General features: G+C 46.3%; 3 protein-coding genes across 7 annotated transcripts in view; 2 read left to right on the forward strand and 1 right to left on the reverse strand.

Moving 5' to 3' along the window:
* Positions 1–9,706: 9,706 nt before the first annotated feature.
* On the forward strand, positions 9,707–175,889 carry LOC119970337 (dual specificity protein phosphatase CDC14A-like). Of its 3 annotated transcripts, none has more exons than XR_005461587.1 (15): positions 9,707–10,004; positions 72,086–72,176; positions 72,598–72,673; positions 87,677–87,769; positions 109,003–109,079; positions 113,664–113,730; positions 114,173–114,235; positions 114,349–114,436; positions 121,841–122,071; positions 122,673–122,811; positions 124,328–124,493; positions 125,557–125,669; positions 139,327–139,467; positions 155,045–155,092; positions 159,976–160,064. XR_005461587.1 is itself a non-coding variant. In XM_038804781.1 (15 exons), exons 1-15 carry the CDS (start codon positions 9,872–9,874, stop codon positions 173,697–173,699), a joined length of 1,542 nt encoding a protein of 513 aa, XP_038660709.1. In that variant the 5' UTR covers positions 9,709–9,871; the 3' UTR covers positions 173,700–175,889. The 3 variants fall into 3 exon arrangements, 2 of the variants coding, with proteins under 2 accessions (XP_038660709.1, XP_038660710.1); XM_038804781.1 differs by lacking the exon at positions 139,327–139,467 and adding an exon at positions 173,660–175,889 and having other exon boundaries at positions 9,709–10,004; positions 159,976–160,092; XM_038804782.1 differs by lacking the exons at positions 9,707–10,004; positions 139,327–139,467 and adding exons at positions 71,457–71,841; positions 173,660–175,889 and having other exon boundaries at positions 159,976–160,092.
* A 10,553-nt stretch (positions 175,890–186,442) lies between these two features.
* zgc:103482 (uncharacterized protein LOC450001 homolog) lies at positions 186,443–237,217 on the reverse strand. Of its 3 annotated transcripts, none has more exons than XM_038804784.1 (8): positions 236,686–237,217; positions 228,312–228,462; positions 225,496–225,645; positions 206,692–206,763; positions 200,811–200,891; positions 192,858–193,035; positions 192,248–192,436; positions 186,443–187,246 (listed from the first exon to the last, which is right to left on the reverse strand). In XM_038804784.1, exons 1-8 carry the CDS (start codon positions 237,041–237,043, stop codon positions 187,190–187,192), a joined length of 1,236 nt encoding a protein of 411 aa, XP_038660712.1. In that variant the 5' UTR covers positions 237,044–237,217; the 3' UTR covers positions 186,443–187,189. The 3 variants fall into 3 exon arrangements, with proteins under 3 accessions (XP_038660712.1, XP_038660711.1, XP_038660713.1); XM_038804783.1 differs by having other exon boundaries at positions 192,242–192,436; positions 236,686–237,213; XM_038804785.1 differs by lacking the exon at positions 206,692–206,763 and having other exon boundaries at positions 192,242–192,436; positions 236,686–237,214.
* Positions 237,218–284,571: 47,354 nt separating this feature from the next.
* Positions 284,572–288,358, forward strand: part of znf367 (zinc finger protein 367) — a 9,655-nt gene continuing 5,868 nt past the window's right edge. Inside the window, exons 1-2 of the mRNA XM_038804786.1 lie at positions 284,572–284,942; positions 287,104–287,254. Coding sequence (XP_038660714.1) covers positions 284,685–284,942; positions 287,104–287,254 — 409 coding nt within the window. The 5' untranslated portion in view covers positions 284,572–284,684. The remainder of the gene's footprint in view (positions 284,943–287,103; positions 287,255–288,358) is intronic.

Consider the following 288,358-nt stretch of genomic DNA (forward strand, 5'->3'; position numbering starts at 1 on the left):
TCAGCTGGGGACCTTGACAGTGCCAGGGCAGCACTGCCAAGATGCAGCCTGGCAGCGTCAAGGTGCCCACATTTCAGAGAAAGGGCCAAGGGGCCACCCTGCCTAGTCCTTGACCACCCAGGGGCCTCCGATGGCCCGGGAGACCTGTGGCCCGGTACTGAACACCACCCAGCTGGGGACTCCCCAGAGACACCATTAGATGCCGGGAGCCCAGTAGATTCCAGGTAAGCACATCCAAGTGGGTTTAGAAGCTACTTAGGCATGTGAGGCTTCATTGTGGGCGGGCTCCTAATCGCGACACCTCACGAGAACTGGATAGATCCCGCGAGGCGTACTGGCTGCCTGGACGCCCGCTCCTATTTGGCCGTGTTACAGCTTGTAGATTATGCCCATTATATTTAGCTCCCTCAACTAAATCATTCATATATATTGCGAATAGCTGAGGTCCCAGCACTGATCCCTGAATTACCCCACTAGTGACTGCATGACATTTGGTAAAAGACCCCTTTATTCCTACTCTTCGTTTCCCCCCCAATTTTGCACGCTAATCTTATGTGGGGCTTTGTCAAAAGTCTTCTGAAAGTCCAAATAAACCATATACACTGGCTCTCCTCATCAACTGTACTAGTTACATCCTCAAAGAATTTCAGTAGATTTGTCAAGCATGATTTCCCTTTCATAAATCCATGCTGACTGTCCGAATCTGCCACTGTTTTTCAAGTGCGCTGCTTTTAATCTTTTTTAATGGACTTTAGCATTTCCCGACTTCCAACGTCAGGCTGACCAGTTTATAATTTCATGTTTTCTCTCTACCTCCCTTCTTATATAGTGAGGTTAGATTAGACACCCTCCAATCTCTGAGAACTGTTCCAGAGTCTGCGGAATATTGAAGATGATCACCAATGCATGCATTATTTCTCGGGCCACTTCCTTCAGTACACTGTGGTGTCGATTATCAGATCCTGGGGATTTATCAGTTTCAATCCCATCAATTTCCCCAAACACCATTTCTTACTTATAGCGATTTCCTTCAGTCCCTCCCTCTCACTAAACTCTGCCTTCCCCAACATTCCTGGTACTTTGTGTCCTTGTTTGTGAAGGCATATCCAAAGTATTTCTTGTGTTGGTCAGCCATTTCTTTGTTCCCCGTTTAAAATTGCACTGTTTCTATCTGCAAAGAACCTACATTTGTCTTCACCAATCTTTTTCTCTTTACATACCTGGAGAAACTTTTACAGGCAGTTTTTATATTCCTCACAAGCTTACTCTTGTACTTTATTTTCTCCTTCTTAATCAATCCCCTTGTCCTCTGCTGAATTCTTAACTGCTCATAATGCTCAGGTCTGCTATTTTTTCTGGCCAATTTGTACATCTCTTCTTTGGATCCAGTACTATCTCTAATTTCCGTTATAAAGCATGGTTTGGACACCTTTTTGTTTTATTTTTGCACCAGACAGGAATGAACAATTGTTGTAGTGCACCCATTCACTCTTTTAATGTTTGTATTGCCTATCCACCATCATCCCTTTAAGTAAAGTTCCTCAATCCATTATAACCAACTCGTGCCTCATACCTTTGCAGTTTCCTTTTGAATCTTGATGTCACCTCAGGAGCTCCAAACTCCAAGCTAGCACTCTGTTCTCAGTCTCAGTCTTTCTCGTGCTCCTTAATCCTCCCGGCTCTGCTTTCAGTCTGGTTCATTTTTGAACTCTTTTTTATTAATATAGAGTACCCAATTTTATTTCTAATTAAGGGGCAATTTAGTGTGGCCAATCCACCTACCCTGCACATCTTTGGGTTGTGGAGGCGAAACCCATGCAGACACGGAGAGAATGTGCCAACTCCACACAGACAGTGCTTTCTTGCACTCTTTTATCCTCCCAGCTCCGCTCTCAGTCTTGAAATATTGCGGTTGTTGAATGCCTGATGGTCAAGAATAGTATAACATAGATGCATTTAAGAGAAAGCTAGGTAAGTACATAAGACAGAAAAGAATATAATGATACAGTACTAAGATGAGATGGAGTAAGGTGGAAGGAGGTTTGTGTGGAGCACAAACAAAGCCATAGACTATTGGGACAAATGATTTGTTTCTGGCCTTTAAATTCTATGGAACAGCTGCTCAACACTTTCTTTTTGGCTGCATTGGGAGGGAATTTTAGACCTAATTTCTTATCTCCAGTTTCTTTAAAACAAAAGTAAAACCAGGTTAGAGTTTGAATTGGATTTTTCAATTGATCTTTTGCATGTTTATCCTATAGTATAAATGGAGCAATGGCAACAAATCCATATAAATGCATTTGAATGTATGAGTCAATGTCTGGAACCAGGCTTTAATATGAATAAAACACGAAATGTAGTATGTAAATATGTGCATTCTTGTTCAGCTACAAGTAACAATATATGTCACAGTGATCAGGCTGTTAACCTGAAGAAAGATTATTTATTTGTGTTAATATTTTCATAAGCAATATCATTTTACTCCTCGGGTTTCTGTGCATTAAATGGATATACTTGTGAGATATGCGTTAATCCAAGCAGACAAATATATTTTAAAAGTTTAAAATTAAACAAGGGGAAATATTGCACCAAACAGTCGTATACTGGTTTAATGTACTGTTTTATGTTTATTGCACCTTTATGAAAATGCATATACATCCACACTTTTTCAAAATTTACTTCCCTCCTTTGCCTGGCACACACATCTTCTCTGGATCAGAGTACAGGAAAAGGATTGGATCCCAGGGCTTATTCATGATGTGTTTAAATAGCCACAAGAAATTACAATCAAATCAGGTAGACGATATCCCTCCTGTGATTTTTGCACTCTGCTATGCAGTTAGTTTAGATTGCTAGCAATGAGTTCAGAGTGTCAAGGGTTCGATTCCCATTCCCGCTGGTATCCAAAGATGGGCAGGTTAGGTGGATTGGGCATGCTAAAATTTCCTCTTAGTGTTCAAGGATTTGCAGGATAGGTAGGGTTACATGAATATAACAGGGCAGTGGGCCACGGTAGGGTGCTTTTTCAAAAAAAGGGTCTGACTTGAAGAAGGTTTATAGTAAAGTTGCCAAGGGATCTGCTTTTCTTTTTTTAAATAAATTTAGCGTATCCAATTATTTTTTTCCAATTAACGGGCAATTCAGCGTGGCCAATCCATCTAACCTGCACATCTTTGTGTTGTGGGGGTGAAATCCACGCAGGCACGGGAGGGAACGTGCAAACTCCACACGGACAGTGACCCAGGGCCGGGATTCGAACCCGGGTCTCCAGCGCCGTAGGCAGCAATGCTAACCACTGTGCCACCGTGCTGCCCAGGATCTGCTTTTCTTGATAAATATGTTCATGTCCCAGACCTTGCTGTACAGCATACAAATTCAAAATTTTCAGATGGACAAACTTGGAAATGCTGTGAACCATGAGCAAGGACATAGCGTTGTTGGTGGACTGGGCAAACAAGTGGCAGATGAAATTTAATATGGAGAAGTGTGAAGTGATTCATTTTGGTAGGAAGAACAAAGTGAGGCAATATAAAATAAAGTGTACAATATTAAAGAAGGTGCAGGAGCAAAGACCTGGGTGTATATGTACATAAACCATTGAAAGGACAGGTTCAGAGAGCTACTAATAAAGCTGATGACATCCTGGGCACGATTCTCCCATGTGGGAGAATCGGCGTTCGCGCCATTCTTTCCCGCGGCGCCAGTACGACGCCGGCAGGCGATTCTCTGAGGAGCGGAGAATCGGCGGCATTAGCGCCGGCGCGGCGACAGTCGCGGGCTGCTGTCCGCAGCCGGGCTGCCGATTCTCCGGCCTTGATGGGCCGAACAGCCGCACGGAAATAGCAGAGTCCCGCTGGCGCCGTTCACACCTGGTCGTTGCCGGTGGGAACTCTTGCCGGTGGGAATGGTAGGGGGGCGGCCTGTGGGGCGGGGAAAAGCGCTCCTTCACCGGGGGGGAGGGGGGGGGGCCTCTGATGGTGTCTGGCCTGCAAATGGGGCCCACTGATCGGTGGGCCGGCCTCTCCAGCCCTGGCCCTATTTTATTACGCGGCCGGCCCCTGAACCCCCACGCCATGTTGCATCGGGGCCAGCACGCTAAGGAAGTCCCCCACGTATGCGCAGGTTGGCGCGGCCCAACTGCGCATGCACGAGTTGGGCCATTTGGCGCCGGGAAGGGAGGCTGGAGCGGCGGCGTTCACGACGGTGCGAACACTCTGTCTCCATTTCGGAGAATCCCGTCCCCTAGGTTTTATCAAGAGTGACGAGTACAAAAACAAAAACAAGGAAGTTATTTCAAACCTGCATATATCCCTGGTTCTGCTTCAGTTTTGGGGATCACACTTTAGGAAGGTTGTGAAATTCAGGGTGCAGAAAAGATTCATGAAAATGGTTCCAGGGCTGAAGAGCTTCAGTTACGTCGAAAGATTGGAGAAGCTGGAACTGTTCTTCTTGGAGGAGAGAGGGTTGAGAGGGGATTTCACCGAGGTAGTGAAAATGAATAGAGGTCTGGACAGAGTAGATGTTTAGCAAGAACCTGGGGCACAGAATTAAAGTAATTGGTAAAAGAAGCAATGGCGACATGAGGAAAATCATTGAGTCGTTAGGATCTAGAATGCACTGCCTGAGAGTTTGGTAGAGGCTGGTTCAATTGAGGTTTTCATAAGGGAATTGGATCATTATCTGAAAAGGGAACATTTGCAAGACTACATGGAAAAGGCTGGAGAGTTGTACTAGGTGAGTGCCTCCTTCAAAGAGCCTGCACAGATCTAACGGGCCAAATGGTTTCTTTGTGTGCTGTAACCATTCTATTATTCTATTCTATGATTAATGAAGAGTTTTAAAACAATAGAAATCATAAAGGAATGTGCAGTGATATGCATCACAAGGGGTTAATGTAAATACACGTAGACTAGATAGACACTAGAGGGAGCACCAGAGACATGACACACAGACATTCAACCAATAGGTCAGTTAGATAGGACACGACCAATGGGCATTCACGACACACACAGAGGTGACACTACCATTGGGGGGCATTACACCAACCCATATAAAAGGATACTGCACACATGATCTTTCTCTTTCCAGTGAGTACACAGGGTTGATTTGAAACACATCACACCCACCACATGGATTGTAGCAGACTGGTTCGTCAGTCTGAGTAGCTATAGCAAGATTAACAGGAGAGTCGAATCCAAGTAGGAGAATTGTTAACAGTTTAATAAATGTGTTAAAGCTATCTCCAAGTCTAAATCTTCCTTTGCCAGAGTGCACATCAAGAGCATAACAAAACAGAATGTTGAATATAAATGTAATTAAACTTAATAAAATGTTATATTCTATAATATCCATTGTTTATGGTGAGCTGGATAATAAGCTGCCTTATCAGTAACATTTATGCTCTTTGACTCCCAAAGACAGTAAGTGAATCTGCTGTGCTCATCCTCTATTCAAAATGGCACATATGTTTCTTTTATCAGGAAGCAGTCTCCATGTAAAGTCAAATATGTTTATTGGAATCCTTAAGAGTATGTTGTATGCAATGACGAGCCCAGCATTTGACTTTCAGAGTGACCCAGATCAGCAAGGTGGAGCTTTGATCATAGGACCTGGTGAGTTCAGTTTCATTGCTAAAGAAGATCTACTTTGGGGATTTTTAAAAGTTTTTTTTTCAGATGTCAGTTTTGAAGAACATTATTAAGGGAAAAACATCTTTACTGGCTAACAAAAAAAATCCTTCAAAATACGGTTAAATCTACTGCATGGAAAACTTGGTTATTGAACAACTTGGTATAATTTAACTTTTTACTGTATTACATTCTGCAATTCAATTTTTAAAATGTTGGATGTTACTGCATTCAATACTGGTTTAACATTTCATTTTAAAATAGCATTCAGTATTTTTGCCAAAGAAGTCCTGTTGTGAATTTCTCCCCATTACTCCAAACAATTCTTTTCTCAAGGTATTAATCATGTTTTTTTCTTCTTCCTGAAACTATTCCCTAAGAGGGCATTGGCAATCATGGACTTCCATTGTATTGATCCATGATTATGCTTGGCAAAGTACTGCAGTGGCTTGCCATTTGCTTCTGCAGTACGGCTGAACTTTCCATTTTGTTACTGCCTGCCATCAAGCATGCTGGAAGGATTTAAAGACTGATATCCAATCTGTCTGACTACATTATGAATGTGCCTTCCATGGCCATCAAGTCCTGAAGTAGGAGTTGAACCCAGAGTATCTGGCCTAGAGGTAGGGATGCTACCACTGTGCTACAAGACTGATGCTTATCTATGTTTCTGTAAATGCTAAAACTCATCAAGAAGCTCACCCAAGTATATATTCTTGATTTTTTTCTTTAATGAGATGTAGGCATCACTGACAAGGCCAGCATTTGTTGCCCACCCCTAATTGCCCTTGAACTAAGTGAGGTGCTAGGCCATTTCAGACGGCAGTTAAGGTCAATCACATTGCTGTGGTCTGGAGTCACATGTAAGCCAGACCAGGTAAGGACGGCAGATTTCATTCCCTAAAGGCCATTAGTGAACCAGGTGGGTTTTTAACAACAATTGCTGACATTTTCATGGTTGCCATTACTGAGGCGAGCTTTTCATTCCTGCTTCATTAATTGAAATCAAATTCCACCAGCTGCCCCTAGGTATCTGGATTACTAGTCCAGTGACATTACCACTATGCCACCCAAATCAATCAGCAACTTCTTTGACTATGAGAACCAGCAAAGAGATAATGGTCCCTGTCCGAATCCAGCATTCACACACAAGCATTTACAAACAGGAAGTTGCTGAATAATAACCAGTGTAGAAAGCGTGACTGATTTTTCTTCCTCTTCATAGTCCAGGGACACTGGGGTCGACTAGATTGCCCCATTATTTCTCAAGCTGAGACCAGCTAAGCAGTATGGATCAGAAATTCAACTTTTTATTCCTTGCCTCATTCATCAGTTAATATTCCAGATTTGAAGATTTGAAATATATTTCATATGATAGTAAACCTTACTAAACATATCCATGATCTATTTTTATATCTACAGGAGGCAAACTTCATTTTGTGTATAGGAACAGGAGTAGGCCATTCAACCCCTCGAGCCTGTCCTGCCATTTAATGAAACCATGGCTGGTCTGGGGCCTAACTCCATAGGCGCGATTCTCCCAGCCCCGCGCTGGGCTGGAGAATCGCCGCAACCGTGCCACGCCACCCCGATGCCGGCGCGCGATTTTCCGAGGTGCGGAGAATCAGCGCTATTTGCGCTGGCGAGTTTGGCGCGGCTCCAGTCGAGTGCCCCTGTCCACGGCCGGGCCGCCTATTCTCCGGCCCGAATGGGCCGAGCGGCCGCGCGGAAACGGCAGAGTCCCGCCGGTGCCGTTCACCCCTGGTCGCTGCCGGCGGGAACACTGCGCGATGGGTCGGGGGGGCGGCCTGTGGGGCGGGGAAAAGTGCTCCTTCACCAGGAGCGGGGGGGGCCTCCGATGGGGTCTGGCCCGCAATTGGGGCTCACCGATCGGCAGGCCAGCCTCTCCCCCCTCCCTCCCCCCCGAGCCTACTTTGTTCCGCTTCCGGCCCCAGAACCCCCCCACCATGTTGCGTTGGGGCCGGAGTGTTCCATGAATCTACCACGCATGCGTCGGTTGGCGCTTCGCCACTGTGCATGCGTGGGTTGGCGCCGCCCCCAGTCAGCGCCAGGATGTAAGGCTGGAGGGGAGTGAACCACTCCAGTGCCGTGAATCGTTACTGCCCGTGCCCGTTTCGCGGCATTGTGAAACGCGATGGCGTTCACGATGGTGCAGACACTTAGTCCCACGATTGGTGAATCGATCCCCATATACCGGCCTTTCGCCCATATCCCTTGATATCTTTGCTTAACAAAAATCTAACATCTTGATTCAAATAGATTGGATCATGCACCTATCAATTTATTGCTGGCTGGAGTTCAAACAGTGGACCTCACCAATGATACACTGACGATTGAAATTTGAAGTAATGAGAGGAAGTTGAAATAATACATGATTCCGTTCAACACACACATACAACTCCCAAAATGACAACAATTTCTGTATTTTTAACTAATAGAAAGGGCATGTTGTCAATGAGAAGTTTCAAACTGTAAAATATACATTTAAAAAATTAACTTATTAACTTCATTGTCATGGATTTTGCATATTTTTACTCTGGCATGAAGCACCGATCTTGCCAGGTCCACTGATTTCCACGTCTGAATTCCTGATTCTCATTCCTGGGCCACAGATTGGTGAAAGCTATTCTACTGAATCCATTTGGTTTCTTACAGAAGCTATCCCACCAATGTGTGAAATAAGGGAGGGACACCTTGGGCTGGGCTTTACAACGTGGGGTAGAGAATTTGATTTTGGAACATTGGGAAGTACACAGCTGTGATAGATCTAAGTTGCAGCACCAAAAAAGCATTTGGAAAGACACATATTATGGAGTAAGCCATGATATAATAATTGGTGTTTGTTTTATGCTACTAAGTTTGTTTGGTGATGGAAAACCCCTTTATTATTCTCCCCTCACAGACCCTTGCAATCTGCACAAAGTAGAACTCTCAAAAACATTAGTTGGAATTACTCCCTGATTTGTAATGCTCTTGTGGCATGCTTCATTCAAGTAGTGATTTGTCCCTGCCTGTCACTGGTCTTCTTACCTTGTTTTTTTCATTCTAAAAAATTTACCGGAGAAGTTAGAAATGTAATAATTTTCAAAATGGTTGTACATTTAAAATCTAGTATGAGTATTCGGAGTAAATCTGATCCTGGGTCATAGCAATGATGGCCCGTTATCTGCCTGGCGATGCCTCCAAAACCTTTATATATAGTTGAAAAAGACAACTGTGATTTGGATGTAAATCCATATTCCATATTAGGGGCTGGTTTAGCACAGGGTTAAATAGCCGGCTTTTAAAGCAGACCATGGCAGGCCAGCAGCACGGGTTCAATTCCTGTACCAGCCTCCCCGAACAGGTGCCGGAATGTGGCGACCAAGGGCTTTTCACAGTGACTTCATTTGAAGCCTACTTGTGGCAATAAGCGGTTTTCATTTCATTTCATTTTCCACTGTGGCAGAGACTTGTTGCAATACACTTATGGCACTATAGGGACTATCTTCTAACATGAACTTGTTTGGGAGCATTGTCCACCACCAGCAACGTTTGGAATATGTTGCACTATTGCCCTTGGTTTTCTGATTGAGCATGGTGAAGTTTCCAGTTTTTAGCCTGATCATTTAGGGCTCCTACCAGCAAGATAAAGTCAGAAAATTAACCCACATTTTCCACACCCAAAATGTCCTATAACTCCAGTTCTGTTGTTTTCTTTGCTGATAAATTTTCAATGAAAATGTCAGTAGCTAACATGAGGCATTTAAGACAATCAAGATTATAATGCAAACTTGACTGTCTCATCAAATAAAGATGATCAACATTCATCACCCACCCTTTATAGTGTCACATTTCAGAAGACGGAAGAGACTATTGGGGGGGAAAAACACTATAAAAGGTTGTCTAGCTTTTATTTTTAGTAGTAATTTATCAGGTCGACGATATTTTAACGGAGCAAATCGTGCAACGTTGTTTTTCTTTTGGTCATTTTAGTTTTGTTTGAACACAGTAGAAAAGGGAAGCAGCTGAACTTCCACCTGATCTATCTTTGCCCTCCCTCCCGTGCGGCACGTCATTCAGAAAGAATTGGGGGGGGGGCAGAGCTCGGGATTTGCTGCAGAAAAGACGGCAAGAGGGAGGCTCCCTCTCTCAAGGGTTGTGGATGGGGATCCGCCATTTACGAAGCTCAGCGCCGTGCCCGAGCTGATGTGAAGCGGGGTGGGTGCCGGGCTCTGGCCGTCATGAAGAGGAAGAACGAGAAGCGCAGAGGCTGTGTGTCGAAGCGGCGCTCGGTGAGGAAGAAGCCGGAGGAGGAGCAGCCTGCGGCGGCAGCGGCACTTGCGGCTGCTACCGATGTTTACATCAGGGTGCAAGGTGAGGAGAGCAAATGTCACGGTACAAAAGCGGAACAAATCATCTGTTGTTATTGGTGTGTCTCAAATACTTGCCTCCTAAAGTCTGGTTGCTGCGGATGTAAGCAGCTCTTGAGGAGAAAAAGCAACTGCTTCAACCATTTTTATTTTCTGTTGCTCCCCTCGTTATTATTTAAATGTCAAAACAGGGCCGGTCGTTAATGAGAATACTTCTTTGCAAAGCAGAAATCAGAAATGTTTTTTTTAAACATGCACTTCTCAGTGAATGTCGCTGGACAATGGTTCACATCGGCCAACCATGGCATTTTACCAGAACCCAGCATGAAACCGGCGAGATGGATTAGACAAGGCAGTTGAAAATTACGTGTATGTTATAGTAATCATTTGTTTTATTGACGTTGCCAAGGACGCGATTATTTTTTTTTTCAAAAATATATCTCAACAAATGGGTCTGAAGGAAGGGTTATAAAGGTGTGGACATGTGTATTAAAATTGGTGCTAAAAAGGGATTGTCATCAGTGATTTCTGTTTCGGTGAAGGGAAAGATTTAGGAGAAGCTGTGAGCCATTCTCATCACTTGTGCATTTTCAGAGCATACGTGCATCATGCTGTGTGAACCCCACCAGTTGTTATGTGGATGTAAACATTGGCCCAAAGTTTTCTGCAGTGCAATTTGATGACAATTATTTTATCATGATTTCAAATGTGAGATGACAATATTTTAAAAGTTTCCAAGCAGAGGTTATTTTTAATGCATACGAGTAAATTTGATCAAAACAGTTGAGTGAGTGAGTGAGTAAATTGTCTCAGGTTTGCGATTGAACGAGATATTCCACAGAATAGTTACCCAGTCCATGTTTGGTCTACACGACTATAGACCAGACCACATCCTGAGCAGTGAATAAATACAGTATTCAAAATTAAAACACAAATTGCTGTTTCACCTTGAAACTCTTGAATTGTTCCATAATGAAGAAGACTATCATAAGAACATAAGAACCAGGAGTAGGCCATCTGGCCCCTCGAGCCTGCTCCGCCATTCAATTAGATCATGGCTGATCTTTTGTGGACTCAGCTCCACTTTCCGGCCCGAACACCATAACCCTTAATCCCTTTATTCTTCAAAAAACTATCTATCTTTACCTTAAAAACATGTAATGAAGGAGCCTCAACTGCTTCACTGGGCAAGGAATTCCATAGATTCACAACCCTTTGGGTGAAGAAGTTCCTCCTAAACTCAGTCCTAAATCTACTTCCCCTTATTTTGAGGCTATGCCCCCTAGTTCTGCTGTCACCCGCCAGTGGAAACAACCTGCCCGCATCTATCCTATCTATTCCCTTCATAATTTTAAATGTTTCTATAAGATCCCCCCTCATCCTTCTAAATTCCAACGAGTATAGTCCCAGTCTACTCAACCTCTCCTCATAATCCAACCCCTTCAGCTCTGGGATTAACCTAGTGAATCTCCTCTGCACACCCTCCAGTGCCAGTACGTCCTTTCTCAAGTAAGGAGACCAAAACTGAACACAATACTCCAGGTGTGGCCGCACTAACACCTTATACAGTTGCAACATAACCTCCCTAGTCTTAAACTCCATCCCTCTAGCAATGAAGGACAAAATTCCATTTGCCTTCTTAATCACCTGTTGCACTTGTAAACCAACCTTCTGTGACTCATGCACTAGCACACCCAAGTCTCTCTGAACAGCGGCATGCTTTAATATTTTATCGTTTAAATAATAATCCCGTTTGCTGTTATTCCTACCAAAATGGATAACCTCACATTTGTCAACATTGTATTCCATCTGCCAGACCCGAGCCCATTCACTTAACCTATCCAAATCCCTCTGCAGACTTCCAGTATCCTCTGCACTTTTCGCTTTACCACTCATCTTAGTGTCATCTGCAAACTTGGACACATTGCCCTTGGTCCCCAACTCCAAATCATCAATGTAAATTGTGAACAATTGTGGGCCCAACACGGATCCCTGAGGGACACCACTAGCTACTGATTGCCAACCAGAGAAACACCCATTTATCCCAACTCTTTGCTTTCTATTAATTAACCAATCCTCTATCCATGCTACTACTTTACCCTTAATGCCATGCATCTTTATCTTATGCAGCAACCTTTTGTGTGGCACCTTGTCAAAAGCTTTCTGGAAATCCAGATATACCACATCCATCGGCTCCCCGTTATCTACTGCACTGGTAATGTCCTCAAAAAATTCCACTAAATTAGTTAGGCATGACCTGCCTTTTACGAACCCATGCTGCGTCTGCCCAATGGGACAATTTCTATCCAGATGCCTCGCAATTTCTTCCTTGATGATAGATTCCAGCATCTTCCCTATTACCGAAGTTAAACTCACTGGCCTATAATTTCCTGCTTTCTGCCTACCTCCTTTTTTAAACAGTGGCGTCACGTTTGCTAATTTCCAATCCACCGGGACCACCCCAGAGTCTAGTGAATTTCGGTAAATTATCACTAGTGCATCTGCAATTTCCCTAGCCATCTCTTTTAGCACTCTGGGATGCATTCCATCAGGGCCAGGAGACTTGTCTACCTTTAGCCCCATTAGCTTGCCCATCACTCCCGCCTTAGTGATAACAATCCTCTCAAGGTCCTCACCTGTCATAGCCTCATTTCTATCAGTCGCTGGCATGTTATTTGTGTCTTCCACTGTGAAGACCGACCCAAAAAACCTGTTCAGTTCCTCAGCCATTTCCTCATTTCCCATTATTAAAACTCCCTTCTCATCCTCTAAAGGACCAATATTTACCTTAGCCACTCTTTTTTGTCTTGTATATTTGTAAAAACTTTTACTGTCTGTTTTTATATTCTGAGCAAGTTTACTCTCATACTCTATCTTACTCTTCTTTATAGCTTTTTTAGTAGCTTTCTGTTGCCCCCTAAAGATTTCCCAGTCCTCTAATCTCCCAGCAATCTTTGCCACTTTTTATGCTTTTTCCTTCAATTTGATACTCTCCCTTATTTCCTTAGATATCCACGGTCGATTTTCCCTCTTTCTTCCGTCCTTCCTTTTTGTTGGTATAAACCTTTGCTGAGCACTGTGAAAAATCGCTTGGAAGGTTCTCCACTGTTCCTCAACTGTTCCACCATAAAGTCTTAGCTCCCAGTCTACCTTAGCTAGTTCTTCTCTCATCCTCTTGTAATCTCCTTTGTTTAAACACAAAACACTAGTATTTGATTTTACTTTCTCACCCTCCATCTGTATTTTAAATTCCACCATATTGTGATCGCTCCTTCCGAGAGGATCCCTAACTATGAGATCATGAATCAATCCTGTCTCATTACACAGGACAAGATCTAGGACCGCTTGTTCCCTCGTAGGTTCCATTACATACTGTTCTAGGAAACTATCGCGGATACATTCTATAAACTCCTCCTCACGGTTGCCTTGACCGACCTGGTTAAACCAATCGACATGTATGAGATGTCATCATGATGAGAACTACAAGTAGAAGTAAGTGCAGAATAGTAATCCAATCAAAGGGGACAATGATGCAGAGTTGATTGTTTTATTCGTCATCTGGACCCCCAGATTAATAATTGCCTGAAAAGCTGCATGAAATATCCAATACTTATGTTTATGTTACATTGTTTCATTTTGTTTTTTAGTCTAGCATAATGGACCTACTTAATATAAGTGATGCAGAATAATTTCGTAAATTACCCGCTGGTTTAAATCGTGATTTATTGATAATTGTTTTAAAGCACTGATGCCTGTTGTCATCTTTATTTATAGTGCTGAAAGATTTTGCCACCAAGGCAATGAAAACCAATAGCCAGCTTGATTGGCGATAACCCTCCCATCCCTCATATCAGTATTTTGATGGATGTATGTGCATTTATTGGAACTGCGCCTGTAGGTGTCTGTAATGAACTTGGAAGGAAAATTGTGGATCGGCGAGGGGCGACATATATTAGTTACACAATTATACATGCAAACTTATTTCAACGAATATTATTACAGAAAATACAAGCTACATCATATTCTGAAACTTGTGAAAACCATGGTTTCAGCTAAGTTTGTTCCTAGAAATAGTACAATTTATAATGGCAGTCAGGATCTATAGAATGTGCTAAAGTGGATCAAATTTGCTACAATAATGGGACATACGAAAGAAATACATAAATACTTCATGTAACATAATTTGTTAACCAAAGTTAACAGTTTGAATAAATTGGTCACATTAAGGATCATATGTATCTTGATAATGTACGTACTGTTTATACAACTGGCATGAGTCTACCATAGTAAATTTACAAAAAATTAAGGGGAAAGACTGAGTTGGGGTGCCCCAGTGTTGGAACCACTATTTCTAAATTGTATCAGTAAGTTGGATTCTGAAACTCAAGGCACATTAACTACATTTTCATATACCAAACTAGAAGGAATATTTTCTTCATGGTGAGAGACTGTGGAATATAGATACATTTCAGTACCCATATGTGTAAATCACTAAAGCTAGTGCACAGATACAAAAAGTAATTTTAAAAAAAAAAATCCAAGTGAAATGCTAACTTTATCTTGAGGGGATTGGAATATACAAGTGACGTAATGCTTCAGTCGAACAGACCCTTGTTTAGATCCTGTCTGGCATATTGTATCTGTTATGGGCAATGCTTTTGGAAGGATATGTTGACTTTGTTGGGATTGCAGTGCAGATTCACCAGAATAGTTCCAGGGCATAAAAGGTTGAATTATGAAGACAAGCTACATAAACCTGGCTTGTATTTTTTTGTGTTTAGAGCAGTGATGGGAAACTTGGGCAACATGAGCAGCCCTCCTGCACCTCCATGGGCCACAAAATTGAAATACGGCTTGCTCACTAACCGTGACCCCGTGAATAATATTAAATACATTGAATACACACCAGATATTTCCTATGTTATAGGAAATACTTTATCATTTATATATTAATAGAACTATCATCTTCAAATGCTAAAAGCAAAAGATGTATTTAAACTTCGGACGCAGAGGGAGTGTACAGCTCCCGCAGTCAATCTTGTGTGCAAACGACGTGCACCTCACTTCACATGCCCTTGCTTTTTGTGAATATCACTTCAGTCATACCGGAAATCAGTGGATTGTGGCAATCCTGTGCTTGGATAACAGTCAACAAAATGTCTTGTGGGCCACACTCAAAATCTAGATGGGCTGCATGTGTCCTCTAGGCCACGGGTTACCCATCACTGGTTTAGAGGATTGACTGGTGATCTAATTGCAGTGTGTAGAATTATGGAATCATTCAATAGGTTAGAGAGAGGAGTTGTTTTTTCCAGTGAAAAATACAGAACAAAAAACAAATTCAATAGATTAGAGCAGGATTTTTCAAACTCGGGGCAACCCGTGGGTCAGTTGTGGGCTGGTTTTGGGAGGGTTGCGGAGTGATCGGGTGCAGTGCTCTTAATTGGGGGAGAAACACGCTACAGCCACGACCGGTTTTTTTAAAATGCCGGCTGCGACCGGCTTGCCCACATATGTCTAAGGCACTTGAAGAGTAAACATGGCGTGTTCGAGGACAAACCTCTTGATCTTTTTCAAAGGATGCAGTGAAAACTTAAATCATCAGCTGAAGTCCTTAGCAGAAATGTTACATTGAATGACAAAGCACAATTAGCCTCTTGCATGGTAGCTTACTGGATAGCTAAATAGAAAATGCCCCACACTATAGCAGAGAGATTAATTCTCCCTGCAGCAATAGCCATCGTTCGTATGGTTCTACATAAGAGAAACTGAAATATATTCCACTTAGTGATCACAGTGGCCCACCGAATGTGTGAAATTGCTGAGAATTTAGAAGCTCAGTTTATTTCGCATTTAAAGTCAGCACAGGAGTTCTCAATACAACTGGATGAAAGTACAGATGCATATGTTTGGCACAATGAATTTGTTGAGATATTGCTGTGCTACCTGACATTACCAACCAACATGACTGGTGCAGAGATATATGAAGCGTTAAATAGTTACATGGTTGGAAAGTGCGGGCTCAACTGGGTTCATTGCAGAAGAATCACAAGCGATGGGGCAGCCAACATGACTGGGAAAAAGAATGATTAAGGAGACAGCTGGTCGGGACATTGTTTGGAATCTTTGTTTATTCACCGTGAAGCATTGGCATCAAAAGGAATTCCATCCAATCTTGAAGTTGTGTTGAAAGGAATTGTGAAAGTTGTGAATTTCATTAAACACAGCGCACTCAATGCCAGGCTTTTTGAGGCTCTGTGTGCTGATATGGGGCCGAGTGTAAATTTATTGTTCCACACAGAAGTACTTTGGCTGTCAACGGGTTGGGTGCTTGACAGATTTGATGAACTGAGGTATCAAATCTACGCTTTCCTCCTTGAGAAATCGTCCCCGCTGGCTGATTTGTTTGGTGATGAAACTTGGATGCTAACTATGCCTTACCTTGCAGACAACTTTTCGATTCTGAATGTACTGAACCTCAAATTGCAAGGGAAGGATGATGATTGCTTTTGACACTGTGAAGCAATAGATGCTTTCCAAAAGTCATTGAAAATTTGGCAAGTACAAAACCAAAACTACTTCATGTTCCCACACACTGCTACAACACATCGAAGAAAAAAGTGTCAGTAAGGGAACTATCAAAAGACTGGTAAGCCATATTCAGTCGCATCCGGTTGCACTGATCAACAGTTTTCATTGATACTTTCCAGAGGAGAAGTTTCAGATTTTGAGAGAGAAGCAGTGGGTGAAATATCCTTTTGAGTTTGAGACCCCAGAGTTCAATATTAACTTACAGCTGACTCCAAATGAAGAGACTGAGCTTCTGCACCTCACCTGTGACAGCACATTAAAATCATGCCACAAGTCAATGAGGTTGTCAGCATTCTGAGTAGCGTCTCCGAGGAATATCCAGTGCTGAATAAAACAAGCGTTAGGTTGCTTTTGCCCTTCTCAATCACCTACATGTGTGAGGTTGGGTTTCTGTCCTCATGAAGATGACACAAAGAAATCGGCTGAACTTTGCACCTGATTTGCGCATAGCGATCCCCTCCTGTCAACTTGATTGGATTGAAATTGTGAGAACCAAGCAGGCTCACCTCTCGCATTAAAGGTAAGAGAAAGTAGTGTGTTGTGAATGTCGGTCGGTGTGGGTCATGAAGGTTGGCCGGCTGGTCAAAATGTGTCCCGAGAAAAATAAGTTTAAAAAAACACTGGGTTAGAGAGAGGAGTTTTTTTCTGATACAAAATACAGAACAAAAACGATCTTGAAATTGGAGCTAGGAATTCAGAAGTGATATCAGGAAGTGTTTTGCAAACAAAGGGATGGGAAAATTTGGAATTCTCTCCTCAAAAGGTTGTGAATGCTGGGCTAATTGAAATTTTAAGACCGATTTGATGCATTTTTTTATTGGGTGAGAGTCTGAAGGAAGAGGACTCGAAGGTGGATAAGTGAAGTTGAGATTCATCAGGATTGAATTAAATGCCAAAACAAGCTTAGCGAGGTGGCCTAAAAATTATGGAAAGAGCTGAACAAAGTGCATCAGTGGGCCAAACATTTGTTGTAGTATGCCTTTAAGGATGTGAGCGTGTCGCTGTATAAATCACTAGAAGGGAAAAAAATGTAAGTATTGCGTGTTCCAGTTTTAGGTTCAGATTTGCATCAGCAACGTGAAAACAACAGCTCCTCGTGCTCCAGGCATTGCAACAACAAAGACAGTTCCCATGTGCCTAATCTTCTGAATGAACTCTAAAGTTTGTATACCCAATCCCTTGTGCATGATTGGTGCCTTGTGTCTTGTAATGCAAGTAAGTCAAGGCCTTAAAGATTACAACATGGAGTGCAGTGTGGGTTCATTCTGCATGGTAATGGTGGGAACTAATAGACCTCTTTAATAGAAGTCATGATATGGTGGCAAGGACAAAACATAATTAAATAGTTACGGCATGATGAACAGCGCTAGTTCATGCTACATGGCATGAGAAGATATGAGACGTTCAGGACCGAGTGCAACAAAGTTGCAGCGATGAAAATGCGGCTTGGTGACTGAAGAAAAGCTTTGGAGACACCATGTTGAACAAGTGCTCAGACAAAAAAGCTGGTGAGCAAATGGAACCTTGTGGTGAGATTGCAGCACATAGCCTGTTGGGTCATTGAGTGGGACAGCATGTTGGAGACCAACAGCGGGTTAACTCAGTAAAGAGAGGCAAGCGACCAGGACATGGGCTGGATTGATAGCGACCAAGGGAGAGTCAAAACATGTTTCAGAATGTCAATCTCGTGCAACACGTAGTTGTCATCATACCATCAGAAGTGTTTGCCAAGATTCAAATCATCTGGAAAAGTTGGCACAGGGGAAAATGCCTCTACGAATTCCAAAGACATGCATCCACAGACATGGAAAGCCATGGCAAAACATACTACTATGACATTTTCAGCATACAATGATTTATTATTTCCACGTGCAGTGATTCATAGTGCTGGAATGTAAGTAGGATCAATCACCCTGGGTGTCACAGATATTCTACATCATGGAAACTAATGGCAAAATGATGGCAGGTCTACCAGCATGTTGAGGTCTCGCATTGTTAACAATCTATTGAATCAGTCAGACTTCACAAAGCAGATTAAACTCAGAAGTTACTAATATCACCACAGTTCATGGTCTAACATCAAAATATCCAGAATTTGACAATGTTGACAGTTTCCAGGGAGTTGCAGCATTACACTTGCAAATCCCATCTATTGATCCACTATGTAAGTTCAGGATTCACACAAAAGTCAAATTGCTGGTGAAACAGGACTAAATGGTAAAAGATGGAATCATTAGAAAAGTACAAGTCCCCACCTTGGTGCAGCTTGATCATGTGTGTTATAAAGAAAGATGGATCATTGAGAATATTCCTTGATCCACTACATTTAAACGCAGCTTTGAAACATTGTCCTTACAAAAGACTCATATTTGAAGAGTTATAATATTAATCTTTGTTAGTGTCACAAGTAGGCTTACATTAACAGTGCAATGAAGTTACTGTGAAAATCCCCTAGTCACCACTTTCCGGCGCCTGTTCTGGTACACTGAGGGAGAATTCAGTATGTCCAATTCACCTAACAAGCATGTCTTTTGGGACTTGTGGAAGGAAACCGGAGCACCCGGAGGAAACCAACACAGACACTGGGAGAACGTGTGGACTCCGTACAGACAGTGACCTAAGCTGGGAATGGAACCCGGTTCCCTGGTGCTGTGAAGCAACAGTGCTAACCACTGTGCTACCATGAAATCCAAGATGCAAAATTCTTCTTGATGCCAAGCATGGTTATCAATCAGTACATCTCATAGAGAAGTCTCAAGAGCTTACTACATTTCGTACCCCATTTGGACAATATTGCTGTCAAAGACTTCCTTTTGGGTTCTTGGTTAGCCAGGATTTCCTTCAAGCTCCAGTGGACTGCAGACCACCCCCGAAAACCAGGCCAGCAACAGGCACGCAGCAATGCCATAAAGTGCCGAGCACTAGGCTTGTGCTGGTAGCACAGCGGACTCTTTCCTCCCCCCCCCCCAAGCTAGCATCAGGCTTGTGACAATGTCCTTATGCGAGGGAGAGACGGCCATGATGAAGACAGGATGTGTGAGGCAGGCTGCTTTGAAGACCCCAGGTAAGCAAAGTGAATGAGAATGGGAGATTGTTGGGGATGAGGGAGACTGGGGTGGGGGGGGAGACTGTGGAGGGTGGGGATGGGGGAGACTGGGGTAGGGGGGACACTGTGGAGGGTGGGGGGAAGTATGTGAAAGTGGGGGGGGAGGGAGAGTGTGACAGGGTTGGGTTGCACACTTGAGGGGAGGGAGAGCGTGAGAGGGCCGGGTTGCATGGAGGGAGACTTTGTGATGGAGTTGCAGGGTCCATGGGAGGGAGAGTTTGAGAAGAGAATGGGCAGGAGGAGTGAATGTTTGTTTGAAATCCATTATCCGAATCACAGCTGCATAGGGAAGGTCTTACGAGGAAAGGCTCATGGAATTGAGGTTGTTTTCGTTAGAGAGGAGAAGGCTGAGAGGTGACTTAATAGAGACATATAAGATAGTCAGAGGGTTAGATAGGGTGGACAGTGAGAGTCTTTTTCCTCGGATGGTGATGACCAACACGAGGGGACATAGCTTTAAATTGAGGGGTGAGAGATATAGGACAGATGTCAGAGGCAGTTTCTTTACTCAGAGAGTAGTAGGGGTGTGGAACGCCCTGCCTGCAACAGTAGTAGACTCGCCAACTTTAAGGGCATTTAAGTGGTCACTGGATAAACATATGGATGAAAATGGAATAGTGTAGGTCAGATAGGCTTCAGATGGTTTCACAGGTCGGCGCAACATCGAGGGCCGAAGGGCCCGTACTGCGCTGTAGTGTTCTATGTTCTATAATTAAACTCCATTTTTGAAGAGCTTGTACCTGACAAAAATATGGAATTGACTGAGCAAAATCTTGCTCTTTCAGACACTTTATGAGCTGTTTAAAATTAAGATCAGCTTCTTTAGCAATATGAAGTGACACTATCAATCTGGCAGTAAAGATGCAGAAAATTGAAGGTAAGACGAGGAGAAAGCAAGGCAAAAATGCAGAGTTTGCCATTTTACTTTTAAAAGTTTGAAGTATTGAACAGTGCACATTCATTCTCCTCCATCAAAAGGATGGATGAATTATCTGATAACTTAGACTCTATTTCTGGAGATACCTCATTGGCTGAAAAAGTTGAACAAGAAGTGGACTCTGAAATGATAACAGAACTACAAGATATTGCTGATCATGAAATTTCCAAAGCTCATAATAAAGCTATGTGTGCATTTGTTCAAAGATGTAAATTATCTGGAACAACTGGTTCTGCGTTATCGGGTCAGTTTGAAAAGGAATGTTCATTGGAGCAAAGTGCTGAGACGTGTTGTTGCCCCAGTTAACCTGCTGTCTTCTTTGTGACTAGCTCTGAGAGGACATGATGAGTCATCATTGTCAAATCGAAGAGGTAATTTCTTTTTTAGCTTACCTTGAATATCTTCGTGAACTTGATGAGCTTCTCAATGAGCATTTGAAAAGTAATCAACGTTGTGGCTGAGGGAAGACCAACCTTTTAACGCACCAAACCTACAATATCTTTATCACTGTCATGGCAGGACGGCTCAGAAACAAATTCACTAATGAAGTAAAACATCCAAATACTACTCCATAATAGTTGATTCAACACCAGATGTGAGTCATGTGGACCAATTAACATTGATTTTAAGATATGTGATATGAAGTTGAAGAGCGATTTTATTTGTTTTGTCCAGCTACAATCCCACACTTCTGGAGATGACCGTTTTGGAAATCATTGCAAATTTAGGTTTGGACATCAAAAATAGTCGTGGACAAAGCTTCGATAATACCGCAAATGTGACGGAAAAATATTCGGGGCTATAAGCAAGATTGAACAATGCAAGCCCCTGTGCATCACCAGCTGATTTGTACGGGATGGTCTTTGGGCAACATTTCCGAATTTGGAAACCATTCTGAAAATATTTTGAGCAATACCTGGCACAAATGCCCCGGGTGAATATTCTGTTCATTCTGTACCAAAAAAGTTAAACATTATTTGAAAAGTACAATGAGTCATAAATATTTGATGTTCAGCAATATGGACAATTGAAAGTATTTCTTTACAAGATTCTACCTGTGATGATGTAATTGCCAATTTTGTTAAGAAAAAGTGTAGAAAAAAGGCTATCTAAATTGCCATGTCAACAAGGGCTGAAGCAAGAACAATCTTTTAAATCTGTCCCTCTCCCATAATTACGAAAGATTCGACACTAGAAACCGTGGAAAACCATCATTGAATAATGGCCTGTTTCAATTCAGCATGTCCACGAACATGTGAGTCCATTTTGGCCTTATTGTGACGAGCTAAGCATCTCCTGGGGATTCATTGTTAAAGGCAGGCAGGTCAACATGCCCAAATCTTTGTGACCTGATATTCTTTTAACAATCTCATCACTCGTACATAGGCGTAGATCAGTTGAGAAGTCTTGAAAGAGAGCTTTGACTGGGTTTGAACAATGACATTGAAGTAATTGTTAAGAATTGCGTGACGTGTTAGAGAATATGCCAAGTGAGAACAAAGACCCACTGATTCTGCATTAACTTCCTACCCATTCTTAGTTCAAAATTGCATCCAACCTCTTTCATGGTTTCATATCATAGAATTTACAGTGCAGAAGGAGGCCATTCGGCCCGTCGAGTCTGCACCGGCTCTTGGAAAGAGCACCCTACCCAAGGTTGACACCTCCACCCTATCCCCATAACCCAGTAACCCCGCCCAACACTAAGGGCAATTTTGGATACTAAGGGCAATTTATCATGGCCAATCCACCTAACCTGCATATCTTTGGACTGTGGGAGGAAACCGGAGCACCCGGAGGAAACCCACGCACACACTGGGAGGATGTGCAGACTCTGCACAGACAGTGACACAAGCCGGAATCGAACCTGGGACCCTGGAGCTGTGAAGCAATTGTGCTATCCACAATGCTACCGTGCTGCCCATGGTAATGACTTCATCGTTATCTTTTGGACAGCACGGTGGCGCAGTGGGTTAGCCCTGCAGCCTCACAGTGCCGAGGTCCCAGGTTCAAACCAGGCTCTGGGTCACTGTCCATGTGGAGTCTGCACATTCTCCCCGTGTTTGCGTGAGTTTCGCCCCCACAGCCCAAAGATGTGTAGCGTAGGTGGATTGACCACGCTAAATTGCCCCTTAATTGGAAAAAATGAATTGCGTACTCTAAATTTATAAAAAAAGAAATCATTGACTACTTTCCAAGCACCCATTTTTCAAAAATTGCATGATGTGTCAAGAAAAATTATTGCCCCAATACAGTAAATTTTCAGTTTATTTGGCGTGTCTAGAGAGATCATTTCAGATAATCATTTCAGTAAGCTTTTTCTTTTTTTTTTTAAATATAAATTTAGAGTACCCAATTATTCTTTTCCAATTAAGGGGCAATTTAGCTTGGCCAATCCACCTAACCATCACATCTTTGGGTTATGGGGGTGAAACCCACACAGACATGGGGAGAATGTGCAAACTCCACACGGACAGTGACCCAGGGCCCGGATTAAAACCCAGGTCCTCAGCGCTGCAGTCCCAGTGCTAACCACTGTGCTGCCCCTGGTAAGCCATTCAATTTCAGGATATATGTGAGAAGTGTAATATCGATCACACCACCTCTCCTCATTACTCTAGACCTAATAGCCCAGCTGAATGAATGATTAGCATGGTAGAACCTCTAATCCTCAAATATAGACAGGCCAAGAAAGATCTACACATTGCATTGTTAAACCTGAGAGCAACACTATTCCAGCACCGGCAGATCTCGTGTTTGACCACTGTGTACTAAGTAACCCACTCTTAACTATTCTACTCTCTCAGAAACTAGAGAGCAACTTTTAAAACTACAAGGGAAGGTGACCAACGTGCACAATAAAATGCAGGTAATGGCCAAGTTTGCAGTTGGAACAAAGGGTTTGCATCAAGATCCCACACAAGGTACATGGCAACCAGCAAAGTTAGAAAGGATATTTTCAGAACCATAAGATATAAGAGCAGAAGTAGTCCGCTTGGCCCATCGAGTCTGCTCCGCCATTCAATGAGATCATGGCTAATCTGATATTATCCTCAACTCCACTTTCCAGGGTTATCCCCATAATCCTTGATTCCCTTACTGATTAAAAATCTGTCTATCTCGGCCTTGAGCATACTGAATGACCCAGTTTCTACAGCTCTCTGTGGTAAAGAATTCCACAGATTCGTCACCCATCTGTGTCTTAAATGGGCGACCCCTTACTCTGAGATTTTGCCCTCTAGTCTTAGACTTGCCCACAAGAGGAAACAGCCTCTCGGCATCTACCTTGTCAAGCTCCCTGAGAATCCTATATGTCTCAATAAGGTTACCTCTCATTCTTCTAAACTCCAATGAGTACAGGACCAATCCAATCAACCTCCCCTCATAAGAAAATCGCTCCATACCCGGGATCAACCCAGTGAACCGTCTCTGGACTGCCTCCAATGCCAGTATATCTTTCCTTGGATAAGGGGACCAAAATTGTTCACAGTATTCCAGGTGTGGTCCACCTAATGCCTTGTATAACTTCAGCAGGAGTGCCTATTTTTATGCTCCATTCTCTTTAAAATATAGGCCAATATCCCTAATAACCTACTGAACTTGCCTGCCAGCTTGATGTGATTTATGCACGAAGACCCCAAATCCCACAATGCTGCAGTTTTCTGCAGTCTTTCTGCATTTGAATAATATTCAGCTCCTTTATTCTTTCTATCAAAGTACATAAATTCACATTTTCCTACATTACACTCCAGCTACCAAGGTTTGACGCACTCACTTAATCTGTCTATATCCTTCTGTAAACACATTGTGTTATCCCCACCACTTGCCTTCCCACCTCTTTGTTAATCGTGTATTCACTTCCCTTGTCCAAGTATTCATATATATTGTGAATAATTGTGGCCCCAGCACTGATCCCTGTGGAACTCCACTAGTTGCCATCCTGAAAATGCTCCTCTTATCCCAATTCTGTCTTCTTTCAGTCAGCCGACCCTCTATCCATGTTAATATACAAACCTCAACACCATGGGCTCTTATCTTATTAAGTAGCCTTTTGTGTGATACCTTTATCGGACGCTTTTTAGAAATCCAAGTGTATTACATCTACTGGTTCCCCTTCATCTACCCTACTTGTTAGCAGCTCAAAAGAATTCTCATAAATTGCCAGGCATGATTTCCCCTTCATGAATCCATGCTGGCTCTGTTTGATTATATTATGCATTTCTAAATGCTCTGCTATTACATCCTTTATAATGAACTCTAATATTTCCCCTGTGACAGAAGTTAAGCTAACTGGCCTACAGTCCTATGAAATAATTACACACAAAGGTGCAACATTGAGGAATACCCAAGGACAAATCCGATTTCATTAATTTGCTCAACCACTGTGCAGTCCTATTGCATCGCGAACAAGATCCCAAACGCAACCAAGAACAACATCCCAAGAATGACTACCCCATGGATCACTGTGTGGAAGGATACGATCACAAATGTACAAGCAGAGTAACTTTATACTTTTAGAGGCTCATAGATACATCAATTCCATGCGGGTATGTATACATGAGCATGCACATAGCGATACTTGTTTGGAAGGGGGAAAGTAAAGTAGTTTTAAAAATAAAGGGGGTTGTTGTAGTATGTCTTTCAGGATGTGAGCAGTTATACATCATGAGGGAAAATTACATATTTCAGTTTCACCTTTGCTTTAAGCAGAGCAGAGCCATAACAGGTGATCGTGCTCCAAGCTTTACAACAATGTAAGACTGTTCCCATGTGTGCCTAATCTTAGTAAATGAACCCACAATGTATTTACCCACTCACTGTGCATCATTAGTGCCTTGTGTCTTACACAGCAAATACACCAAGGACAAGACAACAATGGCAGATGCAATTTAATGCAGCCAAGTATAAAATTCTTCAGGTAGAAGGAAAGTTAATGGAGCAACATACTTATCAGAGGTGTTGAAATACTATGGATGAAATTGTAGAAGATCTCAACATCTTAGTGCACTGAACGCTCAACATGACCAGCCAATGCAAAGCAGCAGGGTGGAGTTATGGGGGGGGGGTTTGGTGTTGTGACCCTCCTACCCAATCACTTTGGATCAGTATGTTGGCGCTCAACCAAAATTGACTGTTTTAATTTTACTCAAATTTCTGTTCACAATTGTGTTGCTGTTTTTGAACCAGATGCTTATTATTGCATGGTATTGGAGGTTTTGTTGTGGCTATGGTGCAGCACCCTGAAACATTAACTGTGTGGCTGCCTCATGCTGAACTCTGCAAAGAGGTGGGTGATCTCCTCCTATCGTTCACTCCGATGTGCCCTGAACGCAACTCCAGCAAAAACTGACCCTGTGAATTTTCTTGAGATGGAGATGCCGGCGTTGGACTGGGGTGAGCACAGTAAGAAGTCTTACAACACCAGATTCACCTGAGGAAGGAGCAGTGCTCCGAAAGCTAGTGTTTGAAACAAACCTGTTGGACTTTAACCTGGTGTTGTAAGGCTTCTTACTGTAATTTTCTTGAGGGCACCACCGTAGCACAAGTGGATAGCAGAGTCCCAGGTTCGATTCCCCGCTGGGTCACTCTGCATGGAGTCTGCACGTTCTCCCCATGTCTGCGTGGGTTTCCTACGGGTGCTCCGGTTTCCTCCCACAGTCCGAAGATATGCAGGTTAGGTGGATTGGCCATGATAAATTGATCTTAGTGACCAAAAAGGTTCGGAGGGGTTATTGGGTTACGGGATAGGATGAAAGCGAGGGCTTAAGTGGGTCGGTGCAGACTTGATGGGCCGAATGGCCTCCTTCTGCACTTTTGTGTTCTATAAATTTTCCCTTTTAAACTATTCTTACTCATCCCACAGCCCATTCAACTAAGTTTGTTGAGCGCAGATAACCGGCTTATTGGATTTGTATAAGACAAATATACACAAGGCACTGACTGCCACTGACATTTTCAAACAACTAAGGAATGTATTTCTCCAAAACATGAAACTTATTCTCACTAGAAAGTCACTCTTCGCCATTGAGCTGAAAACTCTAAACCCCAACCTCTAGACTCCAGATAAATGTGAGAGGTAATGCATTTTGGTAGGTCTAACATAAGAGGGGAAATATACCGTAAATGGCAAAACTCTTAGGAATATAGTAAGCCAGAGAGATTTGGGCGTACAGGTCCACAGATATTTGAAGGTGGCAACACAAGTGGACAAGGTAGCCAAGAAAGTACACTGAATGCTTGCCTTCATTGGATGGGACATTGAGTATAAAAATTGGCAAGTCATGCTACAGTTGTATAGAACCTTGCTAAGGCCGCACTTGGAATATTGCGCACAATTCTGGTTGCCACGCTACCAGAAGGATGTGGAGGCTTTGGAGAGGGTGCAGAGGAGGTTTACCAGGATGTTGCCTGGTCTGGAGGGTGTTGGCTATGCAGAGAAGCTGAATAGACTCGGACTGTTTTCATTAGAATGACTGAGGTTGAGGGGAACCTGATTTGAGTTCTACAAGATTATGAGGGGCATGGATAGAGTGTATGGGCAGGCACTCCCAGGGTGGAGGGGTCAGTCACCAGGGGGAATAGGTTTAAGGTTTGTGGGGCAAAGTTTAGAGGAGATGTATGAGGCAGATTTTTTACACAGAGGGTGGGAGCGCCTGGAATGCGTTGGCAGGGGAGGTTGGGGAAGCAGATGCATTAACGACGTTCAAAAGGCATCTCGACAAATACATGGATAGGATGGGTATAGAGGGACACGACATTAGGAAGTTCTGAGAGTTTGGCCAATGGTGGTATAATGACCGGTACACGCTTGGAGGACCAAAGGACCTGTTCCTGTGCTGTATTGTTCTTTGTTCCAACTTTAACACTTTTTTTCTTTAAATTTAGAGTACCCAATTATTTTTCTTTTTCCCAATTAAGGGGCAATTTAGCGTGGCAAATCCACCTGCCCTGCACATTTGTGAGTTGTGGAGGTGAGATCCACACAGACACTTGGAGAATATGCAAGCTTAACACAGACAGTGACCTGGGGCCAGGATCAAACCCGGGTCCTTGGTACCGTGAGACAGCAGGGCTAACCACTGCGCCACCGTGCCACCCACCAACTTTAACACATTTCAGGGCAGAATGGTGGTGCAGTGGTTAGCACTGCTGTTTCACGGCACCGAGGTCCCAGGTTCGATCCTGGCTCTGGATCACTGTCCATGTGGAGTCTGCACATTCTCCCCGTGTTTGCGTGGGTTTCGCCCCCACAACCCAAAGATGTGCAGGGTATGTGGATTAGCCCCTTAATTGGAAAAAGTGAATTGGATACTATGAATTTATATTAAAAAAACTTTTAACACATTTCATACTAGTATAAAGTCAGTATGTAAGATTTAATTTGCTCACATCAAATCATGGCAAATTGCAGGTTTATAAGAAAGGAAAAATGACAAATGAATGAAAATGGGGTATACTAAAAGTGTTGCTGCATGAATGGTCATCAGTGCTGGGCCGCAATCATCCCCACACTCCTATATGCTTCAAAGACTTGATCAGCTTACAGTAGACACCTAAAAATGAAAATCGCTTATTGTCACGAGTAGGCTTCAATGAAGTTACTGTGAAAAGCCACATTCCGGCGCCTGTCCGGGGAGGCTGGTACAGGAATCGAACCGTGCTGCTGGCCTGCTTGGTCTGCTTTAAAAGCCAGCGATTTAGCCCAGTGAGGTAAACCAGCTCCAATTACTGGAGAAGTATCACCAGCAGTTCCTTCACAAGATCCTCCAAAACCGATGGCAAGAAATGGGGTCCAACGGCATGTGCACTCCGATGCCAACTGCCGAGCATCAAGACGCGAATCACTCAAAACCATCTTCGCTGTATGGGAAATGTCACCAGACTCCCGAAGCAGCTGTGCTACATGGAACATGGTCTTGGCAGGAGACTCCCAGAATGAGAGCAGAAATGCTCCCACCCTCTGTGTAAAAAATCTGCCTCACACACCTGTGGACATGAACCCCAAGATCTTCAGCATCCCTGAAGAGGTTGAATCTATTGGCCAACTCATGGAAGAACCCTGGAGAGAGATCATTTGGGAAGGCACAGAACACATCAAGAAGCCTTGTTGGGGACATGCAGAGGTAAAGTTGAGATATCGGAGAAAGTGCACAAACCTCAGAACAACTCATCTACCCAGTCCTTCCAGCACCATCTGCTCCGCATGTGGCAAAGCCTGCATATCACGCATTGGATTTATAAGTCAACTCCGAACCGTCCAATCAGAGTGGAAGCAAGAAATATTTCAAAACAAGGGACTGCTTAAGAAGAAGAGTCTGCATTACAACAGTTGGCATTTATGTAGCATCTTTTACATAGTAAAACATTCATATGCTTTACAGGAGTATTATCCAACAAAATTTGACACTGAGCCAAATCAAGAAATATTGGGACAGATGAGCTGAAGAAGACTTGCATTTTATTATAATGGTTTTTATGACCACTAGATGTCCAAAAGCACTTTGCATTGCTCTGTTTTAATGTAGAACATTACAGCACAGAACAGGCCCTTCGGCCCTCGATGTTGTGCCGAGCCTTGTCCGAAACCAAGATCAAGCTATCCTACTCCCTATCGTTCTGGTGTGCTCCATGTGCCTATCCAATAACCGCTTGAAAGTTCCTAAAGTGGCCGACTGCACTATCACAGCAGACAGTTTATTCCACAGCCTAACCACTCTCTGAGTAAAGAACCTACCTCGGACATCGCTCCTATATCTCCCACCCTGAATCTTATAGTTATGCCCCCTTGTAACCGCTACATCCACCTGAGGAAATAGTCTCTGAACGTCCACTCTATCTACCCCCTCATCATCTTATAAACCTCTATTAAGTCGCCTCTCGTCCTCCTCCGCTCCAAAGAGAAAAGCCCTAGCTGCCTCAACCTTTCCTCATCAGACCTATCCTGCAAACCAGGCAGCATCCTGGTAAATCTCCTTTGCACCCTTTCCAATGCTTCCACATCCTTCCGAAAGTGAGGTGACCATAACTGCACACAATACTCCAAATGTGGTCTCACCAGGATCATGTACAGTTGCAGCATAACCCCACGGCTCTTAAATTCAAGCCCTTGTTAATAAACGCTAACACACTCTAGGCCTTCTTCACGGCTCTATCTAACTTGAGTGGCAATCTTCAGAGATCTGTGGACATGAACCCCAAGATCGCTCATTTCATCCACATTCCTCAGAACCCTGCCGTTGACCCTGTAATCCGCATTCAAATTCGAAAGGTAGTTCAAAAAACTGACTGCATCACAAAAGTCCCTGAACCCAGCAGCAAAACAAACAGAAAATACTGTGGCACTGGATGTTCTTGCCATGTAGCAGTCAATTTGCATACAGTAAATTTTCAGTGTTGACCAGATCACCTCATCCAAAAGATGGCACCCATGATAGTGCAGCACTCCCTCAGTACCAAAATAAAAGCAAAATACTGTGGATGCTGGAAATCTGAAATAAAAACAGAAAATGCTGGACATAATATATGGGCAGAGAAAAGCAGAGTTATCGTTTCGAGTCCATGGGCATGATTCAATGGAAATATTCGAGTCATTTTGGGTGCTTTTGGTGGAGTATTCCTTGATGGCCGCATTGGCATGATTGCGCCCCTATCAACGGCACCTTGTGCTGAAATTTGAGCCTCCCAAGAGATTCTCGCCATTGCTGCTGTCTCACTGTCTGATAGACAGACTCGCACCTCACCAATAATAAGGGGGGAGCTCCCTCACCACTCACTCCTAGTCAACACAGTGTGGCAGCGCACAGACCTGCTCCTCACTTTGGGGATGCTGACCTGGCCGGGCTTCTCGACACTGTGGATGAGACGCGGGACATCCTGTCCACCAAGGGGGTCAGTGTGTGGGCCCTTGTATCTATGATTTGTTTCATCCATCACCTTGCAAAATAGGGTAGTGGAGCTTTTTAAAAATATTTTTGTATGCATACATTAGCAATTTAATTCACAGTACATGTGAATGTATACACTTTTATACAACAAACTTTCCTTTATAAATATAACCCCTTGTGCTGGTTCATTTGTTCACTTCATCAGCAAGCGCTGCCCAAATTAGAAAGTGGATATTTTCCATCTATAGAGACCAGACATTGATTGCTGCTGTGAAAAGAGCATTTAGAAAGCTTTTGTTAGAAGATCATAATGCTGAACTGTTTGCTGCTGGCAGAAATGAGATAGAAATGTAAGAATTTTCCGGAACCAGCATCGATTCCTTTCTTCAACCAGGGTGTTGAATAGCCATTTTGGCATACTTACTTTCTACCCAAGACAAAAATAAAGGCAAGAAATGCTGGAATTCGGAATCAAGTCAGGAAGTGTAGAAGTGCACACTGTAGGTGAGCCAACATTAGAAAGGATAATTCTTTTGGTTGTCGCCCTTCCTCTGAATTAGCCAGTTCTACTGAAGGGTTGCAATTGAAATGTTAGCCCTATTTCTTTCAGGAGTATTTGGTCTAGTGTCTATTGTGCTACTGCTTTGCAGGTTGCAATTTTCTGACCAGCAACATGAAACAAAAATATAGTGCTGCACTAACTGAATGCGTAGCGTTATTTGATTATTTATTTGAGCAGGAGAGTACTTTGGTTGTTCAATGCCATATTAACATACTGCAAAGTGAAACTTTGATCCTCTGTGAGGTGGTGGAGTATGCTGGCCAATGGCCTGGGCCAGCATGAGCATGCACATGGTTACCGGCCATGTCCGATCCTTCATATGTCTGACCACACTATCCATGCAGGTGGATATCAGCACAAATACCTGAGAGATCATGGCACTCATGCTAGAGCCGGGCTTCTCAATGCAATGGTGCACACTGCCCCTGAAAATGTTGACAGAATCATACACATTTCTCATTGCTTCTCGACAAGTTACCTTTTGTGGGTGACCTCTGAGAATCAGCAGCTGTGTCCGGCTAAGCAGATCTTGGGGTGTTCGGTGATGGAGACTGCCTGCTGCTGTCTCTTTCTCGAACATCTGCTCCTGCTCATGTGATGTCCTCCTTGACACTGAAATGTGTATAACTGTGTTGATGGAGGGCATGCAGAAGCCATATGATGATGCCTGCTCAGAGTACTGATCCTCTTCCGGAGAGGGCTGGTTCCTCATCTCCCCTGTTGGTACTAATGATGGACCTGAAGGACGTGAAAGATATGAGTTAGTGGAGAACGTGGGGGAGATCATGACGTTTTAATATATTGGTAACATCAGTTCAACACAAGTTTCGTGCCAAGTGGTAGTTCTTCATCTAATGCTGTCAGCAGGTCTCTGGCCATTTTCATTTCTCCATCACCAATAGCCTATACTTGTGCCACCTTGCCAATCGCAAGAGCATTTCCTCCATCCTGGTTGGCGTGGCAATGGCTGCACGCCTATCACTTGGGTACCCCCCCCCACACTGACAGGCCACCATCTGACAGGAGCGGGACTTTCTAGTTGCCCCACTGTCAACGGGGGATTTCCTGTTGTTCGTACCCTCTGTCACCTGCGGCGGGGTGTCACCATCGGCAAAGCCGGAAGATCCCACTCGCGGGACAGCCGGAAGATCCCGCCTTTGTTTCTCCAATTCTCTCTCCAGTTTTGGCTCACTTCTCCTATAAGAAGTAATGGCAGACAGTTCTGCGTGTGTGAGAAGAGGGATATAGACTAAGGTTTGGCTGCGGAGGTTTGACTGCGGAGACGCTGAGCATTGTGATCAAGTGGACAATAGGGTGAGTGCTGTCTGTCTCGACAGAGTTTTTAAAAATAAATTTACAGTACCCAATGCATTTTTTTCCCAATTTAAGGGGCAATTTAGCGTGGCCAATCCACCTAGCTGCACATATTCGGGTTGTGGGGGCGAAACCCACACAAACACTGGGAGAATGTGCAAACTCCACACGGACAGTGGCCCAGAGCCGGGATCGAACCTGGGACCTCGGCGCCGTGAGGCAGCAGGGCTAACCCACTGCGCCACCGTGCTGCCCTCTGTCTCGACAGAGTTGAGGAAGTGCAAGGAGAGAAAGGAATCTGTGGAACTGTGAGGGCGTCGTTCAGAGGAGTGCTGCACAGGAGAATATTAAGATGGGGAGAGGAATGGCTGCCAGGTGGGAGCTGCCTTCATGAGATCAGTAAATGTTTTGCGGTACTGGATCCAGGTCCTGAGCATCACAGCCCTGCTATGTGCTGTCTCTGGTACCTGTAGCTGCACCTGCTAGGCCAGACTGCCTGGCCTCCTCTTGCATCCCTTCTGGGGATTCCTGAGGCACCATGAAGGCCCATGAACTAACATCCACTCCTGGGAGATCTTACCATGGCACCATTTGGCACTGGCACAAACATGGACCAGGCATAATGGCACCAGGAGGGGACTCCCAGGTCATTGAAGGCCCTTGGATTGTACAGATTCTGGGCAGGATGGTACCCTGGCACCTCTGCCACCCAGGCACCTTGGCACTGCTACCTCGACACCCAGGCAGTACCACACTGCCAGGGTGGCCATGTGGCATTGCCAGGCTGGCAGTGGTACTGTCAGGTTGCCAAGCTGGCGGGGCCTGGGTGTCCGTTTTCCCCGTGCCAGTGATTGGGCTTGGGAGTGCCCTGCCCTTATGAGGTGGCGGGGGGGGGGGGGGGGGGGGGCTGGGAGGAGAGAGGGAGGTGTGCTGGAGGACCCCCTAATTGGTAGGATGGTGTGTAGGGGGACCGTATGCTACAGTGGGGGGTGGGGTGGGGTGGGGGCGGCATTCATAATGGTGCTCCAATGTCCTCCTGATGAGCTGAGCTTGTCAGTGAGGAAATTAAAGTAAGAATGGCATGCTGCCAAGGCCAAAACAAAACAGAGTCCCGTTTGATAGCCAGGTCATTCTCAGTGCTGCAAGCGCTGTGAAATACTTGCTGTTAACGTCCAAAACGGGACATTCTTCTTCCTGTTAAATCATGCCCATGGTGTCAAAATTCATGTTACAGTTATAGCAAGGTGTAGAGAAAAGCTCAACTTAACACGAGGTAGGTCCATTTAAAAGTCTGATGGCAGCAGAGAAGAAGCTGTTCTTGAGTCGGTTGGTACATGACCTCAAACATTTGTATCTTTTTCCTGACGGAAGAAGGTGGAAGATTTTATGTCCGGGGTGCGTGGGGTCCTTAATTATGCTGGCTGCCTTTCTGAGGCAGCGGGAATTGTAGACAGTCAATGGATGGGAGGCTGGTTTGCATGATGGATTGGGCTACATTAATGACCTTTTAGAGTTTCCTGCGATCTTGGGCAGAGCAGGACCCATACCAAGCTGTGATACAACCAGAAAGAATGCTTTCTATGGTGCATCTGTAAAAGTTGGTGAGAGTCATAGCTGACATGCCAAATTTCCTTGGTCTTCTGAGAAAATGGAGTCATTGGTGGGCTTTCTTATCTATAGTGTCGGCATGGGGGGACCAGGACAGGTTGTTGGTGATCTCGACCCCTTCTACTTCGTTCCCAGTGATGTAGACAGGGGCATGTTCTCTACTACGCTTCCTGAAGTTGATGACCATTTCCTTTGTTTTGTTGACACCAGTTCACTATTGTCGTTGCACCAGTTCACCAAATTCTCTATCTCATTCCTGTATTCTGTCTCGTCATTGTTTGAGATCCGACCCACTACGGTGGTGTCATCAGCAAATTTGAAAATTGAGTTGGAGGGGAATTTGGCCGCGCAGTCATAGGTGTATAAGGAGTTTAGTAGGGGACTGAGGACACAGCCTTGTGGGGCACCGGTGTTGTGGATGATTGAGGAGGAGGTATTGTTGCCTATCCTTACTGATTTTGGCCTGTGGGTTAGTTTCGTAGGAATAATGGTGTTGAAGGCTGAGCTGTAGTCAATAAATAGGAATCTGACATAGGTGTCTTTGTTATCTAGGTGTTCCAGGGTGCATGCAGGGCCAGGGAGATGGTGTTCGCTGTGGACCTGTTGTAGCGGTAGGCGAATTGTAGTGGATCAAGGCAATCCGGGAGACTGGAGTTGATTCATGCCATGACTAACCTTTCGAAGCACTTCATAATGATGGATGTCAGAGCCACTGGACGATAGTCATTCAGGCACGCTGCTTGGGTTTTTTGGTACAGGGGCGACGGTCATCTTCTTGAAGCAGATAGGGACCTCCGATTGTTGTAAAGAGAGGTTGAAGAAGTCTGCAAATACCCCCGCTAGCTGATACGTGCAAGACCTGAGCGTTCGCCCGAGTACCCCATCCAGGTCAGTGGCTTTCCATGGGTTAACCTTCGAGAAGGCTGACATCTGCAATGGTGACCTCAGATACAAGTTCATCCGAGGCTTCAAGGGTTGAGGGCATGCTCTTGCTGACCTCTTGCTCAAAGCAGGCATAGAATGCGTTGAACTCATCCGAGAGGGGTGCGTTGGAGCCGGTGATTTTATGTGCCTTCATCTTGTAACCGGTTATGTCTTGCAGACGTTGCCATAGTTGGCGGGGGTCCGTGTGGCTAGCCTGGGACTCTAGCTTGGTCCGGTACTGTCTTTTGGTATCTTTGATGGATCTCCTTAGATCATATCTGGCTTTCTTGTATACGTCAGGGCCGCCTGAACTGAACGCCTCAGACCTAGACTTCAGCAAGCAGTGGATATCCCTGTTCATCCAGGATTTCCGGTTGGGGGAAACACGGATTTGCTTCTTTGACACACAGTCTTCTACGCACTTACTAATGAAGTCAGTTACTGTAATGGCATACCCGTTCAGGCTGGTCGCAGAGCTTTAAATACTGGCCAGTCTACTGACTAAACAGTCCTGTAGGAGATCATCCGATTCCTCAGACCAACATTGCACGACTTTCTTTGATGGATTCTCCCGCTTCAGTTTTTGCTTATAAACCGGGAGCAGGAGCACAGCCTTGTGGTCAGATTTGTTAAAGTGTGGGCGGGCGATAGAGCGGTAGGCAGGCATGTTTGATATTAGTTTGACCTGAGGAAGGAGCTGCGCTCCGAAAGCTCGTGTTTGAAACAAACCTGTTGGACTTTAACCTGGTGTTGTAAGACTTCTTACTGTGATATTAGTGTAGCAGTGGTCCACGGTGTTTGGGCCTCTAGTGGTAGAGGTGATGTGTTGGTGGTAACTTGGTAGTACGTTCTTGAGCTTGGCCTGATTGAAGTCCCCGGCCATGATGATCAAGGCCTCGGGATATTTGTTTCAAGCTATTTGTGGTAGTGTATATTTCACCCAGTGCGATTTTCACATCCCCGTGGGGTGGGATGCAAACTGCCGTCAGGGTAACTGAGCTGAACTCCCGCGGAAGGTAGTAGGGGCGGCATATTGATGGTTATAACTTCAATATTTTATAAAGTGAGAAAGCTATTAGATGTGTCTTTTCTGTGGACAATGTGCTAAATGGTATTCTTTATCTTTTTATAGCTTTACATATAATGAATACATTAATTCATTTGGTGCATTTTATATTTCAAGTTTTCACTGGTTCTTCTAATAGTTGTAAGGTGACTTTTTTGTGTTATTTCTCAAATGTATTAATTGATTTACTTCTACATTGTAAAAGGTTGGGAAATAATTCAGTTGTAAATTTGGGTTAATTTACTGGCATTGACATTAAACGCTGCTTTTTAAGTAAAGATTAATGCTGGCAAGCTAATACTAATGCTGAGAATGAGCTTCCACTTTGAATCTGCTATTTAAACATTATTGACATTGTGACCATGCTAATCAGTCTATTTTTGGAGTTTTGCTGTGTTAAATAAAAATCCTTATTTATTTTACTGTTCAGGGATTAAATTCTTTTATAGATTTATTAAAATATAATTATCATTAGCAAAATAGCGCTTGCTTGACCAAGTTCTTGACTGAACCTTGAACCACCTTAAGAGGTAGGTAGTACTTTCAACTTTCCTTCCAACTTGGTGACTGACTAAAACATTGATTCAGAATGCATAATTAAACAAGTTATGCATAATGGAACAGGTCATACAGTCAAAATCTAATAAATATGTCACAATTTAACTTAAAATAATGTTAATTTAAAATAATATTTCAATCAACATTTCTGCTTGTGGACGAAATGCACCAAAGGTGAATTATAATGATAATACTAACTCTACATTGTAAATGAGTAGTCACTTGCAATAATTTAAAGATCCTATAAATTGAAAATATTGCTTCCCTCACCATGGCATTTGTAATCTTGCACTCCGCTTTCAAGCAGGTGCCAATATGAACTATAAATTACTCATAAGTTTGTGTATTATTTGTCAGCTTTATACAAAATGTCTCAATGGTAATCTTTCTTTCTGTGCCATTATAATCATTAAATTGAAATCCTTCATGGTTTATAGCACTGCTGAGCTTTTTGTTCTTGGATAACATTCCCACAATTTGAAATGCTTTATCTGCATTATTTCCAAGCCGCTGAGCATATCATCAATGTTTACTACCACAGTATTTATGTCATTCTCTTTCCAAGGTCATTGATTAAATAATTATTGCTCATTATGCAATTGATTTTGTGATTTGTTGCCTTTTACCAAGATATAAAGTGTGAACTGTATTATGGCAGTGCATGTTTTATAAGCGCAGAAATCTGTGCTCTGCACTAGTTTGGCTTCAGGACCTTAGTTTTAATTCCATTGCAAAATTTTAATATTCAGAATGTTGACAGGATCACAGAATAATCCAGTGCAGAAGAGGCCCTTTGGCCCATTGAGTCTGCACCGATGCATCAAAGACACCTGACCTGCCTACATAATCCTATTTGCCAGCCTTGAATGTTATGGCTTGCCAAGTGCTCATCCAGGTACTTTTTAAAGGATGTGAAGTGACCCATTTCTACCACCCTCCCAGGCAGAGCATTCCAGATTATCACCACCCTGTGGGTGAAAAAGCTTCTCCTCAATTCCCCCCCCCCCCCCCTAAACCTCTCACCGCCACCTTGAATTTGTGTCCCCTCATAACTGACCCTTCAGCTAAGGGAAACAGCTGCTTCCTATCCACCCTGTCCATGCCCGTCATAATCTTGTACGCCTCCATCAGATTGCCATTCAGTCTTCTCAGCAAAAACAAAGCAAGTCTACCCAGCATCTCGTCATGACTTAAATGTTCTATCCCAGACAACATCCTGGTGAATCGCCTCTGCACCCTCTCCAGTGCAATCACGTCCTTCCTATAATGAGGCCACCAGGACTGCACACACTACTCCAGCTGTGACCTCACCAATGTTCTATACAACTCCAACATGACCTCCCTGCTTTTGTAATGTATGCCTCGATGGATAAAGACAAATGTCCGTATCCTTTTTCACCATCCTATTAACCTGCCCTTCTGCCTTCAGAGATCTATGGACAAACACTCCAAGGTCCCTTTGTTCCTCAGAACATCCCAGTGTCATACCATTCATTCAATACTTCCTTCTCAGATTACTCCTTCCAAAATGTATCACCTCATACTTTTCAGGGTTAAATTCCATCTGCCACTTTTCTGCCCATTTAACCATCCGTCTATATCTTCCTGTAACCCGAAACACTCAACTTTACTGTTAACCACCCGGCCAATCTTTGTGCCACCCGGCCAATCTTTGTGTCACCCGCAAACTTGCTGATCCTACCCGCCACATGGTCATCTATGTCATTTATATAAATGACAAAACAGTAGGAGACCCAGCACAGAACCCTGTGATACGCCACAGAAGTACAGGAATCCCCTGGGGTCGTTCCCCGCAGTAACAAGTATACCGCTTTGGATACTGGTGGGGATGAAGACTTAGCAGGGGTAAGCCATGGGGTACAGGTCTCTGGCACAGAATCTGTCCCTGTTGCTCAGAAGGGAAGGGGGGGAGAGGAGTAGAGCATTAGTTATTGGAGACTCCATAGTTAGGGGGATAGAGAGGAGATTCTGTAGGGAACGAGAGAGATTCGCGGTTGGTGTGTTGCCTCCCAGGTGCCAGAGTCTGCGATGTCTCAGATCGTGTTTTCGGGATCCTTAAGGGGGAGGGGAGCAGCCCCAAGTCGTGGTCCACATAGGCACCAACAACATAGGTAGGAAAGGGGATAGGGATGTAAGATCCCCACGGTCAGCTATTGCAGAAAATACGGAGGCTGGGGATTGAGGGTGATTTAGAGATGTGGATCAGAAATTGGCTAGTTGAAAGAAGACAGAGAGTGGTAGTTGATGGGAAATGTTCAGAATGGAGTTCAGTTACGAGTGGCGTACCACAAGGATCTGTTCTGGGGCCGTTGCTGTTTGTCATTTTTATAAATGACCTAGAGGAGGGCGCAGAAGGTTGGGTGAGTAAATTTGCAGACGACACTAAAGTCGGTGGAGTTGTAGACAGTGCGGAAGGATGTTGCAGGTTACAGAGGGACATAGATAAGCTGCAGAGCTGGGCTGAGAGGTGGCAAATGGAGTTTAATGTGGAGAAGTGTGAGGTGATTCACTTTGGAAAGAATAACAGGAATGCGGAATATTTGGCTAATGGTAAAATTCTTGGTAGTGTGGATGAGCAGAGGGATCTCGGTGTCCATGTACATAGATCCCTGAAAGTTGCCACCCAGGTTGATAGGGTTGTGAAGAAGGCCTATGGTGTGTTGGCCTTTATTGGTAGAGGGATTGAGTTCCGGAGCCATGAGGTCATGTTGCAGTTGTACAAAACTCTAGTACGGCCGCATTTGGAGTATTGCGTACAGTTCTGGTCGCCTCATTATAGGAAGGACGTGGAAGCTTTGGAACGGGTGCAGAGGAGGTTTACCAGGATGTTGCCTGGTATGGAGGGAAAATCTTATGAGGAAAGACTGATGGACTTGAGGTTGTTTTCGTTAGAGAGAAGAAGGTTAAGAGGTGACTTAATAGAGGCATACAGAATGATCAGAGGGTTAGATAGGGTGGACAGCGAGAGCCTTCTCCCGCGGATGGAGGTGGCTAGCACGAGGTGACATAGCCTTAAATTGAGGGGTAATAGATATAGGACAGAGGTCAGAGGTGGGTTTTTTACGCAAAGAGTGGTGAGGCCATGGAATGCCCTACCTGCAACAGTAGTGAACTCGCCAACATTGAGGGCATTTAAAAGTTTATTGGATAAGCATATGGATGATAAGGGCATAGTGTAGGTTAGATGGCCTTTAGTTTTTTTTCCATGTCGGTGCAACATCGAGGGCCGAAGGGCCTGTACTGTGCTGTATCGTTCTATGTTCTATGTTCTACTGGATAGACATATGGATGAAAATGGAATTGTGTAGGTCAGATAGGCTTCAGATGGTTTCACAGGTCGGCGCAACATCGAGGGCCGAAGGGCCCGTACTGCGCTGTAGTGTTCTATGTTCTAAGACAGGAATTCAGGGAGCTAGGGTGGAAATGTAGATCTAGAACAAACAGAGTTATTATCTCTGGGTTGTTACCAGTGCCACGTGCGTGGAGTCCGAAGAGATAGGAGAGGTGCTAAATGAATATTGTTCGTCAGAATTTACACAGGAAAAAGACAATGTTGTCAAGGAGAATACTGAGATACAGGCTTCTAGATTAGAAGGGCTTGAGGTTCATAAGAAGGAGGTGTTAGCAATTCTGGAAAGTGTGAAAATAGATAAGTCCCCTGGCCGGATATAATTTATCCTAGGATTCTCTGGGAAGCTAGGGAGGAAATTGCTGAGCCTTTGGCTTTGATCTTTATGTCATCATTGTCTACAGGAATAATGCCAGAAGACTGGAGGATAGCAAATGTTGCCCCCTTGTTCAAGAAGGGGAGTAGACCAGTGAGCCTTACTTCTGTTGTCGGCAAAGTCTTAGAAAGGTTTATAAGAGATAGTATTTATAATCATCTGGAAAGGAATAATTTGATTAGAAATAGTCAACACGGTTTTGTGAAGGGTAGGCCGTGCCTCACAAACCTTATTGAGTTCTTTGAGAAGGTGACCAAACAGGTGAATGAGGGTAAAGCAGTTGATGTGGTGTATATAGATTTCAGTAAAGCTTTTGATAAGGTTCCCCACGGTAGGCTATTGCAGAAAATATGGAGGCATGGGGTTCAGGGTGATTTAGTAGTTTAGATTAGAAATTGGCTAGCTGATGGAAGACAAAGGGTGGTGGTTGATGGGAAATGTTCAGCCTGGAGTTCAGTTACTAGTGGTGTATCACAAGGATCTGTTTTGGGGCCACTACTGTTTGTCATTTTTATAAATGAACTGGAGGAGGGGGTAGAAGGATGGGTGAGTAAATTTGCAGATGACACTAAAGTCGGTGGAGTTGTGGACAGTGCGGAAGGATGTTGCAAGTTGCAGAGGGACATAGATAAGCTGCAGAGCTGGGCTGAGAGGTGGCAAATGGAGTTTAATGCAGAAAAGTGTGAGGTGATTCATTTTGGAAGGAATAACAGGAAGACAGAGTACTGGGCTAATGGTAAGATTCTTGGTAGTGTGGATGAGCAGAGAGATCTCTGTGTCCATGTACATAGATCCCTGAAAGTTGCCACCCAGGTTGAAAGGGTTGTTAAGAAGGCATACGGTGTGTTAGCTTTTATTGGTAGAGGGATTGAGTTTCGGAGCCATGAGGTCATGTTGCAGCTGTACAAAACTCTGGTGCGGCCGCATTTGGAGTATTGCATGCAGTTCTGGTCGCCGCATTATAGGAAGGATGTGGAAGCATTGGAAAGGGTGCAGAGGAGATTTACCAGGATGTTGCCTGGTATGGAGGGAAGATCTCATGAGGGAAGGCTGAGGGACTTGAGACTATTTTCGTTAGAGAGAACGTCAAGAGGTGACTTAATTGAGGCATACAAGATGATCAGAGGATTAGATAGGGTGGACAGTGAGAGCCTTTTTCCTCGGATGGTGCTGTCTCGCACGAGGGGACATAGCTTTAAATTGAGGGGAGATAGATATAGGACAGATGTCAGAGGTAGGTTCTTTACTCAGAGAGTAGTAAGGGCGTGGAATGCCCTGCCTGCAACAGTAGTGGACTCGCCAACATTAAGGGCATTTAAATGGTCTTTGGATAAACATATGGATGATAAGGGAATAGTGTAGATGGGCTTGAGAGTGGTTTCACAGGTCGGCGCAACATCGAGGGCCGAAGGGCCTGTACTGTTCTATGTTCTATCACCCTCTGTCTCCAACAGCTAAGCCAATTTTGAATCCACTGTATCAAGTTACCCAGTATCTCATGTGCATTTGTCTTCTTTATAAGTCTTTCATGTATGACCTTGTCAAAGGCTTTGTTGAATTCCGTGTAAACTACATCAACTGCACTACCCTCATCTACACATCTGGTCACATGCTCAAAAAATTCAATCAGTATTTAAAATCTTTCAAAATTGGTGTCCTTTGATGTAAAAGTGTGCAGAATCACTTGAAAAAAGTCAGCATCGTATCTGTGAATTACACCACATAAAAATATTTTTTCCAATTAAGGGGCAATTTAGCTTGGCCAATCCACCTACCCTATACATCTTGGGGTTGCGGAGGTGAGACCCATACAGACATGGGAGAATGTGCAAACTCCACACAGACAGTGACCCGGGGCCAGAATCGAACCAGGGTCTTCGGTGCCATGAGGCAGCAGTGTTAACCACTGTGCCACCTTACCACCCTTCAATTACACCACTTAGGAATTTTGTCCCTCATTATAAATGATTCCACATATTAGGTCACTAGGCTCTGAGTATGGTATGCATTTTAAGTATTACCATAATAAAACAGCTTGTATACTGCCATTAATGAAGTTAAAAGTTTAAAGGTCCTTCACTGAGACACAGGAAGCTCGTGTGGCTACTTGGAGATTCAAATCTGAAATCTACTGTGAATGCATGGACTTCTGATTTAATTGCAGCAGGGATGAATAACCTGAGAGATAGGTCAGTGTAATGAACTCCAATTGGCTTTATTGGTTGGCCAATTGGAGTATGAGCTCCCTCAATGATAGCTCATTGAGGGGGCCCATATAAGCACCTGTGAGCCAGTCTTAAGTTGACTGGACTGCTAGCAGCACTGTTTGTAGCTGCTCCTGTAATATCGTTATTGTAAATAAATATTGGTGTGGTGACGGAACTCCTGCCTCCTGTGGATTACTACAGTCAGTAATTTAAATATCTTGCTGCAGGTGCATCCCACCGATCTTAACAGATTTTTGCACGTGATAATTGTGGCTTGATGTTCCAGGGTTCTGGAAACCTGGTGGCTCAGCAGAGGTGAAAAGAGCCACACCCTGCAGACAAGTGGTTTTCCTGTACTGCTTGTGGGCCAGGAGAAGAAGGTGTGCTTCCCTCCAGTCCTTCAAGCTAACCTACCATTGCAGACCCACTCTAAGATCCGCTGGTCCCCTATCCTCAATCTTCAGACTGACTCCACAATTGCTCTTTTGATGTGAAGCCTCTGGCCCTGCGTGGTCTCTTTCCCCCGCCCCCCCCCCCCCCCCCCTCCAATCCCTGAACCATTTCCCCCCCTCTCACCCTCCAGTGCAGTTTTCAGTGTTAGATTTTAAGCACAACCAGCGGGAAAGAGGTGGGTGATGTATATCAGACGCTGGAACCAGACAGCTGAAGGCATAGCTGTCAATAAAATGGTGTGACGAGAAGTGGCCGTGTCAGAGAAATAAGAGGGCTCAAAAGGGGATTTTAATGTTTGTAGCAAGTTACAGAAATGTTGATGCGTCCATGAAGGTTTTTAAATACAAAGATATAGTTTTTTTTTAAATTGGAGACATTGGAGGATTGGGAACCAATGCAAGTTAATTAAGTTTACAGATGGTGGGGATGGATGGACAGTCAGGAGAACAATGGTGTAGGGCACAGATGAGGGTTTCAGCAGCAGATGGGATGAAGTAGGGTCAGAATTGAATGATAAGTAGGTTGAAGTAGATGGGCTTTATAATGGAAAGCTCAGCTCAGGGTCAATGCAGTAAGTGCAGCTATTTTTAATGGACCATAATTTACTATCAAAGTAACAGTAAGGCTAATGGTTCTTGCGTTATAAATGTACAGATTTTGCAGCAATTCCATGCGAGGGCTGATGCGCAGTTAAATGTAGAATTCCAAAGGTTGCTGTTGAAAATTTGGCACCCAGCTATTAGCTTCACAAAAATGGCATCTCGCTGTGTGCCTCACCATTGGATGGCAGGAAGCTGCTGCACTTGCATGACAGAAGCAAACTGAACTCGCTCAGTTAGGTCTTATCTATTTCAATCCAAGGACATTTTTTTTAAAAAAGGTATTTTATTCCAAATACATGTAACATCAGCTAAATACAAAATACACAGTCCATCAAATCACAACCTTTGTACAATTTGTACTATTATTCCCCCCACCCGGCGATGAAAAACTCCTCAAGTATCGTCGTAAACAGTCTCCCCACCGCACCTCAAAGACCCCCTCTGAGCCCTCAACTCGAACTTCACCTTCTCCAACCGAGAAAGTTGTACAGATCCCCCAGCCAAGCCGCCATCCCCCACAGCATACCGGTCCTCCAATTTAGCAAAATCCTTCGCTGGACAATAAGAGAGACGAAGGCCACAACATTGGCCCCTCCCCCTCCAGAAGCTCGGCACTTCAGACACCCCAAAAATCGTCTGGCTTGACCTCCACCCAAACTATCTTGGATAGAGTTACAAACACCACGTCCCAATAGCTCTCCAGCTTTTTGTAGCCCCAGAACATATGCACATGATTCGCTGCCTCCCGCCCACACTTCACGTACCCATCAGCCACCCCCTGGAAGAATCCACTCATCCTCTCCCGAGTCATATGTACCCTTCACAGCGCCAGGGTCCCAGGTTCAATTCCCCGCTGGGTCACTATCTGTGAGGAATCTGCACGTTCTCCCCGTGTGTGCGTGGGTTTCCTCCGGGTGCTCCGGTTTCCTCCCAAAGATGTGCAGGTTAGGTGGATTGGTCATGATAAATTGCCCTTAGTGTCCAAAAAGATTAGGAGGGGTTATTGGGTTACGGGGATAGGGTGGAAGTAAGGGCTTAATGTGGGTCGGAGCAGACTCGATGGGCCGAATGGCCTCCTTCTGCACTGTATGTTTTATGTTCTTTGCACCATCTTGACCCAAATCAAGCTCTTCCTCGCGCAGGAGGAGGTTAATTTTACTCGCCGCATTGCTTCGCCTGACAGCCCCTAATCTATTTACGTCATCAGCTCCTCCTCCCATTTACTCTTCATCCGCATCACTTGCACCCCGCCCTGCTCCCCCAACCAACTGTATATATCTCCAATCCTGCCCTCCCCCCAAATCATCCGGAAATAGCAGTTGCTCCAACAACGTGTACTCCGGAAGCTTGGGGAACGCCCTCCACTCTATCCGCGCAAAGTTCAGCAGCTGCATATAACTCTCAGTGCCCTCGACAGCTCGAACCTCACAGCTTGTCCAGTCCAGCAAACTTCCCCTCCGAGAACATATCCCTAACCCACTCTATCGCTGTCTTCCTCCACTTCCCATCCATCTCTGTGTCCCCCCCCCCCCCCCCCCCCCCCCCCCCCCCAACCTTCTCCACATTCACCACTCTGATCAAGGACATTTCTAATGTAATATGTGTTAATTTACTGCCAAACAATCTCCCTATTACAAGCTTGGAGCCCCATTTCTCCAGCTTCTAAAGATGTTAAATGTTATTACTTCTTTGTCTCTCTCTATCCAATTTTTAGCTCTCTCTCTTTACTTTGCTTTGTGCACCTGATTTGACATCAAATTCACCATTCCAGGTAATAAGCCGTAGTTCACAAAAGATCAGAGTCATCTCTCTCTCCATCGTTAAAGAGAGACAATTGGTTATATACAGCTTGAGGGGCAGCACTTCGCAAGCCTGGGGCAAGTTGAGGAGGCAGGCTTTCATGGACTAGCACAGCCAGTAAAGAGATCGAGCATTACCATTGGCATCATTCTGCATTGTACTCTAGCCATGTAGCCATCTGAGTTAACTGTCCACCCACCCATTTTAAAGAATGTTTTCTTCATAGTCATCGTGCAGTTAATTACACAATTCTCCAATCTGGTTAAGGAAATGTGGAGTTGTTTGTCCTGTTAATTCGGGTCTGATATCTGTTCTCTTTGCTGTGACATTATTAGTTCAAACTTTCAGCAACTTACTGTGCAAAAAAAATTAAAAGCCTAATTATTATGCCGCATATCTAGGTTTCATTGTCAGTTTTGACAAGAAATGAAGAAAGGCTTTTAATTTTTTCCTGTAACTAATTGATGACATCTTTCCAGGATCGTAATCAGTAAGGTTCTCTCCCTCCCTGTTATCACATAAGGATAAGTATCACAGTTGCACTTCTTTTACATAATACAATTTTCGATATTTGTGATGACGTTTTTGATCACAGCCAGGAACATTGAAATACTTAGCTATTTTTCTACTTACACCTGGAGTCTAATTCGGCAAGAAAGGTAAGAGAGGGACAAATTCCCTTTATAACTTCAGTATTTAAAATGATTTTGGATAATTTGACTTGTATAAGGATTGAATTTCATGAGGTGAGTTTTATTTGAAGTGTAAATACATTATTGTAAGGAGCATCCAGGAGGGCTTCTTAAAACAATATGTAGATAGTCCAACTAGGGAAGGGGCTGTACTGGACCTGGTATTGGGGAATGAGCCCAGTCAGGTGGTAGAAGTTTCAGTAGGGGAGCATTTTGTGAACAGTGACCACAATTCAGTAAGTTTTAAAGTGCTGGTGGACAAGGATAAGAGTGGTCCGAGGGTGAATGTGCTAAACTGGGGGAAGGCTAATAGTAACAATATTAGGCAGGAACTGAAGAACCTAGATTGGGGGAGGATGTTTGAGAGTAATTCAACATCTGACATGTGGGAGGCTTTCAAATGTCAGTTGAAAAGAATTCAGGACTGGCATGTCCCTGTGAGGAAGAAGGATAAATACGGCAAGTTTCGGGAACCTTGGATAATGGGAGATATTGTAGGCCCCGTCAAATAGAGAAAGGAGGCATTTGTCAGGGATAGAAGGCTGGGAATAGACGAAGCCTGCGTGGAATATAAGGAAAATAGGAAGGAACTTGAGCAAGGAGTCAGGAGGGCTAAAAGGGGTCACGAAAAGTAGTTGGCAAATAGTGTTAAGGAAATCCCAAGGCGTTTTACGCATAATAGCCAGGGAAAGGGTTGGCCTACTGGAGGACAGGGGAGGGAATCTATGTCTGGAGCCAGAGGAAATGGGCGAGGTGCAAAATGAATACTTTGCATCAGTATTCACCAAAGAGAAGGAATTGGTGGATGTTGAGCCTGGAGAAGGGTGTGTAGATAGCCTGGGTCACATTGAGATCCAAAAAGGCGAGGTGTTGGGCGTCTTGAAAAATGTTAAGGAGATAAGTCCCCGGGGCGTGATGGGATCTGCCCAGAACACTGAGGGAGGCAAGAGAGGAAATTGCTGAGGCCTTGACAAAAATCTTTGGATCCTCACTGTCTTCAGGTGATGTCCCGGAGGACTGGAGAATAGCCAATGTTGTTCCTTTGTTTAAGAAGGGTAGCAAGGATAATTCAGGAAACTACAGGCCGGTGAGCCTTTATGTCAGTGGTAGGGAAATTACTGGAGAGAATTCTTCGATACAGGATCTACTCGCATTTGGAAGCAAATGGATGGATTAGCGAGAGGCAGCACGGTTTTGTGAAGGGGAGGTCATGTCTCACTAACTTGATACAGTTTTTCGAGGAGGTCACAAAGATGATTTGATGCAGGTACGGCAGTGGATGTTGTCTATATGGACTTCAGTAAGGCCTTTGACAAGGTCCCTCATGGCAGACTGGCACAAAAGGAGTCTCACGGTATCAGAGGTGAGCTGGCAAGATGGATACTGAACTGGCTAGGTCATAGAAGGCAGAGAGTAGCAATGGAAGGGTGCTTTTCTGATTGGAGGGCTGTGACTAGTGATGTTCCGTAGGGATCAGTGCTGGGACCGTTGCTGTTTGTAGTATATATAAATGATTTGGAGGAAAATGTAACTGGTATGATTAGTAAGTTTGCAGATGATATAAAGGTTGGTGGAATTGCGGATAGTGATGAAGACTGTCAGAGGATACAGCAGGATTTACATCGTTTGCAGGATTTACATCGTTTGGAGACTTGGGCGGAGAGATGGCAGATGGAGTTTAATCCAGACAAATGTGAGGTAATGCATTTTGGAAGGTCTCATGCAGGTAGGGAATATACAGTGAATGGTAGAACTCTCAAGAGTATTGATAGTCAGGGAGATCTAGGTGTACAGGTCCACAGGTCACTGAAAGGGACAACACTGGTGGAGAAGGTAGTCAAGAAGGCATACGACATGCTTGCCTTCATTGGCCGGGGCATTGAGTATAAGAATTGGCAAGTCAGTTGCAGCTGTATAGAACCTTAGTTAGGCCACACTTGGAGTATAGTGTTCAATTCTGGTCACCACACTACCAGAAGGATGTGGAGGCTTCAGAGAGGGTGCAGAAGAGATTTACCAGGATGTTGCCTGGTATGGAGGGCATTAGCTATTAGGAGAGGTTGAATAAACTCGGTTTGTTCTCACTGGAACGACGGAGGTTGGGCTGGATTCTCTGATTTGAAGACCTGATAGAGGGGTAGATAGCCTAGAGCCTTTTCCCCAGGGTAAAAGGGTCAATTACTAGGGGGCATAGGTTTACGGTGCGAGGGGCAAGGGTTAGAGGAGATGTACGAGGCATGTTTTTTACAAAGAGGGTAGTGGGTGCCTGGAACTCGCTGCCGGAGGAGATGGTGGAACCAGGGACGATAGTGACATTTAAGGGGCATTTTGACAAATACATGAATAGGATGGGAATAGAGGGATATGGACCCCGGAATCGTAGAAGATTTTAGTTTAGACGGGCAGCATGGTCGGCACAGGCTTGAAGGGCTGAAAGGCCTGTTCCTGTGTACTTTTCTTTGATCTTTGATCTTTCTTTTCTATTTTGCAAAATATGTTGATATTCTGAAAAATGCTTTGATGACATCACATACTGGTTAGGCTGGATTCTCTGATTTGAAGACTGCTGTCGGCGGCATAGGAACACTGGCGTTTTATGTCAGAAAAAATAGCGCAAAAGCTGCTCCGATCCTCCGTCTGATGGGGGGCTAGCAGCCACGCAGCATAAAGCCCCTTACCTGCGGCACTGCTGGAGAATTGCCGGGTCCGTGGCCGCGCATGTGCATGGCGGCGGCCTGCAGCCACATTGTCCCCCTGTAATCACCCTCACTGATGCACTATTAATTAGGCAAAGACGAGAGTAGGATGTAATCGAGGCTTTATTACACTGAGATGTGTGGCCTCCTACAGCAGCTGACAAAATGGCTGATGTACAGAGAGCGCACAGATTTATACTCCACCTACTGGGCGGAGCCAGCAGGCAGGAATCTACCTCCGTACCTGAGTATAGGGGCCTTACCGTAAAGCACCTATAACAACATCCTCTATATACAATATATACATCAGTGGTGACTACCACACATGCCAACCCCTGACCACACCTCACCAGTGCCCCCAGTCACCGCCAAAGACCCCCCTGCCCGCGGAACGGCTCCCCCCTGACTCTGGCGGTGCAGGACTCAGTTCGCAGCCATGACACCGGGTTCACGAAAAAAAAGGGTAAGTGTTCCGCACCGTCAGGAACTCAGCCCATTGGGGGCAGAGCGACGAGGGAGGGCCTCATGTAACGTCCTGAGGCCGTCCCGACTGCATGCTGCGTATTCTTTGAGTACAACATTTTTGAGGGGGCGGAGCATCGCAAAAGCGGCGCCGCCCCCGATTTTGGCACCAGCAGGGATTTATCGCCAAACGCAATTTTGCCGTCAGCGACCGGAGAATCCTGCCCGTTGTGTCTTCATTTTTACCCAATTGTCATGGAATATTCCAATTTGTCATGAGGGTATTTTTTAAAAAAAGCCAAAATTGCATTGTTGCTTTGAGATGTTTTGATATCTGGACTTCCCTTTTCTGTTGAACATTTAACTCTTTTCTCTTCCTCCCCCATGCTACTCTCTCAATTCTTTTCTCTAATTTACCGTAGAAAGCTGTGCTTTCATTTTGCTATAGATTGACATCAACCGGATGAATGTTCACACAATGACTTGCAGTATGTCAGGGCTATTACCAATTCTTCAAGTCTTTGATCAGCTGCAATTTGAAACTTCATGGTTTTACTTTCTGCTTTGCTGTATCTATCTGCTGCAACTCGGCTTGACGCTCAGACAGGAAGGTAGCTTAGCTGCTACAATTGACTTCACTTCTCATGAGTGAGTGAAGGGGTTCCCCATCCCAGTTATTATCCAGGGATTGCTTTGGAGTGTGCATGTATCAGGTAAGGACAGCATGGAACTTGATTATGTTGCCCTCAAGTAGCTGACACTGTTTGGGGAAATACATGAAGAATGACCAAATGTAACTGATACTTGGGGAGAGTTATGGCAGTACGAACCAGCCTCTTCGGGGACACAAAGTGCAGTATGTACTGCACACAGTGCAGAACCTCACTGACTTTGTGCATGGATCAGAAAATTGAACTTCTAACTTGTGCTACTGTGGCTCGGACTGATTTTTTTTTTGTTGTTGACTGTTTTCTCTGTCTAATCAAAAACCAATTGTTTTAATACTTGGTCTCAGAGTAGATTTTTTGACTTTAGCTCTTCCCAAGTGAACTCCTTATCCCCATAAAATGTGTCACCTGTTTGTAACTGACTTCAATTACATTGGAGATTCTCTCAGAAATCTACCTGACATCCACGTGAGTCTTGTGAATAAGAAAGCGATTGCACTGCAAAAGTGTGATTATTGGCCAATATATATCAAATGCTTTTTCAAGGGGACCCCGCCAGTGGCGGATTTACAGTTAGTGGTCCTTGTGCTCAGCTTCATTTTTGGGGAAACCCCCAAAGCCGAAGTGAAGAGTATTCACAAATTAGCCAGAGCTTCTTCACTTATAAAATCTTGTCTGAATGAACAATTGTGTTGAAATCCAAATTTACCTCTTGTTTGAATGATGGTAAAGATTGTGAGGCGAGGTGAGCAAACATGGAACCTGTGTTTACTGTATGATTTACTGTATGAAATGAACTAACACAATTCAGCATGTGCCTTTTCTTTGGTTATTTACTGAATGTGACCCCCTTAAACATACCCACTCAATATGATCCCCTCCAATCTGCTCAGTGATTCCTCCACTCACTTTCATCAAATCCTTTTGGGCCTGCTTTCTCAATAATCCTGATCTATGCTAAGTAACCTCTTTAAACACAATATACTTCCCTCATTCATTTACTTATTGAGAACCCTTTAGATCCAGACACTCAGTGAGCTACCCCTGGATCTGTTTTATCAATAAGATTCCTGAGACTGACTCAATGAATGGAAACACTCAGTCCACTTTCTGAAAAAATGGTGGGATTGAATCTCAACAGCTGGAAAATTGTGCCTGAGATTTCTCTCAGATCACTCACATGAGATCCCTAAGAGCAGTTTGAAATAAGATTTCCTCTAAACTCCTCTCTCTAACACCTCCTCAGATTCACTCTCAAAGAGAGCTACTCAGACACAATACCACAGTTTGGGATTTATTTTTCTCAAAAAAAAATACTGACATAAGTAGTTTTCTAGGAACGTGATTTGAGCAGAAACTTGTCTCAAAAGGATTTTGTTTCCTGAGACAGCTCCATGGTGAGTGATGCCTCCATAGCTAGGCAAGAAAATTTAAAATCCTCTCCCAGAATCATCACAGGGAATCCACTTCTTATCATCTTCCACCCCACAATTCTCTGGTTGGGATTTTCCAACCACCCCGCCGCATATTTTCGGTGGGGCAGGCAGCCAGCCACGGGAATCCACAGGTCCCACTGTTGTCAACGGGATTTCTCGTTGACAGCACCCCTCATCGTTGGGAAACCCTTGCGCTGGTGTGGGACCGGAATTTCCCACCGGCATGAACAGCCAGTAAATCCTGCCCTCTGTATGTGACAGATAATTCTCTGCCATTTCTACTACCATTATAATTATTCCATCATCAAACATATCTTCTCTCCTCTTTCAGCATTCTGAAGTGACCACCCCCACCATGGCCCTCCTGGTCGATTATTCCATCACCTCTAACACTTGTTATCTTCCCATTCGATTGCAGGTTATACAACCCCTGTCCATTCACATCCTGCCATTGCACCTTTCAGGGGGGTCTAGGACAACTCATCGCGGCCGACTCAGCGCCAGCCCAACTCATCGCCAGCCCAACTCATCGCCAGCCCACAATAATAATAAAAACAAATACATAACAAGTAATTACCGACTAACTAGATCCACAAATTACTCAATTACCAACGCAACGCCTCTTCATACATAACAAGTAATTACCGACTAACTAGATCCACACGTTACTCAATTACCAACACACCTATTTGTCAACAAATAAATCTGCTCCTCCACATAACAAGTAATAACCGAACTAGATCCACAAATTACCTTCAGGACAGGAACTTCAATTTTATTTCTTCCAATTTTAAACCCTTTACTTCAATTTTAATTCTTCCAATTTTAAACCCTTTACAATGGAGCAAATTTTAAGTCAGCGAGGCAAAGGGAAGTTTTCTCATAATGGATATTTGTTCATTTTTGATAAATTCAGTAAAACCGAAGGCGATTTGATATTTTGGCGATGTGAACAGCTCAGCAGATGCAAAGCAAGAATTCACACAAGATTTGGAAACGTAGTGAAATTCATAAATACTCACACCCATGACTCTTCACCAATACGAATAGAAGTGGCAAGGACGACTACAAAAACTACAGAAATGATAAAAGAAATTGAGCCCACCGTAAACCCGAAATCAATTGTATGTGATTTTGAACTCGCGGCATTTAGTGCAATCAAAGAAATATTTCCAAACGTAGAATTAAAAGGGTGCTTCTTTCACCTTAGTCAAAATATGCAGAAGCACATTGCGGCTTCGGGTCTAACTTCTCGTTATAATAACGACAGCAAGTTTTCGTTACAAGTCAAGATGATACTGGCTCTTGCATTTGTCCCTGTCGAACATATAGATTCCTATATTGATGCCTTAGTTGACGAATTATCTACAGAGCATTTGCCAATCCTGAATTGGCTCGAAAACAATTATATAGGTCGGTTAAACAGACGCGGAAATAGCAGACGTGCCCCACTCTTCCCAATGGAAATGTGGAATTTGTATGTTCGAACTTTAAATCATGAAGACAGAACCAACAACCACGCAGAAGCAGCAAACGGAAGACTACAAATGGAATTAGGGATGGAACATCGTACAATATGGAAATTCATTAATGCACTCAGAAAAGTTCAAAAAGGACGAGACTGTTATTTGGAATTGCTTATAGCTGGCAGTGCACCACCAGCAAAATTAAAAAGATACCTAGATACTGATAACCGCATTCTTAGGATAGTCCAAAATTTTAATGAAAGGATTCCTATTGAATATTTATGCGGTATTTCTCATAACATAAAATAAGTCTTTTCACCTCCATTAATTTTTATTGAGCACACCATGAATTTCAATTTTTAGTTGGGCTGGCGATGAGTTGGGCTGGCGATGAGTTGGGCTGGCGATGAGTCGGCGGCGATGAGTTGTCCCATTCCCTTTCAGGGCCCCAAACACCTGGGCGAGAAAGGGACTTGCCTGTATTTCTCCCAACCCAGTATACTATGCGTGCTGTTTACAATGTGGTTTTCTCAACAACAGGGAGATCACAGATAGATTAAGGGATCTGTTGGCTGAACATCTTTTCTGTCTGTAAGAATGACCCCGCTGGCAGGAAGGGCCAGGAGGGCCCACCCCCAGTTTCTCAGTGAGATTCCTTCAAATTTACTCTCTCTCTTTAGATCAGTATGAAGGATCATTTAGTGCAAGCTGGATCGGTGCACTCGCAGCTATAGATTAAGAGCTGTGAAAGGGCAGAAATAAATTTGTGGAAGAGTCTGATTCCTAGACAGAAGGCAGATACAAATTCTAATATCGTTTGACCATTTACTGTGCAATCCACACATTTACAGATGTTTACCTGCTGCTTCTGTCCTTCTTTGTTAATCCCGGGACTTTGGAAAGGACGACCCAATACTGCGGTGAGTTTTGCTCGCCTTTCCGGTCTCCAAACAAAACTAACTATGATTTTGGCTTCATTTCTGATTGGATGAAAGTTTCAAGTTTGTGCCAAATGGTTCAACCCAAGCATCCAAACGTCAAGTATCCTAGGCTGGAATGTAGGACAAGATGAGACCAAGGAATGGTGGAAGGCAAGATTGCCCATGGAAAAGAGACAATCAGTGTCACAAGCTCAGAGAGCGATTTCACTTTCCAACAAGTCTGCTATTTAAATAATGTGAGTGAAGCTGTTCAGCCAATCTTTTTTTTAAAATTTAGATTACCCAATAATTTTTTTCCAATTAAGGGGCAATTTAGCGTGGCCAATCCACCTACTCTGCACATCTTTGGGTTGTGTGGGCGAAACCCACGTAGACACGGGGAGAATGTGCAAACTCCACATGGACATTGACCCAGAGCCGGGATTGAACCTGGGACCTCAGCGCTGTGAGGCAGCTGTGTTAACCACTAAGCCACTGTGCTGCCCTGTTCAGCCAATCATAGGTAGATATCTCCCTTCAGCAGAAAATGCAGGGTAGAATCAACCTGTGATTTGGTGGAATAGCTTCACTGTAACTTCACTGCATTTTTCAAACAGCAATGCAGTCAGTCAGTGGTGACTGTGCTGGAAAGCCTGAAATATCGGTTCAATATGACACTGAGTTCTATTGCTGATATTTCGCCGTAGGGTTCAGGGGGAGGAAATTCTATTTGGTTCCAAAAATGAACAGGAGGAAATGTTTCTAAGCTCATTTATTTTGGGGATTGTCTCCATGCCACAGCATGGTGTGTTTCATTCTAAATCCGCCTTGACCCTGTTGTATTCTACACCAGTCAGTCAACTGTGCTGAAACTTACTGAGTACTGCAGTGCAATGTCTGGTTTATATGCTGGGCAGCTTAGAGTTACATTTTGCAACACTTTCTCGGGACATGAATACAAAATTAAACACATGGTGGTGATACAATGAGGCTGATGTCACTACCAGAGATACTGTTGCTCTTTCTAAACAATCACTTAGTCAATCAAATCTAGCAGTGACAAACTCTTATAATGGGATCCTAACAGGGACCCAGTGTCACCAGTCACTGTAGTTGTCTAGAGAAAATGTGTTCTTTTTCCTCAATAATTTGCGGCTGACCTGCAGAAATTCATGAAGGTTCCAGTTGCTTCATGATATTCTGCATTAGTATAAATCCCTCCTGCAGGTTTGTAGTGACGCAGACGCGCATTGCTGAATATTCTGAAACTGCTGCTGCAGGTAGACACTGGTAGACACGAAGAATGATCTGAAAAGCTTCTGCTCCTGCAATGTGTCTGTTTGAAGACAGATCCAGTAGGAAAGATACTAATCCTTCCCCATGTGACAGGCAAACAATATAGGTTTAGATAGGTATATAGTCATACAGCACAGGAAAGGCCCTTCGACCCACCAATTCTGCACTGATCAAAAACAATCACCTAACTATTCTAATCCAATTTCCCAGCACTTAGTCCATAGCCTTGAGATCGCAAGTGCATATTCTTAAATCTTATGAGGGTCTCTGCCTCCACCATCCTTTCAGACAGCGAGTTCCATACTCTCACCACCCTCTGGGTAAAAAAAAGTTCTTCCTCACATCACCTCTAAGCCCCTTAACGTAAATCTGTGCGCCCCAGTCATACAATCCCTCCACAAAGGGAAGACTTTCTTCCTGTCTATCTATGCCCTTCATTATTTTATACATCTCCATAATGTCCACCCTCAGTCTCCTCTGCTTCAAGGAAAACAACCCCAGTAGATCCAATCTCTCTTCATAACTAAAACTCTCCAGCTCAGGCAACATCCTGGTAAATCTCCTCTGCACCCTTTGCAGGGCTATCACACCCCTCCTATAATGTGGATTCCAGAACTGCACACAATACTCTTTTTATAGTTCTCTATAAACTCTAATTACTCTTAATATTTGTTCATCTTCTGCCACTTGCATCTCTTCATCCAAATTATATTTGAACCAGTGCCCAGATCTTGTCACATGTGCTGGTACTGCATTCCCTCCTGTTGCTTCATTTTAGAAAAGACCTGCAGGAAAAGGAGAGCAGTGCGACTCATAATATATCCTTCAGACGGTGCCTATGTTGTCAGTGACTTGAGTTAGTCTAGCCCCCACGTGTTCTTGTTCTCTTCCAGTAGTAGTGGATACTCTTGGGGCGATGTTCTTCCGCCGGAGGTGAATTGATTCTGATTTGCGCTCCCAGCGAAGTGATTCCCAATCCTCAGCCATGCATATTTATGCACGGCGAGGATTTCGAGGGATTCCTGAGAGAATCCTGCTATTGGGTTGCCATTTTGAGCCTTAGAGCAAGGTCCTACGGCTGGCCACATCCCACCCATATCACAAATCAGCCCCCCCCCCCCCCCCCCGCCCCAACCTCTGGGTGTTCTGGGTCCCCCATCCAAGTCAGGATGTTACCTGGCTTGGAGGAGATGTTGCAGGTGGTAGTGTTCACGTGCATCTGATATTCTTGACCTTCTAGGTGGTAGAGGTTGAGGGTTTGGAAAGTGCTGCTGAAGGACCCATGGTGAGTTGTTGCAATGCATGTTGTAGATGGTACACACTGCTGCCACAATGCATCGGTGGTGAAGGGCATGGATATTGAATGTGATAGATGGGGTACCAATCAAGTGAGCTGCTTTGTCCTGGATATTGTCCAGCTTCTTGAGTATTGTTGGAGCTGAACTCTTCCAGGCAAGTGGAGAGTATTCCATGATACTCCTGATTTGTGCCTTGTAGATGCTGGACAGGCTTTGGAGATGTGGTGATCCACTGTGTAATTGTGTGTATGCCTATATTAGGGGATGTACAGTAGTACCTATACTACAGATTCGCCGGTAGCCCCTGCCGGCTAGCTCCGCTCATAAGGAGCCGTATAAATATGCATGACTTCTCCTGAGCAGCCATTCTACCAGCTGCAGTCGGAGGATAAACATCTAACTGTAATAAATTGATGCGCTATCAATGTACTAAAGACTTGAATGGGTACAATAGAGGCTTTATTACAGTTAGATGTTTATCCTCCGACTGCAGCTGGTAGAATGGGGCATCTCTCCTCAACCTCACTTGCAACAAGGAGTAGTGCGTGTTCAGCACTAACCGCTTGGCCATTCTCGGCTACGTAGTCCAAAACGGACTCCTGGGGCCCGAACCCGACCGCATGTGCCCCCTCATGGAGCTTCCCCTCCCCCACTGCCCCAAGGCCCTCAAACGCTGCCTGGGGTTCTTCTACTACGCCCAGTGGGTCCCACAATACGCGGACAAGGCCCGCCCACTGATACAGTCCACTCAATTTCCCCTCACGGCCGAGGCACAACATGTCTTCGCACGTATTAGAGCAGACATAGCCAAGGCCGGGATGCATGCAGTAGACGAGACACTGCCCTTTCAAGTAGAGAGCGACGCTTCAGATGTCGCCGTTGCCGCCACTCTAAACCAGGCAGGCAGACCCGTGGCATTCTTTTCCCGCACCCTCCATGCCTCCGAAATTTGACATTTATCTGTTGAAAAGGAGGCCCAGGCAATCGTTGAAGCGGTGCGGCACTGGAGGCATTACCTGGCCGGCAGGAGATTCACTCTCCTCACTGTCCAACGGTTGGTAGCCTTCATGTTCAACAACACGCAGCGGGGCAAGATCAAAAATGATAAAATCTTGGAGGTGGAGAATCGAGCTCTCCACCTATAATTACGAGATCTTGTATCGCCCCGGCAAGCTCAACGAGCCCCCAGACGCCCTCTCCCGAGGTACATGTGCCAGCGCACAAGTAGACCAGCTCCGTGCCCTGCACGACAGCCTTTGCCATCTGGGGGTCACTCGGTTGTACCACCTTCTAAGTAGTAAAGCAATGCTAATGCCATTGAATGTCATGGGGAGATGGTTGGATTCTCTCTTTTGGATGGAAGTGGTCATTACCTGGAACTTGTGTGGTACAAATATCACTTACCACTTATCAGCCCAAGCTTGAACATTGTCCAGGCCTTGCTGCATATGGGCATGGACTACTTCAAAATCTGAAGAGTTGGGAATGATGCTGAATATTGTGCATTCATCCGGGAACATCCTCACTTCTGATCTTATGTTGGAAGAAAGGTCATTGGAGAAGCAGCTGAATATGGTTAGGCCTAGGATACTATCCTGAGAAACCCCTGCAGTGATGTCCTGGGACCAAGATGACTGACCTCTCACAACCGTCTTCCATCTGTGCCAGGTATGACTCCAACCATACTAGGTCAAATGCTGCCTTGATGTCAAGGGCAGTCACTCTCACCTCACCTCTAGAGTTCAGTTCTATTGTTCATGTTTGGATTCGGGCTGTAATGAAGTCAGGAGATGAGTGACCCTGGGAGAACCCAAACTGAGCACGTTATTGTGGGTGGCACAGTAACACAGTGGTCAGCACTGTTGCTTCACAGCGCCAGGGACTCTGGTTCGATTCCCGGCTTGGGTCACCGTCTTTGCGGAGTCTGCACATTCTCCCCCTGTCTGTGTGGATTTCCTCCAGGTTCTCCAGTTTCCTCCCACAGTCCAAAGATGTGCAGGTTAGGTGGATTGGTTGTGCTAAATTGCCCCGTGGTATCCAAACGTTACGTGGGGTAGCTGGGTTATGGGTTAGGGTGGAGGTGGGGGCTTGGGTAGGGTGGTCTTTCAGGGACAGATGTAGACTCGATGGGCCGAATGGCTTCCTTCTGTACTGCAAATTCTATGATTACTGAACAAGTGCCACTTGACAGCACCTTCAACGACACTTTCAGTCACTTTGCTGATGATTGAGAATAGACTGATTCAACGGTTATTGGCCGAGTTGGAATTGTCTTGCTTTTCATGCACAGGACATACCTGACATTTTCCAATTTGCCAGATAGTGCCAGAATTGTTGTTGTATTGAAACAGTTTGGTTAAAGGTGCAGCACGAGTTTTCAGTACTCTTGCCAAAATGTTGTCAGGGCCCACAGCCATTGCAGCATCCAGTGCCTTTAGCTGTTTCACGTGGAGTGAATCAAATTGGCTGAAGACTGACATCGGTGATGCTGGGGACCTGAGGAAGAGACCAAGATGGATCATCCACTCGACACTTCTGGCTGGAGATGGTTGAAAATGCTTCAGCTTTGTATTTTGCCTTGATTTGCTGCGCTCCCCTGTTATTGAGGAATGGATATATTTGTAGAGCTCCTCCTCCATTTAGTTGTTTGATTGTCCACCACCATTCATAGCTGGATGCAGCAGGACTACAGAGCTTCAATCTGATCCGTTTGATGGGGATTGTTTAGCTCTGTCTATTGCATGTTGCTATCATTGTTTGGTACTCAAGTTGTCCAAGTGTAACCTCTGAACCCAAGCCTATTGGCTCTATCCTGATCGGTATAACCGTACATCAACTGTATTACCCTTACTCATCCATTCTGTTGTTTACTACTCTTTACTGTATTTGCAGTTGCGAGATCTTTTTCTGTTATGTCTGGCAAGCAATTTAAAAAATCTTATATCTTACTCACATGTTCAAAAGTGTTGTGCCTCAATTTGAAATGCCGAAATGGCAAATGTGTCCTAAAAATGACCATGGATGCGATCTAACCAACACGTTTATCTCGGACCGGCACTGCTATAAAGCGTTAATTGGTCCACTTGACGATGCCCCACGGCCTTCACGCTACAAATTATAGTCCCGCCGGCTGATTCACTAGGACCGTGCTTGCTAGTCCCCTGCTTACAAGGGAGAGCAGCACTTAAACCGTTCCTGCACAGCCAACCCCACTCAGCTTGTAGGCATGCCGCCAAGGAGACCAGCCTCACGATTCGGGCATGCTGACCTGCACAGCTTGTTGGATGTGGTAGAGGCCAGACAGAATTCCCTGCTCCACTGAGGGTCTTGAAGGGCAGCCAGTGCCACCTGGGAGGAAGTGGCAGCAGCCATCAGCTCTGGGAGCGTCACCAGGAGAAATGGCACCAAGTGTCATAAGAAGAGCAACGACGTCCACCGGGTCGCGCAGGTGGGTTGGCTCCAGACCCCCACCCACCCATCCCTCTAATTTCACCAACTGGGAGGAGGGGGCATTGGGTGCATTGGCATATGGAGTAGTGAAGGTACCCACCAGAGCTCCTGAGACCCACCCCCTGAAAACGGTGCATCTCTGAGTCAGCACCTGGAACAGGGTGGCATGGCTAAGGATGTGCTGCCAGCAAGTGGCCCAAAGCCATCTGGGCCCAGGGCCACCAGAGGCCTTGAAGGCCATGCGATGTGTTAGGCAGCAGGCTGCCTTCACCTCTAATGTGCATCCTGGGGGGACACATAGGCGCAGCGGTAGAGCACAGAAGGCTAAGCAGATCGAGGAGAGGGCACTAGAGGGGAGTGGATTAAGGGGGTGAGGGTGCGTTGGTGGGGGGAGGACTTGGGAGAGGGGAATGTGTGAGTGAGTACTCTGCAGACAGGCAGGGGTCAGACTGACATAGATTGAGGAGCATCAGGGCTTAGTTCTCAGTGGGTTATCCCTGCCCGCTGACAGTGTCGACACAGCCCCTACACCCTGGAGTGCAGTTACTTAGACCCTGTGGGAGTGTGGTATTTGGGGGGGGGGGGGGTGGCGGCTGAGGGATGGGGGAAGGGGATTGGGAAATAGGGGCTTGGTGGGGAGGGGGGGGGGAATGACGGACTAGGCCCTTTGTGAAGAGGGCAAGGATGAGTGCCTCCTTGGCCCTCCGGGTCTGCTGGGCCCTCTCTGCTTCCGCTTATTCTCCATCCACCTGCGGGTCCTCCCTGGGCTCGTCCTCCAACCCTTGCTGGTCTGTCATCCTCCTCCTCCGCGGTGGCCACATGTTCTTCCTCCACCTCCGGCACGTTGCTCCGCTGTTGTAGAGGACACAACTGGCCACCACAAAGTAGCTGACGCTCTGGTAGATGTATTATAGTGCGCCACCAGAGCGGTCCAGGCATCTGAACCACATCTTGAGTCCGTGCAATGCTAAATGACAGCCAGGTGGTCGCATGGGCCTCGTTGTATCAGGTTTCAATGTGGATCAACGGTCTCCATACTGTCATCATTAGCCAGGTCCTCAGCGGTCCCTTATCCCCAAGAGCCAACCGGCCATCCTGGGATGTTCCTCGAAAGGCCAAGGATGTAGTTGTCACGCAAGCTCCCTGGGAAGCATGCGCACAGGTGCATGATCTTCCATGTGGAGGTCGCACACGAGCTGGACGTTCAGGGAGTGGAACCCCTTCCTGTTAATGAAGGGCACTCCCAGATGGCCCGGTGAGCACAAGGCACCATGCGTGCCATCCACTAGCCCCTGGACCTGGGGCATCCTAATGATGGCGGAGAATCATATTGCCCCGGCATCTTTATTGGGCCTGGTCCATGTCAAATATCACTACCCAGGCAAACGGGATCCGTGACCTCACGGATGCACTTGTGGGCTGTAGCTTATGCGATGCCACACTGGAATGATCCTGAGGTGTAGACGTTCACGGCTGCGGTGACCTTGACGGCCACCAGGAGTGGGTGTCCTCCTCTTCCACATGGTGCCAAGTCTGCAATGACATGGCACAGGTGCCACACCATCCCCTTGTTAAGGCAGAATCTCCTGCAGCTCACGCAGTCTGTCATTTGTTCGAAAGACCAACGACACCTGTACCTCGCTGGCCTCCCTCCTGGGTCACTCCCTGGCCTGATGGGCGGCTGGGTCCATGGGTGTGGGGCAGGACCCTGCACATGGGCCTTCACCTTGGGTCCCTGTCGACGCTGCTGCTGCTGACTCCTCCTGTGTCTGGCCTGCCAGCAATATCACAAGGGCAGCTTCCGCAGGGTCCAAGATATCATCCATCCCGTGGAATATCTGGAAGGAATTGACAGAGGGTATGAGACTGACGACCAGCGGCGACTTCCACCCTGGGACCCCGCCACACAACCCCTGCCATCCGACACGCCCTGCCCACGAACCCATGGTCGCAGCGGCGCCCCCTGCTCACTGGACCCCACACCCTGTACCCCAGACATCTGCTGGTAAGGTTACCTGGACCAGGTGCTGGTCTCCTCCCTGGTGTACATGCCCACCCTCTAGTCACCAAAATGTCCACGGGGCTGGGGCCCAGCCTCTGGGTGTTCGGATATTGGCCACTGCATCCGTGGTGTTGCTTCCTACAGTGTCCATGCATTACAGTCTGATTGGAATGCTAGACATTAACTCCCATATGCGACATGGCACGCCTACCCATGGGGATGTACTTGGGAGGTGTGAAATGGCCATTTAGCTAAGATTGCCAGTTACCAATAGTCTTCAGCCAGGCAGCCAGAGGCTTCCACGGTCAGTAGAGTTATGGATGCTCAGTGGGGCAGGGGGGCTGGGGTTGCCCCCAGAACAGGAACACACTATTCAGGGATGGCATGGCTGATCTGCGGGCACTGTGACTCCCCCCATGGCACCTCACCTCGACCAAAGCTGATCCATCGGAGACTTCCCCCAGACCCTCTAAGCACTGGGTCAGCAACCCCAGTGCCCTTGGCTGATTGCCGGGAGCTAAGACGGCTACTCACCTCCTTGCTTCCCTTCTGCCAGCTTCACATTTTTAAAAAGGAGGAGTACTCGGCGCCTGCATAACCACTTGCTGGGGATGCTGTTAGATAGGGGGTTGCTCTGTTAATTGTGAGGAGATTGGGCATAATTGGTGATTATTGGTTTCTTGCCATACTACAATGGGATCCTGATTTCGCCAACCAGGGTGGGCCGGTTAGACTGCAAACATGTTGGCGTCTGGTGTAGTTCTCAACTTTGGCCATTAATGGCTTTGTCACACTCTCGCTTAAGCACAACAAGGCCATTAAATCGCTGTCCATATCTTACTGGCTGATGTGTGAATTTATGAATTGTAATTTGGTGTCCACTAGAAATTTGTCTAAGTTAGTGAGCTAATCAAATCATAGAATGATACAGTCCAAATGGAGACCGTTTGACCCCATTGTTCCTGTACCAGCTATGAGATAGAGCTAACCAATTAATACCACTCCCCTGCTCTTTACCTGTAGCCCTGTAAGGTTTTCCTCTTAAGTATTTATCCTAATGTTACGGTTGAATGCGTTCCTTGCATCATTTTGGAGTCAGTACATTCTGGATCACAACAGGTCACCCAGGGAAAAATGTTCCTTTTTGTTACTTTAGTTCTTGTTCCATTCACCTTAAGTCTGTGTTTTCTGATTATCAACTCTTCTTCTGCTGGAAGTTGGTTTTGATTAACTAAATAAAGGAAAACATTCATGATTTTGAACACTTCCATCCAATCTCCCTCTAACCGTCTCCCCTTGAAGGAGAACAATGCCAGCTTCTCCAGGCTTTCCACAAACCTGAAGTTGCTCATCCCTGGTACCATTCTAGTAAGGCCTCCCTCAAAAGCAAAGGTTTATGGGGGGCATGGGTTGCTATGAGTTGACACTAAGTTGCCATCAGAGTAGAGGGGCATTAACTTGGCATTAGGGTGTGAGGGGCTATGGGATGTGGCTGAAGGGGCACTAAGTTGGCATGGGGGTGGGTAGAGGGTAATTAAGTTGGAATAGAGGTGTGCAGACCATGGAGGGTAGATTGGGGAGGGGGGGGCATTTATTTGAATAGGTTGGCATGGCTGGGGACTAGGGAGTGTGTGTGTGTGGGGGGGGGGGGGGGGGGGGTTTGAAGGGTGAAGGCAGGAGGGATATTTTGTGTTTTATTATTTATTTAAACACAGAAGCAGGACTTGCACCCAGCACACCTCCCATGCCCGGCATACTGCAGATTAGTTCTGGGGTTGCCTACCTGACTCCTGTTTCAGCCTGCCCCCAACCACCCACAGTCCAACCTGCGAGTGGCCATTTTTAAAGGGGCGGGTTTGGCGAGCCAGACTCCATGACCTGACCGGGAGTGAAATTCTGAGCCATAGCATTCAAAAACAAGAAAGTTATGTGAACCAACTGTGTTATCAAATAGCACTTGGTTTGCAATAATTTGCTCACTGGCGTTCAGTTTGGGTCCTGCCAGCTCCTGAACTTAATACAGCCTTGGTTCAAACATGGACAAAAGAGCTGGGTGAGAGTGCCAAGCCAGCATTTGACTGAGTATGGCATGAAGGAGCTCCAGCAATACTGGACACAAGGATAAACCTCTCTGCTGGCTGGAGTCATACCTGGTACAAGGTTGTGGTTCAAAGCAAATTCCTGCGGATGCTGGAATCTGAAACAAAAACAATATCAGCAAGTCAGACAGCACCTGTGGAGAGAAAAGGGAGCTAACGATTTGCGTTTGGATGATGCTGTGCCAAAGCTAGAGAGAACTGGAAATGGGTCAGATTTATAGGGGGGTGGTGCTGGATCAGGGGCCAGTTAGGTGGAGATGGTCAGTCAAGAACAGAAGATAAAAGGAATGTAAATGGGGGCACCTCACCTCAGTCCGATTAGGCACTTTGCAACTTTCCAGACTTAACATTATGTTCAACAACTTCAGACTGTGAACACTCCTCCACTTTCACCCCATTTTTACTTCTATCAATTTATTTTTATTTTCATTTCTTCCATTGGTCTGTTTTCCCCTCATCATTGTTCCCCCCACTCCACTTGGGCCAACTGTTCCTCGTTGCCTTTAACATACTGCTCAACTTTCTTCTGCCATTCACACATTTTAATCTCTTGATGTGCCACTATCAGCATCCTTCTTAGCCTTAATTACCCCCATATACATTCCTTTTGTCTACTGTCTTTTTGACATCTTTGTCTATCTCCACCTGGGGCATGGTAGCACACGTGGATAGCATTTTGGCTTCACAGCGCAGGGTCCCAGGCTCGATTCCCTGCTGGGTCACTGTCTGTGTGGAGTCTGCATGTTCTCCCTGTGTCTGCATGGGTTTCCTCCAGGTGCTCCGGTTTTCTCCCACAGTCCAAAGATTTGCAGGTTAGGTGGATTGGCCATGATAAATTGCCCTTGGTGACCAAAACAAAAGGTTAGCGGTGGTTGTTGGATTACGGGGATAGGGTGGAAGTGGGATGGTGCAGACTCGAAGGGCCGAATGGCCTCCTTCTGCACTGTATGCTCTATGGGTTTGGAAGGTACTACCTAAGGAACCTTGCTGAGTTCCTGCAATGCATCTTGTAGATGGTATACACTGCTGCTACTGTATGAGGTGGAGGGAGTAAATGTTTGTGGAAAGGATGTCAATCAAGTGGTTGTTTTTGTCCTGGGTCGTGTCAAGCTCATTTGAGTGTTTTTGGAGCTGAACTCTTCCAGGCAAGTGGAGAGTATTCTATCACACACCTGACTTGTCGATTGTGGACAAGGTTTGGGGAGAGAAGAGTTGAATTACTCACCACAGACTTCCTAGCCTTTGACTTGCTCTTGTAGCCACGGTATTTATGTGGCTAGTCCAGTGAAGTTTCCGGTAGCCCCACAGTATGTTGACATTGGGGAATTTAGTGATGGAAATGAGATTGAATGGCATGGGGTAATGATTAGATTCTCTCACATTGGACATTGCTTGTCACTTTTGAGGTGCAAATGTTACTTTCCACATGTCCGGACAAGCTGCATTTAGGAATGAATTGCTTCAGTTTCTGAGAAGTTGGGAATGGTGCTAAACATTATGCAGTCATCAAAGAAGATCCCCACAACAGAGGGAGAATTCAGAATGCCCAATTCCCGTAACAAACACGTCTTACGGGACTTGTGGGAGGAAACCGGAGCACCCAGAGGAAACCCATGTAGACACCGAGAACGGCATACTCTGCATTGACAGCGACCCAAGCCAGGATTGTGTCCTCTTAACAGCTTGCATTCCCACGGAGCAAACTTAGATACATTATTTTGTTTCTTTATATGTCATTTTTCAAATATATATATATATATATATATATATATATATATATATATATATATTATTGAAGATTTTTAATAATATAGCCATATAAAAATGAATGTTACAAGTTACACTATAAAAGAAACACCACCAAAAGTATAGAGCACATCCAAAAACCCACCCTCCCAACCGTAAACTAGCCCTGTTCTGCTAACAAGTGACAATAACTGACTGTTTAAAAAAAGAGAATGAAATGGCTGCCATCTCCAGTAGAACCCCTCAAATGACCCCCAATGACTCAACAGTGTATTTGACCTTCTCCAAATGCAAAAATTCTATGAGGTCACCCAACCAGGCCGAGATACTGGGCGGAATAAAAGATCTCCACCCAAGCAGAACTCGCCTATGGGCTGTTAAGGCAAAGGCGAGAACATCTGCCTTCACGTCTGTCTGCAGTACTGGCGAGTCCGATACCTCTCAAATGGCCACCAAAGATCAGGCTGAGCCGCGCACAGGAGGATGTGGAGATTACACTGCAAAGGGCCTCACTCCACACCACCTCTTTTTTAAATGGGTCCTAATTCCCCCTCTCACTTTGTCTTCACCTCATCCACATCCACCACCACCACCAGACCTGACTAAAGACAGAATCCTCCTTACTAGGGAGCATGGTGGTGACCAGGGAAATGAGGGAAAGGTCTTTGTGAAAAATTTACGAATGTGGAAGTATCGGATCAAGTTTGCCCCAGAGAGTTGAAATGTAGCTGACAGCTCCTCAGAGCAGGCAAACCGCCCCTCCACGAACAAGTCCCCAAATCTCTCAAGACCCTTCCTCTCCCATGACCTAAATGTCGAATCTAAACTTGACAACACAAAACGATGGTTACCACAGATAGGGGCCAGCAACGACATGGAGCTAAGCATAAGATGTTGTCTAAATTTATTCCATATCCTCAGGGTGAACACCACCACAGGGTTCAAAGGAAACCTCTCAGGGGAGAATGGAAGCAAGACCATTACCAAGGCACCCAAACTAGAGCCGCTAGAAGAACCCACCTCCATATGTCCCCATATGGAACTCGGATCACTAACTCACCCCAACACCCCCTCAATTTTAGCCATCTAATAATACAAATAGCAAATTGGGTAACACTAAACTCCCAACTGTTTATCACTCTGGAGAAATGTCCCACCGAAGATCGGAAGATCTCAACGCTATGGCCAATGGTTCAATTGCTAAGGCAAACAAAAATGGAGATAGTGGACACCCCTGTCTTGTACCAATTCAACAAAAAATACCCCAAGCTCAGGGCATTAGTGTGGACACTAGGCATAGGGGCTTGGGCGGCACAGGAGCACAGTGGCTCCACAGTGCCAGGGTCGCGGGTTCGATTGCCGCTTGGGTCACTGTCTCTGCGGAATCTGCACGTTCTCCCAATGTCTGTATGGGTTTCCTCCGGGTGCTCCGGTTTCCTCCCACAAGTCCCGAAAGACGTGCTTGTTTGGTGAATTGGACATTCTGAATTCTCCCTCGGTGTACCTGAACAGGTGTTGGAGCGTGGCGACTAGGGGATTTTCACAGTAACTGCATTGCAGTGTTAATGTAAGCCTATTTGTGACAATAAATATTATTATTAGGCAGTAGTCGAACCAACAAAATGAACTTTTACCCCAAACCGAACCTCCCAAGGATCTTTAAAAGATATCCCCACTCCACCATTTCAAAGACTTTCTCAGTGCCTATGGATATAATCACCTCTGGCTCGGGCACAGGAGAGGGGAAAAGAACAATATTCAACAACCATCGTGTATTGGCCAACAATTGCTGACCCTTGACAAAACGTCAGGTCTTCTGCAATCAGCTCTGGGAGGCAGGATTCCAATTGCATCGTCAACACTTTGGCTAACAGTTTGGCGTCTGCGTTCAAAAGTGACATGAGTCAATATGACCCGTGTTCCGTGGGGTCCCTGTCCTTCTTCAGGATAGGAGAAATGGAAGCCTGTGCAAGGGTAGAGGGCAATGAACCCCAGGACAAGGAGTCATTTGAACATGCCCAGTATGAATGAAGTCAACTGACCTTCAAATATCTTGTAGAACTCGATGGCGAAGCAATCAGTGCTGGGGTCTTTACTCGTTTGCATTGATCTGATGCCTTTCAATATCTCCTCAGGACTTAACAGGGCCTCCAACTCCTCCCTACTCTCTCTCTCTCTCTCTCTCTCTCCACCAATGGGAAAGACAACCCATCTAAAAATTCAGCCATGTCCAAACTTTCCTCCGGGGGTGCTGATCTATAAAGATTGTTGTAGAATGTCTCGAAAGCCAAATTGACTGTCTATTGACCAATCCCCTATCCATGCTAATATATTAACTCCAACCCCATGAGCCCTTATCTTGTGTGGTAACCTTTCATTTAGTGCTTTATTGAGTGCTTTCTGGAAATCCAAGTATACTACTATCTACTGGTTCCCTTTTATTTACCTTACTAGCTACATCCTCAAACAACTGTAAAGATTTTCCTTTCATAGGTGTCATTAAGGTTACCATAATAAGAGATTCCAGCATTTTCCTGACAACTGATACAGGTATCAGGCTAACTGCCTTACGATTAGCTGTTCCCTGTTTTCACTATATATTTCTTCTTGAATAGTCATGTTACATTTTCTAACTTCCAATCTGCTGGGACCATTCTAGAATCTAGCAAATTTTGGAATATCATAACCACCTTTTCTTTTAGAATCTGTGGATGTAGTCCATCTGGTTTTGGAGATTTGACGGGTTTTAGCGCCTTAACTTTCTCCAGTATTCTTCCTCTGATGATAATAATTACATTAATTTCCTCACTTTTATTTGCTGTAGGTTACCCTCTATGTCTGACATGTAACTTGTACCAATACAGACACAAAATATCGTTCAATGTCTCTGCCATTCCCCATGATAGTTTCTCCTGTCTCGAAAGATATCAATTTATGGTGCTGTAACCATTCTATTTTCCCATTCTTCAAACACCTTGTGGACTTCGCTGCAACCATTAATAATAATATTTTAAATACCTCATAGAGGTACTGGAGCGGTTCGGGCTTGGAACAGGGTTCACCGCGTGGGTAAAACTCCTATACAACGCCCCATGGCGAGTGTACGGACCAACAATACCAACTCCCAATACTTCCAGCTGCACAGGGGCACCAGACAAGGATGCCCACTGTCCCCACTGCTGTTCGCACTAGCAATCGAACCGCTAGCAATTGCGCTCAGGGCAGCAAAAAATTGGAGGGGGATCCGAAGGGGAGGCAGAGAGCACAGAGTCTCACTCTATGCAGACGATCTGCTCCTCTACATCTCGGACCCACAAAGCAGCATGGACGGAATCATCGCGCTCCTGAAAGAGTTTGGAGCCTTCTCGGGCTACAAACTCAACATGAGCAAAAGTGAGATCTTCCCAGTACACCGCAAGAGGGGGGGGGGGGGGGGGGGGGGGGGGCAGCACTAAAGGGGCTGCCGTTCAAACAAGCCCGACATAAATTCCGCTACCTGGGGATCCAAATAGCCCATGACTGGAAAGGGATCCACAAATGGAACCTCACCAGCCTGGCGGAGGAAGTAAAAAAGGACCTGCAAAGATGGAACACACTCCCACTCTCCCTCGCAGGAAGAGTCCAGACGATCAAAATGAACGTATTGCCCAGGTTCCTCTTCCTGTTTAGATCCATTCCGATCTACATCCCCAAGGCCTTCTTCATAGCGCTGGACAAACTTATCATGGCGTTCGTATGGGGGGGTAAAAATGCTAGGATCCCAAAGAAGGTCCTACAGAAAACAAAATCCAGGGGGGGGCTAGCCCTCCCGAATCTACAATTCTACCACTGGGCGGCAACAGCCGAGCGAGTAAGGGGATGGATCCAGGAGCCAGAAGCCGAGTGGGTGCGTGCGGAGGAGGCCTCCTGCATGGGGACCTCCCTCCGGGCCCTCGCCACGGCAGCACTCCCATCCCCACCCAAAAAACACTCCAGCAGCCCAGTGGTGACAGCCACCCTCCAATCCTGGAACCAATTGCGGCAGCAATTTGGCCTGAACAAAATGTCGGACAAGGCTCCCATCTGCAACAACCATAGGTTCAAACCAGCACTGACTGACGCCACCTTCAAAAGGTGGAGACAGGACGGGGGGACACTGACAGTCAGGGACCTATACACGGACGACAGGATCGCAACACTGGACGAACTGACAGAGAAATTTCAGCTAGCTGGGGGGAACGAGCTACGGTACCTGCAGCTCAAAAACTTCCTACGAAAGGAGACAAGGACGTACCCACAACCGCCACGACAGGCACTACTGGAAGACCTACTGGACGCAAGTATCCTAGAGAAAGGGAACTGTAGTGACATGTATGGCCGACTGGTAGATAGGGACGACACCGTACTGGACGCAACAAGAAGGAAATGGGAGGACGACCTGGGGATGGAGATAGGGTGGGGACTCTGGAGCGAAGCACTGCATAGGGTCAACTCCACCTCCACGTGCGCAAGGCTCAGCCTGACGCAACTAAAAGTGGTACATAGAGCCCACTTAACGAGAAACCGTATGAGTAGGTTCTTCCCGGAGGTGGAGGACAGATGTGAGCGGTGCCAAAGAGGCCCGGCCAACCACGCCCACATGTTCTGGTCTTGCCCCAGACTTGTGGAGTACTGGACAACCTTCTTCGAGGCTATGTCCAAAGTGGTGAGGGTGGAGCCATGCCCGATAGTGGCGGTCTTCGGGGTTTCAGACCAGCCAGATCTATTCCTGGGGAGGAGGGCGGACGCCCTTGCCTTTGCCTCCCTGATCGCCCGCCGTAGAATCCTGTTTGGCTGGCGGTCAACAGCACCGCCCAGAGCTGCAGACTGGCTGTCCGACCTCTCGGATTCTCTCCAAATGGAGAAAATCAAATTCGCCATCCGAGGGTCGGACGACGGCTTCCACAGAACGTGGGAGCCATTCATGCAATTGTTCCGGGACCTGTTTGTGGCCAACGTACAAGAGGAAGAATAGTCGGGGGAAGGTAGCCGGCGGGGAGGAGGGGGGCGCTACGGGCTTGTTACGGGGGTTTGATGGCTAGCTAAGGCCCAAAACCAAACTAAATAAATGCCAATAAACATGTTGGGGAATGTAAAATATGTATGCCGGCAAAGAGGGGGAGGCCACAGTTATTACTACGAAGATGCTCACCTGTAAATATATATGTTAATTTTTGCGTGTTTTTTTTTCTCTCTCTAACAATTTGTAATTTGTTCAATATAAAACATGAAAACTGAATAAAAAACATTTATTAAAAAAAAATAATAATATTTTATTTGTGTCACAACTAGACTTAGATTAGCACTGCAATGAAGTTACTGTGAAAATCCCCTAGTCGCCACACTACTGCACCCGTTCGGATACACTGAGGGAGAATTCAGAATGTCCAATTCACCTTACAAGCACGTCTTTCGGGACTTCTCGTGAGAGGAAACTGGAGCACTCATGCAGACACGGGGAGAAAGGGAAGAATCCACACAGTGACCCAAGCCGGGAATCAAACCCAGGTCCCTGGTGCTGTGAAGCAACAGTGCTAACCACGAAGCTACCGTGCCGCCCACTAACCCTGATAGTGCTCCTCACAACAGAAAAAATGCTGGGAGCTAACGCTTATTGCTTTGACTTTGTTCCCCGTGTAGATGAGGATCTCCCTCCCTCGACATCAGGTGTAAAGCTCTGAGCTGTCAACACTGAGGGGCGGAGCTGGTGGATGACGAAAGGTGGTTTCCCTTGGCAACCGTCAGGGCCACGTTCCAATAGGCGGGTTCGTATTGGGTAGGGGCGCTGAGCTGGGTGGTGCCCGCTGAAGGCAGGTGTCACTCAGTCAGCCAGTGGCCAATGCGGGGCGGCTCTGGGCTCTGACAGGCAGGAGAGGGGAAGTGAGAGGCTGTTTGACTTTTGCAGCGTCCGCGGTGGATGCGGCAACTGTTTAAACATCGGCAGCACTCCCCTGCCCCCATGTTTGCCCTGGCTCCAGTGTTCTAGCAGCCTTTTCTGCTTCTGTCCCCCAAGCCTGAGTGAAGTGCTGGGAAAGTTGACCTTGGACGGGCCACCCCGGGTCTATTATTAACGTTTGTTTTCGCCCGGGACTTGGGCGCAGCTCTGCAGCTTAAAGTGCGTCTCTGCGCCCAGCAGAGAGAGAGAGAAAGTTTCTGCAGCTTTGTTTCGTTTTTGTCTAAGTTGCGGAATGGCGGACGGAGAGGAGCTGCTCAACGCGGCGGAGTTTCTAAAAGGTAGTGTTTGAAAATGTGTTACGTTGAGCCGCAGCCTTCCTCCTCCGTGTGACTGGGTGGTTTAAGGTATGGCGGTTTTAAATTTTAAATGGCCCCGCAGCCTATCGTGAAGCGCCTGGACGGTGAGTATGGTTGTTTGTGTGGGTGAAGACAAACGCCGTTTGCCGATTTGTGCCCACTATATATATCCCGAGTCTATTGTGGTCGATACTGTTTATAGTTTTTGTTATTGTTTACCTTACAGATCGGCTGTATTTTGCAATTCTCCGCCATAAACCCAAGAACACCGCGAACACGCACTATTTTAGCGTTGATGATGAACTTGTGTATGAAAAGTGAGTTTATTTCGGTGTCTTTTCCGCTCTTTAATTTCCTGTAAGCCCCTTTAAAACGTTACTTGCTGGCTTTGGAACTTGGACGGGGATTTGGCTAACTCGCAGCGTCTGTCAAAACAATTCTTGAGGTTTTATTAAACTAAGAAATATTTACTTGTCAAGTCGCGAAAATGTGTTGAAGATTTGCAAACTGTCAATTTTCCATTGCCTTTGTATCGGGCATAAGATTCATTGTTACATTGATTAACTAGTACGGTTATAAAACATCTAACTGATGGAACCTACCTGGCCCTTCACAGTGTTAGAAGTGTAAAAGGAAGTTTTTGATCATGATACCATCTACCATGGTGTGGGGCAAACTTGATGGATCCCCCTGTATTTGCCTGCCTTCAAATTTCCAATTCATTTTTTTATTTTCTAGTTTCTATGCAGATTTTGGACCTCTGAACATGGCCATGTTATACAGATACTGCTGCAAATTAAACAAAAAAATAAAGGTAAATGACAGTATTTATTTTTTTCATGTCTGGAAAGTGCTTTTAAACAAATACCAGAGGACCAAGGATACAACTTCAAGGAAAGTTTTAGAGCATGCCAATGAGTTTTCCGGAAGCAATTTTCACGTTAAATCTCCATGTGTAAAGGCATCTTACTCATTGATGTTTGGTCAGTAATTGCCTAAAAGAATACCTGTTCCAGGGTATCACTGTACAAATTAGATTTCTCCCATCAACTATTGTGTGTTGGAAGTGGACTTGTAATTCCAAAAATGGTGAGTTAAGGGTCTTGGCGTAATAAATAATAAAACATTGAACTTAAGAGTTTCAACAATACAATTAGTTGATCTGTGGCACTGCATGTGCGATTAACAACCTGGTGTTGGCTTCAGATAACTAGAGGATAATTGGATTGGGATGGAGGAGTGGTGAAGGGCAGGGCACAGACATAATTCGGTCTCTATTTGGAAGTCAAATATTGATCTTTTTTTTTCCATTGAAACTTCCCATGTCAAGTTTATAATTGGATCTGTTACATAAATTTTTTACATAAATCTTTGCAATATTGCCACTAAGTGTCCATCATTTTGGAGGGTGGAGGAGGGTTTAATTATAACCCAAATAAACTTTTACAGAAACATTTCTTGATTTTAAACCTGGATATAAAAAATGACTAAGGTGGGCACAGATGCAAGATCTGTTAATGCTTAGATTGTGAGGAACTTGGTTCACACTTTATATATTAAATCCTCAATTATTAATAATGAGCATTATTTTAAAACTACGTGGAAGAAAAACACTATCCAATATCTGCATTAGGGGATGCTTAAGAAGAACTGCAAATTAATGTAGTTTGGTGACTTGACCATGGTTAAAATGATGCATGAAGTAAAAAGTGAAATATTAATTTTGCCTTTGTAATTTCTGCTGGCTTTTTAAAATAAAACTAAAAATCTTCTTTTAACTTGGATGAAGGTGAGAATGTATTGGATGATCATCAAATATATTCTGGAATTTGTGTAACAGCTCCAGCTGGGAAAACTTGGTTAATTGTGCAAGACACTAAAATTGATGAGCGTATGTATATTTTAAGAAGCGTTAATTTATGCAATGATGAGTTTGGATTGTGAAAGCCTTTGGAGCTGAAGATGATAGGGAATTCTGCAATTTTACGAAGAACGGGTTAGTGACAATATAACTTTTGAATTTAAATATGTGATTCAAAGAGAAATAGAACTTGAGGGATGAGAGGCAATTTCAGATAAGCATTGACTAAAGTAATAATCACACAAAGTTGGAATTGGGTAGCACAGTGGTTAGCACCGTTGCTTCACAGCTCCCAGGGTCACAGGTTCGATTCCTGGCTTGGGTCACTTTCTCTGGAATCTGCATGTTCTCCCTGTGTCTGCGTGGGTTTCATCCTGGTGCTCCATTTTCCTCCCACAAGTCCCGAAAGACGTGCTGATAATTAATTTGGACATTCTGAATTCTCCTGTGTACCCGAACAGGCGCCAGAATGTGGTGTCTAGGAGCTTTTCACAGTAGCTTCATTGCAGTGTTAATGTAAGCCTACTATGACAATAAAGATGATTATTATCATTGAAGGATCATATGATGAGCTTTTCCTTGCCTTCCTATTCACTAGTACAAGAGATATCAGAAGATTTTTCCTCGATTAATCAGAGGAATTCAGGCCTTTGAAGTAAAATGGGATAAGGAAGTCTTTGGCACAAAAGAAATGTAATGTATTGGCAAATTTGGGATTTTTTTTGGGAGGGTACAGATGGAGGAAAGGCAACATTTAGACTGGGAATGCTCTTTTGCAACACAAGTTGGAATTTGATACAGAAATGTCTATTCCTAGTGCAGAGTGGAAGATGGGTAGAGGAGATACTGGTGCTTTACCCAATGCATTAGTATGGCCATTTGTGCTCCATTTAAACAAAATTATTTTCCCATTCTTATTTTCTTTCACCCACAGGGAGGGGGTAAGAAAGCAGTGGCTGAATAAATAACACTAATGGGGAATATAAAACTAAATGTCAAATTGATCATTTATTAAACTTGCGGACATTAGTTCAGAACACTGCCCGTTTCAGTGTTGAGCTTTTGAGTTTGAAGCAAGCCTAAACTGGTGTTATAAAATGCTTCTTTACTGTATTTTTCTTGGTAGCTGTGAACAGACCTAACTCTGTCCTAAATAGTTATGGATCACTGAAACTGTTCAAGATCAATCACAAATGGGTAATTCCACTGAGACCACAAGAATGACCAGTGTAGAGGGTGCTGTGAGGTTAAGTTTGAAGTTAGTTGGCCCAAGGAAGTAACAATTTTACCCTGTATCTGAATATATGGTAATTAATCATTGAATACTTGATAATGAATCCTCAAAGTGAAAAATATTTCCATTCCCATCCCTGAGATGTTTCATTTTTCCAAAATGTATTTTTTTAGTTTACTCGCCCTCCCAAAGAAAGCAAAAAATGCTTTAGTGCTGACCCCGGCCAGGTTTCCTGTCTCTGGCAATAGTTTGGAAGGTTTCAGTTTTGTAAGGGAAACTTTCCTTGGCAGTTATCTACAATTATTTGCAGAAACATTTTGGTTACTGCAAACTGTTGATTTAAACATTGAACCAATCAATGTTCTAAATTGGAATAAATATTTAAATTGGGACAAGAGCATGTCATTCAGCTCCTCATCTGATTGTTGTTCAATTAAATCATGGCTAATCTCTAATTTATATCCATTTTCCTACCTTTACCCCGTGTCCCTAATACCTTTGCATAACCAAAATTTATCAATATCCAATACACATTTAACAATTATTTAGTATTAATTTGCTAGCTTGTTGAATTTTCTACTAACCTTTGTGGGTAGAAAGATTACTAATTTCATCTTGAAAAGTCTGGCTCTGTTCTTTTAAGATTATGCCCCATAGTCCTTGACTTCCCAAATCAGTGGAAGCAGTTTCTCTTATCTACCCTCTATCCTATCTGTTCCCCATAATATCTTGAAAACTGCAATCAAATCTCTTTGATCTTCTGAATTCCAAGAAATAGAAGCCTTATTTATGTAATATCTCCTTGTAATTTAACCTTTTAGAGTCCAGGTGGTATTCTGGTGCTGTTCTGCAGTCGAACAATGAATGATTCCTAAGTTCAGATGACCAAAACCCCTCATAGTACTCCAGGTGCACGGGAGCACAGTGGGTAGCACTGTTGCTTCATAGCTCCATTTGCTCCCACAAGTACCGAAAGACGTGCTTGTTAGGTGAATTGGACATTCTGAATTCTCCCTCCGTGTACCCGAACAGGCACCGGAATGTGGCGACTAGGGGCTTTTCACAGTAACTTCATTGCAGGGTAAATGTAAGCCTACTTGTGACAATAAAAATTATTATTATTAGGTGTGTGGTGTCACCAGGGCTTTGAAAAGCTGAGGCATGGCTTGCAGCCCTTTGTATTCTAGTCCTCTAGATATAAAGGCCCGCATTCCATTAGCCTTTAAGATTTTTCTTTCATGTACCTGTTCATGACGACATTTTAATGATCGAGATGCCTGGGTCCCCAAGACTCTTTGGACCTCTGCTATTTCAAGGAAGGCTCCTGAACAAGAGGGGGGACAAAAGAAACACTTCAAAGACACCCTGAAAGCTTACCTCAAGAAATGCAACATAGATGTCAATAGCTGGGAGATAGATCATTGCTCAGAAGAGACCTACGTGGAGGAACCTCCTGATTGATGGGACGCAATTCTTCGAGGACACGTGATGACAAGAGAAGGCCCGGTGAAGGAGCTGAAAAAGGAATCCCAGTGATCTGGAGACCAAGGACCCATCACATGCCTCAAAACAACTGCGAAGTGTGCGGTTGAAGATGCAGCTCTAGGATCGGGCTCATCAGCCACACAAGAACTCGTGACACTGAGTTTCTTAGCTGGATAATCATATTCGTTAGCGAGTGATCGTCAAAGAAGCAGAAGATTTAGGAAGTACCCTCTTCTATTCTTTATATATCTGAAGTGGGTGACCTCATATTTGTCTGCATTGTCATCCATTTGCCATAATTTTCCCGTTCATTTCATGTACAACATTTCTTTGTAATTTTATGTTTCCATCTCACTGCTTACAATATTACCTATCTTTGTATCATTGCCAAACTTCGATCTGTGGCTTTCTATCCCTCCATCTAAGTTCTCTGAATATGGTGTATCGCTGAAGCCCAACACATCGTTACAGAACACTAGTCATATCCTGTTTGTTAGAGTGCTGTTAGGCGCAGATTATTATACAAAATAATTTCAGACTCTGGCATAGAACAATAGTTTATTTTGCCAATGCATTGGGACAACACTACTTCTGAGTTTGTCTCTGAAGCAGGACCCTACACAACTGAAAAACCATGAATGATTTATACATTGCAAGTCACATAGGCAGTACATTGCTTAAATTACAACTTTACAAATTGGCAGGCAGATTTTCATGAGGCAGGGTGTCTGTTATCCTAAGAATTATCTGTCCTCTCTATCTTTTAGAGGCCTTTCCTAATCTCTTGTTGCCACCAGGCTTGGCCTTGCACTGATAGCTTTGTCTGCTGTCAGGTCTTGAGGTAATACAGAGGTTCCAGACATTCAAGCTACTGATATGGACCCTGAAGATGTCTGAGATGTATTGATCTTGCTGGTTGTTAACCACATAAGCATCTGACTAGAGGTGCACATGTGTCTTTGTATGTTAGCCGGGCGGTGTCTTTCACCTTGAATGTGGAATTTTACTTAACCTTTCCTGATACAATTATATAGTTTCAAATCCCTCTAGACGTCACTCTAGTATTGCATAGATTCCCTAGCTCTCTTTTGATGCAATCATTTAATCACTATAAAGATCCTTTAATCAACCATGCTCATTATCTGCCCTAATAAATTGTTGCCATAGTCCTTATTCCCTCTGACAAGAACCCATCAATTAAAGTATCCCTGCTCTTCTGGCTCACAGCCAATCTCCTAACCAGGTCAATAATATGTTTCCAATTCCATGTGATTCACCTCTAGCTAACAAGTCTCCTATGAGGGACTTTATTAAGTGCATTCTTGAAACCCATATAAATATCATCCCTAAACTTTCTCCTGTCTACTAATCAGTTAGCTTTTCAAAAAAATATTAAGATCAATCTGATTAATTGGACATAACAACATAGATTACAGCATTTAAATTGACCTTAACATCAGATTGAAAGAAAAATACAGTGAAAATTAGTCATCAGTCAAAATATTGGGCAGATTTTAGAAACCAGCAACAAATTACTAAAAAATGAGGGAAAAATAGAATATGAGAGAAAGCTGGCGGGAAATATATAAATGGATAGTCACAGCATTAGCATCAGAGAGTGAGTCTCGGGAATTAATACTGGGAAATAGGAGAAGCGTTGAATGGTTATTTTGTATCTGTCTTCATTGTAAAAGACTCAAAATATCCTAGGAATATTTGAAAATCCAGAGGTAAAATTGAGGGAGGAACTTTAAAAACGGCTAGATTCAGGAAAATTGTTAAAACAAAAAGCTGACAAGTCCCCTGGATCTGATGGCCTGCATCCTGGGGTCTTTTTATAGTACCCAATTATTTCTTTTTTCCAAGGGCAATTTAGCATGGCCAATTTACTTACTCTGCACATCTTCGAGTTGTGGGGGTGAGACCCATGCAGACACTGGGAGACTGTGCAAACTACACGGACAGTGACCTGGGGCCAGGATTGAACGTGGGACATCAGTGAGTATCCTCTGGTCTTAAAAGAATGGCTGCCAGGATAGTAGGTACGTTAGTTGTGATCTTCCAAAATTCCCTGGACTTGGGCATGGTTCCAGAGGATTGGAAAATCGCAAATGAACGCTGCTATTCAGGAAAGTGGGGAGACAGAAAGCAGGGAATAATGGGTAATTTTGCCGAACACGGCCTACGGAAAATGTTAGAATCCATTACTAAGGCTGTAACAACAGGACATTAAAAAAATTATAATATGATCAGGTAGAGTCATTATGGTTTTGTAAAAGGGAAGTCGTGTTTAACCAATTTATTAGGGTTCTTTGAGGAAGAAACCAAAAAGGTGAATAATGGTGAACCTGTGGATGTGGTGTACTACATTTCAAAAAGGCTTTAACAAGGTGCCCCATTAAAGGAAAAGTAAGATCTCGTGCAGGAGGTAACATTTTAGCATGTATTGAGAATTGGTTAACTAACAAAGCGGAGGGTAGGGATAAATGGGTAATTTTCAGGATGGTAAGCTGTAACTATTGGAATGTCATTGGGATAAGTGCTGGACCCTCAACTATTTACAATCTTGATTAATGACTTGGATAAAGGGACCAAATGTATGGTTGGTAAATTTGCTGATGACACCAGGATGGGTAGGAATGTGAGTTATCCAGAGGGCATGGAGTTTACAAAGCTATTTAGATGGGTTAAGTGAGAGGGCAAAACATTGGCAGATGGAGTAAATATGTGAACTTTTCCACTTTGACTGACAGACAGAATAGTGGCATATTGTATAAATGGAGAGTGTTGGTACAGAGGGATCTGGGTGTCCTGGTGCAGGAATCAGAAAAAGTGAGTAAATGGGTACAGCAAGTAATTAGGAAGGCAAATGGCATTTATTGCAAGAGGATTCAAGTATAAAATTAGGAAGTGTTGCTGTATAGGATCGTAAGCTGCATCTGGAGCACCGTGTGCAGTTTTGCTCTATTTAAAAATGGATACAATTGCATTGGAAACAGATCAGAGAAAATTCAAATTCACTCGACCATTCCTGGGATGAAGGAGTTACCTTTGGAGGAAAGGTTGAGTAGGTTGAGCCGTTACCATTGGAGTTTAAAAGAATGAGGGATAATTTAGTGAAACATATCAGATCTCTGGGGGGGGGGGAGAGAGACTTGATAAGTTAAATACCGGAAGGATGTTTCCTTTCATGGGGAAATCTGGAAAATCATGTTCTCCCATTTAAGACTGAGATGGGGAGGCAATTTAAATCTCACCCCCAGAGAGCAATAGAGTTTGGGTTGTTAAATATATTCAAAATGGTATTAGGCAGATTTGTGATTGACAGGGGTGCGGCCAACAGGTAGGTGAATTTGAGGCCACAGTCAGATCAACCATGATATTATCAAATGACAGAGAAGGCGCAAGGGGCTGATTGCCCACTCTTAATTCCTGTGCTGGTGTGAGCTTTAAAGCTTTGCAAGAACATCCCAAAAATAGGAGTCAACTTTTTTGCTGAGTATAAAATGTGAGCCACCGGTTTTGGTGTAGCTGGTTATTATTCCGATTGGATAAATGTGTCAAGTTTTATTTAATAATTCTATAATAATAGATTGAATCACAATCGTCCTGTTTTAAAATTCGTCAAATCCTTCTTCTTTGCAAAGAGTGATTTAAATTCATCCTCGGTGACCTATTGTTGCCTTTTTCTTTTAGTCTGTCTTTTCCTATGGCTCTGGTCCAATTATGGCAATCAGTGAATTTGCCCTTTCTTTTGATATCTATGTCCTAATGCTCAGAATCACCAGGTATCAAATGATACCACCACAAGGTTCAACCGGCTATTGATCAAAGAGCCAAACACCAGTTAGGTAGTTCAAGGTCAAGGGTACTTTATTTACACACAATTAGTCATGCAACATAAATACTACTAGTTAACTACACCTATTGACTAAGACAACCTGTACTTAACTTCGGGCACCTGGCTTAGGTCAGAGAAACAGTGGCTGCTGTTCGATTCTGGATCTATAGAGTTCGAAGGAGTAACTGCTGCTCAGCTAGGCTCATCCGTCTGGTAGCGAACGAGCGTTGAACTTTGACTTGCTTCTGCTGGTGCTGCAATTGGAGATGGTCGTGTCCGGGTACCAGGTCCAAGAGAGGACGAACATATGGCGAACTCTTCTTCTTATACTTGGGGGTTTTCGAGCTCTTTTGGGCGGTCCTTCAGTTTGGACCCCACTAATTGGGTGATCCCTGATCACTCCGTTCAATTCCTGACCAATAAGTGGACGGGATCTGGATGGCTGGGCATGTCCCAAGTGGTCACTGACCCCGTTGTTTACATATCCCTTGAACAGGAAGTGGTGCTGAAATGTCTGTGACTGTACCGGTCACTCGAGTACCAGTCCTTTTGTTCTGGTGAAGATGGGCCATCAAATGCTAATCGACACATCAAAAGGCTAATTGTTCGGAGTTTCGATACCTCCTGGACTTCTTGGTTGCAAATATTCATTTTCAGGCTCTGAGCCTGCCTGAGTCTTGGCTTGTCCATTTTACCTGCTAGGCTTTGCGAGTTTATCTGTACCTAGTTGTAAGTGGCCATCCCAGATGGCTACACTATGTGCGTATATGCACATTGCCTTTCTGATAATGATGTAACTTATGGTTTTTGAGGACACATTCCAATACATGTTTCTCAAGATCTGGTCGGATGCTGACTCTTTCCCTTTTATACATGAATAGGATGGGATTAGAGGGATACCGATCCCGGACTTGTAGAAGATTTTAGTTTAGACGGGCAGCATGGTCGGCACAGACCTGGAGGGCCGAAGGGCCTGTTCCTGTGCTGTACTTCTCTTTGTTCTTTGAAATCGATCTTGAACATCGTCTTCGGGGTAGATTTCTCCTTCTATTCTCACAATTTCTCACTAACACTGAATTCCTTTGCTGCAGCACAGTTATTTGACAAGTTAGCAAATGTTATGACTTTAACTTGAAATTAGTTTTGTACTTTTTGCCAATGTACCCTTTCTTGTTTGTCAGTCGCTTTTAAATGGTCTGCTCGACATGGGCGACTTAACTCTAGTGCATCTTCCTGTCAACACGAGTGCATCATCCCATGCACTGACTTATAAAGAAGTTCTTGGGAAGAAACAGAAAAATTCAGTATAAGCATTTGAAAATCGCAAATGCAAGTATTGTTAAGAAAATTGATTACTTTATTCCCTCTGCTGGCTTATGGGCATGATGTCCTTGAGGGGACAAAATGCACAGTGCAATTTTCACTCTTTTTGTATTTGTCTTTACTTCAATAAATTGTCGTTAATTGTTGCACAACATTTACACCATTACAAAAACAAAAGTAAACACACCTATGAACTAGTGTTCCAAGTTGTTCCTTGCAGATAACATTAACGTGCTTCGTGACACAGTTTATAAATAACAGGTCTCTCTTTTAAGACTTGAGATTAGGATTTTTTAAAAATCAAAGTTAATATGTGGAATTTTCCTCCTAGCGAACAGCGAAGGCTGGGTCATTTGTCAACTCTGCTTTGAATAAATTTGATTAACAAGGGAGTATAGGATTATGAGTGGGGGGGGGGGGGGGGGGGGGGGGGGCAGACAGAAGATGAAGTTGAGACCACAACCAGATGAACCATGATTTATTGAATCGGAGAGTAGCTTGAAGGGCCAAATAGTCTACCCCTGCTCCTATGTCCTGTGTTCCTACAATCAGAACTGCATGTGCTGTTAAAACATTGATTCATTTGTTTCCCTTCTAGACAGGGTACATGTGTATGGTAGCCTTAAGTTGACAAAGGACACAATGCAATTTTCAATATGCTGCATTGAGTTTAAATCTAAACATGTATTTCTGAGCTGAAAAATCATGGCTAATTCCTAATGCAAGTATAGCTCTGAACATTTGTTGGCTAAAAAATGGGGAGTTGACTTGTATGCAGAGTATCGGCCTAAACATGCATTTTGACACAAATAAAGTGTGGTCCATTTATACACCACAGTCAACGGTAACTTTTACAGACCCATGCTGGCTCTCTGATCAATGAGAAATTATATTCTGAATTATAAATTCTAATAATTTCCTGACTCTGTGTTAAAGTTAACTGTCAATAGAGAATAATTCACAGATACATAACATAGTGTGGGAGAGAATGCACAATAGTAGAAAGGAAAACCCTTCTTGCTTTCATCCTGTAGCTAATTGTGTGAAATTTTCAGGAACTCTGAAATAAAAAATTGTATTTGCACAAAATCTGCAGCGGAATAAAACCTGGCAGCATGGGAACAATTAATTTTTCAGGTCCCTTAAACAGGCATTAAGGCAGTGCTAATCCACTTCAAAATGAAGCATTATTTCTGAAAATGTTGCAATTGTTTGTGTTCACAAAAATGCTGACCTAATTGGAGGACTGCTTAATGATAACAGGATTGCTTTAATTCTATGTTAGGCAAAATTAATATTTGCATTAAGCCATGTTGTAAAATGTCCTGCAGTTGGGAAATCTAGGATGATTATCAAGTGCCATGTTTATCTTGAGATGATTGCATGATAAATGATTCCGACAACATTTGCCTTGCCCATTATGTAAGCACATTAGAAATTAACCTTTTTACTCTTTAAAAAATGGAAATGACCCATCCAAAAGGTGCTGCATGGTGATGTGTCTTGCGGCCAGTTGGGTGTTATTAATTTGTAATCATAATGCCAAATGTGCACCTACCTGTTTGCTTGAGTACTGTAGATGGCCATCAGCATAACATTCAGTTGGTACCATGTAATACTGCACAAGTTGTACTTTCACCTCCCATTTTTTTGCTAATACTTTTTTGTTTCTCTTTCTTTCCTGTTGAAGACATTGATTCCTTTGCAAGAAAGGCAGTTTGCATGTCTAAAAGTGAAAAGGGGCGAGGAGAGAGCAAGAAAGAGATTGCTCTTTTTCTCTCTCTTTCTCCCCCCCCCCCCCCCACTTCCCTTATTTGAATGCTGGGAGTAGATTTCAACAACATTCTTGTTTGGGGTGGGAAGGGTGGCAAGAATTGTGTGGCATTGCTGAGGCCGGGAAGGGTGGCAAGAATTGTGTGGCATTGCTGAGGCCAAGTTCAAGCCCAATCCCATCTTTCCTTGTGGCTCATATCATCAGGGATCACTAGATAGTAATCAGATACAGAGTTCTCTTCTCTTGCTGCTATCTAATAACACCCCCCCCCCCCCCCCCCCCATTCCCTATTGGGCCTTTTGGGATGTCCTAAATTGCCGTTTTTAAACATCTGCTCAGCAGAGCTGGGGATTAATGGTGACATTCTCATGTTGTTTTAGTGAGCTATCTGGAATACACAATATCATCAGTCTTTGAAGGAATTGAATCTGGAATCGGCTAAACCAAGAAGAAACTGTCTTTATCTGGATGTTTTCCGATTGTGATTTATCAGTCATTGTAGTAAAACGATCAGGAACTTGCTGACATCCTATAACTAATTTTCAAAATGAGTAGGCTGATGCTGTTCCTAATATCAAATTGGTTACAGCAGCAAGCACTCTTGCCTGCCGATGTCCATGAGCTTAACTGCATTTGATGTATGTTGGGAACACTAATGCACCAACTACAGCAAAACTGTGAGGTTAAAACATGGCGCTTGTGAGTGAAATTTAATAATGCTTCTGTAACCAGAATTAGATGAATGATATGGACTCTGGGAGTTGTGGAATTTGTGAAGACTGGAGGATTTTAGGAGTATTGGCTTCTAAACATCGGGACAATTGAAGGGTTAAAAGCGGGAAATGGTGAAATTGACCAAAGGAATGTGGTTTGACTCCAAAGTTCCTGGGGAGTTGGTGTGCTTTGGAGCCTGCAGAGATGATTTGTTTTTCGGCTGGACAGATGAGCTCATTGCTGGGTGGAGCCAAGGAATAAGAGAGGCAGTGAGTTTGGAGAAGCTTTGGGAGAAAGAGAAGCTGAATTCTGATCTGCCTGACCCCGAGTCCACAATTCTCTCACAGTAGGATAGTTATAAAAGAGCAATAATATGTAAAGCAGAACAGCCTTGTCAAGGGACAAGGAAGAAGCTGAAACATGCCAGGCGAACCCAGTTTCTTTTGAAGATATTTAGCCAGAGTCTGAAGACGTTCGAACAGGAGCCAAATTTGTTTTATAAAGCAAGTATTACTCTTTGCCCCACTGATTTTAAGATAGATTGAGAGCTGTTTTAGTGTTTAATGGGAAATTGAGTAGTAGTGTTTAATGGGAAATTGAAGTATAATGTTGAGGGCTAATTGTAAGCTGTTCTTTTCGGGTATGAAGTTAAAAGTTTAATATTGTATCCATAATAAAGTTTTTTGTTTTAGAATTGCCAAAGCCCCATTTTTTTTCATGTAATCACTCCTGGAGTGAATCATTCTTTCCGCACAGTCTTACAAATAAGCTAAAATATTAGGGTTTCAGTCCAGTATCGTAAGCACTGTTGTGGTCTGGTCTGGGATTGTAATAAATTGAGCGTACTCTTTAAAAAATAAAAATAAAAAATAAACATGTGTACACGGAAGGTCAGACTGCATCCTCCGGATTGCTGGAACAGCTAACATTAACTTCTAATTACTGAACATTGATACAACTCCACATTGGATAGTGTAGTGAATGATAGGATGGAAAATAGTTTGCAAACATTCCAATGGATTTTGGTACCTATTCTTGGCTTATGTTCTGGTGCTTAAAATTTGCAGAATGATTTCTTGAGAGAATACACTGTTTTGCAGAGTGACTATGTTGCAAAGATGCTTGTTGTTTCCATAAAAGTGTGGAGCGAGATTAGCAAAACAATACCCATGTGACAATGTGTAACTAGATATGTTTGTTTGCGTAATAGTCCAGCTGTGCTGAGGTGCAACAGCTTTAAACCTGATGTTAGATTTCAAACCATACATTGAAAAGAAGTCTGAAATATACACATTTAATAGCGTTAAGCTGAATGAATGAATGGTTCCCTGTTGCCTTCTCCATGGCAACGGCTCGGCTAATAAGGGGGTCAATTATTCAACACCTCTTTTCTCCTGTAGTATAAATTGTTGTGATCATTTGGTATTCTTGTTTGTCCTGGTAATTGCAAAATGAAAAGCTTTAGCAACATGTCTCCCTTTTCAGTAATATTCAAATAGGTATTAGCTTGCGAACATACTGTTCAAAATTATGCTAGTGAGGATTAATTGGCAGCTTCATTCAGAAATGTGGATGTCTGGTGTGAGTGTCAGTCATCCTAAAGTTAATTATAGAGTAACTAGACACAGGGCATCTGTACCATCCAGCAGTGATCATTAATGATTTTTTTCAGGAAAGCAACCCTTCTTGCATCTGAACCTTTCTAAAGCAGTCTGTTTGCCGCACCGTAATAAGTGCACTGTCCAACTGCGAAGTGATTACAAAACAAATGGGGGCTGCAAAGTTCCAAGACCAGTAAACAGCCTTGAGGATCATGGTGCTTGATTAACCCGAATCAGTTGGTTCTGATGCAGGCAGCATGCGTTGTCGTGTGGCTGAATATCTGAGCAAGGAGTGTGCAAAATTGGGGGGGGTTAGCACTACTTCAAACCAGTGGGGATCTAGCTCGGAGGACATGAAGAAGCAGCTCAGTTATCTCATATATAATTGGTCAAGGTCAGAAATTCATCTTCCAATGCCATATCCTACCAACTGCTCTACATACCCATCACTCGTCTACCAACAGTTTCTATCAATCAAGGCTCTCGCGCATCATTCATCGCTTCACATTTTTCACTGCTAGAATCCTCACACCCACCCACATCAACCATGATGGCGCCACTGCCCATGCATATTCTACCATACTCAAACGCAGGCATACAAATACGTTGTGTAGTAGGAAAAAAGAGGAGAGATTGTATGGATTTAGCCCAAAAGCAAAGTACTGCGGATGCTGGGAATCTGAAATAAAAACAAAACAAATGCTGGAAATATTCAGCAAGCCTAGCAAAACCACAGGTTGAGGTTATGTTAATCCTGCATGCTCTCCACTGATGCTGCCAGACCTGTTGAGTATTTCCAACATTTATGTATGACTAACATGGGGACTGCATTACATGCTCTGTAAAGAAAGAAAGGAAGACTTGCATTTATATACCGTATATACTCGCGTAACATGCGACTTTTGAGCACCTAATTTGAAGCCTAAATTTCGGGGGTCACATGATATGCGAGGTACAAAAATCGCGGGTGTGAAATGCTGGCCAAGATAAGTCACATAGCATCCAGCTGGCTTTACTAACGTCGTTCAGCCACTTGCCGTTTCCATTCATAAAAACATGAATGGAAACGGCAAGTGGCTGAACGACGCTAGTAAAGCCAGCTGGAAAGCTGTTCGAATCGCGAACAGCTTTCACAGCAGAATCCACTCTGCAGAAACCACACACAATTATACCATTTGGAAGTTTTAGTTTCCAAAATTAATTTCCAAAAAAGTGACTTGCATGATACATGAGGTATACCATAAAATCATGTTTTGGGGACACAAATTTAGGGGTCGCATGATACGCGAGATCGAAGGATACGCGAGTATATACGGTAGATGTTTCCACAACTATCAGACACCTCAAAGCATCTTCCAGCCAACTTAAATGACGGGTTGTCACTGTTGTAATGTAGGAAATGCAGAAGCCAGTTTGTGCACAGCAAACTCTGACAAATAATAATGAACAGATAATCTGTCTTTAAAATGTTTATTGAGGGATAAATATTGATCTGGACACTGGGGATAACATCCCATGGCACTATTTTAAAGAGCAGGACTCTTGCATCCACCCAAGCAGAACTCCATTTAACATTACCTCGGAAAGGTGACACCTCTGATAGTGTAGCGTTCCTTCAGAACCCTACTGGAGTGTCAGACTTGATTTTTGTACTTGGAGCCCTGTTGTGGGACTCGAACTGAGAATAGTGACGCGGAGATAAGCATGCTACCAACCAAGTTATAGTTGATACTCGTGGCTCGGGTCCACTTACCCACCCCCCTCCCCTCAGCCACCACCACCATGACCTGCTACCTATTGCAAAGTAATTTAGTGCAACATCATGGCAAATTGACTTGTTAGACTACATTGTTCAGAAAAGGCAAGTTTTTTTCAGCAAAGCTGTAATGTGCAATGTCGATGTGAAGCAATATGTTCCAAACAGCATTTATTTTTGCGTCATCCAACTTTAGTTGCAATGTGATCATTTTCTTTTTTATTGTAGTCATTTACCATGGGAAGGAAGAAAATAGTTCACTATACAGGTTGTGATCAGAAGAAACAGGCAAATGCAGCAGCCCTTATTGGGTCCTTTTCGGTGAGTGTTATGTGATTTTTGAAAAAATGTATAGCCATCTCGGAAACGTTGTGACATGTTCATATGTACCAACATTTGAGCAGATATTCAATCATTAGATTGACATGAGCAGCTAAATAGACATGTTTTGAGCATAGCTACTAATTCAACAAAGTGATGTTACATATAGATTAGCTTCTCTGATGTGAAAAATGGAGGAAAACTAATAGTGAGGGTCACTCTTTAATCTACAAGCCTGAAAAGGACAGGAGTGTTTGTAGGTTACATCCATTATTTTAAGCATTGCATAAAATTGTTCAATGAAGACTTCCAACATTTCGACCCAACAAGGTGATCCATTGTCTCCTGTAGAATGATGTGGCGATGCCGGCATTGGACTGGGGTGAGCACAATAAGAAGTCTTACAACACCAGATTCCCCTGAGGAAGGAGCAGTGCTCCAAAAGCTAGTGTTTAAAACAAACATGTTGGACTTTAACCTGGTGTTGTAAGACTTGTGACTGTGCTCCTGTAGAATGTTATTCAAGGCCTTAATTATGCTTCTGCGCAACGGTGTACAAATATATCTGACCAAACAGGGGCTACGTTTTGTGAATTTGCTTATGGTTCCAGGTATGAGATATTGATATATTTTTAAGATATTGGTATTTATCATTTTGATACTCTGTAATGTGTAAATATAGAAATGTAACTTTAAAGAATGCATTTAAAAATATTTTACTCAAAAATAAGTTGCCTTGGCAGTTTGCCAAATGTTATGGCGCCCTCAGCTTTTCTCTTCAGTGATACTGGTGTTGACGTTTGAACTCCAAATGGCCTTTACTGAACACTGCACGTCTTCAAGTTGTCTGAAAGGGAACTCCTTCTCTGCAACTTGAGAGAAATATTATCCTGCCAAATGATCTGCCTGAAGTTCCAAGGAATGTTTTATTTTCTCTGCGCCAGAGATCCTGGGCACCTTATAGCCCCAGAAAACTCAAATCAATATTGCCATGAGCATTAGTTATGTTGCATGTTAGCAGTGGTTCACTGAACAGCATGGACCATCCCGAACACCCACTCCTGAAGCAGATTGGAACGTGGTTTTAAATTTGGCTTGTGTTCATATTCCAGTCATGTCAACTGCTTGCAGGCAAGGTGGTGCAGCAGCTAGCAGGTCGCAGCCCCGTTTACGGTCAGTTTATAGGTTTGGGCACTTGATAAGGAAATTACACAATGGAGAGAAACACTAGGTGAAACAGGAATAGAGAATGGAAAAAGAATGCTTATGGCAAGGAAAAATTGCTTCAAAACACTTGTATGAAGGCAGGATGTGAATAAATTATTTTTGTTCCATAATTAAGCTTGGGGATGGCCCGTTACTTCTGCAATATTTTCAATTTTTGCATTGTGACCACTAAAATTGTACATTTGTTTCAGAGTATTGGTTTATATTGAATAACTTACTTTATCATTCCTCTTTTCATACCAGTGCTGCCCTCATCAGAAGAAATATACCGATTTCTTACAGAATTTGTTAGAAATATTTTCAACAAATTATTGTGTAACATCCCACTATATTACTAAGTTGCTCTAACCATTTAGATTTTTAATAAGTCCTTTAACCAAATTCATTGGGCACATGACTACAACTTTATTGATCTCACCTGGAATTTCAGGAAGTTCTTTCCTTTGCGGATTAATTTGCAAGCAAAATTTCTGTTGGCTTTCCAATTGTAAGGTTCTATTGGTTTATCAGTTCAGAAAGAAACATATAATGGTCAAAAGAGGGGGGTGGGGTGGAGGTGGGGCAGGCCAGTACTGCGTGGGCTTAGAGCAGGGCCCACGTTGGGTGGGGGGGGCGGAAGGAACAGGTGTGGAATGGGCATGGGGCGGGTCACTTGGTGCAGGATGGACGCAGTGCAGCTAGGGTGTAGGATGACATGGCCTGGAGTGGGCCTGATTGCAGCACAGGCAGTGATCTGGGGGTCTGAATCTAGCAGGAGGAAAATGAATTGTGAAGAGATATCACCAGACGAGGAGTGAGTGTACACTGGTTAACTTTAAATTTAATCTAAATAAATCAGTTGCAAAATCTAGTATTCCAGGAGGACTGAGCAAGGGGTGCAGAAATACCCCAATTCCATCTAGCTCTCCAATTGGTATTCAATTCTGAAATACTGGTGAGAGTGATGGTTCCTCTGAAAAGTGCTGCCAAACCCAAGTCCCCAGCACCATGGTTGGCTCAACTGTATGGGGGAGTTGTGGAGGCAGGTATGGGGTATGTATCGCGAAGGCACAGGAGAAGTGGGGCTGGATAGAGGGCCAGTGATAGTTGGAGATTGACAAGACAAAAGGAATGTAAATCGGGGTGCTGAGAAGAAGGGTGCAAAGAAAGCTGGTTGTGGTTGTTGGAGGTCAAGCATCTCAGTCATCCGAATGTATGAATTAGTAGCAAGAGCAGGCAGTTGGCCCTTGGAGCTTGTGCTACTCATGATTGATCTGATTGTGACCTCAACTACATATTCCTGCCTACCCCAATAACCTTTCACCCACTGGCTCATCAAAAAACTATCTAGCTGAGCCTTAAAAATATTCAAAGACTTTGCTTCCGCAGCCATTTGAGGAAGAGTTCCAAAAACATGCAATCTTCTGGGAGGGGGGGGGGGGGGGAAAGATTCCTCATCTCCATTCGTCCTAAATATGCAACCCCTTATTTTTAGTCCGGAGCCCCAGTACTAGATTCTCCCACAAGAAGAAGCATCCTCTCCAAATCCACCCTCTCAAGACCCCACAGGATCTTGTACATTTCAATCAAATCGCCTCTTACTCTTCTAAACTCCAGCAGATACTAACCTAGTCTTTTGCTATCCTTTCCTCATAAGACAACCCACCCATTCCAGGTATTAGTTTAGCAAACTTCTCTGCACTGCTTCCAACACATTTATATCCTTAAATAAGGAACTAATACTGTGGCCTAGATGTGGTCTCACCAATGTCCTTTGTAATTGAGGCATAACCTTCCTGCTTCCCTGCTTTAGTATTCCATTTCCCTCACAATAAATTATAGCAATCTATTACATTTCTGAATTACTTGCTGGACCTGCATACCAGCCTTTTGTCATTCACGCATCAGGACCCCGAGATCTCCCCTCTGCAATCTATCACCATTTAGATAATATGCTTTTTTATTATTCCTGCTAAAAGGGACAATTTCATAATTTCCCACATTATACTCCATTTTCCAGATCTTTGCCGACTCACTTAACCTATCTATGTCCCTTTATAGCCTCCTTGTGTCCTCTTCACATACTATCATTGTGTCATCAGCAAATTTACCAACTGTACCTTCAGTGCCTTCATCCAAGTCATCTGCGGCTGGTTTAGCTCACTCGGCTAAATAGCTGGCTTTTAAAGCAGACCAAGCAGGCCAGCAGCACGGTTCGATTCCCGTACCAGCCTCCCCGGACAGGCGCCGGAATGTGGCGACTAGGGGCTTTTCACAGTAACTTCATTGAAGCCTACTCGTGACAATAAGCGATTTTCATTTCATTTTCATTTCATTCATTTTCATTTCATTGAGGCCCCAGCACTGATCCCTGTGGCACACTACTAGATACATCTCGCCAACCAAGATGCAGGAGTTCCTCAGGGTAATTTCCTAAGCCCAACTATCTTCAGCTGCTTCATCAATGACCTTCCTTCCATCATCAGGTCAGAAGTGGGGATGTTCGCGGATGGTTGTACATTGTTCAGCACCAATTAAGGGGCAATTTAGCGTGGCCAATCCACCTAGCCTGCACATTTTTGGGTTGTGGGGCGAAACCCACGCAAACGCGGGGAGAATGTGCAAACTCCACACGGACAGTGACCCAGAGCTGGGATCGAACCTGGGACCTCAGCGCCGTGAGGCAGCAGGGCTAACCCACTGCGCCACCGTGCTGCCCTGTGAAAGAGAACTTGACCATCTGCTATTGACATTCAGTGGTATTACCAAATTAAATCCTCCACCATCAACACCTTTGGGCTACCATTGACCAGAAACTGAACTGGACTAACCATATTAATACCGTGGTCAGAATTCTCTAGCTGTTTGGATTCTCTGTTCCTGCTGTCAGCTCATCATTGCCCGCAGGTTTCCTGGCGGTGTGGAGTGGCTTCAGTGGGACATCCTATTGACAAGTGGTGGGAGTAGAGAATCTCGCCACCAGAAAAGATCCGTTGCCAAGAAACACGCGGCCAAGGGACTGGAGAATCCAGCCATGTATCTACAAGAGAAGATCAAAGTTTAAGAATCCTGCAGTGAGTAACTCGCCTCCTGACTCCCTTAAGACTGTCCACCATTTGCAAGGCTCAAGTCAGGAGTGTGATTGTATACTCTCCACTTGCCTGGATGTGTGCACATCCAACAATACTTAAGAAGCTCAACATTATCTAAGGCAAAGCAGCCCACTTAATTGGCACCCCGTCCACCACCTAAAACATATACTCCCTCCATCACTTGATGCTTAATGGAAGCAGTGTGTACTATCTGAGATGCAATGCAGTAACTCACCAAGGCTTCTTAGACAACACCGTCCAAACATCTGACTGCTACTGTCTAGAAGGACAAGAGCAGCAAATACATGAAAACACCACGACCTGCAAGTTCTCCCCCAAGCCATTCACCATCTTGTCTTGGGACTATGTCACTGTTCCTTCATGGTCAACAGCCTGGTCCTCCCTTCCTAACAGTTTTGTGGGTGCACCTACATATGGACTGTAGCAGTTCAAGAAGACAGCTCACCACCAACTTCTCGAGGGCAGTTAGGAATAATCAATAAATGCTGGCCTAGCCTGTGCCACCTATACTCTTGTTAAAGCATTTTAAAAAGATCTTCTAAGCACAGAGATACTGAAACCTTGACTTGTTCTACTGCTGACAATTCGTGTTCAGATAATCTAACTCCGCATATACCAGTAATTTATCCTGGGCTATTTCTGGTTTGTAAAGGTTAGCACCATCCCGTTTACCTGAAATTTCATTTTATTTATGTGTGTGTATTAAACAGTGCACACACATGCATGGTTTTTGCCATTGTTTGGGGTCCTGTGGTTGATTATTCGCACCTTCTGTGTGGTTTACTAAGAAATTAACATTTGGGGTAAAAAAATAAGCTGTGATACTACTATCATGCTTATCCAATTTTCTGCAATGCGTTAGTTCCAGTGGATGGCAAGGACATAATGGGATTAATGAAGTACCTGATTATGCACAATCGTTCTAATTGGAATTAAATAAACATGGCTAATCAATAATGTCCACCTATTTTAATAAATGGATAATGTCCACACTTTTTAATAAATGGAAAATGGTATGATTCTCTACCATTTCCAATGAAGCATTTTGTAACTTTTGGAAAGTGCACGTGCGTGATTTTATGATGAAAACAGAATCAGGCTGAGTTTAGGGCTATGGTAACAACCAAATATAGTGTCTCCTGTCTCCTATCAGTTGAATATTTTGAATGGAAAGAGAGAAATATATTATTAACATGGGGCAGTGGTGGGGAAAGAAATAATTTGATCACAGAACTACATGCTGAATATGCTTGTTCCTTTATTAGAGAGTTCATTTATAACACTATCTCAATTATAGGTTTTGTCTAGGACCAGCTGATTTTGCTGACGGCATGACAAATCAGTAGTAAAATTGCCTTTTTAAATAAAGTATTGTGATGGAATCTTTCATTGTTGAGATGTGAGTGTGGAAAATAGATAATAGAAAATAGGGTTAGCACTGCTGCCTCACGCGATGAGGACCCGGGTCCCCAGGTTCAATCCCAGCCCCGGGTCACTGTCCGTGTGGGTCAGTCTGCGTGGGTCTCACACCCCCGCAAACCCAAAGATGTGCAGAGTAGCAAGATTGGCCATGTTAACTTGCCCCTTAATTGGAAAAAAAAGAATTGGGTACTCTAAAATAAAAAAAACAATTAGCTGGACAAGATGAATGATGAGAGGATCTTTAAACCAGCACTAAAGATGTGGTGAGGTTAATCATGACGAGAATAAAGTTGTCACTTACGAATTGCAAGGAAGGGCAGCATGGTGGCGCAGTGGTTAGCACTGCTGCCCCATGGCACCGAGGTCCCAGGTTCAATCCCAGCTCTGGGTCACTGTCTGTGTGGAGTTTGCACATTCTCCCCGTGTTTGCGTGGGGTTCGCCCCCAAAGATGTGCAGGGTAGGTGGATGGGCCACTCTAAATTGCCCCTCAATTGGAAAAAGATAATTGGGTACTCTAAATTTAAAAAAAAAAAAGAATTGCAAGGAACATTGTATGGAATAGTTAAGAAAATAGATCAAGAGGCGGGTAAAGAGGAATATGATTAATGGAATGGACAGCAGATCGGCACAGTGGTTAGCACCCGTGTGACAATTGGAAGATTTTAGAAATATTGGCATCTAAATATTGGGAGAAGTTGCGGGCTAAGGGGGGTATCGTGTGTTTGACTACAATGGCCATATTTTAAAAAAGGATTTTGTTCTGCAAAGAAAAAGCAGGTAAAATTTACCAGAGGATTCTGTTTTGACTGGGGAAGGCCCTGGGAACTTTTGCAGCCTGCAGAGATGGTTTCCTTTTCAACCTGCAGAGATGAGGTCATTGCTGGGTAGAGCCCGAAAAGGCAGAGGGGCAGGGAGTTTGGAGAATGAAATGAAATGAAAATGAAAATCGCTTACTGTCACGAGTAGGCTTCAATGAAGTTACTGTGAAAAGCCCCTAGTCACCACATTCCGGTGCCTGTCTGGGGAGGCTGGTACGGGAATCGAACCGTGCTGCTGGCCTGCTTGGTCTGCTTTAAAAGCTAGTGATTTAGCTCAGTGAGCTAAACCAGAATAGAGAGAGAGGAGCTGAATTCTGATCTGTCTGACTTGAGTCAATAGTTCTTTCCAAGTCGGATCATTTTAAAAATTGAGTAATATTTTAAAGCAGAGCAGTCTTGTCGAAAGACGAGGAAGAGACTGAAACAATGAAGTAGCTATTTGAAGATAATCAACCAGAGTCTGAAGAGGTTCCAACCAGAGCCAAATGTGTTCTATAAAGCAAGTATTGCTCTATGCCCTGCTAATTTTAAGATGGATTAAAAGCTGTATGTTTCTTGTTGTTTAATGAGACAGTGTGTTAAGGAGTATTTTTAAGTTCTTTTTGTGAGTGAAGTTAAAATTTTATATTGTATTATTAAAAGTTTTTGTTTTCAAAATACCAAAGCCCTATTTTTGCATGCAGTCACTCCTGGAGCAAATCTTTCTTTCTGCACAGTCTTAAAATAAACTAAAATATTGGGGTTTCGGTCCAGTATCCTAGCCTCTGTTGGTGTCAGGTCAGGAATTGTAATATCTGCTGCCTTGCAATGTCAAAGATCCGGGTTCAATGCAGGCCTTTGGTGACTGTCTGTGAGTTTCCTCTGGGCGCTCCGGTTTCCTCCCACAGCCCAAAGATGTGCAGGTCAGGTGAATTGGCCATGAGGGGTTATGGTGATAGGGTGGGCTAGTGGGCCTAGGTAGTGTTCTCTTTCGGAGGATCGGTGCAGACTTGATGGGCTGAAAGGCGCCTCCAATACTGTAGCAATTCTATGGATTCTAATACATTCCTCTGTAGAAACTAGAAATTGAGTGCATTAGTTGTAAACCTCAGACAATAAATCACTCGATCAGAACAGTGGCAGAAAGAGTAAAGGGAAAATAAAGGCATCGAAGAATTGTTTTAAATTGTGAAAAATCACTTCAAAAATATAAATGGTGTTTCTTGAAGGTGTCTGTGTATTAATCTCTGAGCTGATATCCTTGTTGTGCTGCTCATTGGTATTCTGGTCCCATGTGTGGTCCCATTCGGAGTTCTAAGAATTCCTATTCTTAGAGTAAGGGATTGACCATTTAGGCCCAAGATGAGGAAAATGTATTTACTTTAAATGGTTGTGTATCTTTGGAGATATGGATGTTATGTTCTTAAATATATTCAAAACCGACTTCCGGTGGCGGCACAGCCAGTGTGCCCAGCGGCCGGTGGATGGACTGGACTCGCAGTGGAGCGGTCCAGAAGCCGGTATTACCACCGAGAAAGGCGAGAGGCAGAAAAAGCAAGATGGCGGCAGGTGGGGAAGCAGCGTGGCAGCAGTGGGCGCGGGAGCAGCAGGAGCTGTTTCAGCGCTCCTTCAAGGAGCTCAAAGTTGAGATTTTGGAGCCGTTTAAGGCCTCGCTGGACAAGCTGGTAGCGACTCAGACGGCTCAGGCCGTGGAGATTCGGGAGCTGCGGCACAAGGCTTCGGAGAATGAGGATGAGCTTTTGGGCCTGGCAGTGAAAGTGGAGTCGCACGAGGCACTGCAGAAAAAATGGCAGGCGAGGGTGGAGGAGATGGAGAACCGCTCCCGCCGGAAGAATCTACGGATTTTGGGCATCTCGGAGGGACTGGAAGGTTCGGGTTTGGCGGCCTATGTGGTCCTAATGTTAAACTTGCTGATGGGTGCGGGGTCGTTTTGTGGTCCCCTGGAGCTAGAAGGCGCCCATAGAGTTCTGCAGTGGAAGCCCAGGCCGAACGAACCGCCCAGGATGGTGCTGGTCCGTTCTCACCGCTTGGTTGACCGGGAGTGCGTGTTGAGGTGGACAAAGAAGGAGAGGAGCAGCAGGTGGGAGAACACGGACGTTTGGATTTTTGAGGACTGGAGCGCAGAGGTGGCGAGGAGAATAGCTGGCTTCAATCGAGCGAAGGGAGTGCTCCACAGGAAGGGGGTGAAGTTTGGCCTTCTACAGCCGGCTCGCCTCTGGGTCACGTACAAGGACCGCCAGCTCTATTTTGACTCTCCGGAGGAGGCCTGGGCTTTTGTCCAGGCAGAGAACTTGGACTCGAACTGAGGACTGGGGGGCTGGGGAAAAATGTACTTTGTTTGGAGGCTTTGCCCTCTTGGGTATCCTTTCGCCTATATTGGCTGTGTTTGCTGATGGTTGTTTCCTGTTTGTTTTCGCTATTTTAGTTATGGTTATTTGGGTTCTTTTGGGGTTTCTTTGGGGCTGTTGGTTATTTATTGTGGCGCTTTTTTTGTTTTTTCCACTGGTGGGTTGGGGAGTAGTTTGGGGTCCCAAAGGGTCATGTGTCTGTCTTTTTCCCACGTGTTGGGTTGAGGGGCGGAGCTCGGGTTGGAAGCGCGGGCTTTCTTCTCGTGCCGGAGGAATTGGGGGCGGGGCCGGCGCTGGTAGGGAGGGATTGGTGACTGTGTTGCATCCGGGGGGGGGGGGGGTGCCGTGGTTATGGGGGGAGTAGCTGGGGTCAGCAAAAGTCAGCTGACTCACGGAAGCATAATGTTGGGGGTAACGCAGCTGGGGGGGGGGCCCTAGCTTGGGGAGTTGGGGGGCGGCCCTAGCTTGGGGAGTTGGGGGGGAGGGGTTTGGGGGGGAGGAGGAGGGGGGGGGGGGGGTGCCGGGCTGTTGCTGCAGGGACTGTGAGGAACTGGATGGTGAAGGGGGGGGGGGGGGTTGGGAGGGGGGTTTGCCAACATGGGGAGCGGGCTTGGGGGGCTCCCTGGGCACGTGGTGGGTTGAGGAAGGGCTATGGCTGATCGGCGTAGAGGGAAGGGGACGGCCCCTCGGGTTCGGTTGGTCACATGGAACGTGAGGGGGCTGAATGGTCCGGTGAAGCGGTCTCGGGTGTTGGCTCACTTGAGGGGGCTGGGAGCGGATGTGGCTATGCTCCAGGAGACGCACCTCAGGGTTACGGATCAGGTGAGGCTAAGAAAAAGTTGGGTGGGACAGATGTTTCACTCTGGGCTTGATGCAAAGAACCGTGGGGTGGCAATTTTGGTGGGTAAGAGCCTGCCGTTCGTCGCGTCCAAAGTGGTGGCGGATAGTGCAGGTCGATATGTGATGGTGAGTAGTTAATGTTTATGCCCCCAACTGGGATGATGCAGGCTTCATGCGGCGTATGCTGGGCCTGATCCCAGACCTGGAGACAGGGGGATTGATTCTGGGTGGGACTTTAACACGGTGCTGGATCCGGCTCTGGACCGCTCGAAGTCTAGGATGGGCAGGAGGCCGGCAGCGGCCTCAGTGCTGAGGGGGTTCATGGATCAGATGGGAGGGGTGGACCCTTGGAGGTTTTTGAAGCTGGGGGGCAGGGAGTTCTCCTTTTTCTCCCATGTTCATAAGACGTACTCCCGGATTGACTTTTTCGCGCTTAACAGGGCGCTGATCCCGAGAGTGGTGGGGGCGGAGTATTCGGCGATAGCCATTTCTGATCATGCTCCACATTTGGTGGAGCTGGGGAAGGATCAGCGCCCGCTGTGGAGGTTGGATGTGGGGCTTTTGGCAGAGGAGGAAGTGTGCGGGCGGATCCGTAGGGGTATAGAGGGGTATCTGGAAACCAATGACAACGGGGAGGTGCAGGTTGGGATGGTTTGGGAAGCGCTAAAGGCAGTAGTTAGAGGGGAGCTGATATCTATTCGGGCGCACGGGGAGAGGGTCAAGAGGGAGAGGCTGGTGGAGGAGATAGTCAGGGTGGATAGGAGATATGCAGACACCCCGGAGGAGGGGCTTCTGAGGGAGCGGCGCAGTCTCCAGGTGGAGTCTGACATTTTAACCACCCGTAAAGCGGAGGCGCAGTGGAGGAGGGCACAGGGGGCGGTGGCCACTGCGCATGAGTACGGGGAGAAGGCAAGTCGGATGTTGGCTCACCAACTCTGGAAGCGGGAGGCAGCTAGAGAAATTGGGGGAGCCACGGATGCAGGTGGGAGCTTAGTGCGGGGTGGATAGGACATCAATGGGGTGTTCAGATCCTTTTATGAGGGGCTGTACCGGGCGGTATCCCCCGGGGAAGCAGGCGGGATGGACCGCTTTTTGGATAAGCTGGAGTTCCCAAGAGTAGGGGATGAGCGGGTGGAAGGTTTGGGGGCCCCAATTGAGTTGGCGGAGCTGGTGGAGGCGTTGGGAAGCACGCAGACAGGGAAAGCACCGGGGCCTGACAGGTTCCCGGTGGAATTTTACAAGAAATTTTCAGATTTGCTAGGCCCACTGCTGGTGAGGACCCTGAATGAGGCCAGGGAGGTGGGGGGCCCTGCCCCCGACGATGTCCAGGGCAATTATCTCTTTGCTCCTGAAGCGGGACAAGGACCCCCTTCAGTGTGGGCCTTATAGGCCGATCTCGCTCCTTAACGTAGATGTCAAGTTGTTGGCAAAGGTGCTGTCCAGGAGGGTGGAGGAGGTGGTCCCGACGGTGATTCATGAGGACCAAACAGGGTTTGTAAAGGGGAGACAATTGAATGCTAATGTGCAGAGGCTCCTGAATGTTGTGATGATGGCGCCGGTGGCTGGGGAGTCAGAAATAGTGGTGTCCATGGATGCGGAGAAAGCTTTTGATAGGGTGGTGTGGAGTTACCTGTGGGAGGTGTTGCGGAGGTTTGGGTTTGGTGAGGGGTTCATTAGCTGGGTGAGGTTGCTGTACAGCTCCCCGGTGGCGAGTGTGGTGACGAATGGGAGGAGGTCAGAGAACTTTCGGCTTTCCAGAGGGACGAGGCAGGGGTGCCCCTTGTCTCCCCTGCTCTTCGCGTTAGCAATTGAGCCCCTGGCCATGGCACTGAGGGACTCGAAGAGTTGGAGGGGGATTGTGCGGGGGGGAGGAGGAGCCCCGGTTTTCGCTGTATGCAGATGATCTGCTGCTGTATGTCACGGACCCGGCTGAGGGGATGCCAGAGGTGCTGAGGATACTTGAGGAGTTTGGGGACTTTTCGTGATATCAACTCAATGTGGGGAAAAGTGAGCTGTTTGTCCTGCACCCGAGGGTGTCAGGAGAGGGAGATAGGAGAACTCCCGTTGAGGAGGGCTGAGAGGAGCTTTAGGTATCTTGGGGTCCACGTGGCTAGGACCTGGGGGGCTATGCATAGGCTTAACGTTTCGCGGCTGGTGGGGCAGATGGAGGAGGAGTTCAGGAGGTGGGATGCGCTGCCGTTCTCGCTGGCGGGCAGGGTCCAGTCGGTTAAAATGACGGTGCTCCCGAGGTTTTTATTTCTTTTCCAGTGCCTACCCATATTGATCCCGAAGGCTTTTTTCAGAAGGGTGAATAAGTTGATTCTGGGGTTTGTGTGGGCACGGAAGGCCCCGAGAGTCAGGAGGGTATATTTGGAGCGGAGAAGGGAGGTAGGGGGCCTGGCGCTGCCCACCTGTGTGGATATTATTGGGCGGCGAACGTGGTGATGATTCGCAGGTGGGTGACGGAAGGGGAGGGTGACGCATAGAAGAGACTGGAGGTAGCGTCCTGTGTGGGTACGAGTCTGGAGGCTTTGGTGACGGCCCCACTTCCACTCTCCCCGGCAAAGTACTCCACGAGTCCGGTGGTGGTTGCGTCCCTCAAAATCTGGGGACAGTGGAGGCGGCATAGGGGGGAAGTGAAGGCCTCAGTTTGGGCCCCGATACGGGGCAATCACTGTTTTGCGCCAGGGAGAACAGGTGGGGGATTTGGGAGTTGGCACAGGGCAGGCATCAGACAGTTTGGGGACCTCTTCTTGGATGGCGCCAAGGGGGGTGCAGGACAGGGTGCTTTCGGGGTCGGGGAAGGGAAGATCTTGGCTATCTACCAACTGATGCAGGAGGAGGAGGAGGCCTCCGTAGAAGAGCTCAAAGCGAAATGGGAGGAAGAGCTAGGGGAAGAGATTGAGGATGGGACGTGGTCGGACGCCCTGGAGAGGGTGAATTCTTCCTCCTCTTGCGCATGGCTCAGCCTAATTCAGCTGAAGGTGCTGCACAGGGCTCACATGACGGGGGCAAGGATGAGCAGGTTTTTCGGAGGGGAAGACAGGTGTGGGAGCTGTTCGGGTGGCCCGGCAAACCACACCCATATGTTTTGGGCATGTCCGGCCCTGGAGGGGTTTTGGAAGGGGGTGGCGGGGATTTTGTCGGAAGTGGTTGGGTCTAGGGTCAGGCCGGGCTGGGGGCTCGCGATCTTTGGGGTAGCTTCGGAGCCGGGAGTGCAGGAGGCGAGAGAGGCCGGCATTCTGGCCTTTGCGTCTCTAGTAGCCCGGCGCAGGATTCTGTTACAGTGGAGAGATACGCGGCCCCCGAGTTCGGAGACCTGGGTCAACGACATGGCTGGGTTCATCAAGTTGGAGAGGATGAAGTTTGCCCTGAGGAAGTCGGTACAGGGGTTCTTTCGGCAGTGGCAGCCCTTTCTCGATTTCCTGGCGAAGGGGTAGAGAGTGGTCTGTCTCGGCAGCAACCGGGGGGGGGGTTTGGGATGTTTGGGAGGTTTGTTTTTGTGGCGGTGGATTTGTTATGTTATTTTCTTTTGTTATTTTCTTCTTGTATTATTTGTTATTTATTTTGGGGGGGGAGAGTTCTTTTCTTGTTTTGGTGTGGAAACACGCCTTGTTTGTTTTAAATTGCAGGGAGAAAATTTGTTATTGTTATTAAAAAACTTGAATAAATATTATTTTAAAAAATATATATATTCAAAACCAGTAAAGGAATTATGGCATGTGGAGATAGTGCAAGAATATAGGGTTGAAGTGGAAAATCAGTTTTGATCTTGTGGAAAGGATGAGCATGCGCAAAGAACCAAATTGCCTACTCCCATTTCTCAGATTATTTGAGGGGAGGAAGACTGGGATTGAGAACTATTTTAACAGTTTAAAAACACTGAGCCACAAGAGAAATTAAACAGCAGTGATTGGTGATGAATTCAGATGGAAGCTGTTTGCAAAATTATTTTCCTGGATCAGATTCTATTTTGACATGAGTTTGTAAAGCACTGGAACCTTTTTGATTACGTATCACATGGTATGACTTTGTCGGTATGATAAGTGCAGCAATCTGCAATTTGAGTCATCCGTGTAATGTGCACAGAAAGATTCACCACTTTCCCGAAAATAATGAAGGAGCTTGTAATTGTGTAGCACCTTTCACAATTTCAGAATATCCAAAATTGTTTTACAGTTAATGTACTTGGTTGAAATGCAAGAAATATAGCTGCCAATTTGCATGCAGCAAATTGTAATAAATTGAAACAAAATGCTGCGGATGCTGAAAATCTGAAATTCAAACAATGTTGCTGGAAAAACTCAGCAGCAGCATCTGTGGAGAGAGAAACTGAGTTTATGCTTCAAATAAAATGCCTCCCCTTTGGAACACTTAAGTGGCCAGTTAAACAGATAATCCTTTAGTGGCATTGGTTGACGAATGCATATTGGCCAGGACACTGGGAAAAGCTCACCTCTGAATTCTCTCCTGTTTAATCAGATTAGTTTAGGATAAAGCTTTAACACCTTGGCTAATCTGCAGATCTAAAGGCTGGCAGACAGTTGAAAGCCCGTGACCTGTCTTTTTTTAAAGATGCTGTGCTCATGCAGTATTTAGTAAGTATGGAAAAATTATTACAGAAGATGAAAATTATAGGATTCACCCCCTCGAGCCTGCTCCACTAATCAATACAATCATGGCTGATCTCAATTTAGCCTCAACTCCACTTTCCTGCCCTTTTTCCATAACCCTTCAACCTATTACTAATTAAAAATCTATCTGTATATCTCTAATTTACTCAATGTCCCTGCATCCACTGCATTCTAGTGTAGTGAATTCCACAGATTCACGACCCTTTGGTAGAAGTAATTTCTCCTTACCTCAGTTTTAAATCTGCTGCCCCGAAGACTAAAACTATGACCCCTCGTTCTAGATTGCCCCACAAGAGGAAACATCCGCTCTATGTCTACTTGGTCAATACAGTTTATCATCTTATATACCTTAATTAGATCTCATCATTCTTCTAAACTCGCGAGTATAGGCTTAACTGCTCAATCTCTCTTCATAAAACCAATTCCACATCTCTAAAATCAATCTAGTGAACCTCTTCTGAACTGCCTCTAATGCAGCTACAACCCTCCTCAAGTAAGGGGACCAAAGCTGTACATGGTACTCCATGTGTGGTCTCACCAATGCTTTGTACAGTTGCAGCAATGCTTCCCTACTTTTGTACACGCTCCCTTTTGCCTTAAATGCCAAAATTCTGTTTGCATTCCTTGTTACCTGCTGTACCTGCACACCAGTTTTCTACGATTCATGCAAGAGGACATCCAAAGCACTCTGAAGTTAGTCTGCATTTACTTTATAGCTTGCCTTTTCTTTTCTTTAAATATTTTTATTCTCCTTTTTTCACACTTTTTCATCCAAATTTACACCCACCAACAAACAATCAACGGTAACAAATACAATGTCAAGCCCCTGGTCAGCAATCCATTCATTCCACCAACTCCCAAACAACCCTCAACATTTCAAATACAAACATCAAAGAAAAGGAATCAGCCCATACGTAGTAACCAACAACATATACAGTCCAACCCCCCCCCCCCCCCCACCTAATGTTCAATTCATCCAATTCTTGAAAATGCATAATAAACAAAAGTCTATGAATTGTAGAACCCTTCCATCCTTCCCCTCAACTCCAACTTCACTTTCTCGAGTGTTACGAACTCCAGCAGATCTCACTTTCCCCCCCCCTTCCACCCCAACATGACCCGCCTTCGGACTATCAACAAGGCGAAGGCTAAGACATCTGCCTCTGCACCCGCTTCCTACGCCGACTGACCCGACACCCTGAATATGCCTTCAAGGAGACCAGGTTTGAGTTTCACATGCACCACCTATGAGATTACCCTGAAGACCTCCCTTCAATTCCCCTCCAGTTTTGGACAGGACCAAAACATATGAATGTGATTTGCGGGGCCTCCCTTGCAAAACTCACAAACATCCTCTACCCCTCAAAAGAGTCGGCTCATCCTCGTCTTTGTGAGGTGCGCCCTATACACCACACCATCTTCAACTGTATCAGCCCCGACCTCGTGCATAAAGTTGAAGCATTCACCCTCTGGAGCACCCCACACCACAACTCTTCCTCCATGCCCTCTCTGAACTCTTCCTCCCACTTTGCCTTAATCCCCTCCAAAGATACCTTCTCTTCTCCCAGAATCACTCCATAAATCACTGACACCACCCCCCTCTACACTTCCCCTATCGTCAGCACCTCTTCCAAAAGTGTGGGGGCTGGCGCCACCGGAAAGCTCTGTATCTCCTTCCTAGCGAAATCTCGGACCTGCATATACTTAAACATTTCCCCCTGCCCCAACCCATATTTTGCCCCCAGCTCCTTCAGTCCCACAAACCGGTCCCCCAAAAACACGTTCTTTAGTGCTCTACCTCCTCTCTCCTCCCATCTCCGAAAACTCCCATCCCATTTCCCTGGTTCAAATCTGTGATACCCTGAATCAGCATTTCCCTTGACACCGCCCCCAGTCTAAAGTGCTGGCGCAATTGCCGACAGATTTGCAATATCGCTACTACCACCGGACTCCCCGAATGTTTCCCTGTGGCCATCGGGAGCTGCGCTGTTGCCCCAATCCCCTGCACAAACTCCCTTTCATTCTAACCCACCTTCTCGTTGCCCAGTAGTAATGCAGTAAATTTGGGAGACCCAATCCCCCCGACTGCCGTCCTCTCTGAAACAGCACCTTCCTAATCCTGGCCACCTTTCCCCGCTCCTCCAACCCGCACTCCCCATATAAACGAGGTAATCATCTTTTCAACATCCTAAGGAAGAACGGCATGCACTGAAAAATGAATACAAACCGCGGCAACGCGTTCATTTTAACTGCCTGCACACGACCCGCCAGTGACACAGGGAGACCATCCCACCTTGCCAAGTCTGCTTTCACCCTCCCCTATAGAGGCCCACCCCCCCCAATCCCGTGCCAACTGCACCCCCAGGTATCACAAAATATTCATTTTTGTCTAAATTTAGCTTATACCCCGAAAAAGACCCAAATATCTGGAGCAGTTCCAATATACCACCCATCGACTCACTCGGCTTTGATACGTACAATAGCAAGTCGTCCACATTCAAAGAATACCCCCCCCCCCAAACCCCGGCACTATCTCTCTCCACACCTCCGAACTCTTCAACGTGATGGCCAACGTTTCGATCGCAGGTGCCAACAACAGGGGTGACATAGGGCATCCCTGCCTGGTCCCACGGTGCAGAGCAAAATATCCCAAATTCATGTTATTTGTGCAGACACTCTCCCTCGGCTCCTTGTACAGCAGTCTTGCCGAATCCACAAATCGTGACCCAAACCCAAACCCAAACCGCTCGGTCAAATGCATTCTCAGCATCCAACACAACTATCACCTTCGTCTCCCTCCCCTCTGCCAGTGCCTAAACCACGTTCAATACCTTCCTAATGTTCGAGAAAAGAGCTGCCTCTCCTTAACAAACTCCATCTGATCTTCCCCTATCACCTTCGAGAGACACTCCCCCAACCAACCCGCCAATACCTTAGCCAGCACCTTTGCATCCACATTCAAAAGGGATAGGGGCCTATACGACCCACACTCTGTCGGATCCTTATCCTTCTTGAGCAACAGGCAGGTCGATGCCGGCCCCAAAGTCTGTGGCAACACCCTATCGCCTCCTCAAACATCTCCACCATGAGCGGCGCCAACTTATCCCTAAATTTCGTATCGTACTCCACCGGAAACCCATACAGCCCTGCTACCTTCCCCGACTGCATCCTCCCAATCGTGTCCTTTATCTCCTGCTCCTCTATTGCCCCCTCCAATATGACTATCCTCCTGCCCCAACCTCAGGTATTCCAAACCATCCAGGAATTCTTGCATCTCCCGATCCTCCCCTGGTGGCACGGCCTATACAAGCTCTCGCAGAGCTCCTCAAACACCCTATTAATCTGGTCTGGAGCCACCACCAACTTCCCTGCCCTATCCCGCACCTGGACGATTTCCCTCGCCGCTGCCACCCTCCGAAGTCGCCCTGCGAACATGCGCCCTGCCTTCTCCCCAAACTTGTAGACCGCCCCTCACCTGCCTCTTTTTTTTTCTTTTAAAATTTTTTTTGAGTACCCAATTATTTATTTTTTTCCAATTAAGGGGCAATTTAGCGTGGCCAATCCACCTAACTTGCACATCTTTGGGTTGTGGGGGTGAAATCTACACAGACATGGAGAGAATGTGCAAACTCCACTCGGACGGTGACCCAGGGCCAGCATTTAAACCTGGGTCCTCGGCGCCGTAGTCCCAGTGCTAACCACTGTGCCACATGCTGCCCTACGCCCACCTCAGTTGGCGCACTGCCTTCCTTTTGGACAGCCGGTCATAGCTCGCCTGCTGCTCCTTCCTCTTTTCCAACAGCGCTGGTTCCCTGTCTTCTATAAAGCTCCTGTCTACCTCCAACATTTATTATCCTTTGCCGCTCCACCCTCTCCTTATCCACCTTTGCCATGAACTAGATCACCTCCTGCCTCTCATCACCTTTTAAAGTTTCTCATACCACCGCCTGTGAAACCTCCCCTGTACAAGTAAACCCCACATACTCAATTATTTTCTCAATCTTCTCACACAACTTTCAGTCCCCCAACAGCCCCACATCAATCTCCACCACGGCCTCTGTACTGCTCCCTTCTCCAACACCATATCCACCCAATGTGGTGCATAATCCAATAGCGCAATTGCCGAATATTCCAACCCCCTGACCGCTGGAAGAATCACTATATTGATTGGTAACAGTTTATGGACACCACAAATTACTCTCGGGTTGGTCTGGTTAGCACAGAGATTTGCTTCTTGTGGGTTTGGGCGAGTTATACTACAGGTTGGAAATGTTTAATTTGAGGAGATGTGATTATAGCAACTTTAGGGCTGACCAATTCCCTTTTGGAGCAGTATTTGCCGAGTGTTTGATAAGTTAGAATCTTGATCACTCTTAAGGAAGCATTAAGTTTGGTGTTGAATATTCGTGGCTTGGGGAGTGACGATGATTCTCGCGACTTCATTTGTCTGAGGTGCTGTCTTTCAGATGAGACATTGAACTGAGGCCCCTTTTATGGCACTAAAGTTATCCTATTATCTAATAATTAACCCTCCATCAAAGACACAAAAAAATGAATTATCTGAGCATTATTACTTAGCTCTTTGTTGGAGCCAGCTGTATGCAAATTAGCTGCTGTGTTTCCCCCATTACAGCAGGAACTAGATTTCAAAAGTGCTTCATTAGAGATATTGTGGTCATGAAGGGTGTTTTATTAACGCAAGCCTCTTTGATTCTTTAATGTTTATATTCATAGAGCATGTGGTAAAATGTTTGTTAATTGCCAGTGAATTTCTGTATTTTGCATTGGGTGATTTAAAGCCAACATTTTTTTTAAGTAGCCTGTGCTAATCACACATTGTCATTTTTGTTTTGTTCTGTATTCCGTTTAGCAGAACTAAGCACTTTAATGAGATTAAGCAGTATCATACCTGGTTGGAACAATCAATATATTCCATTTACATTTCTATAAGAAATAATTCGACTAAAATGTCTTTATTTTAGCATGAACATGCCTTCAACGACTTGAACAATCTTTGGTGTGGAATGTAATCAAAAGAAAAAATGTACAGTGCTGTGCTCTTTATTTTTGTTTTAATTTAAATCTATATTTTGGTGCACTGTACCGTTAAAATCTGTCAACATTAAGAGGGCATGGTGGAGCAGCGGTTAGCACTGCTGCCTCACGGCGCCAAGGGCCCGGGTTCAATCCCAGCCCCAGGTCACTGTCCGTGTGGAGTTTGCCCATTCTCCCCATGTCTGTGTGGGTCTCACCCCCATAACCCAAAGTGTGCAGGGAAGGTGAATTGGCCACGCTAAATTGCCCCTTAATTGGAAAAAAGAAGAATTTGACACTCTAAATTGATAAAATAAAAACTGTCAACATTTGTGCTGGATACTGAGATCGAATGGTGTGCATATCTGGCAGAGGGGACACACTACAGAAGGAAAAGATTTCATAGATTTCATAGATTTTACAGTGCAGAAGGAAGCCATTCAGCACATCGAGTCTGCACCTGCTCTTGGAAAGAGCACCCTACCCAAGCCCATACCTCGACCCTATCCCCATAACCCAGTAACCCCATCTAACACGAAGGGCAATTTAGCATGGCCAATCCACCTAACCCGCATATCTTTGGACTGTGGAAGGAAACTGGAGCACCCGGAGGAAACCCACGCACACACTGGGAGAACGTGCAGACTCCGCACAGACAGTGACCCAAGCCGGGATTCGAACCTGGAGCTGTGAAGCATTTGTGCTAACCACTATGCTACCGTGCTCCCCTAGGAGCAAGAAAAGGAGACCGACTGCACCCCAGTACCAAGTAAATAGTTCCTAGAACATTTTGGCTGTATTTTTTATATTGCCACTAGATTTAATGCATAGAGAATAAATCATGATTGACCATGTATTATGATATTAGAGTGTAACTCCAAAGCTGGTTTTATTCCTTGCGATCTGTGATGTAGGTGGGAATAATAATCTTTTATGCATATTCCCAATTTTTGTTTTGGAGAAATGGACATTGTATTTCACACTTGGTGTTGCATAATGATTGCTTTTCATGTTGCAACATATTCTGATGATATGAGTTTTCCCGATGGGTTTACCTGGGATTTCTGGAAGTTGTGCTATTTCTGATCAATCTTATTTTGAAGATACAAAGGACTGTTACGCATGTATTATGAAAACTCCAAAGTATATCATGGAGTTTTACCTGACCTAAAACTTTTAATAGATTTTGGTTATGGGGAGCACAAGGGCCTACTTTCCAGGTGTTACGCAACAGAGACCTTAAAGTATTTTTGAACAAAACGATGTTTATTCTATGAATTCAGTTAACATTTCATAAACACACACTAACATTTTATCAATTACCAACACAACTGCCCCCCACAGATACAGTACTCTATGTAACCCTTAATAACTTTCCTAACAAAAGCCATAAACCAATCACACTTTTTAACAAAGCAGTAGGTATAAATTCTTTACACAAGCCAGTTATCACTTTAAATTATCAAGTGATCTGGACATCTTTCAACATAGAGAGAGACAAAATGACCTTCCTTGTCTGAATTCAGCTTTCAACTGCCTAAAACAAAAGTAAAACACAAAGCCGCAAACAGCTTCCAGCTCGAAACGAAAGTAAAAGCCAGAGACACAACTCAGCTCCACCCACACAATGACATCACTGCAGCTATTTGATAAACAGCCTTTTCTTAAAGGTACACTCCCATGTCCCATGACACATGTTAGGAGATTGGAGTTACGACTTGGTGCATCATATAACAGTATATTACAATTAACTTTGTTATTACAGTGCTGCAGTAGGATTCTTAAAAACGTTTCAAGTTCAATCTTGTTTCTTCCAGGTAATTTATTTGAAAAAATCTCCAGAAGAAACCTACAGACTGTTGGTGGGGGGGAATAACACATACCAACCTTTTAGGTAACACTTTTTAAAATGTCCTTTCCTGTCATTACTATTGAGTAGCTTGTAGGCCTAATCAGGACAATGCATGGAATCATCTCCAAATTGGATGCTGGAAGTTTAACAGTGTGTGTTGCTAAACTCTGACATGCTTGTTTACTGTCACTGTATTCTCACCATAAAAGTCTTGTGGCGCAGTGAGAGTATCCCTGTCTCTGAGACAGAAGCTCCGGGTTTGAGTTCCACCCCAGGAATTTATACGTTCATAACACGGTTAAGCAGGTTGTGTGTCAACCTGCAAATCTTCCCAAAATGCCAATGGCTGGCAGTATGAGTGGGAGAGACTCTTGGTCAGCCACCAATGGTGTGGCATGGCACCCCTCAAACTCTAAACCCCTGGGAGTTATTGGCTATGGAAGCAGGTGAAAGTCAACCGTAGTCACCACTAGGAGCGGGAAGAGAATTGAAAATGAAATATTCTCACTAATACCAAGGAAGAAGTGAGATGGATAGCTGGTGCGGTTTCCTCCAATAGCTCATTGAGATTGGCCCCATATGATGCTAACCTTTTTGTTATTTGGGCTTTAAAAGCTGAGTCGATGTGTAGAAGCAAGGAGGACATTGAAACCTTCACACTAATGACTGCTGGGTAAATGCTATTTAGTTTGCCTGCATCCCAAGATAGCTGGTGCATCTCTCAACAAGCTACTTTTATCCTCCTAATAGGTATCCTGCTGACTCTGATGAGAAAGTTTGGCGCGATTCAGCAGACTTCAGTTGAAGTCCACTGACCTGCTATTCAATGGCACTATGCCGTTTCATTTTGGTTTCGGGAAGATACTCTCCGCCGAAGCCACACTTAAGAGGGATTTCCTGCTGGTGAGAAAGTCTCCTTTCAGATCGGGGAGCCATTATGACCATGTGCCCCGATCTCTCTCTTTCTCTCCTCCCCATTAGACTCATTTTAAATATGCAGACTGGATCTCGCCCAGCGAGAGCGGGATACAGATAGCGACGCCTCATGAGATTCCATTGAATCCCTCGGGAGACATTTCGAGCGTTGCAAATCTCACAAGAAGCCTCTCGCGAGATTCAACAGCCTCGTCCTGACACGCAGTTGGGTGAAACAAGACGTTTGAATTGCACCCGTTGTTTCCTTTGTAATTTAGACTCGGGACGTGGGCAGGATTTTGTGTCAAGACATCAGATTAAATGGAAATCCCGACCCTGCGCTGCGTGAAACAATTATCCTGCAGTGATAATATCCAAATTAGCCATTTGGGGATCAAGGGCAGGCTTGGTCCAATTAATAATAATAATCTTTATTGTCACAAGTAGGCTTACATTAACACGGCAATGAAGTTACTGTGAAAAGCCCCTAGTTGCCACATTCCGGCACCTGTTCATATATGGAAGGTGAATTCAGAATGTCCAAATCTAACAGCATGTCTTTTGAGACTTGTGGGAGGAAACTGGAGCACCCGGAGGAAACCCATGCAGACACTGGGAGAATGTGCAGACTGCACAGACAGAGTCGGGAATCGAACCCGAGACCCTGGCGCTGTGAAGCAACAATGCTAACCACTGTGCTGCTCACCGTGCTAGCCATGATGGCTGGGGTCTCCATCCTGATGAGTGCTATCCGCAACATCTAAAACTTTTAAACTAATAAAATGGCCACAGGCTCCAGGCTTGTAGGTATATAAGTGGTGAGGGCCCCAAAACCAGCCTGAAGTGCTGCGTTCCCACTCCCCAATCCATGGTCTACTACTGGGGAGCCGCATCCAGGCAGGTGGCCATGTTCCCGATGCCATCGGCGACCCACAGGCTGACTACAAAAATTCCAGTCAATTCCTGACCATTGACCTTTTACTTGCCCTAATTGGCTGCCACCACGTACTTGCTGCAGTCATTCCAGGAACCAGACAGAGGCCTTTGTGTGGTTCTCAAGCTTCAGCTCACCATTGCTGAAGGTCATGCATGCAATGTTTAGGCAAGCACATTACCGAATCTCCTTCACCACTAATAACATTAATCAGGCTGAGAGAACCAGAGGCTTCATGTGTTTTGCTGAATGAGAGAGCCAGAGGCTTCACGCTATTACTGAATTCCCCAAAGTTCAAGGTGTGATAGATTGCACGCATGTGGCTATCAAAGCTACATCGGGCCAGCCAGAGGCATTTGTCAGCTATAAATATGTTCATTCCATCAATGTTGAACTTGTTGGTGACCATTGTCAAAGGATCAGGCAGGTTTGTGCTGTCTTGGGGGATAGTCAGGGCTCTTACATCCTTGGGCACTCCCAGGTGCCACAGATGTTCTATCCACCAGAGCCTTTGGGAAGTTGGCATCTTGGAGACTAGGGATAGCTGCTAAAGGGATGGCTCAGGAGTCCGGTGATAAATCCACTGATGGAGGCAGAGATGCATAACAATATTACAATGAGAGCTTCACATTCACCAGGGCTGTCACTGGGCAGACCGCTCAAAATGTGAATTTGATGATTGGATGTTGCAGGCAGCTCTCTGCAATATTCTCTGGCTTGTGTCTCGTTCATCGTTGTGGCCTGCTGCACTTTGCACAACCTGGCATTCTAGAGAAGGGGCGGCCCTCCCTGACAGCCTTTCCACCTCGCAGGATATACCAAGTCCTGCAAGGCGTCGGAAGCAGAATCCTGCCCAAAAGGGGCTGGTAGGTTTTAAACCTGCGTAGATGAGCTTACCCAGGAACAGCCAGCCTCCTGAGATCTAGCAACCTCCCCATGAGACTGCAGCCGGTTGCCGTTTAGTACTGGTCCACACAAACGTGGGTCAGGCGGAACAGCATCCGGGGGATCTCCCAGACCATTGGAGGCCCCTGGGCATCCAGGGATAGTGCAGCATGGGTCTCTGACCCTCTCCCTGGAATGCAGGCACCTTGGCACTGCCTAGCTTGCATTTTGGCACTGCCAAGGGGCCTGGGTGGTACTCGCAAGCTGGCAGGTGTACTGCCAGGGTGGCACTGCCACGGGTCAGGTCCGAGGGTGCCATGTCCATGAAATGAGGGTATGGAGGGTGGGGAGAGGAGGGCAGTTAGGTAAGGGCCTCTTGGATTACGGGTGGGAGTTGCCTGAAGAGGGGAGGCCCTCCAGGGACCCCATAACCTGATGTCTTCACTTTTGCGGGGGAGGGAATGGGTAGTAGTGCCCATGGGTGTGGGGGACCCACAAGCTCGCTTAGAGATTGGAACCCCCTTTCAAAATGGCAGCTGGATCTGAGTTCACCTGCCCAGTGCTGAAAAAGTGTGGGCTAAACCGGTGAGAAACTCCCCAGGGCCCAAAAAAGTGACTGTGTTGTTTGATAGAGGTGGGGAACTCGCTGGTAGGAAAACCCCTGCAAAATGAACTTAGAAATTTTTCTCATAAATTCTGCCTGTTATTTCATCCCTGACAAGGATCCTGAATGAGACACTGCTGGCACAATAATCCATAGAATTAAAAATCATGTTATCGCCCTCCTACTGCTCTGCTGCTTCAGTGTCTGCTATGGATACTGCCGTCTAAAGGGTGTTAACAGCGAACGTGGATTTCTCATGAAGTCACCACCAACCTAATGCCAGCATGCCTTTAAATGTCTTCACAAGATGGCGCCAGAGCATAGCGACTCTCTGGGAGCTCCACTAACTGATCCACTTTTTACTTATCTTACAATCGTTCTAATCTTTTAAAATTTAATTCTAAGACATTGTGTACCTTGTGTTGCCCTATTATGTATTTTCTTTTATTTCCTTTTCTTTTCATGTACTTAATGATCTGTTGAGCTGCTCGCAGAAACATACTTTTCACTGTACCTCGGTACACGTGACAATAAATAAAATCCAAATCCAAAATGTTTGGTAATGACCCACTTCCAATTCAGGGCCTAACCCCGCACCCGTCCTCTGCACCCAGTCGGGCACGGAAAACCCCATCCCAGGGCTGGCCAACACTTGATTCACCGTGGGAGCAGGAGTGGGTGGGCCATGCATTTCCAGTTCCGCTTGCCTCGCTCGCCAGAAGCCATAATATCCAGCCCATTCTGTGCACTTTTGATCTCTGTATTTAAGGAAAGATATATTTGTATTGGAAAGACATCAGAGATTTACTAGATTCATCCGATGAGAAGGTTGTCCTGTTATGAGCAGCTGTGTAAATTGGGCCTATACTTTCTCTAGGTTAGGAAGAATGAATGCTGGTCATTGACATGGTAGATACTGAGACATTGTTTCTCCTAGCAAGGGAATCTGGAATAAAGAGGCAGTCTTGGGATAAGGGACCAATTATTTAGGACTGAGAGGAGGAGAAATTTCTTCATAGGGATGTGAAGGTTTGGAATTCTTTCCCCCGAGGGTTGTCAGTGCGTCATTGTTGAATACATAACTTTTGATATTTTAGGGAATCCAGGGACGGGGGAGCAAGCGGAGATGAGGCCGAAGATCGGCCATGAAATTGAATAGTGAAACAGGTCTGAAGGGCTGTATGGTCTGTTCCTGTCCAACTTTCTTCTATTTTATGTTCTTGGATATTTTGTATAATAGAAAATACAATTCTTCATTTTATGACAAATGTAAAACTTCTTATTGCAGGGATGCTTCATTTGGCACGTGCACATATAACCTAACAGTTCTGGACTGTTTACATGCAGTTAGTAAGGTAAAGTGATACTGTAACCATTAGCATTTCCTGGCATTTGTGCGTGTTCGATGATGTGGCTTAATAATACTCCTGTTAAAAGTTTTGTAGAATATACTGTCAGTTCTTGTTTATGCATGTGTGCAATTTCATAATTTGAATGGGAGGCCACAAGAATCACCCAGAAACAGAAACCTGTCATCCCATTATCCCCTCCCCATTTCAGCATTTAAGAGACATTTGAATGATTCCAAGGATTTGCCGCTATTATGTTGCCAAGAGTTTATTTCTGGTGTTAACTATTCTTGGTCTAAACTTAAAATTGGTCCATTTGTGCCAGCGTTTATTTTGTAGTAGTGACTTTACTTGAAATAGTACTTTGGACTCGCCTCTTCCTCTAGTGACTATTTTCTTCATAATCTTGTTGGTTACTAAGCATAATTCTTAATCGTTTGATTTGTAGGCCCTACAGTATGAATTCTTCAATTTTAATACATTTGATGTAGATGAATATGAACATTATGAGGTTAGTGTTTCTAGATCGATAAAAGACGGCATTTTCAAAACAAATTTTCTGAATACTTAAATATTCTTCAAGATTGACGGACACCTATGAATAAATGAACACTTTGTTTGCAGAGGGCAGAAAATGGTGATTTTAACTGGATAATCCCCAGCAAATTCTTGGCCTTTAGTGGACCACATCCAAAGAGCAAAATAGAAAATGGTGGGTATTCAATTGTGAATTAATTTTTGGATCTGTGAATGTGTTGCTTTATCTTTTCAGTTCTTCACTTGGGATATGCATTTAATAGTTGCAATGGTGTCTACAAATTGTAAAATGCCATGAAAGTGATTTGTTTGGATTTTATTTGGTGTACTCCCAGGAAGCAGCTGAGTCACATAGTATAGGTGCATTTAAGGGGAAGATGAATAAGTGCACAAGGAAGAAGGGACTCAAACGATATGTTGATGGACAGGCTCCAACATGGACCAATTGGGCTGAATGGATTGTTTATTTACGATAAATACTTTACAATAAATAAAATCTTCAATGTTACCAACACGCGTGCTCCCTGCTAGCCCTACATCCCTCTGCCCAGCTCACCCAAAACCCGAGTTTTCATATCCTATCCAGCACGATAAACTGCTCAGCAACCACCCTTGTCCATTTATACCGACATCAAATTTCAAATTCTTAGCCCCATGTCTCAAATCTCTCCCTACATTGTGTTTTAATCGTCTCCCTGGCAGCCTCCTCCCCTACCCCCACGATCTCTCTATTCCTCTGACTTTCCTTCAGTGCACCAGTAGCAGTGGTGCTTTTAGCCACAGAGTCCACCCTGGAATTTGCTCCCAAAGCTTTGCCCTGCTTTTTACATTGGGTGGGATTCTCCGGTCTCCAATGCCGAAATCAAGTTCGGCGATCGGCCGGAGAATTCCTGTAGGCGCCGAAATAGAGGGCGGCGCTGCTTTTGCAATACTCCGTCCCCTCCAAAACGGCATACTCGAGTACGCCACATGCCCTATGGATGGCCTCAGGGCGTCACCCGAGGCCCTCTCCGATGTTCGGAGTTCCTAACAGCGTGGGTCTCTCATGCTATTTATTTGGCTGCGGCGTGAGTACGGCATTGCCACGGTCGGGAGGGGGTGGGGGGGGGGGGGGGGGGGTGTGGAGGGGGAAGAGGGTGGAGAAAGTGGACGGGGTGGGGGGGCACGGACCCGGCAATCATCCGGCTGTATCGCAGCTGGAGCCGGGTGCTCTACGCCGAGTGCCTGCTAGTCCCCCATCAGACAGGGGATCGGTAGCCCTTTTGCGCCGTTGTTTCGCTCATAACGCCGGCGTTAGCACTTAGTCTCAGAATCAAAATATCCATCTCCTTATTCTTTAAAATACACCCCTGTGACCAAGCTTTTTGCAACTCCTCTAATAATACTTTTATAAAAACTCACAACTCATTGAAAAAAAAAGTCCCCAAGTGCTTCAATGTTAAAAGGTCCAGAATATTGGTGTAATTTAACCATTGCACAGATTTGAGCATGCAGGTTAAATAGCAAGAGAGGCCAAAATCGAGATTCCAGCCAGGTGAGAAGAGAATTCCTTTGCTATCTAACCAACCTGCTTCCGAGTTCCAATCGCTGCCAAATATGGCGAGTGTATTATTAACCCTGATCTCCATTCATTTCTATCTCATTGGTGAGATTGAAGTCGAATGTACCGGCCTCCCGGGAATTAACCGGGAGATCAAGCGGGTGTCGTTTAGTACTTTTTAATTATGTGAAGCTGGTGCAATGGCTGCTATGGGGATTTGAGGTGGTGAGTTACCATTTCCATTTTCTGGCATGCAGCTCAAAGGCACGAGAGCTACCGTTCAAGGTCAGGTGTTGCCCCTGGGCCTGGTGGGACGGGGGTGTTGAGTCGAGGTGCTCATCGTCAGTGAGGCCTTCAAGCCATCTTTAAATATTGTGGATACTAATAATGGGCAAATTCCCGTACCAGCCTCCCCGACCAGGCACCGGAATGAGGTGACTAGGGGCTTTTCACAGTAACTTCCTTGCAGCTTAATTGTGACAAATTATTATTATTATTATTATTATTATTATTATTATTATTATTATTATTCAATGCAATTGCTGCCTATCTGTCCCACCAATTCTTGCGTCTATGCTGAAGGTCACTTTAACTCCCTTTGACTGTGAGCGGCCTCTAGCTTCTCAGCTAAAAGTATTGGCAATGAGGAATTGTCCTTCTTAGTTTTAAGAGCACTTCACAGCTGCAGGTTGTGTTTGCTGCTTGCTCCTGTTGGTGGCTGCAAATGCCTGGAGGCTGCTGTTGCTGTTTCCTTTTTCTGTAGCCGGAAAGAAGGACAGTTGTTTAAGATGCACCGGGCTCAGGTGGACGTGCGAGTCCAGAGGCAATCCGGTTTGAAGCAAGAAGACCTGGTGCGTGACATTGATCTAAATGGGCCACCTGATGACTCTGTTGAAGAAATGTTTTTGCAGATTGCTGCTGCTTTTATTGCTGGTGTGGTGAGAGCTGCATGTCACCGCAGAATAAACACGCTGGAAGTCAAGGATGTTTAACTGCACCTTGAGCGCTAGTGGAATATGTGGGTGCCAGAATTTGATTTCCGGTGAGATTGGGCCGTGTGGATGGGCCTACACAGCTGTGGCTCTTGGACAAAGAATGGCACTGATATGTGGAACAAATCACATATTGATGGACAGATCATTTCCTCAACAAAGTTCTGGACATGTTAACACAATCTCAGGGTTATTCTCTGTTTCTGCTGAGGAACTTGTGAGGGATGATACCATGTGTTTGTTGTTTTTTTTTGTGAAAATGGTACCAACATGGAACGTTGATGTTTCCTTGTTGTTTAATGGTTAGTGTGATATGTGGAATGTTACATAGTTATCAGCACCGTGGAGGCAGCAGCCAACAATCAAACACACAGGAGCTCGGCTTCAGCACTGGGGACATCCTCGCGATCAAATGGTAAGTGTGTGGATCTGGTGAGGGTACCTGAGCACTGTCTCCCTGATGTTCCCAGCAGGCTTCGGGGGTCTAGGAGCTCCTGCTGTAGCTGAGTGTGAGCGTGAGGAGTGGGGATTTCCAGCACAACTTGCTCGATGGATGGCATTAGTGAAAGCAGGTTACATAAGGGTGGGAGGCAGCTTGGGGGATTTGAAAGTCCCGGATGGAAGCCCGAATTGATGGTCGATCTCTGTCCTTCTCCAATTCCTTAGAGATGTAATAATACGGCTGGTGCTGTCGGTCCGCAGAGTCTGTCCTTGCGATGCTGGTGGCAGCCAAAGTGGCAGCCCCAACGTCGGCTGGAGGCGGTACCCCATGTGCAGAGGGCTGCCGTGCACCCTGAAGACCCAGCCACCCATCAGGCCAAAGTATGCAGGCATCGTTGGTCTTTCGAGGAGATGACAGACAGCATATGCTGCAGTAGACTCTGTCTCAACAAAGAGACGGTGCGGCACCTGTGCCCCATATTCGCTGACGTGTCACCCTGTGGAGGAGGAGGAGGACACCTGTTCTTACTGGCCTGAATGTCACCACAGCCCTGAACTTCTATGCAACTGGGTCATTCCAGGGTTCAAGCGGGGACTGTGCAGCATTTCTCAAGCAATAGCCCACAAGTGCATCCACGAGGTCACTGATGCCCTGTGTGCCTGGGCATCAGGCTTTATCAACTTTGAGCTGGACCAGGCCCATCAAGATGCCAAGCTGCATGATTTTCTGCCATCATCAGACAGCCTCAGATCCAGGCGGTAATTGATGGCACGCATATTGCCTTGCACACTCTGGGGCATCAGTGAGTGCCCTTCATTTACAAGAAGGGGTTCAATTCTCTGAATGTTCAACTCATGTGCCACCACTTCTGGATCATGTTCATGTGTGCTCGCTTCAGGGTGTGTGCATGTCAGCTGCATCCCGGGACACTCGGTGAGATCCCCAACCAATTCGGGGACCACTGTAGGTTGATGGGTTGGCTTTTGGGGGATGAGGGATACCCACAGTGGTCCTGGCTGATGATGCCACTGCGGAAGCTGGAGATCGAGGTGGAGACCCGATACAACAGAGCCAATGCTGCCACCCATGCCGTCCTTGAGCGGTGCGTCAGACTGCTAAAAATGAGGTTCAGATGCCTGGAGGTCTCGGGTGGTGCACCGCAGTACACCCAAGAGGGTCATCCATTTTGTGGTGGTCTGCTGTGCCCTACACAATCTGGCATTGTTCTACCCTCCCACCATCAACATGACTCCAGGGTGATGGCCTGTGTCAACACTGCCAGCGGGTCACTATACAAGGAAATTATCGGGTGTAACAAGTTTTAATTATGAATGTTTGACATTTCCATTCCCACTAGCTACAGATGGTGCCCCCCAATGCCCGATCAGTGCTAATCTCTGGTCTACTGCTACGTCTAGGTGTTCAGGGGATCTGGGCGTCGCTGGCTGAGCTAGTATTTATTACACATCTCTAATGGCCCTTGAACTGAGTGGCTTGGTAGGTCATTTTAGAGGGTGCCAATACCACAAGCCACCGCCTCCTTGTGTATCTCCAGGATGCACATTAGAGGTGGAGGCGGCCTGCTGCTGTTTGCATCCTGTGGTTTTTGATTCCCTTGGCGGATGTCCTCTTGCGGGCCTGGAGCCGGAGGGCCCCTCCTGTTGTCCTTGAGATGTGCCAGTGTCGGGAGGTTTTCTTCGGAAGAACTAGAGACCACAGTAAACTCCTTGGTGGCAGACCCTGTGTTCACCTCTAGCGCTTCCTCCAGCCTGATGGTGCCTGTAAGTTCTTGAGGGTATCCATAGGCTGGAGGGGCAGTCCTGGCGGTCCCCATTGCTTATACATGTTGTCGATGCCCTCAGCGATGGTTCTCGGTGACTGGTCCATGCTCTGCAGCACCTCGACTATGCCCAACTGTGTCTGGGACATGTCCTTCAGCGACTGGGACGTGATGTTTTTTTTAATAAATTTAGATTACCCAATTATTTTTTCCAATTAAGGGGCAATTTAGCGTGGCCAATCCACCTACTCTGTACATTTTTGGGTTGTGGGGGCGAAACCCACGCAGACACGGGGCGAACGTGCAAACTCCACACGGACAGTGACCCAGAGCCGGGATCGAACCTGGGACCTCAGCGCCGTGAGGCGGTTGAGCTAACCACTAGGCCACCGTGCTGCCCTCGGGACGTGATGTTGAGCCACTCGGCCATGGTCGTAACATACTGAGCCATGCCTTGTGCACCAGCACGCAAGACATGGAGGTTGTGCAGACTATCCACTGCAGTCGCCACGCATGGTCTTGGTGCCACGCATTGTCAGTTCCTGAGCCTGCAGCCTGAGAGATTCATTGGAATGTCGCTGACATCCCCTCCTGAGTATCACGGCTGAACCCGGGATGGCCGCCCATCAGATGGAGATCCTGCGAGACAATGGACATGTGGCCAGTGAGAGGGGAGGATCATTTTGTCTGACATGAACAACTCACTTGGGGACAGGCCATCTGGGAGAAGGGGTGAATCCTCACCTCTGCGGTGCAGGCCAACCTCACTCGTCAATGAGTGGTGTCTCCTCTGTCAACCCCGCTATCTCCAGGGCCTCGTTCCTCATAAGGGAGTGAGGATGAGGATCTCTAAAACTCTGCCCTCGTCTTGGCACTTTCCCCACTTATTATGGGCTATCTTCTCCTGCGGGGACAAAGAGGGCATTGTGAGCCACACACTTGATGGGTCAGGGGGTCTACTGCAGGTGGCATGTGTGGGCACCGCACCTGGACATGAAGGGATTGCGCTAGTGGGTGCCAGTTGGTTTTGAACAGCAAACACGAAGATCTGATGTGGGTCGGGTGCGAGGTGTCAGCCAATGATTTGTGTGAGGCAGGGGTTTGGGAATTTGAGCGGTGGCAGACGGAACTGATGGTGGGAGAGAGGTGGTAACACCCTTGTAGCTCGGTGGAGGTTGTTGGACTTCTTCCGACATTGCTACCCAAACTGATGCCCGCTGCCACTACCTTCCAGGCAATGTTGGTGACCCTGCTGCTGGTCCTCCAACCCCTTTGGGGAACACTGTGTCCAGTTTCGCATCAACGGCATTGAGAAGCCTGGCTAGGTCAGCATCCCCAAAGTGAGGAGCAGGTCTGCATGCTGCCATGCTTATGCGTTGTCTGGGAGTGAGTGGTGAGGGGGAGTTTAAAATCAACTCCCTCTTCCTGTTGCCATTTATCCATCTAGATTTCTTTCCAGTAACCTTTCCCTCTTATGCTCTGCTCCTGTATTGGAGCAGCGAGTCTCAGTTCAAATTTGGGCTGAAAGAACCTCATTTGTCCAATGAGGCAGCTCTAGCTACTGAGGTGAATAATGAAGGCAGCATCTACTCCCTTCCAAAAAGCTACTGCTGAGATTCCAGCTGTTGTCTTTAAAACACGTGTAGCGCCTATCCAAATAAATATGATCATATGCTAGTACACAGTGTATCTGTTGCATCATATGGCTACAGTATCAGCTGATCTTGTATTCAGAACGTTGATTCTTCGCCCAGCACTTCTGTCCATCCCACCAATTTTAAACATCGGAAAGAAAGTGCCATTTAATAAATCCACACACTAAGGCTAGAGACCAGTAAATCAGCTAGGTTTCCCACTCCTAATCACTACTTAATGATTCCTGTGTGGAAGTAAATTTATGTGGGCCTTGTGTGAGATCAATCAATCCCCGCTCTGTAGTCCTTGGTGATTAATGGTAAATGATGCCAAGTTACAAATGAATGCTGGTTACCGTGTGAAAGATTTTGAAGGTTTCTTGGTATTCATGGAACAATACCCATGCTAACCATCAATACCTGAAAGCAAGATGGATATTTTTAAAACTAGATGATCTTTGAACTTTAACCATGCTGTATCCCAATTCTACCTCTACCTATTTGCTGCTGAAATCCTCATCTGTGTCTTTGTCACTTCCAGACTTGACCAATCCAATGCTCTCCTGGTTAGCCTCCCCATCATCATCTGCAAACATCAGCCCTCCCAAAACTCTGCATCCTGTTCAAAAATATCAAAAATACCAAACTTAACACACCCATCATCCCTGTCCTCAATAATTGCATTGGCTGTTAATTCCGCAACACTTTAAATTTGAAAATGTCATCTTCGTGCTTAGATTGCTTCACTGCCGTGACTCTGTAATAATCTCTGCCAGTCCTGCAGTCACTCTGCCTGTGAGCTCTTGATTCCTTGATCCCGGCCTCTTAACCCAGCATCGATTGTTGCCTTGACCCCAGGTTGTCGAATTCCAATCCTAAACCATTTTGCGCACCCCCCCCCCCCCCCCCCCCCCTACCACCTTAAAACGTTAATAATTCTATGTGAAATGTCAAATATTACAATTTACTTTGTAAAGAAACAATTTGCCAATGAAGGCAACACATGTAAGTCAGAAAGCCTGTGAAAAGAGTAAAACAAATTAATATTTTCGGGCGTGAACTTCAGCAGAACTCAGACCTGCCGTGTATTTTCAGCAGGCTTTGGTCTGAGGTATTGAGTATGAAACTGTGCTAAATGTTGGAAACAAACTCATGACTAACTTTTCTTTCACTCCTCTCTTTTTGAATCAGGATACCCTCTGCACGCTCCAGAGGCCTATTTCCAGTACTTCCGCAAGCACAATGTCACCACAATTATCCGTTTAAACAAGAAAATGTATGATGCCAAACGATTCACAGATGCTCGTTTTGAACATTTTGATCTCTTCTTTGTGGATGGAAGTACGCCCAGTGATGCGATAGTCAAAAGATTCCTGAACATCTGTGAAAATGCCGAGGGCGTCGTTGCCGTGCACTGTAAAGGTACTGGTTGATGATTTACATTTGCAGTATTGACGTTGACAGCACTAGTGTTATCAGAGTGGTAGAGCTAAAAAGGAAAAATGTGGAAACATCTTTTTTTTTAAATTACAAAATACAAATGTCGACTAGTCAGCATCTGGATTGAAGGTTCCTACCTAAGTCTGCCTTTATCTTTTAGAAATGGAATGGAAATGAATCACATTTTCTGTTCCTGACTTCTAAATTATACAGAGATTGTATTCTGTCCTGGAAATTCAATATTTGGAATTTTAAACCGGTACTTAGTAGCAGCAGGTTTCCAACTTTTAATTCAAGTATTCTGGGTTCCTGCTGGTACAATTCTGGGGTGGGAGGGGGTGGGGGGGTTGGAGGGGGAGGGAGGTAGGTGAAGAGGATGAAACTTAGTTGCTTCCAGGCATAGGATTTCTATTCTATCCTCCAGTTTTTAAGGGAAATACTGGAATATTCAGTTTTGTTTATTGAATTATGCATTCTTTTTGTTGTCCAGTGAATTCCTTTTTGGCATAGTTCTGTATATTTTACCACATTTTAAAATTGTCAGATATGACTGTAATGACTGTACTTTTTCTTCTAAATTTAGCTGGCTTAGGCCGAACTGGTACTCTAATAGCATGTTATATCATGAAACACTACAAACTAACAGCTGCGGAAGCCATTGCCTGGATCAGAATATGTAGACCAGGATCAGTTATAGGACCCCAGCAGCACTTTTTAGAAGAGTGAGTATCTTGCCATACTTAATAAAAATATCGGGAAGAGATGTTAACCTGAAATATGAACTACATCCTGCTTCACTGCAGGAACAATACATTGGTACGTAGTCAATGACAATTTTACATCAGCTATGTATTGGGGTCTGAGAGTTGTGCATTTGGTACTGAAACCCAAATTGTGACCACAAGCTGCCTGAGCGAGATGACAAGCCAATTGATGGTGTGTTTGTGAGCAAAGTTAAATGCACTTCTGGAGGGAGGAGGGGAAAATTGCACTTCTGGAGGGAGGAGGGGAAAATTAAAGAGCAGATCAAAAGCCACTGATCTGTTCTTGCACACTGCCAAGTATCTCTTGAAAGTGCAGGGATCTTGGACAGATTTTCTGACATGGGAGGTCTAAAGAGTTGCACACCATTTTGAACTAAATCATAAGAGTTTGAAGATCATTGTTTGATGCATGGCCTTTGGGTAGTGGTGGAGCACTCAAACTGTCTTCCATGGCTTCAGAGTGAGTGTGAAGGAAAAAATAATCACTATAATTCTCACTCCTGATGCATGATGCCCGCCAATCGAAGAAAGTGCAAATATGTGCATGAATTGGGATCTGCACCAATGTCCTTTATAGTTCACAAGCCTGCTGATGCTCACTTTCTAGGTTCACCAGTGAACAATGTGAGCAACTAGCAAGTCTGCTATTTTACTTGAGTCCGAGTCACCACCTTCAAAACAAGAAGCAATAACTTTGAAAAAGCAGACATACAAACATTATGGAAACACTTTTCTCCTTTGTTCAATGAATGATGATTATTCTGTTTCATTTAGTTTTGTATACCATTAATAGTTTCTTTAAAACCCACAAATGATCATGGATTTAATGTTCATAGAATACTTTGGTTTAGAGTAACTATCACCAATAATGTTTTAAATTGTAATGGGAACATATAAAAGCATTTATGTTATTTCCTCCCACATCCGGCCCCCATCCATTTTGACAAGCGAGGAAGCCAAAGAGAAAATAGGACAAGTAAAGTAAATTTTTACAGTGGTAAATGAGAATATGTTAGATCAGATAGAAAAACAACAGAAATAGGAGAGATGGAAAATGGTGAGTAAAAATGATCAGGACAAATTGCTTATTTAGTGGGTAGTTTAATAATTACGTAGTGACATCCAAATAGTTTATTGGTATTATGAAGTTTGTCTGTTTTTTTATGCTGGTGCAGTCCTGGGACCTTGCCATTTACTTGCACCAGAAAGTTAAAAGAGGTATGCAGAAAATTTGATATATTAAGTTGTGCTAGTTAAATGTTGATGTAAAAAAAACCTGAAAATGAATGTATGGCACAGTAAACATGATGGCCAGTTCTTGATTTAATGGATAGTAGAGGAATTGGGTTTAGTACCTTGGCAGAAGAAGAATGAGAAATGTTCCGGACAGGTTCATATCGAAATGAGGAAGAGCCTTTCTCATTCCTAAATCCTTTATATTCTTCTTTATTAGTGTTTATATTGTGGTTGGCAGGAAACAAGCTAATCTATGGGCCCAGGGTGACCTTTTCCATGCAAAATTAAAAGAACAGCAGAATGGAAAGGATAAGGTTGGCGTTACCCGGATCCTTTCTGGAGTTGATGACATTTCTATCAATGATAATCAGAACAAGATGATTGACGAACAAGAATGTCACACGGTAAGTGACATTTTGGTATAAGATGGTCCAGTTTTTGGATGGTATTAATCAAGTTCTTCAGCATCACTGCATAATCACATAAATGTTTAGTAAAAGATAATACTTTACAATGATCCTAAAATGTATTTTTTTTAAAAAAAACATCGCCAACTCTTCCTAATCCAGTAATGGCCACCTCTATACATTTGAGACTCGGGTAAAGTTGCCTACTTGAGTAATCTACCAATATCTTGCCGGTTTCCTGAAAGTAAGGTATTCTAATCTTGGCAATAAATTGGAATGGTGTTTGAGGATAGCTGCTACACATGGGTTTTGCATTTTTACAATCTTTTTTGGGGGGAATTATTCAATAATTATATGATAGTCAACTTGCAAGCAAGAGTTAATGTTAAATTTAGATATTATTCACAGGTACTGTTATGATCCTTGTGGGTACACATAGGGAGAATTCAGAATGTCCAAATTACCTCGCATTGCGTCTTTCAGGACTTGTGGGAGGAAACCGGAGCACCCGGAGGAAACCCACGCAGACACTGGGAGAACGTGCAGACTCCGCACAGACAGTAACCCTGGTGCTGTGAAGCAACAGTGCTAACCACTGTTCTACCCTGCCAAGACTCCATGTGCAGTGCCACTAGGGCACCCAGGTAGTGCCAGGCTGGCAGTGGCAGAGTACTTCCCTGCCCTGTCTCCAACCATCAGGGAGTGTCCAGTGGCCTAGAAGCCCCCCACCCCCACCCACCCAGGTGCCATTGCACCTAGGTCCACATTTGTGGGAATTTAATTTAAATATTCAAGATACGCTAGGCAGAGCGAGTCGGGTAACTTGCGATCGGCCCGGTGCGCAGCCAGGTTTGGGGCTTGCGTACAATTCACCCCTTGTGCCCGTATCTGCACTGGGCCCAATGGGGTTGCTGAATCGCACCCAAAGTGTCATCCCTCTTGGTGGTGTTGTAGTCTTCTGGTCTTTCCTACATTTAACTGCTGTGATTTTACCACTTGATTTAGTTTATTTTGGAAAATTTATAAATTGTTCTGATTTCATTTATTCCTTTCTCCCTAGTACAATGATAACGATGATCACTGCACTAATAAAAATGAACTGACCCAAGGTGATAAACTTAGGGTATTGAAGAGTAGAAGACCAGCTAGAGCTGTAACCACTGGATCAATGAAGTGAGTATATTTTAGGAACAGTAGTGCTGGCAAAAACCGACATTCGTATTTGATGACTAGTGGCCAGAAATCCTGTGGAAAAGTTTGAGATTTTACTTTTGGGTGAACAATCGTCCTTTTATCCAGATAAAAGATTTTTTTCTGGGGAGTGGAGCACATTACTATTTTGGATGCTCAAGTGTTTACATCATTTACTCTTGGGTCCAGAATAACACAATAAGGTGCCTTAATATTAATTTCTGAAGCATTTCTACTGCACTGTGAATTGCTCCAAGTCAGCAGTGTCAACTTTCAAATGAGTGATATGTTGGCTGAGCATTTTTGTGCTGGGATCCCAAAGTTGTTGAAACTGGGTTGCATTTTGCCCCAAACCATTCTTGTGGCCCTTAAAACAAGCACAGGAGGAATCTTCCATCCTATCAGTCTGGAGTGGTGGAATCTAGTCTGAAACAGGAGAACTGTGTGCTAATCCACTGCAACATCCAGCCTCTAGGCTTGTGATTATTGCCATGAAATCTATTTTTTATTTTTGGCCATACTCTCTTAAAAGCCATCTAAACTGAATGTTATCCTCTTATTTGAAAGAACCATTAATGACAATCTTAATATATTTTGCACTTGTATGGGATAAAGCAGGACACTGTTTTAAAAATAATTAATTAATATTTGATGCAAAAGCCATAAATCTAGAGGTAGGGTCCTACTGTTGGGCCTCGCTCTAGGACTGGAATGAAAATGAACCTAGATTGATGTATACAGAAAATGTGTACTCCCATTTTAAATTACTATGATCCATGAAACTGATGCTCCAGTGTTTGTGTGGATGCTGTTATAGTTGTACAGCAACATTTCTTGTAGATGGCTTAGTGTCTTGCCATGAGATTGATGAGAATTGCTGCACATACTGTTGCTGAAATTTGATGTATTAATATTCTATCAGAATTACTAGAAAAGTATCCAGCATAGTTGGTCAGTGTTTTTTTTAAAGTATGGTAATGTCTTCCCCTCTTTTTTTTTTTCTCTACCCCCTCCTCCACTTGAGTGTAGATGAATGGATGCTGGAAGCAGTCTGATGGTTTCTAAGTTTTGATGTGTTCATGTAGTCCACAAGAATTGGAATTACGAGACAGTGATTTAGAGCAGGAGCCCTGACTCAATTTTGCCTCTTTTTCTTGTGTCCTCTCGTCACAGGACATTGAAGCTCATTATAATAATCCAATGGCTAAATCGGTGTTGTAGCATAGAAACTGACTTTGCAGCCCATCAAGTATGTCTGTCTTTTTCCGTTACGCACTAGTATAGTTCCACCCTTCTGCTTATTCACAAGATAAAAGTAATCTTTTTCCCAAGCAGCTATTTAATTCCCCTTTGAAGAAATTTGGAGACTTTGATTCAACGATGCATTATTTGCCCATATTCTGCCTATTTTGTCTAAAGTTTTTATTTTTTCTAACCTTTTTACTTTCTGTAAAGTTTTGTTGCTGTTTCAGAAACAGATACTTAACTTCTTTATTAGGGCCGTACTGAATAAAGGGATAGGGGGCAGTGGGGTGGGGGTGGGAAGGAGAGATAATATTTTAAAATTAATTTGTAAAAATACTTGGGCATCAGATTCATCAAGGTTATTGATGCAGTTGATGAGCTAATGATGTGAGTAGCATAAGAGCAGCCATTTGCAATTACATAGCACCTGCAAGGCACTATCCCAAGGCACTTCACAGAAGCATTTGGACCGGTGAAGTACATTAGGAGGAAAAGAGAGAGATGTAGGTGCAGTGGAATAATTCTATGGCTTAAGGCAGCAGAGTTTTGGATGAGTTCAAGTTTACAAAAGATGAAATGTGGAAATCCAGGGGGACACTGGAATTGTCAAGACTGGAGTTAACAGATGCAATAGTGAGGGTGTCAATGGCAGATGAGCAGAGGAAGGGGTGGAGATGGCAATGGGATGGAGGTGCAAATGGACAGTTTTAGTGATGGTTTCAGTGATGGGGAGGTTAAAGGGTCAGAATTCCAGCTCTGGTTCAGATAAAATGCATGGTTTGTAAATGGCCTGGCTCAATCTCAGACCGTGGCCAGGGAGCGGCATGCTGTTGATGGCTTGGAAGAGGGTCTTGTGGCAGGGACCAAGGACAATGGCTTTGGTCTTCCTAATATTTAATTGGAGGAATTTGCTGCTCATCCACTACTGGATATCGGGCAAGAAATGAGGAAGAATGTTTTTGCTCAAAGGATAGTAGGTTTCTCGAATATGGTACAAGGAACAACTACTCAAGTGGACTGTTTAAATGGATTTATGAAGTAATTGAACATACTTGCTAAGAGAGAAGATTAAGGAATGCTATGAAAAAGTGGGTAAATTAGGTTAGTTTTTCTGAAAGTGTAGACTTGTTGGACCTAAAGTATCATAACCCTAAACTTAATTGTTCTTGTGCTCTTTCAAATATAGGAAGAATATATTGAGTGCTTGTGTGTTTTCGCATTGTTTCTATTTCAAAAGTCTTCTGTTTGGCATAGTTTAGTGAGATTTGTTTTTTGTTGATGTGCAATCTGTTGGTTTCCAAGTGCTTTCTACTTTTTCCAAGTTCCAGCTTTGCAAAGTGCTCTAATCTATGGTGAAGTTGCAACCTTAGATAGCCAGTAAACCATTGAAAGTCAGGACTGGTACAATGGCCAGTAAAACTCATGTTGACCAACAGTGGCTGTTGTGAAATTTCAGTGAAATCAGGTGTTGTTACCGAGTTGCCTATTTCCATCTTGGTTTGAGTTTATTTGCTGGCCGTTTCTGAAAAACTTAAATTCTTTTATTTCCCTTTGCTCTTTCCCCCTCAACAGCCGTACACTTCCTGCTTTCTGGCATCGTACTTTATCAGTCAACTTGAGAACAGCACTTCTGCACAACTGATGCTTGTTATGTAATACATCAACAGAAGATTGGCTTCTTGTTAAATTATTTCCATGCAAGATAGAATATTCTGCTGCCACACAGTAAATACTATCTAAGTATCATCAGTGTGAGGGTAGGAGTATCTGACTTGTGAACATGGTTAAAATGTCACACACTATTTGGGTTGGGATCCACTTTATTTGGAGAACAGGCTTTATGTGCCTCTTTATTGGATGTGTATGGACGTATAACCAGAAGGAACGATTTTGTCAGTTGCCATGGAACTGAATGTGTTTCTCACTCCTGAGTCAATACTATTGGTATAAGTAATGCTGACTATACACCAAAATAATCATTATAGTATTAACATCTGCACCTTTGTTTGTGATTTAGTTGAGTGTATATTAGACAGGAAATGTGAGCATCTTTGTGCTGTGCAGACTCATGCCTCATAAGAGTTGAAATGCCACAACAAATTTGAATTGCAGTCCATACAAATTTGTTCAGGTGGGAACTTTTCACCCTTTGATGTGATTTAATTTGAAGAGTTATATTGGAGGTGAAAGGTTAGCATATTTAAACTACTGCACCAACCACTCTGTCCACCTGCCGATAACTTGCGATTCTTAACTTGCGATTCTGGCTTCTTGCTCTTCATGTACCAAAGACAAAATCTAATTCCAATAGGCAGTTTAAATTTATGATGACTTTGCTCATTGCTTGCATCTCGGATTATATTCCACACAATTAACCAGTTTATTTCTGGATTATAGGGAATGTTCTTTTGACTGTATTTATATCACTGCAGAAGACTGCTGATATCAGTCACACCAGATATGTGTTACAGATTTTCTGGTTATTCACATGGTGATTTACAAAGCCAAGCAGACATAGCAAATTGATTGCAGTCACTCCAAAGAGCATAATAATGTTGTCTTCGAACTTGTATTAAACTTGCAGGTCCTGTTCCAAAATAACACAACGGCTCGAAGATCAACTAGATCTTGATGGTAACCTTGGGCGGGATTCTCTGAGCCTCCGTAACGAAATTGCGATCAGCCGGGGGCTGAGAATGAGCGTCGACGCTGAAATCCAGCACGACGGCACTCCCGCGAGTCTCCGGTTCCCCAGAGAATCGTCACAAATCGCGCACACGTGGTCTACGCGGCGCGGGTAGAGTGCCATTGACGGAGGCCCCCGCGGCAATTCTCCAAGTGTAACTGGCCGAGTTCCCGACGGCATGGTTCTCTCATGGTCCCACCAATCGGGAACTTGACGTGACCGCTGCAGACTCAGTCCGCGGCCACCCTGGTGCGTGGGGGCCTCACTGACGGCCAGGCTATCGATCGGGGGCCACCGATTCGCGGGCGCACACAATTTCAGGAGGGCCTCTCTTTGTGGTGCCACTCCGCGGTGTGGGTCCGCTACATCGCACGGTGCGGCTGATGCAGGCCGGCGTTCTGTGCATTCACGGACCCCCGACCGGACCCCTGATATACAGGGTCCTGTATCGGCAGCCGGAGCTGCGAGGACGACTCCGGGGCCCTGCTAGCCCCTGCGAGGTAGGAGAATCACTCTGGACTTTCTTCAGGAAAGTCCAGAGTGATTCACCCGTGTTTACACGCTGGAGTGGGGACAAAGCCCCATTATTGGAGAATGCCACCCCTTATATCTGAACTTTATTCCAGAATGTTTATACATAAAAATATCTTAAGTACAAGAAAATTAAAGATAGCTTTCACAATTAAATAAAGCTGCCATTCAGGTGTGGAACTCGGGCACAAGGAAGTTGTTCAATCTGATGTTTTACTTTCGTCACTCATTCCTCAATGACTTCTTGTCCTTGATGTCAGACGACCCTTCTAGAAAGCAAACGAAACATTTTAAAACGCGCTCCGAGAAGATCCTATTAACCTACAAATCACCAATCCTACAAATCACCAATTAACCTATACTTTCAACAGAGCTGTGTTGCATAACCTTTCTGTAGTTTTGCCTGATGTTAGATCAGATATTTCACCCATGGTCACAAAATTCTGAGATCTTCAATTCACCCATGACAGTAGAATATAAAACTTGTGCCTTAACCATCTTAATTTAAGATCTGTGCTTGAAGTTCATTCTTGGTTATTATGTAAGAGCATCTTATTCCACTGTAAACTTGTACTTGCATCATTATATAACTGATTGTTCATTGCTGTTTTTTTTTTGTGGAACATTATTGATGTCTGCATATAACTGGAGAGGCTGTCAGTCTGAGCACACTGCTTACAAAGAACAAAGAAAGGTACAGCACAGGAACAGTCCCTTTGGCCCTTGCAACAAAGGCTATGAGCCCTGACAACATGTCAGCTGTGCTGCTGAAGAAGTATGCTCTAAAATTATCTACGCCTTAAGCCAAGCTGTTCCAGTACAACCATCAGAATATTAGCAGATACCATCAAGGTGAAAAATTGCCTAGGTCTATCCTGTCTACAGAAAGTAGGACAAATCCAATTTGGCTAATTAACACAAAATAATTACACATGTGATCATCAGCAAAATAATGGAAGGTGTCAATGACCGTGCCAACAATGGCATTTAATCACCAGTACCCTGACCCCCAATGCTCGATTGGAGTCCACCAGGAGCACTGGGCATTACAATCTTGCTCCAAACATGGACAAATAGCTGAACTCCAAAGCTGAAATGAGAGAGACTGCCCATGACATCAAGACAGCGTTTTGAGCGTGACATCAAAGAGCCCTAGTATAATTGAAGTCAATAGAAATCAAGAGGAATACTTTCCACTGATTGGAGTCATACTTTGCACAAGTGAAGATGATTATAGTTGTTCCAGGTAAATCATCTGAGCTCCAGAACATCACTGCAGGAGTTCCTCAGGGTATTGCCCTCGACCCAGCCATCTTTAGTTGCTTCGTCAGTGACTTACCCTCCATCACATTGTCAGAAGCTGTGATGATTGCAATATTACATTCTTTTCATAACCACTCCGATAATGAATCTGTCTGTGCTCTTGCGGCAACACCAGGATAACATTCAGTTGTGGTCTGATGAGTGGGAAGTCACATTTGAGCCACTCCTGCCAGGCATGACAAGAACAAAGAACAATGCAGCACAGGAATAGGCCCTTCGGCCTTCCAAGCCTGCACCAACCATGGTACCTGCCTAAACTAAAACCATCTGTACTTAACGGAGTCCGTTATCCTTCCATTCCCACCCTATTCATACATTTGTCTAGATGTCCCTTAAATGCCGCTATTGTACCTGCTCCCACCACTTCCCCAGGCAGCACGTTCCATATATTTACCACCCTCTGTGTTGGAAAAAAAAACTTGCCTCGCACATCTTCTAAACTTTTTCCCGCGCACTTTAAACCTATGTCCCCTAGCACTTGACTCTCCGACCCTAGGAAAGGGCACCTGACTATCCATTCTGTCCATGCCACTCATAATCTTGTAGATCTCTATCAGGCCACCTCTCAACCTCCTTCGTTCCAGTGAGAACAGATCGAGTTTATCTAACCTCTCCTCATAGCTAATGCCCTCCATACCAGGCAACATCCTAGTAAACTGCTTCTGTACCCTCTCCGAAGCATCCACATCCTTCTGGTAGTGTGGCGACCTGAATCGTATACACCATTCCAAATGAGGCCTAACTAAGATCCTGTACAGACTTGCCAATTTATATACTCAATGCCCTGTCCGATGAAGGCCAGCATGACGATCCCCAACTGTACCAACGGCTTCTTCAGCATTTCCCAAACTTATCCTTCTAGATGGTACAGATTGCAAGGGTAACAGACACATGGGTGCAGAAATTGTTGGCTTAGCAATGAGTAAGAATGGAATTAGTATGTTGCAGGATTTGAGTTGGATGGCTTGTCTGAGACAGCAAAGGTGCAACTGTTTGCTTTTTTTCCTATCTAACATTTTGTCCCAAGTCTACATTGTAGAGGGTGCAGGCTTGGTGTAGGAAGAAAGAAATCTTGCTACAATTGTACAGGCCTTTGGTGAGACTGCATTTGGAACATTTTTATGTGGTTTTGCTCTCCATTGATAAGGAAAGATCTACTTGCCTTTGAGGCACTACTGTGGAGGTTCACTAGATTGGTCACTGGAATGAGAGGGTTGTCCTTTGATGAGAGGCTAACTAAATTGGACATGGGTTCTCTGGAAGTTAGAAGAATGAGAGGCGAACATGAAACATGCAATATTCTGAAGTTGTTTGACGTTGTAAGATTGTTTCTGCTGGCCAGGAAATCTAAAACACAGGGGCACAGTCTCAGGACAAGGGATAATCATTTAGGACTGAGATGAGGAAAAATTACTTCAAAGGCTTGTGAGACTTTTGAATTCTCTAGCCCAGAGGATTGTGGATACTTCATCAAGGTTAGGATAGATACATTTTTGGAATCTCGGGGAGTAAGTGGGAGAGTAGAGTTGAAGTCCGACATCAGCTATGATCGTACAGAATGGTGAAGCGGGTTTCATAGGCATTTTGGCGTACTCGTATTTCTCATGCTCTTGTGATTGTCAGTTTGATGTTCTCAGTCAGGTTTCTGTTGTTCCACATTCACTCAGCTTGGTCATAACCCATGCAGCTTTTGCAATGCATGTATTGATATCAGCATCAAGTGACAGATTGCTGGTGAATGTGCAACTGAGATATGTAGAACTATCAACAAATTCCAGCCTCGTATTGTCCATGCTAATAAATAGCAATATAGCAACGATCTGGACAAGACATTTGCCTTGCTAATGATCACACCAAACTCTTTACATGTGTAAGAGTCTTTCCATTTGCTGCTGAAGGTGTTCCTTTTTTTGTTCAAATTTAGAGTACCCAATTCATTTTTTCCAATTAAGGGGCAATTTAGCGTGGTCCATCCACCTACCCTGCACATCTTTGGGTTGGGGGTGAGACCCACGCAAACATAGGGAGAATGTGCAAATTCCACACAGACAGTGACCTGGGGCCGGGATCGAACCTGGGACCTCAGCACCGTGAGGCAGCAGTGCTAACCATTGTGCCACTGTGCTGACCTTGCTTAAGGTGTTCCATATTGCAGTATTATGTGCATAGAGCAACTCTGATGAGATCTTAGCACAACTTTGTCTTGGGTTTCAGGTGAGCAATGGTAAACAACTGTCAGTTCTGGTGGCCCATAACTTTCTGGTTTAGGGGGTACCCCAATAATGCACTACGGAAGAGTTTACCCAGCAATTGCTCAGAAGTGCTAACTTCTTCTGGGCAAGTGTGCGGAGTTGGGAACCATCCAACAGAAAATTTGGACGGTTCTGCCAGTATTACCCGGAGAATTATTCTGAACGAGTTATAGGGGGAAAAATTCACTTCTAACTACAGAGTTACTATTTTAAAAACTTAGACCCAGCCTTGCATGGGATACCCCTCCCTGCCCCACACAACACCCACATGAATCCACTTAGGGCCCTCTACCCTCCCACACACACCCTCTGTCTCTGGTCCAACCCTCTCTCCAGACTGACACCCCCTTCTCTGATGCACCCCCATTCCAGACAGGCTATAACCCGCAGTCATAGCTTTTACTTTTGAAAATGATTTGTGCAGGCCCTTTGCACCTATTACATGCCCCGGGTATTCAATAGAAGATTTGAAGAATTCACATTTAGCCTTGTGGACTTTTCTAATCTCTGGAGTGTAGCATTTTAATTTTGAAGATGCCCATCTTCATTCTTTCCCGCAACTAAGATATCATCTAAGTTGCACTGGATCCCTTCTAAGCTCCTGAGAATTTGATCCATATCATGCTGCAATAATGTAGGTGCGGACATGATGTCTTTTATAGGGGCAGCATGGTAGCATTGTGGATAGCACAATTGCTTCACAGCTCCAGGATCCCAGGTTCGATTCCGGCTTGGGTCACTGTCTGTGCGGAGTCCACACATCCTCCTCGTGTGTGCGTGGGGTTCCTCCGGGTGCTCTGGTTTCCTCCCACAGTCCAAAGATGTGCAGGTTAGGTGGATAGGCCATGATAAATTGCCCTTAGTGTCCAAAATTGCCCTTAGTGTTGGGTGGGGTTACTGGGTTATGGGGATAGGGTGGAGGTGTTGACCTTGGGTAGGGTGCTCTTTCCAAGGTGCAGACTCGATGGGCCGAATGGCCTCCTTCTCCACTGTAAATGCTATGATATCTGAATAGCCCTTTGTTAAATATTGTTGTGAATCGGGATCTATGTTTATCGGGAGACAAGCTTGACTAAGGTTAACCTTACTGAAGTGCTGACCTTCAGCCAACCCATCAAATAAATCATCAATTAAAAGCTGTGGGTACTGCTTTGCACATTTACATTGATACAGCCCCTCAACGGCACTACTTAACCAGTATATGTTTTAAGTATTATCTTTGAGGGTTTTAAAGTGATATTTTGTACTTTCTCTTGGTAAGCAGTTTCTGTTACCAATGAAATGACTGTGCCAGTGTCCACCTCCATTTTCATGGCCAATACGTTCAACAACAGTTCGTCATTTGGTTCCTCTTCGCACCCTTTCGTATCACGTGGATAATCTTCCCTCTATTCGATTTTACACTTGAAATATTTGATTCTTTTTCTTTATAATTCTAGTTTGAAAGTTTTTGTTGTTTCTTCCAACAAGTACGTTTGAGTTCCCCTTTTTGCCACAATTCTTGCATTTAGCATCTTTACTTAGCAATCAGTTGCTGTGTGCCCAGTTTTTGCACATCGCTCGCAATTTTGAACTTCTGTTGGTGTTCAGGTTTCAGCCGGTACCTTATGGACTTTCGTGCTCGAACTTAATTGTTATGCTTCCTTAGCCTCTAATTCCACAGAGATCGCGACCTCCAAAGCCTTCTTTAAATCTCAGTGGCTTTCTGTTAAAGGCCTTTTCTGGATATCTTTGCTTCTTAACCCAAGTCAGTCAGACAATTCCCAATTCACAGAATTCAGCTAATTTCTTGGCTGTGAATTACTAGATTGATTCACCTTGGTTACGTTTGTGGAACGTGAACATCCTGGCGAAGACCAAGGGTTTAGCTGAGAAGTGGTCCTGCAATATCTCCACTGTTTCATCATCATAAGTTTTTGAGCCTGGTTTTTCTGGTTTCACCAGACTTCAAAGGAGATGGAAACGTGCCCTTGACCACCATGCTCTGGAAGGTCGGGACTACTGTGTCTTCCGCATGAGCTCCAGCACTCTGTGCTTTTATCATACAGCCCCATGGTGCCCAAAACCCCCACCATTTTTCTACAGAAAAGGCTTGTTTAAGCGCTATGTGCCACAAAATTTTATTGCTACCTTGTTTTTTTAAACAAGGTACCCCTGTGCTCAGTCTGTTTCCACCTGAGTTTTGAACACCCCAGCTCTAAACTATTGTTACAGAGTATGTGTTACTTTACTTGCCACTCACAGTAGAGGAAGCATTGTTGCAGAACTTTCAGGGCAGAGCGTGTGGCAAGATTCTTTTGATGTTTAACGGAAAACTTTGTTTAAATTTTGGTAGCTTTGATGGTTTCTGCTTTTGTTCGGTAAAGCTTTTAGCTTCCTGATCCTTTTGGGATGGTTGCGGACGTATCGACAATTTTCTATATTTTCTTTCTCTGGGAGTCTGCCAGCGTGGTTCCGATCTCCTCCTCGTCCGTTTATTTTGTGGTATTTTTAAAGTACAGGCTTGCAGACCATGAAGGTACAAAAAGAGTTTTATTGGAAAGATGTCTTCTTGACAGGCTGCTAGAAAGACTGTTAGCCTGCCGATGATGTCATCAATACATCACGTGATCAAACTCTTAGTGACCTTGTTCCAACTAGAAACAAACATCAAGACGCAACAACTGTTTGGTGTAATCTTGAGTGATATTGGCCTGCAGAGCCATAGCTCAGTTAATATTGACATAATGGAGGAAGAGACTGGTTTGACTTCTGGTTGACAACTGTGTCAGTTTCTAATGCGCTGTGTTGTCATCACTCAAGAAAGATCTGTGAAAATAGAACAGTGTGACAACTGATCAAACATTGGCATAAGATATTTCGACTTCTACCAGGTGAGTTGAAAGAATCAATATAGCTACAATATGGTACAACTTGATTCTTCCAGGCATACTGATTCCAATTTTGGAAGAAAAATGCTTCCCTGCTGAGCTGTATCTCATGTTAACTTGTACAACAGGAAGGAAGCATCAGTGTCTTCTGGGTTACATGTCTATCCATCAGCAAAAGCCATGGAGAGTTGAAAAGTTCACTTTGGGGCAGGCTGAACCTCAGTGAAAGGTCCCTATTTGATGCCTGTACAACACCAAACTGAAACTGACTTGTGAACCTTTCGGATGTAACGAATATAGTATGAATCTGCAGGTGAGTGTTTGCTGTCAGTACTTGGCCTTACTGTTGAAGAAATTTGGCATTGACATGGACGTTGACATGTTCTGAATTTCACAGATCCATCACCTTTAGAGGGATGCTGAATCGAATCGTGTACAATCTGTGATGTCCTCCATGTTAAGTTGCAGGACTAATTTAAATCCAATCATTGAGTTTTCAATAAATAGGCTGTCAGGTGATCATCCGGAAGTGGCCTCCAGGTCTAAGAGATGAGAAATCTGGGGCGGAATTCTCCGACCACCCCGCAGGGTCGGGGAATCGCCCGGGGCCGGCGTAAGTCCTGCCCCGGCCATGGCCGGAATTCTCCACCACCCGTGAATCGGCGGGAGCGGGAATTGCGCCCCGTCGATCGCCGTGCCCCCCGTGGCGATTCTCCGGCCCGCGATGGGCCGAAGTCCCGCCGCTGTCGGGCCTCTCCCATCAACGTGGTTTAAACTACCTCTGTGCCGGCGGGATTGGCGGCGCGAGCGGGCCCCCGGGGCCCTGGGGGGGGGGGCGTGGTGCGATCGGACCCCGGGGGGTACCCCCACGGTGGCCTGGCTCACGATCGGGGCCCACCGATCGGCGGGTGGGCCAGTGCCCTGGGGGCACTTTTTTTTTTTTTTTTCTTTTCCTTCCGCTGCCGCCACGGCCTTCACCATGGCGGAGGCAGAAGAGACCCCCTCCACCGCACATGTGCCGGTGGTGACGTCAGCAGCCGCTGACGCTCCAGCGCATGCGCGGACCGGCGAAGGCCTTTCGGCCAGCCCCGACGCTGGGCAGCATAGCGCCAAAGGCCGTTGGCAGCAGTTTGGCGCCATCGGCGGAGTGAGAGCCACTCCGGCATGGGCCTAGCCCCTAAAGGTGCGGAGAATTCCGCACCTTTGGGGGGGGGCGACGCTGGAGTGGTTGGCGCCACTCCGCTACGCAGGGACCCCCCCTCGCCCCACCGGGTAGGGGAGAATTTTGCCCCTGTTGTGGGTACTGAGGCAACCAGATTAGTTACTCAAAATTATTTGATCACCTCCAGGGTGGGGCATCTTTATGTCTTTATGCTTACCTGTTTGTAGCATAGATTATTCAGATTTGAATAAGGGAAATGTTGTACTTCTTGTGCCCTGTTATTGGCTGAGCAGGGATTGGGTCTGAACCAAAGCATTCATTAGACTGTTGGCATCCTATATGGGTAGATCAAATGTCAGTTTCTACCTGCACATCAACCCTCAGACCTTCAACTGCTGGTCCTTCAGAGGAAACTAAGTTAGTGGAATAAGAGTTCAAGACTTTGGTGCTTTATATTATTGGCATTTAGGACAGCAGCCAAAGAATGCTTGCAAGTGGAATTATTAACTCCTACTGGCACTAGGATCATAACCTGTGCAGTTGGAAAGCAACATATAGAAATGTTGCCATATGGGTGCTTCCTTGAGGTCACTGAGAATCCTATTGCTGTCGGTGGAGCAGATGTTAGAGAGCACTCTGACCTTCTGACTCGATAGACAAATTGTGTAAAGCCCAAAAAAGGTCCAAAACATATTTACAAGGATGATTGATACATAACCAAGAGACTATAATCATCAGGAATGGGAAACCAGCTGGGGTCTCTTTTCTCTAGGAAACATAAGAAGAAGGAGTGACCTAATCAAGGTCCTTAAAAATAATAGAGGGTTGCTGGCATAGATGTAGAGAAAATTGTTTAAATTGTGGGGGAATCTGAAACAAAGGGTTATTAATATAAACAATGACAATTAAATCAAGATTTCAGGAGGAACTGCAGAGTTAGACTGTACAAAATGCAATAGGCGAGACAAATTGCTAGCTTCCGCTTTTAATGTTCATGAGGAATAGAAGAATATGCCGATAGGTTGGATGAAGTAGGGTGTGAGGAGGCATAGACCTTAGAGAGGAGGGGGTGGGGGGGTGTGCAAAAGACAGATTGATGCTGCTTATCAAGCCAGTGTGTGGTCACCCGTGAGACTACTTTGTGCAGTCTAAAACCTAAGGGAGCTACCCAGACTGATGTCTTGCACGCAGCAGATTGGAAGAAGGTTCCTTGAACCATGTATGCCACAAACATTAACAGGATTCCTAAGAACTTGTGTCAATGACATGCAAAGGCTTTCTCGATTATCAAGGTTCACCCCCTCGTACCTCAACCTATCCAGCCTATGGAATGCAAGTTCCCAATTTGTACCTAGAGGTTGAAGTTTTCAAAGACTAAATAATCCCTTTGTAGATGATCAAATGTTGTATCTCTCCTATAGAAATTAATGCCCACATTTTGCATGGCAGCTGGCTTGTGCTTTTATTCCAAAATTTACAGCTTTGCAGCGGTTGCTTTGCCAATGTCATTTTAGCTTAAATTTTCTGCTCTTCCATTTGCATTTTTTGTTCATCTTTTTTCCCCTTCTAGATGGCTCCTAGCTATGCTGGTATCTACACTGTGTAGCATTGTCATCTGGTGGATGGTTTGTGCCTACCCTTCTCCCATCCTGCTAATCTGTCTAGATGGGTTAGAAAACTAGTAACCTTCAGGACCCAGGCAGGTAGCACTGTAAGTGTGCCACTTCCATTTCTTTTTAAAAGACTAATAATCACTGCGCAATGAGTCGCATTTTCCAAATCTCTTCCACTGCATGCTTACTAATTATCACTATTCTCTGTTTCTAAACTCAGTGGGAGTGTATTTTGTTTGATTGGTTACGTTTGATTAGCACAAAGCTTTGCAGTGTTTCGTACCCTTTTCTAGTTCTGGTTTTATAAAAATAAAAACCATGTATGTGGTTTTGATGTATATTTTCCATGTACCCTACTAACCTCTAGCATTTGAACAAATTTATTATTTTACTGCACTTTTTTTTCCTTTAGTAGCTGTTTCATTGTGAATGTGGCCTTTCTACTTTCACTGTTTCTTTGGTTGCATGATGAAAATAGACCACAGTTATAAGTTTCAATTGTAGCAATTATCGTTTGTGACCACTAACAAACTGGATTAAGTAGCTGCTGCAGTGGAGGTTTTGCATACTACATAACCCTAGACTAGATAATAAAAATAGGTTTTTGAATTAATCACTGCCTGCAAGCCTATTATATAACTGCTACTTGATGGCTAATGATGAGATGAATGATTCACAAAGTTTGTTTTCTTGGTAATCTGCTACATTGTACTTGCTTTTAGGATTTTCTAATTGGAATGTGGCACCTTACGAAGTAAGACACATGTACCTCCAATTAAAACAAATGGTTGCTTGTGCCTAACTCTCTTTTATAGAAGAATATTGTTACTGAGGAAATTGCAGCCATACAGAGGTGTGAAATAAATTATCATTCTAGCAAGAGGGCTGTTCTTTGAATATTGTGTGGGTATAATTGGCCTGAAAGCCTGATGATGAAACTAAATTACTGCTTGTGCTGCTGCATATTGTAGTATTGCAATTTCTGACCTAGATGATAACCACGTTTTAAAAACAAAAATGTTTTTTTATGATATGTAACATATTACGATCATTTGATTTTCCAGGGAATTCTAGAGAGAGATTGTAGAAGTCTGAGGTAGAGAGAGATCTGGGTGTCCTGGTACATGAATTAAAAAAAAAAAAGTTAATGTGCAGGTACAGCAAGCGTTTAGGAAGGCAAATTGAATGTTGTTGCATACAGCATTGTCACAGAATTATTACAGTGCAGAAGGAAGCCATTCGGCCCATCGTGTCTGCACTGGATCTCCAATTGGGCATTATGACTTGGTGCCAGTCTTCCTTTTGCCTGTAACCCTACACATTGTTTCTATTCAAATATTCATCTAATGCCCTCTTAAATGTCTTAATAGAACCTGCCTCCACTGCATTTCCAGGTAGTGCATTCCAGACTCAAACTACCTGTTGTGTGAAAAAGTTTTTTCTCCCATCACATTTGCTGCTTTTGCAAATCACTTTAAATCTGTACTCTCTCATTCTTGATCCTTTTTACGAGTGGCAACACTTCCTCCCTATCTACTCTGTCCCAGTGCCCTCATGATTTTGAACATCTCAATCAAATCTCCATGGGGCTGGTTTTGCACAGTGGGCTAAATCGCTGGCTTGTAATGCAGAACAATGCCAGCAGCGCGGGTTCAATTCCCGTACCGGTCTCCCCGAACAAGCGCCGTAAAGTAGCGACTAGGGGGCTTTCCACAGTAACTTAATTGAAGCCTATTTGTGACGATATGTGATTATTATTATTATTATCCCCTCTTAGCCTGAAGTTCCAACTTCTCCAATCTATCTTTTTTTAATTTTTAATATAAATTTAGAGTAACCAATTTTTTATTTTTTTTCAATCTACCTAACCTGCACATCTTTCGGTTGTGGGGGTGAAACCCACGTAGACACAGGAGGAATGTGCAAACTTCACACAGATCGTGATCCAGGGCCGGGATCAAACCTGGGACCTCGGTGCCTCAGGCAGCAGTGCCACCATGCTGCCCTCCAATCTAACTTCATAACTGACGTTTTTCATCCCTGGAACCATTTTTGTAAACCTCCTCTACACTCTTGCCAATGTGTTCACATCCTTCCTGTAGTGCGATGCCCAGAACTAATAATAATAATCTTTATTACTTCACAAGTAGGCTTACATTAACACTGCAGTGAAGTTACTGTGACGATCTCCTATTCGCCACACTCAGGAGCCTGTTCGGGTACACAGGGAGAATTCAGAATGTTCAATTCATCTAACAACACGTCTTTCATATGAACTAGGAGCAGGGATAGGCCATCTGGTCCTTCGAGCCTGCTCCACCATTCAATGAGATCATGGCTGATCTTTTGTGGACTCCGCTTCTTTCCGGCCCGAACATCATGACCCTTTATTCCTTTATTCTTCAAAAAACTAATTATCTTTATCTTGAAAACATTAAGCCTCAACTGCTTCACTGGGCAGGAAATTCCATAGATTCACAACCCTTTGGGTGAAGAAGTTCCTCCTAAACTCAGTCCTAAATCTACTTCCCCTTATTTTGAGGCTATGCCCCCCCCCTAGTTCTGCTTTCACCCACCAGTGGAAACAACCTGCCCACATCTATCCTATCTATTCCCTTCATAATTTTATATGTTTCTCTAAGATCTCCCCGCATTCTTCTAAATTCCAACGAGTACAGTCCCAGTCTACTAGTCCTCTCCTCGTAATCCAACCCCTTCAGCTCTGGGATTAACCTAATGAATCTCCTCTGCACGCCCTCCAGCTCATTTATCAAGTAAGGAGACCAAAACTGAACACAATACTCCAGGTGTGGCCTCACTAACACCTTATACAGTTGCAGCATAACCTCACTAGTCTTAAACTCCAACCCTCTTGCAATGAAGAACAAAACTCCATTTGCCTCCTTAATCACCTGTTGCACCTGTAAGCTAACTTTTTACGACTCCTGCACTAGCACACCCAGGTCCTTCTGCACAGCAGTATGTTTTAATATTTTATCATTTAAATAATCTCTTTGCTGTTATTCCTACCAAAATGGATAACCTCGCATTTGTCAACATTGTATTCCCTCTGCAAGACCCTAGCCCATTCACTTAACCTCTCTAAATCCCTCTGCAGACTTCCAGTATCCTCTGCACTTTTTGCTTTACCACTCATCTTAGTGTCGTCTGCAAACGTGGACACATTGTACTTGGTCCCCAACTCCAAATCATCTATGTAAATTGTGGGCCCAACACTGATCCCTGAGGGACACCACTAGTTACTGATTGCCAACCAGAGAAACACCCATTAATCCTCACTCTTTGCTTTCTATTAATTAACCAATCCTCTATCCATGCTACTACTTTACCCTTAACGCCATGCCTCTTTATCTTGTGCAGCAACCTTTTGTGTGGCACCTTGTCAAAAGCTTTCTGGAAATTCAGATATACCACATCCATTGGCTCCCCATTGTCTACCGCACTGGTAATGTCATAAAAAAAAATTCCACTAAATTAGTTAGGCACAACCTGCCCTTTATGAACCCATGGTTCATGAGCCAGGGGCTGGTTTAGCTCACTCGGCTAAATCACTGGCTTTTAAAGCAGGCCAGCAGCACGGTTCGATTCCCGTACCAGCCTCCCCAGACAGGCGCCGGAATGTGGCGACTAGGGGCTTTTCACAGTAACTTCATTGAAGCCTACTCGTGACAATAAGCGATTTTCATTTTTCATTTCATGCTGCATCTGTCCAATGGGGCAATTTCCATCCAGATGCCTCGCTACATCCTTGATAGATTCCAGCATCTTCCCTACTACCGAAGTTAAGCTAACTGGCCTATAATTTCTGCCTACCTCCTTTTTAAAACAGTGGTGTCACGTTTGCTAATTTCCAATCTGCCGGGACCACCCCAGTCTAGTTAATTTGGCAAATTATCACTTGTGCATTTGCAATTTCCCTAGCTATCTCGTTTAGTACTCTGGGATGTATTCTATCAGGGCCAGGAGACTTGTCTACCTTTAGCCCCATTAGCTTGCCCATCACTACCTCCTTAGTGATAACAATCGTCTCAAGGTCCTCACCTGTCATAGCTTCATTTCCATCAGTCACTGGCATGTTATTTGTCTCTTCCACTGTGAAGACCGACCCCAAAAACCTGTTCCATTCCTCAGCCTCTCGGGACTTGTGGGAGAAAACTAGAGCACCTGGAGAAAACCCACGCAGACAGGGGGAGAACGTGCAGAGAGTGACGCAAGCGGGAACTGAACCTTGGACCCTGGCTCTGTGAAGCAACTGTGCTACCATGCTGCCCATGGACATAATACTGGACACCGTACTCTAGCTGAGGTCTAACTAGTGTTCTATACAAGTTCAGCAAAACCTCCTTGCTCTTGTACTCTTTGCCCTTAATAATAAAGCCTTGGATACTGTTATGCTTTATTAACTGCTCTCTCAACCAGTCCTGCCAATTTCAATGTTTCTGCACATATGCAGCCAAGTCCCTCTGTTCCTCATAGAATCTCTACAGTGAAGAAGGAGGCCATTAAGCTCATTGAGTCTCCACCGGCCTTTGGACAGAGCACCTGACTATACGTATGTCTCCACCCTATCCCAGTAACCCCACCTAACCTTTGGACACTTCAGGGGCAATTTAGCACAGCCAATATACCTACCTGCACATCCTTGGACTGTGGCAGCACCCGGAGGAAACTCACCCATACACGAGGATCCTGCACATCCTTTAGCGTTGTACCCATTATTTCATTTGATCTCTCCATGTTCTTCTTACCAAAATATATTACCTCATTCTTATCTGCATTGAACTTCATCTGTCATCTGCTTGTCAATTCCACCAACTTGTCGTCCTCATCATTCTGAATTTTGAATCATCCACAAACTTTGATATTGTCCCATGCACACTATGCCACAGTCATCAAGGAGTAGGGTGCATGTCTCCGGCGTTTTCGGTGGTGGAAACTAGGAGAATGGAATATAAAAATAGGAAAGTTGCTACAGTTGCACCAGGCATTGATGAGATCACATCTGGAGTACTGCGTCTAATTTTTGTCTCCTTATTTAAGAAATAACATTCCATTAGAAGCAGTTCAGAGAAGGTTCACTTCGCTGATTCCTGGGATGAGGGGTTTATCATATGAGGGAAAGCAGGTTGGGCCAGTATCCATTGAGTGTTTGGAGAATGAAAGTCCTTCTTCTGCGCTGTAACAATTGATTGTGTGAAGATAATGAGACAAAGCATAGTAGATATTAATGGGACTTGAACAGAGTTGATTCTGAGAGGATGTTTCCCCTTGTACAAGTTTAAAACAGTTTAAAAATAAGGATTCTCCCCTTCAAGACGGAGATGATTTGTTTTTCCTCTGTGGGTTGAATTCTCTTTCCCAGAGAATAGTGAAGGCTGGGTCATTGAATATTTTTAAGGCATTGGAAGATCAATTCTTGACTAGCAAAGGAATCAACAGGTGTTGTCGCTAGGCAATAATGTAGCATCACGGTCACGATCAATTCAGTCATGATCTTATTTCTCGGCAGAGCAGGCTTGAGAGGCTAAATATAATTTCTAAGCTCTATGCAATTTCCTTGTTTAGGATCTTGGGATTTACAGTTAGTTATTAGCATTTATTCTTTTATGTATCATAATATTGTTCATCTTACTCTGAAACCATTTCAAGATTCACCTTCTCCAAGATATGCTTCTCTTCAATAATTACTTTCCTTAGCACTGCTGTCTCACGGCGCCGAGGTCCCAGGTTCGTTCCCGGATCTGGGTCACTGTCCGTGCAGAGTGTGCACATTCTCCCTGTGTTTGCGTGGGTTTCGCCCCCACAACCCAAAAATGTGCAGGATAGGTGGATTGGCCAGGCTAAATTGCCCCTTCATTGGAAAAAATGAATTGGGTACTCTAAATTTATTTTAAAAATAAATAATTACTTTCCATTGCTATCTAATATATAATCCTGCCATTTTTTTTCTTTTAAATATTTTTATTCTCCTTTTACACATTTTCTCCCAAATTTACGCCCAACAACAAACAATAATCAGTAACTAATGCAATGTCAATCCCCATACCAATTACAACGATCCCATCCTCCCACCAAACCTCCAAACATTAGCCCGCATGTTAACATAAACAAATGACAAAAAGGAATCAGGAATCACCCATAGTCACCATTAGCACATACAGTCTCCCTCTTCCCCCAGTGTTCGATGTAATCCAATTCTCTAAAATGCATAATTAATAATGCCCATGAATTGTAGAACCTCCATCCTTCCCCTCAGTTCAAATTTGACCTACTCAAGCGTCAAGAATTCCAGCAGTCCCCCCCCCCCCCCCCCCCCCCCCCCCCCCCCCCCCCGGCCAGGCTAGGGCACAGGATGAAGAGGTTGATCTCCATCCTAATAGGATCTGCCTTTGGGCGATCAATGAGGCGAAGACTACAACATCTGGCCCCACACCTGTTTCCAACCCCAGCTGGTCTGACACCCCAAATATGGCCTCCCGAGGACCTGGGTAAATAATCCTGCCATTGTTTGATAGTCATTGGCAATTGTCTCCTCTCAGGGTTCCAACCCACTTTTAATGGTTTTCTTTTTACCAATATATTTCAAATACTATTCTTTCGGATGTTTTTTTATTTTTCTTCCACTGCTACTCCCACTTAGCTTTCCACTGACTGTAGTACAGTGAGTTTTCTTGACCATACCCTGAAATTATTTTCTTTGTGGTTATTTTAAATTGCTATTCTCAATTTGATGCCTATGGGTGGGAAAGCTAAATGCTGACAGAAATTACGAGTTTTACACAGTCAGTCTGATTCATATGCCTCAAACGATTATGCTGTGACTACTTACAAGAAGGAGATTATAAAGAAAAGCAGATCAATTTGAATTTTGTAGAAATATGGACAAAAGAGACAACTGCGCAGACACAATAGGACCAACTGGTGGCCTCCTGCGCTGTAACAATTATGTGAAGGTAATGAGACAAAAGTGAAATACTGTGGTTGCTGGAAATCTGCAATAAAAACAAATGGCTGGAAATGCTCATCAGGCCTGACAGCATCTTTTGGGAGAGAAATTGAGGCACAATCTAATGAAAAAAGGAGTCCCGTTCTGGACGGGTCAAGTACTGGGAATGCCTGCCTCAACAGGGATTGCCTCACCGAGGCTGCACTGAGGAGCTCCGTTCACTAGTGCAGGAAGAGATCTATCCCCCAATCTTGAAATATCCTGTCATGGAGGATCTGAATCAAACTAATGGCAATCATCATAGAATTTACAGTGCAGGAGGCCATTCGGCCCATCGATACTGCACCAGCTCTTGGAAAGAGCGCTCTACTTAAGTCCACACCTCCACCCTATCCCAGCAACCCATTCTAACCTAAGGGCAATTTAGCATGGCCAATCCACCCAACCACGTCTTTGGACTGTGGGAGGAAACAAGAGTACCCGGAAGAAACCCACGCAGACACGGGGAGAAGGTGCAGACTCCGCACAGACAGTGACCCAAGCAGGAATCGAACCTGGGACCCTGGCGCTTTGAAGCCACAGTGCTATCCACGTATGCTACCGTGCTGCCCAAGCAATGTTCATTATTGTGGTTGGGGAGGATTTAAACTAATTTGGCAGGGGGGTTGGGGGGCATCATCAGAGAAGTAGACAAAGGATAAGGAGCGTAAAGTGAAAGTGTTAAACATTACCAGAGACGGGAGCAGTATCACTAGATAGGAGCTATGAAGAGAGACTGGTTAGGCTGGGGTTGTTCTCCTTGGAGCAGGGACGGGTGGGGTGGGGTGGGTGGAATCTGATTGATATGTACAAAAGTATGAAGGACCTCAATAGGGTAGATAAGAAGAAACCTTTCCCCTTAGCTGAAGGGTCAATAACCATGGGCATATATTTAAGGTAATGGGCTGGAGACTTGTAGGGGATTTGAGGAAAAGCTTTTTTTGCCCAAAGGGTGGTGGGAATCTGGAACTCCCTGCCTGAGAGGGTGGTACAGGCAGAAACCCTCAACATTTAAAAAGCATTCGATGAGCGCTTGAAATGCCGTAGCATACAAGGCTATGTACCAAGTGCTGGAAAATGGGATTAGAATAGATAGGTGCTTGATGGCCGACACAGATGTGATGAGGCCGAAGGGCCTCTTTATGTGCTGTTAAACAAGACCAGTTTGCAATGCATAAACGTACAAAGTGTGGTGAAATAAGGTTGGTGGACTACAAGCACAAATAACCAGGTGAGAATATAATGTAATGGCAATAACTGAACCATGACTGAAAGATGGTAAGACATTGTAGTGCTGGAAATGGAGGATATTTTGAGGGAACAAGGACATAATCCATTTGATTAGAGTTAAGAATTCTATAGGTGTCCAAATAAAGCGAGGTAGAAGAGTAAATCTGCAGGGAAGTCAAAAACTATAGAGTGGTGATAAAGAAGAAAAATGTGTGCTTATGGCAGATGTCGGGTAGAAAATACAATTGAAAACCAAACTTAATGAGATTATTGATGCAGGCAGGGCAGTGGATGTTGTCTATATGGACTTCAGTAAGGCCTTTGACAAGGTCCCTTATGGCAGACTTGTACAAAAGGTGAAGTCACACGGGATCAAGGGTGAGCTGGCAAGATGGATACAGAACTGGCTAGGTCATAGAAGGCAGAGAGTAGCAATGGAACGGTGCTTTTCTTATTGGAAGGCTGTGACTAGTGGTGTTCAGCAGGGATCAGTGCTGGGACCTTTGCTGTTCGTAGTACATATAAATGATTTGGAGGAAAATGTAATTGGTCTGATTAGTAAGTTTGCAGACGACACAAAGATTGGTGGAATTGCGGATAGCGATGAGGACTGTCAGAGGATACAGCAGGATTTACATCGTTTGGAGATTTGTCGGAGAGATGGCAGATGGAGTTTAATCCGGACAAATGTGAGGTAATGCATTTTGGAAGGTCTAATGCAGGTAGGGAATATACAGTGAATGGTAGAACCCTCAAGAGTATTGACAGTCAGCGAGATCTAGGTTTACAGGTCCACAGGTCACTGAAAGGGGCAACACAGGTGGAGAAGATAGTCAAGAAGGCATACGACATGCTTGCCTTCATTGGCCGGGGCATTGAGTATAAGAATTGGCAAGTCATGTTGCAGCTGTATAGAACCTTAGTTAGGCCACACTTGGAGTATAGTGTTCAATTCTGGTCGCCACACTACCAGAAGGATGTGGAGGCTTTAGGGAAGGTGCAGAAGAAATTTACCAGGATATTGCCTGGTATGGAGGGCATTAGCTATGAGGAGAGGTTGAATAAACTCTGTTTGTTCTCACTGGAACGATGGAGGTTGAGGGGCAACCTGATAGAGGTTTACAATATTGAGGGGCATAGACAGAGTGGATAGTCAGTGGTTTTTACCCTGGGTAGAGGGGTCAATTACTAGGGGGCATAGGTTTAAGGTGCGAGGGGCAAGGTTTAGAGGAGATGTACGAGGCAAGTTTTTTTTTTTACACAGAGGGTAGTGGGTGCCTGGAACTTGCGACCGGAGGAGGTGGTGGAAGCAGAGACGATAGTGACATTTAAGGGGCATCTTGACAAATACATGAATAGGATGGGAATAGAGGGATGCGGTCCAGGAAGTATAGAAGATTTTAGTTTAAACAGGCAGCATGGTCGGCACAGGCTTGGAGGGCCGAAGGCCCTGTTCCTGTGCTGTACTTTTCTTTGTTCTTTGTTTGTTAATACATAAGTCACAGAGGAGAGGTGAAGAAGCAAATAAAAGAAGAAGACTGGTAACGCTGATGAAAGAAATGCCAAAGTCTTCTATCAGCATATAAATCATAAAACTGTGGTAGGACCAAAAAGGGCATTTGCACATGGAAGCGGAGGGCATAGATAAGATATTGAATAAATACCTTGCATCTGTGTTTACCAAGAAAGCAGATGCTATCCAGGGTATGGTAAATGATGAGGTAATTCAGCCACTAAATGGGGTTAAAATTGAATAGGAGGAGTTACTGGATAGGTTATAGTTGATAAAGCACCAGGATGAATGAGATGTATCCAAGGATACGGAGATAAGCGAGTAGAAATTGCAGAGGCACTGGTCATAATTTTTCACTTCCTTACACTGGGTGGTGCCAGAGGACTGGAGAAATGCACATGTTATACCCTTGTTCAGAAAAAGTGTGAGGATTAGTCCAGCAGCTACAGGCCAGTCGATTTAACTTCTGTGGTGGGAAAACGTCTCAAAACAATAATTTGAGACAAAATTAATAGTCACCGGACAAATAACCCTAACCCTAATTAAGAAATCCCCGCATGGATTTCTTGAGGGAAAATCATGTTTGACTGACTTGCAGGATATTTTTGAAGAGCTAACAGAGGGTCGATGAGGGCAATGCTGTTGAGGTGGTGTACATGGACTTCCAAAGGCATTTGATACAGTTCCACATAAAGACCTGTTAGCAAAGGAATAAAAAGATAGTAGCAACATGGATGCGGTATTGGCTGAATGACAGGAAACAGGATAATGATATATGTGGGACGGTTTTTTCGTGGTGTTCCCCAGGGGTCAGTGTTGGAACCCTGATTTTTGATGATGTGTATTAATGACCCAATTGGTGTACAGGGCACAATTTCAAGGTTTGTGGATAGTATAGGGAGCTGTGAGGAGGCTAGTATAGAGCATCAAAGGGACATGGATAAGTTGGTGGATATGGCAGACTGATGGCAGATGAAGTTCAATACAGAGAAGCGTATTGATTTTTTTTTTGTAGGCAAAACATAGGTTCAGGAGCCAGTCATTTGGCCCTTCAAGCCTGCTCAGCCATTTATTAATTGGGCATTGAGTACACGAGCAAGGATATGTTGAACTTGTATAAGTTTATAATAGTTTGGCATCAGCTGGAGTATAGTGTCCAGTTCTGGGCAAAGCATTTTTGGAAGGATGTGAAGGCATTTGAGAGGGTGCAGTAAAGATTAATGAGAATGGGATGAAGAACTTCAGTTATGAAGATAGATTGGAGGCATTTGGACTTTTGTCCTTGGCGAAAAGAAGGTTGAGGAGAAATTTGAGAGTTATTCAAAATCATGAGGGACTTGGACCAAGTAGAAGGGAAGAAACTGTTCCCACTTGTGAAAGGATTGTGAACGAGAATGCACAGATTTAAAGTAATTAATAAAAGAAGAAAAAGTGATATGAGGAGAAACCTTTTTTTTTTTACAGTGTGTAGTTAAGGTTTGGAATGTGCTGCCTGAGAATGTTGTGGAGGTTGGTTCAATTGAAGCGTTCAAAGGGAAATTAGACTGATTAATGTAAATGACAAATTGCAGGGTCACAGGAGAAGGCAGAGGAATGGGACTAAGTAGGTTGCTCATTCGGAGAGCCAGTGCAGACATGATTGGCCAAGTGGTCAATAGTTCTCTGATTTTGTCTCTTGTGATATTTGGGGCTTTAATCACCTAATTATGGATTGGGAGTGTGTTAGAGTAAAGAAACGGAAATTTATAAAATGTGTTAAAGTGAATTTCCTTGACCAGTTTGTTCACAGCCTAACTAGAAAGGAGGCGTTCCTGGATCTGGTCTGGGGAACGATATGAGTCAACTGTCCTGGGTAAAAGTGATGATCATATCATAAGGTTTAGTAATGGAGAAGAGCCAGGAACAATCTAAAGTAGAACATTTTCATTGGAAGAAGGCTAAATTTAATGTGATGAGAATGATCTAACCAGGAAATGGAACCAAAGACTGGAAAAACTGTAATGAAATATTGGATGATATTTAAAGAGGAGATTCTTCAGATACAAACTAGGTATGTTCCAACAAGGGTGAAAGAGAGGGGAGCCAGAGCCAGGCCTCCTTGGATGACCGGGAGATGGAGAATATAATTTTTTTTAAATGATGAGTCAAGTCAATTTTTCAGGCAAGAGCCAGGCCAAATACAATCGGTTGAGAGAGGAAATAAAGAGGAAGGTGAAACTGATAAAGAGAGAATATGAGAATAGATGGGCAGTTAATGTAATGGGGAAATCCCGATATCTTCAACTGAAATGTAAATAGTAAGTGGATGGTAAGAGTTGGAGTAGGTCCTGTTGGAGATGGAGGGTGATGTTTGTTTGGACGTGCTGAGCAGCTTAATGAGCTGTTTGCATTGGTATTTCCTAAGGAGGAAGAAGATGACAAAATATTACTTTAAGTGGAGATATACAAGGAAGGCAGGATGGCTTGCATCCCAGGTTGCTAAAGAAAGTTGGGTGGGGATAGCGATAATCTTCTCTGGATATGGGGAAGGTGCCAGATAATTGGAGGCACATACAACAACCTAGGACGTCCCAGCTACTACAGGCCAATAAATTTAACATCAGTTGTGGGTAAAGTTTTGGAAACGATAGCTGAGGGATAAAAATTAACAGGCACTTGCAGAGGTTTGAGTTAATTAAAGATACCCAGCATGGATTTGTAAAAGGCAGACTGTGCTTGACTAACCCAATTTAATTTTTTGATGATGTAACATGGAAAGTTGATTTCGGGAGTGCAATTAATGTTGTCTATATGAATTTTAGTGTTGCACAAAGCACCACGTATGGCTGGTTATCAAAATTATGGTTTCTGGAAGAAGAGCGTCAGTGTTACTTGGATAGAAAAAAATAGCTTGGGCAGAAAACAGTTGTGATAAATGTTTATTTTTCAGGATGGAAGGCATGGAGGGTCAATGTTAGCATCATTGCTTTTTTGACATATATGAATTACTTGTGTTAGGACAGGGTCGGGAGAGGCCTTAGCTGTAGTTCTTCTTAGATGTTCCCAGAAGGTCAGTCCAAGTTGGACTTGGGTGGTGCTTTAACTTGTAGCCATTCACTTGAATGTTAACCTCTTTATTGGCTTTTGCATTGTAAAGATGGAATGAGCTGGATACAGATTTTGCAGGGCTTGGCTTGAGTCACCATGTGTTGCAGTGTCCAAGCTTTGACAAGTCCTACTTCAGGTAGATAAGATTAATAAAACTTTTGAGGGGGAATTCTGGAGAGCATTTGGTCTGTCCAGGTGGTCAAAACCGCCTGAGGCCAAAGGTTTCTGAATGGACTTCTAACGGTCAATGCAATGACTTCAATTTTATTGGGTTCACTTTTGTTTCCAGTGGTGTGTACATCTGTAACTGAAGCAATACAATAACCCAAGCCTGTGAAAAGCAGAATATCCCAAGGAAGTGGCACTCTGCTTTTAACATGATTCATCATTCTGATATCTTGGTTCACCCAGCTGTAACTTTTTGTTTTTAAACTTCTAATGGGCATGGTGGCATCGTGATAATGTTACTGGACTAGCAATCTAGAGGCCTGGAGCAATATTCCAGGGGCTGGTTTAGCACCGTGGGCTAAATAGCTGGCTTGCAATGCAGAACAATGCCAGCAGGGCGGGTTCAATTGCCGTACCGGCCTCCCCAAACAGGCGCTGGAATGTGGCGACTAGGGGCTTTTCACAGTAACTTCATTAAAGCCTACTTGTGACAATAAGCGATTATTATTATATTATTAACATTCCACAGACATGAGTACATATCCTAGCATGGCAGCAGAGGGCATTTCAATAAATTAAAATTAAAATCTGGAATAAAAGGCTAGTCTCGGTAATGATGACTAGGAAACCACCGATTGTCATTTTTAAAAACAAATTCCATCTGGCTCACTAATATTCCTTAGGGAAAGAAATTTGATGTCCCTTACTCTGTCTGACCTATTTGTGACTCCATGTGACAGCAATGTGATTGACTCTTAACTGCCCTCTGAAATGGCCTCATTGTTTGAGTCAAATAAGAATAAAACAGGATGGACCACCTAGCTACCATCTCAGCAGGTGAATGGAACAAGTTTCTAAAGTCACATACTATTCTGGCTTGGAACTATATCACTGTCACTGGGGCAAAATCCTGGAACCCCCTATTTATCAGTACTGTGGGTGTACCTACACAAGGACTGCAAATGTAGAAGATGGTGGCTCACCACCACCTTCTCAAAATAGCCAATAAATGCTGCTCTTGGTAGCAATATCCATATCCCATGAACATTTTTTTAAATGGGCAAAGGTAGGAACTTGGGACACTAAGAAATGCTGGTACCTTTATCCAGTTGGTTTTGCCTCATAAATGCTTTTTCTGAAAATGGTACATAACTGTTGACTGAATTTAATTGTTCATGCGCTCTTTCACTATTGTGCATAAATATAATATTTTTTTAAGTTTAGAGTACCCAATTATTTTTTTTTTTCCAATTAAGGGGCAATTTAACATGGCCAATCCACCTAACCTGCGTATCTTTTGGGTTGTGGGGGTGAAACCCACGTGGGCATGGGGAGATGCAAACTCCACAAGGACAGTGACCCAGGGCTGAGATTCGAACCCGGGTCCTCAGCGCCACAGTCCCAGTGCTAACCACTGTGCCACCATGCTGCCCTTTAAATATAATTTTAATGTAGTGTGTATGCCTATTGCAGCAGCGGTTCTAGTTAAGTTTTAGGTTCCAGACCAGTGGCAATTAAGTTGTTTTACTGAAATATGTTACTCATCTATTTTGCTTTAAGAACGGCCTGTAGGTAGTAATTAGATTAGCAGGTCGCATTTCGCAGTGCAGTATTTTGTATTGGTTAATCTTCAATTTTGTAGCAGATAGGCAGTATTAGATTGATGTGTATGAAACTTTATGTATTAAGTTGTAAACTGAGCAATTATTCGATTCTTCCCCCTGCCCTAAATACGTTACCTTAATTAATTCAGTGTAACTGAATTACTTTTGTAATTTGTACTTTTGTAAATCTCGAGCCTGCTGCCAAATGCTTACTTTAAACACCTTAACTCTTTTCTTTTTTTTGGCTTATAACAGAGGAAGTCAGCTCTCTGGTTTACGTATAGATATAGCACTTGGGCAAAGGGGATCCAAGAATATGGGGGGAAGGCGGGATTAGGCTATCGAGTTGGATGATAAGCCACAATCTTAATGAATGGCAGAGCAGGCTCGAAGGGCCAAATGGCCTCCTCCTATTTGCTATGTCTCTATAAAGTAAATGTCAGCTGTGAGATGTTATTGCCAAACTCGATGGTTCTTTAGCTAATATGTTGCCAATAACATTTTAGATGAACTTGCAAAATGCTGATTTCTGACTCCTGAGAGTCCATGTGTATGTTGTTACGTAATGACATATGCTGTGTGCAATACCTGCTCAGCATATGTTTGAGAATCCACCCTTGGGTTAGTCACTGAAATCAGTAAGTATCAAACTTCCCAATTAAAAGCCATGCATCTTCAACTATGTTTAACAAGAGTAACTATTTCTTGGATGTCTTCCTACAATATTTTACAGCTTGAGATGTATAATTGAGTGCATGAGGCAGACATGTATTGACTGGTGGCTTTTATTTCTTCTCCTTTAAATCCAAACATCAAAAATCACAGCTAGTTTCATTCTATAGGCATTTAAATAAATCATTTTATTATTTTCCATTTCTCATTGCTGTAAGACATAGTGTTTACTACTGTGGTTAATTGCTTGTCTCATTCCATTTTAATGTAATGTATCCCTTTTTTTCTCTCGTATAATTGATATAAATAAAGGTTTCTGTTGTGCCAAAAATAGGTATATTGGGTGGCTTTCCACTTGCTTGCCTAATGAATTGATTTTGCATCATCCATTTCAGATTGGAAGAGAACAAAATGCACACAAGGTCATCATCCCAGGCATTCAGGTAAGTGTCTTTTCTTTTTTGTATTGAAGTGCTATTCTACTTTAACGCAACTAGCAGCTTTTACATATAGAATTTCATGAGACTTACCCATTATAATTGCCTTTTTTTTAACACTATAGAATTATTTTTATTTGTTCTGGTGGACAGGGGCATGGTGGTTAGCATTGTTGCCTCACAGCGCCATGGACCCAGGTTTAATTCTGGTCTCGGGTGACTGTCAGTGTGAAGTTTGCACATTCTGTCTGCCCTGTCTGCGTAGGTTTCCTCTGGGGTGCTCCAGTTTCCTCCCACAGTCCACAGATGAGCAGGTTAGGTGAATTGGCCAGGCTAAATTTACCCATGGTATCCAAGGATGTGTGCAGGTTAGGTAAGGCCACCGAGATTGAGTGAGAAAGTGAGCCTAAGTAGGATGTTCTTTCAGAGGGTAGGTGCAGACTAAACGGGCTGAATGGCTCCGTCTGCATTGTGGGGATTATATGATTCTGTACAGCACAGGAGTACATGCAGAATCAACATGTGACAGATTAGACAGAGCTATGCAATCCTGCTGCATCTAGCCATAAACAGTGGTGAACGGTTAAACAACTCACTGGAGGAGGAGAATCCACAAATATCCATCCTCGGTGATGGGGGAGCCCAGCAGATAATTGCAAAGTACAAGGATGAAGCATTTGCTATCATCTTCAGTGCGAAGAGCGAGTGGATAATCGATCTCTGCCTCCTCCTGAGGTCCCCAGAATTGCATATGCCCTATTTGATTCACTCTGATATCTAGAAATGGCTGTAAGCACTGGACACAAATAAGGCTATGGGCCCTGACCATATTCGCCAATAGTACTGAAGACATTTGCTCCAGAAAGGGCTGTGCCCCTAGCCTGTCGTCAATCTACAAGGCACAGTCAGAAGTATGATGGAATACTCTCCACTTGCCTGGATGAGTGCAGCTCCAACAACACAAGAAGCTTGAGAATATCCAGGACAAAGCCCACTTGATTGGAGGCCCTTCCACAAATGGTGGCACCACAGTCCCATGTCAGAATGGTGTGTGGCTTGGAGGGGAACTTGCAGATGGTGGGGTTCCCATACAACTACTTCCTTTGTCCTTCAAGGTGGTAGAGGTCATGCATTTGGAAGGTGCTGTCCAAGGATCCTTGGTGCGTTGCTAACGTGCATCTTCTAGGTGGTGCACACTGCTGCTACTGTAGTGGAGGGGGTGAATGTTTATGGTGGCGGATGGGTTAATGATTAAATGGACTGCTTTGTTTTGGGTGGTGTTGGGTTTCTTTGAGTTCTGTTGGAGCTGCTCGCATCCAGGCATGTGGTGATTATTTCTTCACATTCCTGACTTGTGCTTTGTAGTTGGTCGATAATCTAAGGAGCCAAGAAATTAGTTACTTGACACAGAATTTCCAGTCTCTGACCTGCTCTTGTGGTCACAGTATTTATATAGTTGTTCCAGTTAAGTCTGGTTAATGGGCTAATCCCCTGCCCAGGATGTTGATTGTGGGAGATGTAGTGATGGTAATGCCATTGAACATCTCAGGCAGAAATGTCTCTTGTTTGAGCTAGTTATTGCCTGACAGTTGTGTGGCGTAAATGGTACTTGCCATTTATCAGCCCAAGCCAGAATGTTGTTTAGGTCTTGCTGCATGTGGATGTGTGGACACAGCTGCTTTAGTTTCTGAGGAGTTGTAAATTATAATTGAACACTGCATGAATCAGTAAACATCCCCACTGGTGGCCTTGGGCGGCATTCTCCCCTACCCGGCGGGACGGGGGGTCCCGGCGTAGGGGAGTGGCGCCAACCACTCCGGCGTCGGGCCTCCCCAAAGGTGCGGAATTCTCCGCACTTTTGGGGGCTAGGCCTGCTCCGGAGTGGTTGGCACCATGCCGACTGCCGCCAAAACCGGCACCAGCGGCCTTTCAGGCCCGGCGCCGGGGCTGGCCGAAAGGCCTTCGCCGGTTCGCGCATGCGCCGGTGGTGGCGCGCTGGGGGATTCTCTTCCGGTTCTGCCATGGCGGAGGCCATGGCGGCGGCGGAGGAGAAAGAGTGCCCCCAAGGCACTGGCCCGCCCTCCGATCGAGGGGCTCCAATCGCGGGCCTGGCCACCGTGGGGGCACCCCCCGATGGGGAAGGAATTGACTTGGATTTGTCCTGCCTTTTGTGGACAGAACATACCTGGTCAATTTTCCATATTGGTGGGTAGATGCCAGTGTTTTACTGGAACAGCTTGGCTAGGAGTGCAGCTAGTTCTGGCACCAAGTCTTCAGTACTTTTGTTGGGATGTTGTCAGGATCCATAGCCTTTGCTGCAGCCACTGCCTTCAGCCTTTCTTGATCTCATGAGGAGTGAATCTAATTGCCTAAACACCAGCATCTGTGATGCAGGGGATCTTGGGAGGAGAGTAAAATGGGATAATTCACTCTAAACTTCTGATTGTAGATGGTTGTAAATGCTTCAGCCTTGTGGTTTGCACTGATGTGCTGCAATCATTGTGGATGGGTATATTTGTGGACTTTCCATTCCCAGTAGCTGTTTAATTGTCCACCACTGTCCACAACTGGATGTGAAAAGATTGCAGAGTTTCTGGATATAAAGTGAATTTGCATTGTATTAGTAGTTTTGTAGCAAAATTTGTATGGTCTTGATTTACCAACATGTATCTGTAAAGTTAAGGATGTGGTTAATTAAGATTTTTACTAAAAAATTCATCTAGATCTACCAAATGTTGTGCATATAATTCTGAGTTGTACTTATTCTTCCAATTACCTTTTGATATGTAGTGTAATCTTCAGCCTGTAGCCACTAAGATAAACACATTGGGGTGTAACTTCTGAGCTCCCCAGCAAAGGTGCACTGGGGAATCCTTTGCGAAACAACGCGGGTAATTATTTGCATGAAAATTACCCAGAAGTGCAAACTTCATCTGGGAAATTGCCCTGCTCTGTGAAACATCGGAAAGTGTGATTTAAATCGCAAACTTCAAATGGCTCCTACTGGGTTACACCAGTAGTTACTCAGGAAAGTTTAGAAGAATTAAAGCCTCTTCTAACTTCCCTCTAATTATTGTAAAGGCCCAGTTGTGGGGTGAAACCCAAGCAGATGCGGGGAGAATGTGCAAACTCCACACGGACAGTGACCAGGGCCGGGATCGAACTGTGTGGAGTTTGCCATGAGGCTGCAGTGCTAACCACTGCACCACCATGCCTGGAGCTGTGAGGTAGCAGTGCTCACCACTGTGCAACCCGTGCAGTAGTGGTGGAAGGCTGCAAAGTGTTGAGCGAGAATTTTGTAAATGTTCCTAGGAAACTATTCAAATAAAAGCAAGGATTTGGCAGGGAAGGTGGGGTAGGGGGGAGTTTCCCGGTGTAGTGCTCGTCACTTATCCAGTTATTTATCTCTTCCTGTTTGTGAGATGTTGCTTTATACAAAACATTTGCTGTGTGCAACTTGGCTGCTGTGATTTCCTGCATTATAACATGGCTACAATTCAATGTACTTTCTTGACTGTGAAACTCATTGGAATTCCCTGATGTTGTGAAGGCACTACCACAGAATCACAGAATTGTTACGGCACTGCAGGAGGCCATTTGGCCCATCGTGTCTGCACCAGCTCTCCAAATGGGCATCATGACTTAGTACCATTCTCCTTCCTTTTCCTCCTATCCCTGTACAGTTTCTGTTCAAATAATCATCTAATACCCTCTTGAATGCCTCAATTGAACCCGCCTCCACCACACTTCCGGACAGTGCATTCCCAAACCACTCATTGTATGAAAAAGTATTTTCTCATACATTTTCTTTTTTTTTGCAAAATCACTTCAAATCTGTGCCCTCCTGATCACGATCCCTTTACAAATGGGAACAGTTTCTCCCCAACTATTCTGTACAACCAAAGACATAGGAGCAGAAGTTGGCCATTCGGCCTCTCTCATGATTTTGAACATCTCCATCAAAACTCCTCTTGGACGCCGCCTCTCCGAGGAGAACAGTTCCAACCTCTCCAATCTGTCTTCATAACTGAAGTCTCATCCCTGGAACCATCCTTGTCAACCTATTCTGCACTCCCTCCAATGCATTCAGCCTTCCTTTGGTGTGGCACCTATAACTGTACACAATACTCCAGCTGAGGTTTAACTATGTCTTGCACACGTTCAACAAAACCTCCATGCTCTTGTACTCTATGCCCTTATTAATAAAGCCCAGAATACTGTATGCTTTATTCACTGCTCTCTCCACCTGTCCTGCCACATTTTAATGACTTATGCACATGTACCCCCAGGTCCTTCTGCTTCTGCACCCCCTGAAGAACGTTGCTCCTTATTTTGTGTCATCTGTCCATATTCTTCCTTCCAAAATGCATCACTTTATATGATTGGAAGGACATTTTTTTAATAGTAAGCATAACTGATCATGTTGAAAAAGTAAGAGGGATGAGAATGTGTTATTTCTATGCCAGAAGCATGCAAACTATGGACAGGAAGTGGAACTGTTTCAGTGAGTTGTTACCAGCAAAATTCTCAAATGTGTGTAAAATGTATGTTAAACAAGATATCCCTAAGCATCAAACATTATAAGAGACCTCTGAATTGATCCTGCTGTTAATTTGAATTGAATTTAAATGTATATTAAATTTGTAATTCAAAATTTCATTCACCTTGTCCCTAATAATGTTGATGTGGGGAAAAAACCGTTTGGATACCACAACGTTTGCAATGTTTCATTTAACCCACGAGCAGCAGCTATGATAATTAATGTAGATGTTTACAAACAGTAACAATGTTCTTGTTGCAATATAATTTAAACAAATTGGTAATTTGGCAACCTTATTTAAAACACAATTTTTCTATTTATCTTCCATTTTAACTGCAAATGAACGTAGGATAATACTGCAGTCTAGCACACAGAGTTGCAAGCCTTCTAATCCATGTGCTATTCCTGATGTAAGCCCTCAGAGCAAACGGACAACCAGATCCATGGTTGCAAACAATAATCTGAGGTAAGGAAATATTTTTCTGGATAAATTTTTAAAAAGCAGCTTAACATAATAAGTCGAATAGTCTCTTGAACAGTAGTTACGTATGAGATAACCAGAAAAAATGGTCCTGCACGTAATTAAATATGAATGGGCTCTCAGTTTTCCACTCCTATTAAAAATTTCTGTTGCCAACTTGGGGGCCTGGATAAAACTAACAAATATACTCGAACTATGAAAGAGCTTTAACTAAAATATAAGCTGGCATACGCCGATTGATATTAAAGAGTGAAAGCAATGCTGTTAATTATCATCAGTGAAATATTTTAATACTGTTGGATAGATGCGAATGGATGCTGCACACTCTCGCAACTCCTACATAGGAAGAATCTAGCAATAGATTAGGTGCTGCTGTTCAATATTGTAGAAGGTATAGAGAATGCATTTGTGCTCAAATATTCTGTTTGGTGCTTCAATTTAAAGTATGTACACAAACGAGTATCTATTTACATAGAATTTATAGTGCAGAAGGAGGCCATTCGGCCCATCGAGTCTGCACCGGCTCCCGGAAAGAGCACCCTACCCAAGGTTAATACCTCCACCCTATCCCCATAACCTAGCACCCCCACCCAACACTAAATGCAATTTGGACACTAAGGGGAATTTATCATGGCCAAACCACCTAACCTGCACATCTTTGGACTGTGGGAGGAAATCGGAGCACCCGGAGGAAACCCACGCACACACGGGGAGGATGTGCAGACTCCGCACACAGTGACCCAAGGCGGAATCGAACCTGGGACCCTGGAGCTGTGAAGCGATTGTGCTATCCACAATGCTACCGTGCTGCCCTATTCACCATGGGTCTGCATTATCGAAGGCAATTTACAGATATCTTCCATATTTCTCCAGACAATCTTAATTTTTATTCTTTGTTGCGTCTAAAACATCGGGACATAATATATATGGGGCGGCACAGTAGCACGGTGGTTAGCACTGTTTCTTCACAGCGCCAGGGACCCGGGCTTGATTTCCGGTTTGGGTCACTGTGCGAGTCTCCATATTCTCCCTGCACCTGCGTGGGATTCCTTTGGGTTCTCCGGATTCCTCCCACATGTCCCGAAAGACGTGCTTGTTAGGTGAATTGGACATTCTGAATTCTCTCTTTGTGTACCCGAACAGCGCCGTAGTGTGGCAACTAGGGGATTTTCACAGTAACTACATTGCAGCGTTAATGCAAGCCTACTTGTGACACTAATAAAGATTATTATACGTTTAGGGATGATTATACTTTACTGCGATGGGACAATCTTAATGATCTGGAGCAGGGGTTCTCAAACTCCTGGGGATTCATTGAATTTACAGTGCACAAGGAGGCCATTCAGCCCATTGAGTCTGCACCGGCTCTTGGAAAAAGCACCCCACTTAAGACCACACCTCCACCCTAATCGCTTAACCCAGCAACCCTACCTCACCTTTTTGGACATTAAGGGCAATTTATCCTGGCCAATCCACCTAACCTGCACACCTGCACACGGTGCAGACTCAATGGGCTGAATGGCCTCCTTGTGCACTGTAAATTCAATGAATCCCCAGGAGTTTGAGAACCCCTGCTCCAGATCATTAAGATTGTCCGTGATTTGGACTGTGGGAGGAAACCGGAGCACCCGGAGGAAACCCATGCACACACTGGGAGAACGTGCATACTCCACACAGTGACCCAAGCTGGGAATCGAACCTGGGACCCTAGAGCTATGAAGCAACTGTGTTACCGTGCTGCCCACAGCATTTGCAGAGACCATTTGGGGTATCTGTGTTGCAGAAACAACTCCATTGGTGTGGGTGACTGCTCAGGGCAACATGGATAAGAGTAAGCCCATGAGCTACGACCAGCGCCACCACCATCTGTGCGGATGCTTTCCCCCTGCTGTTATGGTGCACATTCCATGCTTTACCCCCCCACCCCCCCCCGGGTCCTTTTCCACCTGCTCCCCAGGTGCATATTCCAGGCTCTGCCCTTGAAATCTTGCTCCCCATGTGCTACTTTCGAGGATAGACAGAAACCACAGGGAAAAACGAACACAGCTATCTCATTGATACCTGTAAGTAAATACCTGTTAATTTAAAAGGATTATTTTTAAAAACTCTTTACATGCATAAGTTTTCTACCATGGGTATAATATAGTACTATTTAGGTAGAAGGTCTCTGATTCCAAATCCATTTGAAAAGATGGCTTTCAACCACAAATGTTTGAGAACTACTGGCTTAGAAAACGAGAGTAGTTAAATGAATTACTTTTTTAAATGTATTTTATTACAAACATGTATAAACAAGAACATATACAGTAACACATTCAATAATTTACAGTTTTCCCTATTTTACCCCCTTGCCCCCTGACGAACACATCCTTGAAAATTGTCATGAACAATCCCCACCGTTCCTCAAATCCCTCCTCCGACCCCCTCAACTCAAATTTGATCTTTTCCAATCGTAGAAAGTTGCATAGGTTCCTTAGCCAGGCTGCTACCCCTGGTGACGTGTCCGCCCTCCAATTTAACAAGATCTTCCGCTGGGCAATTGGAGAGATGATGGCCACAATATCAACCCCCTTCGCTCCACCAGCTCTGGAATTTCCGATATGCCAAAGATCACCACTATTGGGTCCTGCCTGACCTCTACCCCTGCAAACACTGCTTCCCAGTACCTTGTCAGCTACTCACAGCCCCAGAACATGTAGCGCATGGTTTGTCGGCTCCCGCCTGCACTTCTCACACATGTCAGCCACTCCACGAAAGAACCCGGTCATCCTTGCCCGAGTAATGTGCACTCTGTGCACCATCTTAAACAGGATCAGTCTCATCCGCGGAAGACGTAGCATTCACTCTACGCCTAGCCTCACACCACTGATCCAATCTATTCCCCCCCCCCCCCGTTCCTCCTTCCATTTAGGCAGCACGGTACCACAGTGGTTAGCACTGTTCCTTCGCAGCAGCAGGGTCCCAGGTTCGATTCCTGGCTTGGGTCACTGCCTGTGCGGAGTCTGCCCGTTCTCCCCGTGTTTGCGTAAGTTTCCTCCGGGTGCTCCAGCTTCCTCCCGCAAGTCCCAAAAGACATGCTTGTTAGGTGAATTGGACATTCTGAATTCTCCCTCCGTGTACCCGAACAGGCGCCGGAGTGTGACAACTAGGGGATTTTCACCGTCACTTCATTGCAGTGTTAATATAAGCCTACTTGTGACACTAATAAAGATTTTATTATTAGTACATTTAATCCTTGTCCCCCCCACGCTCTCCAAGCCATCCATACATATAATGTATATCCGGTAACCTGGGAAATGCCTTCCACTCCTTCCTTGTGAAGTCCCGCATCTGCATGAACCTAAAGTCACTCCACCTTGGCAATGAAACCTCTCCCGTAGCTCATCCACAACCGTAAACTGGCCTTCCAAATATAAATCCCTCACTTTCTCCAGCCCCACTCCCCTCCACTTCCCTTGCATTCTATCTATCTCCCCCGGCTTAAATCTATAGTTCCTGCACAGTGGCGTCAACACCAACATCCCCTCCAATTTAAAGTGTCTCTTCAGTTGGTTCCACACCTTAACTGTCGATAGTATCACCTATCGGAGAAAACTGCAGAGGAACCGTCACCATGGCTCTCGGGCTGTATCCCTTCCAGGACACCACCTCCACCCTAACCCAGTCTGCCCTCTTCTCCCCCCCCCCCCATCTAATCTCCACCAGCATTATAAAATTCCACTTGTGCATCGTAGCACATTCCCTCATCACCTAGATCCTCAAGTATCTAAATCCTTCCCCAGCTACCTTTAAATGGTAGCACCCTAAGTTGATCCGCAGCATTCACCGGAAACCCTTTGCTCTTCCCAACATTCAACTTATACCCGAGAAGGCCCCAAACCTTTCCAGTATTCCCACGATCCTACTCGTAGGACAGCACGGTAGCACAAGTGGATAGCATTGTGGCTTCACAGCGCCAGGGTCCCAGGTTCGATTCCCCGCTGGGACACTCTGAGCGGAATTCTCCGCTGGTGGCCAAAATAGTAGAGGCCGTCGTGAACTCAGCCGAGGTTCACAACGGCCTCGGGGCCTGCTCCCCGCACCTAATTCACTCCCACCCGGGGGGCTAGGAGCGGGCTCCTGTCGTTCCTGGCCGCGACCTCGGCTGCCGGAAATGACGCCCGAACGGCGCTTCGTGGATGTCATTCGCGCATGCGCAGGAACCCGCGGATGACATCAGCGCGCAGACGACGCGAACCCGCGGTGCCGTCTTTCTCTGCCGCCGCCCGGCAAGACGTGATCTTGATCTTGCCGGGCGGCGGAGGGGAAAGAGTGCGTCCGTTTTGGACGCAGGCCCGACGGTCGGTGGGCACCGGTCGTGAACCTGTTCCCTCTGGAGCACAGTCGCGGGAATCGCGGGGACGCCAGGGGTGGCGAAAAAATGTCGGGAGGCCCTCCCACGATTCTCCCACGCCACGTGGGGAGCGGAGAATTCCGCCCTCTGTGTGGAGTCTGCACATTCTCCCCGTGTCTGCCTGGGTTTCCTCCGGGTGCTCCAGTTTCCTCCCACAGTCCAAAGATGTGCAGGTTAGGTGGCTTGGCCATGCTAAATTGCCCTTAGTGTCCAAAAAGGTTAGATGGGGTTATTGGGTTACGGGGATAGGGTGGAAGTGAAGGCTTAAGTGGGTCGGTGCAGACTCGATGGGCCGAATGGCCTCCTTCTGCACTGTATGTTCTATGTTCATACTCTCCAGTGGGTTCGACACAAACAACAACAGGTCTTCCGTGTACAGCGATACCCGGTGTTCTCTACTCCCCTCCCATTCCCCTGCCACTCCACTGACGCCCCCCCCCTAAAGGCCATCGCCAAGTCTTCAATCACTCTCGCAAATACTGATGGCAACAGTGGACACCCCTGTCTCGTACCTCTGTGCAGCCCAAAACTTTGTGAGCTCATTCCATTCGTGACTACACATGCCACCAGGAGTTGTCTATAACAAGCGCATCCACGCGATGAACTTTGAACCAAATCCAAACCTACCTATCCAAAAACTCAGATAAATACCTCCACTCTACCCAATTAAAGGCCTTCTCGGCATCCATGGAGACGGCAACCTCTGGCACGTGCCCCCCCCCCCCCCCCCCCCCCCAGTGGTGTCATGACCACATTCAATAGCCTCCTGATATTGCTGGAGAGCTGCCTACCCTTTACAAAGCACACTTGGTCCTCTGCCACCACCCCTGGAACACACACCCTCCATCCTTCCAGCCACCAACTTAGCCAGCATCTTCAGTCAGTGCTCAATAGCAAAATGGGTATATCATCCATACTCTGGCGGATCCTTCTCTTTTGGAATTGATGTAACTGACGCTTTTGTTAATGTCTCTGGCAGTTCTCCCTTCTCCAATGCTTGGTTAAACATCCCCAACAAGTGCGGTGCTAATTCTGTTGCAAATGCCTTGTAGAACTCCGCCTGAATGCCATCTGGCCCTGGAGCTTTCCCCGACTTCATTCCCCCAATACTATCAACCCCCTCCCTCAGGCCTAGCCGCTCCTCTAATGCTTGCCTCCTCTCTTCCTCCAACCTTGGAAACTCAAGACCATCCAGGAACTATCTCATGTCTTCTCTAGTTTTTACTTTCAACATTTCCCAGGACGCATTGTGCCACCTCAGCTGGTGGGCCAGCCTTTTCCCCATATTGTAACCCCCTCGCCCTCCTTAACTGCACCACTGCCTTTCCCGTCATCAGCCTATCAACTGCCACTGCAGCGCTTCCTCTCTGCCAACATCTCCTTGGTAGGGACCCCTGCAAATCTCTTGTCCACCTCAACTATCTCATCCAACAGCCGTCCATACTCCTCCCTCCCTCTCCTGTCCTTAAGCGCCTTAAACGACACAATCTCTCTTCGGATCCCTGCCTTTAATGCCTCCCAAAATTGAGCCGCTGACACCTCACTGTTCTGGTTAATTTGCACATAGGCTCCAATCGCCAACCTTACCTTTTCGCGAAACTCCCTATCTGTCAAAAGACCCGAATCTAACCTCTATCTCAGCCTCTGCACCTGCCCCTCCCTGAGCTTCCCATCCATCCAATGCGGTGTGTGATCAGATATTACAATTCCTGCATACTCCGCCCCCACCTGGCTCAAAACGAAAGAATAAATTTTCGAGTTTGCCTTATACACGTGCGAGAAGGAGTAATCATCCTCTCTTGCCACCCCCCAGGTTCCTGAACCTCCCATGGGTCAACCATTCCCATTCGCTCCATAAATCCTCCCAACTCCTTTGCCATCTTCAGCCTTCCCATTGACTTGGGGCTTGATCTGTCCACCCTTGGTTCCATCACGTAATTAAAGTCTCCACCTCTGGCATTCCTTCCAACACTCCACTCAAATTATATATCCCAGCCCCTGGTCCCATGTCTCTTTAGCTTCCACAAACCCCATTCTCTTATTCAGCAAAATGGCCACCTCTCCCGTGATTTCAAGTCCAACCCCGAGTGGAATACTTGTCCCACCCATCCCTGCCTAAGCCTATTCTGGCCCTTCAGTCGGAGGTCTGTTTCCTGTAAGAAGAACATCTCTGCCTTCAAACTCCTCATGACCACATTTAAACTCACCTTTGCCACATCACAATCATCCCTCCGGCCAACTTTCTCATCTCTCAACCTCCTCCCTACCTCACCTCAGTTCACTAGCTTTACCTGCTAGCGTGGCAGATCCTGCTCGAAGGTCGTCTCCCCCCCCCCGGGCCACATACCCAGCAGAAGAAAAAGAACAACCAAAGCCGCAATCCATCCTCTCCAAAAAGACACCACAGATGGCCCCGGGGGAGTCGGGGAGTGTAAATACCCCTGTACAAACTTGTAACTCTGCTGTTACTTCATATTGTATTTTTAAATCAACAAACGAGGCCAAAAGCAGCTCCTTCATCTTATACCAACTCTCAGTTCTCCCCCAGTTTATGGTCTCTTATTAAATCATTTGCCTCTTCTGCCGATTCGAGATAGTATTCCTGACCATCAAAAGTGACCCATAGTTTCGCTGGGTATTGAACCCTGAACCAAACTTTCTTTTGGTAAAATATCGTCTTGGCCCTGTTGAAACCTGCAGCCTCTTCGCAACTTCCATCCAGATATCTTGGTAAATGGGAACCCGGTTCCCCTCCCATTCACAGTCTCGTTTCTCCTTGGCCTATCGCAGGATTCTTTCCTTCTCCAAAAATTTGTGCATCCGCACAATCACTGCCCGCAGCAGCTCCCCCGTTCTCAGCCTTTGCCTTATGGACCTGTGGGCCCTATCCACTTCTGGGGCCTTGTCCAGCACCCCCTGCTCCACCAGCCAACATCGTTGTCACATATTTTGTGGCGCTTGTCCCCGCACACCTTCTGGCAGCCCTACGATTCGATGGTTCTGCCGTCTGAACCTGTTTTCATATTCCACCACCTTCACCGTCGATAATTTACAGAGGTCCCCCAGGGCCCCAATCTCCGCTTAGCTGCTCTGTTTGAGACATTCCGACTGGTGACGACCCTTCCACCTCTGCCATTTTCTCAATCATTGCTGCACCACAAGTTCCCTCCAATTACTAGTTGGGTTCTTGACCGATTTTTGCTGGGTCCGGTAGCTAGCCGGCATGCCAATTCTAGGGAGAACCTCACCCTCTTCACATTCTGCATCTCTTTCTGTCAGTTACCCCACTAATGGGTAGCAAGTGCTCAAACCAACGCCTTTTTGATGGAGCCACTCTATGTGCGACCACTCACTCCATGGCCACCACCGGAAGTCAGTTAAATAAATTACTTAATGGTTGACTTTGATGGCATAATTACCAACCGTTTCTTTTGCATTTTCCCTGAAAATGCTTGTGGTAAAAAAAACTTGAGACGGTCAAGGATTCAATGACTTGGTGTCAATTAACACACTCAGAACTTGCTTCTTACTAATGACAAATGGTCATAAGACAAAACACAAAACATTTAAGAAAAAGTGTGCATGGCCTTGAGGAATACGAAATATATATAAGTTGTTAACTGGAATTTCCAGTTCTAAATGGAGCTGTCTATAAAGCCAATTATTTAATCTAATCTAACACTATTCCATGAGCCTCAATTTTGGTAACCAGTCTTTTATGTGATACTTTGTTAAATGCTTTCTTAAAATCCATATAGACAATATCCAATGTATACCTTTCATCAACCTTCTCTGTTACTTCAAATTCAGTTAATTAGTTGAGCACGTTTTACAAATCCATATTGGCTATCCTTAATTAACTCTAACTTCTGCAAATGCCTAATGATTCCCCCCCCCCCCCCCAACCGTTTTTGTTTCTGAAACCATACCCGCCACTGATGTTAAAGTGACTGATCTGTAGTTACTAGCACTGTCCTTGCACTTTTTTAAAAATAAGGGCATCACATTCAACACAATACAATCTTTTAGTGCCTGTGCCATATCTAGGCGAGATTGGAAGACTATGGTAAGCCTTTCCCTATCTCCACTGCTATTTTCTTTGGCATGCAACGCATTCTAATAGTGTTATGATCCTCATGGAGACCAATAACATTTAAAAAGAATCTTGAATGTCCAATTAGCAGCTGAAAAGGATGACAAAATTTCAGGCGGGTTTCCCTCGTAAAATGACAAGTGTGGGGGGTGATTTCCGCCATCTGAATAGGCATGATCCAGATTATAATTCAACCACACTTAGTCATTTTCTTTGGAGCATGGGGAGATTCTCACTGAAATACCCCACACTTAGAATTTTTTCTGGAGTGGGACACTAAAGACGCCCGCAAAACTGACTCCTCAGAGATCCAGTCAGCCTTTTTAAAGGATGCCCAGATCTCAAAGTTAGGTTGAGGGTCCCCCATGGACATCGTGACCCCCCCTTCCCCACCCCCGCAGACACGATCAACACCCCCAACCCTCCACCACAGATGACTGAGGATTGGTTTTGTTGCTTGAAATTCCTTTCTCATGGCAATTAAATTTTGCATGTTTCCATGTGCTTGGTTAAAAGATGGTGTAATTGATTCAGTCTGGGAAACATTGTCAAGAACAAGGGGCGGGATTCTCCCCTACCCGGTGGGGCGGGGAGGTCCCGGCTGGACGGAGTGACGTGAACCACTCCGGCATCGGCCCGCTCCAAAGGTGCAGAATCCTCCGCACCTTCAGGGGTTAGGCTGGCACCGGAGTGGTTTGCGCCCCGCCGGCTGGCGTGGAAGGCCTTTGGCGCCACGCCAGCCGGGGCCGGCGCGAGTCCGTGCATGCGCGGGAGCTTCAGTGGCGGGTGACGTCATCCCCGCGCATGCGTAGGGGGTTCACCTACACGTCGGCCATCGTGGAGGCTGACATGGCCGACGCGTAGGTAAAGAGTACCCCCATGGCACAGGCCCGCCCGCGGATCGGTGGGCCCCGATCGCGGGCCAGGCCACCGTGGGGGCACCCCCCGGGGCCAGATCGCCCTGTGCACCCCCCCCCCCCCCCCCCCCCCCCCCCCCCCCAAGGACCCTTGAGCCCGCCCGCGCCACCAGGTCCCGCCGTTAAGGGACCTAGTCTAATCTACGCCATTTTTTTTCAATGTCTCTCTCTGTTCTTTTCACTACTCTAAGCATATATATTTTTACTGCAGTTTCCCCTCATTGCAATTGGTGATCTGTTCACTATAAACCCATTTATCTTTCCAGACTGTCTCCAGCTTTTGTATGGGTTGGCAGAAAAGGGTTTGCTGCTCTGCAGATAATTAGAAATTATCCACTAAAAATGCAGCTTTCCTTACTTTAGAAACCACATTCCTCTAGGTGGAACCTGATTTCTAAAGGAATACTGGTTATAAATTCTTCCAGTAACAACATCTTTCTTGAGGTTTTTAAAACCTTGATCAAGTTTCATTGCCCTATATCATTGATCAAGTTTTTTTTAAATTTGTTCATGGGACGTGGGCAGCGCAGGCTGTGCAACATTTATTGCTCTTCTCTAATTGCCCTTGAAGATGCAGTTAAGAGTCAACCATGTTGCTGTAGATCTGGAGTCACATGTCGGCCAGACCAGGTACAGATGGCAAATTTCATTCCCTAAAAGACAAAGAACAAAGAAAAGTACAGCACAGGAACAGGCCCTTCGGTCCTCCAAGCCTGTGCTGACCATGCTGCCCGTCTAAACTAAAATCTACTACACTTCCTGGGTCCGTATCCCTTCAATCCCATCCTATTCATGTATTTGTCAAGATGCCCCTTAAATGTCACTATCGTCCCTGCTTCCACCACCACCTCCAGTTGGTGCTGTTTTTCACGTCGGCATGGGGACATAGCCCCATTATTTGAGAGTCCCGACCCTTTGTTCGACCCCTCCATGCTCAATCCCCTTCCATCCCCATTACGCCCTAAGCGCCATTGCCATCGGCTCACCAGAGCAAAAAGCAGAGGGGAGAAAGGACAGCCCTGCCTTCTCCCCGATGTCGCCCAAAGTACTCCGAACTAATCGTATTCATCCGGACACTAGCCTTATACAACAGCTGAACACAATCCACAAACCCCTGCCCGAACCGACCCAACAACTCCAACAGATATGCCCACTAACCCGATCAGATGCATTCTCCGCATCCATTGCCACCACAACTTTCACTTCCTGCCCCTCCGAGGGCATCACAATAATGTTGAGCAGCCTGCGTACATTTGCAGTCAGCTGTCGTCCTTCACGAATCCTGTCTTGTCCTTTTCTAACACACCCGGCACACAACCCTCGCTCCACGACGCCAACATCTTTGCCAACACCTTTGCATCCACATTTAACAGCGAAATTGGACGGTATGACCATTCAAAACTATACATTCGTGAACCATGTAGGTTTTTACGATAATCAGCAATGGTTTTATGGTCATCATTAGATTTTTAATTCCTGATATTTATTGAATTCAAATTCCACCATCTGCAGTGGTGGGATTTGAACCTGGGTCCCCAGGTGGCCCAGTGACAATATCAATACGCCACCGCCTCCCCATGTTTCATTGCCCTATATCATTGATCGAGTTTCATCGCCATATATAATTGATCAAACACTATTTCTTTTTCTCATAGCAAATTCCACAAATGGCCAATTCTGCCTCTTATTCAGATTTCTAAACTTTTGCCTGTTGGCTTCTGGGACTAAGTACTACAATCTTAACCATATCATAAGCTGTAGACTGTTAATTTCAAAATGCAGAATAAACCTACCAAAATTCTTTGTATTAGAATTGTCTAAATTTCCTGCAGCTACTGTAACTTTGTAGTAATTTTCTCAAATAAGACAAAATACACTTTCAATTCCTTTCTCACTGAATTTAGACGCTAGGCGAGTATTCCTTACCAAATCAAAACCATTGTCAAGCCCACCTTCTACTCCCTTCTCACATAATCAAAATCTCACGATCCAGTTTAAATTTCCTGGTTTTCCTCTCTTTGAAATTCAGGTTCACGTTTTTGCATTTCCCCTTTCCTCTTTTTTTTTTCTGAGTTCACATTTTTTAATTTCCCATTTCAAGCTGCTTCAGTGGCTGCCAAATCCAAGTAACTCAATCCGCAGTTATCTGGATTTTTTTTTTCTTCCTCCGGGTTTAAGCGTTGAGCCAATTTCTCAACTATCTCTGCGTTTTTAGTACCTACTTTTTAAATCTATTTCTTTTTTAGTACCTGCTTTTAAATCTATTTCTAACTTTTCTGCCACTGCTTTTGAATTAAAGTTTGATCACTGTTGCAAGGCACTCCCAAGACAAGTCCTCTCTTTTGAGGAGAGCTTCAGCAAAAGACACAAAAATGTTAAGTTTTCAATAAATACAGCAAAAGGCAGTAAATCCTGGCCAAATCCAGCATACTCCCCTCTGCATGTGAATTCAAAATCCTGCAAACCCCCCCCCCCATTTGATATTCCCAGAGACCAATATGATTTAAAATGAAATGCAAACTTCCAGTTAAAAACTGAAAGGGATGACTGTTGTAACCCCAATGGCGGTCCCAGGATCAGGACAATACAATTTCCCATGAACTTCCCCTTTACGGGGGCAGGGCTTCTCCTCTACAAGGGGAACCCTAGATGTATAAAAAGCCCGGCCTATGTGCAGGTCGAGGAAGGAGAGGAGGAGCATTAGAATTGTATTGAAATAAAGTGTTTGTAATTTTCACTATCGTCTGTGTGTTCTACGTATCGCGGATTCAGCAGTAACACAGGATTTCATGTTTTCCAAGATTTTTAATGTAACATGACTAAAAACACAATTTTATAGGCAATTTGTAAAGTACAGAAGAGAACATTCCCCTTTTTTGATTCTTATCACACATCACAATCTCCACAGAATTACAGTCCTTATAGCAAGTCCACAGTTGTCCCAGCTTCCAATGAGTTAAAGTTTTCCCATTTAAAGCGACCATCTCCAGGCTCTCCCTCGTTATTTAGAGAATGACCTAAATCCATTACCAGCAGCGATTGATCTTCTCCTCTCACCACACTAGGAGGAATCTCCCAGTTTACTTAGATGGATTCCGAATGAATCTCCTCAATGAGGGTGCCCTCCCCCACCTTCCACATCTGGCTTTGGTAGTTCACTAAGAACCTGATGCCTCTTTGTTGAGCACAACTGCTGTACTTTTCCTGCATCTTTTCCTTCTGCTTCAGAAGCTTGGAGCTGGCAAGTCTATTTCCCTTTGTTCCCAGGTGTGATAACTTTGCACCCCAATCAGCCAGTGCAGAAACTAAACCAGGCTTATTGTCAGAATTTTAACCCAAGTTTAATGCATAATACACAAAACATAATCTTATAAACCTCATAAATTTAACAGTAATCAACCTTTCCTCTATATCCTTCCTATCAATTTTCACCGTATCCATTACCTCTATCTCCACTCCTTCTGATGTTTTGTCAATAAATATAAAGTACTCAATCAGTATTGTAGCGTTACCCTTTGCCTTTAAGCATATAAGTTCCTTAGTCCTGAATAGGCCTCACCCCACCTACAGTGCAGAAGGAGGCCATTCAGCCCAGTGAATCTGCACCACACTCTGAAAGAGCACCTTACCTAGGCCCACTTACCTGCCGCATCTTCGTAACCCCACCTAACCTGTACATCCCTGGACACCAAGGGGAAATTTAGCATGGCCAATCCATCTAACCTGCACATCTTTGGACTATGGGAGGAAAGTCTAATGCCTTTTAAAAGGCATCATAGTTGAGTCTGATCCTCTCTTCACCTGACATCTGTATGTTGGTTGATCTATCTGTCCTTTCCTCCTCTTCCTCTTGGCCTCAATAAAAAGTTGTGGTGAACTCATCACAAACTACGGTTGAACTTGAAACTGTTTGATATGCTGCAGTATTGCACTATGCAGTGCACAATATGATCAAGTACTCTGGTATCTCAAAGAAATGCTGTTAACTGTCTTAGATTTGATTTCTACCATGTACAGTCTCCCAACAGATACAGTACTGCCATTGGTCAATTTCTTGAATTAGTTGATTGTGTACAGAGCTTATGAAGTGTGATATAATTTTTGTTTTCCATGATTACTAATTTTTCTTTATATCTACTGTTTTTAAAGTCATTCTACTATTAGCACTAAAGTACCATTGCTCCGTTAACATTCGCATTTTGAAGTGACACCTTGGAACGGTTGTGGAGGAAACTGGAGAATTAGATTTTTCTCAACTAGGAATTTATTCAAGAGCAGCATTCCTTTGTGTCACCAGGATTCCTCAAAATGACTGCCCTGAACCTGAACTCAGCTGCCATTCAACCATGAGAATTTATTGTGCACAACATAACAAGCAATGGTGATAATGGACCTTTTATAAGCATTTGCAACTAATGTACTAAAGGAACCGTAAAGAATATTAACGAACATTTTTGAATGCAAATGTGTTTTCTGTCCTGTAGCACAATGTGATGTTGTACCTGAGCTGTCAGGCAGAAGTCAGGCCTTTAACACCATCTTGTAGCCAAAGTAGAGTAGTACAATGAAGTACTTGTATGATATGAAGTGAAAAACTACATATTTTCATATTAATTGATTTCCAGATAATGGTAAACTCTAAGGATCTGGATATTGAAGGAAATTTGGAATTTGATTCCATTTTTAAAAAAAAATGTAAACTATGAAAGTTGCTATTTTGATCCTCTTCTCCCCCCCCCCCCCCCTTAATTATGGACACATTCCAAATGACCAGATCATGCCTCCTACAATTCTAAACGTGGACATGCATTTTCCCATGGAGGTTCATTTTAGTTGTAACCGTGTTCATGGTTACGTAATAGATACAGAGATATGGAAAGATCTGATTTTACATTTATTTTTTGAATCTGTTAGCAATAAAACAAAATGCCCCAGTCAAGAAACCGGTGTCCTCCCACACAGCCCACCATCCAAAGCTGAAAAGATCCTAAAGCCTTTATCTGTATTTTTAAATTAATAGTTTGAAATTATTTGACTTTACATATCACGCAAAGTAAAATTTAATGGTGAACTTATTACTGCGCTTACATCTCGAGTGAAATAAACTAATAAATTACTTAATACGCAAGATAAAGGATCAACATTACATTAAATGTTCAAAGGAATTTAGTTATTTTTAAATATTGTTTTTAAGTTCAAAACCTACAAAAGCCAAGTGACCTTGTAATCAGCTACCATTAGACAATTGTTCTATTGTTCCAAATCTACCACATGACGGATAGGAGTGTTGTTGTTTATGGGAGACAAATGATATAAAGTTGACCCAAATTGGGGTATAAGGATAATATTTTTATATGCATGAACGAATTGTATTTTCAGTCTTTTTTGCAGTGAGTCTTCTGGAATGGATTTTAGCTATACAATTATATGTGCTGTGGATTGGACGTGTGAGTTTGTCTGGTACAGTACTGTAATAGCATCAGAAAATAAACATTATCTTTTTATGTTGTACTTAAAAACAGCTATAAAACAATACTGTACTGCACAAAATGTTAGGAGTCAGATTTTTATCTTCAAGCTAAAATGAAATTTAATTCCAGTTTAAGTATAATGTGCATCTGCTTGTGTCCCAAGTCTTGACTGGAATCTCCCAGTATAACTGGTGTCTGTCTTCTGTTTTCTAATTTTACAAATTATTTAGGTTGAGGGTATTTTTAAACTATGGCATTGTATCTTTTCTCTGGTTTAATATGTTAACATTTGATCTGTCTAAATGCAAATCTATATATATATATATCTATACATATATAGATATATACTTATTTTGTACAGAAATGTATGTATGCAGTATATAAAACTTTTATGACAGGAAATAAACATATGGCATTTTAAGCATTTGCATTCATTTTGTCATGGATCTGCTTAGTAACAGCTGTAAAAAAAAGAATTTAACAAGGCATGATAGGATGCGATCTGCTCAGCAACAGGTAGAAATCTGCCCAATGACAACAGTTGCCAGCATTCAGCATGATGAGATGTGACTTTCCCAGTAATCAGATTAGTAGGCATTTAGACAGAATTGGGTGTTAATTGCCCTATTAGAAACGGTTTCCTCGACCAGTTGGAAATCAGTGGAAGCACAGACATGCTAATTTCTAGAGTCAAAAACTTTGAGACAGACAGCCAAATACAGAGAATGAAAGGGGGAAATAGTATAATTGCAACCATCCTCTGAAGCAATGTGTTCAGTTTACATCTAACAAGGGGTTCTACATAAACTGTTTAGTAATTCATAAGACTTAATTGTCTTAAGAGTATTGTAGTCCTGTTTGTGTGTATTTGTCTTTTCTTTAATAAATAATTTTTTAAATAATTGTTACATGATGACTGGGCTGGTTATTCTCACTGAGGTTTCATGTGATTTCTCACACCAATCCAAAAACAAAATTATACATCCCATGAACTGGTGTTTCAGAAAATTGGGGCTCGTCCAGGATCTAAAGAGCTTAATCCCTTGGGGGTAGGGAATTTTTGACTTTTTAGTCAGAATGGGCATGAAGAACAAGTGGAACCAAGTGAGAATGTGTTACTTGATGTAAGGGATCTAGCTCAATCTTGGCTGGAAGTAGACAATATAACCGTTGCAAGTTAAGTGTGCCTAAAGCCAAATTGATGGAATTGGCAGATAAATTGGAAGTAGTCTTATCTGCAAGGGTAAGATGATCATTGAAAGCATAGCAACTTGTTTAAAAATGAGGGGTTAGCCATACCCAATATTTTGAGGTGAGGAAATTGAGCTAGGCTTCAATTTACAAAGAGGCATAGAAATTAAGTCAGCGATACAGGAAAAAGAAAAGGGAGAGAGCTTTCCAACAGGAGAGAGGGAGTTTAAAAAAGGGAAATGGAGCAAGTCACAAGAGAAGAGACCAAGAGAGTGAAATCTTCAACTTCACACATGGGCAGTAAAAACTAAAGGTTGGAGAAAGGTTCTTCTAAATGGAAATTTTGTAGGTAGGACTAGTGAAGTCTCTGTCTCTTAGTCCCCAGACCTTCTCTCTGACAATGAGACAGTGAAGAATCATAGTCAAGGAATCCCTACAGTGCAGAAGGAGACCATTTGGTCCAACACGTCTGCATATCTTTGGATTGTAGGAGGAAAGCGGAGCATCTGGAGGAAGCACAAGCAAACACTGGGGAAATGTGCAAACACTGCAGTCACCCAATGTTGGAATCAAACTCAGCTCCCTGATGCTGTGAGGCAGCAGTGCTTGCCACTGTGCCTATATGGGTGCATAGTAGCTGGTACTGGACTTGGACAAACATTTTTTAAAAATTTAGAATACCCAATTCATTTTTTCCCAATTAAGGGACAATTTAGTGTGGCCAATCCACCTAGCCTACGCATCTTTTTTGGGTTGTGGGGGCAAAACCCACGCAAACACGGGGAGAATGTGCAAACTCCACAGTGACCCAGAGCTAGGATCAAACCTGGGACCTTGGCGCAGTGAGGCATCAAGGCTAACCCACTGCGCTACCGTGCTGCCCCTTACAGACATAAGTTTTGAGCTGTAAGAAAACGAGTCTGGACAGACTTGCATTGAATTTGAAAGGGTTAACCAGTCATTTGATATGTGAGTGCCGACTTAAAAAAATAGAACCTTATGTTGCCCTTGGATATAAAGATTCATTGCCTACACTGGAACTTCTGTTGAGGAACAGAAAGTTATGACTTCCAGGCAGGGTGGCACAGTGGTTAGCACTGCTGCCTCAAATCACCGGCGACCTGGGTTCGGCCCGTGTCTTTGTGGGTCTCACCCCCCACGACCCAAAGATGTGCAGACAGCTGGATTGGCCATGCTAAATTGTCCCTCAATTGGAAAAAATGTTTTTTTTTAAACTGCCAGAGCTTGGGGTAACTATGAGCTGGTTCATAGACCAAAGCCTTTCTTTAGCCCCATTAAAGGTTTAGAGAAAGCTAGAGACTGGGAAGGTGCGAGAGGACAGGCCAGCTAGACGGGGGAGTAATCAAAGAGGTTTCACCTCAAAATAAAACAAGCCTGTTTGAGAGGTGAGAGATATGAAAAAGGTTGGGGCTCCAATTTTGAGGATGTCTGGTTTTACGAGGAAAGATTTGGTGTTGCACCCGCACTGGTGCTCTGATCGTTGAGGGGCTAGCAGCCGCCCCCACGTAAAACACCCAGCCTCCACGAAATAAACGGCCGGAGAATTGTCGGGTCTGTGGCCGCACATGTGCACAGCGATGACCTGCAGCGGTCGCGCTGTACAACATGACGGCAGCTGTGGGTGGGCCCAGCCTGCCAGATGGTGTCCCCTTGGATAACCCCTCACCACCCCACACCAGTTCTGCCCAGTCCTCACCGCAGGCCCTCAGCAGAAGCATAGCCCTCACCGCAGGCCCTCAGCAGAAGCATAGCTCCTCTTTCCCTCTCTCTTCCCCCCCCCCCCCCCCCCCCCCCCCCGGACTGTGGAAGCGCTGGACAGTCCACAGCCGCCATGCCGGGTTCCCGGAAACTTGAGTACACATCCCCTGAGCCATCGGGAACGCGGCCCATCAGGGGAGAGCCTTCAGTGGTTAGCACTGCTGTCTCACATCATCAGGGACCAGGTTCAATTCAGCCATGGGGGACTGTGTGTGTGTGTGTGTGTGTGTGTGTGTATGGGTTTCCCCTCAACAGTCCAAAGGTGTGCAGGTTAGGTGGACTGGCCATACTAAATTGCCCTTTAGTGTCCAGGGAGGTGAAGGTTAAGTTCAAGGGTTATTGTGAACTGGATTTAGGTGGAGCGCTCTTTTTAGATGGGTTGGTGTAGACTGAATGGTTGGGTTGGGCTGAATGGCCTCCTTCTGCACTGTAGGGATTTTATGCCACTGGAGAACAAGAGAAGCCAGTTGGATTGATACACTGAGAAAGGGCAGCCACTAGGGATGGAAATGTATGTGCAGGAGAATATATTAATGAGAAAATGGTAACCACCACGTAAGTGCAGAGGACAAATGGGCAGTAGTAACTTCTGACTATAGAAAGAGAATCTAAGAATAACTCGCGAGATTCCATAAGAAACCCCAAGCGAAACCCCAAAGACAGTTTTATTTGCCCAAATACACAAGGATGTAGTCATTTTTTGTTGAACCTGACACCTGTCAGATAATAGGAAAACCACAAGTGGTAATCAAGCCAGCATCACTGATCCTTAGCCCAGCATTTGGGGCTTCGAGGGCTGGGGGGGGGGGACTGTGGGATCACGGCTGGCGGGTTACGTTTTATGCACGGCCAGTGCCATGTTTTACGGCGCGAACGGTGGAGGTCGTCCGCCGCACGCAGCCCGGGACTGGGCCATTTTTGACACGATCCGTGGGAGTTTCACTCGGCACCGGGGCTAGCCCCTCACTGGTACCGGAATTGGAGAGGGGGCTTGTGCCAATTTTCCTGTCATGAAAATTGCTTCGCTGGCGTCAACACTTAAGTCTCAGAAATGGAGAATCCAACCCCATTACTGCTAGGAGAGGAGTTAACCAAATTCTTTACCAGATTATGGCTTATCAAAGGAGATGGTCTGATTGAATGTCAGGATTAAAGAGGTCATGAATACCTTGGAGATCAGACAGTACGAGTCATCAGTCTATCATCCTGGGTCCCAGGGAGCAATAAAGATGTGGCACCAAATTTTGAAAACCATAAGAGGATGCAATCTGTCCAGGTAACATGTAGAAATTTGCCTAGCGACAGCAGTCACCAGCATTCAAAAGCATAAGATTTGACTTTCTCGTTAATAAGATTAGTAGGCATGCAGGCAGAATCATTTTAAATCGCCATATACATGTGCTAATTTCTAGAGTCAAGGAATTTGAGGGAGGCAGACAACCAAATAGAATGAAGAAGTAAAGGGGAAAATGTTACAATTGCAAGCACCTTCAGAAGCAGAGGGGCCAGTTTCTATCTAACAGCCTGAGAGGACAGTCCACAAGCAGAGAAGCTGGGCCAGCATCAAAGCCTTTGATTCAAGGTTGTAAAAAAACCTTCATTAAAGGCAATTTAAATACCTTCGCTGGGCCAGGAAAAGATGTTTCCCAGACTTGATTATCAGCCCTGTATTGTATGGCAACTATACAAGGACAGCATGGTAGCACAAGTGGATAGCACTGTGGCTTCACAGCGGCAGGGTCCCAGGTTCGATTCCCCGCTGGGTGACTGTCTGTGCATGTTCTCCGTGTCTGCGTGGGTTTCCTCCAGGTGCTCCGGTTTCCTCCCAGTCCAAAGACGTGCTGGTTAGGTGGATTGGCCATGATAAATTGCTCTTAGTGACCAAAAAGGTTAGGAGGGGTTATTGGGTTACGGGGATAGGGTGGAAGTGAAGGCTTAAATGGGTTGGTGCAGACTCGATGGGCCGAATGGCCTTCTTCTGCACTGTATGTTCTATGTGCTATGTATACGTTTGTGAAAAAGGGAGGAGTTCTGGGATCGTAGATATATTTTTGAACAAATAAGTGTGCACGCTTAGTGATTCATATGCTTTTAAAGGCCTTAGAGTATTGTGCACTTTTAGTTTCTTTAATTTAATAAATAGCCTCTAATAATTGTTACACCATTTCCAGTGGCGACCATGACTAACTCCACCCATTGACCGCACGGCCAAGCAGGATGGGAAAGAATCAGCCGCCCAGCCGAAAAGACGAGAAGGAAATCTCAGCCTAAGAGCACGGAACTGCATATGGAGGCACAGAACTGGGTAGGATCAACCCCACAGAGCTCCCAGCACAGACCCAGGGATTGATGGACAAGTTGATGTGCTTCATCACGTCCGAGCTCCAGAGACATAGTGTGAAAAGATTCCTGGCAGCTGTCGAGGCGGTAGTGGGCAATATGGAGTGGAGGCTTGAGGCCCAGGAAAATACGACGTGGGACCTCGAAAAAGATGCCACGGACGAAGGAGATCGGATCGTAGCACTTGAGGTCAAGGTAGAGAGCCTGGTCAAGACCCAGAATGGGTTGAAGGGTAAAGTTGACGACCATGAGAACTAATCGCATTGGCAAAACCGGAGAATCATGGGGCTGTCAGAGGGAACAGAGGGGAGAAACCCCACAGAATACGTAGCAGCGATGCTCAGGGAGCTGGTCAGCGAGGAGGGCTTCGCCAAGCCCCCAGAAGGTGGACCGCACCCAGAAGTCGCTTCAGCAGCACCCCAGGATGGGGGACCACTGCGGGCGATAATTTTGAGTTTCCACAGGTACCAGGACAAATAGCAGATCCTGAGGTGGGTGAAGAGCTCAAGAGGATGCAAGTGGGAAGTACATTCTATCCGCCAGTGCCATGACATTGGTGCCGACCTGCCCAAGCACCAATCAGAATTCAACAGTGCCGAATGCAGTTTGGCATGCTCTACCCTGCCAAGCTATGGATCACGTACCACGGTAAAGAACAATACTTTGACACACCGGAGGAGGTTAACAGGTTTGTCCAGAAAAATGAAGTGGGGCAACCAACAATAGAGGACAATGGCCAGAACACAGTCCGCAAGAATTCGAGAGGGGCAGGGGAGACCAGAGACAGAGTTGCAGGGGGCGAAACAGGTAGACACGGGTTAAATAGGGGAATCCCAACACTTGCGAGCAGTCTGGTGTACGGACGCACAGTGAGACCACTGCACCCCTCCAGGGAGGGAGGGCTTGGCAGGGCGGGAGGGGGTAAGGGAAATACATATCTTTAAGGGAAAGAGGGTGAAAAGAGGGAGGGGTGAGACAATGGAGGGGATTAAGCCAGGGGTGGAGGGGGGGTGCATAAGGTTAGGGGCGGTGGAGCACTATTCACAGCAGACATGTGGATGTGGAAAATGAGGCAGTTGGCAGCCATCTTCAATGGCCCATGAGTAAGGGCAGGCCCTGACCAAACAGGGCCTGGCCCACAGGGCGAGTATCTTTGACCCCACTAGTCAGCATGGGAAAGATGACAGGACTCCTTCGGCTGGGGAGTTTATCCATGTCTGCGTGTGTCTCACCCCCACAGCCCAAAACGATATGCAGGGTAGGTGAAGTGGCCATGCTAAAATTGTCCCTTAATTGGGAAATGAAAAAAACGACCAAACTCAACATGGGAGACAACAGGATCTTCTGTGAGCCAGGATGGATGGAAGCATCCAATCACACACACACACAGGTGCTAGTCACCAGAGGACATGTAATCAGTTCATTTCATGCTTGGCAAGATGTCCAAAGAGGCCCCCACCTGCAACAATCATAGGTTCATTCCAGTGAGGTTAGACATCACATTTGGGATGTGGAGGGAGGTAAGAGGGATACCCGAGTGAAGGGCATGCATGTAGACTACAAACTGGCAATCCTGGGGGAACTCCCAAGGCTTCAACCCCCGAAAGGGAACAAGCTCAGGTACCTGCAACATTCTCCGTAAGGAGACAAAAACGTTCCCCCAGACACACATTACTGCACACAATGGTAGGGGACGACAAATGTGGCGACGTCAATCAAAAAGGTCAGGAGACCAGATGGAAATAGAAGGACCTGGGCATGAAGATACAGAATTTACAGTGCAGAAGGAGACCTTCGTCCCATTGAGTCTGCACATGCTCTTGGGGCCCGGCCAACCTCACCCACATGTTGTGGTCCTGCCCCAGATTCGGAGTTCTGGGCCTTTCTCGAGGCCACATCCAGTGTTGTGGGGATCCAGGTGGAGCTATGCCCATCTGCAGCAGTCTTCAGGGTATCAGAGCATCCAGAACTCTGGACAGGGAAGTGGGTGGACGCCTTGGCCTTCGCCTCACTGATGGCCAGGCTGAGACTTCTGCTAGGCACAAGTCAGCAGCACCACCCAGAGCTTCGGAGTGGTTCTCAAACTTGGCTGAGTCCCTGAAACGGGAAAGAAATAAAATTCTTGATAAGGGGGTCAGGAGATTCCACAACATGTTAGAAGTTCACAAACCTCTTTGCAACTAGCAACTAAGGATGGTGGTGGTGAGCAGTTACGAGGGAGGGGTAGGAAGGGGCGGGGAAATAAAGGGAGCATTGACTGGACGAAAGGGAGCCCATGTATAGCAGAGAAGGAACAGAGAGGAAGGTAATTCGCAGGAGGGGACACAGATCCCTCCAACAAGTGACAAACCAGGAAGGCGGAGCATCCCAACTTCCCTCGAGGTTAGGGAAGGAAATAGGATATCTCTTCCCCCTCTGCCCACCTCAAGCAAAAGAAAACTAATCATAAACAACATAAAGAGTCCTGCCAGTAATTGTAAATATATATGTAAAGTTGTGTGTAATTCTTTTCATTAAACATTAGAAGTCCCAATAAGAACACTTACAAAAATCTGTATGATACACATGATTGTAAATAATGTACAGTAAAAAGTCTTACACCAGGTTAACATGCAACAGGATTGTTTCAAACACTAGCTTTCGGAGCACTGCTCCTGCCTCAGGTGAATGACACAGCTCCAGGGTCCCAGGTTCGATTCCCGGCTTAGGTCACTGTCTGTGCGGAGTCTGCACATTCTCCCCGTGTGTGCGTGGGTTTCCTCCGGTTTCCTCCCACAGTCCAAAGATGTGCAGGTTAGGTGGATTGGCCATGCTAAATTGCCCTTAAGTGTTGGGTGGGGTTTCCGCACACGAGTACGGCCTCAACGGGACCTTGGATTCATGTTGCATTACATTCATCCCCCACCATCTGGCCTGGGCTTGCAAAATCCTACCAACTATCCTGGCTTGAGACAATTCACACCTCTTTAACCTGGGGTTACCCCTATCTCTGGATCTGTAAAGACTTAATTACCCACAAATGCTCGCATTCAAAGCATTGTCTTGCATTTTCGACTTTGTCTATATAGATGTTTCTGGAACATCCTCTTCAGTCACCTAAGCAGCAGTGCTCCGAAAGCCAGTGTTTGAAACAAACCTGTTGGACTTTAACCTGGTGTTGTAAGACTTCTTACTGTGCTCACGCCAGTCCAACGCTGGTATCTCCACATCGTAAATAATGTAGGAAATAATAGCACTGGGACTGTCACAGACATGGTGGCAGCTTGTGCTGCTGGTGCTAATGTTCTTATGGCTTTGGTTATTATTATTGTTTTTATATTCTGCAAAATTGATATGAAATACAAAATTCCAATTAAACTATTTTCAAAAAAATTTTGTTTCACAATAGGGCTGGTTATTCTCACTGAAGTTTCACATGACTCCTCACACCAATCTAAAAACAAAATTATACACCCCCGAACCAATGTTTCAAGCTGGGATACTTGAGCAGATACCATCAGCCTGGTTTGTGAGAGTTTAAAGATTCCTGAGACTAGAGAATTAAATTCCATTTGTAAACGATACCATAAATAACTCCCATCTTTCAGTTCCAGGGAGTGGAATGCAAAATCACAAGGAGACAAATACAAGCCCGTCATCGTCAGTCAGTATAGTTGATCTATCATATTAGGCACTGTTTGTTGAAGTTATTCAATTAGCCCCAGGGGCGGCACAGTGACAATGGTTAGCACTGCTGCTTCACAGCACTGAGGACCCGGATTCGATCCGGGCCTCGGGTCACTGTCTGTGTGGAGTTTGTACATTCGCCTTGTGTCTGTGTGGGTCTCACCACCCCAATCCCAAACGAAAAATTGGCCACGTTAAATTGTGCCTTTATTGAAAAGAGAATTGGGTCCTCTAAATGTATTTTAAAAAGCAATTAATCCCACTCTTTCGTCACTAGTCTGTATTGTTTCCACCTGTGAGAATAAACCCCTTTCCATTTTAAAAGTTACCATTAAAATTATTTCAACCTGCATGGTAGTAGTGGTTAGCACTGTTGCTTCACAGCTCCAGGGTCCCAGGTTCGATTCCCAGCTTGACTCACTGTGTGTGTGTGTGTGTGTGTGGAGTCTGCACGGAGTCTGCACGTTATCCCCGTGTCTGCGTGGGCTTCCTCCGGGTGCTCCGGTTTCTTCACATAGTCCAAAGATGTGCAGGCTAGGTGGACTGGCTATGCTAAATGCCCTTAGTGTCCAAAAAGGTTAGGTGTAGTTATGGGGATAGGGTGGAGCTGTGGGCTTAAGTAGGGTGCTCTTTCCAAGAGCCAGTGCAGACTCGATAGGCCGAATGGCCTCTTTCTGCACTGTAAATTCTAAGTCTATGATTATAACGTCTTAACCCTTTTCAGGTAATGCATTTCATTTCAAAACTCTTCATCCCCTTGGTCTTTTGCAAAGTTTATTAACTTCACAGCCAAGTATCCTTTAGTGTCTGCCAACATATAAAGCCCATCACCCATGGTTGACTAGCTGGGACAGTTTAAAAGAGTGGGCAGAATTACAGGTCTAACCTTATTGGGCTGGGCTCTCAAGTCAATCTCTAAGTGACCTGGAGTACTAGTTCTGTTCGGTTCTATTATTTACTGGACCTGTCAGAGTGAACTCAATTCCAAATTTCTATTGACAAGGATACCCCCCCCCCCCCCCCCCCAAAAAAAAACACTTGCATTTCAGAGCTTTAGACAGTACCTTTGGCCACAATAAAACAAGTCAAGGCTTATTGGATCCAGCAGATAAAAGGTGCCATGCTTCACTAACTCTTTACTAAAAATCTCACATTAAATACTTCTTTCAAGTACAAAGACATCGGTCTTTTAAGGTGGTGATGAGTTTATCATTGCTCTAAATTGTCCAGTGTTGTAAACCTTGAATACTCCATTGCCAGCTGCTTAATTCAGATCTTCAAGAGGCTTCAGCCTCTAATGTCTCAAGTCATTAGACTTGTTTCAGACTTCTATGCAGCTGTAAAATACAAGTCCATCTTGAGTCTTGGTTCTGGTCTCTGTGTGCTGAAGAAAGCCTATCCATTGCAGATGCAGCATTTAAAACATAATTGCTTGTCAGTTTTAAAATTACTGAAAGCAAAGGCCCAAAGTATTAAAATCACCCTACGAGATCCCCAAATATGAATATTGGATCAGACACTCCTGGATCTACAGGGGAATCAAAAGGTTATAAGGAGGTGGACAGACAAGCAAGTTTAACCAAGGCCAAAATAAGATCAGCCATGACCTTATTGAATGGTGGAGCAGATTCACAGCAACAAATGGCCAACTGCTATTTCTTGTTTCTGTTGTAGTGACAAACTCTATCCACAGGTCATGCAAATATGTAACACTCGACATGCATTACAAATCATCCACACCCCCACCACCCATCGTTACTGATGGGCTTCAGTGCTTGTAATACTGCACAATGAGATGGCGATTAAGAAACTCCACAAGAGGAATAAGACCTGATCCCAATGCCCACAGAAAGTTGGACTTTTCCTCCAGTGTGCTCTTTTGCTTATCCTTCCCAGTGTGCTAGTTTGAGGGATAAACAATGAGCAACAGAACTCTAAAAAGTATCTTGTAAAGGCCTCAACCACTCCAGGAAAGGCAAGCAACATCAAGATTGAAGGGGTTACAAAACGGCAGAATGCAACCATTTTACTAATTTTTAAGTAGGATTTTGCAATACGATTAATAACCTCAAGATACACATTATGCAAGGAGAGGGGTCGCCCAAATACTCTGCTTGTTAAAATATCAGATGGGCAATCGGCTCGCAGAATCTGCCAAAATAATGAAAGCCAGACACTGGGAGATGCACAGCTGTGAATACAAATCAATTCTACCCATTTTTAAAAAAAAAACAGACATACAATGGAATTCTGTAACTTACAGTTGGTTCCTACACTGTATAAGAATGAAAACATTCAGATTTTTGTTGAAGTGCCTTATATGATTGTTATACACTTGGTAGTTTGTAAGTCTAAATTGCTGTTTGACATTTCCTTACAGTCCACTTTAATAGTTTATACATTGGAAGATACTGGATTATAAAAGATTGTTATACATGGAGTTGAGAGATTTTGGCAACTTGGGAAGAGATGAGATAAAAAGAACTAACTTTCAACAAATCTGCATTTATTCTATCAAGTTTCACAATCATATTCACCAAAAAGGCAAATTATGCAGTCTTTCCCCTTTACATAAGTTAGTCCAAACTTCACAAATTTAACACTTGGCTTCCAAAAACTGACACTAGAGGAAAAAAGATTTTTTGGTTGTGTTTTTTAAATTTGTGATCGAATAAGCAACTCTTCAAGTTCAAGGACATGTGCACATAATGTTCAAAATGGCTTCAAGATTGCAATTGCAGCTACTTCTGCTGGATAGGCACCAAAGTCGGCCATTTCTGTAACATGCCTGCAATTCTTCAAAATTTACAGTTAACCAAATGATAGAACCATCTTGTCTGTCAGAATATAGGCTGCATTCTCTTACCCGTGTGCTTTTTCAGGAAACCATTACAAGTCAAGCAAACAATTCAATATTTTTAATATATAGCTTTTTTAAACATCAAATATACCTCTCTTCAGAGCAGTTTAAGACATTTGCCAATATCACACAAGTAAGCACAAAGGGAGGTGCTGAAAACTCAGTAGTAATGCCATATTCCACCCATCTTTCATCCACACACATTGAGGTCTGTTCACATCCAGTAGTGAACCGAAAGTTCAATTTCAGTAGTTGCGAGCCAACTGCCACTCCTTGTAGTCAGTGTTACACACTGAAGCAAAAGCCTCTGTTTGATGTGCCAAAACTTATCTTCTTCAAGACTGGTGCCAACTCCTGAACTTCAATGCTGCTTCAAGCAAGAGCTGGGAAGTCCTCAGGGTCATCAGGATTGGGAGCACTTACCTGTGACTGGAGAAAGAGCAGTTCATTATGTTTAAATGTTGTGATTCAAAATCAACTTTAAGGAAACAAAGCCAAAATAGTAGACCAAGATCAAGTAAGGGATGATGGAAAATTTTGTTCATTTACATCACCCAATTCAAACCAATACTGGTGTAGGACAGCTAGAACTAGAAACAAAAGATTGAGTGATTAACTGCATTATATGTAGTTTCTCTAGCTTTTTATTTTGGGGCTACACGGCTACAGTATTATACCAAAAAAAAATTATTTTTCCCCAGTAGGACACCTGTAATATTCTTTCAATCTACAACCTTCTCCCCCACCCTAGAGCTAGCAGTTTCTTCTATACTGCTTGATACCTACAATACAAGATTAGATTAGATCACATGGGATCAGGGGTGAACGAGTTACTTGGAGGGCCGAAGGGCCTGTTCCTGTGCCATATGGTTCTTGGTTAATATGAATTAAGAGCAGGAGTAGACCACTCGGCCCCTCACGCCTGCCCCGACAGTCAATAAGATCATGGCTGATCTGATTGCATCATCAATTTCACATTCCCCGTCTACTCCAGATAACTTTTCAACCTCCTGTTAATCAAGAATCTAACTCTGCCTTAAAAATATTCAAAAACTCTGCTTCCACTGACTTTTGAGGAAAAATAAAAGAGTTCCAAAGATTCATGATCCTCAGAAAACAAAATTCTCCTTGTTTCAGTCGTAAATAAGTGACCTCTTAATTGTCAATAATGATCCCTCGTTCTAGATTCTCCAACAAGAAACATCTTCTCCACATCCACCCTGTCAATACCCCTCAGGATCTTAAAGGTCTAGCCCACTAGCAATATATTCCTGGAGAAGATGGGAAGGCAAGTGGTAAGGATAACACGGAGTCTACAGGGGGGTTCAGACAGATTAAGTGAGTGGGTAAAGCTTGGCAGATGGAATACAATGTAGGAAAATGTAGACTTATGCATTTTAGTAGGAAGAATAAAGGAGCTGAATGCTATTTCAATGGAGAAAGACTGCAGAAAAGAGGGATTTAGGGGTCCTCATGCATGATTCACAAAAAGCTAGCATGCAAGTTCAGCAGTTAGAGATGGCAAATGGATTGTTGGCCTTCATTTCAAAAGGGAATGGAGTACAAAAATAGGGACGTTTTGCTAAAACTATACAAGGCACTAGCTCAGCCACGCCTGGAATACTGTGAATAGTTTTGGTCCCCTTATCAAAGGAAAGGAGTCAGTCCAGAAAAGGTTCACTAGGTTGATCCAGGTATGAGAGATTCTCTTTTGAGGAGAGGTTGAGTAAGGTGGGCCTGTACTCAATGGAATTTAAAAGAATGAGGCGCAATCTTACTGAGACATATAGGATTCTCAGGAAGCTTGACAGGGTGAGAATCCGGCGAGGTTGTTTCCCCTTGTGGGAGAGTCTAGGATCGGAGGGTATAATCTCAGGGTAAATGTCGCCATTTAAGACAGAGATGAGGAGGAATTTCTTCTCTCAGAGGGTAGTCAATTTGTGGAATTCGTTACCACAGAAGGCTGTGGAAGCTGGGCCATTGAGTATGTTTAAAGCAGAGATAGACAGATTTGTAATCACTAAAGGAACCACAGGCTATGGGGATAAGGCAGGAAAATGGAGTTGAGGATAATTATTTCAAATCAGTCTGTGAATGGCGGAGCAGATTCAATGGGCCGAATGGCCTATTTCTGCTCCTACGTCTTATGGTCTAACATCATTGGTATTATAGGATTTAATTCATTGATCGGAACATCACAAATTCTGATGTCACAATTACAAGCTCCATAATTGATTAATTTATTTGCATTTATATAATGCAACAGCACAGATCCATGTTTTCTAAAATGTATCAGAAATATTAATGAAGGATTAGTAATTACTTGCTCGGCCATTAATTTTTCAAATACAGTCCCCACCACTTAAAATCAACCATATCCAAAGACAAGTAATTGCATATAATTGATGAAAGCCATAACATTGATTTCAATGTTTCTGGTTCTAGCATCTTAATGCTCTATTAATTTTGACCTGTAACAGCTGTAGATACTCACCACATTAACACCTCAGGTTGTACTGAACTTTTAAAAAAAAATTCTTTCAAGGATGAGGGTGCGAGCATTTGTTGCCCATCCCCAAAAAACCCTTAAACTGAGTGGCTTGCTCAACCATTTCCAAAAGCAGAGGACCCGGGTTCGATCCCAGCCCTGGGTCACGGTCAGTGTGGAGTTTGCAGATTCACCCCTTGTCTGCGTGGGTCCACAACACAAACATGTGCCTGGAAGGTGGATTGGCCACGTTAAATTGCTCCTTAATTGGAAAAAAAAAGAATTGGGTACTAACTTTATTTTCAAAAAAAGAGGTGAGTCAACTGGATGTCTGGATTTGGAGTCACATGTGGTCTACACCGAGTAAGGGTGTAAGAGTAAGGAGAGATTTCCTTCCCTAAAGGACATTAAGTGAACCAGGTGGGTTTTTAATGACAATCCCATTATGGACACCATTACTGAGACAAGCTTTATAATTCCAGAATTTATTATCCAAATTCAAATTCCCCCAGCTGCCACGATAGGATTCAAACTCGTGCACCCAGAGTATTAGCCTGGATCGCTGGATTACTAATCTGGCGACATTATTATTATACCACCATCTTCCAAAATGCAAAAACACCAGAACCAAGTGATGTATTTTTTATTCACAAGCAATAATAGCCTGTAGAGCAAGTGACTGTCATCCAAATCTGGTTAAAAGGGAGGAAAGTGTGTGGGAGTTTAGGGCAGATTCCTAGAGTAGTTCAGGAAGTGGGTAGTGGGGTGTCACGGTGGTGCAATGGTTAGCACTGCTGCTTCACGGCGCTGAAGACCTGGGTTTGATCCATGCCCTGGGTCACTGTCTGTTTGGAGTTGGCACATTCTCCCCTTGTTTGTGTGGGTCTCACCCCCACAACCCCCCAAAGATGTGCAAGGTATGTGGATTGGCCACGTTAAATTGCAGTAAAATTGGAAAAAGAGAATTGGGTGCTTTCATTTTTTTAAAAAAGGAAGCGGGTAGTGGTGTCCCACAGGGTTTAGCTCAGTTTGCTGGACATCTGGTTTGTGAGCAGAGTGAGACCAACAGCGCAGGTTGAGTTGCCATACCAGCTGAGGTTATTCATGAAGGCCCCGCGTTCTCAACCTTGCTCCTTGGAGGTGTGGTGGTCCTCAGGTTAAATCACGATTAATCAGCCATCACCGCAAAGGGGAAAGTAGCCTATAGTCACCTGCGACTATGGTAACACTCTTACTATGGCTATCAGTACACTGGAGAATCTATGGGATTCTCTTTACCCACTGGCAACACAACCCACCCACGGGGTTCCCCGGTGGCATGGGGTAGCTTCAATGGAAAATCCCTTGATAAGTGGCGGGAAGAGAGAATTGTGTCACGATAAGCAGCGGGAAGAGAGATTCCATCGCCAGCATATGGTACACTGCCAGAAACAAGTGGCTGGGGGACTGGCGAATCCAGCCCTATATTAAAAAAAACTGTTGGGAGTATTGTACGAATCTTTTGGGATCCACACAATCCAATCCGGCTTTCTAGGAGGCAAGACAATATGAGGGATAACCCCACTAAAAATTGCAGCTCTTTTCAATAGAACAGAGGAGAGGCGGGATGATTTTATTTAAGCATTTAAGATTTTGAAGGAATGTTGCAGAGAGAATAGAAACAAACTGCTTTGGACATAGAATAAACATGAACTTTTTCTTATAGTTATGAGAATAGTAGCAATGTTATTGGACGAGTAATCCAGAACCATTAGTTCAAATCGCGTCATGGCAGATGGGGGATTTCAATTCAGTTAATTAAAGTCGTATGCTGTGTCTGGCCTCTATGCAACTCCACACGAACAGCAATGTGACTGACTCAACATTTTAGTCTGAAGCAGAGATCATGTCAATATTTAGGAATAGTTGAATGGGCAGTTGAAGGAAAGAAAGATAAAGCAAAATGATCTGGTAAATGAAATGAGAGGTACTGCTGACGTTGAATTTATCCTTCACATGGACTGGTTGACAAGTGGCCTGTTTCCATGTTATTTTTTTTGCAATTCGTTATAACACTGGTTTACGGGTGGATGAATTACAATGCATAAACTGAAAGGCAAAGGTAAACTGTAGAACTGCCATGAATAAACTTACTCAAATCAATACAGGACACGGACTGAACCAAAGGTATTAGTCTGTAGAAGTCATATAGCAATGTATTTAACTATTATATAAAATTAGTACCTCCTTATCTCTGCAATCTCCTCCAACCCTACAAACCTTCAGATCACTTTCTGTTATATCCCAGACTACCTTTGTTCTACCATTGAACTTCAGCATCCTGGGCGCCAAGGTCTGGAATTAGCTCTCGAAACAACTCAATCTCCCTACTATTAAGTCACTCTTTAAAACCCAGCTCTTTGACACAGCTTTTGGTCACTTAATATCTTACTTGACTGGGTATCAATTTATTTGATACAATTCCTGTTGAAGGCCTTGTGGGTGTTTTATGGTGTTAAAGACACAATATATATGCAAGCTATTATCAAGGGGAGCATTCACCATTGCCCCATTTTTAGAATATATTTTCTTTTCCCCCTAGCAACTGCCCATATCAACACCCCCACCCCTCCCCAAATGAAGCCCGCCAGCATGGTAGCACGTTGCTTCCATAGCATGGTTGCTTCACAGCGCCAAGGTCCCAGGTTTGATTCCCAGCTTGGATCACTGTCTGCGTGAAGTCTGCATGTTCTCCCCGTGTCTGTGTGGGTTTTCTCCGGGTGCTCTGGTTTCCTCCCACAAGCCCCGGAAGACATGTTGTTAGGTGAATTGGGCATTCTGAATTCTCCCCATGTACCCAAACAGGCGCCGAAATGTGGCGACTAGGGGCTTTTCACAGTAACTTCATTGCAGTGTTGATGCAAGCCTACTTGTGACAATAAAGATTATCATTATACCTTTACCATCTCTGCAGCTGGCAACTCTGGCCTAGTTTCATTGATCCGCTTGGCTCGTCCGCGACCTCTAGCACCACCCCGTCCTCGCCCAGGGCGAGTAAGACTGCCGAAGTTAATGTCCAGTTTGGAAGTGATATCATTTGCTGATCTTCTAAAATAATGGTGGTCCTCTTCATCAGATTCTTCCTTCTGTTCCTATGTAGGAACAACAAATAGTTTTCAATCATTGACATGACAGGCATACTGGGTGATGAGGAAAAATAATTTTCTTATAAAAACGTATTTAAACTGGTGATATAACTTCCAATTTATCTCCATTCTTTGGACTCACTGGATTCCTGGCTCTACTGCAAGAATATAGTGGGTGAAACAGGTCTCTGACCAGGTTTGTCTACCTACACGAATTCTCTTCCTCCTGCTGGAGAGATATATGCAGCATCAGATTAGCACCAACACCAAAAAGGTTCAGGGTGGTGGTCATGGCCAGGAATGGATGGCTGCCTGGCACTGTGTCACAGAAAGCCCCAAGTCTACCTCTAAATTTGTAAATTTCCAAATTTGTATAATTTGATAAATACCAGTAGCGGTTGAGAATTTTACAATCCAATCCACTTACATCCCCTTCATATTTAGACTTATGGATCACAACTGCCTTGGACAAAACACTGGAATCTGGTTTGCGGATGTTGAATTCCTTCTTAGAGCGAGTTTGTTCCTGAAGCGCCTTCCATTCATCCAGAGTCATTTCGTGTGGACCATCATCAACTGTTGCTTCATGTTCCCCTTCATTCAGTCTACAACGTTACAAAAAAAAAGGACAAAGTAACATTCAAGTCCCCAAAAAATTTGATAATGGTGATAATGTTGCATCATTTTTGACATTTAATTACTTCTACTCTCCATCCCATCATAGGTTCTCCTTCCATTTATTTCCCTGACTCTATGCTTGCTTAAAAGCTGGTCATCTCTTCAGTTCTGATGAAAGGTCACTGACCTGAAATGTCAACTCTCTCCACAGATGCTGCCTGACCTATTGAACATTTCCAGCATTTTCTCTTCAAATTTCTAGCATCTGTAGTATTTTGCTTTTGTCCCCTAGAAAGAAATGACTTGGTTTATGATAATCTTATCTACCTTCCAAATTGAACCAAGGATTTCTAATTAGGCTGTTTGAAGTTAAAATAATGAGCATCAGTGCACAACAAACAAAACAGGACTGCTGGGCTGGAAATATACCTTCTGGCCTCACCCCCAGATTGTTTAACCCTCCCTTATTCCACACCACCAGGAGATCTTGTGGCGCAGTGGTAGTGTCCCTACCTCTGAGCCAGAAGTTCCAGGTTCAAGCCCCATCCCAGATCTTGAAGGCCAAAGAAGCTGCATTCTTAACACGGTCAAACCAGATTGAGTACATCAACCCGCAAATAATTCCAAACACACCAATGCTTGATGTGGAGTGGCGCCCCTCAAGCCATAAGCCCCTGGTGCCAGACGACGACCTGTTCCGGGAATTACTAGCTATGGAAACAGACAAAAGTGTGCCTTTAGGTGCGGTACAAAAATTGGAATTCACTCCATCCCAAGAACAAAATGGGTGCAAACACAGTAATGCAGTTTTACGGGAACCACATACCAGACAGATGTTGGGGGCCAAAAGGAGACAACCCTACAGTAACACTGCATAGAAATAAACACTTAGGAGGCAGTGGCATCGTCACTGGACTAGCAATCAAGAGACCCAAGATGCGCTCTGGGGAGCTGAGTTCAACTCCCACCACGATAGGTGGTGAAATTTGAATTCAATAAAAATCTGTATTTAAAAGTCTAATGATGGCCATGAAGCCATTGTCGTTTGTTGTAAAAATCCATCTGGTTCACTATTGTCAATCAATACCTGGTCTGACAACGTGGTTGAGTCTTAACTGCCCCCTCAAGGGGCCCCAATTAGTGATGGGCATAAATTTATTCCAGGAACTGGTAATAAATACAACACTCAGCGTCAGAAAAGATGGCATAGCCCTATGCGTCGAGAACACCCGAGACACAAGTTGCTTCTGCGCGATGCAAAAAACTAAATGATGAATTATTCTTGTCAAGCATGTTTTATGCAACTTCCGGTGGCGGCGATAACGTAGGAAGCCGCACATTTGGGAGCTCCTGATTCAAACGGACTTTTCGGCTCTTTTGAGAGCCCAAAACGGAATTTTTTCGACGTCTCCCGGTGGGAGAAGGTGTGCTGATCGACTTTCTCCGCATTTCATGACTTGAACTCGGAGTGGAAAGGGGGAAAAAACGGCAGCAGCTCCCCAGAAAAAACAGGGGAAGGATTCCAAGATGGCGGCCGGCGGAGCACCAGAGGAGTGGACGCTGTGGGCCCAGGAGCAGCAAGCTGCTCTCCTGCGCTGTTTTGCAGATTTCAAGGCTGAGGTGCTGAGCTCTCTGCAGGAAACGAATAAAAAGCTCCCGGAGATTCAGACGTCCCAGGGTGCTGCCATCCAGGCGTTGCAGGCGCAGGCCACTGAACGAGAGGAGGAGGCCGGGGTCCTCGTGAGTAAGGTGGAGGGGCACGAGGCACTCCACAAGAAGTGGCAAGACCGCTTCGAGGAGTTTGATCACCGCATGAGGCGGAAAAATCTGAGGATCTTGGGCCTTGCGGAGGGGCTGGAGGGGTCGGATCTGACAACCTACGTAGCCACGATGTTGAACTCGCTATTGGGGGCAGTATCTTTCCATCTGCCCCTGGAGCTGGAGGGAGCCCACAGAGTACTGGCCAGGAGGCCCAAGGAGAACGAACCCCCGCGTGCGGTGCTGGTGAGGTTCCACCGGTTCAGTGATCGGGAGTGTGTGCTGCGCTGGGCCAAGAAGGCGAAGAGCAGCAATTGGGAGAATGGGGTAGTACGGATCTACCAGGGTTGGAGTGCGGAGGTGGCTAAGCGGCGGTCCAGGTTTAATCGGACAAAAGAGGTGCTCTACAAGAAGAAGAAGAAGAAGATAAAGTTTGGAATGTTGCAGCCTGCGCGCCTGTGGGTAACTTATTTGGACCGGCATTATTATTTTGATTCCCTGGAGGAGGCGTGGGCCTTCGTGCGGACAGAGAAACTGGGCTCGAACTAGGGGTTGGGGGTTGCAGGGTTGGTTGTAATGCTTTATTGCTGGTTTCTGCTGTTGCTGTGTTCTCTTTTTCTGTACTTTTGTAATTTTGATATGGTTATTTATTGGGGTGTTGTTCTGTTTTTTGCTGGGGGGCATTGTTTGAGTTTTGTATCTTGCGGGGAGGGTTGGGGGGGTCTGTTGTATTCTATATCGGGTTGGGGGTATGGAGTGAGTCTGGTATTTGGGAGCTGCGTCAGAAGGGTTTGGTGGGGCAGTGCGAAAGCACGGGCTTTCCTCTGGTTTCCCGCGTTGCGGGGCTGGAGACGACGACGGAGCTGGTCCAGCCTTAACTGGTTCTTCCCCGCGCTGGAGCGGTGCCTGGAGGAGGGACAGGATGGGGGATGATCCCACTTTGGGAGGGGTCGGGTTTTTGGCCGGAGTTTCCAGGGTCAGAAGTTAGCTGACCCACGGAAGTACAATGGAGGACGGTTCGCGGCTAGGAGGGTTCCTAGCCTGGGGGGGGGGGGGGGATTTTGGGTTGCTGATGGTAGGGTCAGGAAGAAGCTGGTGTGGGCCGGGGGGACAGAGGTGAGGTGTTGTCGCTGTGGGGACTGGGTCGGGCGGGGGTGCTGGCCTGGGGCGGGCAGACGACGGGCTATGGCTAGTCGACGGGGGAGGGGGGGGGCGGGACACCCTTTGATCCGGTTGGTCACCTGGAATGCGAGAGGATTGAATGGGCCGGTGAAGCAGTCGAGGGTACTTGCTCATCTAAAGGCAGATGTGGCAATGCTTCAGGAGACCCACCTGAAGGTGGCGGACCAGGTCCGTCTGAGGAAGGGGTGGGTGGGGCAGTTTTTCCACTCTGGGTTGGATGTGATGAACCGGGGAGTGGCGATTCTGGTGGGGAAAAATGTGTCGTTTGAGGCATCTGAGGTGGTGGCGGATAAGGGGGGTAGGTATGTTATGGTTAGGGGCAGGCTACAGGGAAAGAGGGTGGTACTTGCTAGTGTGTATGCCCCAAATTGGGACGATGTGGGCTTTCTGAGGCGTATGCTGGGACGGGTCCCAGATCTAGAGGCAGGAGGTCTGATTATGGGGGGGGGACTTCAATACGGTGTTGGATCCTTCACTGGATCGGTCCAGTTCAAGGACGGGTGGGAGGCCGGCGGCGGCCAAGGTACTGAGAGGGTTTATGGACCAGATGGAGGTTTGTGAGGCCGAGGGCACGGGAGTACTCATTCTTCTCCCACGTACATAGGGTTTATTCTCGGATAGACTTCTTCGTGGTGAGTAGGGGACAGATTCAGAGAGTGGAGGAGGCCGAATATTCGGCCATTGCAATCTCCAACCACGCTCCGCGTTGGATGGAGTTGGAGGTGGGGGAGGTGCGGGACCAGCGCCCGTTGTGGCAGTTGGATGTGGGGTTGTTGGCGGAGGAGGAGGTGTGTAGGAGGGTCCGGCAAGTATTGAGGGGTACCTTGAGGTGAATGATACGGGGGAGGTCCAGGTGGGGATGGTCTGGGAAGCCCTGAAGGCAGTGATTTGTGGGGAGCTGATATCCATCCGGGCACACAGGGAGAGGAGCGAGGGGTATAGACTGGTGGGGAAGATGCTGGAGGTAGATAGGAGGTACACAGAGGCACCAGAGGAGGGACTGTTGGGGGAGAGGCGCAGCCTACAGGCTAAATTTGATTTGCTGACCACTAGAAAGGCGGAGGCACAGTGGAGGAAGGCACAAGGGGCAGTGTATGAACATGGTGAAAAGGCGAGTAGGATGCTGGCTCATCAGCTCCGCAAGCGGGATGCGGCTAGGGAAATTGCTGGAGTGAGAGACAAGAGTGGGAATGTGGTGCGGAAGGGGGTAGAGGTGAATGAGGTCTTCAAGGACTTTTACGGGGAACTGTACCGGTCGGAGCCAACGGTGGAGAGGAGGGGAATGGAGAGGTTTCTCGACGGGCTATCTTTCCCGAAGGTGCAGGAGGAGCAGGTGGAGGGGTTGGGGGCGCCGATTAAGCTGGAGGAGCTAGTTAAGGGATCGGGCAGATGCAGTCAGGGAAGGCGCCGGGGCTGGATGGGTTCCCGGTGGAGTTTTATAAAAAGTTTGTGGACCTAATGGGCCCCTTGCTGGTGCGGACACTTAATGAGGCGTGGGAAGGGGGGACTTTGCCCCCGACGATGTCGCGGGCGCTGATTTCGTTAATCTTAAAGAGGGACAAGGACCCCCAGCAGTGTGGTTCATACAGGCCCATATCTCTCCTCAATGTGGATGCCAAGGTGCTGGCAAAAATCCTGGCCACCGGGATAGAGGACTGTGTGCCAGGGGTTGTACACGAGGACCAGACAGGTTTTGTGAAGGGAAGGCAGCTGAACACGAATGTGCGGAGGTTGTTGAATGTCAACATGATGCCGGCGATTGAGGGAGAGGCTGAGATAGTGGTGGTGCTGGATGCGGAGAAGGCCTTCGATAGAGTGGAGTGGGGGTACTTATGGGAGGTGTTGGGGAGGTTTGGATTTGGTGAAGGGTTTATTAGATGGGTGAGGCTGCTATATGAGGCCCCGATGGCGTGTGTGGCCACGAATGGGAGGTGGTCGGAGTACTTCCGGCTTTACCGAGGGACCAGGCAGGGTTGGCCCCTGTCCCCCTTGTTGTTTGCATTGGCAATCGAGCCGTTGGCGATGGCGTTGAGGGATTCAGGGAGGTGGAGGGGTTTGGTGCGAGGTGGGGAGGAACATAGGGTGTCGTTGTATGCCGATGACCTGCTACTGTATGTGGCGGATCCGGTGGGAGGGATGCCGGGGGTGATGGAGCTGCTAGCTGAGTTTGGGACCTTTTCAGGCTATAAACTAAATCTAGCAAGAGTGAGGTGTTTGTGGTGCACCCTGGGGACCAGGAGGAAGGAATTGGTAGGCTCCCGCTTAGGAGGGCAGGGGAGAGTTTTAGGTTCCTGGGGGTGCAGGTGGCCAGGGACTGAGGGACTCTTCACAAGCATAATTTCACCAGGCTTGTGGATCAGATGGAGGAGGAGTTCAAGAGGTGGGACATGCTGCCATTGCCGTTGGCAGGGAGGGTGCAGTCCGTCAAAATGACGGTGCTTCCGAGGTTCTTGTTCCTCTTTCAGTGCCTGGCCATCTTCATCCCCAGGGCCTTATTTAGAAGATTGACTAGCAGTATTTTGAGCTTTGTGTGGGCACATGGGACTCCGAGAGTGAAGAGGGTTTTCCTGGAGCGAGGGAGGGATAGAGGTGGGCTGGCGCTGCCCAACCTTTTGGGGGACTATTGGGCTGCCAATATGTCAATGGTGCATAAATGGGTGATGGGGGGATGGGGGGAGGGGGGCGTGGAAAAGAATGGAGATGGCGTCTTGCAGAGGTAAGAGCCTGGGTGCCTTGGTAACGGCGCCGTTGCCGCTTTCTCCTAAGAGGTATACGAGCCCGGTGGTGGCGGCGACCCTAAGAATCTGGGGACAGTGGAGACGGCATGGGGGGAAACAGGGGGCTCGATGGAGGCTCCATTAGGTGGAAATCATCGGTTCATCCCGGGGAACACTGATGGGGGATTTAGGGGGTGGCATAGGGTGGGCATCAGTAAACCGAGGGACCTGTTTATTGGCGGGAGGTTTGCGGGCCTGGGGGAACTGGAAGATAAATTTGGGCTCCCCCAAGGGAACATGTTCAGATACTTGCAGGTAATGGTGTTTGCTAGGCGGCAGGTAGAGTTCCCTTTGCTGCCCTCGCGGGGGGCGATGAACAGAGTGCTTTCGGGGGTATGGGTCGGAGAGGGGAGGTGTCTGACATTTATAAGGTAATGCAGGAGGTGGAGGAGTCGTCAGTGGAGGAGCTGAAGGCTAAATGGGAGGGGGAACTTGGGGAGCAGATAGAGGACGGGACTTGGGCGGATGCCTTGGAGAGAGTCAACTCTTCCTCTTCATGTGCGAGGCTTAGTCTCATCCAATTCAAGGTGCTGCACTGGGCCCACATGTCCGGGACTAGGATGAGTAGGTTCTTTGGGGGGTGCGGACAGGTGCACCAGGTGTTCGGGGAGTCCAGCGAATCATGCCCATATGTTCTGGGCATGCCGGCACTGGAAGAATTCTGGAAGGGGGTGGTGGGGACAGTGTCGAGGGTGGTTGGATCCAGGGTCAAACCAGGGTGGGGACTCGCGATTTTTGGTGTTGCGGTGGAGCCAGGAGTGCAGGAGGCGAAAGAGGCCGGTGTCCTGGCCTTTGCGTCCCTAGTAGCCCGGCGGAGGATCTTGATGCAGTGGAAAGATGCGAGGCCCCCAAGTGTGGAGACCTGGATCAGTGACATGGCGGGATTTATAAAATTGGAGAGGGTCAAATTTGCCTCGAGAGGATCAATACAAGGGTTCTATAAACGGTGGCAGCCTTTTCTGGACTTCCTGGCTCAAAAATAGGTATCTTGGTCAATAGCAGCAGCAACCCGGGAGGGGGGGGGGGGGGTGTTCCTTATTATTGTTTCTATTTTTTTCTATGGTTATGTAACTTAACATTGTGTTAATTTAAGTTGTTGTTAATATGTTTTGTTCATTGAGGATGGGAGAATGTTTATGATTGCTATCATTATTGTTGGTATTTTATTAAGGTTCGTTGTTGTATAAATACAAAATTTTTCAATAAAACATTTTTTTTTTTTTAAAAAGCATGTTTTATGCAGAAGAACAAGCTAATACCAAGGGTATATTCGGTGACTCCACATCAACTAATGAAGGAAGACAGAATTTTCCACAAGATAGAAGGATATGAGAGGGAAGATGTGGAATAAAGGGAAAAATACTTTTAATGGGCAACATCAAATTAACCAAATATAAATTGGCAATAATCAACTGGTTCACAGCTCAAGATCATATATGTAATCAGGGACTGATTCATAACCCATAACCCAGTACGAGTGGCTATGTACTCCCAATGGTGCTCAAATTACTTGGGATGAAGTTTAAAAAGGCCTACCAGTCTTAGCAGACTTGATACTATGGCCAACCAATGCAGAGCCACAATCAACAAAGAAAGAGTGCTGACCTACATAACCAAATGAAGTCATGTGCAAACTGTACAGTGCCTAATCAGACCATACCAGGAGTACTGTGTCCCCATTCTGGTCAAGTCATTCAATTACCAGAAAACACACGCAGAAAAACACTAAAATTAATAGTTTGAAGTCTGATTTAGAAGGAAAGACCCAAGAAGCATGGAGGAAAGATGGGCTTTTCGGCTTTAAACGATTATCTCGGAAAGGTAAAATATTAATCACACAAGGGGATTTATACACGGAATGGACTTCTGGATAGAGTAGGGAAAAAACATTGAACTATTCAAGAAAGAATTAAAGAAAAGAGATGGCTTTTTAGATGAATAAACAAAGATGAATTGAATCTTATCCACAAGGATCTCCCGAGCAGATACAAAAATGGAAATACAAGCACTGTGTAGTAGCAGAAATCTAAAAGTAGTGAACTCACTTGTTCTCTGCATCGCCTTCCAGAACTTCTTGGGGCTCTTCCATTTCAGTCGCCTCGTCAGCTGGAGTTGTCTCAGTCTCTCTAATTTGTTGGGGGGTGGGAAGAAGAGAGGGAGTGGAGAAAGAGAGTTTACTCATTCCAATCTTATTGCGGTTGTGACCAATGTTCCCTTTTAAAGTTTGTTGTTGCGAGTGGTCAAAACCTCTAGTGCACGATGCATATAACATATTTCTGTGCTGCCATATGCATGTGGTATTTATTCCAGAACCAGGCCTGCACAATACCTTCCCGGTTGCGCAGCTCAGCGGAACATTAGATTTTTATTTTATATAACAGAGTCATGTCCAAACATCACAAGTTTCTATCTACCTTGTTCTCTCCAATACAGCAATTCGCCTCATATTTCCCCAAATCCATTTTACGTCTTTAGTAATCATTTATAACAATGCAGATTATGCAAATGGAAACCTCCCTCATGTCAAAAAGAAACTTTGGATTAAAGGCTACTGCAACAAAGAAAAAAAAAATCATTGAATCAGACTATTTTAGCAGAGAAAGCAACTCTGGAGCCGGTAGACCTCGATCCATTTTCTTGCCCTTTCAAATGATTTTTCCTTTACAAATAATTATCCATTTCCTTTTAAGAGTTGCACTCCTCACCAAAGGCACAAAATTAATGAATAGCATAGATATTTTATCTTGGATCGAGGACTGGATAGTAAACAGATTAGGGCTAAATGGGTCACTTTTAGGATGGCAAACTAATACTGTAGTGGTTGGCACAGGGATGGGTGTTGGGGTCTCAACTATTACAATCTATAGATAAATAACTTGGATGAAGGAGCCACTGTACTGTAGCCAAATTTCATGATGATATAAAAATAGATTAGAAAGCAAGCTGCAAAGAGGTTACAGAGAGCCTGCAAGTAATTACAAAGGCAACAGAAAGTTGGAGCTTTTTTTGCAAGGGAGTATTGTGCTACAACTGTACAATGGTGAGACTGCATCTAAAATACTTTGTATGGTTTTGGTCTCCTTACTTAAAAGGGTAAACTGGCTTTGGAAGCAGGCCAGAGAACGTTCATTAGATTGATTCCTGGGATGAAGGGTTTGGCTAATGAGGGATGGTTGAGAAGGTTAGGCCTATATTATTTGGAGTTTAGAAGAACAAGAGGTGATCTTATTGAAACATATAATATTTGGTTGATTGCTTGGCAGAATGTTCCCCCTTATGGAGGAAATCTAGGACTAGGGACAAAGTTTCAAAATAAAGGGCTTCTCATTGAAGATGGAGAGGAGGAATTGCATCTCTCATAGGGTCGTTAGTGCCCTGAATTCTCTTCCCCAGAAAGCAGTGGCAGCTGGGTCACTAAATATATTCAGGGCTGAGTCAGACAGATTAGTGATTGACAAGGAGTCCAGGATTTTGAAATGGGTCAAGTAGGAAAGTGGAATTAAGGCCGCAATCTGATCATCCATGACCTTATTGAATGGTGGAGTAGGCTCAAGGAGCCAAATGGCCTACTCCTGCTCTTATTCCTTATGCTTTTATGAATTGACCAGCCAACAAAAGCCTCACTCACACAGGAATATATTTTGATTTCACAGCTTATCTGACAAAATAGATGCGCTAGCCCACAGTGCAAAACTATAGGACTTTAATGACAATACTTTTGTCTTTGCCATTCCGTCTCCTCCTCTCAGGCAAGATCTCAGATTTATTAGGGAGAATTAGGATTAAAAACAATTTAAAGATACGTCAACAGAACGTTAGCAAAACGCAGTCACACAAGGAGATGCTAGGACAGAAGCAGACTTTTTACATAAGTTACAGGTTGTAGAATACGTGACTATAGACACAAAGATTTAGAATAGAGAGAATAAACTAAATTGTGAACTACTTCTATTACTAGTTAGTATTTATGTCGAAAGTTTAACATGGCAAAAATGTCCCAAGATGCTTCACAGGAGAATTAATGAGCAAAACTGGACAATATGCCACAAAAGGTAATTATCAGGGCAAATGACAAAAAGCTTGATGAAAGAGGTGGTTTTAACAAGCATCTTAAAAAGGAGGTAGAGAGGCATACTTGACTAGGGAAGAAGTTCCAGAGTTTAGACAGTAGAAGGCATGGCTATCAATGATCAACCAATTAAACAGTGGATGCTTGAGAAGGTTAGGAGGCTAGAATTAGAGTGCAGACAACAAAGGATTGTAGGGTTGGAGGATACTGCAGACATGGAGGGGGTAAGGCCATGGAGGAATTTGAAAGCAAGAATGAGAACTTTAACTTGGGGCGTTGCTTAAAGAGGAACCAATGTAGGTCAGCAAAAACAATGGTATTTGGCGAATAAACAAATGAGGACAAAGGCGGTTATAGATTACCACGACAGTGGATTGGAAATTGGCAATAAGCACTATTTAAGAGGGGGGGTGGGGGGAAGTGAGAGAGAGAGAGAGAGAGAGCGAGAGAGCGAGAGAAAAAGAGAAAGAGGGAGAGAACTATAGGCCAGTTAGATTGCGATTAGCTGTCCAGAAAATGTTAGAATCTCTACTAAGGAAATCTTAACAATGCACTTAGGAAATCATAACATGATCAGACAAAGTCAACATGGTTTACAAAAGGGAAATAATGGATAGAGGGAAACTAGTAGATGCAGTATACTTGGGCATTCATTGAGGTGCCACACAAAAGGTTGATACACAAAACAAAGGCTCGTGGAGTTTTGGGGGGAAATAGCATGGATAATGGGTTGGTTCATGAATAAGCAAAGTATGGATAAACAAGACACTTCCAAGTTGGCAGGTTGTGACTAGTAGAGTGCCAGATGGATCAGTGCTGAGTCTCAGCTATTTACAGTCGAAATAATGACTTAGGTGAAGAAGTCAGAGAGTCGTGCATCCAAGTTTGTTAATGACATAAATCAAGGTGGGAATGATAGCTATGGGGGGGACAGAACAAGGCTGCAAAGAGAAATATGGACAGGTTAAATGGGCAAGAAGATGGAAGTATAATATGGGGAAGTGTGAAGTTATTCACTTCCATTGTAAGAATAGAAAAGCAGAATATTTTTTAAAAAGGCATGAAAACTGTACATGTTGATGTTCAGAGGGACTGGAGTGAGTTTGTACAAGGAATACAGACGGTTAGCATTCAGGTACAGAAAGCAATTAGGAGGGCAAATGGCAGTTTGGCCTTTATTGTAAGGGGACTGGAGCACAGGAATAAAGAAGTCTTACTACATTTGCACAGGGCTTTGTTGAGGCCACATCTAAAATACTGTGTGCAGTTTTGGTCTCCTTTGTTAAGGTAGAATACACTTGCACTGGAGGTGGCACAACAAAGGTTCACTAGATTGGTCCCTGGCTGAGGGCATAATTCTATGATGAAAGGCCAAGTAAATTGTGCCCATACTGTCCTGGGTTTGGAAGAATGGAAGGTGCTTTCATTGAAACATACAAGACTTTGAAGGAGCTTGACAGGGTAGTGCTAGTTTCTGCTAGATGGGGTATCTAGAACACTGGGGCACAGGATAAGGGGACCATTATTTAGGACTCATAGGGTTGTGGAAGCTCTATCATTTAAATACAAGACAGAGATAAAAAGAGTTTTGGTCTCATAGGAGGAAATCAAGGAAATAGGGAGGCAGGAAAGCGTAGTTAATATCAAAGATCAACTATGTTGATTCTGAATGATGGAGCAGGCTCGAGGGGCCAAATGGTTTATACCTATCCCATGGGCAAGGAGTGCAATAGTTTCAGCAGCAAATATGCAGAGGCAGCAATAGCAGGGAGCAACTTTAAACATTAGTGGCTGAGGCAGAAGTTGCGAGATAGGAAAAAAAATGAAGCAAGGAATTTGGGTACGAATGAGCTAGAATCGATGAGAATCACCTTTTCACATGGAGGGTAAATGGAACCATGCACTGATAGAGCAGACGGGTACATTTTTGTATTGTAGCTTCTATGAATGCTGCCCTACCCCTGCTTAATTGCATGGCAACTGGACCATTAAGCTAAGCACCATTTTTTATTCTCTAGACGAATATCTTCGCATTATTAGCAATATTTGTAGTTAGCAGTTGGCATTATCTTCACATGAAAATTAGTTGTAAGTTTTTATAGCCAGCACCGATTCCAAAATGTTAATTTGTATCACATGGACAAATAATAAATATGCCAGCATAAATGATCTCAGCAGCATCATGGGTCAAGATATTATCACTCCATGCAAGAGAGGAGGAAGGTGCAGATTTAATCTGCCACTCAGGTTGGAACTGGCACAAAAGCTGTGCAATGTCTGTTAGTCCGTTAGCCAAAGGGGATACTGGGAGCAGTCTGGGGACAGGCCACCTTCTCACTCTCAGTAATTTGTCGATGCCAATAAAAATAACAAAATGCATGCAATTTCAGAAGATATATATATGGTGAGAGGAGTGAGAGAGAGGGGATGGGGGGGTTCCACAGAATTTCACATGATAGGATTCCTTAATCAAAAATTAAAGTTGAACACCGTTGGTTTATCTATTAAGATGCAAACCTTCCACTCTAACCACTTATTCATTGCCATAAGGACACCTTATGTCAGTACAATGTCATTGGCGTGGGCTAGTACTGATATACATGGAGACTTTTTTCAAGAAATGATCTTTCATGAGCATGAAGGAAAACTATGCAAGTGAACTGGCACACGTGCCAGAGCTATTTTTGCCCCATTAAAATTACTGACACAGAACCACTTCCTCTGCCACCAAGAGTCAAAGGGTCAAACTTGCACAATCCACGTTGGGGAGAGAAACCACAGTGCAATTTCAGAGGAGGTGGGCTGCAAATTGCAGCAGAACCATTATCTCCAGGTTTCAGCCTGGATAAAAAGTTTTGCGAGGTGGATGAAATGGTTTTGAATCCACAAGGCAACTTTTGGGATTAGTCCTAGGAGTTTTGCCTCGCCGAATCAGGGTGTGCCCAGTGCAAAATGTGCCTGTTGTAAGCTGGTATGGTTCTGTTGTGGGCTTACTATAGAAACCAAGAGGGCAAAAAAGTAAATAACCCCAGAAGCATTTATTATCTTGCAAAGCTGGCCCTCTTTCAGACAAGGAAAAAACTAAATTTTAAATAAACTATTAATGACAAACATCCTTTAGTTTAGCTCAAATTAGACCATTTCCTCAGAGTGGAGGGGGTCATTCTCAATGTCTACATCCTTGGTAGGGTGGACACCTCTATTGTCACTGCTGGTGGAGGCATCTGCCTCAAATATTCAGCTGGCTTGGTCACCAGGATTTGGGGGCAGGATCTACTGCATTCCAAAGCAGCAGGCGGAGGTCCTGCCCATAAATGTGAGAGATTTCTTCACTTAACTTTTTCCATCAGAGCCAGGTAAACGTGGCAGGTATACTGACACCACCAACCTGACTCAGCAGCATCTCAATTACACAAGGCAAAACAACCGCTCTTCAACTGCATTGCTCCAGAGGCAGCAAAATGACTGGCGTAAATATAAATCAAGAGTATGGAGAACTGATCTAACATTTACAATTTTATTTTAAAAAGGCTGGAGTTGGGTAGCATTTTGATTCCTAAACCCTTCAAATTATATTTCCTCTACATACAATATCAGAAGAGAAAAAAAAGCTTGACACTACAAGAATGAGGTCAGAAGCTGGGGGTATGTAACATTATTCCTGCACATTTCCTAACAGCTGGCCAAAGAACAGAGATATTGTTATCAGGTGCACTATTCACCCACTAGTGCCATATGAGAGCTAGAAATGGTGTTGGTAGAACATTTCTCTCCAAATAACGGAATTTCTTTAATTTAGTAAAAGCTACTATCCATTTCCACTCTGGTTTCCCAAATGTTGCTATACAAATTCATACCTCAGATCATCTCTGACTGTTCCCCAGTTTCGAGATCCACTTCCACCCCTTTTGTCCTCTGGTTTCAATCCCCTAAAAGAGAAAGTTTCTTAGTATAACCCAACTATCCAATCTCTTCAAAACATAAATTACAATCCAAAAAGCTATTCCTTTTGGTTCAATAATGTTCTCTGAAAGGAGAGGACAAAAGGGGATTTAGGCTGATTGATCATTTGATTAAAATGTAACAAATTTTATAATTTTCTTTCCCCACCCCAAAAAGGTCATCCATAACAGACACCTCTCTAGCAGGGGCAGCAAGCAGAAACTATGCCCTCAAATCTCTGGACAACATCATTAATTTGCTTTGCCTGTGGTCCTGATAAGTGTGGCTGTTACATATTCCCCTCTCAGCCAGAGGTCATAAAAGAGTCGGCTGACTTCCTGTTCCAGCCACACACATTTTTTGCATACGGACCCTTAATTGGCTAGTTAAGGGCCTCAGTAGGCCCAAGGGTAGCCAGCTGGCTGATCTCCTTATTCACCCACCATATTTGGGGGGGCAGCTTGGAAATGGGCTGAAGGTGGTGGGCTAGCAATGCATTCTATTTTACATGCTCCCTACCCCAGCCCACCTGCAAACATGCTGGGGGGGGGCATAATATTCCCCATTAACTGTTACTCTCTCCAAAGATGCTACCTGACCTGAATATTTCCACATTTTTATCTCAGTTAAACTGGATTCAACTTGTGCTTGGGTTGCCACAGGATCTTGTCAAGGGCAGAGCCTCGATCCATCCGATACAAAACCAAAAATGCTAGAAAATCAGCTGGTCTGGCAGCATAAGGAGAGAGAGAAACAGAGTTAACTTTTCAAGTTCAATAGGATTTTTTTTCTAAACTAGGATTGTGTTGGCATTTATGCTGTTGAAAAAGTGGAGGGTGGGGGAAGAGATGATTAAACAACAAAGATGTCATGCAATCAAAAGCAAAGGGAGTTGTAATGATAGCATTAAAAGAAAACGATTGGTCCAGAGTAGATGTGAATAGCAGAATAAAGGTCAGCACTGCATTAAAGCAAAAAAACAGGAGAACAAGATACAGACTAGCACTGTATCTTGGGGAGATGAAGAAATTCTAAATAGAGGCAGAGTTCATGATCTGAAGTTGTTGAACTCCATTGACCATAGAAGGCTGTACAGTGCCTCATTAGAAGATGAAGTGCTATTCCGCCAGTTTGCACTGAAACATTACATTGGGCGGGGACAGAAATGTGAGCATGATGGTGAATTGGAGTGACATGCGACCGCAAAGTCAACTGCTTGCAGACTGAGCGACGGTGACCTGGAACGCGCTCACCCAGTCTGTGTTTTGTCTCCCCAGCACAGCGAAGGCCACGTTGTGAGCAATGAATACGTGTACTAAAGTGAAAGTGCAGGTAAATCACTACTTCACCTGAAAGGAGTATTTGAAGCCTTGTACGACAAGTAAAGGGGCAAGTGTTATACTTCTGTGATTGCACAGGAAGGTGCATGGGAAGGAAATTAGCTTGTAATGAATATTAGTGGGCAGTGTATTCCAGAAATGCAGAAGTCAAGAAAGTGTTGGAGATGCTCCATGTGAAGGCGAGAGGGGCGCGGAAATTGGAAGTAAAATTAACAGTATTTTTCTAGTTCTGGAATAGAGCACGAAATGGCATGGTTAAAACCATCAAAGTATCAGAGAAAGAGTTGTGACGGAAGCCCAGAGTAGGACATACCTCACATTTGAGGTGGCAGTGGTTAGCACTTCTGCCTCTCAGCGCCAAGGACCTGCTTTCAATTCGGGTGACTGCCTGTGTGGAGTTTGCACGTTCTACTAGTGTCCGCGTGAGTTTCCTCCCACAGTCCAAAGAAGAAGTGCAGGTTAGGTGGATTGGCTAGAATTTAAAAATTGTCTTAAGTGTCCAGCGATGGACAGGTTAGGTAGGGTCATGGGGATAGAGCAAAGGAGTGGGCCCAGAAAGGCTGCTCTTCAGAAAGTTGGTGCAGGTTCGATGAGCTGAATGGCCTCCTTCCGCACTGTGGAGATTCTATTCTATGAAAAAGACATAAACAAGCCATAACTAGGGCTTACGGGGATACCCATAGCCACACCTTCTAACTTATCTTACTTCCTCTAAATAAAAAGGAGAAATTGTTCAATGAGAGAACAAGTCCAGCCAGGCAGAGGAGGGTGGTGGTAAATAGGGATTGTTCAGGCTGCAGTTCAATGAAAAAATTGGAGCCCTCAGATTGTCCAGGTGAGGGATGGTGGTGCAACAAGATTAGTGAAACGGTGGTGGTTCGGGCCAGGAAACTGAAAACTGTTGAATAGAAAAATCACATGTGTGATTAGGAAGTGTTTGGACAAGGGGAGAAAACCAAAAGTCAAGAAAAAAGGAGAATAAGTTCAGTGTAGGCAGGAACAGACTGAAATAACGGGTCTTCCAAGACAGCCCTGTTTGTGGATTTTGGAAGAAGGTGGGGGGGGGGGGGGGGGGGGGGGGGGGGGGGGGCTACAAGGTTGGGTTTATTTTAGGACTGAAGTGAAGCTTTCCATTCTCACAGCATTGCATGCCTCCCAACAACTGTGATGCAAGTCAGTGGTCTTCGTCAGGACCAGGTATGGCAAGCCACCACATTGGCCAAAAATGGGTCCAGGCTAACATTTTGAACTTTTTGGGGGGAAAAAAACACTTTTCTTTTCTCTCCCCTCTACCCAAGCTGGGCACCAATGGCATTACAATCAAGAAACTTTTCTTTGGCAGGATCAGCAGGCAAATCCCAGGTATTCATATTAGGATGCCAGCCCCAAGTGAATGTTCATGACCCCAATCAGTCTGCATTCCACTACTTAATGGCCATGCATGTTGAGGACTAACATTTTTTCTTATTCATTCATGGGATGTGGAAGTTGCTGGCTGGGCCAGCATTTATTGCCGATCCCAGAGGGCACTGGTTTAGCTCAATGGGCTAGACAACTGGTTTGTGATGCAGAACAAGGCTAGCAGCGCAGGTTCAATTCCCGTACCAGCTGAGAATTCTGACTTCTCCCTGTGTACCCGAACAGGCGCCAGGAGGTGGCGACTAGGGGCTTTTCACAGTAACTTCATTGCATTGTTAATGTAAACCTACTTGTGACAATAAAAGGTTATTTATTTATTAAGAGTCAACCACATTGACAGCACATTTCCAACACACACATTCCTCTATCTCCATGTGCAGCATCTTATATGAAATATAACATATTAGGAGTTATGATAGCATAATTATAGAGGGCTAGCTTCAGTTTCCCTTCATCGGAGAGATGTCTGATCTCCATATACCCCTTCTATGACCAAAACTGGCCTATATTCTGCACGGGAACTACAGGTATCGATGTGGCCACATCCAAATTATTGTTACGCACAATTAGCACTAATTCCATATTTCAGAATGCAATGCATTTTTTCAACTTCAAGCTAGCTTGTAGATTAAAGATATTTTAAATCTCAATTTTTCAGCTTTGCAATTCAGAAAGAAAACAGCCAAACCAGGTTATAAGCACACAAAGCCACCGCCTCAATACTATTCGGAGTTTATAAGCAGCATTAATTTCAGGCATGGTCTATGCAATTCTAGCAGCACTCATTAGTCTGATTTATCCCAGGACATATATTGTTTTCACTACCAAAAATCAAATAGCCAGTTTCACATGGGAAGCATCAACCTGGTGGCACAAGAAATCCTCTAGACTCAAATTATCCTTTTTAAGGTTAGAGATCTTAAGCTCCATTGGTTCAGTGCCACCCTGCTCTGGTTTTCAGCAAGTGATTACAGCAAAATGCTTGATGGTTTATCACCTCCCAAAATTCAGTCATCTGGAGCTTGCCGCAGGTTCCAATCTCAAATCACTTCTATCATTGGTGCATAACAGAGCGAAGCAATAGAACATAGAACAGTACAGCACAGAACAGGCCCTTCGGCCCTCGATGTTGTGCCGAGCCATGATCACCCTACTCAAACCCACGTATCCACCCGATACCCATAACCCAACAACCCCCCCCCCTTAACCTTACTTTTTAGGACACTACGGGCAATTTAGCATGGTCAATCCACCTAACCCGCACATCTTTGGACTGTGGGAGGAAACCGGAACACCCGGAGGAAACCCACGCACACACGGGGAGGACGTGCAGACTCCGCACAGACAATCTTTGCAAAAAATGAAAAGTAAAGGGTCTGCCCAGATTTTCACCTAGCTCTGTGGTTTCAACCAGAGTCTTATAGCTCGTGTCATTATCTCTTCCAGTTATAGTGAGCTAGATATGTTCCATCAGCGATAAGGGGTCTCCAGTTAAAATGCCTCACCCCTCTGAAAATTAAGAAGAGGAATGCATTCTTCAAGGGTTCCCAAAGATTCCAACATTCTCTCCACTTGGCTCCGTCCTCCACAGGAACGTTTTTTTAAAAATAATTTTTTATTCAAATTTTCACATTTTCAACAAAAAAGAACACAATAACAGAAAATTCTAAGAACAAAAAGAACAGAACAGGCCCCCCCTCCCCCCCCAAAACAAAAGAGAAACAATAAATTAATGCCCGTCGTTGGCAAAAAACAGATATTCAACCCAAAACAAAAACAAAGAGACAACCCCCCCCCCAAAAGGTTGCTGCTGCTGCTGACCTTTTGTTTTTACCGTTCTGCCAGGAGATCTAGGAATGGTTGCCATCTCCTGAAAAACCCCTGCACTGACCCCCTTAGGGCAATTTTCACCCTCTCCAATTTAATAAACCCCGCCATATCGTTGACCCAGGCCTCCACGCTTGGTGGCCTCGCATCCTTCCACTGAAGAAGAATCCTCCGCCGGGCTACTAGGGATGCAAAGGCCAGAACACCAGCCTCTTTCGCCTCCTGCACTCCCGGCTGCACTGCAACCCCAAATATTGCAAGTCCCCAGCCTGGATTGACCCTGGATCCTACCACCCTCGATACCGTCCTTGCTACACCCTTCCAAAATTCCCCCAGCGCTGGGCATGCCCAGAACATGTGGACATGGTTTGCTGGGCTCCCTGAGCACCTAATACACCTGTCCTCGGTCCCAAAAAACCGGCTCATCCTTGTCCCGGTCATATGAGCCCTATGCAGTACCTTAAACTGTACGAGGCTAAGACTCGCACACGAAGAGGAGGAGTTCACCCTTTCTAGGGCATCCACCCACGTCCCCTCCTCAATCTCCTCACCCAGCTCCTCCTCCCATTTATCTTTCAGCTCCTCCACCGAGGCCTCGTCTACCTCCTGCATCACCTGGTACACTTCCGAGATCCTCCCCTCTCCAACCCATACCCCCGAGAGCACCCTGTCCTGAACCCCACGCGGCGGCAGCAGAGGGAACCCCGCCACCTGCCGCTTGACAAACGCCCTTACTTGCATGTACCTAAAGGTGTTCCCCGGGGGGAGCCCAAACTTCCCCTCCAGCTCACCCAGGCTCGCAAACTTCCCGTCTATGAACAGGTCCCCCAGCCTCCTGACACCTGCCCTGTGCCAACTCAGGAACCCGCCATCAATTCTCTCCACAGGAACTTAAGCAACACCATTAGGAATAAAATAAATAGCCCATTATTTATCAGTCCTAAGCTGTTGATAGATTTCAATCTATGTGTGGAGAGCCTCCTCAGAGCAGCTAACTTTACCATTACTTCTACTCTCATGGAGATACACAGGGGTGTATACAATGTACACTAGGGGGTTTGGAACAGAAATAAATTCCTCAACGTGGTGATGGCCCGACTAGAGAGGAGGCAAAACTTGATCTCCTCTTGGGAATAAGGAAGGGCAGGTGACGGAAGTGTTAGTGATGGATCACTTTGAGACCAGTGACCATAATTCCATTGGTTTTAAGATAGCTATGGAGAATGATAGTTCTGGCCCAAAAGTTAAAATTCTAAATTGGTGCAAGGCCAATTGAGGGAATTAGGCGGGAACTTTCAAAAGGGTGTTAACTAGGGTTCAGGGCGAGCACATTCCTCTTGGAGCGAAGGGCACGACTGGTAGGAGGGGGGAATCTGGATGACTTGGGATATTGAGGCCATGGTCAAAATGAAGGAGGCATATGTGCATAGGCAGCTGGGATCAAGTGAAGGATCCCTTGAAGAATATAGGGCTTGTCGGAGTAGAGGTTAAGAGAGAAACCAGGAGGGCAAAAAAGGGGAAACGAGATTGTCTTCGCAGATAAGGCAAAGGAAAATCCAAAGAGCTTTTACAGATACATAATGGGTAAAAAGGTGACCAGGGAGAGGATAGGGCCTCTTAAAGGATAAACAAGGTCATATATGTGCAGGTCCACAAGGGATGAGAGAGGTCCTAAATGAATATTGTCAGTATTTACTGTTGAGAAAGGAACAAATGTTAGGGAAATAAAAAGTGATGTCTTGAGGAGTGACATATTACAGAGAAGGAGGTGCTGGAGGTAATAAAGCGCATCAAGATAGATAAATCCAGGGACCTGATTAAATGTATCCCAGAATGTTGAGGGGGGCTAGGGAGGAAATTGCCTTCCCCCTAGCTGAGAAGGGGCAACCAAGAAGGCAGATGAGGGCATTGCAGTCGACGTTGTCTACATGGACTTTAGCAAGGCCTTCGACAAGGTAGGTTGTTGTAAAAGGTTAAATCTCAGGGCAGTTAATGGTATGCAGTTGGGGAGAGTTACAGAACAAAGGAATCTAGAAGTACAGGTTCATATCTCCTTGAAGGCGGAGTCACAGGTAGACAGGGTGGTGAAGAAGACATTCAGCATGTTTCTGAAAACATTCAGAGGTTTCATAGGTCAGAATATTGAATTCAGGAGTTGGGACATCTAGTTGAAGTTGTACAAGTTGTACAAGACGTTGGTAAGACCACACATGAATACTGTGCACAGTTCCGGTCACCCTATTATAGGAAGAATATTGTTAAACTAGAAAGAGGGCATAAGAGATTTACGAGGGGATGCTATCAGGACTTGATGATCTGAGTTATAAGGAGAGGCGGGACTTTTTTTCTCTGGAGCGTAGGAGGCTTAGGGGTGATCTTATAGAGGTCTATAAAATAATGAGGAGCATCAATAAGGTCAATTGTCGACATCTTTTACCCAAAGGTAGAGGAGTCTAGAACTAGAGGGCATAGGTGAAGGCGAGGAGGGGAGAGATACAATAGAGACCAGAGGGGAAATTCTTTCACACAGCGGGTGGTGAGGATCTAGAACAGGCTGCCAGAGGCAGTAGTAGAGGCAGTACAATTTTTTCCTTCAAAAATAGTTAGACAGTTACATAGGCAGGGTGGGTATAGAGGGAGATGGGCCAAATGCAGGCAAGTGGGACTAGCTTAGTGATAGAATCTGGGCAGCATGGACAAGCTGGGCGAAGGGCCTGTTTTCCATACTGTAAACAGCTATGACTCTATGTCTTGATGATAAATAATCCAGTAGAGTTCCAGCCTACATTTCTCAATTATCTTCCAAAAGAAACAAATACATTTATGCTGCTTTCACCATTACTCTCAATATTTCATGGTTTAGCACTAGTTTTCATAAAGCACCTTTCAAGGCAAAAAAAATCTCAATGCTTGTTATGCTGCCCATAGTGAATGTTAATTTCTAAAAGAAAAGAATCCCGTTACGCCAACAGAAAGAAACAATGGACACGATTTCACTTTTTCAAATCTAAATCAAACTAATTTAAACTTTAACAGGTAAAGTATTACAATCCTGGACCAGACCCGGATACTGGACAGGATCCCCGATCACTTTTTTAAAAATTTGTAAACTGCAAGGAAATGATACTTTCCTCAAGGAGTGATTCTACACACAAATAGGGATATGGTGTATTAAAACAAATCTTTATCAACCGCAGTATTAAACTACTTAATATTGCAGCAATATAGTTTACAACCATTAAAAGTAAACACTATCTTCCAACTGATACCTTCCATCTCTTCGAGCAAGCAAAACCCATCCCAGTCATACAACGAGGGGGGGCCGGAGGAGAGTAGAGAGAGGGGGGGGTCGGAGGAGAGTAGAGTAGAGAGGGGGGGTCGGAGGAGAGTAGGGGGGGGGGTCGGAGGAGAGTAGGGGGGGGGGGGGTCGGAGGAGAGTAGGGGGGGGGAGTCGGAGGAGAGTAGAGAGGGGCGGGTGGAGGAGAGTAGAGAGGGGCGGGTGGAGGAGAGTAGAGAGCGGCGGGTGGAGGAGAGTAGAGAGCGCGGGTGGAGGAGAGTAGAGAGCGCGGGTGGAGGAGAGTAGAGAGCGCGGGTGGAGGAGAGTAGAGAGCGCGGGTGGAGGAGAGTAGAGAGCGCGGGTGATGGAGAGTAGAGAGCGCGGGTGGAGGAGAGTAGAGATGCGCGGGGTGGAGGAGAGTAGAGAGCGCGGGTGGAGGAGAGTAGAGAGGGCGGGGGTGGAGGAGAGTAGAGAGGGCGGGTGGAGGAGAGTAGAGAGGGCGGGGGTGGAGGAGAGTAGAGAGGGCGGGGGTGGAGGAGAGTAGAGAGGGCGGGGGTGGAGGGAGAGTAGAGAGGCGGGGGTGGAGGAGAGTAGAGAGGGCGGGGGTGGAGGAGAGTAGAGAGGGCGGGGGGTGGAGGAGAGTAGAGAGGGCGGGGGTGGAGGAGAGTAGAGAGGGCGGGGGTGGAGGAGAGTAGAGAGGGGCGGGGGTGGAGAGAGTAGAGAGGGGGGGGTGGAGGAGAGTAGAGAGGGCGGGGGTGGAGGAGAGTAGAGAGGGCGGGGGGGGGGGAGAGTAGAGAGGGCGGGGTGGAGGAGAGTAGAGAGGGGCGGGGGTGGAGGAGAGTAGAGAGCGCAGGTGGAGGAGAGTAGAGAGAGCAGGTGGAGGAGAGGAGAGAGAGGTGGAGGAGGAGAGAGACAGGTGGAGGAGAGTAGAGAGAGCAGGTGGAGGAGAGTAGAGAGAGCAGGTGGAGGAGAGTAGAGAGAGCAGGTGGAGGAGAGTAGAGAGAGCAGGTGGAGGAGAGTAGAGAGAGCAGGTGGAGGAGAGTAGAGAGAGCAGGTGGAGGAGAGTAGAGAGAGCAGGTGGAGGAGAGTAGAGAGAGCAGGTGGAGGAGAGTAGAGAGAGCAGGTGGAGGAGAGTAGAGAGAGCAGGTGGAGGAGAGTAGAGAGAGCAGGGTGGAGGAGGAGTAGAGAGAGCAGGTGGAGAGAGTAGAGAGAGCAGGTGGAGGAGAGTAGAGAGAGCAGGTAGAGAGTAGAGAGATCAGGTGGAGGAGGAGAGTAGAGAGAGAGCAGGTGGAGGAGAGTAGAGAGAGCAGGTGGAGGAGAGTAGAGAGAGCAGGTGGAGGAGAGTAGAGAGCAGGTGGAGGAGAGTAGAGAGAGCAGGTGGAGGCGAGTAGAGATGCGCAGGTGGAGGAGAGTAGACGAGAGCAGGTGGAGGGAGAGTAGAGAGAGCAGGTGGAGGAGAGTAGAGAGAGCAGGGGGAGGAGAGTAGAGAGAGCAGGGGGAGGAGAGTAGAGAGAGCAGGTGGAGGAGAGTAGAGGAGAGCAGGTGGAGGAGAGTAGAGGAGAGCAGTTGGAGGAGTAGAGAGGGCGGGGGTGGAGGAGAGTAGAGAGAGCAGGTGGAGGAGAGTAGAGAGAGCAGGTGGAGGAGAGTAGAGAGAGCAGGTGGAGGAGAGTAGAGAGAGCAGGTGGAGGAGAGTAGAGAGAGCAGGTGGAGGAGAGTAGAGAGAGCAGGTGGAGGAGAGTAGAGAGGAGCAGGTGGAGGAGAGTAGAGAGAGCAGGTGGAGGAGAGTAGAGAGAGCAGGTGGAGGAGAGTAGAGAGAGCAGGTGGAGGAGAGTAGAGAGAGCAGGTGGAGGAGAGTAGAGAGAGCAGGTGGAGGAGAGTAGAGAGAGCAGGTGGAGGAGAGTAGAGGAGAGGCAGGTGGAGGAGAGTAGAGAGAGCAGGTGGAGGAGAGTAGAGAGAGCAGGTGGAGGAGAGTAGAGAGAGCAGGTGGAGGAGAGTAGAGAGAGCAGGTGGAGGAGAGTAGAGAGAGCAGGTGGAGGAGAGTAGAGAGAGCAGGTGGAGGAGAGTAGAGAGAGGCGGGTGGAGGAGAGTAGAGAGAGCAGGTGGAGGAGAGTAGAGAGAGCAGGTGGAGGAGAGTAGAGAGAGCAGATTGGAGGAGAGTAGAGAGAGCAGGTGGAGGAGAGTAGAGAGAGCAGGTGGAGGAGAGTAGAGAGAGCAGGTGGAGGAGAGTAGAGAGAGCAGGTGGAGGAGAGTAGAGAGAGCAGGTGGAGAGAGTAGAGAGAGCAGGTGGAGGAGAGTAGAGAGAGCAGGTGGGAGGAGAGTAGAGAGAGCAGGTGGAGGAGAGTAGAGAGAGCAGGTGGAGGAGAGTAGAGAGAGCAGGTGGAGGAGAGTAGAGAGAGCAGGTGGAGGAGAGTAGAGAGAGCAGGTGGAGGAGGAGTAGAGAGAGCCGGTGGAGGAGAGTAGAGAGAGCAGGTGGAGGAGAGTAGAGAGAGCAGGTGGAGGAGAGTAGAGAGAGCAGGTGGAGGAGAGTAGAGAGCAGGTGGAGGAGAGTAGAGAGAGCAGGTGGAGGAGAGTAGAGAGAGCAGGTGGAGGAGAGTAGAGAGAGCAGGTGGAGGAGAGGAGAGAGAGCAGGTGGAGGAGAGTAGAGAGAGCAGGTGGAGGCGAGTAGAGAGAGCAGGTGGAGGAGAGTAGAGAGAGCAGGTGGAGGAGAGTAGAGAGAGCAGGTGGAGGAGAGTAGAGAGATCAGGTGGAGGAGAGTAGAGAGAGCAGGTGGAGGAGAGTAGAGAGAGCAGGTGGAGGAGAGTAAGAGAGGGAGAAGTAGAGAGAGCGGGGCGAGAGTAGAGAGAGCAGGTGGAGGAGAGTAGAGAGAGCAGGTGGAGGAGAGTAGAGAGAGCAGGTGGAGGGGAGTAGAGAGAGCAGGTGGAGGAGAGTAGAGAGAGCAGGTGGAGGAGAGTAGAGAGAGCAGGTAGAGGAGAGTAGAGAGATCAGGTGGAGGAGAGTAGAGAGATCAGGTGGAGGAGAGTAGAGAGATCAGGTGGAGGAGAGTAGAGAGAAAGGTTGAGAGGGCTAGAAAGTTGAAACACAATGTCTCTACCTACTCCCCAGAAATCATAACAAAATCCCATTAGTCTTCTCCTTGTTAACATAAGCATAGCTTGAAAGAACAATAATCTCACTTGTAGCATATCTGAATAGTGCCTTTTGTAGCCACAAAATCCAATCTCAGTCCGTCCAAATTAATCTACGCTATGTAGAATCACTCACTTCCCACTCAACCTTTTTGACACTCCGTCCCATGCAACCTATTCCATTCAAAGTTCCCAGGCACTAGCTGCCGGTCTACAAACCCTCTCACTCAAGTCAAGTAAGTCCATACAGCACAAGAATCCCCAGAAACACTCTTCTCTGGCCCTGGTAGCAATGGGTCTTGTTGAATCTACAATCCTTTAGTCTTCATGTCGTCAGCTTTCTGTCCTTTCCAACTGTTAATACACAATGACATGGTGAGGCGAAAGTGACTGCCCTTAAAATCAAGGCAACATTTGACAGAGTATGGCATCAAAGAGCCGTAATAAAATTGGAGTCAATTGGAATCAGTGGGGGGAATCTCTCCAATGGTTGAGAGTTAAACCTAGCACAAAGGAAGATGGTTGTGGTTGTTGGAGACCATCATCTCAGTTCCAGAACATCACTGTAGGAGCTCCTCAGGGTAGTGTCCTAGGCCTAACCATCTTCAGCTGCTTCGTCAATGATCTCCCTTCCGTCATAAGGTCAGACATGGGGATGTTCACCGATGACTGCATCACGAGACTTCTCAGATACCAAAGCAGTCCATGTCCAAATGCAGCAAGACCTGGACAATATCCTGACTTGGACTGACAAGTAACAATCGTGCCACACAAGTGCTAGGCAATGGGTAATGAGCCAGATTTAATCAGTAAGCTAACTGTGTGCAAACATTTATCAAATAGTGATCATAACATGATTGCGTTCAATGTAATGTTTGAAAGTGAAACACACAAATCAGCAACTAGAATTTTAGATTTAGGCAAGGTCGACTTTAATAAGATGAGACAGAGACTGTAAACTGGGAAAATCTGATCATGGGTAAAACAACTACAGAACAGTGGAAGATGATTACAGAAACATTTAATGCAATACAGAACCAGTTTATACCCAAGGTGGAAAAATCCATTTCACAAAAACAAAACAGCCAAGGACAACGAAAGAGATAAGGGACAGCATAAATCTAAATGGGCTTACAGAAGTGCAGAAAAACTGCACAGATCCTACCAAATGGGAAAGGTAGAGAGAGCAGCAAAGGACACAAAGCAGATTATAAGAGGTACTAAAAAGAATTATGAAAAGGAAACTTGCAAGGGACATCAAAATCAATAAGAAGTTTTATAGTTACATGAAAGGGAAAGTGGTCAGGAGCAATGTTCAGAGCCCACTAAATTCTGAAAGTGGGGATACTGTCAGTGACTATCGGGACTTGGCAGACATGTTGAATAATTACTTTTACTTTGCCTCAGTATTTGTAGTCGAAAAGGAGAGCTTGCCGGAAGTCCCATTGACATTAATATGCATTGGGTAATTAGTAAAATTAACATAAGCAAAACATTGATGAGGAAATTAATGAAACTGAAAAGAGTGACAAATCCGCGGGGCCGGTCTGTTTCCATCCGAGGGTTAAACTAAGTAGGGTAGCACATTGTAGATGCTCTAACTATAATCCCCCCCCACCCCCCCAATGCGTGACCCCCCCAATGCACGACCCACCCCCACAATGCACGACCCACCCCCACAATGCACGACCCACCCCCACAATGCACGACCCACCCGCACATCCCCAATGCGTGACCCACCTGCACATCCCCCATAGAAAGCATCCTATCTGGCTGCATCACAGCCTGGTATGGCAACTGCTCGGCCCATGACCGCAAGAAACTTCAGGAGAGTTACGAACACCGCCCAGTCCATCACACAAACCGGTCTCTCATCCATTGACTCTATCTACACCTCCCGCTGCCTGGGGAAAGCGGGCAGCATAATCAAAGACCCCTCCCACCCGGCTTACTCACTCTTCCAACTTCTTCCATCGGGCAGGAGATACAGAAGTCTGAGAACACGCACGAACAGACTCAAAAACAGCTTCTTCCCCACTGTTACCAGACTCCTAAATGACCCTCTTATGGACTGACCTCATTAACACGACACCATGTATGCTTCATCCGATGCCGGTGTTAATGTGGATACATTGTATGCCTTGTTTTGCCCTATTATGGAGTTTCCTTTATTCCCTTCTCTTCCCAGATCTGTTGAGCTGCTCGCAGAAAAATACTTTTCACTGTACCTCGGTACACATGACAACAAATCCAATCCAATCCAGTCCAATGTTTGACCCACACACACCTCCCCCCCCCCCCCAAAGTGTGACCCACACACACCTACCCCCCCAAATGTGTGACCCACACACACCTACCCCCCCAAATGTGTGACCCACACACACCTACCCCCCCAAATGTGTGACCCACACACACCTACCCCCCCAAATGTGTGACCCACACACACCTACCCCCCCAAATGTGTGACCCACACACACCTACCCCCCCCAAATGTGTGACCCACACACACCTACCCCCCCAATGTGTGACCCACACACACCTACCCCCCCATGTGAGACCCACACACACCTGCTCCCCGCCATGTGTGACCCACACACACCTGCTCCCCCCCATGTGTGACCCACACACCCCTCCCCCCCATGCGTGACCCACACACCCCTCCCCCCATGCGTGACCCACACCCCCCCCAATGTGTGACCCACACCCCCCCCCCAATGTGTGACCCACACCCCCCCCAAATGTGTGACCCACACACCCCTCCCCCAATGTGTGACCCACACACCCCTCCCCCATGTGTAACCCACACACCCCCCCATGCGTAACCCACACACCCCCCCATGTGACCCACACACCCCTCCCCCAATGCGTAACCCACACACCCCTCCCCCCCCATGCGTGACCCACACACCCCTCCCCCATGCGTGACCCACACACCCCTCCCCCCCAATGTGACCCACACACCCCTCCCCCCAATGTATGACCCACACACACCTCCCCCCCAATGTGTGACCCACATACACCTCCCCCCCCCAAAGTGTGACCCACATACACCTCCCCCCCCCAAAGTGTGACCCACACACACCCTCCCCCCCAAAGTGTGACCCACACACACCCTCCCCCCCCAAAGTGTGACCCACACACACCTCCCCAAAGTGTGACCCACACACACCTCCCCAAAGTGTGACCCACACACACCTCCCCAAAGTGTGACCCACACACACCTCCCCAAAGTGTGACCCACACACACCTCCCCAATGTGTGACCCACACACACCTCCCCAATGTGTGACCCACACACACCTCCCCAATGTGTGACCCACACACACCTCCCCAATGTGTGACCCACACACACCTCCCCAATGTGTGACCCACACACACCTCCCCAATGTGTGACCCACACACACCTCCCCAATGTGTGACCCACACACACCTCCCCAATGTGTGACCCACACACACCTCCCCAATGTGTGACCCACACACACCTCCCCAATGTGTGACCCACACACACCTCCCCAATGTGTGACCCACACACACCTCCCCAATGTGTGACCCACACACACCTCCCCAATGTGTGACCTACACACACCTCCTCAATGTGTGACCCACACACACCTCCCCAATGTGTGACCCACACCCCCTCAAACAACCCCCCAACCAGAAGGGACAAATAACAAACCCTATTCACTGTCAGCCTTCTACCTCTTCCCTTCCCCCGCCCCCCCCCCCATCCCAGAAATTTCCCAACCACTTCCTCTCAAACCAACACCTCCCTCTTCCATACTTACCCTCCCATTCACATCTCCTCGGTTTCATTGAAACTTGCCTAAACAGGTTCAGCTAGCCACAGCCCCTCCCCATACCGTGCTCCCATTTACTAGCCAACCTCAGCCTGCTGGCGAGGTAGCCCCCCCAGCTAGAACCCTCCACAAGTAAAAACAACCAAAGGGATCAAAACCCAAACCACCACACCCAAGAACCAAACCCCCCCCCCCCGCCATCAAGCTTATAAACTATCCAAAACCTCTCCCCCTCCCCCAAGCCGAATTCCACCCCCCTCCCCCAAGCCAGAGAACAGCCATCAAGAAAAAAAACCTCCAAACCGAAAAATCTCTCCTGAACAAAACACACCAATTTCAATAAACCACAACGCTGTACAATAACAAGAAACAGGGAAAACTAATATTACACCATCGTCCCCATACAAACCCATCCCGACCATCAGCAAAGTCCCAGTCAAACACCCTCAGTTCAGTCCAAGTCCTTGATCTTTAAAAGGCCTCTGCCATCTCAAAGAAATGGTCCATCGCATTATGTGTAACCCTCAGCTTCACCAGGTACACCACACCAAAACACACGCCACTCTTGTATAGTGCTGCCGTCGCTTGTTAAAAGCTGCACACCTTCTTGCCAATTCCTCCGTGATATACTGGTATATACGAATATTGCTGCCTTCCCACCGCATCTCCCAATTCTCCTTGGCCCACTTCAAGACCCTCTCCTCGTGATGCCACATTCTATTGTGGATTCACCCAGAGCGATCAATGGGCCTGATCCAGCTCAACGGGAGAGCCCAACCCTCCTCCCCATCAACTTTACAAACATCGACTTGAAGTATTCAGTCGGCCTCTGACCCTCCACCTTCTCTAGTAACCGCACGATCCCCAGGTTCTGCCACCTTGACCTATTCCACTGGTCCTCGACCTTAGCTCTCAGGCCCTTGTTTCTTTCCTCCACCCTCCGCAGCTCAGCATCAAAGGCCAACTAGTGACTATGTTGCGACAGCGTCTCCTCCATCCCTTTCCACATCTCACCATGCTACCGCACAGTCTCCGACATCTTCCCCAGTGCCTCCTCCAGCAACTTTGAGGGTCTTCATCATATCTTTCCCTTGCCTCTCAAAATGTGCGCTGAAATGCCTTGCAAATTTAATAGCCATCGCCTCGTCAACTTATTCATAGTAATAGGTGCGACCCCACCTGACAAGCTTGCCTCTGCCATCTTTGATTCCACCAGCTTCAATACCTTGCTCAGCTCCTCAGACTGGCTACCGCTCACACCTTTCTTCCCAACATCTTTCGACATCCTTTCATAAAAGGCTCTCAAACGAGACGAGTCTGTCCACCAATTATCCCCAGGAACCGAGTGGGAAAGACCAAAAACCAAAGGCTGTTGCGGGATCTACCTTACATACGACCTCCTTCTACATGTTACCACCGAAGTCCCCCCCAACATGGATTCATGACAGGTAGGTCATGCCTGACAAGCCCCATTGAATTTTTTGAAGAGGTGACTAAGGTAGTGGACAGGGGAATGTCTATGGATGTTGTTTATATGGACTTCCAGAAGACATTTGATAAATTTCTACATCGGAGAATGTTGACTAAATGTAGAAGCCCACAGAATTAAGAGCAAATTACTGACATGGCTGGGAAATTGGTTGAGCGGCAGGATGGGCGGCACCGTAGCACAGTGGTTAGCACTGCTGCTTCACAGCTCCAGGGACCCGGATTTGATTCCCGGCTTGGGTCACTGTTCTTCCCGTACCTGTGTGGGTTTCTTCCGGGTGCTCCGGTTTCCTCCGATAAGTCCTGAAAGGCGTGCTTGTGAATTGGATATTCTGAATTCTCCCTCGGTGTACTGAACAGGCACCGGAGTGTGGCGACTAGGGGATTTTCACAGTAATTTTGTTGCAGTGTTAACATAAGCCTACTTGTAGGCAGCACGGTGGCACAGTGGGTTCGCCCTGCAGCCTCACGGCGCCGAGGTCCCAGGTTCGATCTCGGCTCTGGGGTACTGTCCGTATGGAGTTTGCACATTCTCCCCGTGTTTGCGTGGGTTTCGCCCCCACAACCCAAAGATGTGCAGAGTAGGTGGATTGGTCACACTAAATTGTCCCTTAATTGGAAAAAATGAATTGGGTACTCTAAATTTAAAAAACATAAGCCTACTTGTGACACTAATAAACATTATTATTTTGTGACTAATTGGCAGGGATCGATGTTCAGGCCTCAATTGTTCATATTATTCATTAACGACTTGGATAATGATGTGGAGTTGCCGGCGTTGGACTGGGGCGAGCACAGTAAGAAGTCTTACAACACCACATTCACCCGAGGAAGGAGCACTGCTACGAAAGCCAGTAATTTGGAACAAACCTGTTGGACTTTAACCTGGTGTTGTAAGACTTCGTACTGATTTGGATAATGGCATAGAAAGTCATATATCCAAATCGGTTGCTAAGGTGGCATTGTAGACAGAATCGATAACAGTATAATATTACAAAGGGATATTGAGGTGAATGGGCAAAACTGTGGCAGTTCGATTTCAATGAAAGCAAATAGGAGGTTACCCATTTTGGACCAAAAAAAAAAAAGGATAGATCGGGGTTCATTCTAGATTATTTGAAGCTAAATTTATAGTTGATGACCAAAGAGATCTGGGAATTCAGGTGCATAGATCTTTAAAATGCCAAAACAAGGGCAGAAAGTAATCAAGGCGGCTAATGGGGTGCTCATGGTGACTCATGTTAAATCACCACTAGTCCAGTCAGCTCTTCACCTCGAACAATGGGATAAACGCATTGCTTTTGTAGAACCAAGATGGATCGCGAAGACCTCGCTCTTGCTCATGTTTAGTTGGTAGCTGAGAACCGGCCAAATTCCTCCAGTATTCCTATAATTCCTGCAATTCCCCCCCACAAAAGGTCTGTTATATACAGGAGCAAATCCTCCGCATAGAGCAAGACCCTATGCTCCACCACCCCCTCTCTCACTATCCCCCAACAAATGTTCGATACCTCTGCCCCATTGCCAAAGGCTCTATGGCCAGGGCAAACAGTAGTGGAGAGAGTGGGCACCTCTGCCTTGTCCTCTGCATAGACTAAAATACTCTGACCGGACCCGGTTGGTCCTTGCATTCGCCACCGGTGCCTGATATAGCAACCGGACCCAATCCATGCATTCCTGCCCGAACTCAATGTTCCCAGGACATCCCACGGGTGCCTCCACTCCACCCGATCAAATATCTGCATTAATGGTCACCACCACCTCGACCTCGCACCCCTCAGCAGGCATCATTACCACATTTAGGAGCCGTCCAATATTGGACGTCAGGTGTCGTCCCTCCACAAATCCCATCTGGTCCTACTTCCGGGACACAATCCTCTATCCACATGGCCAAGATCTTTAGCAGCAATTTAGCATCAACATTCAACATAAAACAGTCTAAAAAAATTCAAATGCACCAGTCAGCTGCTTTGAACTATAACAATCATGTGCCTACTAACTAATACGTGTGCTTTCATTTTGGTACAGGGGCTGGTTTAACACAGGGCTAAATAGCTGGCATTTAAAGCAGACCAAGGAAGGCCAGCAGCGCGGGTTCAATTCCCGTACCAGCCTCCCCAAACAGGCGCCGGAATGTGGCGACTGGGGGCTTTTCACAGTAACTTCATTTGAAGCCTATTTGTGACAATAAGCAATTTTCATTTCATTTTTCATAGTGTTTGGTAGTATTTGAAGCCAAATGCCCTTAAATTAACTAATGAATTATCAAGACAACAGCAAGCCACCTCTGCAGATATTCTCAATGCAAATATTACAGCAGTGAATCCCTTTTTATTAAGCATGCATTCAAATAGAGCACTACAATCAATATATACGTCAAATATGTTGCCTTGATTTCTAAAGCATTCCCACACAGATTTATGTATTGTACTGTTGAAGCAACTCACGCTTTGTCATTTCCACTATGCCTTTCAAACTCTCGCTTTCCTCTTAGATCAAATCCATCAACGCTCCTGGGAAATCCACCTCTTCCTCGTCCACGCCCTCTACCACCGCCGCGTCCTCTCACTGATGCCCTGTCCAACCTGTCAATTGGTCTACAAAACAAAATAAAGTTAACTGCAATTAATAGAGTAAACATTTTATTTTTTAAGTGACTTGCAAATTTACACAGATTAAAATACACAAATTATAAGATATTAGTGACGTCCATTACAAAAAAGTATTGCAATGACTAGTTTCTGTATTGTACTTATTGCAATCTTTAATTGGTCATCATGTTGCTTTGTAGCAGATTGAACTTCAATCTGAATTTTCCTTGTTGCTGCTGGCACTCCATGTGAACAGCTCCAGATAAGTGTATGGTGGTCCAATGTCCTGTCATAAATTGTATATCACAGCACACATCCCAAATTCACAAACATTGATAATGTGATGTACAAGGGGATGTATGAGGCGTTGCTAAGTGAAAGTCAAACTTCTTCCTGTAGCAATTGTGGAGGTTAAGCTGGGGAGGGTTTGAAAAACAGAAGTTTTTGCACCCATTCTTGCAGCTCATTAACTTTTTTGCAAAAATTGACACATGAAAAAAAGTTGAGGTCTTCTAGAAGACTATTATTTTCCTTGTTTGCTGCAGTTGGTAAATAATAGACAAGATCTTCAGTTCCCACTAATCACACAGCTTTCCAAGTTTTAGACCATTTTAGCCAACTTTCGCAGTACCTCCAAGGGTTCATCTCCTCTTCTGCCAAACGGAAAAACTGACGCCCCTCCTGAAAGCGATTTGCTGCTTCTCCTCACTAGAATTCTCTACGTTCTTCTTTCTGCCACTATCTACTTTCTCTTTGTGTCTCATCCGTGCACTGATCACCCTCCTCTCCAATTCGCCTGCTTTACACTTTCCTTTGTATCTACCAGCCACATGGCAACAGATCTTTACTTTCTTACTGCTGGTACTGCTTCCAGGTCAAGGGTCACCAGGTCACATGGAGCAGTATTTCTTATTATCCAAGAAAGGTACAAGTGATCCCTTTACCATTGATATAAACTTCCCAGAACAGACCATTTCAAAGAAATTACAAACCTTTACTGTACTGCCTTTGGGCAAAAGTTGGAACGCAGGACAGATTAAAAACACAATGTCACTCATTGAAAGCATACCCCAGGGGTCAATCTTCAATTAATGATGTGGTATCACTGAAGTTGCACCTTGCCACTCAGGCTCACTACTTACTTTGCTGATAGATCCGCACAGCAGCCAAGAGAGCAAGCTCTCGTTACAGCAGCCTATGGGAAGAACGCAGTTTATGATCAGCTGCCTAAACCACAGCTTCACTGCTGTAAGCAAGATCTGGGCCTTTATGTTCTCCTCACACTCACATTACATAATCATGAAATATGGAGCTACCTTAAGCCCATTTATTGTTTAAAAGAAAACAAAGGAGTATAAATTGTAAAAATTAAGATCATTTATACCTCCAGTAAGGAATTCCAGATTCACTAACCTGAGAATAAATTACTCCTCATCTGTTTTAAATGGGTGACCTCTTATTCTGAGATTATGCCCTCTGGTCCTAGACACTCCTATAAGAGGTAACAACCCTCAGCATCTACCCAGTGAAGCCCTCCGAGAATCCTATATGACTCAATGAGGTCACTGGACATTAATTGGCAACACCCCCTACCTGAAAACAAGTCCCCAATCTAACTTTTCATTAATAGAAGACACAAAGCTGTGGCACTAGCTCCTACAGGTTCCAAATAACTGGTGCAAGAGAAGGAGACATGATTCCAGGAGCTGGTTCCTATGTTCAACTGTAATTGAGTTATAACATACAATGCAGATACCGGGAAAGAAGAATATTTTAAAAATGCAAACCCTAATTTAGAAGAATTTAAGATTACGCACTACTGTATCAATTGAAACTTACCCATTCTTCAAATGTATACACATTAGTTAGTCTCCTTTTGCATGCAGGAATACCAAAGTAGAGTGCAGTGCACCTACCACTGCTCCAGTCAACTCAACACAGGTCAGGTATCAAACCTTGGCTATTCCTGTTCTACATGACCCAAGTACGCAGTAGGGTTGGGGGGGGGGGGGGGGGGGGGGGGGGGGGGGGGGGTTTATGATGGAGCAGTGATGAAATGGACATTGGACCATAGCAACAAGCATTTGTGTTGTTTTTTTTTTTTTAAAAGTACAGTATCTGAGAATTACAAATACTATACATTCACTCACTAGGATTGTTACCAGTCACAGTTTTCACAAAAATGGACAAATCATTGAACTGGATCCCCAGCTAACATTAGTATCCTGAATGGCATTATTAAAAATGCAGCACCCTTGTAAACAAATGGTCACAGTTGTCAACAGGAAGTTTATAACCCAGGAAACATCATTAAATATCCCACCATATAAAACTGGAATGTGACATGTTCAATGGCCCTGATCATTTAACTCAATTCACAGGAAAAGGATGAAAGAGACAAGTGCAAAAGAATGTGGTTGACAAGTCACTATTGACAACTTATTATCGGTTACAAAGTGATGAAATGAGGAATGTTCTATGGGTGCCAGAACAAAAAAGTTAAAGATTAGAGAAACTGCTACAAACAACCTTACAGTGTATTAAATAACAGTGAAGACTGTGAATCCTCCTAACTTCCCTTGCCAGCAACCCCCCTCCATCAAGGTTAAAACTAAATATGCAGGAAACATTGTTGAAAAACAACAGAGAGCAAACGCAGATTTAAGTCTTACGCTTCTATTGGAAATTCAGGAGCTCCTTCAGTTTCATTTGGGCGCCGTTCGCGGAATACAACTCTACGCTCTGGTCTCTCTGTTTTTCTCTCAATATCCTGATTTTCATTCTGTCCTCGCACTTCCACCCTTTTTGGGCCCCTCTTTGGACCTAATGAAACACAAGTTAAATATTTGCAACAGTTAAGGCAGTCTAAGCAGTTCCAAAGATAATATATGAAAAAGGAAAACATATATACTGTGCCTTCACAACCACAAGACATCCCAAAGCCACCCCAAAGTAAAGTCGATGAGGTATTTTGGAGTGTAGCAACTGTTCTAGTGTAGGAAGCAGCCAGGCAATTTGGCTTTTCTTTAAAAAACGTAAACTATATTTACAGTGCTGCGCTGAGGTATCTTGTCCATATTTACACTGCTGCGCTGTTGTACCTTGTCCATTCTATCGTGAAGAAGTCACACAGGCCAAGGTGGAAGATTTTTCCATAATTCATTGAATGTGAACTGCACAGTTTACTCAATGAAATAGAAGATTTACAAGTACTAACAGTCCCACAAATCACAATCCTCAAAAGATGATGTGTGCATCAAATTTAATTCTTGTTGCAGAATGTCTGGATATTTTAAAAGACTCCAACTAGCAAGAACAATTAAACGACAAACTATTTTATATTTGTTATTAGCCCATTTATGATTGTGATGATTGTAGGATTTAAGATATATTGGATTATAAGTATTTGGTGAAGTAAGCGTTAAAAGCCTGGGTTAGAATGTGTTTATGACTGCTGCAGTCATTTTTGTTTTAAATGAATCTTGGTTTGAAAGACAGCAAAACTTTTAGGAGCCAGAGGTGCAATTAACCATTGTTAAGGCTTAGGATAATGCAATTTTGCTTTGATTAAGGGGATTCCCTGGGGAATTAATTAGTTTTCAGCTTTGTGAAAGGATTGTCATTGTGGGTGGAGCTACAGCATCAAGTTTTTTGAGAAAGCATTTTTCAGTTCCAGTTCTGATCTGGCTGAAGGTGTGTACAGTGAAACAGTTCTGCTCTCAATGCAAGTTAGTTAAAAGAGATTAGCTGTATTTAAAGCAGCGTAGATTTGTCTGTGGACAAGGGAGAGCTGAATCAAGCCAGTTGAAAACAGCTTAGAAGACATCCAGCCAGAGTTTCTGCAGGGGTTCGGACCGGAGTCACATCTGTTCTGTAAAGGAGTGTTAAGAGATCTCTTTCTCAAATTGATATTTAGGATGGATTAAGCAAAGATGGTCTAATTTTTTGATGTTTAAGTGGGAATAAGGATAGCAAGTAAGGGTATTGTATTCACTGTGTTGAGTAGTATTGTTTAAGGGGCAATTGTAAGCTATTTGTGGGTGTGATATTAAAGATTTTAATACTCTGTTAGGAATAATGTTTCGTTTTAAGATACCTTTTCCTTATTCCTTCATGCAATCACTCCTGAGCCAGGTACAGCTTTCTAACAGTCTTACAAAATTAAAATAAAATATTGGGGTTTTGGTCCAGTACCCTAGCCACTGTTGGGGTCTGGTTTAGAATCATAATATGATGCAAGGTCAATCTAACAAAAACAAATCTTAGTTAAGTTTTTAAATCTCACATTGTTAATTTTACTCGGTATTAAACTGAAAATTAAACAGCATGCTGATTTATACCACAGATTTATATTTTGCAGAACTCTGAAAATCAGAGACAGTTCTGTGAGAAATTATTACTCAAATCATTTTCATCTACCACTTAGTGGTGGGTTTAGGGTAGCAATGTACTGATGAAATGGAAACAGAAATGTTGGAAATACTCAGCTGGTCCGAAGCATCTCTGAAGAGAGAAACAAAGTTAATGTTTCAGATCCATGATCTTTCATCAGAACCAGAAAAGCTAGCAATGCAACCGGTTTTAAACAAGTGCAGAGTCAGGGAAAGGTGAGGAAAAAGGAGGCTGGGAAGAATAAAAGGGAAGATTTGAGAGAGGGTGGAAGAGCTTAAATAACAGAAAGAATGACTGTGCAAGGCAAAAAAATACATATTGGGACAAAAAAAGATTAGTCTGGAGGTGTAAATTAGAAAAGCAGAATCAACACCACAGCTGGGTTATGATCTGAAAATGTTGAACTAAATATAGAGTTTGTGAGGCTGTAAAATTCCTAATCAAAAAGGAGATGGTATTGCTCCCCAAGTATCTATTGAGCTTCAATGAGGCGAAGGACAGAAAGGACAGAGGCTGTCTTCCGGATCAGACATTAAATCAAGGCCCTACCTGCCCACTCAGGTGGGTATAAAAGATCCCTCAATGATATTTCAAAGAGGTTGGGAATTGCCTCCAGGGTTCTGGCCAATATTTATCCTCCCAACAACAGCACTGAGACAATGACTAGATAATTTGTATTTTGTGATGTTGACTGAGTTTAATGTACACATATTGGCTATTCCGTTCCCGACATTACAGCGACTACACTTCAAAAAAATACTTAAAATTAGCTATAAAGCTCTTGGCTTATACATCCAATGATCCTGAAACGCGCTATAGAAAGAAAGGCTTGCATTTACATCTTACTCAGACTTTCCTTTTCTCCACACAACCCACCTCCACTCCTGTGTTGTTCCAGTTGACCAAAACGTCATCAACCTGAAACATTTACCTCTCTTACAGGTGCTGCCTGTTTGCCTTAGAACATAGAACAGTACAGCACAGAACAGGCCCTTCGGCCCTCGACGTTGTGCCGAACAATGATCACCCCACTTAAACCCACGTAACCCGTATACCCATAACCCAACAATCCCCCCATTAACCTTACACTACGGGCAATTTAGCATGGCCAATCCACCTAACCCGCACATCTTTGGACTGTGGGAGGGAAACCGGAGCACCCGGAGGAAACCCACGCGCACACGGGGAGGACGTGCAGACTCCTTGATGAGTATTTCCAGCATTGTCTGTTTTTATTTTGCATTACACCAGAAGAAACTTTCAAGGGAGTTTGTTTCAGGTAAAAGTTTAAAGTTGACCTGGTACTTCTTTCCGGCACTAAAGTAAGGCAGGCTCGTAAGTGGGCAAGCCACTTAAAAGTCGTTTCGTATTTTTACTAAAGATGAACATGCTGGAGAATGGAATAATGTTTTTTAAAGCATCCTCTAGACCAGTGCTTCTCAAAGTGTGGTTCCGGTGCCGGTACTCGAGCCATCGTCTGCCGGTACTTGGAGTGTTTCCAGAAAAGAAAGAGACAGTAATCCTGGATTGGCTTGTTTCGCTTACCGGCCCCTGGCACATTGGAAAAGAAAACTGCCGGTACACCACATCAGATAGTTTGAGATGCACTGCTCTAGACAATACACCTACAATATGCCTAAAACTGTGTAAAAAAATAAAATCAATATCTCTAATCTGTGGGGTAGAATTTTATGGAAAGGCCCTGATAATGCAGAGCTTATGAACTCAGCAAAAATGTCCTCTCTTCAATGATAAGAAACCTACATCCATTTTACAGCAACTTGTAACTGATCCCAAATAGACACCAGAGTCCCAGTTAAAGATCCTTATTTTTCATTTTCAAAAGTTATTTAAAATAGTTACGTAGCTTTGGCAACATGATTCCCTCAAAAAGAAGTCGATCCTCAGTGTCTGTAGTTCTGAATGGCCTAATAAATTGTAAATCCACAAGCAATCTGTTGGCCCAATAAGTCAACATATGCAGTTTTAACTGTTTTTTTCTGGTATAAGGATAATTTTTCAATTTGATTCCCTTTTAAGAAATCATTTGTGTTTCTAGAAGGCATTTCGGGTTAATCCTTTCAAATAATTCAAATTACTAACAGAAAAACTGAAGCGAGGCTTCTATTGTATGCAAATTAAATTGTTTCTGGCGTTTACAAGTATGACATGAAACTAAAAATGTATAAGACCATAAGACATAGGAGCGGAAGTAAGGCCATTCGGCCCATCGAGTCCACTCCACCATTCAATCATGGTTGATTTCAACTCCATTTACCCGCTCTCTCTCCCCATAGCCCTTAATTCCTCGAGAAATCAAGAATTTATCAATTTCTGTCTTAAAGACACTCAACGTCCCGGCCTCCACCGCCCTCTGTGGCAATGAATTCCACAGACCTACCACTCTCTGGCTGAAGAAATTTCTCCTCATCTCTGTTCTAAAGTGACTCCCTTTTATTCTAAGGCTGTGCCCCCGCGTCCTAGTCTCCCCTGCTAATGGAAACAACTTCCCTACGTCCATCCTATCCAAGCCATTCATTATCTTGTAAGTTTCTATTAAATCTCCCCTCAACCTCCTAAACTCCAATGAATATAATCCCACGATCCTCAGACGTTCATCGTATGTTAGGCCTACCATTCCTGGGATCATCCGTGTGAATCTCCGCTGGACCCGCTCCAGTGCCAGTATGTCCTTCCTGAGGTGTGGGGCCCAAAATTGCTCACAGTATTCTAAATGGGGCCTAACTAGTGCTTTATAAAGCCTCAGAAGTACATCCCTGCTTTTATATTCCAAGCCTCTTGAGATAAATGACAACATTACATTTGCTTTCTTAATTACGGACTCAACCTGCAAGTTTACCTTTAGAGAATCCTGGACTAGGACTCCCAAGTCCCTTTGCACTTTAGCATTATGAATTTTGTCACCGTTTAGAAAATAGTCCATGCCTCTATTCTTTCTTCCAAAGTGCAAGACCTCGCACTTGCCCACGTTGAATTTCATCAGCCACTTCTTGGACCATTCTCCTAAACTGTCTAAATCTTTCTGCAGCCTCCCCACCTCCTCAATACTACCTGCCCCTCCACCTATCTTTGTATCATCGGCAAACCTGGCCAGAATGCCCCCAGTCCCGTCATCTAGATCGTTAATATATAAAGAGAACAGCTGTGGCCCCAACACTGAACCCTGCGGGCACCACTTGTCACCGGTTGCCTGGTATACTTTCTTCATTACTCACAAAAATTATTTTAATTATCCAAAGACTTTTTGAAAGGCTAAAGATTATATTAAAATAAGATGAGAGAACAGTGAACCCATCTAGTAATGCTGAATCGGAAACCTTCAAAACCTACCCCTAAATTAAAAATCCCTATTGGGTGGTTCTCTTTTGTGATTTCACAACCTCCATAATGGGAGACTTATCATGGCACCCAGCTATTAAATAAGTCATTCAAAGTAATTTAAAGTTTTACAGGAACTCTTTATTAAATTTACTACCTTACTGCCAAGTTAAAAGGTACCTGGTTGTTTCTTAATAGATTTAAGCAACTTGCACAGCTATCACATTTAAAATGAAAAAGTCCTGATATTTTTAGACTAATCAAAGAGAAATAGACATGACAACATGAGTGATATTAGGAGGGCAACCAAAAGCTTGGTTAAAGGAGGGTTTCAAAGGAAGAAAGGAATTCCACAGCATACGGCCTTGACAACCGAAGGCATGGGCTCCGATGACAGAGACTGACCAGAATACTGGAATCTGGAGTTGGCAATGGCCAAGGGCAGAAAAATGGTCTGATGCAGACAATGTTGCAAAGGTGCAATCAAGCAGTCTTTGTGCTCGAGAGACTATGAAGTGGAAGCTGAACTTAGGGACGCAAAGGGTGCATACAGTCTGGCTCAATCTGAGCCAATGGCCAGAAACAAGGCTAAAATCAGTGTTGTGGAGTTTGTGGCGGAAGGTGACAGATTTAGTCCAAATGTTCAAAAGGAGTAAAATGCATCTCATCCAGGACTGGCTACTGGATAACAGTCTGACAACAAAGAGGGATTTGAGAGATATGGTACAAGCCTAAGATTGGATGTGATCAGCATACATACAAACTCAACAGATAATGTTGCGAAAGGGCAGCATGTCTAATGTTGCAGTAGTTGGATGATCAAGTGAAAATGGGGTCAAGGAAACTGAAGGCGGGTCTCATAAGTTGAATTCAGAGACTCATTTCCCTTTCCTCTCAGCATATAGGTTATACCTAGGGTGGGGAAATTTTACTTACCTCAAAATAGCCCATGATTCTAGACATGATGAAGAAAGTAGTACAATAAGAGTAAATAAGTCACAGGGCAGAAGAAAGTTACAAGATTGCAGTTGAGTTTGTATGGAGGGAAGGCAGTAGAGAGTCAATTTAGACAAGAGAGCGACAGAAGCAGAACTCTTGATTGCAATCAAAGGTAAATAAACTGCTTAGGGCATATGCTGAGGAGGAATATTTACTCAGGATGGGGAGATAGTGAAGAGGCAGAAAACAATAGGTGTTTTTAGAAAAGGAGTACGGTGTGGAACAAAGCCAGTTCAAAGGAGAAGGTATGAGAGATTGTAAAAGCAATTTGGTGATAAAGGCTCTTTGGATAGAGCAGACAGTGGAAAATAAGTTAGGCAGCGATGCTTCAGTATGGGGGTCATGGCAGCACCAAATGGCTATGGTAGTCATCTGAAAAATCTCTGCTCGTCATCCATAAAAACAAGGTAATTCAATCCCACTTTTGTTGACAATACTACCACAATAACCTTCTCACTGAAGCTCAGTTTGGGTTCCCCCAGACTGACCTCATAGCCTTGGTCCAAATATAGACAAAAAGAGCTGAATTTAAGAAGAGAGTTCAGAGTAACTGCTCTTGGCATCAAGGTAGCATTTGACCAAACATGGCTTCAAGGGGCACTGGTAAAATTGAAATCAATAATGATCAGGAGGAAAAAAGGTCCACTGCTCTTGAGTCACACCTAGCACAAGAGAATATGGTTGTGGTTGTTGGGAAGGCCAAACATCTCAGGAGCTCCTCAGGGTCACATCCTAGGATTGACCATTTTCAACTGCTTCATCAATGACCATCCCTCTATAAAGTCAGAGAGGATGTTTGCTGATTATTGTACGCTCAGTACAATTCACAGTTCAAGATATTGAAGGTGTCTTGTGTTTATTTGCATCAACATCAGGATGATATTCAGGCTTGGGCTGGTCGTTGACAAATAATATTCGTGCCACATACATGAGAGACAATGACCTTCTCCAACATGAGAGAATCTAACCTCTGCCCTTAACAGTCAATGGCACTACCACTGCTGAAACCCCAATATCAGCATCGTATGGGTTACCACTGACCAGAAAACCTAAACTGAAGCAGCCATATAAATACAGTGGTTACAAGAGCACATCTAAGCCTGGGAATTCAGAGGCGAGTAACTCATCTCCTGATCCCCCAAAGCATGTCCACCATCTAGAAGACACAAGTTGGAAGCGCAATAAAAGAGTGCAGCTCCAGGACAGCTTGAACTGCACCCCAGCCACCAACTTACACATTCACTCCCTCCACCAATAATGCAGTGGCAGCAGTGTGCACGATCAACAAGATACACTGAAGCAACTCATCAAGGCTCCATCGACAGCACCTTCCAAACCTGCGACCTCTACTCCCTAGGGCAAGGGGAACACATTTGATACATTCATCAGCAAATTCCCCACCGACCCACGCATCATCCTGACTTAAAATGAACTACATGTCTGTTCCTTCAGTGCCACTGGGTCAAAATCATGGAATTCCCTTCCTCTATAGCATTGTGGGGTTCATCATCATCCCCCCCCCCCCCCCCCCCCCCCACACCCCGGCTCATGCCCACATTATGCACATAACCCCAGGCTCCCACTGTCTGCATCTCCAACCCCCCCCCCCCCCCACCCACCCCCCCCAACCCCCCCCCCCCCTAGGCTCACGCACACACTATCCACCATACCCCCACCTCCGCCACCCCTGGCTCGCACCCCCATCTCCACCACCGCCTGGCTCGCACCCACATCTCCATCACCCCCTGGCTAGCACCCACATCTCCATCAACCCCTGGATTGCACCCACATCTCCATCAGCCCCTGGCTCGCACCCACATCACCACCACACCTGTCACCCACATCTCTGCCAACCCCTGACTCACACCCACATCTCCGCCTACCCCTGACTCACACCCACATCTCCGCCTACCCCTGACTCACACCCACATCTCCATCACCCCCTGGCTCGGCTCAGTTGGCAAACCCCATCCTGAGCTTTTTAATACATTTTCAGTGGCAAACCCCATCCTGAGCTTTTTAATACATTTTCAGCTTGCAGAACATCTGCTGCATTTTACATACGCCATGTGCGCATTGTTTTTTAATAATCGATGTTAAACCAGAGGCGACATCCTCACTGCTGGTTGATCGGACCGACACCTTTTAAAAGAGAATAAAGTTTAACTTCACAGTGCCCTGGCTCTGCTGCTCCCGGGGGGGGACTGCAGTGTTAAGCCGATGGCAGACTGCCCCCTTCCCCCCCGGTTGATGTTCAACATTATCCGGGGGTGAACCCCCTGCCCAATGCCGCAGAACCGGGGGCGGGTTACGGACCTTCTCTCCTCTGACTGCTGCCCATGAAGACATTCTCGGTGCCGCCGGCTCCCCCGGGCCTGCCGCCGGCCTCGTTACCGGCCGGGATTTTGCGGGCTTTCTGGGACTCTCTCCTCCCGGCTTTGGCCGCGTTGGAGGCGGCGATGGCGGCGGCCGAGCTGCCGCCGACGGGGGGCCCGCTCCCGGCTCTGGCTTTCCGGCCTCCCTCCTCCTTCTTCTTCTTCTGTTTCTTCTCCTCGGCCTCCCGGAGGATGTCGAACGGGTCGGACTCGTCGTCCAGCAGCTGGTCGAAGCGATTGGTGACGGCGCAGCCGAAAGTCTCCTGCATGGCGGCAGCGGCCAGAATAACTCCTTTCATAGCCTGCTGCCCGGCCCTGCTCCCTCCGGCCCGCCGCCCTACCGCTCGCACCGATCTATAACTCTCTGCTGGCGGTCGGGCTTTTGCAGCTTTACCGGAGCTCCACCCCCTCCCGGCCCACACTCGCCAATATGGCGCCTTTATTTACCTCCCTCCCCCTTCCAGAGAGGCTGCAACAAAACTCTGACTGACCCCCCCACAACACCAACCCGCATCTATTCCTCTTCAGTTATCACCACCCCCCTCTCACATCAGCTCTTTTAAATCTCCCCTCCTCCCTTTTGCGATTTGTTTTTTTTTTCTTTTCCCCTTCTCCCTAACGTTTGACACTGGCCATGCTCGCCGAATAGATAAGACCAAACTCGTTTGATGTTTATTATCTCAAGTGTGTGTTTTTTTTAAAAAATTCCTCCACTTTCTCCCCAGAGGGGGAAAAAAATCGTATTTCTTTTATTTCTTCTGGCTCCGAAGAATGTTTGTGCCCGAGAACTGGTGAATCTGGAAGCGGTTCATCTTAACCAGGTTCCAGTGGCTTTTAGAGAGGGAAAAGTGCAGCAAATGTGTCAGCCGGTGCATGGATTTACCCCAAAATAAAATAGCATAAATAGTCATTTGTACTGTAAGCCATTTGTCAACACCTCTTACAGAGTTCCCGAAGTACTACTTACTGCACATGCCATGAATTATTTCGAACTGGACTAACTGTTCTTTAGGTAAACGCAGAAAGTCAACTTGTACACCGATAGAGCAATCGGTTAAATGACCAGTTCATTTGTTTATAATCTGAGGCCAATGGTGCTACTGATTTTCCTATCAACAATACTGCACTGGTGAAATTATTCCTGATGGTTATCACCAGGATTTTGTAATTCACTGTATTGTGTTCCTTTTCCTTGTTATGGTGATGAATAATTATGATTACAAGACAGTCATATCAAAGGATTGAAATATCAAAAACCATAAGTGGGAGGGTGGCACGGTGGCACAGTAATTAGCACTGCTGCCTCATAGCACCAGGTACCCGGGTTCAATACCGATCTCAGGTGACTGTGTGGAGTTTACACATTCTCTTTGTGCCTGCGTGGGTTTTCTCCGAGAGCTCCGGTTTCCTCCCACTGTCCAAAGATGTGCAGGTTACGTGGATTGGCTGTGCTAAATTGTCCCTTAGTGTCCAAAAGGATGTGTAGGTTAGATTAAGGGGTTAATGGGATCGCGCAGGGGTGGGGTAGGTGTGAGCTTGGGTGAAGTACTCTTTCAGAGAGTGGTGCAGACTTGATAGGCTGAATGGCCTCCTCCACTGTTATGAGTCTATGAAAGCTCAGGGGTGGGATTCTCTGTTCGCCAGTACCGAAATCGGGAAAGGCGATTGGGCAGAGAATCAGTTCTGACGCCAAAATCGTGGCAGGTGCTGATTTGTCGCCAAATCGCAATGCTCCAGCACCACGACAGTACGTCAATGCTATCCAGAACGCACGTACCCTTTGCATATAATTAGCGGGCCCGACCTGGTATTCTCCAGGGCCTCCGCGATTCTCCGCCTCCAATGGGCCGAGTTTCCAAGGATTTCACTTGTGCTTTTAAAAATCGTGACTAACATCACCATAGTGTTCTGACAGTTGTGCCGCTGGCCGAGGAGTTTCTGCCAGGGAAGAGTAGTGGAGGGTGGCCAGGAGGTGGGGTCGGCATGGAATACCATTGCCCCACCCGGCAAGGCAGCCATGCAGCTGTGCACACCGCTAACAGCCCACTTCGAAGTTAGTGCCATGGGTCGCATAGGTGTCCCCTGGCCCCAGCCGTTGGATGGGATGAGAGTGTATGTGGGGAGTGTAATGTGTAAGTGCGACTATAGCTTGTCAGCCCCCCCCCCCCCCCCCCCCCCCCCCCAAGATCCGGTGAATCCCACAACGTTTTTCATTGGAATCGATTGTGTTCCACACAGCACCGGTGCTAGCCCCTTAAAAGTAGTGGAATCGGTCCAGGTGTGGCGCCAGTTTTATGTCATGGAAGTCCATGAATTCTGCGTTGGCATCAACACTTAGTCTCAGAAACGGAGAATCCCGCTCCAGCTGTTTTACAATACCTTTGATTGAATCCTACAATGAGAATGTTGTTAGAAAATCATTCATTGTTATGTGTAATTATAGATAAATGTAATCAATATCCTGGGGTATTGGACGTGAGAAGTTAGGACCAAGTGTAGTGAAGCGGAATTAGAGGATGGGAGATAATTGGATCAGAGAATACAGATGTAATTCATGGGAATAGTAACATCATAATAATAATAATCTTTATTATTGTCACAAGTAGGCTTACATTAACGCTGCATTGAAGTTACTGTGAAAATCCCCTGAGCAATGATGCAGAGGCCCAATCTAATGCTCCAGGGACATTAGTTCAAATCCTCCCATGGCAGCTGGGGGAATTTAAATTAAATGAATTAATTAATCTGGAATAAAAAGCTAGTTTCAGTAGTGATAATCATAAAACAACTGGATTGTGGTTAAAAACCCATCTGTTTCACTAATGCCCTTTGTGGAAGAAAATCTGCTGTCCTTCCCCAACCTGGTCCGTAGGTGACTTCAGACCAACAGTAATTTGGTTAACTCTGAACTTCCCTCTGATATGTCCTGGCAAGCCACTCAGCTGTATCAACAGTTAAATAAGACCAGACAGATCATCTGTTATAGACCTGGGCCGGGATTCTCCCCTACCCGGCGGGGTGGGGGGTCCCGGCGTAGCGGAGTGGCGCCAACCACTCCGGCGTCGGGGCCCCCCCAAAGGTGCGGAGTTCTCCGCACCTTTAGGGGCTAGGCCTGCGCCGGAGTGGTTGGCGCCACGCCGACTGGCGCCAAAACCGGCGGTAACGGCCTTTGACGCCCGCCGCCCGGTGTCGGGGCTGGCCAAAAGGCTTTCGCAGGTTCGCGAATGCGCCGGTGCATCAGCATCCGCTGACGTCACCACCGGCGCATGCGCGGTAGGGGGTCTCTTCCGCCTCTGCCATGGTGGAGGCCGTGGTGGCGGCGGAAGAAAAAGAGTGCCCCACGGCACAGGCCCGCCCGCCGATCGGTGGGCCGCGATAGCGGGCCAGGTCACCGTGGGGGCACCCCCCAGGGGCCCGCTCGGCCGCTAATCACGCCGGCACCAGAGGTGCTCCAATTCCCGCCGCCGGGAGAGGCCTGTCAGCGGCGGGACTTCGGCCCATCGCGGGCCGGAGAATTGCCGCGGGGGACACATCGATTGGCGCGGCGTGATTCCCACTCCCGCCGATTCCCGGGTGGCGGAGAATTCCGGCCACGGCGGGGCGGGATTTACGCCGGCACCGGGCGAATCTCCGACCCTGCGGGGGGTCGGAGAATTCCGCCCCTAGAGACGGGATTCTCCCCTGCCTGGCGGGGCAGGGGGTCCCGGCGTAGCGGAGTGGCACCAACCACTCCGGCGTCGGGCCTCCCCAAAAGTGCGGAATTCTCCGCACCTTTAGGGGCTAGGCCCGCGCCGGAATGGTTGGCACCACGCCGACTGGCGCCAAAACCGACGCCACTGGCCTTTGCCGCCCGCCGCCCGGCGTCGGGGCTGGCCAAAAGGCCTTCACCGGTTCGTGCATGCGCCGGTGCATCAGTGGCTGCTGACGTCAGCACCGGCGCATGCGCGGTAGGGGGGTTCTCTTCCGCCTCCGCCGTGGAGGAGGCCGTGGCGGCGGCGGAAGAAAAAGAGTGCCCCCACGGCACAGGCCCACCCGCCGATCGGTGGGCCGCGATAGCGGGCCAGGCACCGTGGGGGCACCCCCCGGGGTCTGATCGCCCCGCGCCCCCCCCCAGGACCCCGGGGGCCCGCTCGCACCGCCTATCCCGGCGCCATCAGAGGTGGTTGAAACAACGTCGGCGGGTTTGGCCTCTCAGCGGCGGGACTTCGGCCCATCGCGGGCCGGAGAATCGCCGCGGGGGGCACACCGATCGGCGCGGCGCGGTTCCCACCCCCGCCAATTCCCGGGTGGCGGAGAATTCCGGCCACGGCGGTGGCGGGATTTACGCCGGCCCCGGGCGATTCTCTGACCCTGAGGGGGGTTGGAGAATTTCGCCCCAGATCAGTCAACACAGCAAAATCCATCTGGGGACTTGTGGGGGAGCTGCCCAACAACAATCATGCAACAGCCTGAAATAATTCCCGAATCATACCTTACAGCTAACGTCCAGGACTCTTTTATTACTGTGCCTGAGTACGTCCAGTCCCACCAGCAGATCAGACATAATAGAGGTGTCCCTATAGTGGTTTACAGCCTGGAGAGAGTGGCTCCAGGAATCCTCAATATTGAATCTGGACCCAATGGATTCTGATGATATTATGTCAAACATAGGAAAGGAAATCTCATGCTACGCCCACCACCCTCCCACTTGGAACGCCACTTGGAAGAAGCAGAGAGAATAGCAATGGATAGGGTACTTCAATGTGTTTAAAATGTCAAAGGTATATGATAGCATAGATGAGGGAAACTACTACCTGTGGTGAAGGACTCAAGAAGAGAATATCATCTTTAAATTAGAGCTACACTAGCTAATAAGGAAATCAGAAAGCATTTTTCTCATTAGATGTGATGGAGTTCACTTGCTTCCAAAAGGTTGTGGATGCTTAGACAATCAGATCTTTCAAGACCAAAATCAATCTTTGTTAGGTAAGGGTAACAAGGGATGTGGAGCTCAGTTGAAGTGTAGATCAACCATTATCTAATTGTGATGTGGAGATGCCGGCGTTGGACTGGGGTGAGCACAGTAAGAAGTCTTACAACACCAGGTTAAAGTCCAACAGGTTTGATTCAAACACGAGCTTTCGGAGCACGGCTCCTTCCTCAGGTGAATTATTATCTAATTGAGGAGCGGAGGCTGAATGGCCTCCTCCTGTTCCTGTGTTTCTAAATCATGTCCTTATTTTATATAATATTATTATTATTTTTATATTATTATAGAAGAAGAAAGCAAGTTAGCATTCCCCACTGCGTGTCAGGATGGGAAACAAATGTTGATCTTGACAGCAACCTCAAATCTCATTAAATAACTAAAAAAACACTTGTATCTGAGTCAAAATGTTGAGTCCAATTGCTCACCGTAATCTGAGTAACACTTATGGTGAAACACTCTCTCAGCCTGCAATGAAATCTCAACCAATATTATGTATGCAAACCCAGAGTAGGATTTGAACCCATGATCTTCTGACGGAGTTTGCCCGTTCTCCCCATGTCTGGATGGGTTTCCTCCGACCACTCCGGTTTACTCCGAGATGAGGAGGAACTACTCGCAGAGGGTGGTAAATTTGTGGAACTCGTTGCCCCATAGTGTTGTGGAATCTGAGTCATTAAATGCTTTCAAGAAGGTGATAGATATATTTCTGATTTTTTAAAAAACAGTTAAAGGGGTATGGGCAACAGGTGGGGAGGTGGATTTGAGACCAGAAAGAGACCAGCCATGATCTGATTGAATGACAGAGCAGGGTCAAAGGGCTGAATTGCCTACTTCTGCTCCTAATTCCTATGTTCCAATGAGATAAACAGGTAATAAACGGTGCTGAGCAAAAAGAAAAGTGAAAAGGAAAAGTTCTGGGGCTCAATTCAACCAAAACATTTCTAAGGGCACGATTCCACAGAACTTTTTAAGTGTGGTAGCGAGTGGGAACTGCTGCGAGCTTCCCGGCGCTCGGTCCAGTGAGACTGCCAACGATATTAAACATTAATTGGTCCACTTAACGAGGCCCCATGAACCTCTAGCCGCAAATGAAGGCTCGCCAGTCAATTTGCCAGGACCGCACTCGCCAGCACCCCCACTAACAAGGTCGAGCAGCACTTAAACGGCACTTCTCATCCAACCTCAGTCAGCTTGCAACAATTGTGCCGATAAGACCGGCCCAAGATTCGGTGATGCGGACCTGGCCAGGCTCCTAGGCGTGGTGCAGGCCAGGAGGGATGTTCTGTTCCCCAGACGGTCCCGGAGAGCCACAGTGCTGCCTGGGACGAGATGGCGGCGGCTGTAAGCTAGGGAGCATGACAAGGAGGACTGCTTCCAGCGCCATAACAAGGTCAAAGACCTACACTGGGCAGCATTGGTGAGTAGACATCAACCTTTCCACCCCCACGTGAGCATCCCCCCCCCCCAAATCTCCATGCAGCCCACAATCCTCCCTTCACCCCCTCTCTCTTCAACTCTCCCAACCCTTCCTTCATAACCCACCACCACTGTGAGCCATGCGTGTGGCTAATGATGCCCTCTCTGTGTCTGCACAATCATCAGCAGAAGGCCCAGACTGGCGAGGACTGGGGGATGCCGGACTTAAGAACCTCACCACCTTCGAAGAACAGGCCCTGGAGGTGACTTGGGGGCTGAGAACAGAATGGTTAGCAACACAGAAGCTGACGGAACCCACAGAGGTATACCCCAGGGCCCTAAGGGCACTGACCAGGAGAAGGGGGCACTGGGTGCCAACCTGGACCTGTCCCATGGAGTGGCGACGGTGCCCACCAGCTGCCCTGAGTTCCACCCCTCTGATGAGGCCGCGTCTCGTGACCAGCACACGGGACAGGGCAGCACGGCTGTGCGTGTGCCACCGACAAGTGCGTCAGGGCCCTCCGACCCCAGAGGCCTCAGAGGACGGCCGTCAAGGGCATTGAAGGACATGGGACGAGGTAAGGAGCTAGCTGCCTCCAACTCCGATGTGTATTCTAGGGACACATCTAGATGTGGCGGTAGAACTAGGAGGGTAAAGCATATCAAGGATCACTGAGGCCACCGGGAGAGGGTGGCACAGTAGCACAGTGGTTAGCACTATTGCTTCACAGCGCCATGGACCCGGGTTTGCATCCCGGCTTGGGTCACTGTCTGTGCGGAATCTGCACGTTCTCCCCGTGCCAGAGTGGGTTTCCTCCGAGTGCTTTGGTTTCCTCCCACAGTCCAAAGATGTGCAGGCTAGGTGGATTGGTCACAATAAAATGCCCCGTAGTGTCCAAAGGTTAGGTGCGGTTGTTGAGCTACGGGGATAAGGTCAAGGTGTGGGCTTAGGTAGCGTGCTCTTTCAAGGGCTGGTGTAGACTCGTTGAACCTCCTTCTGCACTGTAAATTCTATGAATAGGTAGGTGGTGAGGGGAGTGGGGCAACACCATCAGGAGTGGGGAATTGTATGGCACACGTGACACATTAAAAACACTTGAGCACAACCAGTATGTTGCCTCTCTCACTTTTGTCCGCAATGCGGGCCGGCCTCCAAGCCCTTATCCCATCTCTCCAGGCATCTCCCCCTCTCTGTAGCCATGTCCCGGAGCTGGTCCCCATCCCCTGGGTGCTCGGATGCTGGCTGCTGTGTGTGTGGTGATGCCTGCCTCAGTGTTCAGACACAGTTTCCATGCACGAAGGTATGATTGGATTACTAGGCAATGGCTCCGACATGTTTCATGGCCCTCCCACCCACGGGAATCCACTTGGGTCGTGTGAAGTGCTCACTCAACCACGATTGCCAATTCCCAATTAGCAAATATGGAAATATGGGTGGCACGGGAGCACAGTGGTTGGCACTATTGATTCACAGCACCAGGGGCCCGGGTTCAATTCCGGGATTGGGTCACTATCTGTGTGGAGTCTGCACAGTCTCCCCGTGTCTGCGTGGGTTTCCTCCGGGAGCTCCGGTTTCCTCCCACAAGTCCTGAAAGGTGTTCTTGTTAGGTGAATTGGACATTTTGAATTCTCCCTCTGTGTATCTGGACAGGCAGCAGAGTGTGGCGGCAAAGGGATATTCATCGTAACTTCATTGCAATGTTAATGTAAGCCTACCTGTGACAATAAAGATGATTATTTTTTTAAAAGCCTTCAGCCGCACGGCAATCTGTGGGGTTATGGGTGGTTGGTGGGAGCAGGTAGGCAAGGGCTAGGGTTGCCCCCAGAATGGGTATAGATGATCCAGGGGTTGGCATGTTGGTGCCCCACGTGGCTGCCCCCAATGCTTCCCCCCTCCCGCTCACCCTTCCAGAGGGTGCCCCAGCCAAGGGTCACCCACACCCTGCTAAGCACTGGGGTGTCAATCCGAGCAGCCCCAGGCTCTTTGCCTGTGAGCAAAGATGGTTGCTCATCTTCTCAGCTCCCACAGAAGTCCTTCCACCAGATTCATGTTTTTCAAAAGGATACTAAGCAGCGCCAGTGTGAGCACTTGTTGTAAAGAGACATAGAAATAAAGAAATTAGAGATGCCGAAGAAAGAGGGGGAGAGCGTGTGTGGTAGTCACCACTGATGTATATATTGTATATATAGGATGTTGATATAGGTGCTTTACGGTAAGGCCCCTGTACTACAAGTACGGGGGTAGATCCCTGCCTGCTGGCTCCACCCAGTAGGCGGAGTGTAAGTATGTGTGCTCCCCGTACAGCAGCCATTTCATCAGCTGCTGTCGGGGGCCACACATCTCAGTGTAATAAAGCCTCGATTACATCCTACTCTCGTCTTTGCGTAATTGATAGTGCATCAATTTATTACACTGAGTTTTTCAGAGATGGATCTCCGCATCAAGCCGGATCGCCTGCAGCTGCATCCTCAAGCAGACAACAGCAAAAAGGACTTTGAACATTGGCTAGCCTGTTTTGAAGCGTACATCGGGTCTGCGCCAGACACAATTCCAGAAGCACAGAAGCTCCAGATCCTTTACACGCAGCTGAGCACCAACGTCTTTCCACTCGTCCAGGACGCGCCCACCTACGCAGAGGCCATGGCGCTACTGAAGGAAAACTACGCTCAGCGGACTAACAAAATCTACGCCAGGCATCTCCTGTCCACGTGGCACCAACTTCCCGGTGAGTCGGTGGAAGATTTCTGGCGTTCCCTGCTCGCCCTAGTTAGAGACTGTGACTGTCAAGCCATTTCGGCCACAGAACACTCAAATTTGCTAATGAGAGACGCATTTGTTACGGGCATAGGGTCTGACTATATCTGCCAGCGCCTCTTAGAGGGGGCCGTGCTCGACTTCGCGGTGACCAAAACACTAGCGCTCTCACTTACGGTCGCATCACGCAACATTCAGGTCTATGCTCCCGACCGCGCGGCTCACCCACCCAATGCATCGTGGACTCCGCAGACGGACGCCCCATCGTGGACCCCATCAGCGACCGCCCTCAGCCAACCCCACGCCTGTGCCGCGCAGCAGCCAACCAACCCCGGGGGGGAGGCCCAAATGCTTCTTCTGTGGGCAGTCAAAACACCCCCGACAGCGCTGCCCGGCACGGAGCGCCCTCTGCAAGGCCTGTGGCAAGAAGGGACATTTCGCTGCAGTGTTCCAGGCCCACTCAATCGCCGCTATTGTCCTGGCACCCCCCCATGTGCGGCCAGTGGGCGCCGCCACCTTCCCCTCCTCGGACCATGTGCGGCCAGTGGACGGCGCCATCTTGCTTGACTCGCAACATGTGCGGCCCATGGGTGCCGCCATCTTGTTCCTCCCAGGACCAATGGGCGCCGCCATCTTGCCTCCCCCATGACATGTGCGGTTCGTGGGCGCCGCCATTTTACCCGACTCAGGACCCCTGCCCGTTGGGCACCTCATCAGGCCGCTCATCGCCTGCAACCGCCGACGACCAGCCTCATCCCGCCTCGGTCACGATTGACCAGTCTCGACCACACAACCTCGCGACTGCCTCAACTAAAGTGAAGGTGAACAGACACGACATCTCCTGCCTGCTGGACTCAGGGAGCACTGAGAGCTTCATTCACCCCGATACGATAAGGCGCTGCTCCCTCGCGGTACACCCCACTAACCAGAGAATCTCACTGGCCTCCGGATCCCACTCTGTGGTGATCCGGGGTACTGCATCGCCACCCTCACTGTCCAGGACATGGAGTTCAGCGGCTTCCGCCTCTACGTCCTCCCCAAACTCTGCGCTGCCTTGCTACACGGCCTGGACTTCCAGTGCAACCTCCAGAGCCTAACCCTGAAATTTGGCGGGTCCCTACCACCCTTACTGTGTGCAGCCTCGCGGCCCTTAAGTTCGACCCACCTTCCCTTTTTGCAAACCTAACCCCGGATTGCAAACCCATCGCCACCAGGAGCAGATGGTACAGCGCCCAGGACAGGACCTTCATCAGGTCTGAAGTCCAGCGGCTGCTTCGGGAAGGCATCTTTGAAGCCAGCAACAGCCCCTGGAGAGCCCAATTGGCAGTGGTCAAAACTGGGGAGAAAAACGGGATGGTCGTTGACTGCAGTCAGACCATCAATCGGTACACGCAGCTCGACGTATACCCCCTCCCACGCATATCTGACATGGTCAATCAGATTGCACCGTACCGGGTCTTCTCGATAGTGGACCTAAAATCTGCCTCCCACCAGCCCCCATCTGCAAGGCGGACCGCCCATACACTGCGTTTGAAGCAGATGCCACCTTTACCACTTTCTTAGGGTTCCCTTCGGCGTCTCGGTCTTCCAGCGGGAGATGGACCGAATGGTTGACCAATACGGACTGTGGGCCACTTTCCTGTACCTGGACAATGTCACCATCTGCGGCCATGATCAGCAGGATCATGACGCCAACCTTGCCAATTTTCTCCACACCACCACTCTCCTCAACCTCACGTATAACAAGGAGAAGTTTGTGTTCAGCACGAACCAATTAGCCATCCTTGGCTATGTGGTTCAGAACGGAGTTCTGGGGCCCGACCCCGATCGCATGCGTCCCCTCATGGAACTCCTCCTCCCCTACTGCCCGATGGCCCTCAAACGATACCTGGGGTTCTTTTCGTATTACGCCCAGTGGATCCCAAACTATGCGGACAAGGCCCGCCCACTCATTCAATCCACTGGGTGCGATTCTCTCAAAGGGAGACAAAGTGCTGACGCCGGAGTGAAAACCGGAGTGTTTCACTCCGGCGTTGGAGGCCGCTCCTCGCACCCTATTCTCCCACTCCCAGGGGGCTAGGAGCGGCGGCGCGTCAATCTTGCGCGCCAGGCCTTGACGCCCGCGTCAAAGCGGCGCTGCCTGAATGACGCGGCCGGCGGCGCCTAAATGACGTCACCCGCGCATGCGCGGTTGCCGTCCTCCCCTCCGCTGCCCCGCAAGACATGGAGGATTGATCTTGCGGGGCAGCGGAGGGAAAAGAGTGCATCTTTCAGAGACGCCGGCCCAACTATCGGTGGACACCGATCGCGGGCCAGACCCCTCCTGAGCACCCCCCTGGTGCTCGATTTTCCCTCCCCCCCCCCCCCCACTGGCCCCACATGCAGCAGTCGCGCGCTGTTCACGCCAGCAGCAACCAGGCGTGGTTGGCGCCGGCGTGAACCGGTCGTATTAGGCAGGCCGCTTGGCCCATACGGGCCGGAGAATCGCCGCTCGACCGGAGCGGCGATTCTCCGAGTGGCCTTTCACAAAACGCGACATACCGTTTTGGGGGGGTGGGAGAATCTCGTGCGTGTGCCAGGGCGGCGTGGCGTGAATCGCCCGGCACTCCCGCGATTCTCCCACTCGGCGTGGGGGTCGGAGAATCGCGCCCACTGTTTTTCCTCTGACAGCCGAGGCTCACCAGGCCTTTAACCGTATCACGGCCGACATCGACAAGGCAGCGATGCACGCGGTTGACGAGACATTACCATTCCAAGTCGAGAGCGATGCATCAGATGTCGCTCTGGCCGCCACCCTCAACCAGGCAGGCAAGCCCATGGCATTTTTTTCCCGCACCCTCCATGCCTCCGAAATTTTGCACTCCTTCGTCGAAAAAGAGGCCCAAGCCATCGTTGAAGCTGTGCGGCACTGGAGGCATTACCTGGCTGGCAGGAGATGCACTCTCCTCACTGACCAACGGTCGGTTGTCTTCATGTTTAATAATACACAGCGGGGCAAGATCAAAAACGCTAAAATCTTGAGGTGGAGGATCGAGCTCTCCATCTACAACTACGAGATTTTGTATCGACCCGGTAAGCTCAACGAGCCCCTCGATGCCCTATCCTGAGGTACATGTTCCAGCGCACAAGTGAACTGACTCCGGACCCTGCACGACAACCTCTGTCACCCAGGGGTCACACATTTTTACTATTTCATAAAGGCCCGCAATCTGCTCTACTCCATCGAGGAAGTCAGGCCGATCACCAGACTGCCAGGTCTGCGCGGAGTGTAAACCGCACTTCTACCGGCCAGACCGAGCGTGCCTGGTGAACGCCTCAGCGTGGACTTCAAAGGGTCCCTCCCCTCCACCGACCGCAACATGTGCTTTCTCAGTGTGGTCGATGAATATCCCCGATTCCCCTTTGCTGTCCCATGCCCTGACATGACGTCTGCCACAGTCATCAAAGCCCTTAACACCATCTTCAATCTGTTTGGTTTCCCCGTCTTTGTCCACAGCGACCGGGAATCCTCATTCATGAGCTTGAGCTGCACCAGTATCTGCTCAACAGGGGCATTGCCTCGAGCAGGACGACCAGCTACAACCCCAGGGGAAACCGGCAGCTGGTGAGGGAGAATCGGACAGTCTGGAGGGCTGTTCAGCTGGCCCTATGGTCCAGAAATCTCCCGGCCCCCCGCTGGTCCTCCCCAACGCACTTCACTCCATTCGGTCGCTCCTGTGCACCGCGACTAATGAAACCCCCATGAACGTCTCTTTGCCTTCCCTAGGAAGTCTGCCTCCGGGGTTTCGCTCCCGTCATGGCTGGGAGCTCCAGGACCCGTTCTCCTCTGTAGACATGTTCGACTGAGAGGGTACAGCTACTCCACGCTAACCCGCAGTACGCTTACGTAGCATACCCCGACGGCCGCCAAGACACAGTCTCCCTCAGGTCCTTGCACCAGCTGGTGCCCCACACACCCCCCCTCCGACCCGGTGCCACCCTCCCTTCCCCCGGCGCACCCCACCGCAGTCCACGCTCCAGGACAATCCCTTGCCCACACTTGGGGATGAAGTGGATTTCGACATGCTCCTGGAGTCAGTGAAGACCAAGCTGTCGCCGGAGTCGCCACCAACATTACGGCGCTCTCGACGACAGATCAAGGCAGTGTTCTTCAAAGTCGGGGGCGCGACCCGCGGGTGGGTCGTGGGCGGGAGTCGGGAGGGCCGCGGAACCGTTGTCCGTGGCGCTCCCGATCGCGCAAATCTCCGCGCAGCAGCCTGCTTTTAATAACGCTGGCTGCAAGGGGCCGTGAACATGTTAAAAAAAAGTTAGCCGCATTGCGCATGCGCGCATGATGATCGGCGCGCATGTGCAATGCAGCCGAATTTTTTTTAAACGGTTGCAACTTTTTGGTTTACAAGTTCAGTAGTTGTTTTTATTCATTTATTCATTTATTTTATTCATTTAATTTTTATTTTTTCATTTATTTTATTCATATTATTTTTTTTACAAGTTCGGGGGGTTTTATTCATTTTTTTCATTTATTTTACTCATTTTATTTAAAAAAATTTTTTTTACAAGTTTGGGGGGGGGTTTATTTGATAAAAATTTAAAGGAAAAATATGCAGAACTTTGGACAGATGGAGACTCCATGCTTTCCGACACCGGAAGGCTTCACCTTCATCCAACAGATTCCATTGGAGGAGCAGGTATGAGGGCCAAAGGGACCCAAAATCATTTCCTCCATTTTTGTCAGCAGCAAACAAGGTAAGAGAAAATGGTGGGTCGCGAAGGTCGGCCAGGTTGGATCCCAAAGGTTGGCCGGTTGGTAAAAATGGGTTCCCGGAAACAAAGTCTGAAGAACACTGGATCGAGGCACCGGACCGCCTGAATTTGTAATATTATCTGTACTTTTAAAACACAAATTTCTGCATATAGTTCTCCACCACCCCCGCCGGACTCATTTTTCAACAGGGGGTGAATATGGTAGTCACCACTGATGTATATATTATATATATAGGATGTTGATATAGGTGCTTTACGGTAAGGCCCCTGTATTACAGGTACGGGGGTAGATCCCTGCCTGCTGGCTCCGCCCAGTAGGCGGAGTATAAATATGTGTGCTCCCCGTACAGCACCTATTTTGTCAGCTGCTGTAGGAGGCCACACATCTCAGTGTAATAAAGCCTCGATTCCATCCTACACTCGTATTTGCGTAATTGATCGTGCATCAGCGTGTTTCAATAGGAATGAGGAGGGAACTTAAAAGGAAACTGGAGAAAGCCACACAGGAGGAAAGAGAAAGAGAGACACTTCCAACTTTTCACACAGGCAGCAGCAACTGAAAGGTAAGAGCAGACGGTGGAACAGTGGTTCTGGAAGTGACCCTAATGGGGAGATGTTCAGATATGTACAGCTCTACCAAAGTTTGATGACAGAGGGATGCCAAAACATTTTTCTGTGCTTTTGAGAAAATAGCTGAACAGTTGAGGTTGCTACAAGATTGTTGGACCCCATTCTTATTGGCTAAACTTGTGGGTAAGGAAGTCTATGCGTCTTTACCAGAGGAAATGTCTGGAGACTATAAGACATTGAGGAAACCTATATTAGGGGCCTATGAGCGAATACCAGAGGCGTACAGACAGAAATTTAGAGCTTTAAGATAACAGGCTGAGCAGACTAACCTTGCATTCAAAAGGTTTAAGCAAAGTCATTTTGATTGGTGGTAGTGGCCTTGAAAGTAGAAGAAACCTATGAAGCCCTGAGAGAGATAACTCTGTTGAAGGAATTTAAAGATCTGTTGCCTACCACGATTAGAACTCATGTTGAGGAACAGAAAGTTAGAATTATCAGACAAGCCGCAGAGCTTGAAGGTGACTATGAGCTGCTTCATAGACCAAAGCCTTTCTTTAGACCCAATTTTAAATCAGAGAAAGTTAGAAAGTGGGAAGGTGGAAGAGAGGCCGGCCAGAGAAAGAGTGGTCGGAAACTCAAAGGCGGTCTCACCTTAAAATACAACAGAGTCTGTTGAAGGGGAGAGAGATATGAAAAAGGTCAAATGTTTTCATTTTAATAAATTGGGCCACACCAAATCACTATGCTGGAGATTAAACGGTTGCCGCAGAGTGTTACAAATCTTAAAACTGGCAATATGAAATTAGAGACTGGGGAAGCAGGTGGGATTTGTACACCGAGTAACGGAACAGACAATAGGAAGGAACATGTGTGCACCACTTGCAGTGGGGCAGAATATCCAGCAGGTGGCAGACATCTTTAAAGAATTTGTGTGCCAGGGTAAAATATTTCCATGTGGACAGAATCAAAGGGGAAAAGATATTAAAATGTTACGAGATAACAAGCGCGAGTCAATCATAATGTTGTGGGATAAAGACATTTGTTGTTCAGAAGAAATATGAAAAGAAATGGTGCTGATCAGCAGCATTCTCGGAGAAAGGAATTAAATTCTTTTAGTAAAAATCATTTTACGGATTGGTTAAAAACAGGCGAATTAGTGGTAGACATTGTAGAAACCATGTCCTTTGCAGACATTCAATTCATTCCAGGGAATGATACTGCAAGATTCTAGATGGTAGTGACGCCTTCTGCAGCCAAACAGCCAATGCAGAATCTTACCACAGAGAACGTACAAACAGAACCCCTGGAGTATTTCTGGATTGTGTGGTGATGCAATCAGAGGCTCGTAAACTAAGGCAAAAGAGAGAGGCCAGTCAAATCAGGTTATCTGATACAATCTTTAACCAGTTGAATGACAGACTCAGTGAATGAGGAAAATGTATTCAATTCAAAGAGGTTCATTGAATTACAACAGAGTGACTCAAAAGTAACACATTTAAAGACAGCCCAGCAGGGAGCAAAAGCCAGGCTGATATGAAGACCCACACTCAGAATTTTTTAACCGGAAAGAGAGTGCTCGTGTTGGTAACTGTGTCAGACGCACCCCTGAAAGCTAGATGCAGTGCGCTGTGGTGCATTGAAGGAAAAGTGAACGAAGAAAACTCTTTGGTACACACACCAGATAGACGAAATCACACAGTGTGTGTCATGTGAACATGTTAAAAAGGTCTTGGGTTAGAGGTGAGAACAAGCAGCAGGACTTAAGAACATAAGAACTAGGAGCAGGAGAAGGCCATCTGCCCCTGGAGCCTGCTTCGCCATTCAATAAGATAATAGCCGATCTTTTTGTGGACTCGGCTCCACTTACACGCCCGCTCACCAGAACCCTTAATTCCTTTACTGTTCAAATATCTATCTATCTTTGCCTTAAAAGCATTCGCTCGGGAGTAGCATAACTACTTTGTCTTGTTGGTAATGATGTATGGGGGGAGATGAGGGGTTACATTCTGACAGTGACTTCCCTATAATTCTTTTGGGCAATGAGGAAACAATGGAACATTTAAATCAATGATAAAGACATCTCCCAGATAAGAACGGGAGCAAACTGACAGTGTTGCTGCAGTCCTATAAATGTATTGGCAGGAATAACCTAGATAGAACGGGGTTAGAAATGCATGCCAAGGGGGCGGCACATTGGCGCAGTGGTTAGCGCTGCTGCCTCACAGCACCGAGGACCCGGGTTCGATCCCGGCCTTGGGTCACAGTATATGTAGAGTTTGCACATTCTCCCCGGGTTTGCGCGGGTCTCACACCCTCAACCCAAAGACCTGCTTGGCATGTGGATTGGCCACGCTAAGTTGCCCCTTAATTGGAAAAAAAAATAATTGGGTACTGTAAATGTAAAAAAAAGAAATGATTGCCGTAGGTGTGGGGGACAGGGTTCCAATGAAACAACATCGATTTAGGTTAAGTCCAGCTACTTCCTCGCAGACACAGAAATTAATTGAGTATGTGCTCAGGACGGACCTTATTGAATTGATTTCCTGTGATTGGAGCTCTGCCTATCATCATGATGCCTGAACCAGATGGAACCCAGAGAACATGCGTGGACTACAGACAGGGAAATGCCGTAACCCACAGGGAATCATTTCAGAGGGAATCATTTCATATTCCATGTTTGGAAGACGGCATCAAAAGCATTGGATGGTGGCATTTTATCCCCACATAGCCTTGCTAAAGGGCTGTGAGCAATACATCTGAATAGGATGGTAAAAGCGTTTGTATGATGCCCCGAGGACTTTATTAATTCAAAGTTAATGATGTTCAGCCAGGTGGAAAGAGCACTTACACCACACAAGGAAATTGTTTGGCTGATTAGAAGAAGCCAATCCTGTGAGGAACCGAGTGAACAGCAAATTTGCTAAGGTCCAAACTTTCACATCTGGGACACAGAGTGAGACATGGTCAAATGGCACCATGAGATACATAAATACAACCACGTGGGACTTCCTGGAACCCATCACCAGAAAAGAGACTTTAAGTTTGTTACTGGCATTACAGCATTTCAAGATTTATGTTGCCAGCAACCCAGCAGTGACTATCACATATAGGGACCGCAACCGTTTCAAAATTTCTGGAGAAATTTCAAGATCAAATCATTTGGTTATTCTGATGAGGGTTGCTATTGCAACCATGTAACTTAAAAATCTTACATGTGGCTGGGAGAGAAAACATCATTGCGAACGCTTTATCCCAAGTATAAAAGAGACTTTTGGGAATAGTGGGAAACTTTCTGGGGTATTTCTCTCTGTTATACACACTTTTGAATTGTGTTATAGATTTAATAAGATGGAATAGAAAAGAGAATGGCTGAGAAATGAACATCTTTAAAATTAAGATAATTTAAGATTAAAATTAAGATATTTGATTTTTAAAAAGGCTGGCACAAATCTGCCTAGAGACAGCAGGAGACAGAATTCAAAGAGCCTCAATTTGTATGCGTCTCATAACAAGTTTAGAAGAGCAGTTTAGATAATAATCAAGTATGAATAGGTTATGGAGGAGAAACAAATTATGGACGACTGGGAAGGTCCCTGAGATATACTTATGTTAACGTATCGTCAACAAAGTTGAGACAGGCAGATAGGTGAATACACAGAAAGCATAATCAAAGAAGAACAAAGGTATAATTGCCCAGACCCTAAAAAGCCAGGGGAGGCAGTTACTATCTAGCAATCTCAGAAAGCAGACAGGCCAGTTTCCAGCCACCAAGTCTGAAGGCCAAGTTTACAGCAAACAAACTTCTATGTCTTAGAGCCAAGACAGTGCAGTAAACCTTTATAATGGCAGTTTTAAAGTATCTTTGCTGGATCAGTAAAAAGATGGTTCCCAGATTTTCATATCATTCCTGTGTTGTGTGGTAACTATAGCTGGTTAATCAATTTGAATGTTGTTTGGGGAATAGAATTCTTTTTTTAATTTAGAGTACCCAGTTATTTTTTTCCAATTAAGGGACAAATTAGCATGGCCAATTCACCTACCCTGCACATCGTTTTGGGTTGTGGGGTGTGTCCCATGCAGACACAGGGTGAATGTGCCAATCCACATGGACAGTGACCAAGGGCTGGGATCGAACCCGGGTCCTCGGCACCACGAGGCAGCAGTGCTAACCACTGCGCCACCTTACCTCCCGGGGAACAGAAGTCTTACAGAGCTCAATATCATTGATATATTGTAACAAGGGGTATGTTCTATAGAAATTGTGTGTGTTTAATAATTCATGCATCTTAAACTGCATGAGAGTAGAGTAGTCTGGTTTGAGTGCATTTGTCTTTCCTTTACTTTAATAAATAGTCTTTCATAATTGGTATCCGATGACTGGGCTATTTACGTCACTGGGGTTTCACTTGCTTCCTCACACCAAGACAAGACTAAACTGGACACCTACATGAACCGGTGTTCCATATTGAGATACACTTGCAAATAACATCAGCGTGTTTGTGACAGAAAATTGGGGAATGTTTGACCTTTGAACATACGAGAATGAGAAACAAGTGAAACCAAGTAAGAAGGGGAGGTGGTGGCATCGTGCTATTGTTCACGGATGAGTAATTCAGAGACCCGGGATAATGATCTGGGGACCCGGGTTCGTATCACACTACGGCAGGTGGTGGAATTTAAACTCAATAAAATATCTGGAATTAAAAGTCTAACGATGACCATGAAACCATTATGGATTGTCATAAAAACAATCATCGTAAAATGAAGGCAATCTGCCATCCTTACCTGGTCTGACCGACAAGTGACTCCGGACCCACAGCAATGTGGTTTATTCTTAAATGTCCTCTGAAATGGCATAGCAAGCCACTCAGTTGTATTTAACCGCTATATAAACACAAAAAATAAATGAAACCGAACAGACTACCCAGTATTGAACCAGGCACCGGAAACGACAACGGCAAACCCAACCCTGTCGACCCTGCAATGTCCTCCTTACTAACTTACGGAGGCTTGTGCCAAAGACTAGTTAAGCAACAACCTGACATAGTCATACTCACAGAATCATACCTTACAGACAATGTCCCAGACTCCACTGTAGCCATCTGGGATGGCCACTTTCGGGATACAAAATGGACGCTCACAGAGACTCTAGAGAAATATGGACAATACTAAGCAACAAGCAGGCACAGAGCCTGAATGTATATTTGGAAGGCAGTTTGAAGACGGAATCGAAACTCTGAGTCAATTTACATTTTGATGGTCCATCTCCGAGAAACAAAGGACGAGTACTCAGGTAGCCAATACTGTTCCAGACAGCCCGGCGCCACTACCCCAACCAAAAAGACACAAATAAAGCAAGGCCAACAGCCACCTAGGACACGTCCAGCCATCAAGGCACCCACCCATTTATTGGTTTAGATCGATGACAATGATCAAGAAGCTGCCCAATTAATTGGGGCCTTGATCCATATTGAAGTGGATGTATTGATCCGCCTTGGAATACAGGGCCTCCATAACGGCACAGATGTACCTGTGCAGCAAGGTCTGGGAGATCCCAGACAGGTCCCCATCGCTGCCTGGAAGGACCCTGTGGCGTAAACGTTCAGGGCGACCATCACCTTGACGGCCACCAGGAGGGAGTGTCCTCCCCCATAGCTCCGTGGTGCCATGTGTGCCATGATCTGGCAGAGATTTTACACTGCCTCCCTGCTCAGCCGGAATTTTCCATGGCATGCCCAGTCCGACAGGTCCTCAAATGGCAGGCGGTGCCGGTACACACAAGGCCTCATGTGACGCCTCTTTTGCATCTCCTCCTCCTCGGCCTGTTTGGCAGCAGGCTCTCCAACCTGAGCGGTTGTCTCCTGTTTGTCTGGGGCAGGCTCCTCCGCTGCTGCACGCTCCGCTGCTGTATGCTCCACTGCTGCAGCTTCCTCCTTCTCGAGCAGCTCCAGCTTGCACAGCTGCAGGGCATCCCCAGGTCTGCAGCGACCAGCAGGAAGGCCACAATTGTTGGTTGAATTCCAATATCCATTGTCTGAAGTGGGTGAAATGCCAACATGTTAGCATGGTGTGTACCCCTGTGCCCAACCAGGTCCGATGTGCTACAGGGTGCCGCTGGATGTCACCACTCTGCCCCGCATGTGCCCACCGGCACGATGGGGCCGCTGCCCTTGCCAGTGGTATGCTCTGCGTCCCCCGCACGGCACCCCCGTAGGGGCTACTGTGGGTGTTTGGGTGTTGCCGTTGAGTGAGTCCCGTGATGCCCTGCTGGCGGGTGCCGGCGGGTTGGATTGGAAGGTGGTGGGGTGGAGGGTGGGGGCTGGGGTGGTGGCACCTATTGGCCGGTGGCACTATGCAGAACCAGGGGCCAAGGTGCGTGGTCAGTGGGCTGCGCAGCAAGATGGCTGCCTTGCAGACCATGGCAATGGCCTCGGCACTGCCCCAATCCCGCGGGGGTCACCCTGGCCCATGACCCATTCCCCCGATCCCCCCCCACCACGGCCTTTGCAGAGTCCCACCCCCCAAGCCAGCCCGACCAGGGTCCAGCCTGACAGCACACAGTCGCCACTCTCCATGTCCTACCGCGTCTCTCTCACTCATTGGCCACGTAGCCGGTTTCACGATTTTAAAAAGCAGATGTGAACCTCTCCACTGGGAATTCGGCCCATTGGAGGTGGAGAATCACGGAGGCCCCAGAGAATACCTGGTCGGGCCCGCTAATGATATGCCAAGGGTGTTTACTGTACGTGCATACTAGAGCACAGTGACGCCGCTGTCGAGGCGATGGAGAATTGCGATTTGGAGTGAAATCGGCGCCGGCTGCGATTTTGCCGTCGGAACTGATTCTCCGCCTAATTGCATCTCCCGATTTCGCCGTTGGCTGATGGAGAGCCCCGACAATTTTTTCTTTTGTTGCCAGTAGATTAGTGGAGAATTCTTGCAGCCAAGATTCCGGGTTAATTTATCACATTTCTTTAAATGGAACATAAAACATAGAACATAGAACAGTACAGCACAGAACAGGCCCTTCGGCCCTCGATGTTGTGCCGAGCATTTTCTGAAACCAAGATCAAGCTATCCCACTCCCTCTCATTCTGGTGTGCTCCATGTGCTTATCCAATAACCACTTGAAAGTTCCTAAAGTGGCCGACTCCAGTATCACAGCAGGCAGTCCATTCCACACCCTAACCACTCTCTGAGTAAAGAACCTACCTTGGATATCCCTCCTATATCTCCTACACTGAATCTTATAGTTATGCCCCCTTGTAACAGCTACATCCACCTGAGGAAATAGTCTCTGAACGTCCACTCTATCTATCCCCCTCATCATCTTATAAACCTCTATTAAGTTGCCTCTCATCCTCCTCTGCTCCAAAGAGAAAAGCCCTAGCTCCCTCAACCTTTCCTCATAAGACCTATCCTGAAAACCAGGCAGCCTGGTGGAAAAAAACAGTCCCATCCTTTGAAACCTGAGCATGGAGAGCTGGAAGAAGAGAATCTGCCAAGGGAAGCGGTTTCTGGGCATCCAGACTCAATGGCCTGTGCATTGGAGTTGGTTTTGCAGGAGCAGGGCTTCGATGCTGGTAGGCCCAGCTTCATGAAAGACGTTAGCGTTGGTCCGGCTGTCTTCCCATTTGATCCCAGGATTCATTGCAAGCACCACCGATGGAAGTTCTCAAGGATCTTAGTGTGGAATCGATAGACAGTCCAGGATTCACTACAGTAGAGGAGGGTAGACTTCCAATGGTCGTTGTTATCAAAGATAATTGCACTCTACATCATGGTGAAAAATAAGTAAAAATCGCAAATGAATACTGTTCCTAAAACAAATGCAGGAATGTGGACAATTATCTACCTGTCTAATTTTGCATCTGGCTTTAACTGGATTAAAAATTGAGTTATACAGTGGGAAGCTGGCCAGGGGAGTATACAAATATTCAAGATTGGAGATGACACAAGCCAGAATGAAACTAGCTATTCACTATAACTGGGCTGTGACAGGGGCAGAGGTGGTAAATATTATAGAGTTGGAAGTCAACAGTCTTTATGAAGAAGATGTGGCTTCAACCTGAGTCAGTGGTTGGGGGTGATAATAGAGTGTGAATTTGTGGCAGGAGCAGATGTTAGCTTCAGTCTTCCCCATGTTTAATGGGAGGACAATGTGATTCATCCAAAACTGGATGACAGTACAGAGGCAATGTGTTGGTCTAGAGAGGTGGTGGAGGGGTAGAACTATGTATCATCAGCGCACATATGGAAGTCGGCCACAGGTCTACTGATGCTGTTACCCTGCTTAGCACATTCAGGAGGGAGAGAAGGAAGTAAAGGGGTGAACTGTGGGGGGTGTACAGTAATGTGTTTTAGAGGCTGAATCTATTTTTAATAAAATCAACTATCTATCACAGCAACAGCAGTTCAGCATGTAGAGAATAGAGAGCCAGAGGGGAAGCAGGGTGGTGCAGTGGTTAGCACTGCTGCCTCACGGCACCGAGGTCTCAGGTTTGATTCCGTCTCTGGGTCACTCTCCGTGTGGGGTTTGCACATTCTCCCCGTATTTGCGTGGATTTCGCCCCTACAAACCAAAGATGTGCAGAATAGGTCGATTGGCCATGCTAAATTGCCCCTTAATTGGAAAAAATAAATTGGGCACTCTAAATTTATTTAAAAAAAGAATACAGAGCTGGTAACATATATTCTAATCATCAAATAGGGATTATCAGCCCAATAATTTACCATTGTGCAAGATTTGCCTGTTTGGAATTGTTTCTAGTTTTGCTCTTGCCAAAGACCACAAGTGTTTTAACATATCCAGGGGTGGAATAGAAGGAACAGAGTGTGGTGAATGTATTATGGCAGCCATTCCCCACTGTATTGCATTGTACTATGTTGTTGCCTTTGTGGGCTCCACCTATGGACCACTGTATGTATTACACCGCATTGTATCATGTTCGTGCTCTTGTGGGCTGGAGGAGTACCTACGCGACCTGAAAGTCCTTGCGCGAAGCTAGAACTACAAGGCCGTCACGGCCTAATAACACATGTAACTCGCCATCCGGGACGTCTATGTGGCTGGAGTCCGGTCCAACTACGTCAGACAGCGCCTGCTCGAGAAGGGCACCCTCGACCTAGAAGAGACGGTAAAACTAGCCACCTCCCTAGAAGTAGCGTTTCAGAGCCTCAACGCTTTCTCCTCCAACCACGCGGCCCCTCGTGGACACCCGACCAGAGAATACCCCAGGCCTGTACCGTGCGGCTGCCCACCCAACCCGGGGGGGCTACCCTGCTATTTCTGCAGCCAGCATCAGCACCCCACGCAGCGTTGCCCGGCTCGGAACGTGAACTGTAGCAACTGCGGCAAGAAAGGACACTTTGCCAAAGCTTGCCTGGCTAGGTCCAAGTCCTGCAAATCACTGGCCCAACTCTCAGACTCACAGGCCAGCAGACCCCACAGTGTGGCTGCGTGCCTGCCGACTCCGCCCCCTTCGGACGCATCACCTGCCTCTTGTTGTCCGTGGGGGCAGCCATCTTCGTCTCTACACAGCATGTGCGACTCACGGGGGCCACCATCTTGGCCGCCATCTTCATCGCCGACCGACACGTGTGACCGACGGGGGGCCGCCATCTTCAACGCCACCCGACATGTGCGACCGATGGGGGCAGCCATCTTGGGACCACCCCACCACCTCCGACCACGCCGGCTACCCGCAACTCGGCGCGGTTACCCTCGACCAGCCACACCCAAAGCACCTCATCGCACTCAGTGCCGATCCGGGGGTACACTGTCACGAACCCCGCGAAACAGGGTGTCAAATATGCAAACTTTAAACTATATGTACTCCCCAATCTCTGCGTTCCTCTTCTGTTGGGACTGGACTTTCAGTGCAACCTCAGGAGCCTGACCCTAAATTTCGGCGGGCCCCTACCCCCTCTCACTATTTGTAGCCTCGAGACCCTGAAGGTCGACCCTCCCCCACTCTTCGTGAATCTCACCGCCAACTGTAAGCCTGTCGCCACCAGGAGCAGGCGGTACGGTATCCAGGACAGGACTTTTATCAAGTCCGAGGTCCAGCGGCTCTTGCGGGAAAGGATCATCGAGGCCAGTAATAGCTCCTGGAGAGCCCAGGTGGTGGTCGTCAGGACCGGGGAGAATAACCAGATGGTTGTAGACTACAGCCAAACCATAAACCAGTACACGCACCTCGATGCGTACCCCCTTCCCCGGATAGCGGACATGGTTAACCAGATCGCACACTACCGGGTGTTCTCCACGGTGGATCTGAAGTCCGCATACCACCAGCTCCCAATCCGCCCAGAGGACCGCCACTACACGGCCTTTGAGGTAGATGGCTGCCTCTTCACTTCCAGTGTGGACCATGGAGTAAGTGGTCACACACAAGGCAGCTCCTGCCCAAGGTTATAGAAAAGAGCTCTTTTTTAATCAATACGGGGTGGAATTTTGATGAAAAGATATAGGTGAATGTTGGAGGAGTACGTTCCCCCAGGAATGGTATGTCTCTTGGTTACCAGACCTGGCAGAAGCAGTGAAAGATTTGGCTGGAGCTGCAGCAAAGACAAAAGCCTCTTCCAGCAGGCAGGCGGGGGGAGGGCGAGCTTAAAGGCTTCAAGCTGACTTGAGGGCCTTTATTAAAGCTGAATTCTAGCAGCAGAGGGAACAATTGTGAAAAGATTTCACCAAGGCCATTGAAGAAGCGGTGACGAGATTTCCGGTGGTGGCCATGGAGGAGTAGGTCGCGCATTCAGCAGCTCCTGTCTGGAATGGACTCTCAGACCTTTCTCACGAGTTTTCACGGACTTTTTGGGGCAGATTGGTGAAGTGAACACTGCCAAAAGGATTCCCTCTCTGTTGTATGGATAGCTAGACCAGGGGTGAAGCGTTTAAATCCCAACAGACAGAAGCGTGCGGAGCGGGCGCCGAGGCACGGCATGGCGGCCGGTATAGACCAGGGTCCATAGCGCAGTGGGCACAGGAGCAACAGGAGTTCCTTAGGGGCTGCTTTGCTGATCTTAAAAAGGCCATGCTGGCCTCAATGAAGGCATCAATAGACCAAATGATCGCAACTCAGGCGACACAAGGGAAAGCGATTAAGGAGATGGAGAAAAAGCTATCCGACCATGAGGACGAGTTGGTCGTATTGGCCCTTAAGGTGGAGGCGCAGGATGACCTCCACAAGAAGTGGCAGAAGAGGCTGGAGGACCTAGAAAACAGGTTCAGGAGACAGAACATGAGAATTGTGGGCCTCCCCGAAGGTGTGGAGGTGTCGGATGCGGGAGCATTTGTGTCCAAGATGCTGGAGAGGCTAATAGGGACGGGGGTATTCCCTCGACCCCTGGAGCTGGACGGGGAGCACAGAGCCCTCGCAAGGAAGCCCAAGGCGAATGAACTGCCGAGGGCCATGGTGGTGAAATTTCATCTCTTCTCGGACAAGGAACTTGTCTTGCAGTGGGCAAAAAAAGAACGGAGCAGCAGGTGGGAGAACAGCGTGATATGCATCTACCAGGACCTGGGTGGGAGCTGGCCAAGAGAGGTGCTGGATTCAACCGGGTGAAGGCCACCCTGTTCAGCAATGGCGGGAAATTTGGGATGCTACACCCAGCGAGGCTATGGGTCACGTACAAGGAACGGCATCACTATTTTGAGACGCCGGAAGAGGCGTGGTCATTCGTCAAACAAGAAAAGCTGGACTCGAATGAAAGGACAGCTAAGCTTTGGTGGAATGCGGCGGTGGGGCTGGGTAACACGGTACCGTTTCTAATATAAGATTATATACAATGTTGGGTGCGTGTAAGGGCTGTGGTGGTGGCTGGAGGGAGCAGTGTTTTCGGCAAAGTTGAGATACGGAGGGGGGACGGGGCCCTGTACTTAGTGTGAATTTTCAGGAAGTTGGAGCCTTGGTTCAGTCAGTGTCTCCTCACGGGCAATGTTAGTGTCTACTGTTTGTTTTTTGTTTCGTATTACTATTTACTCACTGGGGTTGGACAGGTAGTTTAATTGGTTTATTGACGTGGGGAGAAGGGTCCAGACAATGAGGCGACAGTCTGATCGGCGCCAGGGGCGAGAGCTGCCAGGGTCAGCATGGGTCAGCTGACTCTCGGGAGCGTAGTGGGGGGTGAGCAAGTGCCCAGCTGGTGCTTGGTGGCGGGTTTTGGGTCGTGGGGCTGTTGGGGGAGGGGAGGGCGGGGAATGCTGCTTTGCTGACAGAGGAGGTATTAATGTTGGGGTACCAATTGAGAGTCGGGGTCAGTGGCTCCATGTGGGGGTGCTCGAGGAAGCGAACGGCGTGGGCTCGAGGTTGGCCACGCCCTTCTGCTAGTTGGCAGGGGCGGGGGGTGGGGGGGGGGGTGGGGGAGGTTAGCCCCCCGTCCAGGCTGATCACATGGAATGTGAGGGGTTTGAATGGGCCGGTCAAAAGAGTGCACATGTAATAAAGGGGTTAAAGGCAGACGTAGCAATGGTTCAGCAGACACATTTAAAGCTCACAGATCACACAAGATTGAGAAAGGGATGGGTAGGCCAGGTGTTCCATTCAGGGCTGGATTCGAAGGCCAGAGGGGGTAGCAATTCTCATCCGTAAGGGTGTGGCATTCGAGGCTGGGAGAATTGTGGCAGATAAGGGGGCAGGTATATAATGGTGAGTGGAAAGTGGGAGGGAGTCCGGGTGGTGTTTGTGAACGTCTATGCTCCGAATTGGGACGATGTGGAATTTATGAAGGCAGTTGTCAGAGGGGAGCGCATCTCAATTCGATCCCATAGGGAAAAGAGAGAAAGAGCAGAGAGGGAGAGACTGGTGGAGAAGATAATCCGAGTGGACAGGAGATACGTGGAGGCCCCCGAGACGGGGCGACTAAGGGAGCGGCGGAGTCTGCAGGCGGAGTTTGAACTGCTGACCACAGAGAAAGCGGTAGCACAGCTGAGGAAGGCAAGGGGGGTAGTCTATGAGTACGGGGAGAAAGCGAGTAGAATGCTGGCACACCAACTGCGAAGGAGGGAGGATGCCAGGGCAATTGGGGGAGTAAAGAATAAGGAGGGTAACATGGTCTTGGATCCAAGGGGAGTGAACAGAGTCTTTAAGGAGTTCTACAGTAAGCTATACATGTCGGAGCCCCAGGCGGGAGTGGAAGGGATGCGGCAATTTTTGGACCAATTGAGGTTTTCAAAGGTGGAAGAGGACCTGTTGGAGGGGCTAGGGGCCCCGATTGAATTGGAGGAGATTGTCAAGAGTATAGAGGGCATGCAAATCGGGTAAAGCCCCGGGGCCGGACGGTCACCAGGTAGAATTCTATAAGAAATTTTCGGAAATACTGAGCCCACTCCTGATGAGGCCCTTCAATGAGGCTAGAGAGAAAGGAACCCTCCCCCCAACAATGTCACAGCCCTTGATCTCACTCATTCTTAAACAAGAGAAAGACCCGGAACATTGCGGGTCATACAGGCCAATTTTGCTTTTAAACGTGGATACCAAATTGCTAGCTAAGATCCTGGCCACAAGAATTGAGGATTGCGTCCCAGGGGTGGTGGAGGAAGACTAGACTGGGTTTGTTAAAGGCAGGCAACTCAATACCAATGTCCGCAGACTTTTGAATATTATTATGATGCCCTCAGAAGGAGGGGAGGCAGAAGTGGTAACAGTGATGGACGCAGAGAAAGCCTTTGACCGGGTGGAGTGGGAGTACCTGTGGGAAACGCTGGAGAGGTTGGGGTTTGGTGAGGGCTTTATTGGCTGGGTGAAATTGCTGTACCAGGCGCCTGTAGCAAGTGTATGTACAAACCGGCTGAGGTCGGGGTACTTCGAGCTTCACCGGGGTACGAGGTAGGGGTGTCCCCTCTCCCCGTTACTATTAGCCCTAGCTATAGAACCACTAGCTATGGCGCTGAGAGCCTCGAGGAACTGGCGGGGGACTGGTTTGTTGGGGGGGGGGGGGTTGGAACTTCGGGTCTCGCTATACATGGATGATTTGCTCCTGTACATTTCGGACCCTGTGGAGGGGATGGGGGAGGTTCTGCGGATCCAGAGGGATTTCGGTAGTTTTTCAGGTTACAAACTGAATATGGGAAAGAGCGTGGGAGCAGCTGGAGGCAACGTCATGTAAAGGTACTAGTCTGGGAGTTTTGATAACGGCTCCTTTGCCGTTCTCGCCGACCTGTTACTCCACAAGTCCGGTGGTGGTGGCGAGGCTGTGGATCTGGGGTCAGTGGAGGAGGTACGAGAAGGTGAAGGGAGTGTCCGTCTGGACCCCGATATGTAACAACCACAGGTTTGTCCCGGGTAGGATGGATGGTGGGTTCCAGAGCTGGCAGAGGGCAGGCATCAGAAGGATGGGAGATCTGTTCATCAACAGAAGCTTTCCCAGTTCGAAGGCGCTAGAGGACAAATTTAATCTGCCGCCAGGAAACGCCTTTAAATATCTGCAAGTACGAGCCTTCCTGAAAAAACAGGTAGTGGCCTTTCCGACGCTGCCGCCACTGAGGATACAGGACAGGGTGGTCTCCAGCACCTGGGTGGGAGAGGGGAAGGTGTCGGATATCTACCAGGAACTACAGAAGGCGGAGAAAACCCCGGTGGAGGAGCTCAAGGGCAAGTGGGAGGAGGAGCTAGGTGACGAGTTGGAAGCGGGTCTGTGGGAAGAGGTCCTGGGCAGGGTAAATTCTTCCTCATCATGTGCCAGGCTCAGTCTAATTCGATTTAAGATGGTCCACTGGGCACACATGACGGCAGCGAGAATGAGCAAGTTTTCTGGGGTAGAAGACAGTTGTATGAGGTGCAAAGGCAGCCCTGCAAACCATGTCCACATGTTTTGGGCATGCCCGGAGCTTAGAGTGTTCTGGCAAGGGTTTGCGAGGGCAATGTCCAAGGTGCTTAACACACGGGTGGTGCCGAGTCCAGAGATAGCGATCTTTGGAGTGTCAGAAGACCCGGGAGTTAAGGGGGCGAAAGAGGCCGATGTCTTGGCCTTTGCCTCCCTAGTAGCCCGGAGACGGATTTTATTAATGTGGAGGGACTCGAAGCCCCCGAGTGTAGAGACTTGGGTTACCGGCATGGCTGGGTTTCTCAGCCTCGAGAAAATAAAGTTTGCCTTAAGAGGGTCTACGCTAGGGTTCTCTCGGAGGTGGCAGCCGTGCGTCGACTTTCTCGGGGAAAATTAAAATGTCGGCAGTAGCAGCAATCCGTGGGTGTGGGGTGGTGTGGGGAGGGGGGTGGTGAGTGCTTCATTGGGATGGTGTGGAAGACTGGGTCGCGTGTGGTAATGTCTAATTAATTATTATTGTATATTCTCTTTCTGAACTATGTTAATGTTCACTCTAGTTTGTTTTGTTATTATGGTTACTACTGTTTTATTATGAAAAATTCTGCAAAACCTTAATAAAAATATTTTTAAAAAAAGATGGCAGCATCTTCCATTTCCTCCGGGTCCCCTTCGGCGTCACCAACGCCAGGGACTGGTTCGTGGGAGGGGGGGGAGGGGGGGGGGGGGTGATGGATCGAATGGTGGACCAGTACGGGCTGCGGGACACATTTCCGTACTTGGACAACGTCACCATCTGCGCCCACGACCAGCAGGGCCACGACGCCAACCTTCAGAAGTTTCTCCAAATCGCCCAAGCAGTCAACCTCACTTATAACAAGGAGAAATGTGTTTTCCGCATGACCCGACTGGCCATCCTCGGCTATGTCATGGAAAACAGTGTCCTAGGACCCGACCCTATGCACCCCCTCCTGCCACTCCCCCTCTCCCACTGCCCCAAGGCCCTGAAAAGGTGCCTCAGGTTCTTTTCCTATTACGTCCAGTGGGTCCCCAACTATGCGGACAAAGCCCGCACACTGGTCAAAGCTACCATCTTCCCACTGGCGGCTGAGGCCCGCCAGGCTTTCAGCCGCATCAAAGCAGATATTGCCAATGCTGCGATGCCGCAATGGATGAGTCCATCCCCTTCCAGGTGGAGAGCGACACGTCAGAGGTCGCCCTCGCCGCTACCCTTAATCAGGCAGGCAGGCCCGTAGCCTTTTTCTCCCGAACCCTCAACGCCTCCGAGATTCGACACTCCTCAGTTGAAAAAAGAAGCTCAAGCCATCGTGGAAGCTGTACGGCTTTGGAGGCACTACCTCGCTAGGAGGAGGTTGTGGTGTTCACCATTGTTGTATTCTGTATACTGCATACGAGGGCATTACGGTGAGGTCCCTGTACTACAGGTACGGGGGTAGATCCCTGCCTGCTGGCTCCGCCCAGTAGGCGGAGTATAAATGTATGGGCTCTCCGAGCTGCAGCCATTTCTGCAGCAGCTGCGGGAGGCTACACATCTCTGTGTAATAAAGCCTCGATTACTCTCTACTCTCGTCTCGTCGTAATTGATAGTGCATCAATTTATTACGCAGAGATTTTACAACGATGGATCTCCGCATCAAGCCTGATCGCCTGCAGCTGCACCCTCAAACAGACAACGCCAAGTCAGCCTTCGCACATTGGCTAACATGCTTTGAAGCATACATTGGATCTGTGACAGACCCACCCTCAGAGGCACAGAAGCTCCAGATCCTTTACACGCGGCCATGGCGCTACTGAAGGAGAACTACACTCAGCAGACTAACAAAATCTATGCCAGGCACCTCCTGTCCACTGGGCATCAACTCCCCGGTGAGTCTGTGGAAAATTTCTGGCGTGCCCTGCACGTCCTGGTGAGAGACTGCGATTGCCAGATGGGCTTGCAATCCGGGGTGAGGTTCGCAAACAGGGAAGGTGGGTCGACCTCAAGGGTCTTTAGGCCGCATACAGTAAGAGGTGTTAGGGGCCCGCCAAATTTCAGGGTTAGGCTCTGGAGGTTGCACTGGAAGTCCAGGCCGAGTAGCAAGGCAGCGCAGAGGTTGGGGAGAACGTGGAGCGAGAAGCTGCTGAACTCTATGCCCTGGATGGTGAGGGTGGCAGTGCAGTACCCTGGATCTCCACGGAGTGGCATCCGAAGGCCAGGGAGATTCTCTGGTTGATGGGGTGTACCGTGAGGGAGCAGCGCCTAACCATATCGGGGTGGATGAAGCTCTCAGTGCTCCCGAGTCCAGAAGGCAGGATATCTTGTGCCCGTCAACCTTCACTGTTGTCGACGACTGTGGTCAGGACTGGGCGATCATGATGGAGGCCAGACGTGGCTGGTCGGCGGCGGTTGCAGGCAATGAGCGGCCCGATGAGGTGCCCGATGAGCAAGGGTCCTGAGGCGGGGAAGATGGTGGCGCCCACGGGCCGCACGCGTTGTGAGGCGAGCAAGATGGCGGCGCCCGTTTCAGCCGCTGAACATTTTGACCTGCTACTTAGAGACGCGTTTGTTATGGGCATATAGTCGGTGTACATCCGCCAGCGCCTCTTAGAAGGGGCTACCCTCGACCTCGCGGCGACCAAGAAACTAGCGCTCTCGCTCACAGTCGCCTCACGCAATATACAAGCGTATGCCCCCGACCGCATGGCCCACCCCTCCTGGACATCGTGGACCCCGCCAGCGAACACCCTACCGTGAACCCCGTCAGCGACCTCACCCAGCCAACCCCAGGCCTACACCACGCGGCAGCCAAACAACCCCGGGGGACCCAAGTGCTACTTCTGAGGACAGTCAAAACACCCCCGACAGTGCTGCCCTGCACGGAATGCGCTCTGCAAGGCCTTCGGGAAGAAAGGACATTTCGCTGCTGTGTGCCAGGCCCGCTCGGTCGCCGCTATTGCCCCGGCACCCGCCATGTGCGGCCCGTGGTTGCCGCCATCTTCTTCGCCTCAGGCCGCCCGTGGGCACCTCCATCTTGCCCCCCTCACAACACGTGCGGCCCGTGGGTGCCGCCACCTTCCCCGCCTCATGACCCCAGCTCATCAGTCACCTCATCGGGCCGCTGAATCGCCTGCAAGCGCTGCTGACCAGCCACGTCTGGCCTCCATCACGATCGACCAGTCCCGACCGCACAACCTCGCGACCGCGTCGACAATGAAGGTTGACGGGCACAAGACATCATGCCTTCTGGACTCCGCGAGCACTGAGAGCTTCATCCACCCCTAAACGGTAAGGCGCTGCTCCCTCACGGTACACCCCATCAACCAGAGAATCTCCCTGGCCTCCGGATCCCACTCCGTGGTGATCCAGGGGTACTGCACCGCCACCCTCACCATCCAGGGCGTAGAGTTCAGCGGCTTCCAGCTCTATCTCCTCCCCCACCTCTGCACTGCCTTGCTAGTCGGCCTGGACTTCCAGTGCAACCTCCAGAGTCTCACCCTGAAATTTGGCCGGCCCCTACCACCCCTTACTGTATGCGGCCTAACGACCCTTAAGGTCGACCCACCTTCCCTGTTTGCGAACCTCACCCCGGATTGCAAACCCGTCGCCACCAGGAGCAGATGGTACAGTGCCCAGGTCTGAGTTCCAGCGGCTGCTGCGGGAAGGTATTATCGAGGCCAGCAATAGCCCCTGGAGAGCCCAAGTGGTCGTGGTAAAAACTGGGGAGAAAAACAGGATGGTCGTTGACTACTGTCAGACCATCAATCGGTACACGCAGCTTGACGCGTACCCCCTCCCACATATGGTCAATCAGATTGCACAGTACCGGGTCTTCTTTACAGTGGACCAGAAATCTGCCTACCACCAGCTCCCCATTTGCAAGGCGGACCGCCAGTACACCGTGTTTGAGGCGGACGGCTGCCTTTACCACTTCCTTAGGGTTCCCTTCGGCGTCACTAACGGGGTCTCGGTCTTCCAACGGGAGATGGACTGAATGGTTGACAGGTACGGACTGCAGGCCACTTTCCCGTACCTGGATAACATCACCATCTGTGGCCATGACCAGCAGGACCATGAAGCTATCCAAATTCCTCCACACCGCCAAACTCCTCAACAGAACCGACAACAAGGAGAAGTGCGTGTTCAGCACGGACCGATTAGCCATCCTCGGCTATGTGGTTCAGAATGGAGTTCTAGGGCTCGACCCCGATCGCACGTGCCCCCTCATGGAACTCCCCCTCCCCCACTGCCCCAAGGCCCTCAAACGATGCCTGGGATTCTTCTCGTACTACGCCCAGTGGGTCCCTAGCTATGCGGACAAGACCCACCCACTCATCCACTCCACAGTTTTTTCCCTGATGGCCGAGGCTAACCAGGCCTTCAACCATATTAAGGCCGACATCGCCAAAGCCGCGATGCACGTGGTCGACGAGACACTCCCCTTCCAAATCGAGAGCGATGCATCAGACGTCGCTCTGGCCGCCACCCACAACCAGGCTGGCAGGTCCGTGGCATTATTTTCCGCACCTCCATGCCTCCGAAATTCGGCACTCCTCTGTCGAAAAGGAGGCCCAAGCTATCGTTGAAGCTGTGCTGCAATGGAGACATTACCTGGCTGGCAGGAGATTCACTCTCCTCACTGACTAATAGCCGGTTGCCTTCATGTTTAACAACACACAGCGGGGTAAGATCAAAAATGATAAAATCTTGAGGTGGAGGATCGAGCTCTCTACCTACAATTACGAGATTTTGTATCGCCTCAGTAAGCTCAATGAGCGTCCCGATGCCCTATCCCGAGGTACAAGTGCCAGCGCACAAGTGGACCGACTCCACACCCTGCACGACGATCTCTGTTACCCAGGGGTCACCCGCTTCTATCACTTCATCTGCCCTACTCCATCGAGGAAGTCAGGCCGATCACCAGACTGCCAGGTCTGCGCTGAGTGTAAACCGCACTTCTACCGGCCAGACCATGCGCCTGGTGAAGGCCTCCCACCCCTTTGAACACCTCAGTGTGGACTTCAAAGGGCCCTTCCCCTCCACTGACCGCAACACGTACTTTCTTAATGTGGTCGACGAATATTCAATATTCCCCTTCGCCATCCCATGCCCCGATGACGTCTGCCACCGTCATCAAAGCCTCAACACCATCTTCACCCTGTTCGGTTTCCCCGCCTACGTCCACAGCGACCGGGGATCCTCATTTATGAGCGATGAGCTGCGCCAGTACCTGCTCAACAGGGGCATTGCCTCGAGCAGAACGACCAGCTACAACCCCCGGGGAAACGGGCAGGTGGAGCGGGAGAATGGGATGGTCTGGAAGGCCGTCCAGCTGGCCATACGGTCTAGAAATCTCCCGGCCTCCCACTGGCAGGAGGTCCTCCCCGGCGCACTTCACTCCATTCAGTCGCTCCTGTGCACTGCGACTAACGAAACTCCCCATGAACGTCTCTTTGCCTTCCCTAGGAAGTCCACCTCTGTGGTCTCGCTCCCAACATGGCTGGCAGCTCCAGGACCCGTTCTCCTCCGCAAGCACGTGCAGCTCCACAAGGCGGACCCGTTGGTTGAGAGGGTACCGCTACTCCACGTGAACCCGCAGTACGCCTACGTAGCGTATCCTGACGGCCGCCAAGACACAGTCTCCCTCAGGGACCTGGCGGCAGCTGGTTCCCCACACCCCCCCCCTGCCCCGGCGCCACTCTCCCTCCCCCCAGCGCGCCCCACCACAGCCCCCGCCCCAGGACGATCTGCCCTCCCCTTTGTCCTACCCGGGGATGAAGATGAGGTCGACATGCTCCCGGAGTCACCGACGACCAAACCAATGCCTGCATCGCCACCAGAACTGCTGCGCTAGCAACATCGCCTGATCGTCTAAATTTGTAACTTCTTTCTTAAATTTGAAACAACCTTTGTGTAAATAGTTTCCACCACCCCCGCTGGAGTCTTTTTTAACAGGGGGTGAATGTGGTAGTCACCACTGTTGTATTGTGTATACTGCATACGAGGGTATTATGGTTAGGCCCCTGTACTACAGGTACGGGGGTAGATCACTGCCTGCTGGCTCCGCCAGTAGGCGGAGTATAAATGTGTGGGCTCTCCGAGCTGCAGCCATTTCAGCAGTAGCTGCGGGAGGCTCTCTGCGTAATAAAGCCTCGATTACTCTCTACTCTCGTCTCGTCGTAATTGATAGTGCATCAGATGTTTACCCTCGTCACTGACCAACGGTTGGTAGCCTTCATGTTCGACAACACACAGCGGGGCAAGATCAAGGACGATAAAATCTTGAGGTGGAGGATCGAACTCTCCACCTATAATTACGATATTGTGTATCGTCCTGGGAAGCTCAATGAGCCCCCAGATGCCCTGTCCGTGGCACATGCGCCAGTGCACAAGATGACCGACTCCAGGCCATCCACAACGACCTCTGCCACCTGGGGTCACCCGGCTTCTCCACTACATCAAGGCCCGCAACCTGCCCTACTCCACCGAGGAGGTCAGAGCCATGACCAGGGACTGCCAAATCTGCGCGGAGTGTTAGCCGCACTTGTATTGACCGGATAAGGCCCACCTGGTGAAGGCATCCCGGCCCTTCGAGCGTCTCAGTATCGACTTCAAAGGGCCTCTCCCTTCTACCAACCGCAAGGCGTACTTTCTCAACGTCGTTGACGAGTACTCCCGCTTCCTCTTTGCCATACCATGCCCCGACATGACCGCGGCCAATGTCATTTAGGCCCTACATAGTATCTTCATCTTGTTCGGTTTACCCACTTACATCCACAGTGACTGCGGCTCCTCGTTTATGAGCACCGAACTGCGTCAGTACCCGCTTGGTAAGGGCATCGCCTCGAGCAGGACTACCAGTTACAACCCCTGGGGAAAGGGACAGGTGGAGAGGGAGAACACGACGGTCTGGAAGGCCATCCTCCTGGCCCTATGGTCTAGGAATCTCCCAGTTTCCCACTGGCAGGGGGTCCTCCCCGACGCGCTCCACTCCATTAGGTCCCTCCTTTGAACAGCCACGAACAAGACCCCTCATGACCGTCTATTTGTTTTCCCTAGGAAATCCACCTCCGGGGTCTCACTTCCAGCCTGGCTGAGACACCGGGGCCTGTACTCCTCCGAAAACACGTAAGGAGCCATAAGTCTGACCCCCTGATTGAGTGGGTCTAGTTCATTAACGCCAACCCCCAGTATGCCTATGTGGCGCACCACGACGGCCGACAAGATACAGTCTCCCTCCGGGGACCTGGCACCCGCAGGATCCCCTATGACCGTCACCTACCCCCCCCCAACCTACACCGAACAGCGCCCCCGCCCCTACATGGCCTCCAACCCCCCCCCCCCCCACTATACCCCTTTCCCCCATCGCCGACCTACAGGAATGAAGCTCCAGAAGACACTCTCCCGGAGTCCACACCCATGCCCGCAGCGACGAGTTCAACACCTGTGCCCGCAGAGAAACCAGAACTCAGGCGATTGCAGTGTACGATCAGCGCGCTGGACAGACTAAACCTGTGAGCCACTTCACCCCCGCTGGACTTCAATTTTTTTAACAGGGGGTGAATGTGGTAAATGTATTATGGCAGCTATTCACCACTGTATTGCATTGTACTATGTTGTGGGCTTCTCCTATGGACCATTGTATGTATTAAACTGCATTGTATCATGTTGGTGACCTTGTGGGCTCTGCCCCTGGCTCCGCCCCCTTGGGGGAGGTATATAGAGCTGCTGCCCTGCAGGCGGCCCTCAATGCAGAGCAGTCGCAGGCAACTCTCCGTCTCGTGTGAATTGATGGTTGCATCACAGAGTAGATGTACATACACCTCAAGGACTGCAGCTGCTCAAGAAAGCAGCTCACCACCACCTTCTGAAGGGCAACTATACTTTTCACTATACCTTGGTACACGTGACAATAAACAAATCCAATCCAATCCAACTAGGGATAGGCAATAAATGCTGGCCGAACCAGTGGCACCCATAAATGAATAAAAAAATGATGGAAATTAAAAGAAAATTAGGTCTTTTTTTACACTCACAGGATTCATTGCACACAAATTCCGTACATACAATAATCGTAACATACAATACAACAATCATATAGGTTACATCAGTAGAAAAGATTTCAATGATGATGGAGAAACTTTGAGACAGTTGGCAGAATTTTAACTGCCAAGGGGGGAATGGTGTGATGATGAGGGGACAGTGGGGATCGGCTGCAGCAGGGGAATAAAGACCCAAAACATGGCATCAAATCGGGAACCCAATATGGACCCACCCGCTTTCAGATTTAACCCAGGTGGGTTTGCAGATAAGTGGGAAGCCTGTGTGGAGCTTACAGTTATAAATATTTTTGATGTAGAAATACATAAATAACTTAGGACAGGTCTGTCCAACCTTTTTATGTGAAGGGCAGCATTTCAATTTTTTTCCTCACTCAAGAAGTCAATGAGTAAATTTTGAAAAGATAAGGGGCTGAATTCTCCGTTTCTGCGGCTAGGTGCCGGCGCCAATGGAGAATCTGTGGTGTTCCACGACGGGAAATTCGGCGCAAATCCCTCACCGATTCCGGTACAGGTGAGGGGCTAGCACCGGCGCTGCGTGAAACACCCGTGGACCGCGCGGAGAATGGCCGGAGATTTGCTGGATCCCGGGCCGCGCAAGCGCAGTGCTGACATTCTGCAGCCACGTGCGTCTATTCCCCCACTGGTTGAACCGGGAAACATAGCACTGGCTGTGCTGGACCGCATGCTCACCCACCCCGACCTCACCGCCCATCCCTTGGCCACCTCCCACCACTCCCCCAGCCCTAGCAGAAGCCCCCCGGCCAGTGGCATGGATCCCTGGCCGAGTGTGGCGGCGCTGGACACTGTCTGCAGCCGGCATGCCAGACTCTCGACTGCTGAGACCACACGTGGCCAGCACCGCTGGGAACTCAGCCCATCGGGGGAGGAGCATTGTGGGTGGACCAGCTGATGACGCGCCAACGGCATTGTGACATTCGCGCGACACGCGTCCCGATGACGCCGATTTGGAGGGGGCGGAACATCGCCAACCGGCGTCAAACCACCGCCTGCCCCGATTCCAGCGTTGGAAGCCATTCTCCCCCGATCACTGATCCCGATTTCGGCATCGGGCTACGGAGAAACCAGCCCAAGATTTGGCACAACATTAAATATAAGTGTATTGGGCGGCACAGTGGCACTGTGGTTAGCATTGCTGCCTACGACACTCAGGACCCGGGTTTGAATCCCAGACCTGGGTCACTGTCCGTGTGGAGTTTGCACATTCTCCCCATGTTTGCGTGGGTCTCACCCACACACCCCAATGATGTGCAGGTTAGCTGGATTGGCCACACTAAATTGCCCTTTAATTGGGAAAAAAAATAATGGGGTACTCTAAATTTGTAAAAAAAATATAAATGTCAATAAAATGTTGAGCTATGAAGAAAAGAAATAATTTGCTAAGCAAAAATAAAGCACTGTCAAAGCAATAAATTAATAATTTAAAATAATGAGTAAATAATAAAGATGACTGCTAGAGAGTGAGAGGGTCAAAATGAGCTCACTCGCAGTCTCCTGGTATTTATTCACTCATCCTCATTCACTCCTACTGCGTGAGTTGGTGTGAGTGTGGCAGTGAGGGTGAGTGTGAACACTAAGATTAGAAGTGAACCATACTCTCTCTCACTCTCACACACACACTTGCCCACACACACACGCCGGCAGGCAGTTTCTACTCCCCACCAGTAGCCAGTCTCCTCGCCTGCCACAGTGGGCAGTTTCTTTTCTCCCCCACCACCAGCCAGTTTCTCTCCTCCCCACCAAGAGCAGGTTTCTCCCCTACCCCAGTACAAAGAACAAAGAACAGTACAGCACAGGAACAGGCCATTCAGCCCTCCAAGCCTGCGCCGACCATGCTGCCCGTCTAAACTAAAATCTACTACACTTCTGGGATCCGTATCCCTCTATTCCCATCCTATTCATGTATTTGTCAAGATGCCCCTTAAACGTCCCTATCGTAACTGCTTCCCGGCAGCACGTTCCAGGCACCCATTACCCTCTGTGTAAACAACTTGCCACGTACATCTCTAAACATTGCCCCTCGCACCTTAAACCTATGCCCCCTAGTAATTGCCCCCTCTACATGGGAAAAATGTCTCTGACTATCCACTCTGTCTAAGCCCCTCACAGTAGTCACTCCTTCCCACCCACCCGGCAGCCCCTTCATCCCCACCCAGCAGACACTCAGTCCCTGCCCAGTATCCTCTCCGGCCCCATCCAACAGACACTCAGTCCCTGCCCTGTATCCACTCAGGCCCCACCCAGCAGCCACTCAGTCCCTGCCCAGTATCCACTCCGGCCCCATCCAGCAGACACTCAGTCCCAGCCGAGTATCCACTCTGGCCCCATCCAGCAGCCACTCAGTCCCTGCCGAGTATCCACTCCGGCCCCGCCCAGCAGACACTCAGTCCCTGCCCAGTATCCACTCCGGCCCCGCCCAGCAGCCACTCAGTCCCTGCCGAGTATCCACTCCGGCCCCATCCAGCAGACACTCAGTCCCTGCCGAGTATCCACTCCATCCCCACCCAACAGCCACTCAGTCCCTGCCCTATATCCACTCCGGCCCCGTCCAGCAGCCACTCAGTCCCTGCCGAGTATCCACTCCGGCCCCGTCCAGCAGCCACTCAGTCCCTGCCGAGTATCCACTCACGGTCCCGCCCAGCAGACACTCAGTCCCTGCCCAGTATCCACTCCGTCCCCATCCAACAGACACTCAGTCCCTGCCCAGTATCCACTCCGTCCCCATCCAACAGACACTCAGTCCCTGCCCTGTATCCACTCCGGCCCCGTCCAGCAGCCACTCAGTCCCTGCCCAGTACCCACTCCGTCCCCATCCAACAGACACTCAGTCCCTGCCGAGTATCCACTCCGGCCCCGTCCAGCAGACACTCAGTCCCTGCCGAGTATCCACTCACGGTCCCGCCCAGCAGACACTCAGTCCCTGCCCAGTATCCACTCCGGCCCCGCCCAGCAGACACTCAGTCCCTGCCCAGTATCCACTCCGGCCCCGCCCAGCAGACACTCAGTCCCTGCCCAGTATCCACTCAGGCCCCATCCAGCAGACACTCAGTCCCTGCCCAGTATCCACTCAGGCCCCATCCAGCAGACACTCAGTCCCTGCCCAGTATCCACTCCGGCCCCATCCAGCAGACACTCAGTCCCTGCCGGGTATCCACTCCGGCCCCGTCCAGCAGACACTCAGTCCCTGCCGAGTATCCACTCACGGTCCCGCCCAGCAGACACTCAGTCCCTGCCCAGTATCCACTCAGGCCCCATCCAGCAGACACTCAGTCCCTGCCCAGTATCCACTCAGGCCCCATCCAGCAGACACTCAGTCCCTGCCCTGTATCCACTCAGGCCCCATCCAGCAGACACTCAGTCCCTGCCCAGTATCCACTCAGGCCCCATCCAGCAGACACTCAGTCCCTGCCGAGTATCCACTCCGGCCCCGTCCAGCAGCCACTCAGTCCCTGCCCTGTATCCACTCTGGCCCCGCCCAGCAGCCACTCAGTCCCTGCCCAGTATCCACTCCGGCCCCATCCAGCAGACACTCAGTCCCTGCCCAGTATCCACTCCAGCCCCGCCCAGCAGACACTCAGTCCCTGCCGAGTATCCACTCCGGCCCCACCCAACAGACACTCAGTCCCTGCCCTGTATCCACTCCGGTCCCGCCCAGCAGCCACTCAGTCCCTGCCCAGTATCCACTCCGGCCCCGCCCAGCAGCCACTCAGTCCCTGCCCAGTATCCACTCCAGCCCCGCCCACCAGACACTCAGTCCCTGCCCAGTATCCACTCCGTCCCCACCCAACAGACACTCAGTCCCTGCCCAGTATCCACTCCGGCCCCACCCAACAGACACTCAGTCCCTGCCCTGTATCCACTCCGGCCCCGCCCAGCAGCCACTCATTCCCTGCCCAGTATCCACTCCGTCCCCATCCAACAGACACTCAGTCCCTGCCCAGTATTCACTCCAGCCCCACCCAGCAGCCACTCAGTCCCTGCCCAGTATCCTCTCCGGCCCCATCCAACAGACACTCAGTCCCTGCCCAGTATCCACTCCAGCCCCGCCCAGCAGACACTCAGTCCCTGCCCAGTATCCACTCCGGCCCCATCCAGCAGACACTCAGTCCCTGCCCAGTATCCACTCCAGCCCCACCCAGCAGACACTCAGTCCCTGCCCAGTATCCACTCCGGCCCCGCCCAGCAGACACTCAGTCCCTGCCCAGTATCCACTCCAGCCCCACCCAGCAGACACTCAGTCCCTGCCCAGTATCCACTCCGGCCCCATCCAACAGACACAGTCCCTGCCGAGTATCCACTCTGTCCCCATCCAACAGACACTCAGTCCCTGCCCAGTATCTACTCCGGCCCCACTCAGCAGACACTCAGTCCCTGCCCAGTAGCCACTCCGGCCCCGCCTACAGCCACTTTCCCCTCAGCCTTGGAGCCACTCCTTCCCCCTCGGCAGCCACTTTCCCCGTGCCCATCAGCCACTTTGACTCTTCACCTCACCCCCCGCTCCCCACTGAAAAACTTCCTTCTTCCCGACAGACTCATCACTGCCACTTGCATCGTATTTCCAGGCCTCAGGCTGAAGAAACCTGCTCCTCCAATCAGAGATTGATTCTCTCACACATTTGCTGCCAGTTCACTCACTAGTGGTCCTAGCAACAACAAACACCAGAAAGAAATGGCTTGTGATTGGAGGAGCAAACTACCGGTTCAAGGATGGACCCCACAATATTCAGCCATTCCCCAGTATAAGTGGCCAAATAAGCCGCCATGTCAGCCAAAGTCAGAGTGTGCAAGCTCTGTTTAATAAGATCAATAAGATCATTGCAGAAACGGCTGCTCCTGTATCCAGCTCTATTTGGAGCATACGGTCATTCACTTTATTGGGACACGAATAGGGGCCACACGGGGCGCTGCCAAACAGTTCAGCTGCATCTCAGCCTCATCCTCTGCCTCTTCTGGGCCATTTAGATGCAAGGCCCGGCCCCGGGGCTGACACCTACCTCGACTGGGGAGCCTGGAATGTTGGCCCTCCTGCTGCCTGCGGTTACGCTTCGACCGGTGCTCGCATACGCACACAGGCTGGAAGCACTTGCAGCCGAGTCTGGGGACGTCCCACGTCTCGGTGGCCAGCTCCTTGTCCAGAGGCCAATGTCGTTGCAGAGGATGGTCCGGGACGTCACATTAGGGGATGATGCCTCAAAATGTTCACCTCCAACCCTTGTATCTCCTGGACTCCGCGTTCTGCGCTTTCGTGGGTCAAAGAGCTCTGCAATGCCTGTTGAAAAGCCAAGGAGGTTTTGCCTAAAAGGTTTCTCTGCATTGCCATGTTATTTATACCACAGACCAAACGATTGAGCCCATGAAAGGGCCGGCGTGGTCAATATGCAGGCGGGTCCACGGTCTGCCTGGCCATTCCCACGGGTGCAATGGCGCAGCTGGTGGCACTCTTTGCCCCTGTTGGCACTCCTGGCACCGACGTACCAAGGCTGCTATGTCTGTGTCCAATCCTGGCCACCAAACGTAGCTTCGAGCTAGCATCTTCATTTTAGACACCCCTGGGTGTCCGTGATGTAATTCGGTTAAGATTGCCCGACGGCCCTGAGCTGGGACTATTACCCGGGCTCCCCATAATAGGATACCGTCTTCAACGGTTATTTGGTCCCTTCTGCTCCAGTATGGGTGCATATGGGGCTCCCCTGGTCTTTCCAGTTCCCCTGTTAGCAGTAAATGCTTCATCTTGGCTAAAACTGGGTCTTTTTGCGTCCACAACCGAATATGTTGTGCGTCTACTGGTAGGGTGTCCAAAAAATTAAGAGTCATTACTGTCTCCTCTACTTTTGGTATTAGCGGCGGGGTGTCCGGGCCACTCCGTGCCCATCAGCCACTTTGACTCTTCGCCTCACCCCCTGCCCCACCAACTTAGCCAGCACGTTTATATTTGTATTTAACAGTGATATGGGCCTGTACGACCCACATTCTAACAGGTCCTTCCCCTTCTTTGGTATCAATGCGAACGTTGCCTGCACCATCGTCTCCAGCAGCTCCCCCTTCTGCAGTATCTCGCTAAATGCCCCCAACAGATGCGGTGCGAGTTCCGACACAAACTCCTTTTAAAATTCTGACATGTAACCATCCGGCCCCAGGGCCTTCCCCAACTTCAGACCCCTTATACTGTCCAATACCTCCCTCAGCCCCAAAGGCTCCTTTAGTGCCTGCCTCTTCCTCCAATTGCAAAAAATCAAACCCATCTAAAAACAGCCTCGTGTCCCCTTCTTTACACCCTGGGTCCACGCTGTGCAGCTCTTTATGGTATTCCCTAAATGTCTCATTTATCTTCCCCGGCCCCGTCACCATATCCCCTGCCCCAGTCCGTATCTTCCATATTTCCCTGGACGCGGCCTGCCTTCCCAGTTGGTGTGCCAATATTCAACTTGCCTTTTTCCCGTACTCGTACTGCACCCCCCTTTCCCTACGCAACTGCCCCACCGCCCTCCCTGTCATCAACCTATCGAATTGTCCTTGTAGCTTTTTCTTTCTCGCCAATCTCTCCGTGATAGGCGCCTTGAAATACTCCCTATCTATTTTGACTATCTTGTTCAGTAAACACCCGTATTCCTTCCTCCTTTTCCTATCCTCATGCGCTTAAATGAGATAATCTCCCCTTGGCCCACTGCCTTCAGTGCCTCCCAAAATATGGCTGCCGACAGCTCCCCTTTCTGGTTGAACTCCACATAGTCTTAAATACGCCATGTGGGTGAGGCTCTACACTCTGGATTTTTCCGTTTGTTCAGAGACGCTCCAAAGTGGCTGCTTGCTGTGCCATCTTGTTCTATGTTTCCAAGAGTGACTTGCTGAAGCCAGTCTAGAGCCCCCCCCCCATTTTATTCCTCCTGCGGATTTGTGTCCCCCCCCTCTTGCTGCCTGTACTTCACCCGCAGCCCCCCCTCCTGTTACCTCTCTGCTTCCTCCTTCTTGGTGTTGTGTCCCTTCCCTTTTGCTAGTGCTCTCTCCCTGGGGGGAGATGCAACGCGGCCATTCCTCACTCATATCTTTTGGCGGTAGATTTTGCGCTAGTGTGGTGGATTCCCTCCTGGGGTCGGTCTGACCCTCTTCCATGCCCGCCATGTTGGTATCTCCTCCTCACCCTCTCCTGCGCTCTGCTGCACTCAGCCCCTCCTTTCTGCAAACTGGTTCCCTATTCATAATGGGGCGATACAGCCCCACACAAATTGTCCATTGTTTTTTCTCTGCCTGCTCTGTTTTCGCCTTATCACTGTTTCCCTTGTTGTCTGTCTAGTCCATTTTTTTGGACGAACACGTCCACATCTACCGGGGCAGTGAAATAATGTTCCCTGTTCTGGTATGTTACCCAGAGTTTGGCAGGGTAATACATCCCGAATTTAATAATGTTCTTGTACAGGACCATATTTGCCCTGTTAAATTCTGTGCTTTGCCAGGTCTGCCCCAAGACTCTGATTGTGTTTCTCTCCCAGCTGCAAGCCTTTGTTTGTGTGGCCCAGTGAAAGATCCTTTCTCGGTCCTGGTACCTGTGCAGCTAGGCAATGACCGCTCTCGGCTGCTCCACCGCCTTGGGTTTCAGCTGGAGGGACCTGTGAGCCCTGACGATCTCCGGCGGCTTGCGGAAGTTTGGGGAAGTGTCCCTCCCCACTTGGTTACCCAGTGTTTGGGCCACGTAGTCAGTCGGGATCCAGCCATTTGATGCTCAATGGAGCATTGATTACCTAAGGTTGGGTTCCAGTGACGGTGATGATCCTGCCCTCAATTCCCTCTGGAAGGTGCACTATTCTGATATTTTGTCATCTTCACCCATTTTCTTGGTCCTCCACTTTCCCTTTCAGTTTCCCCTGGGTCACTACCAACCTCTTAATTTCGGCCTCCAGGCCGACAATTTCGTCGCTCTGGTCCGCTGAGGCTTTCTCTAGTCCTTTCCCATACTGTCAAAGGCCACCTGATGGTGGTCAGCACCTCCGCCACCTTGATTGCTACCTTTATTTCAGCCTTAATGTCGGCCCTTGTCTCCTTCAGTTCTGTGGTGAGGAACACCTTCATCCATCACCTGGCCGGAGGGTGGCGGGGTGGAGCTCATTTTACAGGTCACTGGTCTCCCTCTCTTGGGAGTGTCAGAGACCCCTCGCCTCGTGGGTCCGCTGATCCTCTTGCTCCTATTCCTTGCCGCCGATTTTTGGTGTCTCTGCTGCCTCTCGAACTGCTGCTTCCTGGAATCCTAGCTGTATTTAGTATTGTTGAGGGTGAGGGGGTGTTTTAATCTGATTTTGTGGGCTAAATCCAGCTAAAAGTGCTTATTATTCTGTCTTTCGGAAGAGAGCAGATGGTGTGTGATTGCTCAGCACATCCCCGTCACTGGAAGCCAACTTAGGTAATTAATGCTCCACTGAGCATCAAATGGCTGCAAGTAAGCCAGGATCAGCAGGGATGTGTTCCCTGTTGACTCCTCTGGTGTTGGGGCAGGAAATCCCATCATCCAGAAAATCCTGTCCTCTGTGAATATATTTACCAGGGTGCCACATTCACAGTGGCATTGCAGTCATGTGCCAAGTAACAATGTATCAGTCCACCAGCCACATGGGGAATTGAAAGAAAGGAATTCCCTCCCTAACAGCACAGTGGGTGTACCTGCACCTCAGGGACTGCCGCAGTTCAAGAAGGCACTACCACCTTCTGAAGGGCAACTAGGGATGGGCACTAAATGCTGGCCTAACCAGTGACACCCACAACTAGCAAATGATTTCTAAAAAAATTCCAGCATTTTGAGTATAAAAGTGTGATTATTTCTAATTTATTGGAACCAGTGCATTAATAATTATCACATTGTTAAAAGTGTACCGATGTTGTTAATTGTGAACTTTGTGGCAAGTTTAATGGTAAACTGATCCAGAGAATCTCCAGGGTGAGTTTGAATAATTCTAGAGGGACTGCAATTGATTCTGACCAGTGGAGAGATTATAATTTTGTGACGCAACAATGTGTTGTGATAAAAGTAAAATACTGCGGATAATAGAGATCTAAAATAAAAACAGAAAATACTGGATAAACTCCGCAGCTCTGGCATTTGCGGAGAGAAAAAGAGTGGTGCGCAGTTACTGACAGTGGCATTTTCCATTCCACTGCTGGCTAATAGGATTTCCCATTGTACCCACATCACGCCACCAGGGGTGCGCTGCCGGACGAACGGAGAATCCCACTGGCGGAGAATTCACCCCAGAGTTAATGTTTGTCAATGTGACTCTTCAGAATCTTTCACAGAATACTGCAGTGCAGAAGAGGCCCTTCAGCCCATCGGGTCTGCACCAACGCATTAAAGGCCATGATCTGCCTACCTAATTCCACTTGCCAGCACTTGGTCCATTGCCTTACACCCTACTTATAGGTTGCAAGTTTGACTTGATTTCTGTCCCCCTGCCATTATTATGGTCTCAAAAAGACCCCTCATATTGAAACACATCCACCCTGCCTGTTGTGTTCTGTGGTTCCACGGATGATAAAGATACACACAGAACATATATGTGTTCAACTAGAACGATGATTTATTGTCAAACATGGGGAAAGATAACTAACAGATTTATATACAGACAAAGTTACTTGAATTCCTAGGGAGCTACTCTCAATGCGACTATCCTGCTGTAAATCCTATTACAACCTGCCAGGTCACTCCAGTCACGTGATGTCTGGCGCCACCCGCTAGCCAGAGGTCATAACTACGATTACATGTACTGATATGCAACTTTGTACAACTATATACATTTAAAAGTCAATACGTAACAGCACCGACCTCTTGCTTACCCCTACTCTTATAGTTAGCAGTACCCCCATCATTCCAAGGTGGAAGTGTCTTTTATTTTATAAAAGCTGATCACCCTGGCGCAAATCAACCAACAAAATCAGCGGATTTACAACTCAGCATAACTCTTAGTTCTCTGCACCTCAAGAGTTAGCCCTTTTTTCCATTATAGTTTTGGTCTGGAATAAAAGCGAAATACCGCTGATGCTGGGAATCTGAAATAAAAACAGGAAATGTTGGAAAATCTCAGCAGACACTGCCGTCTGTGGACAGAGAAATGGAGTTAACGTTTCGAGTCCATACGCCGCTTCTCCAGACCTGCTGAGCTGACCCAGATTATTTTTATAAACATACTATATAAATGAATGCATCTCCAGGAGTACAGTACTGGCTTTGTGCAGGCATGGGTCACACAAACACACCGCACCTATTGTGGATGCCGAGCCCGGCAGATGTACAATATTATTTGCATAAAGCGGGGGCATATCCCAACGCCTCTTGTCTCTTTAACCATAAAAGAAAACAACTCATGGGCTCAGTTGCAAGGAGACGTTATGAATTCTGGCGGGGAAAAGCTGAGCTCAGCCAATCAGCAAAGCGCGCCGGACGTTCCAAACCATGAATGGAGCTGTCAATCAAGCATTGTGACGTAGCCGGGTTCGGTTGGTTTCTGCAGAAAAGGCGGGAAATGCTTAAACGCGGGAGTTTGTGTCTGAGAGGCTGCTCCGTCACAGCCGTTTTATTTATTTATTTTCACTGTTTCCCCCTCTCTCCGCCGCTTCTTCTCCTCCTGCGGGCACCGTCCTTGCGATGGCGGAGAGTCAGATCACCGGCGGCTCTCCCAGGCGTGTGTCGGTCATTAAGACCACCCCGATCAAGCCCAAGCGCCTGGATGTTAGCCCCACCAGCCCGGGCTTCAGTGATTTCATGGTGTACCCGTGGCGGTGGGGCGAGAACGCCCACAATGTCACCCTCAGCCCTGGCGCCCCGTTCACCGGCTCCGGCGCCAGGGAAGCCCAGTGCGGGACAGCGGCGGCTCTGCATCGGGAACTGGATCATCTTTCACAGGTCGGTCGGTGAGTGAAGATCGGCAAAAGCCCCCCCCCCCCCCCCCCCCCCAAAATGTCATAGCAAAAACTACCAGCACTGTATTAGCGCCGGGAATAGAAAGTGAAGTGGACTCCAGTAGACTTTGCCTTTAAAACAAAATGTTCAAGCTGAGATTCCACACCAGCGGTCTGAATGATTTAAACATTAAGGATTTTTTTTAAAGATGTAGTTTTGAATAGTTGATGTTAGAGGGTGGGTTTGAGCGCGGGGCTGGCGGGCTGTAACTGTGGAGTTTGCCTGACTCCGCTTGGCGCCCATTTTCAGGGAGTGTGTGTGTACAAGGGGGGATGGAGGAGGAAATATAGAGAGTGGCAGTGCCCAGGGAGAGCTCACTGTGGGCTGGAGTACGCCCTCAGCCCGTTACCACATTTAAACCCTAATCCCGTTGCTTTCCCGCCAGGCTTGCTGCTGATTCATTTACTGTGGATAGAGGAAGCAATTCAAATGAATGAAATCACTTCCTGGAGAGCTTGTCAAAACTCCAGCGCGCCAATGCCATCCCCTCTCCCCAGTTCTAACTGCACCATATCCAGCTGCTCCGTTTGCAGTTACCTGATTGTCACTTTCGGATGATTAAATTTTGAATGTGTGGACTGATGCCAGTGCACCACCCTTCACCCGCAGGAATTTGTTTGACAATTTTAGTTCTTGTGTCAAACCATCCAGTTTGTGATTGCCTGCCAACGGCAGTGCTCCAGAGTTAGGCAGCTACTGCTGAAAGTCTGCACCTACATGTATTGTAGCTGTGCTTTCATGGGGTGTACCACAGCTAGGGTGGCTTTGTAAGCAGAGTTGTGCTGCTCACTGTGCTGTTGGTGGGATTCTCTCTTGAAACACACAAATACATGCTGACCATTTACTGACTACTCTTTAAAGCATAGGGGAAGTAGTAAGAACAGTGTTTGAAAAACATCCAATTAAGGGGTAATTTAACATGGCCTACTACCTACCTGCACATCTTTGGGTTGTGGGGATGAGACCCACGCAGACACTGGGAGAATATGCAAACTCCACACGGACAGTGGGCCGGGATCAAACCCGGGTCCTCGGTGCTGTGTGTAAAAATAGTCTGAAGGGTTTATTTTGGTTCCAAGATGATGCACCTGATTTGAAAGGTGTGAGCCCCACTTGGTAGTGGCACCATAGCACAGTGGTTAGCACTGTTGTTTCACAGCTCCAGGGTCCCAGGTTCCATTCCTCGCTTGGGTCACTGTATGTGCGGAGTCTGCATGTTCTCCCAGTGTCTGCGTGAGTTTCCTCCAGGTGCTCTGGTTTCCCCTCACAAGTCCTGAAAGACATGCTTGCTAGGTGATTTGGACATTCTGAATTCCCCCTCAGTGTACCCGAACAGGCACTGGAGCTTGACGACTTGGGGATTTTCACAGTAACTTAATTGTAGCATTAATGTAACCCATTTGTGACAATAATAAAGATTATTATATCTGAACAAAACAGGTTCAGAATGTTCCAGGTTAATTGTTAGTTGGTTGGTCAGGTGAATTTGGCTCATTAATGTGCTCTGTTGGATTAGAGCAGCAACAAGTATAAATTAAAACGTCTTAAAAACAAAACTGGTATCAAACCAAAGAAAAAACATGAGGAAGGGCAATAGTGGGTTTTCAGGGCTGTCTGAAAGGAAAATTGGCATGTTGAGTTCGAAACATTAGGGCTCCTACTGCTGTAGGCATGCCAGTAGATAAACCGGTTGCTGGGGCTAATTTATTCTCCCCATTCAATTCCATTACACTATGAGATAGGAGGTTGAACAAGGAGTGAAAAGATGAATCTGTATGCTATTGAGCAATGTGGTTTTACAATCATTAGTCCCTATACTCACTTGAGGGCAGTGCTGAAGTCTTATGCCGTGCCAACCTTTGCAGAACTCCCTAAGCTTGGAGTGTGCTTTCTGTATTGAACTCTGAGAAACTAACTAGATTCCTCAGCTCAGTTTGGAGATTTCCTGAATTGTTTTTTAAGAAAGCGTCAGGGTCTTTTGTGGAGGATTTCGGCAGAACTATTTACAATCTTGCCTATTGCACCAAAAGTCAACAAATGCTACATACCTCTGATATTAATGAGAGAATAAATTATTAATCCAGATCGCGATGTCTTATTTCAGGATGGGACCAGACGTGGCCGGCCAAGAGCAGAGCTCATCCGTGATCTGATAAACGAGGGCGAACACTCCTCAAGCAGAATTCGCTGTAATATTTGTAACCGAGTGTTTCCTCGTGAGAAATCCTTACAAGCTCACAAAAGAACACACACTGGTAAGATGTAGAACCTTTGGTGGGTAGCATAGGAAGTATAACCACAATCTTTGCTTTATGCAGGGGATGATCTCCTGATATAAATAATGGAATGCCAATGATCACTTTGTAACTTGCACCTTTATTTTTGCACACGTAATTCTGCAGTTAAGTCCTGACTTCCAGTAGTATGGAACATTTTAATTATTGCGGCTTGTCATCATCAGTCTATAACTTGGTAGCAATTATCCAGGAATAATCTAATGTAATCAGCAGAAGGCACTGCACGGTACTTTTATTTTTCATTTCGGCTTTTGCGCAGTCTTTATTATTTATCATCAAAGTTTTACTTTAAACTGTTCTAATTCCAGAGTGTTTAGCTTATTGGATCATCTAACTTTGTTTCCAGCCTTACACCTGTTATTAACCAGGGTAATTGCTCATTTTCGCCTGCATGTCCAGATTGACACTTTTTAGCTAATAACAAATTGTTGGATCTTGAAATGAAAATCGCTTATTATCACAAGTAGGCTTCAAATGAAGTTACTGCGAAAAGCCCCTAGTCGCCACATCCCGGCGCCTGTTCGGGGAGGCTGGCATGGGAATTGAACCGTGCTGCTGGCCTGCCTTGGTCTGCTTTAAAAGCCAGCTCTTTAGCCAGCCGCTTCCTATTGCTATTTAGTAAAATTGCGCTCGTAATGAATGAGTAAATTTGCGAAGTTGAAAGATAATTCATTTGAATGAGACTACCGTTTTCTTTCAACACTAGCAGATCTCATGGTTCTCCTTTTATGAGGGAAACTTGTGCCATTTAGTACAAATCTTCATTGCTAAAGTACAGTTGTATATAACGTGGACAGTTCTTTTTAAAGGCCACAAAGTGTGATTAATGTGTGGTTGTGATGGTTTTGCTGTAACTATCTGTAACATCCCACGTGGAACCTACAGGGTGGTAATGTTTGTCTTCCCTGTGCTCCTTGGCACAGTGGTTAGCACTGTATCCTTACAGTGCCAGGGATCCGGGTTCAATTCCGGCCTTGGGTGACTGTGGAGTCTGCACGTTCTCCCCGTGCCTGCGTGGGTTTCCTCTGGGTGCTCCGGTTTCCTCCCACAGTTCAAAGGTTG

This window comes from Scyliorhinus canicula, chromosome 8 (assembly GCF_902713615.1).
Source record: "Scyliorhinus canicula chromosome 8, sScyCan1.1, whole genome shotgun sequence".
Taxonomy (NCBI): Eukaryota; Metazoa; Chordata; class Chondrichthyes; order Carcharhiniformes; family Scyliorhinidae; genus Scyliorhinus; species Scyliorhinus canicula.

Excerpts from the sequence above, each read along its gene's own strand:
- LOC119970337 (XM_038804781.1), top strand. The coding sequence starts at position 9,872 with ATGAAGAGGAAGAACGAGAAGCGCAGAGGCTGTGTGTCGAAGCGGCGC. Across the intron at positions 155,093-159,975 it reads TCATCATCCCAGGCATTCAG|GATAATACTGCAGTCTAGCA; the intron begins GTAAGTGTCTTT and ends AAATGAACGTAG. Across the intron at positions 160,093-173,659 it reads GTTGCAAACAATAATCTGAG|TCATTCTACTATTAGCACTA; the intron begins GTAAGGAAATAT and ends CTGTTTTTAAAG.
- zgc:103482 (XM_038804783.1), bottom strand. The coding sequence starts at position 237,043 with ATGAAAGGAGTTATTCTGGCCGCTGCCGCCATGCAGGAGACTTTCGGC. Across the intron at positions 228,463-236,685 it reads CAGCAGTCAGAGGAGAGAAG|GTCCAAAGAGGGGCCCAAAA; the intron begins GTCCGTAACCCG and ends GTGTTTCATTAG. Across the intron at positions 193,036-200,810 it reads GAAGGCGATGCAGAGAACAA|ACTGAATGAAGGGGAACATG; the intron begins GTGAGTTCACTA and ends GTAACGTTGTAG.